General features: G+C 37.4%; 18 protein-coding genes and 1 long non-coding RNA gene across 30 annotated transcripts; 12 read left to right on the top strand and 7 right to left on the bottom strand.

The window, feature by feature from the left end:
* Nucleotides 1–22170: 22170 nt before the first annotated feature.
* Nucleotides 22171–36768, bottom strand: slc29a4a (solute carrier family 29 member 4a). Of its 2 annotated transcripts, none has more exons than XM_039687532.2 (11): nt 36535–36768; nt 33885–34098; nt 33233–33364; nt 31501–31614; nt 29628–29756; nt 29447–29521; nt 29073–29338; nt 26919–27042; nt 23379–23566; nt 23046–23286; nt 22171–22891 (listed from the first exon to the last, which is right to left on the bottom strand). In XM_039687532.2, the coding sequence occupies exons 2-11, from the start codon at nt 34045–34047 to the stop codon at nt 22758–22760; spliced, it is 1566 nt and encodes a 521-aa protein (XP_039543466.1). In that variant the 5' UTR covers nt 34048–34098; nt 36535–36768; the 3' UTR covers nt 22171–22757. The 2 variants fall into 2 exon arrangements, with proteins under 2 accessions (XP_039543466.1, XP_039543468.1); XM_039687534.2 differs by having other exon boundaries at nt 29082–29338; nt 36535–36767.
* A 6842-nt stretch (nt 36769–43610) lies between these two features.
* Nucleotides 43611–45202, top strand: atp5mf (ATP synthase membrane subunit f). Its single transcript, XM_039687250.2, has 4 exons — nt 43611–43756; nt 44526–44633; nt 44765–44881; nt 44989–45202. Exons 1-4 carry the CDS (start codon nt 43741–43743, stop codon nt 45015–45017), a joined length of 270 nt encoding a protein of 89 aa, XP_039543184.1. The 5' UTR covers nt 43611–43740; the 3' UTR covers nt 45018–45202.
* A 193-nt stretch (nt 45203–45395) lies between these two features.
* Nucleotides 45396–48966, bottom strand: cpsf4 (cleavage and polyadenylation specific factor 4). Of its 2 annotated transcripts, XM_039687248.2 has the most exons (8): nt 48561–48966; nt 48363–48413; nt 48128–48280; nt 47771–47866; nt 47457–47550; nt 47288–47360; nt 46033–46206; nt 45396–45928 (listed from the first exon to the last, which is right to left on the bottom strand). In XM_039687248.2, exons 1-8 carry the CDS (start codon nt 48661–48663, stop codon nt 45860–45862), a joined length of 813 nt encoding a protein of 270 aa, XP_039543182.1. In that variant the 5' UTR covers nt 48664–48966; the 3' UTR covers nt 45396–45859. The 2 variants fall into 2 exon arrangements, with proteins under 2 accessions (XP_039543182.1, XP_088984854.1); XM_089128728.1 differs by lacking the exon at nt 48561–48966 and having other exon boundaries at nt 46033–46203; nt 48363–48443.
* A 1620-nt stretch (nt 48967–50586) lies between these two features.
* On the bottom strand, nt 50587–52061 carry bud31 (BUD31 spliceosome associated protein). Its single transcript, XM_039687263.2, has 4 exons — nt 51858–52061; nt 51501–51623; nt 51242–51408; nt 50587–50785 (listed from the first exon to the last, which is right to left on the bottom strand). Exons 1-4 carry the CDS (start codon nt 51949–51951, stop codon nt 50735–50737), a joined length of 435 nt encoding a protein of 144 aa, XP_039543197.1. The 5' UTR covers nt 51952–52061; the 3' UTR covers nt 50587–50734.
* Nucleotides 52062–52080: 19 nt separating this feature from the next.
* On the top strand, nt 52081–58570 carry pdap1b (pdgfa associated protein 1b). Of its 2 annotated transcripts, none has more exons than XM_089128727.1 (6): nt 52081–52195; nt 52789–52880; nt 53656–53748; nt 55707–55825; nt 56339–56490; nt 58029–58570. In XM_089128727.1, exons 2-6 carry the CDS (start codon nt 52815–52817, stop codon nt 58091–58093), a joined length of 495 nt encoding a protein of 164 aa, XP_088984853.1. In that variant the 5' UTR covers nt 52081–52195; nt 52789–52814; the 3' UTR covers nt 58094–58570. The 2 variants fall into 2 exon arrangements, with proteins under 2 accessions (XP_088984853.1, XP_088984852.1); XM_089128726.1 differs by lacking the exon at nt 52081–52195 and adding an exon at nt 52304–52584.
* A 427-nt stretch (nt 58571–58997) lies between these two features.
* LOC120490232 (serine hydroxymethyltransferase, cytosolic) lies at nt 58998–65433 on the top strand. The gene is made up of 12 exons (XM_039687667.2): nt 58998–59136; nt 59928–60026; nt 60226–60371; nt 60529–60644; nt 60756–60916; nt 61164–61245; nt 61809–62021; nt 62253–62369; nt 63188–63310; nt 64516–64632; nt 64765–64875; nt 64966–65433. Exons 2-12 carry the CDS (start codon nt 59940–59942, stop codon nt 65136–65138), a joined length of 1446 nt encoding a protein of 481 aa, XP_039543601.2. The 5' UTR covers nt 58998–59136; nt 59928–59939; the 3' UTR covers nt 65139–65433.
* Nucleotides 65434–68415: 2982 nt separating this feature from the next.
* On the top strand, nt 68416–100792 carry LOC120490231 (serine hydroxymethyltransferase, cytosolic). Of its 3 annotated transcripts, none has more exons than XM_039687665.2 (13): nt 68416–68552; nt 74346–74526; nt 89883–89960; nt 91314–91456; nt 91615–91730; nt 93763–93923; nt 94160–94241; nt 94806–95018; nt 95529–95645; nt 98064–98186; nt 98294–98410; nt 100188–100298; nt 100390–100792. In XM_039687665.2, coding segments are annotated over exons 1-13 (1617 nt in total). In that variant the 5' UTR covers nt 68416–68550; the 3' UTR covers nt 100563–100792. The 3 variants fall into 3 exon arrangements, with proteins under 3 accessions (XP_039543599.2, XP_039543598.2, XP_039543600.2); XM_039687664.2 differs by having other exon boundaries at nt 74346–74592; XM_039687666.2 differs by lacking the exon at nt 68416–68552 and having other exon boundaries at nt 74509–74683.
* LOC120475699 (uncharacterized) lies at nt 82495–87522 on the top strand. Its single transcript, XR_005621987.2, has 5 exons — nt 82495–82680; nt 83523–83602; nt 83753–83862; nt 84129–84232; nt 87154–87522. It is a non-coding gene; the product is annotated as an uncharacterized LOC120475699 (long non-coding RNA).
* Nucleotides 100793–100896: 104 nt separating the features above from the next.
* Nucleotides 100897–105751, bottom strand: smcr8a (Smith-Magenis syndrome chromosome region, candidate 8a). The gene is made up of 2 exons (XM_039687663.2): nt 103229–105751; nt 100897–103093 (listed from the first exon to the last, which is right to left on the bottom strand). Exons 1-2 carry the CDS (start codon nt 105367–105369, stop codon nt 102646–102648), a joined length of 2589 nt encoding a protein of 862 aa, XP_039543597.2. The 5' UTR covers nt 105370–105751; the 3' UTR covers nt 100897–102645.
* Nucleotides 105752–105841: 90 nt separating this feature from the next.
* Nucleotides 105842–115041, top strand: top3a (DNA topoisomerase III alpha). The gene is made up of 19 exons (XM_039687662.2): nt 105842–106513; nt 106642–106701; nt 106787–106860; nt 106968–107043; nt 107121–107229; nt 107628–107771; nt 107867–108037; nt 108131–108234; nt 108403–108477; nt 109204–109286; nt 109529–109736; nt 110544–110729; nt 110815–110944; nt 111024–111137; nt 111709–111874; nt 111965–112111; nt 112218–112340; nt 113327–114054; nt 114719–115041. The coding sequence occupies exons 1-19, from the start codon at nt 106343–106345 to the stop codon at nt 114871–114873; spliced, it is 3024 nt and encodes a 1007-aa protein (XP_039543596.2). The 5' UTR covers nt 105842–106342; the 3' UTR covers nt 114874–115041.
* A 792-nt stretch (nt 115042–115833) lies between these two features.
* flii (FLII actin remodeling protein) lies at nt 115834–132654 on the top strand. The gene is made up of 30 exons (XM_039686322.2): nt 115834–115980; nt 118314–118424; nt 118546–118617; nt 119275–119355; nt 119525–119610; nt 121337–121498; nt 121650–121753; nt 121853–122028; nt 122224–122381; nt 122480–122564; nt 123017–123164; nt 123298–123431; nt 123522–123734; nt 124199–124378; nt 124471–124553; nt 124646–124720; nt 124803–124886; nt 124965–125136; nt 125222–125326; nt 125455–125646; nt 125752–125940; nt 126060–126199; nt 128076–128283; nt 129116–129270; nt 129365–129425; nt 129535–129663; nt 129749–129855; nt 130708–130813; nt 131158–131223; nt 131318–132654. Exons 1-30 carry the CDS (start codon nt 115918–115920, stop codon nt 131450–131452), a joined length of 3780 nt encoding a protein of 1259 aa, XP_039542256.2. The 5' UTR covers nt 115834–115917; the 3' UTR covers nt 131453–132654.
* Nucleotides 132655–133014: 360 nt separating this feature from the next.
* Nucleotides 133015–144748, top strand: znf598 (zinc finger protein 598). The gene is made up of 12 exons (XM_039686762.2): nt 133015–133335; nt 134151–134263; nt 134762–134891; nt 134981–135192; nt 136945–137162; nt 137253–137370; nt 137445–137620; nt 137721–137811; nt 139587–140443; nt 142088–142244; nt 143203–143347; nt 143831–144748. The coding sequence occupies exons 1-12, from the start codon at nt 133162–133164 to the stop codon at nt 144188–144190; spliced, it is 2751 nt and encodes a 916-aa protein (XP_039542696.2). The 5' UTR covers nt 133015–133161; the 3' UTR covers nt 144191–144748.
* Nucleotides 144749–149432: 4684 nt separating this feature from the next.
* syngr3a (synaptogyrin 3a) lies at nt 149433–160068 on the bottom strand. The gene is made up of 4 exons (XM_039687471.2): nt 159874–160068; nt 152517–152751; nt 152144–152289; nt 149433–150024 (listed from the first exon to the last, which is right to left on the bottom strand). The coding sequence occupies exons 1-4, from the start codon at nt 159973–159975 to the stop codon at nt 149821–149823; spliced, it is 687 nt and encodes a 228-aa protein (XP_039543405.1). The 5' UTR covers nt 159976–160068; the 3' UTR covers nt 149433–149820.
* A 1278-nt stretch (nt 160069–161346) lies between these two features.
* Nucleotides 161347–164583, bottom strand: gfer (growth factor, augmenter of liver regeneration (ERV1 homolog, S. cerevisiae)). Its single transcript, XM_039687472.2, has 3 exons — nt 164349–164583; nt 161956–162164; nt 161347–161835 (listed from the first exon to the last, which is right to left on the bottom strand). The coding sequence occupies exons 1-3, from the start codon at nt 164556–164558 to the stop codon at nt 161673–161675; spliced, it is 582 nt and encodes a 193-aa protein (XP_039543406.2). The 5' UTR covers nt 164559–164583; the 3' UTR covers nt 161347–161672.
* Nucleotides 164584–165489: 906 nt separating this feature from the next.
* drg2 (developmentally regulated GTP binding protein 2) lies at nt 165490–170535 on the top strand. Its single transcript, XM_039687009.2, has 13 exons — nt 165490–165643; nt 165876–165975; nt 166080–166240; nt 166313–166402; nt 166586–166646; nt 166721–166811; nt 167501–167573; nt 168216–168306; nt 168387–168484; nt 168581–168746; nt 169464–169522; nt 170107–170160; nt 170252–170535. The coding sequence occupies exons 2-13, from the start codon at nt 165912–165914 to the stop codon at nt 170336–170338; spliced, it is 1095 nt and encodes a 364-aa protein (XP_039542943.1). The 5' UTR covers nt 165490–165643; nt 165876–165911; the 3' UTR covers nt 170339–170535.
* Nucleotides 170536–181715: 11180 nt separating this feature from the next.
* On the top strand, nt 181716–224866 carry myo15aa (myosin XVAa). Its single transcript, XM_089128725.1, has 67 exons — nt 181716–186000; nt 186148–187250; nt 187977–188059; nt 188505–188568; nt 188763–188872; nt 189028–189102; nt 189640–189730; nt 190419–190522; nt 190727–190790; nt 190875–190988; nt 191090–191251; nt 191377–191490; nt 195438–195496; nt 196308–196431; nt 196544–196639; nt 196729–196860; nt 196962–197087; nt 197196–197273; nt 197681–197835; nt 197928–197973; nt 198070–198194; nt 198648–198765; nt 199243–199418; nt 200620–200704; nt 200791–200844; nt 201280–201361; nt 202135–202265; nt 202391–202486; nt 202736–202971; nt 203042–203220; nt 204899–204971; nt 205220–205411; nt 205919–206025; nt 206147–206235; nt 207638–207761; nt 208539–208724; nt 208861–208925; nt 209006–209116; nt 209744–209822; nt 211292–211433; nt 211641–211731; nt 211853–212006; nt 212095–212210; nt 212314–212373; nt 212784–212859; nt 212951–213066; nt 214922–215040; nt 215169–215310; nt 215396–215507; nt 216012–216086; nt 216335–216540; nt 216630–216772; nt 216878–216950; nt 217387–217459; nt 217566–217639; nt 217758–217840; nt 217935–218065; nt 218144–218238; nt 219445–219522; nt 219616–219712; nt 219827–219987; nt 220143–220276; nt 221778–221911; nt 222000–222133; nt 223069–223209; nt 223347–223623; nt 224569–224866. Exons 1-66 carry the CDS (start codon nt 181716–181718, stop codon nt 223446–223448), a joined length of 12555 nt encoding a protein of 4184 aa, XP_088984851.1. The 3' UTR covers nt 223449–223623; nt 224569–224866.
* A 257-nt stretch (nt 224867–225123) lies between these two features.
* Nucleotides 225124–266237, top strand: llgl1 (LLGL scribble cell polarity complex component 1). 3 transcript variants are annotated; one of them, XM_039686560.2, is made up of 23 exons: nt 225124–225365; nt 226846–226943; nt 242733–242814; nt 242969–243099; nt 243198–243341; nt 247082–247244; nt 247581–247713; nt 250108–250162; nt 250258–250412; nt 250982–251199; nt 251863–251930; nt 252097–252250; nt 253589–253693; nt 254307–254599; nt 256382–256535; nt 256649–256790; nt 258860–259143; nt 259232–259496; nt 259593–259707; nt 260605–260675; nt 260966–261089; nt 261170–261271; nt 264680–266237. In XM_039686560.2, exons 1-22 carry the CDS (start codon nt 225285–225287, stop codon nt 261246–261248), a joined length of 3114 nt encoding a protein of 1037 aa, XP_039542494.2. In that variant the 5' UTR covers nt 225124–225284; the 3' UTR covers nt 261249–261271; nt 264680–266237. The 3 variants fall into 3 exon arrangements, with proteins under 3 accessions (XP_039542494.2, XP_039542493.2, XP_039542492.2); XM_039686559.2 differs by having other exon boundaries at nt 247578–247713; nt 264686–266237; XM_039686558.2 differs by having other exon boundaries at nt 247578–247713.
* A 1965-nt stretch (nt 266238–268202) lies between these two features.
* On the bottom strand, nt 268203–272613 carry ccdc97 (coiled-coil domain containing 97). 5 transcript variants are annotated; one of them, XM_039687841.2, is made up of 7 exons: nt 272478–272613; nt 272201–272317; nt 271516–271668; nt 271115–271442; nt 270199–270441; nt 269385–269508; nt 268203–268463 (listed from the first exon to the last, which is right to left on the bottom strand). In XM_039687841.2, exons 2-7 carry the CDS (start codon nt 272303–272305, stop codon nt 268322–268324), a joined length of 1095 nt encoding a protein of 364 aa, XP_039543775.2. In that variant the 5' UTR covers nt 272306–272317; nt 272478–272613; the 3' UTR covers nt 268203–268321. The 5 variants fall into 5 exon arrangements, with proteins under 5 accessions (XP_039543775.2, XP_088984850.1, XP_039543774.2 ...); XM_089128724.1 differs by having other exon boundaries at nt 271516–271665; XM_039687840.2 differs by having other exon boundaries at nt 272201–272345; nt 272478–272592.
* A 248-nt stretch (nt 272614–272861) lies between these two features.
* LOC148982040 (small ribosomal subunit protein uS7m-like) lies at nt 272862–279961 on the top strand. Its single transcript, XM_089128722.1, has 2 exons — nt 272862–272968; nt 279326–279961. The coding sequence occupies exons 1-2, from the start codon at nt 272912–272914 to the stop codon at nt 279545–279547; spliced, it is 279 nt and encodes a 92-aa protein (XP_088984848.1). The 5' UTR covers nt 272862–272911; the 3' UTR covers nt 279548–279961.
* The last annotated feature ends 6798 nt before the right edge of the window (nt 279962–286759 follow it).

Genomic DNA, 286759 nt, shown 5'->3' with positions numbered 1-286759 from the left:
TGACATTTTAACAGCTGGCTAAGCTCATTTTTATAACGTATTACCCTATAATTTTCATACATGCAAAAGAAATTGAAGGTAAGACCCCTACTCATAAAAGTGTGGATGGGAAAAAACCTCAATAAAATATACATAAACCAAAGCATCTTGCACTAACTCTGCAATAAACAGAAAAGCTCAGTGTTGTGGATTCTAGCCAAAGGTGCAATCTTTTCTACTCCATCAGCAATAAAGATTACTGTTTATCAACACATAAAATTTACAGTCAAGGGCAAAGTAATGCCAGTGCTGTGCACTAAGTGTAGTAAAGATGTTGTGATAACCTTCCCCATATGTTCACTAATACATTGGACGAATAAAACCATACATGTTTTAAATGATAGTAAAAATCATTCACATCATAAAATTAAATAAAGAAATCCAAGTTTTTAAATATATCAGCAGGTTGACATCAGCATTGTGATACATACATACATGAAGCCGGCTATTATTTCTGCTTGTGTAAAAGATGAAAACCCTCTCTTTAAATATATTTGAATCATATTTGCTGACAGCTGTGTTAAACAAGTTGAACAACTGGACATTTAAGCAAAGATGGCCAGTGCGAGGGGAATGCCAGCGGGATATTTTAAGAGAGGTATTTTTCTGTGGTTGTTTTGACTACTAGGCTACATCTGGCAGAGCTAAACCTATACAAATGTTTTGTTCAAGAATCGGCATGCACAAGTAAAAACGATGCCCTTAAGTTCATCCATGCTGTTTGATTCCATTGGTTTTTCTCTGTGACTTCAGTCACATGAATACTTTACATTGGTCGCCTGGGGCAGATGTAATCTACTTTACAGCTTTATCTGCACTTTATGGCGGCACAACTGCTTACTGGGAAAATACTTCAGTGCATCCAAAGGTAAATAAACAGCTTAGAGATCTCTGCTGGAAAAAAAAGACAACCCTATTTTACACCACTTAACAAGAAAAAGCCTGCTTGTCTTTTGAATGGCATTTATGTGAAATATATGTTTGGATACAGAATTTATTGCGCTTTACAGACTCGCATTTTTTTTGGATATCCTTGGTAGAAATCCTCAGGGAATATAGCTTTTTTCCTTCCTGTGCCTTCCGTCTTATAAGCAGTGACAATTCAGTGCTTGACAGGCGAGTGAGACAACCTGCCACCGAGCTCAGAGACCTTCCCTGGATGTCGAGCCCTTCTGGGGCTTAATCTCAGTGTGGTGGGCCGCTCCTATGACAGCTTTTAATTCTCACTGGGCAACATTCATCATGCACTGTCTGTGTCCACTTTGGGCACTGGATCAAATATACCCCAGGATATTCACATTCCAGCCAGCGTGTCCCAACCCACTTTACACCATCGCATATATTCATGGCTCTTTTATTCATGAGTTCGTTTGCCTTTTGTTAGACTGCTCTCTCCCCTGTGCAGCGTCTGACTGCGAGTGAGTGACAGGAGAACAGCCGGTAGACCAGACTGATATAAACGCGCTAAAAAGAATTACACATCAAATCATACAGTGAGGTGTGATATTCATGGTGCATATTTCACTAGACCTAATAATAGTCTTATTTTTATTTTAAAAGGAAATCAATAGGCGACATCGTTTTCTTTGATAACACAAATATTTAACTGCCAACTTGTGGTTTAAGAAAGCTGTACTTTTGACAGACTTATAATAAGAGTTTCATAATACTGAATTTGGACATTCATGCATTTTTTTAACAGTTGTTGAGGGCAATTGCAACAATGGGGGAAAAAAATATATAAAAAATTAAATATTACATACTTTTGTAAGGACTTTAATACTTTATAATACTTTATTTGGTACTTAATGGTTTATAATGGTACTTTTTACCATTGCTATAATACTTTAGTATTAGTGAAAAGGTTTTCCACCACAATTTCATTCTTTAAGCTATCATGAATAGTGTTTATGTATCGTTTAAACCTGCATCATATGTATAATTTGTCATACATTTTTTTATTTCTTTTGGAAAATATAGCCTACAGTTTAATATTCAGAATAATTGTATTTATTAACTAGCATTATATCTGCCCCAACAGCCATGAACATACAAATTAAATGAAAGCTAATTTGTATTTTCAGTCCTCAAAACATTTGACTACATTTTTTCTAATATAACTTTAGAAATTATCAAGAAAATAATCTAATATATAAAGACTAAATAAGAGAAAGAAATGCATCTATAACTCAGAATTCTGGTGACTTATTTTACACAATATTTCTCCAGTTTTTAGTGTTAGGACTACAGCAAATCCATTTTGTAAAACCTTAATCTTCCTCTGGAAAGAAACGTTGTGCATGTGAATAAGAATGTTGTTGTGGCTTAAACATTTCCAGTGAAATCCAATCAGGGACTTAACACAAAGCGTCTATCAGATTGAGGGTCAGAGAGAGCTTTCAGGAAATTAAACTTATTGCAATGAAAAATTAAATGCAGTTCAAATCAGTCCTTATTGAAGGGGTGTTCAATGTGGGTGGGAGAGCGTTTGACATTTTTAATTAACTCAGGCTTTGTATTATCCCCGGGTTCATCACAAACCAGCAGTGTACCTCAGTAGTTGATATGCAGCCTTTCAAAAGGGCAATGCTTCAGACGTTTCACTACGCACATACATGAGCCATTCCCCAATAACCCTGCACGCCTGACCTCCCGTGACCTTCCTGCTCTCTTTTTCTGCCAGCTTCAACTGACTTCTGGTCCTCAAGTGTCAGTCAGAATAGAATTTTGTTGCCAGAGCAGAATTTAAGTCCATCTTCTCCCCTTGAGCTTTGGCTGAGTTCGCACACACATGACACTCAGTCCTCAGCATGGGGAAATAAGGCCCTCATGCAACACTACTGTCGTCTAGCCACAATGTTCACACCCCCCACAATTTCAAGAGGCTGCGACTTATCTGACCATTCATTATTCACATTACAGCACGGAGCATTTGGAGTCCCTCGACGTGCTTTGATTTAAGCTCTGGGATCATAAACATATCACAACAGATTGGCTTTTTAAGCCATTTTTTCCCCTCTTGTGGTTGGGTTCCGATGCTTAATAGTGAGATTAGGGTAATGATGTTGTTTATGCAAGTTTGTGTTTTGTTATATGCAAATAACACTCTGATCTGATCCACATCGGAGCTGCAATTAAACCTTAATTTCAAAAAAAGTTCTTTGCATGGAGTTGAGAGTAGTATCATTTTAAAGTCATTCCTTTCTTTATTTAACAAACTCCACAGAAAGACTAGCGGATTACATGCTTGCTGATGTGGATTAGAGATGAGATTGTAGAATACAATCATGCATATTTATGTGCTTCTGGTATTAATTTTATGCTATTGTATCTTTGGACGCCTGGACCGCATTTTTTCCCGTGATATGGGGAAATTATTTTGCTTTATCTGTGATGAAAAGATCGTGTTACTTTTACACAGCTGCTAGGTACAAAGGGAATAGGCTATAATAAAAAGTACACAAAATCAGAATGTTCACACACTTTGTTGTTCCCACCATCTTTAAATAGCACAAAGCTGGCACTGTGTTCTGAGGACGGCGATAGCTGAAAACTTGCTATTAAAATGTCATGGGAACAACATAATGCATGAAATATTCTGAAAAGGTTGATTTTCAGGGGAAAACCTTGCTTTATCTCAGCTGCTCATCTATGGTGGAGTTTTAGTGGGTGTCACAGTCAATTAAGTGAATAGAAATATTATTTGGGGGGAAATATAGAGCAAGCTAAGTAAATAAATGCCATGGGCCTTTTTCCAGGTTACTTACAGGTATTAAATAGAGGGAGACCAGGAAGTGTTGAAACATTATTTGCTTTAACGTCTGTAACAGTTATTTTATTTTACTTTACTGATTTAAAATTACAATTAAAATATAAAAAGTTTGTTTTAAACCAACCCCGCAGGCCCTTCCCCCAATTAATACGATGATTTCACGCTGCCGTCATTTTGAAATGACTCCAGTCACAGTGGGAAGAAAACCGGAAGTGTCGCCTTCATTGGAGAGTCGCGAATGCGATGGCGTAGCCTAATTGTTGTGTTTAATGAGGAAATTTGTTATTCTAAAAATGTACATACATTTCTTTAATAGTTTAGACTATACAGTGAAATTTATAAATAATTTATTTTTAATATATATTCAGAACATAAAAAAGAAGCAAGAACGAACTATACATAGCCTATCCTATATTGGATAACATCTAATAGTTTAAATCGCGGCAGCAGCTTCAGGTTGGTATTCTAAGACATTGTTGTCTATCTGTACTTCCGGGATTCTTCCCACAGATCCTAGCTTTCGATTTCAAAATGGCTGCTTCGTGAAATAAGGGTAGGCTATTCCACCACTTATCAGCATATTCCACTTCATTAGTGCACAATTTTTTTTCAAAGTGATAGTTCACCCAAAAATGAAGATTCTGTCAATAACTCACCCTCATGTAATTCCAAACCCGTAAGACCTTTGTTCATCTTCAGAACAAAAATTAAGATATTTTTAATGAAATCTAAGAGCTTAAGAGCTTTCTGTCCCTCCATTGACAGCTACACAAACAACTTACCACTTTCAAAGGTAGATGGCCTACATTGTAGTTGAATCCAGTGGTTTAACCTACATTTTCTGAATTTACAAGTGCTTTGTTTGTGGAAAAAGAAAAAAAAACAATAATTTGCGATTCGTGTACAAAATAGCCGCTAATCTCCAATTCCTGTTCACCCCAAAACGTCTGGTGGCTAGCATGTTTCAGTTTAGCCAACCCTGGGTTTTAGCGCATCAGACAGCTGATTGGTCCATGTTCGGTTTGCAACCTCTTACCTGTAACATAACCGTACCCGGACCAGGTTAACCGTGGAGTGTAAGTTACTATGGCGATGAACACTGCTAAAAGCCAAACCACTTTAATGGTGCCACGTTTTGTGCGAGACCCTAAAAAAGCATGAGATGCTATTAAAGTGTTCATCGGCTTATGAGAGCCGTGACAAACAAGCGGTGGAACAAAACCCTCCTACGATATTTTCATTCATTGTATTCGTATTGATCCATAGAAGAGGGACAAATGACAGTCATTTTCTGCTTTGTTACAGGACTCCATCAGTCTTGCTCATTTGCTCTCATTTTGCTTCATGTCATCAATCACACACAATAGACATCATTTTGTTTTTATGCATTTGCTTTCTGTGTCAATACATACTGTAGAAGATTAAAACTGCAGCATGGTATCATAGATAAACAGTTTATGGGAACCTATTCACATTAAATGGCCAATTATAAATGCTAAAGGTTATAAATGCATGATAGTAATAAAAGAGCAGTATGTAAAATTGACATACTGCTCTTTTATTACTATCATTTTTAGTAATCATTTGTATTACTACATTGTAAATCTAAATGAACAGGTGAACAGACTTTTTTAATGTCCTCCTCGAGCAAGTGATGCAATCAAAGACTGTGCCACAAATGAGTGTTTATCAAAAAAGACACGTTTAAGGACATGAAGCAACAAAAACACAATATTGATTTTGTGCTACCGTGATGCTTATCTGAGTCTGAATAGTCTTTATGTGCATGAAGGTGACTCAGAGCTGGATGGGAAGTGTAGCTGGCAATGGATTCTGGGAAATACAATGTGATGTGCTTCAGCTGTTTGCCATTAACCCGGGGGCACCTACCCTGGAAGGTCATCTGACCTCTCCTGTGTTAAATAAAGGCCTGATGCTTTGAATAAATTGGTCAGATGAAGAGCAGGATTGCTGTGGCACAGCGTGAGCATCAGTGCATTGTGATACAATGACCCACGATGCTTGCGATTTATAGCACAGCTTTTTATTTAGTGATAAAAGCTGCTGTGATGGAAGGTGACAGCTTCTAGCACGGAAATAAATCACACGGAAAATGGAAGGCTTTCGCTTTGAGCCTGCATATAAAAAGTGTCTATTTTGTCATTTTGCATTATTGATCTCTTGGAAACTGACTGGGATGATGGATGCCTAAATTTCTGTAAACCTGCATGGATTTTAAAAATATCAAGTGTGTGCATTGGGGTTGGGATATAAATTAGGCCTATTAATATTGTTTAGTAATAATACTTCTGACCACGATCAACGTTATTATTTTTATATATTTTATTTGGTTTGGTAAATGTGTCGTGATTAGTAATCACAACATTTTTTCTTTTGTCAAATCAACTTAAACAATTTATTTAGTTCAGATAACATATAATTTTGAGTTTCTGATGATTAAATAATTCTCCTTTTTTGTATTAACTCACTTTTCCATTTCAATGAACTTAAAATTATAAGGCAACCAGGTTACTTACTTTTTTAAGTTAAACCCACAATATTTTTAAGGAAGGCGGCATAAAGCTTGACAGAAGGAGGATGATGGCTTAATACAAACAGGCCGCACAAAACCCTTGAAATCGAACGTTTTACTCTTTACTAAATCACAGTAATCATCATGTTCAGCAGCTGCTGGAATAAAAGGAAGTCAGGTTTTATGCAACAAAGAGCAATGTGCATTGTACCCGTGCGCAACAACCCAGTGTGGAAGTGGCTTTGAAGTTTGCTATAGCGACTGTGCAAAAATAGCATAGCATGACAAAAACAAACTCTCGTTAATATGCACCGTCTCGTTCTGAATGCACCCACACTCCATTTTCCTCTACCCGTGTGTGGTTTGCGTAGTCTGTGAATCTGAGGCCTCTAGAGTGCGGGCGTCAGCCTCTATCAACCGCAACATGCATGCCATTTCTGGGCACGAAAACCACAGCTCACCCCAGGAGCCGAGACTTAGCATGCCAAACAATACCTTACAGTTACACACTCGGTCTTTTCAGCATTCTTTTAATCATGACATCATGAGTATCGGCTTCCTACTCTGAAAAGGCGCCCAGATGCAGCTGCTCGTGTCACTCCACAAAGCAGACAAGTGCACGCAGATGAGAGAGAAGCTTTGCCGCTTTGACACAAAAGAGCAACTTCATATTACAAGAATGAGAGACAAATGTTTGAAAGACTTTAATGAAACTGTCACTGTAGATGTTCCATATCCAGCTGACAGTGTCGGGCTAATGCTCAGGAAATATGTGCGTGTTGCTAACTACACTTTCAGATGAAATCGTGTCGGCTTTTATAAAGACTCTTGGGTCACGTTTCTCACGATAACTTCCATTTGATTAAGGTGGAGGCTATAATATATACCTTTTTGTTTCTTCAAAGGTGCTGATACACACAGACAAAAACATCAGAGACTTTTCACTGTGTTTTGTCTGTGTGTGTGACTGCTCCGGAAAAGCAGGGATTTTCTGTAAATCTAAAAAACACTTATCTAAAAATAACTGGAAGCGAATGACAGTAGAAGCCAAATGGCCGCACCCACTCTGACCTGGAAATTAAGGTGGAGAAGGGTGATTTTGGACATGGCCAATGATTAATTTGGAAAAGAAATGCTACTGTGTCCACAGAGACTCAACAGTTCATTCTGTTGTGGCTTTGTTTGTAACTTTTTTGATGAAGCAAAAACACTAACTGTCAAGTATCAATATTGTGTTTAGTTTAATAGTTTAAGTTCACTGTAAAAATGATTGTAATTTTAATGGTAAACGGCTGTAAAAATGCCTAAAAACTTGTTAACAGGACTTTATAAAAAATTCTGGGTTGTTTCAACCCAAATTTGGGTCAAATATGGACAAACCCAAATGTTGGGTTAAAAATGTAATTTAAAAAAATACAATTGAAAGAGAAAGTTGAAGTCGGGTTAAAATTTTAAATGACATTTTTAACCCAATATTTGGGTTTGTCCATCAAATTTCACTCTCAGCTGTACATTTTTTAAATACATTTTTAACCCAACATTTGGGTTTGTCCATATTTGACACAAATTTGAGTGTAGCTTGAGTAAAAGCTAGACATGTGATGAACTTTGGCTTTCTTTCTTCTAACCACCTGATTTTTAAATAATGTTTGTCAGTATTATAAAGGTAAAAAACTGATTTTAGTGATTTAGTAATGAACATGACTTGAGTTAATGAAATGTTTGTTTTTTTAATATCTGTAAAATGTCAAATGTATAGCTGCCGTATTTGTACTATAAAGTTCTGGCAACCACAGCTGCCTTTTTACCGTAAAATTCACAGATTTTTTTTGTTTTGTTTTTGTTTAAAGTGTACTCATATTACCTTATCGTTTCCTAGTTTATAGAACTTGTACAAAAGCATTATCACACCCGTAATTGTTTTGCTGGGCTGCACTAGAAAATATGTCAGCTGGTTAAAATGTTCTTGCTTAAAATGTAGCATGTGTGGTGAACGCAAACCACAAATTTCAACGACCTTTGGCATATAGTTCTAAACTCGAGCAACACGTTATATAATTGCAGCTCATGTCTGCAGGGATTGACTGTCAAACACATTTACTACAGCATTGTGAAGCAGCCCTTGCCATGTTTGAATTGACATACAAGCCATGTTTTTCCTCCAAGGATGTAATGTCTCAATGTTGCATGGGTGGAAACATTCATTACTCATTTTGCCTTATGAGCTTTCTGGCTCAGACCAAATAAGCTTTTACCACTAGCACCCTTTCTCCAGAACGAAATACCCAGCTGTGTGGCTATAATACAATTATAAAACCTTAATACCAATCCTTGCAGGAAGGAGCAGTAAAACATATATGCTATTTCAAGCCGAGCAAGGTTGATCGCACTTTGTTTCCTTTTAATTTCTAATGGCTCCATCTCGTGCTCTCTGGGGTGTGTCCAATGCATAGAAACAGCTGTCTGCAAATCTGGGTCATACCAGCCCAGCCTGCATGGCCTTTAACAGAGCCGAAGCCCGTGAGCATGGCAAACAGAAGCATCCCATCATCAGAAGACCTTAGAATGTTTTTTGTTTTTTTAATAATTTTGGACAAATTCAATCAACATGTTTTATTACAAAAACCCACACCCATGTCCTTGCTGTCAAATCGTTTTTCCTGGATTTGTGATCGCTTGAACGGAGCATTGATGGATGCAATTTTGTACAGGCATCCCAGCCATCCTTGGGGGTGCTTTATAGTGACAGTAAATGTGGCTTGGATATTGAAAACGCACCCTGCAATTCACACGGCAAGATCCGATGCTGTCTGAATTGCTGTGCCTTACAGCTGTATTCAGTGAAACAACATTATCTAAATACTCCTATGACTTGGCTGTCTTCTTTTGAACAAAGCATTTGTGAAGATTGAAATCCTTCTTTACAAGAAGTGTTTAAAGCATTCATATATGGTAAAAAACATTTTTTTTTTCAAAATCTAATGGGATCAAGTCAAATACTGAATATACAGGTTTATTTGATTTTTAGTTTTGTGATTTGTAGGTTTATTCTTTTTGAATGCTGTGTGATCTTTATTAGAAATCTTCTGGTAGTTTTAAATGACATATTGTTGATACTTTAAAAACCCCGCATGGGAAGTATGAGCTTTAAAATCAATCCTGAAGAGATTTTATTGAAATTCCTATTGATGTTGTAGTTGTTGTCAACCAGGGGGCCTCGGCAAACTTACTGTACAATGGGGACTCGAGATGGCCTAAAAGGATTTAATAAAAAAAGACAAAACAAGCATTAAAATAAGCCAAACCAACTACAAATCAAGATATTTCTTATATCAAATTAACCAACGTCTTGAAAAATCTGAATATAGGAGGAAGCTTGTTTTTTAGTTATACCAAACTGAATTTTTGAGTACAAAACATTTTTAAAATCCTTAATTCTTATACAGTAGATCACAAATAAAAAAAAATCATGGGGACTTTGATTATTGTTGTAGTCAAGGCAAGAGGGTTGGGGTGGGTTTTGCTGTCAAAAAGGTTAAGAAACCATATGTGTTCTAAAATATCTAGGTTTCTGTTTTGTGATATGCTGTAAAGGCCCCGATATACTTCAAGCAAAATCGAAGAATGAACTGGTGTGATGAAAATCAGGCTAAATGAAGTATATTTTGGGAGTTCAACACAGCTTGCCAAAGTGAACTTTCCAGAAAAGTTCGTCCACACCAGAACACGAAAGGACCCCCTTGGTCCATGCTTGGGACGGCCCTGGCTGCAAATGTATATTTTTACCCCTAAATGAAGAACAAAAAGGAACTTTTATATCGGGGTCTTAATCCTATAAGAGAAATCCCATTGGAAACCCTTAGATCTGGTTCCAAATTATGACAGAATTTTATTTAATTTATTTTATTAAGTTTTTTTTTTATATTTTTGACAAAGTTTAATCAATATAAAACTAGAAAATATACATTTTATAAATATTATAATGTAAAATATTGCACGTAGGAGCTGTGTTAGAATGTTTCAGTGTTCAGATCACTTTCCTTCTGTACTGAGAATTGTTTCTAACAACAAAACTGTCCAATTGCTACCTCTGAAGCTAAAGTTTTTCACTGACTCATTTAATAGAAATTAAATATGAGTTTTCCTGCAGTACGTGCAGTCCTTTTTGAACCATTAACACTGTGCAAACTGTTAGTGGAAGAAGAGAACAGTGGTTGTCCTGACAAACCAGGTTTATAGAACAATAAAACGCACTTGTACTCAACTGTGAAGCCTGACTGGAGAAGAGTTACAGCACAGCTTCAATTCGTAAAATGACTTTCATTGAATGCTGGCTTACCAAAAGTGACGTCACTTTAAGGTTTATATGCTCTCCTTTTCGACACAATGCAGGAATCCTACCAGCAGCCATTTCAGTGGAGTCATGCTGGTTGCTGTAAAATGGAGAACTACCATATTGAGAGCTGATGGGAAACCAATTTTCTTTTTCTTGAGGGAACATATTTAACATGGTTCTGGTTTCACGAAATGATTTGAATTTTTTAAAATAGCAGATACATATATACATATATATACATAATACATATAGCCTATATATTTTGGCCTAGAGGAATCAGTGGACATGCTCAGCCCCTTCATTCAACACTGTCAGACACTCCCTTCCCTGGCCCAGATTAAAAAAGCTCTAACACCTGATCTGAAATTCAATCCCATTTTGAGTGCATGTGTAAGTGAAAATTGAGGTCATACTAATCTGTACCTCAGTCTCTTTCTGTCAAATCATAATCCAATCCATAACCTGCCACTGAAGCCATAGAAAAGTAAATGCATAATCCTGGTTTAAGCCTTGTTTTCACCAAAAGCCCCGTAAACTAGCTAATGCCTTGTGTGTAATATATATATATAAAAAGGTTCATAAATGATATCCCAAATCAAGTTTGTGCCACTTTTAACCGTAAAAGAGGTTTAGTGTGAATACATGAATGGAACCTGAATTATAGTCATGACACTTGACTTGATTGTATTCAGTACCATACAACACAATCATAATCCTGATTGCGTTTGCTGCTCAAAGTGGATATTTTGCTTGCGCTTATCTCATAATCCAGAAGTAGAAAGGCAGGATGCGGCGCTATCAGAGAAAAAGAATAAAAAAGAAAAGAAAACAGAGCCAGCATGTGGTCTGTGTGATTCGTCTGTAAAATCAAAAAGCAAAAACACAATCAGTTTCTGGCATATATCTTAAGCAACAAATTAATTTGTTTCACTGTTTTGGAAATGACTTCTTTTACTTTTCATCTTAATCACCGTTCTTTCTTAAATTCAATTTTTTAACAAATCCTTGAAAATCAAATAAATAAAAACCACCAGTGTTTAGGAAAAGTTGCCTCCATATCGAAATGTCTATTTGCACTATCCGCTGCCGCACAATATTGCGTTAGGCTACTTTCTCAAAAAGCATTAATTGTGTTTCTTGGCTACTTTTTATGGAAAGTAAAGAGTTACATTACCTCTGTGTTACTTTTTCTCACCTAGGCTGGGCTTGCTTACTTGATTTTAATAATAAATAAAACAAAAGTAGCCTACTATTTTTGGTAAATGTAAAGGCCCTTTTACATCAGTGAAAGGATTTATCCTCAGGCTGAAGGAAATGGAAATTCACAGTTATATAGAAGAAGGCACAGTTCAAACTAATCACTAACTGTTCAGCCGATTCTGGATTGCAGAAGAAAAAGCACAGGAGTATCTGCATCTGAAATCACATACTTCCCTGCTATATAGGCGAAAAACAACAGGCAACGTGACAAAAGAGGTATGTCCAAATTCACGGTAGGGCTACTCATAAACAGGCAAAAAGTCCCCGGATGACCTACTTCTTGCAATGAGGTGCTACTAGGTGCTTCTCATTTCTTATTTGTGCATCCTTGCTTCCTTTCCTCGCGTCTCAGCTCCACCCCCTGTAGGATGCGAGTTAAAGTTCACTTTAAAATTAATTTTTCATTATGTTTTAGCTTACCTCAAGGGCATCCAAGATATAGGTGTCTTTGTTTCTAAAGTATTTTCAATTTTGATATTTTTAGGTCAAACCGTTCTTGTCTGTCAGTCATATAATGGAGGTCTATGGGGTCCACCTCAAAGAGCATGCACAGAGAACTCCAAATTAAACATTATTGACTCATAAAAGTACACATTGATGACCTAAGACATGAAACGAGCGGTTTGTGTGAGAAAATGAACAGTACGTGTATTATTTTTACCTCTTGTAATCACAATCGCGTCCAAGTACTCTGAGGGCGTGGGTGCTTCTATCTGCGCAAGCGCCGGAAGTGATCTCTCGCACGTGTACGTCACTCATTGTTTACACTGACATTTCGGAAGCGTTACACTTCACTGTGAAGATCTAAACATATTTAGATATACAGGAAATCGCAATGGAAGACAATTTCAATATATATCAACAGACAACCTTGAATTTTTTCAGCACTCTCAGAGTACTTGGACCTGGCTGTGGTTACAAGAGGTAAAAACGATATAAATACTGTTCGTTTTCTCACACAAACCACTCGTTTAGTGTCTTAGGCCATCAATGTGTACTTACATTCACGAGTCATTAAATCATGTTTAATTTGGACTTCTCTGTGCATGCTCTTTGAGGTGGACCCCATAGACCCCCATTATATGACTGACAGACAAGAACGGTTTGACCTAAAAATTTCAAAATTGAAAATACCGTGGAAACAAAGACACCTACATCTTGGATGCCCTTGATGTAAGCTAAAACATATCAAAAATTAATTTTAAAGTGAACTATCCCTTTAAGGCTGCAAGAAAGAAGAGGAGGACGGAGGAATCAAATGAAATCTTTTTGTAAACATTGGAATACTTGATCACTCCAGCGTCACTTCACAGCGTCATCAGCCGCGCTCAAAGGATCTGCATTATGTTGTTGAATTTTGTTTTATTTAAGAAATTCGTTATGAATAATAATAAAGCAAGATACCGTGTTAAAATATGTGAGATGTGTGGTTTAGATAAACTGCATAGGCAAAGTATGAATTAAAACAATTGACCGATGTGAAGTGGGAGGAGAATTTATACGTGCGTCACGTTTAGCCGTAAAACATAGGATACACCTGTGTATTTTCTCTCATAACTCCTCTGGAAGCGTCCTCACTCCTCGGAAACGCAACTGTGTTACTTATAATGCTTTACCCCAACTTAACCATCATGTGTTTTGGACGTTGGTCCCTCCCATTAAATGCCGGTTTATTTAAAATAAGCAGTAGCATAAACGAGCTGGACCCGCATGGAAGTCCATGTCAAGCTGGTCTTTTCAGCAGGGAAAACTTATCTGATAGCATGATACATTAAGCTTGTGATACTTCCATTTCTTAAACAATGTGTTTTTGTCTTCAGTTTCAGCTGCATGTGTCCTTCCCAGTGGTTCTCCTGCTCTATGAGTCATCTAGTGTAGTAGCCACATTAGCACCTTCACAGTCAAGTCCGACTCTTAACACTGTCTGGAGCAGCTGTGTCAAATACAACCTTCCCTCTCTGCTCATTACAGTTCCCTGTATCCCTGCTATTAACTGGGTCGTGGTAATTCAGACACCCACAAGTGGCTATTACAAGAGCCCTGACTGTACAATAACTTACAACCAGCCTGCATGGAAATGAATGTGCTGCTGTAAGACATCTAACCCAACATACAACAGAAGCACCCCATCTGTTGGCCAAGTCGAAAATGAATGATTCTAGACTGTGAATGCATCACTATTTGCCCCATATTTTTCCTGAACAGCATGTAATATATGAAGTAGTGTGTCCTGACCTAACTCATAGTAGATTTCAATTTCATAATAGAAAATTAAAAGGCAAATGTCTGAAACTACACTACAACTTTTGGTGATTAAAATGCGTCTCACAGAAGAGCATTTTCTAGGTTGTGCTTCGACTCTTTTGTTCTACGCAGATTAATGAGGTTTGATGAATATAGGACATTTCAGCTTCACCATACATTCCCACTTATTTCCTTCCTCTAAAATATTAATTGTTATTATATCAAAGTGTATTTGAGTAAACGTGTTTGGAAGATGGATTTCTTTGCACTATTATAAGTTTGAAACCGTCTTTTACATAAATGCATAAATGGTTTGAATATGTAATTTGCTATTGAATTATTTCCTTATATGATGATCTTTAGAAAGCTCTCAGTATAAAATGGGACTTCTCAGTACACTTCATGGCTAAGAAAGCATAAGTCATAAGATTGGGGCCACAGTGTCTGGCATGTCATTAAAGATTCAACGCAGTCTCGATTAGAGGTCTCAAAGCAGGAAAAATTTGTAGCATGTTGGTATGATGTTCACGATCTGCTCCATCCCTCGAGAGTGCACCTCCTTGTGATCAGTATGTCTGTCACGCCTGAGACTCTCGCTCTGACATACTCACAATTTAAACCACTCACATGTCTTTTTCATGAGTTTAACCTTCAAGCAAAATAACTCCATTGCCAGTGTACATTTTTATTGGATCGTCCCTGGAGGAAAGTAACACATACACATCTAGTATTTGCTTAAGTGTGCTGACACTTGTACTAGATGAAACAGCTATTAGATACTGTGCAGGTATGTGAATGCCAGAGAAACAGTATGAATGCAACTTTGTAGCGAGCTTCTCAGCTCAAGGACATCGCCAAAGAACAAGAATATTTCACCACAGCTTGGAAACGCACACAAAAAATCACCTACTTTCCCAAGGGAAGGACTCTGAAGTGGCAGATTTACAATGAAATACTGTTAGGTGTTTAGCTTTGAAACATAGTAAACTAGATAGTCAGTGACAACAATGATAACAAAACTATGACAACAATGATAAATCAATGAGACAGACAGATTCTGAATTGTTACTGGCCAACAGTGTAATTTAGAAATGAGGAAAACTTGATTCTCATTGGTCAATTTTGGCACCTTGCTGTCAGATATTACAGCATACATTAAATTGATCAAAAGTGACAGTATGACATTTATACACTAGCTTTCTATTTGAAATATAAATCTTTACATTTGAATAATTTACATTTGAAAATAAATTAGAATAGAAATCTAGAATAGTCACCATATTTCACAATATTACTGTTTTGAATTTTTGATTAAATAAAATGCATTTTTCAAAAACATTAAAAAGTAAAGCTGCAAGCAGCATTTAGCGGTGTTCAAGCAGTTATAAGGCCTTTAAGCACAAAAGCATCAAAAGACATTACGTTTTACGTAGCAAGCATTTAACCACTGAGATCATAGATGGAATAGACCATGTTTTAGCATGATTTACCATGACACACCACATTTCAGTGTGATTTTCATTTTTTACCATGTTCCAGTATGATTTACCTTGAATCTAACATGATTTACCATAGTTTAACCTAATAAGAATGAGACCTTTTTGACGGTTATAGCGCCACCTATGGTCCGATCTTCACGAAACTTTGCATACTTCCTAACCATGTTAGGACACATATGCTCATAAATTTTTGTGAAGTTATGACTTTTCCTTTAGGATTTATTGGCTTTTGACTGTATTTTTCCACGGACCACTTTCTAAATGACTCTGTTCAGAGAATTGTCCTAGACTGGTCTGTACCCCAGTACTAGCATTATACGCTAAACAGTTTTTAGACATTCGATTATCATGAAAACAAATCTAGGTACCGAATGACTAGGTACCGATGTTTTATTAGACCAAAGGTTCATTTTGCACCAGAGTTCTCCTTTAAACAGTCTAGGAGTTATGAGCAATTTAGTACTTTTGGTTGCTGTAGCGCCACCTATGGGCCAATCAGCTCATACTCTGATTGGTTCTCCCCAATTTGAAGTCTCTAGGTCTTACGGTTTGGGCTGCACGATGCGTTTTAGGGGATTTTTTTTTTTTTTTTAAATCCTTACAAATACAATAGGTTTTCAGCACTTTGCACTTGAACACCTAAAAACTTCCAGATCCCAAGCTTTTGAATGGTAGTGTAATTTGTGTTTAAAAAATAATTTCAAGTTAAATTGATATTTCATTTAAACATGTTTTTTGTGAGTTGCAGTGTAGTTAAACAAAATAAGTAAGGTCAGTAAAACATTTCTGACATTGTTCTATTGGTGTGTATTCAGTTTAGAGGACAGGGAGAAAAGTGGGATTATAACAAAGGACAGAAGATGATTCCCAGTGATGAATTGGACGTCAGTTGGCACATCCTGGCCCGTTTAACTTTCAACGAGTTGATCCATCTCCTCCAGAGTTTTGGAGGCTGCTCAAAACAAAGTGCCAGAGAACTGGAGCAGAGTGAAAAATGTTCAGGAACTGTACTATTAGACACCGGGAACCCTCCAGCGGCTAGACCAAAATTAGAAGCCTCATTGTAACCAAGTCTACACCCTATTTTAAGTCTCCATGGAGTTAATTAGGCCAGCGTGGTTCCAACACTACTATACATAATGTTTTTACGGTACGCTCAGGTGGTTTTGTGAAAACAAAAGTGTAATGGTAGCTGATAAATCCCAATTCCTGTTATTTTATATAAGCTTGAGGGAAAGTCAGATTGTGGTGTAACATTTTATTTTACTGAGTAAAGGTTAGGGGTTGGTTTAGTTACTTGTAATTATGCATAATTTACTGTTTTTACTATATAGTAAGTACAAGTACTAACATGAAACTACATCGAAAATAAAGTGTTAGGCTACATTTATTATTATTTTTCCAGTATTGTTAAGGTTAAATAGCTGTTTAACCCTTGTGCTGCATTAGATTTTTAACACCGTTGAGTGCATTAAGGACCAAAAATGGCCACATATTAAACATTGCCTAAAATATTATATATATTATTATTATTTTCCACTTTTACCAAGTTAAATCTTTTAACCAGCATCAGTCCTCATCATAACTACCAAAAATGTATTCAATTTCAGGATTTTAACCCTTTAATTACCAGTTTTGTTTGCGAAACCATCGATTTGTATAAGAGGAAAAAACACAAAAATTCAATTATTTTCAATAAACTAAATGCAAAGAGAAAACTTTAGATTTGGATTATCACAGTCCCACTTTGCAAAAAATCCCACTTAGCGCGTTAGAGACCAAAAATGGCCACCTATTAAACATTGCCTATTGCCTAAAATAAGGTGCATTTCCACCGATAGGGAATAAATATGTAGTGACGTCATCTGGTGGAATACACTATATAATGCAAATATAATGCTTTTGCTTCAAAATGAAAGGATGTTTGTGCAAAAATCATGTTTCATGTATTACTGACAGCCTCAGATTTAAACAACGTTTTAATGGGTTTCAATGGGCCATTTTTGGTCTTTATGGTGCTGAGTGTTACTATTTGATCTACACAGTCTGTGTTATACATATTTTGCAAAATGGGATCACATTTTTTACATGTATCCAAAAAGTCACAATTTTGCCAAATTTCATACCATTTGCATTAAAACAGCCAAAATGGTCAAAGAAATTAAACTGCAAAAGACCAAAAATGTCCCTAATGCAAATGCAGCATAAGGGTTAAATAATGATGCTGTTGATACTTGTTAAAGAACAGGCTAATGGTTAATTCATGTTTTGGTTTTGGATTCTGGTTCATTTCATTTGCCAATTCTCTTGTAGGCTATATGAAGAGTTCAGATGCAAAAGCCTCTAAGTGCCATTAGAAATTTTGTTCTAGAATGACCATTTTTATCAAGCTTGTGTATTTAAGTTCAGTAATTTCACTTAAATGACAATTAATAGGTAATCTTCATTGACATTTAAGTGAAATTACTGAACTTAAATACACAAGCTTGATAAAAATGATAATTTTAGAAGAAAATTTCAAATGGCACTTAGAGGCTTTTGCATCTGAACTCTTCATATATTACATAATTCCTTCTTAAACATTAAAGGATTTGTTCACCCAAACATGAAAATTCTGTCATCAATTACTCAACTTCATGTCGTTCCAAACCTGTACGACTTTCGTTCATCTTTGGAACACAAATGAAGATGTTTGAAAGCAAATCTGTGAGATTTGCAACTACCACTTTGACGATTCCAAAAGTTTATAAAGAGATCATATTAAAAACTAATCCATTTGAATTGAGTGATTTAGTAAAAAAAATCTGGAGAGACACATTGATCAGCAAACATAAACAGAAGCTCAATTTAATTTTTTTGGGTGAACTATCCCTTTAAGGGTTGCCATTTTGAAACCCCAGTAGAGTCAATTGATGAGCTGGAGAGTGACCAGGATCTCCCATCTTCACCATTGTGCCCTTGAGCAGCCTCAGGTTGCCATAGGATGGCTGTCCATCTAAAAGTTGGCCTTCTGCAAATCTAGTGACTAAATATTTTAAAATTATGGAAATAAGCTTTTCCTGCTGCATGCAATTAAAACTTAATAACATACAGTCATTATATTCAGTAAAAAAATAATTGGGTGAGGGCTAATACCAACCCAGCAGGTTTTATGTGAATGTATTACGAATATGTCAGCTAAATTAGGAGGAAATCTGTACTGTGTCTGATATCCAGACAGGGATCGTCTGCCTAAATTTGATGGCAAATTACATTTTCATTCTCACTGAGAATGAAACATTGTAATGGATTTGGCTGATTATCTCACCATCCCTGTGTGTTACCTCTTCATAGCAGCAGTACAGAGTAGCCTATCTCCAGAATGTTCTGCCGTTAAACCAGTAATCTCCTCTCTGCATTAACTCATGAGGACATGAGCTGCATTTTGCATATAGCATGAGCAAAGTTATAATTTGCGTTTAATCAGATTTAACTGTAAACATAAATGCAACGCATACAACCAACATAAAATTATATAAAACTTGACAGAGTTTCTGTAATGTATGCTAGTTTTAAAACGTAGTGCAGCAACGCCATCTGCTGTCTTGAAGAGTGCACATGTAGCAAGCTGTTTAAAACATTTTAAACATGGTCTGATTGAATATTCGATTCTGATTGGCTGTAGGGTGTCCATTAAAAACTAATTGAGTCAGTCTAGCTGAGCGGACTATATCTCCGGTTGCTAAATAAACCGTCAGGCAAGCGTGACCACCAGGGAAATCAAGTTATTGTTTGTAAAAACTTTAGAGTTCAATTGTAAAACTAATTGAAATATCATTATTAGATATTTGGCAAGTGACCATGGTGGTATAATAGAAATCGCTCAGTTGCACTAGGAATGTGATAGCCTACCAACGAGAATTATTAGGCTACATTCAAACACATAGGCCTACTCCACCCCAAAAAATTTTTGTTATCATTTACTTACCCTCAAGTTGTTGCAAACCTATGAGTTTCTTTCTTCTGTTGGAACACAAAGAACGATTGGAACCAAACAGTTGTTTGGCACCATTGACTTGTAGAAAAAAAAACCAATGGTGCCAAAGTTCCAATCGTTCTTCAAAATATCTTCCTTTTTATAAATATCCCCATAATTTTCATTTTGGGGTGGAGTATACCTTTAAGTCTCGAAAAGGGGATGCTTAAAGGGAGAGTTCACCCACAAATGAAAAGATTTGTGGAAGAAAATTCTAGACTTTCATTTGACAGTGGGTGAACTTTTCATTTGTGGGCGGACTATCCCTTTAAATATGAATCTATGCTATTCTAAATGATTTTAGTAACGTGTAAATTGTGTGGGAAGGAGCCATGACATTAAAGGAGCATTTCACCCATTGCAACATTAATCTTTATTGAAAGTGGATCATATATGTAGTCGAAATGTAAAATCATTTTTTAATTTGGTGCCCTCTTGACTGAGAAAAGACAGAAAATAACCAAGGGGCGCCTTTGTGTTAAAAAACTACAGTTCCCAGAATTCCCCAACATTGCACAGCTCCGCAAGACACACCCACTAACCCACCCACCGGAACAGCGCAAACAGAGACGCAAACACACTCTTCCGTCTACAACGCTAACATTAGCTGTTACCAGAGTAAGAGTTTGAAATTCATTTCAAACAAAATGTCTAGTTAGTTGGCTGTGGCGAACAGGACGATCGAGGGCGAGGGATGTAAGAGGACGGCGCGCTGCGCGAGGCCGGTGGCGTGAGTGATAATGAAAGACACCTGTGAGGCGCGCGCCGGTGCGTCTCTCACGAATAGAAGGAGCGAATGCATAAAATGGGGAGCTACGACGGCAGATCGAGAGAGAAACAGGCCTGATTTTATGTTTTGTTTTTGTTGTGTGTAACGCTGGCTTACTTTCGTTTTGTATTTGTTCATTTTACTATTAAAATGTTTAAATGTTCGCCGGTTCATGCCTCTTTCTTCCCACAACATTAAACCCCCTTCACGTTACATTTGTAAACACATTAACGTTAGTGAATTACTCCGCGTTTGTATTCATTTTTGTATGGTGATTTACTGTATGATACCTGGATGTTCTGAAGGCGAAACTATCACAACACAAACGTCCGTGTGCTCGTCTGATTCAGAGATTTCCTCCAGGAGAAATTGCCATCGTTGAAATTCTCTGCAGCAGACGGACTCTGTGTCCGTAGGCCGTGACACGCAGCGAGAGTACAGGCAACCGCAGGCCGCCGAGCTCGGCCCAGTCCAGGCGTCTCCTGCTCCTCCATCAGCCTCAGCTATAACTAACTATATAACTATACCGCAGCTCGTAAAGATAGCCACGAACATCGGATTCAAGCAGCAGACTTTCAAAAACCCTCTTCTTCCATATCATATTTAGTTTCTTCCATTATCATAACTTCATATCTCCACAGGGCTTGTTAGCTTAGCTTCCAAATAAGATGGCGGATATTGATTTCAGGTGAAGTCCCACCCACTGATCTGTAATAGGCCTGTGGGTGAGTGGGTGCCACACCCTTGAATAATAATGAGCTAATCATTGTAGTCTGTTGACATTTCAATGAAATGTGACTTCCTGCTTATCGTGACGCAAAATGACGATTTTTACGTCACGATAAGCAGGAAATAAAACACTTAAATCCTTATTTCTCCCATCTCAGGGGAAAATAAGGGAATAAACCATGACCATTCAAAAATATGACTGGGTTTCTAAAGATACAAAGCTTAATGCAAATGGGTGAAGTGACCCTTTAAATATGCTTGCAGCATTACATTTTCTTAATGTATAGGCCTAATGTCATAAAGTGAACTACAGCTGCAAAATATAATCAGGTTTATTAAGTCTTACAGTTAATCTTTCATGTAAGGATTTCGAATGACATCAATCCACAATCTGACTTATTATGCACCCGGGAATCAATCATACCTTGTGTGTTCGTTTGGCCAGAGGAGAACAGGCCCTGCCCCTGGATTCTCCCAAGTTGTTTTTCTCTCTCTCCATTTCTGTCACCAATGGAGTTTGGGAGACATGCCAGTTGCCTCTGGCTTGTTTAGTTAGAGAGACACTTAATATTCAGCAGTATTAATGAAGTGACTGCACTGATACTATTATTCGATGATAACTGAACTGGGCTTTAAGATGACAGTACTATTTAGTGCAGAGCTCTGAGCTTTAGTTGAATTTAACTCAATCCATAATAATTGATGAACTTTACTCTATTAAACAGAACTGAATCAACACCAGATTGACTTTAACTGAACAATGACACTATTGTCTTTTTAGTAGTTACAGCATTGTTGCTTTTCATGGAAACAATATTTTCCTGTTTATCTCTGTAAAGCTGCTTTGCAACAATATGTATTGTATAAAGCACTATATAAACAGGTGATTTGACTGCAGTTTAAAATAATACTGTCACACACCCCAAATGAAGATAACTTTACAAAAAAAATCTACAAGAAAAATGCAAGAAAGTTTACAAAGAAAAAAAAAAACATTTATTTAGATATGTTTACATTCAGTTAGCTTTAGCAAAAAGGTCCAGTATCCACATTGCACTGACTATGATGTTATTTTCAGCAAATCCCTTTTACATGCATCTAGACATAATGACCCTCATCTAGTACAGTTCCTCAGTCCTGTCAGAATGTACGTTCATGTTTGCCTGTCAATACCATATAACACCACAAAATGTGGAGTCAGTGATTTTCACAGTGGTGCCAGCTTTATCACCACACAACTAACATTTGGCATCTTAACCAAAACGCAGTCAAAAGAACATTTGGCAACATGAAGAAAACACTTTCAGAGAACAAAAGAGGCAACACAACTTAGAACACACACACATATATATATATATAACTCTTTACAGTGTCAAAGCTTGTTTCTTCATCTATTTGACTACATTCACAGGCACACAGCATTGCAGGTGGGCCAAAAGAAGCCTGCAGCAGAGGTCTGATTTATGGGAACTGCGGAGTTGCTACACAGTGTGGCAAAGGTGCTGCCTGATGAGATTGATGACAGGAACAGACATGTTTTTTTGGCGTGGACTATAGGGTACTAGTACCCCTGGGTGAAGTTGTAGCCAGTCTCTGAGTGTAAGATGGAGCTTGAAGCGGTGAAACTGTAGGCAGCATAGGCGACCACAGAGCCCAACATCAGTCCAGTCATGTAGGACACAGTCATTATGTTACCTGTGAGACAAAAAAACCCCAAACTAAATGTACTGCCAGCTGCATCTCTAGAGAGGAGATTATAAATGCATCTTTCTGAAGGTTTAGACTTGTATACAAACACCTGTTCATCTGCATTTATACTCCATGAATCTAAAAGGAGTGATAGATTTACCTGCCAGCTCCCTCTGCTCAGGTGCCACCTTGCCTGCAGCATGAATCATGGGAACACTGCCAAAGTAGCCATTAGTTATGCCCATGAAGAGAGAGAAGATGCAAGGCCATGTCGGGTGGCTGAAGATGGGCTTCTGAGCGGGATACACACACAGGATGAACAGAGGGATGAAAACTACTCGCACACAGGAGCAGAAGAGAAGACGAGTTCCGTTCCATTCATACGGTATGGCTGCCAAGATCTACACACGGATAGACGAGATTAGACATCGAATGCTTTCAGAGAACGTTCAAAGCAACAAATACTCTGTTATGTCCATGTCTCTGAACATACTTTGCCCACAAAGTCGGATATGTTGAAGATGGCCATGATCAGGATGGGCAGCCATTCCCCCATTGTGACATTCCTGATCTCAGATTCCAGTCCAGGAAAAAGACACAACGTGATGAAGTAAGTGACGGCAATAGACAGCATGTAAGTCCAGATCACCCTGGCAACCACATAACGATGCAGGATCATGTCTGCAACAGAGGGAGGTCATTGCTCGATTAACCCAATAACATGAAGGTGCTTTTGACAGTACTACACTACCGCTCAAAGGTTTGAGGTCAGCAAGATTTATTCAGCAAGAAGGCATTAGATTAAAAGTGACAGTAAAGCCATTTCTAATGTTTCAAATAAATGCTGTTCTTTAGAACTTTCTATCAAAGGTATCCTGAAAAAAACTGATAATAATAAGAAATGTTTCTTGAGCAGCAAATCAGCATATTAGAATGATTTCTGAAGGATCATGTGACACTGAAGACTGGATTGTTTGATTTCCATTACACGAGAGTAGGTACTTTCGCCAAGATTGACACCAACTAAGACGTAGCTTTACCTATGTGTATCAATTTAGTCTACCTTCCATATGGTGATGTGAATATCCTTCCGTGTCTGGTGTTAATGGCTGAAGTATATTTCAGCACCGGCTGCAATGCTGGCTCTGGGGTGAGCGGTCACAGTGTGGTCTCCTCAGCGGATCAGCATGACAACCGTCTGGATTGAGCCGAGTAGGGTACATTTCTGTCTGTCTTCAAGTAGGCACCTTCCGTCCAGTGTTTCTTGGACTAGGCCACGACACCTCAAGAGGGCTCGAGTCAACCCCCTCCATCCAACTGACCTGTACATCAGCGTTTCTTTCTTTCTATTGTGCTTGAGATCCCTCCTGCTGCTGAGGTTGCTCCTTACTCGTAGTTCAGTGGCATAAACCCTTGATGTGACCAAACCTCAATATCCTAAGCACAATCTCTAACGCCACAATTTCACCGCAACCCAACTATACTAGCCAACCCACTTGACTAAGGCTGTCGAAGCCCCACTGTTGTCTTTAAAACAGGTTCAGTTGCAAGACTTGCAACGATTCCCTACTACCTACTGCAAAACACAACAATATCTGTCCAACACAAATCCTCATTCACGCAAAATACAGCACACAGGATTGTAATAACTATGATAACTATGCAAATTGTAAAAATAATTCGACAGACTCTTCAAGTTTTTCAAGAATTCTTCGAAACCATAGCGTAGTGTGGCGGCCTGTACATGGTCAGCTATAATCTTTCCATCTCAACCACAGCCAGTTGCTGCTCCTTTCTGCTGCTTCAGATAAGTTCTTTACTGTGCGACACAACTCTTGGCCACTGAATCCGACGTCTCTGAGGAGCCGGGTTGTAGAGTGTGCCACAAATCCTAGACAACCCACTTCCACTGGATAAACCCGGCGGAGGAATATTGTCTTCTGCGTGTAATGTTTTGCTAGAACAAGTGGCAACTTATTGGTCATGTTACGCTTGCCTTCCAATGCTAAAGCCAGACATCGCAGTACTTGGTCATGGCGCCAAGTAAACCGACCTTGGCTAAGAGCCACCTTACATTCTTTCAAAATGTGCCTTAATGTGGCAGGTGATGAACACAAAGGACAAGAGGGATCCTCCCCTACCCAGAGGTTTAGGTTCTGTGGTGATGGGAGGACATCATGTGTTGACCTGATAAGGAAACTGATCCTACTCTCTTCCATTGACCAAAGGTCTTGCCAGCCCATCTTGCATTGTTCCACACTCTCCCATCTCATCCACTCTCCCTGCTTGGCTTGGGAAATGGCCTTTATACACCTCATCCTCTCCTCCTGCTTTCACACCTTGTTGACTACTAGCTTCCTCCTTTGAGCTGGGCCTGCCTTGTGCCATTTAGGAGGAGCTAAACTGAGCCCAAAACCCCCTCTTCAGTGCTGTACCTGTCCCACAATATCACCAATTTTGAAGGGTAGCCTTTGCCTCTACAACAGATTTTTTTGCTGACCACTTTCTACCAGTTTTTTACACAGGTGCCTCCCTTACACATTTGTCACATGACTCTACTAAGGTCATTTCCAGTCTGACCTTGGCACACTTAAACTCCTCGGGTAAAGCAGAGACAACGGCAATATTCCTTTACTAAAAAGTCCCAGTCTGCTGAGGCAACGTGGAACTCCTAACCATTTCCTGATCTATGAACTGTATGAACTTATTAACGCTTCCAGCTTATCCACTGTTGTCAAAGAAACCTCGTACACAGTCAGTGGCCACAGCAACCTTGGCAGAAGACCACAATGAAAGCACCAGAGTTTTAGTTTGCCTGGTAGAGCACAGCTGTTTATGCTCTTTAACCCTTCCACTGAAGTCATCTAACTTCTCCCACTCGAACTGTGTCCTTTAGATCCCCATCGTACCATCTCCCAAGACTCTTCACTGGCTTCTCAGAAACTGTTGGTATTGCCTCACCATTAATGAAGAATGCTTTATCTACTAGAGGGCTTAAGTTGCATTCGTCCCCATTCAATATTATTGGTAAACTTACTCAGTAACTGCAATTAGTGAAGGCTACTTTTGTAGTCATGGTTGTCATGTCATCCATGTATGCTCTGATTGGTGGTAGTCGCATCCCAGAAGCCAAACGCTCTCCTCCTACTACCCATCTTAATGGCCCTAATGATTACTTGCATTGCCATGGTAAAAGCCAGTGGAGAAATGGTGCATCCTGCCATTATTCCGACCTCTAAGCATTGCCATGTAGTGCTGAATTCTGGAGTTGAGAATCTAAATTGCAAGTCTTCAAAGTAGACTTTCACTAAATTTGTTACGCACACTAAAAAAACAAAAACAAACAACAACAACAACAACAACAACAACAACAAAAAAAAAACTCTGTACAAAACTCCATTAGGCCCTGGAGTAATGATGCTGAAAATTCAGGTTTACCATCACAAGGATAAATTATACTTTAAATATATATTTACATACAAACATACATTTTAAATTGTAGTAATATTTCACAATATTATGTTTTTTACTGTCACAAATAAATTCAGCCATTGTGAACGTAAGAGACTTCATTCAAAAAGTGACCAAAAATGTACCTAAACTTTTAAATGGTAGAATATATGCAACTTTTAGCTTATTAGGAATGCACAATGTATCGGTAATAGTAACATATAAGTTATCTGAAAATATTACATATATATTTACATTTATATATTTACACATTTACAGTTATATTTTAACATTACGTTTGAGGTGAAGTCCAAATGACTTCAAATTGTACATTATAATGGTGTTGTGCCTTAATTAATTTGTAGTATTTAAAATCCATTTTAGTGTTTTATTTTTATTTATTTAGACAAAATAATATAGGTTTTTGATATCAACCATTCAGTTATTGGCCAAGACATGAAAATAATATATAATAATCCATTTAGGATAGAATTGTAATATTGATGCATCCCTAAATCATACATTCTTTGTAACATGGATGAGGAGTAATATATAAAATAAAGTATTGTAAATTAGATCACACCTTTGATGCCTGGCCAGCTCCTTTTAATCTTTGGTTTGGGAACGTCAAATCTTATGTAAGTGTTTCCTCCAGCAAAATCTGTGCATCCGTCTTCAGCTGGGGAGGAGCCCACTGCACCATTACCCTTGAAAACAGACAGGACATCTGAACAATTCATACTGAATACATTATATCTGCATAGGACAGTGGAGTGACCATCAATAATTGTTTTTAGTTCAGTATGGCAACCTTGCTAATACATTCACTAATACATGTAGCAAAATCGAACACATCAAGCAGGTCACTGCAACTCTGTAAGAGCGTGCAATGAATTTGTAATTCTTCTCTTGATGAACTTGCATTTCTGCAGGGCCTTTGTGAGGAGGACCATTACTTGATTAAGTCTCTGGCTGAGCTAGTAAAACCACTCTCCTTAATTTGCTGAGAATAAAACAAGAGCATTTGGGTCCTACGGCAGCACAGACAGGGAACTGCTCAGGAGAAATACCCCTTCAGAGTAGCTAGCTACACCTTTAAGCTCTAGCATAGAAGAGCATTTCATATATCAAAAATAAGATACAAATCTTTAAGATACAAATACAGCCTCATTTTGGGGCATTTTGTCTTTGCTATACTTTAAAAACCAGCCGTGAATCCTGGCCAGACAAAAAAAAAAAAAAAACTTTAATTTAATTGTTTATTAATTATTTTCTCATAAATTGAATTTGGACCAATTCTAAATACTGGATCAAACACTAATAAAAAATAATATAAATGTAAGAAATTATTAATAATATAAATAAAAATAGGGAATCCAGTTTTGATTCTTAGAAAATACATTCATGGAGAATTTAGGATAGAAATCCCACTAGCAATAATTTAGGATTTCTAAACAAGGAATTTATGAAGAAATCTTGCGGGGAGAAACGGCTGAGTGCTCAGTCTGTCACCCACAGGAAAAACATGAGGTTACTCTGAAGTGCATTCATATATTACTCTGCCCATAAGCAGTGAGCACTTAAATCATGCTCTCTGTCTCCTTCTCAGTCTCAGAGCACTGACCGGCACAAATAAAATGACGTTATATGTGATTTTACAGAAAACACTCCTGAGTATGCAGAGAAGATTTGTTTAATTTACACAGAGGTCTTTGGGACTTTTGCCTGCAAAAACAGACCTCCGATGTTGGACTGGACAGCAGTAATTACACTTAAGACAAAAACACTTAAAGCAAAAGTATGAGAAAGAGCACATTGTGGACACACTCAAACCATATGACTGGGTTGGTTCACAACTAACGATAACTATAAAGATAACTATATTAGTGTCCACTACAGCTGACGATTATTGTCTGCTATTGTCGTGCTTTAAATGCTCAAGCTCTTTAAATCAGCAAGATTCAGATTGGCTTTCAATGTTTTAATCATTCATTCACTGGATATTGTTATCGTTATAGTTGTGATGTGAACGGGCTTTAACCCTGCTCGTCTTATAGTTGCTTATACAGGTTTGATGACTACAGACACATCAACCTTTCACTTTCTAATAAACATTTTAATTTAGCTAAGCTTCTATTTTGGATTCTGTCGGATATATATTTCATTGTTTTACCCTTGTTCCACACTTTTAATCTTAAAATAAAACTTAAACTTAAAATAAAAGAATAGTTCGTGCACTTGGAATTAAGTACAAAGAAGTAAACATTAGTGAACATCATGCTTGAAATAAGCTACTTAAATAAAAAAGTACATTTAATTTATGTATTATGTATATTTTAGCAAATTGCATTTAATATATTTTTTATATATTGTTAGATTATGATGTATTATATAGCTAATATGTACAAATTGTATTTTTAATGTTTTCATTTTATAATTTACTTATTAATATATTTATATCAATACAAAATAGACGTTAATGTTAATGTATGTTTATAATGTGTATCATTGCCAGTAAAGCTGTAAAAAAATGTGTTATTTACAATTCATAAAAAGTTAGCCTTAAAGACATCAAGGAGTCTGAGACTCTTCAATTTTTTTTAATCTCATTTTTTTTTTTAGATGTGGTGAAAATGCCATTTGCTAGTTCAGAACAATAACAGAATCACTATTGGATAAAGGCCGCAAACAGGTTCATCTTAATATGTCCTTCTCACATTTGACATGCAAAACTTACAAATCTTACTTCTTCTGTAATTACATCATGGTGGACCTGGTACTGGGTTCCATGGTGTGAGTGGTCTTTGGCATGGGACAGGCCCTGTCGTGCCAGATTCGTGTAGTATTGGACAAAACGTGTCCGTCGCACCAGCATGTGCAGGACAAAACAAACCAGCACCATACAGATGGAAATGACGAAGAAGATGATGGTGTTCTCCCTTTCGTTTTTGATCAGTAGTTTGGTGAAGATTCGGCTGAGTGAAATGATTACTCCTGCCGTGCCTACACACACACAAAACAAAAAACAAACAATGAGAATCTTGTTTTTGCCCAAACATCATGGTTTTTCATGGTTTTCATGATCACATTTGATGACAAAAAGCCTCTTACTCTCTCCGGTCATCACGCCCTGTGTGTAGCGCTTGGGAAGCATCCCCATGTATCCATAGAAACTGGACTGCTGCACTGGAGACACAACAGCGTAAAAAAGACTGTTATGGAGGGACATGTTTGAGAACACAATGTTCTGAGCCTAACTCAGCCCAACATGACTCTGCGGAAAGGAAAATACCTGTGCATCCAAACGCCACAGTGCCCATAGACATCAGATTGATGACATACGCCTGTTTTGTGCTGAACTTCTCCAGCCACACATCAAAAATAGTGACAAAAAACAGAGGTCCAAGTGCAAAGAGGTAACCTGCAAAAGATCAACTCGGATATAAACAAATCTGATAAAGCACAGCTCAAAATCAAACTATTTTGGGAAGTAATATCATTGAATATTTCATAGTAGATGTTTTAACAGGCCTGATTTGGTTTTGGAGGGCTCTTAAAGGGAGTTTACCCAAAAATCACTGACTCACCCTAACGTTTCAAACTTGTATGACTTTCTTTCTTCTGTGGAACACAAAAATTCATTTTGAAAAATGTCTTAGTAATAATATGTAATGAAAGTTAATGGGGTCCAAAACAAAAAAACTACTCTTAGAAGACCCTACTAACCCTACTCTTAGAAGAAAAGGTTCTCTATAGAACCTTTAAAGGATTCTGTCAGGTGCTTAGAGTAATTTCATGAATTTAGCTTAATTTATTTTTATTTTAAACTAAACTTCGTGAAATAAACGGATTGTAAACATAATACTTTATCATCAGTAATAAAACTTCATAAAAGTAATGCAATAGTTAAAGGGTCATTCCATCTCTGGAAAGATGAAAACTGAGACATTTTTCAAATTTTCATCTTGTGTGTTCCACAGAAGAATAAAAAAAAGGGCATAGGGGGCATTTACACAGAGACACGGGACAGTTGAGAGTAAAATATGCACAGCCTAGAGAAGTGGTTTTTTAAAAGTTAAAGTCGACACAAAATCAAATTTGACAAATCTTCTTTTTATATGTAATATTGTAGTGTTTATTATGAAGGATTTATCTGTGCACTTCATTATTTTTTTTTTTGAATTCATGTACCCTTATCCCGGTAATCTTTAATCAAATACATTACCCTTCCCTCAACCCCTCGAAACAACCTCTCTTCTCTTTCGGTCACGTGCCATGGTGAAAGGGTGTGGCCAGATCCGATGTGGGTGTGGCTATCGGTGCACCATCTCTCAGACTGAATGTAAACTGGCATTTGCTGGCATTCAAATCTGCCTCCATTTACTTTGCAAAGCCCAACCTCCAACGATCCAATCAATTCCCGAAGGACGAAATCAAGCCCCATCCTACATTTTTTTCTCATTTCAGAAGCCGTTTCAGTCGGACATACGAAAAAAATGACAATCTCAACTTCCGTGCCAACTTTAAACTTATTTTAACTTGAGTCATGCATGAAAAGATGTGAGCGCAATGGTTAAAGACTAGCATGTGTTTACATTGAAAGACAACGTAAAACTAGAGTTGTGGAAAGGAAAAAAACATGTTGTGTATTGGCAGGTGTTCTGATGATTTGTGTTACCCTCTACCTCCCATTAAAACAGTGGGTAGCAGAATTCGATAGTGAAAAATGCTACCTCTCAGATTGTACTACCAGAATCATATTCATGTGGTTTGAGGCTTTATTAACACCCATAACCAATATAGTGCTGTTGGTGGTAGCACAATCTAGCACTATTCGGCCCCTCCAGGGGGGCAAACTATTTCTTTAAAAGCATGAAATACTGAACTATTTCTTTAAAAGCATTCATTATTTCCAGATTGCTCCCATTCTGGATGGTCATAGTGAAGGGTTTGTGGCAGTGTGTGTTTTTGTGCTGTCATTATCAAGCACTTTCCCTTTGTTTTTCTCCGGTTTCCATTATATGTGATGCATTTCACAGTATTTTGCGAGTGTTATTCTTCAGGTTCAGATGAGTGACGCAGCTTTCCCCTCAGGCCATCAGCTGTCTCAGGTCGATCAGCGGCCTCCTCCCCCATCCCTTTGTTCTCTAGATAAACAGACTCACCCACAGTGATCCTGGTGTGCAGGCTCAGCATCTCCACCAGGACATTGTTTAGGATCACGGCCACTAGGGCCACTAGAATATATGTTAAACCCATGTCAAACACGATAGATGTTCCTGAAGGGCACAGAAGACAGAGGACATGACTTCCAAATTGAATGCACGAACCACAAAGAGAAGATTCATGCATTTTCAGATATCAGACCTGAAATATTAACATAATCAGATGTTTGAGACTTTTTGGATTTGTTTTAAAAGAAAAATCATAATCACAACAAGTTAACAGTTATCGTGAGATTAAAATGTTAACCTAAGGAGCTGTGGAAGAAATAATAACCCATTTACAACCTGAGTTGCAAGTTGTACCTTCTGCTGATCATTTGTTTTATATTTAAAATTCATCAAAATTCACAATTTTTATTATATTTACAGTCTACAGTAGTTTAAACATTTGGGGTCAGTATGATTTTTGCTCTCTGAGGCTGCATGTAATTGTTCAAAATTACAGTAAAAAGACATTTAGATAAATTTTCTCTATTTTAATATATTTGTTGTTAATGTCACTGCTGAAAACAGTTGTGCTGCTTATTATTTCTGTGAAAAGGAAGCAGTGATGCATTATTTCAGGATTCTATAAATAAATAGAAAGTAAAAAAAAACAGCATTTATTTGTGACATTATAAATGTCTTTATTGTTTTTTGTTCAATTTAATTCCTGAATAAAGTATGATTTTCTTTTTAAAAAATCATACTGACCCCAAAATGTTATATATATATATATATATATATATATATATATATATATATATAATATCTTATAATATACTACTGTGTACAGACATTTGTAAAAACAAAAATGTATATATTTAGCATATATAACAGATATATTTTATATAGCTGTAATTTAGCATTTTTGTCCACGTCATTCCGTTGTTTAGAGCATAAGAAACAAATGGATTTTTAAATATATTTTATTAAAATGTTATGCTATGGCTCTGTAGTGGACACCAGGACTCCACTTAAAAAATAAAATGACATGTATAGGCAAAAACAATAAGATTTTTTCCCATTCACCAATCAATTTTTAGGTTTTCAGGATTTTTTTTAAACCAAATTGACCAAATTTAACTGATATACTATTTTACTTTATGCAATATGTGAGTAAAATGACCCATTCAAAACCCATGTATTTATACATTGTATGTATCTAATTTGCATATTAATGTGTTCTTGGGGCAACATGTGATGAAAAAAGAAATGTAGTAATGGGAGTAATAATTGGCAACATTTTCATAATAATATCTAATACTGACACATAATTATTATTTCGCTATTCTCTATGTGTCTCCCAACATGCCTGATAATGCCTGGTGTCCAATACAATGGACATGTATGAAATCAATGCCCTGTTTTGTAACAGAAAGTCATATTTTGATTAGAAACCCCATTAGATTTTCCTGAGATGTTGATTCATTGCAAAAAAATTAGAAAATGAGTCCAATTTAAATGATAATTACAAAATATCATCATATAAGAGTGCTAAATGTGATCTCCAAATTAATGTCAGTTATTTTTAAAGACCAAGTAAAAGTGGCGTCAGAGAAATTTGAATGTCCACTACAGTGGACAAAAGAGTATTCCTGGGATCCCTGAGTCACAATAATTAACATAAATCAAGTGAATTCATTCAGTTCACAGTTTTGGTAAGTCACGAGCCATAAATATAATGGAGTACCTTGAAATTTATGATGCAGGTAGTCAACATCTGTAATGAAGCTATTGTAAGGCAGCAGGAAGCCCACTCCAGCCAGGAGCATGGCAAAATAGATCCCATGGTAACGGTCGTCTGGAATAGGTTCTTCAAACACTATGCACAGAAATCACACACATTTATATGCGCAAACAACAAGTCACAGTTAGAAACACTGTCCCATCTAAGTTTTATTTTTGTGACATTTCAAAATATATGCATTTTAAATATTTGGCTCCCAGCCTGTCTGCAGTCTCTTTGAAGTATATGTATGCATATGTATGAGACATTTGACATTTTGCTCTCTCTCTCTCTCTCTCACTGGGCGAGGAACTGATTGATGGAAGCACTTTTGTGCCTCTTGCTGTCTTTAGTGCTTTGAATGTAAAATATAACTTATTATATGTTTAGCTTTTACCAAAGATCATGGAGTAACCTGTTCTCCTGATCTACTGATTTAATAAGCATGACCTTTGTAACCAGACAACATGTGGGGACAACAGACTCTCCACCTAACATGATTAGACCTAGCGTACATGCCAAGTAATGTACCCTTTCCAACCAAGGTGAGTCTTCATCCTTAGTGACTCAGATGACAATCTCACATTGAGGCACATCATATGCAGCAGAGACTCACCAGGTTCTGAAAGGGCCAGCACTCCTTTATCAGAGATGTCTTTCACCTGGCAGTCCTCTTCCTCCAGCTGATAGCTTTCGAAACTGAAGCTCATCACCACATTGCCCTCGGGGGTCTGGCCAGGGGTGGCCTGTTTACGTCTCTCTACTCCTTTTGAGCCCATAGTCCCCGAGATGTCTTTCAAAAAGGCCTTTTTTTTAACAATAAATATGATCTGTAAGAGGATGAAAGTTCATGTGAAAGTTAATGTGTAAGAAAATTCATGTGCCAGCATCTTACAAAACAGATTAAAGGAGAACTCCGGCGCAATATGAACCTTTGGTCTAATAATAATAATAGATTTGTTTTCATGATAATCGAATGTAAAGAGTTTTATCTCTAAAAACTGTCTACCGTATAATGCTAGTACTGGGGGCATTTACTAAGTAAAAAGAAATCGCTAGTTTATACCACTAACAAGGCTCAAAATAGCCCCACACTAACACAGTAACATAATGAGGGTCCATACATGCAAAACGAAGCATTGAGAACTTTGTAAGTGTACAAACCGTTTAATAAGAAGACTTTAAAAAAGACAGATCACTTCGCGAATACAGATAGAAGCCATCTTGGAACGACTTGCTGAGTGATCTGAACTGTATGAAGTTCAGCGAACTTCTGAAATGTATGAACGGCGTTCGGGGATCGACTTATCGAGACTATTTTCTAAGATGGCTCCTGTCTGTATACACGAAGTGGACTGTCTTTATAAAATATCTTCTTATTAAATGGTCTGTACACTTACAAAGTTCTCAATGCTTCGTTTTGCATGTATGGACTCTCATTATGTTACTGTGTTAGTGTGGGGCTATTTTGAGCCTTTTTAGTATAAACTAGCGATTTCTTTTTCATTACTCTATGCCCCATATACTAGCGTTATACGCTAAACAGTTTTTAGAGATAAAACTCTTTACATTCGATTATCATGAAAACAAATCTCAGAGAACGATTGACTAGGTACCAATGTTTTATTAGACCAAATGTTCATTTTGCGCCGGAGTTCTCCTTTAAATGCAACACATTACATACAAAACTATAAATATCTAGATTTTTAATCAACCTAAAAAAGTACAGCAAAGATATTTCATTTTAAAGTCTTTTAATGATACAAAGTCCCATGTAACAGAATCACACAAGGTGATGAAATTCTGATCAATCTTAGCAATACCTTCAAAAAATAAACAAAAAGATAGTTATATGTATTTTGTGTTTTTATTTTGCACATATTCCTGATGTAAATAAAGTTCAATACATGCATTATGGGCATTATTATAGGCATTATCAGTTGAGATGAAAGGGGCCTGTGATGTCAAATTGGCTCTAGCGACTGAACAAGTGTAATAAAAGCATGTGAAGAGCAGCCTCAAGCCACTTTCTGTTAAGTCAACCATATGTGACATTTCACTTTTGGCTATGTTGTATGCCTTTGTGCAAGTCCAAGTAATGTGTACTTTATATCTGTTTTCATATGCATATGTGTGCATCATTACTGATGACTTGTCAAGGGATATATTGCATCCCTATGTGTTCTATTTTAGGAAGGGACAGTAGGCTATCTCAAAAAATCTATTCTGTTAATGCAAATTAGGCACTTCCAGCAAGCAGAGCCTTGGCCAAGATGCCACTGTTGGTTGTGCTACTGAAATCTTCCTCATCTTGGAAATCTGCCAGTGCGTCCTTTGAAGGAGGCTAGCTATGACTGGATCAAAAGAAAAGCAATCTTTGATATCAGTGTTACGTCACTGACACATTTTGTGCCTTTTCCAGTTTTCTGTCTGTGTTGCATTGAGTGAGTGATGAACAAACCAAATGGAATTGTTCGTTGTCAATAATTTACACAGTACGACTTTGTAACCAAACACAAAGACCACATCCACCAAGCTGTCATGTAGCATATAGTCTCATAGTGGCTTATGCTGTTTAACTAAGATAGCCTGTATGTCAACAGTGCTGAAACATGCAAATTAAAAGCACAGAGCAACACCTGCTCCTGAACGAACTGTCAGGCTCATTTTACTCCGCTTATTTACAGTCATTTTCAATAGGCTTGATGATAATGATGAGCACAAACAAGGAAATTAATATGTAGACATGTATAAAAGCTTTCCAAAATAATGCGGAGGCAAAAATATAGAAAATGGGCTGATGAACGCAGACAAATGAAGAGGAACAATCAAAGGACCTGATGCTCGCGTGCTTTGTTGTGATAGCATATTGTTGTTGTGTGTTTAGCACAAGTTAATCTCTGAAATTTGTGTTATGAAAAAAACCCAATAAGTCTAAGTCTAAATACAAACGAAGTATGAAAACTAAATGAACTAATCGTGCACTTAGTAGTCCAACATAATTTAGAAATGTGGCACACACAAAAAACAGCAACGACGCCTTTCAGTGAGCACTAATATAATCACTTTCTTCTTTTCAAAACATACCATCCTGCGAGAAAATCTCACAACACTACGGTAGGCTGCTTTCTATTGCTCTCACGGGACTTGTTATAGTCACACAATCAAATCGCAGCATTTTTTCCATTATTCATCTAGCAGCGCTCATGCATCATTTAGAGACAAAAGCGATACAGTTATCAGAAAGACAACAGGTTAAATCTTACCCCCGAACAATTAAATGTCTCTTTCCTCCCTTATCCGCATGTTATTCGATGTGACCACAACACTTCTTTACTCCGAAAGTATTTTCATCATACGTGCGGTGATGTTCTCCGGTGTAAATATCCTCCTTGCCAAGGTGAAGAGCCACAGAGCCGCTGTCATTCTCCCTCCCACACAGCGCGTTTGTATCGGTCTACAGCCTCCAGCTGTCAAGCTTTCATTATCGCTTTATTAAAGGAAACCTGCTTTAGAGCACTTAATGATTCTGCATGCACTTATTATAGCTACAATGCAATGAATAATGCATGCAGTTGCACAATTCAATTCAACAAATATATAAATATAAACAAATAATCAGAATAGCATATGGCTATATATGGAATGTTTAATTCTGATTGGTCAGTTGCGGTTTTTATTATTTCTGAATAGATAAAAATTCAAGTCCTTGTAATAGGATAGTTTGGGATCAGAAAGATTTCATTTTTTCCTCCTAATGCATAAAACACACTTTTAGCATTCCAGGGTCTGTTTGGACCCAGTGGAATAGAAGCTTAGGCTATAAAATAGTCATACTTATCATTAATGAATAATGAGTGAATGCACAAAGGTTTTGAATGTTTTTACCATTACTTCATTTACCCCCTTTTTATTAAATTAAATTGAAGAAATTCTTTGAAATGACAAATGTCACAGAGCTACAGCAAAAAAAAGTGAATCAGGAATATATATATATATATATATATAAGTAAATTTACTTTATTATGGAAAAATTATAATAAACAGCTTTAATGTCATTTTTATTCTGCAATGATTCATCAATAGGTGGCAGCAAAGTGAAATGTGCACTTTTTCTTTTATCTCTTTCCTTATTTAAACTTAAAATATGTTGGTCTACTTTTGCTCTTCAAACACATTAAGCCATTCATTTGTTTATCATTTTATATTTTAATCTCAGGATTATTGTGTCTGTGTATGCACTGGCATGTTTATAAACCAATTGCAGCCCAAAAGCATTAGCTTAAATGGTTATATTTTTTTTATAAAAAAAAAGGACAGTACACTTAAAAAATTTCTGAACTAAAAATTATGTAGTGTGCCTCTTCCAGTTCAAAATGGACCTGAATACAAAATAAGTGTTAAAAAGGAAATTAATTGCCTACTTTTAACTGAATATTTCTAAGGACGCATTAAACTGATCAAAAGTGGACTTTTAAATTGTTACAAATCTATTTTTTAATCTGTTTTGAACTTTAGTTTCATCAAAGAAAATACATTTGGTTTACACAAAAAGCAGCACAACTGTTTTCAACATTGATAATAATTAGAAATGTTTCTTGAGCATCAAATCAGCATATTAGAATAATTTCTGGGGATCATGACGCTGAAGACTGGGGTAATGATGCTGAAAATTCAGATTTGCATCTCAATATGTTATTTATTGGTAAATAAAGTCCACATTTAAAAAAAAAATACATTGCAACAGATTGGAACAAGCGGGATCTATGCATAGTGTATTTGCAAAAGTATTAATTTTGTCATTATTAAAAGTGACATTTTTTGGATAATCAATGGGGCCATTACATAAGCTACAAGGTAATGGAGCATTTTATACATTGCTGTGTTTCTTTAGAAATAAATAATGGACAAATGGGGTCTTCAAACGCCTGTAAAGATGTAAAGTTATTCGCTGTCAAAGTGACACCAAAATGAATGGGAGTCAATGGAAATGCTAACGCAAGTGAAGTTCTGCTACAAGATGGCAGCTCCTTCAACTTCCGGTCGATGGATTACCCCCTTGGTAGGTTTAGGTATATGTAAGGTGGGAGGAGTTGGATCTGGATCCCCCTGGATTTTGTGTTCTGCAGTGAGGACCATCTATGCTTTATTTGCATTTTGAAGGAATCAATGGACACCTTTTCATTTTGATTCGTATTTATGAGAAATAGCATATCATTTGTTTGCTTGACTGATATTCACGTGGAAGCTAATTAAAATCATTAAATCAGTGAGTCATCGGTCTATTCCTTTTGTTTTCACATGCTGCATTTGCAAGCATAAGGAATCTGGCGAAACGAATCTTTCTTACATTAGTTAAATGAGTCCATTCTTAGCCTGGATGTTCTGTTTCCCAGTGGGAATCTAATTTCCTAGCCAATGTCATTTTCCCATAATGCTTCTGTGCTTGTGTATTCACAAAGCTGACTGGGCTGTTTCATTACCTCATCTGTCACCTCCTCTGCGAGAATACAAAATGGCTCAAAGGCATTTGCCCAAAAGGCATTTTCTGCAATTTGAGTAAAATGATAATAGCATTGTTTGTTGTAATTTGTCTTTCACCATGTGCAACTTGACAGAATGCATATTATCTAGTGTCTGTTTTATAGATTATTTTTTATTAAGACATAAAATTCCTGGCATAACACATCAAATCATATTAAAACAAGGTATACTGAGTCTCATATTCACCCAGTGCATTACTGGCATAACGATAGGTATTGTTCATAATTCCTGACATAACTATCTGTAACTTCATGTCTTTAGCTGTATACTCTTTTTCCATTACAAAAGTCCAAAACAACCATATCAGCCAGCGAACCCTCAACAGAAATGTATAGACTGCCTCTTTAAAGTCACCATTGACAATTCTTATTTTTTTTATGGAATATTGCAGTATTTATTATAAATGATTCATTTGTGCACATTATATATATATATATATATATATATATATATATATATAATTTTAATTCATGCTTCTTCATATTCTTTAATCAAAATAACTTCCCCTCCCTCATGTGTTGACATCTCTTCCCTTCTCTGATGACGTGTTTACTGGCATGGGGGCGGGACAATCTGTCACTCGCATGATCCAAACACAATGATCCAATCAATTCCTGATGGACAACATCAAGTCCTGCCCTACATTTTTTTTTTTTTGTCCAAGAAGCTGTTTCACTGATTGGCATTTACACAACACCATTTTCAAATAAAAATCAGAAAGCTTTTTATGTATTTTGGACGTTCAATTACACAACAACTGTTTCGGGGGCCTGAAAATGCACGTTTTTTAAACAAAGTTTCAAAGTGCACGTTTTTGAAAACGATACTATTATTTAACCCCATGTAAACGACAAAAACGCGACTTTGCCTTCTCTAAAGGTAAAAGGTCAAATCTACATACAGTTCCCCACAAAAATTCTGTTTAGTGTAAAACGTGTTGAAGTAGGCATGTCACGTATATCGTTAGCTAGCTGTTAAGCTTTTCTTGGCTAAAGTTTGCAGGCTTGCCTTCCAGGTGCCTTTGGTGTTTCTTTACAAAGTGACATCGTCAACTACTGGCCTGGCTTAATACAGCGTCCTTAGTCATTTTCGTGGATCCGTGTGAAGTTGTGAACGGGGATCGTTTTGACAACGTTGTCGTCCATACTTGAAAAAAAGCAATAGAAATAGGCTACTTTCCTGTTTTTAGTGCATCATTGTCGTGTAAACTCACCCTCAGATATACCGATATCTCACAATAGGGAAGAAAAGACCAGAACAGAAAGATCGTAACTTTTGGTTTATGTCGACTTTAAATTCATAAAACAAGACAGATTAAGGTCCAGAGTTCATCTGTGCTTGCCCTCAGTTGATCGCTATTAATTCAGTTAAGAGCAACTAGTAGGGCTGCTGTTTCAGCATATGGTGCTGCAGGAGACAAGAGATGATCCATATCATGCAGGAATAAGATCCAGACAGGAGAGTAATGAGATACAGCTTAAACACTACCTTCATTAATCGTGTTTACTGCTGGGGTTTGTAGCACATCATGACCTCCTTGACAAACCAGAGGAAATGTTCTCATAACATGCAGCGCAGTGACTGCTATAATAACAAATCAATATGTTATATTTTTAAAGCTTCAAGTTAATAGTTTTTTCAACAAAATATACATAGCACAAATCCCAAATAACAATTATATGCAACATAAGATACATTTTATCTGAACCACAATGAATGATAGCGATCTGACATAAACAAGCCATTGAAGATGTACATTAGATAGACAAACAATGCTTAACTGAGTAACAGTTGGCATAACGTCCAATAAATGAAGAAATGAGAAATATAATCTGTTCCTAGAACTTGCTCAGTATTAATAGTGCCTTGTGAACAACGCTTGTTAAATCCTGTAACTGCAAATTTATTTAATGACTATATCATGCTATTGTGATTTTAGATCTTATATTTGCTTTACAATGTTTTATCATTTGAACATTAAATCTCACAATGGCATCATGAGGTCAAGTCAAGTCAAAGTCAAGACATGTGTCCACAACATTTCACTTGGCGGCCATCTTTGAAAACCTCTCGGGCAGCTATTTCAGTCATGGATGTACAGCTCCTATCTCTTTTAATGGGAAAACATAAAATTATCCAAAGCTGTTCACTTATCTTATGATTGAATTTCCTATTTGAAATCACCAATGAAATCTGACAACAACTGTCTCATAAATGTTGTTTCTAACCACTCAAATCATGACAAAACAGCATTTTTTAGGCTGGACCAGTCAATGCACTTGTGCAGTCATAAGCACATGTCTCAGAATACAGAGAGAACAAGAATAAGTATTGAGAACAAGAGAACAATGTAAACACTGGATGAATTTAAATCATTTTCCAAGAATTGGAATTAGGTAAAAGGGTGTTAAGGAGCCTAATAACCTCAGGGGAAAAGCTGTTTCTAATAGAGTTAGTCCAATAACATCATGTGAGATTGCGTGAGGGTGAAGGGTTTACAGGATGTGGCATTTATTGTACCTCAGGCCTTGTGCATGTAGAATAGGTCATTACTATGACAATTATTTCTTGTATATGTAATGAGATTGAATATTGTAAATTAAAAATCGTTACGCTTTACATGTTAATTCCTATCAGGACAGTTATTGCAGATATGAATATATAATGCAAAACATAACAGTCTCTCTTCTCTGCCAGACAGATTTTTAATATATTGTCAAAAGTAATTAGCTTGTGAGACATGCAGTGAGGAAGAATTACCTGGACTCACCTCAAGGCTTTAATTTTATTAATACAATCAGTGTAAACTGATCACCCTCGACAGCACTTGTAAGATTAAAAACGTACGCTGTGTTCAGAATGCAATACCATATTACTAAATACAGTATACACTGTATACTGCCTATTGTTTAAAAGAAGTAAATTAAGCCATTATTATACAATAAATATATAAAATAGAATGTTAGTGATATGACTTTGTAATTATGCATGTCGTGTCAAGTTATCATTTTGAAAATAAAATGGTTATTGAGCATTTTGAATCACATTTCGTGTAGAAATTCATATTTACATTAACCTACCAGACTGAATCCGTCAAGAAAGAGGATATTTCTTCTGGTTTGTCCATCACAATGGAAATAGCAAGGTCATTTGAACACTGCTTGTTTTGGTAAATGGACTTCATCCCAGTATCCTTAGGAAAACATTCTAGGATACATACTATATACTGGAGGTCTGCAGCAGTATACGTATGAGTCAGTATGTTCAAGAAAAAGAAAGAAAGAAAATAAAGTTAGAAAATCCAGTGGCACACAGAGAATTCATATTCTCTATCATTCCCACGGCAGATAAATGAGCTAGAATAATAATATTCTTTCCATCACATAATTGTCCTAATCATGAGGATTATTAACTTGTTAAATTGGAGTCTGGAATTGAAATTGGCCTGATCTTCCATCTGTTAGCAGACTTTATGTATGAACTAATAAACCTGAGTCACTGAAAGCATAGATTAGAAATAATATTATTTTAAAATGTAATATGCATCCTATTGCAATAAAATGAGAATATTTGAGGAGTAAACACATGGTCCATGGATAGTGAAAATCAGAGCAGACAGGAGAATAATGAAAATCAATATAATGTAACTGCACACTGGACTGTTCTGAAAGACTATGAACTGATTTGATGCAACTGCGGCACCATCTTAATTAAAATCTCAAAATTATCATTCTGCCGGGATATTTTTATGGCATAGCAGAGTAATGAATGACACTTATGCCTTTGACCTCCTGTCTAATTCATCTACCACAAGCTCTCTCATGTCTCTCATTCTGAGATCACCACGACAGACCTCTCTCTTTCTCATTTACCGAATGTTATTGAAAACTGGTGCAAAACAATAGTGAGTTAAAGACAATAATCAAGCATTTGAATAGTAGCAATTAATTGTTATATACTGTCTTTCAATAATTCCCCCTACTAAATGTATATGATCACTATGGTTAAACCATCATCTACTTTTTTTTTTTTTCTTTTACCATTATTTGCTTAAAAGTCACAGGGGAAACAAATCAAATCCATGTAATATAAAGGATATTCAGTTTAAAGTACATCTTAAATACATTACCTGAGATCTACATATCCTCTCAAAGGCTTTCAGCTCAGCTGCCATGAAAGCTTTTGGTCTTCTGCCATTTACAAATAGATGTGCACTTGCCTATGAACATCCCTAAAACAACTACTAATAATACCTGATTTTGCAACAATAAATTAAGTGTCTATATACTGTAGCTTTTGCCTAAAACCACATACACACTGCAAAAATCCAGTAATTTTCTCTCTAGCAAAACTTAAAACAATCAAAATAACAGATCTAAATAAGTCTAAAGAAATGTGCAAGTGTTTATATAATAAAAACCAACAAGTAGGTCTTATTACTCACCACATGTTTACTACCAGGAAGATGCATTATGATTTGATCATTGCCAAGTGCGTATGCAGTAATGTCTCCCTCCAGTGGTAGTAGCCTATATTAAACAGACCAATTTTACGTAGCGTGTTTTAGATGCGTAACTTTTCACGTAGCCTACTGTTTGGTGTCATTATTGTGCCAGAAAATGTGGTATTTCATTAGCATATTTGCTTTTGTGTAGGCCTTTTCTAGAATAAACCAGTTAATCCTAGAATAAACCGATGAGACTTTTTATTTGTTTCTTGTATTACATTGATATCAAAGCCCAACAGCATATTATTGATAATATGATCGTTTAGCACCGCTCAGAGCCATGGCTCTGGCACCGCTCTTCTAACCAGCGGTCACATGATCTGTAAACCCCGCCCCTTATTTTCCCCGTTGACGTCATTTGATTTTACTCCCAGCGTACCCTGCTGCAGCAGCCATCATCTTGAAGTTCAGACAGAGCAAGATGGCGGATAAACCAGGTATGGCTGAATGGGAATTGCATAGTTGGATTTGCTTATCTGTATTGCGTTAAGGTTTTTACAGAAATCGTGCTGTTTTAGTCATCTCTGTGTCTGAAGACAAGAATTGCGTGAATGATGTCGTTTGTGCGTGTAGTGACGCTGAAGGCCTCGATGCAGGCAGACGCGAGTCATGTCAAGGACTTTCAGTAACATTGCCTGATTACCTTCATGACTGAATAATGTCCAGGACATGCAAATCTTCCGTTTGTGTTTTGTGAGATGTTCGTTAGTGAATCGTGCTGGTTTGTAAACGAGGGGGAAAAAACCAATTACATAATGCTTAACTACTATAACGTTATACTGCATTTAACTGCTGGCTGAGAAAAAAGAAGCAGCAAATGTTAATTTTGTCATGTCTCCTCACATTTTTCAGAAAATGGCAAACTAATTTAGTAACTATTAATATTTGTAATAATATTTTATTAAATATTGTGCCGTGGCATTGTTCTCTTTACAAAAAGTATAGTAGCATTACCAAAGTTTCTATGTTTATACCATGATACTGAATAGTCACCAAATAGTACTGAAAACTTTACTACTAGAATATTTTTTTAAAGCAAACAAACATACCATGGTGTTTTTTGAGTCTGCTTTGGACTAATTGGAACTAATTATATACTTTTGGGATTTTAAGTTTCATTTGGATGCACAAAACTGACTCACTGAGCTTATCAAATAAATCCGAGTGAAATGCCTTGACAATTGTTTGTGTTTATTTCCCCCTCAGTTGCCCTGGCCCAGAAGAAGCTTTTGGACGTAAAGCTTGGGGAACTGCCATCGTGGCTCGGGAAAAGAGACTTCACCCCAAATGGACTTATTGGTGGAGTTCGTGGAGGTGACTTAATTTTCGAAATTAATGTAGTTTTTTTGGGGGGAAAAAATATATTAGAAAAACATCTTTGATCAATAATATTGTAGTAATTTCTGTTTGTGTGTTATAATCTCACTAATCAAATCTCATCGCAGGTTATGAAAGATATTACAACAAATACATCAATGTGAAGAAAGGAGGTATTGGTGGAATTGCCATGTTCATTGCTGGTTACGTTGCCCTGAGCTACCTCTGGGAATACGATCACATCAGTAAGTACTAAAACTATTGGAGAATCCATAGTAATGTCCTTCGCCATTGTACTGTTGTCTAAATTTAGTGTCACTAAGAAAGTGTTTCTTTTCTTGGCCCTCAACAGAGCACGACAGGTGGAGGAAGTACCACTAAAACAAATCCTTCATCTGTAGCAGTGTGATCGCCACACCTCTCAGCTTTCTCTGTTTGTGACTGTTGTGACCAAGAATAAAATGACATTTATTTAATTTGGACTCTTTATTGAAAGCATACGCTGTATGTATAATACTTGATTATTCACATTTCTTGTGATGAAATAAACATGTGTTTTGTCACGACTCAAGTGTTAGGAAAGTTTTACTGATTTTGAATACAAGTTCAGTATGCAGTCAGTAGTGTTGCAACTGAGATTATTAGGGGGGGAAAGGAGGGACAAAATTAGCCTCATCCAGAGACAAAAGCTAAAACAGCATGAATAGTCTGTGCTACTTATTAAAAGATACAGATAAAACAAGTCCAAACAAAAGATAATGCTTTTATAAACTCAGTTAAACCTTTATTGTAAGTACATCCATTTTTATAGATACAAAAAGGCATGTCAATAGACTGCAAAGTGATGTTTCTTCAGATCATCTTGGCTGCTAAATGACACAATGTTCTCCCTAAAGGCTGTCATAAATTTTCCATGAATTTTAGCATTGCTTTAAAGCTTAAGCAACCACAATGCTAGTTGCTCCAATACAAAAGACTCACATTTCAAAGTATGTGATTATGTAAGGGTTTTGTTTGGAAGAAAAACAAAAGTCAGTAAAAAAGCAGTTTTCTACCTTTTCAATGTGTGTTGATTCATTGTGATGCTCTTGGCACATGGACAGTGAGGTAGAACCACATTTACATCACTCATCTCTAACCTTTACAGTGAAAGGGTAATGTACCAGGAATTGAATACCTCACTTTGCCAGTTATCACCACATATTGATCCTTTATTCTGAAAACTACTGTCCACTCAAAAACGCCAGGTGTCCTTTTGTGCATTTGTTTGCGTAATGGCCCTTCTCACCGCACTGGAAGAAGCAAACAGACATTGAGTGTGATTGCACATTTTGAGGGCATCAAATTTATATCGCAGAGAAAAAAGTTTATGCTTAAAATCAAATGGGGGTCCCACCTTGTAACATGTAACTTGGTCCAGTGGACGAGGACCGCGAGGTCCACCCATGTTGCTGTGAGAATGCATTATCCCAACAACATTTGGCATTCTCTGGTGGTGGTTGTTGATATTGGGGTTGGTTAACTGGATGAGTGAATGTGACGATCTGTTTATGGGCTGCATGTTTTGCTGCTGAAGAGTAAAAATTAGGATGAAACATCAAAGTAAGCATTAAAGAGAAAATATTATGTTGTTTAAAAAGTTCATTACGAGACACGAGAGGGAAAATTGTCAATGTTTTTTGCATTCCCCTGAGAAACTTTGTGTTCCCACAAAAACTGCATTTGTGTAAAAAACGTCACATTGAGAGACTGCAAAAGCATTTAAATATATATTTTTTCTCCAATTTTATATTGTTTTAATCAGCATGTCTTATAGGGGCTCTGTAGAATAGGTAAACAAGCTTTAGTGTTCAAAGAACCTTTTTTCACATAATGAATATTATTGCAGCATTTCTATTCCCAGGCTGTCTGAAAAGCACAGACTGAACTCCTTACCATAATCGCGACAACACTACAATTCACTGTAGCCTCACCTTATTTCTTATTTGCTTTTACTTTGGGGCAGGCATTATGCTAATATTTCATATTGTGACAGACGTTTGCAGAAGTAATATCTGGACTTTGCGTTTTAGGCAGGTCTGGATCAGTGTTCTTATTTAGACAGAATAAGAGCCATTTACATTACACCGTTTATAACTAAAAACAGAAAACTTTTAATGCGTTGGCCATACATTTTTAGGGGCTGTACATATACAAAATTTACATATTTTGGGGGCCTGAAAATACAAACTTTTGAAAATGAGGATTGAAAGTGCAAATTTTTGAAAGTGAATATTGTTTGTTTGAATAACGTCTCCTTGTACACTACAAAAACACAAATTGGTGTAAACGGTGATGCAATGCATATTATGTGTTCAGGCCAATTACTGGCCTGGTGTGAATAATAAAGTGTTTTTAGACATTGTTGAAGATTCATGTGAACGGGATTCGTTTTGACAAACATCGTCTGTATGCTAAAGAAGCAAAGTAAACACTTTTCCGTTTTTAGTACAACATTGTAGTGTTAACATTCCCAAAATCCCTTTTGCGGGAGACTATGTGCTTTGTAACTTTGCAGACTGTATACATGTGTAAACAGATATATTACACACAAAAGGAAGAGGTAAACAATCCTTTACAAGTATTTTGAAAAAAAGAAGAAGAAAAAAAACCTTTTGCTGAGACTGTGCTTGTTGAGGTAATGGTGGTTGTTCAGCCGCACCCATTGGGAGTTCAAACCTTGGGCTAAGAATTACAAAAAAAAAATTATAATTTGGTTAAAATTGAAGCAGAAATGTTTCTTTAAATCACATTCACAACTGCAATGACAGAGATACTCACTGCATAAATTTGCATGACTTGCCCTCTGGACAGAAGCCAACAAGATAATTTACACAAATGACTCTTCTTGTGTGTCTGTGTCTGCAATCCGGACCTTAAGAGGAGGTGGGGGAAATGCACATTTTATGTTTTCTGTTACAACAATTAAATTTGAAATATCTGTAATGTAACTTTCATTTAAATATTAAATTAAACATTCATTAAAACATCATAGCTTGATTAAACAGAATTGATTGTAATACTTTTTAATATTTTTAAATGTAATAAAATATATAAACATGAAACTGCAAATCTCTGAAAATAAAAATACTTACCATGCTTACAAAAACCCCTATCATACCATGGGCAATCTTTAATCTTAGATTCTGGGTCAATGTGCAAGAATGGACACTCTTTGTTACTGCACTCCCCTGCACAAAGAAGTTATTAATACTTATTACACAGACAGATGGATGGATGGATTAGACCGATAAATAGATAGATAGATAGATAGATAGATAGATAGATAGATAGATAGATAGATAGATAGATAGATAGATAGATAGGTAAATAAACAGATAGACAGACAGACAGACAGACAGACAGACAGACAGACAGGTAAATAAACAGACAGACAGACAGGCAGGCAGGCAGGCAGACAGACAGACAGACAGATAGATATAAATACTAACCGAATTTAGAGTAAAAATAACATTCAGGCATCTTTGTCATGTCATACTCGTGTAAAAATTCACATTGGTCTCCTTTCTTGCATAAACCTCTAAGCCAGTGCTTGCACACCACAGTCTTTTCTCCACTGATGTGTCTGAAGGGGCACATTCCACCTGTCAAAAGAGAAAACTGTAAAGTCAGATCAAATCAGTAAGTCTCAAGTTAAAACTTTAAACGAGCGTTTGGATTACATGCCTTTCATACAAGCAGCTCTCATGAAGAACTCGCACACAGCAGCGCCAGATTCTGAAGAATAACAAGAAAAGATTTAAGACCGTTATTAAAAGTCTTCTGTCCTAGGGAATATGTATCAAGCAGTTCGTCTTATATGTTGAAATATGATAATAAATCAGAAAACGAAACAAATATTCATCAGTGCTCCAGTTAACTTACTGTCCATTCCTGGAAATGGCAATGGTTGAGCGCCCAATTGTTGTTCTACAGCCATTTCTAGATCAAACTTGAGATGATCGGCACTAGCGATTAATTCCTGCATTTTGGTATTATATTCTTTTTTTAAGAGCAGCAGAAAGTTTTTCGTTATAACACTTTATCTGAAAACTAAAACAAGACTTGATGGCTAACAACTTATCAATGTGTCTATGATCGGGTTTACTACAAGCCGTAAAAAGAGAGAATAGCGAAAAAAATATGTTGGTGTATTAATTGAGTAAACGATATTTAATGAAGCGCATGAGTGGATCGGTAAAAGAGATAAACATTGTAAATAAACAGTTGATTTTAGAACCGTCTGCTTCTTCAGCGCTGTTCAAGTGTGACCTCTGACCCGCGAACTCCAGGCAGTATAATCAATTCCAACAGCATCGAGGTTTCTGGGAACGCGCGAATTCCATTTTTTTTTTTAATGTATTTCCTAAAATGAGTAATTTCGTAGTATTAATGTCAAAAAGGTGTGCTAATGATCTACTGGTGATTTGTCGTTAGATGGCGACTTGGGCGCCATAAACCATGAAGAATACACGAGATGATGCTGATATACTGATCAGTGTGTGGGTTGTTGATTAAAATGTCTGCTGCAGTCACTAGTAGCGCCATGCAGTGTACTGCCAACCCCAACCAATTGTATTATACAAGAGTGCTGACAGTGGTGTGGCTGGACAAATTGTACGGGGATTTCAAATTTGAATGTGTGAATCTGAGCTTTAGTAATACATTTATGTATTTCTCAATTTAATATTTTAGTTAATAAAACGTAGAACACAGCCGGAGGAGGAATTCAATAAGAATTTAGTCACATCCACTTCTGAAAATGTTGCTATTCATTATTTTTAAGATAAAGGACTAACACTCATGAAATTGCAAGGAAATGATGTGAAAAATGAATTTGTACCATCAGTAAATATTTTTAATAATATTAAGGACATTTTTATTGCCATTCTGTAGGTGTTAGCTGAGTGAGCATGCTGTCAATATTGCACATCTGAAGGGGGAAAACGATTCATAAAAACATTTTCATATACGAGTTCCAGCTCCAAAAAAGTAGTACTTGTAATCAGATTATATTGTTTCAATTAAAATACCCATAATCAGACAGTTCATGTTATTTAATTATTACATGTTATTCCTCACAATGACAGTAAGTTATTCACAATTCATTGAATCTCCCTACTACTACTTTTTTTTAAGTTCTTTTTTTAATAACTTGTTTATTCAGAATGTCTTTCAGGTTTGTGCAAGTGCTCACACAGACCAGCCACTAATCAAGTGCCTAACACTGAAAACCGAGACCCACACAGCATGATTTACTGAAATCATTTCACTTTTAAGTTTTCTCAACATTGCATATCTAATCAGCTCCTGACAAACATATCCTTCTAATTATCACAGTCATTAATTTAATCATATGTCTTCAGAAAGCTTTTGTCTTTCAAACACATTGTAATGTACAGAAGTTTCACATACTTACATGCAAGGCAGGGAATCCCCAACTCAACTGAACCTCTTTGACCTAATATATTTAAGTGAAGTACCCCCTGAGATTTTAAGATAATAGGTTAGGTCAATAATAGGATTAAGACAACAATCATACAAAATAAAATTAAGTTCATGGCTCTCTATTGTCAGTTAATAATAACATAACATGCAGGCAAACCCATAAAATATATATTTAGTATTTAAATATAATTTACTTAACAGTTTCATTAAACTCAACCTCCCCATGCAGTTCCATCACAATCCCCAATCTGGGAAACCCTGGGGTGCGTTTCCCGAAAGCATCGTTAGCCAACTATGGTCGCAAGTTCCGTCGTTACCAATAGAGTTCAATGAAAATTGCGACCAACTTCCGACCATAGTTGGCTAACGATGCTTTCGGGAAAAGCACCCCTGACGTGTAATATAAAATTTATAAAATATATATATATGATTGATAATCAAAGAATGAGACTGGACACTGATCCAAAATGATTAAGATACAGCAGTTTAATAAAAAAAAGTCAAAACATACATAAACAATCATATTATTTCAACAGAACCAAAATCGTAATAACACCATTAAGTGTATTTAAAATACAAATCAAATGTAAGTAAGCCGTTTCCCCTTTGCCTCATCCAGAACATCCTCTGCATCCACAGTGAGTGCACTCAATGATACGACCCTAAGACAACAAAAAGCAAATTAGGGACAGTGAAAGAAATTTTAAAAACCTTGGCATACATAATTACTAACAGGACCAGTGTTTGATGAAGAGAAAATGGATTCACTAAACGTTCTAGACACAGAAACAGCTTCTTCTCACAGGCCATTTCCCTCTTAAACAGTTAAATGCCTCCCAAGGCACATGCCTGAGTGCATATCCTCCCATGGTACATGCCTAAGTGCAATCCTCCCATGGTGTGCGCAATATCTTTGTATATTAATCCGGTCATTTTTTCATATTATTTACAATACTGTAAATGCTAATTCTGACTAATCCTATCAGTGTCTATTTATTTTTATATGTTAATCTTAAATTCTGTCATGTCTTGTTACATTTATAAGTGTATGCTGGAAGCGTCAATACCAAGGTAAATTCCTTGTGTGTGAACACAAAACAGCTCTCTCTGAATCTTACCACTTCCAGCTTGCCCTTGGGAACTCTGCATATGCAATTTGTTCCAAAGTTTGTGTCGCGCGTCTGAATGCACCGCAGACAGCACAAATTTTCATAACCTTGTTTCTTCCATTTGGCAATCAAGTTTTTGTCTGCATAGCCCTCTCTGATGCAGTACTCATAAAGCTCTGGGAATAAAACAGAAACGAAGAGTTAACAACTTATAGATCTCGAAAGAAAACAAACACTACAACGCAGAATCTAAATAACGTTACAATACCTCGACTGATAGCCTTTCTCTTGTAGAAAAGGTCAAAGATGTAACGGCTGCGTTGGTGATGAAGTCGGAAGATTGGCCAAAGAGACTCAACTTTACGTTTGCCCTCATGTGGCTCGGTTTCAGCTGTGGATGTAAAGCATCTGTTAAGACTGAACACAGCGATAGATGTATAAACGTGATATTATCAAGCCAATAACACATTAAAAAGTGACTTCTTAATATTTTTTATGTTTTGTTAACGACATACATACATTTTAATGTTTTATTACGCCAACGTCTATTCTGATCATTAAGCGTTCCAAATAAACAATCGACTTGTTAGCTTTTTGGCTATCGATTGTAGCTTGCTAAACCAACCTTCGCGCATTTTCTGGTCCAGTTCGTCAAGGGTTGGCTCTATGAGCTCCCAACCATCTGGAGGTGGTTTCCTACTCCTTTTTACCTTAGGCATTATATTATTTAGGCACTATACTATCGTCTGCGTTATTTAGAAACAGCAACAACGAGTTGATGCATTTGGAACTGTCGCCAGGCAAATTACGTCACTCGTTGGGTCCTTATAGAAAGACTTGTTACACGAAAGTTACGTCAACGAGCTGTCTTTGTTCTTACACATATAAAACGACCTATAATTATTATCAGGCTTATTTTATTTGACATTTCATTGCTCAAACGGATTGCGTTGAAATCCTGAGGTATACACATATTCAACATTGGTTGTATTTTGGTGAAGCTGTGATGTTATTCTCTCTTCCAGTATATTGCGTCAGGCTAGGTGCCTGCTTGTGTGCCTGAGCGTAAATATAGAAATATGGACGCGCTGGTTGATCATCGGTGACTGTACTTACTTAATCGTGGAATTTTATATTTGTTTTATTTACTGTATCGCCCCAAGCCAATCACAACCACGTACAATTAATTACTGCAATTTTGTACCTACAGAATTGGATACGTGAGAGTGTGGTGAAGTGAGGCAACCTGCTATAATAACTGTACCAAGCTTTTGTTGGGACTGGGAGTGTGTTTGAGTGGATTTATTTTTTAAATTACAAGTAAAGTTTAACCTTGATCATGCCTAAAGGAGGTAAGAGATTATTTAGTTTTAGAAAACGTAATGAGCTTGTGCTGCTCATATAGTCTGCATTATGATTGATATTATATACAGTCTGTATTCTGTACTTTTAAAATAAGTATTCTGCTTTATCTGGATATTTGTAATTGACAACAATACTCTTAGAAAGTGATATACCCCAGCTCAACCCCTTTTTTATGTTGCTGCTTATTTTAGGGAAAAAAGGGGGACACAAAGGTCGCATGAGAACCTACACAAGTCCTGAAGAAATAGATGCTCAAATGAAAGAAGAAAAAGAACGAAAAAAGGTAAGTTGTATTGCAACTAAAGACAGAAATGCAAACAAATATGCAAAAGAATAAGCTTTTAAAGTAAACATTAACATTTCAGTAATAGTCTTAAAGGGATAGTTCACCCAAAAAATGAAACTTCTGTCATTACCTACTCACCCTCATGTCGTTTCTAAACCTGTAAGACTTTTGATCAGTTTAGTTACACAAATGAAGATCTTTCTGATGAAACCTGTCCCTCCATTGACAATTATACAACTACCACTTTCAAGCCCCCAGTAAGTTCATCAACAACAAAAAACATAACTGACATTAGGGTGAGTAATTAATGAAATATATATATATATTTTTTCCGGTGGACTAACCCTTTAAAACGGTCAAGGACAGCAGCTCCCTCTACTGGAACAGTTTTGAGTAGTTTCTTTGAGAAGGGAATGCTTATAAACAGCTTGAAATGAAAATGAACCCCATTAATTCAAGTGTGTCCTAATAAACTTACGGCCTTGTCATTTTTGACCATGTCATTCTTATTCAAAAATGTCATTAAACTTTCAGTGCAATGACATACTTCTCTCTGGTGACGTACGCCATATTTCTCCATCATTTAGTCTGTTTAAACTCCACTCCTTACAATTTAAGATAACAGTAGTTAAGAAAAATAAAAAACTAAAGTTTATTGATTCTCAAGAGCTCCAATCTCTACTGCCACATTCAGATTCAGTGGCCATCTGCAAGTCAAATTACCTGAACAAATGAATTGTTTATGTGGTAATGGTTTATTTTGACATTGTAGAATGAAGAAGAAGGTGCAGCAGTGAACGACAACCAGAGTGAGGACAAACTGACAGCATCAGGCTCAGAGGACAGTGACGATGAGGGGTCACAGGTAAATTTAATGTCAGAATTGGTGCTTCCATGTTCCTGCAGAGCTGTCCATCTACTTGTCCAGATACTTCTGCAGATTCATTCATCAGAGAATACCGTGGAAGTTCTGGTCACAAACATCAGGCACACTGTTAAGGACCGCTCACACCAAGAACAACTTCTATAACGCCTGTATTAGCAGCCATCCACACTAATGTATGTTCTAACGTTCTGTTTATTGTAAGCGTGTGCTGCAGATTTGTCGTCTGCCGCTTTAAATGCTTAAGCTTGTTAAAGTCTGTGGATTCTGATTGGCTGTCAATGTTTCTTTCATTTATCTGCTGAAAAAAAAAAAAGTTAAAAAAGTGATTCCAACAATATTGTTGCTCTGTGTTGTTATAGTCATAGTTGTGGTGTGGATTGCCCTATTCTTATAGTACTAGAATGATTATTAAAATGTCATAATTATCATTATAGTTTTTGTCCCTGGTTTGAATGGACCTACTCTCAGTTTAATTAAGCAGAGCAGTGCTCTTTGATTAGTCAGTCACTCAATCACTGCGTTTAGAACGTAGGAATTATATATGTGGAATCATGTCAGTCAGTCACAGTCATCTGATGGATGAAGGTTGGTTGGCGATACTTCAAGTTGAAGTTTTTTTTAGCTTTAATTTATTTTCATTACAGTTTTAGTCTTAGTAATTTATTACTTCAACATAAACCTATTTTATTTCAGTTAGTTGCAAAGCCAACATTTCTAATTTACATTTTGTTTTGTTTTTTAATTTACCTCTTTCATATCTAATATTCTTATTTTATTTCTCTTTCAGCCTTATTTTCTTATTAAAGTATTTATATATTTTAATTAACTAAATCATTTTAATAGTTTTAGTTTCAGTTAACAATAGGTTCAAGGTTCAAGGTTCAATTTATTTATAAAGCACATTATAATACAACATGAGTTGACCAAAGTGCTGTACATACGAAAGAATAAAACTGTACATAACATGCTGTACAGAAAATAGAAAGTAAAAAAAAAAAAAAAAAAAAAATAATAAAATAAAAAAAAAATCAGTGAATCACAGTTAAATTTTACGCCTTTCTATGGACATCACAACCTCTCAATAAAAAACAATTTCACCAATACGTACTCATCGACCTATTTCATCAACGTACTCATGGGCAGTCGAACGCTAATGCAAAAAAGTACGTTTTTAGGTGACCTTTAAAATCATTGATGGAGGAACATTCCCTGATATATTGGGGTAAACAATTCCACATCCTGGGGGCAGCTGCTGTAAAAGCACGGTCTCCTCTCAGTTTCCTGAATGTTCGCGGTACCACCAGGAGATTCGCTGATCTGACCTCAAGGTTCTTTTTGGTTTATGTACCTGGATAAGATCCGCTATATAAGTAGGGGCAAGACCGTGTAATGCTTTGAAACAAAATAAAAGTATTTTAAAATTTATCCTGTATGGCACTGGCAACCAATGTAATTTTTGTAATATTGGAGTGATATGCTCGAATTTTCGAGTGCCTGTCAGGAGTCTAGCGGCTGCATTTTGTACCAGTTGTAATCTATGTAAACTTTTTTGTTGAACACCGTGGTACAATGCATTTCCATAGTCCAGTCTCGAGAAAATTAACGCATGAACCATTTTTTCCTGGTCTTTCTGTGCTACAAATGGCTTAATTTTAGCAACTAATCTTAGCTGGAAGAAACTCGTTTTAACTGCTAGATTGATCTGTTTATCAAATCTTAAAGCACTATCACAAGTTATACCCAGATTTTTTACTTGATGTTTCAGATAAGGGGATAGTGTACCTAATTCTATTTTAGTTAAGTCTGCAGACTCAGAAGGACCAAATAACATCACTTCCGTTTTAGATTCATTTAGAGACAGAAAATTCGCAGACATCCACTTTTTAATCTCCCCGAGACACTCTACAATAACAACACTGTCTCCATTTTTGTCACAGAAAAGGAAGGGTATTGAGGGATTGATCGAGATTGAAAATCCTAATCGAGTTGCCCAAAAAACAAAGAAAGTCACAGAGATAGAACTTGAGGGTCCTAAACAGCTTTCCAGAAGAGAAAGGTGAGAGACAACATCTTTATCTCCAACTACTTGTTACCCTCCCATCATTTGTCATCATTTTATTTGTATAATTTTTTATGTCCTTGCTGCTCACATTATACTAAATGTTTGATATACTTTAAAGGGATACTCCACTTTTTTTGGAAATAGGCTCATTTTACAACCCCCTCATAGTTAAACTGTTGAGTTTTACCATTTTCGAATCCATTTAGCCTATTTACTGATATTTAGAAGGATATAAGTAACCAGACAGTTTCTAGTCCCATTGACTTCCATAGTAGGAAAAAATATATACTATGAAAGACAATGGGACCAAAAACTGTCTGGTTACTGATATTCTTCTAAATAACGGCTGAATGGATTCGAAAATGGTAAAACCCAACTGTATAACTGAGGGAGTTGTAAAATGAGCCTATTTCCATAAAAAGTGGAGTATCCCTTTAATTTACTTTTATAGAGTCTACTAGATCTGTTCCCTTTCAGCGATTTAATTTTTTTTCTTCCATATTTCAGAGAAGAGATTGAAAAGCAAAAGGCCAAGGAGAGGTATATGAAAATGCATTTAGCAGGAAAGACAGATCAAGCTAAAGCCGACCTCGCTCGACTCGCAATTATTAGAAAACAACGCGAGGAGGCCGCACGGAAAAAAGAAGAGGAACGTAAAGGTAAATCTTCAGCAAACGGTAAACTTTTGAAAGGCCACATTTACACTGCAGGTCCTGGATCAGAATAATCTTGTTTTGTAAATCCAATGTTTTGCTATCCAGGATCAGGTACTCTGTCTTCTTTTGTACCATAAAAAATAGGATTGGATCACTCTGATCTAGACACTTTTCCGGATTACCAAATCTGGATTACATGGGCTTTCATTTCACAGTGTGGTAGACTGCTAGATATGTAAAGAGCAACAGGTAGAAGAGTCAGTGTTGGTCACTTTAAAATGTTTTTATAAAAAACAGAAAGACAACAACATAAACAAACATCTTCAGTAACATTTTAAATTTCCTTCATGTAAAGAAAAATATGAAATGGGAGAAAAATTATATATTTTATATACATTTAGTTTTGCATTGCCCCAAGAAAGTTTGCATTCATTCTCAAAGAACTCAAAAGTTTTCAGAGTGAATGCAAAGTTTCTTGTGGGAATGCAAAACATTTGTGAAAGAACACAAAAGCATTAAAATTAATTTATCCTCCAATCACATATTTTTCCTTCCATTACCATGTCCCTTTAGGGTTTCCGTAGCCCCTTGTGTGACCCACAATAAAAAACCAACAAATATATATTCAATAAGGGATACAGCTGTTAGATTAACCAGTCAAAAGTATTTTCCCTGATGATTGTCCCAATGTAGTTTATATACTGCGATTAAAAACACATTTAAAGTTAAATATATTATGTTTTTTTAGATCGACAGCTGTTTTGGGGATTATTTTATTGCACCAAAATTTTTTGTTTTACTTTACTGAAAGGCTTAATACATGTAGCATACGTTTTTACTTGAACTGTTAAACTAATCAAGATCCACATAAAAATATAAATGGTTATATATTACATGATATGAATGGGGTTTTTTTTTTTTTTTACCAGTTTTAAAGTTTTATTAATTTTTTTTTACTGAAATCCATCCTTCTGCTGGGATCAGCACAATCCTTCATTTTTTGGAACAAAGGTATCCTCATCTATTTTACTTAAAGGTTTTGAACAACACAAACTGATGGTTTAATCCAGATCAAAACCAAGACTGGATTTTGTTATCTAATCCAGTTTTGAAAAACTTCTTCTTTTTTTGTTTGAACAACCCATTTTTAAGATTTCCTCCAATCCGATAGCCGAAATTTGGTTAGATTACTTATGAACAACTGTGGGCCCAGCTTATATCTTATGTCAAAGTGACCCATATCCGATATCTGCATTTACACTTTACACTTGGTATAATAACAACCCAATGTAGACATACTGACCCAGAAAAGCTTAGACCGAAAAAAAGTAAAATTGGCGCGATTTGCAATAAGCGCATACGAAATAATTAAAGGTCAATTAAAGATCATCTCTTAAAGGGTTAGTTCACCCAAAAAAGAAAATTCTTTCAGTAATTACTCACCCTCAAGTTGGGTCACTTAAACCATGCAATGTAAATGGGGGCAAAATGTCTCATGGCAAATCAGAGATTAATTAATGTTTTCTTCTTTGTCGTTGTAGAAAAAGATGCAACAATGGCGGCAGCAGCGGCGGCGAAAGGACTACATAAATTGTCTCTCAATTAATTCGAACATTGGATTCTTAGCGGTTTTAACGCATTTGTGGACAGTATATAATTATATTGACAATGTTATTTTTGAAGACAACGCAAAAGATAATGTGGTATGCTATGTAAGATGATATAACACAATGTTCCATTGAAAAAGAATATTTCAGAGGATATTAACCCAAAAAGCAGGCATTTTATTGTCCAAATAAAATGTCTTTGTGTAAAGCTCTGGTGCTTTCACTAAAGTGACTTAATCTTAATGCTTGCTTTCACTCAGTGATATTAGTATAGACATATTTATTAATATATTAACGAATTTGCCACATGTAAATGTGTGGACTTTGCCATCTCAGTTTAAAGGATTACTGTAAGAATAAAGACATCTGTCCTCAGTTGTAAAGGACCTGGTGTAATTTAGAATGATGTTCTGATGGTATTCCCTTTGAATAATGTAAAGAAAATCATACCAATAAAATTTCAGAACTTTTTATTATATTGTGAATTTTTTTTTGTTAATCTTAATAGTATTCTTTAATTCCTTCAAGGAACTGTTTTGATTTTTTTAAAGGTGTAGATTGTACACCATACATTGTACCTGAATGCATTTATATTTTTGACATTTTGTGGTTGTTATATGTATTGACATTTATATTATTTTTTAGATCATTACATTATACATGATATCATTTATAAATTTCATTTTAGAGTATTCATATTATTGATATTTATAAATATTTTATATATTTTTAACATTATCATATTGCACACAACCCCTTACCTTTGTTCTCAAAGCTCCAGAAAAGCCCAGGGTATAAATAGTATTTGTGAAGTTAAATATAAGGTCTGAACAAAGAAGTATCAATGCAGAAAATATGCTCTTTTTATACTATCACGCCAGTCCTTAGTGGGCGTGACATGACGTGATCGACTAGCCACGCCCCGCAGCGTGATCATTGGTCTCCAAATTTCGCGGACTTTGACACGAGGATACCTAAAAGAAAGAACATATTACATTCACTAAATGTAATTCGGAACGAAGCGTTCATCACATTTGTTAAGGTAAGTGGAAGAACATTCCCACTGTATATACTAGATATGTTTAGAATGTAACGTTAGGTAGCGTAAAGCATAGTTGAGCGGATCAAATCAAAACCTTGTGACTGTTTGCATGTGCTTCACATTCTTGGCCGATTAATGTTAACCTCTTCGGTTGTGCAGATAACATTAGCAGCTATGTGCATAAAGAACGCTTACATTAGTGCTATATGCACGAATCGCATCGTTTCAGTTTTTATTATAGTAAGGTTAAACGTTTCCATCACTCACTTGCTATGTATTATTTCAGTTACAGGATGTATTTAGCGGGAAAAATGTAACCCTAAAGGCAGTAGTTCCGGTTTGTCTGTCACACTAGTTGCAAATCTAATTTTGTTTTACCCCTAAAGTTATCGACAAGACATGGTTCAGCATAAAGTTAGCGACGAAACATGTTTCATAAGCGTGCTCCGCACTGCCAGCTGCAGTTGCATCATTTGATTGACAGCTGAGCAGTGTTATTTTAGTACTATAGCTACTATTATGGTATTTATTAATATATTTTCAGTGTCTATTTTTTAAAAATATGTATATTTCCATTTAACTTATTGCACATTGTTTGAGTAATTTTAGTACTTTTAGTATTTTAGTAAGTTTTTAACTAATTTTCATTTGGACGAAGAATAAACTGCTTTAAAGTTTAAGAACTCAACTCAAGGACATTAATGCTTTTATTATAAATAATGTATCCCAGTTTACACAGTATGTTTTGCATATGGTCTTCTCACATGTAACAATAACATAATTTCTTCTAGTGGTAATCAACTATGGCTCAGCTCAACGGCCATGATAATAAAACATGGGAATCTCATAACAAGATGATGCTGGAGCCTCTCAGCACAAACGATCCTGAGGTAAGTGTGTGATGATTATACAAACAAACAGCCTTAAAACTATATTATTTTGAAAGCATGCAGTGTACCATGAGTGATATTGTGAAATGTGTCTCCTAGACTATTATCTGCCCCGTGACTTGACAGCTGTAGCACATCTCTGCTTGACTAAAACGACTTGTCATTGTTTATCGCATTGATCGATTTCTGTTTGCACTAGGTATTTGACATAATAAAAAAGGAGAAGCGGCGGCAGACGTATGGATTAGAGCTCATTGCGTCTGAGAACTTCACTAGTCGAGCTGTTTTGGAGGCTCTTGGTTCCTGCATGAACAACAAGTACTCTGAGGGTTATCCTGGTCAGAGGTGACTTGTGCAATGACATTTTTATATATTGTTTAATTACAATTTAATGTTGTTTTTTGAAATGAGAATAAGATTAATATTATTTTATTTAAACTTAGCACTTACATATTGAAAAATGTGCTTGTGTTAAATGTCAAATTTTGTTTAATGTTATAAGATATTATGGAGGCACAGAGCATGTTGATGAATTGGAGCGTTTGTGTCAGGCAAGAGCTCTGAAGGTCTACGGCCTCGACCCGGATAAATGGGGAGTGAATGTTCAACCGTACTCTGGTAGGCTTGTTTCTGTCACTGGACTGTTGCTGCTGGAAGAGATGATGTAACAAATTAAACATTAACAATCAATCGCACATTGTTCAAAATATTGGTTTTTTTTTCCCTCAGGGTCACCTGCGAACTTTGCCGTATACACAGCCATAGTGGAACCTCATGGGCGGATCATGGGCCTTGACCTTCCTGATGGCGGCCATCTCACCCATGGCTTCATGACTGACAAGAAGAAAATCTCGGCCACATCTATTTTCTTTGAGTCTATGCCCTATAAGGTAACCTTGTGATTATAATCAACACTGTAGTGAACACTTTAGTGTTAAGTTCAAAATTTACTAAGACATTAATAAAATCAAAAGTTGTATCTGTTAAACAATTTTAATAGAAGAGAACTAACAATGAGCAGCTGTATTTTTATTAACTAACGGTAAGAAATATGAATAAATACTCTTACTGTATTTCTAATTGCAAATTTTAAAACATTTAAGTATTGGGACCTTATTGTAAAGTGTTTTTCCCCAGGTAAATCCAGAAACTGGATATATTGATTATAACAGACTTGAGGAAAATGCTCGCCTCTTCCACCCAAGACTAATCATTGCAGGTCAGCATAATTTATTTCTTTGGAAATCTAAGGAATTTCTGAACTACAGGATGTAAAGTATTCATAATTTTAGATGTTGGACAAAAAAATTGTCTTTTTAACCTTAATTGAAAACGCTCCTGTTACTGTCACTTGGTCCCCTGAGATAACGGGAACGAGCATTTCATGAGAGATATTCTCTCTCTCACTATCTCTCACTTTTCTCTGAATACTGAAGCCTGATTGGTTCACGTCTGTGAATTTCACCGACAAATTGGCCTTTCAGGCCGTCAGAATGGACGGGGCCGACTGGCAATATAAGTTGCACAAAACAGCCATATAGTCTGAAACCAGACAGTTTCTGGTCTCATTGACTTCCATAGTATATTTTTTCCTACTATGGAAGTCAATGGGAACAGAAACTGTCTGATTACTGATATTCTTCTAAATATCAGAAAATCGTCTGAATGCATTTGAAAACGGTGAAACTCAACAGTTTAACTCTGGGGAAGTTGTAAAATGAGCCTATTTCCAAAAAAAAAAAGTGGAGTATCCCTTTAACATTTCCGTGTATCATTGTTAAGGAACCAGCTGCTATTCCCGTAACCTGGACTACAGTCGGCTGAGGAAGATCGCAGATGAGAATGGAGCGTATCTTCTGGCAGACATGGCTCACATCAGTGGTCTAGTGGCAGCAGGAGTCGTTCCATCTCCGTTTGAATACAGTGATGTTGTTACCACCACGACCCATAAGACCCTGAGGGGCTGCCGAGCTGGAGTCATTTTCTTTAGGAAGGGTGAGTTCAGAATGAACAGTCCTGTCACACTAAATCTTGGCCCTTCTCAATATGGGGGTATGTCAGTCAATAAATGGGATAACAAAGTAACTTGCGTTGCTTATTTTTAAAAAAAGTAACTCCGATATGTGCTGCAAATTAAAAAAAATTACTCTACTACTTGGGGAAAAAAGTGATCTGATTACATAACTTGCGTTACCCCAACACTGGTCCAAATACAATCCATTTCAGGAGTTCGTAGTGTTGATGCAAAGACAGGAAAGGAGACCCTTTATAACCTGGAGAGTCTGATTAACCAGGCTGTGTTTCCTGGACTGCAGGGTGGCCCTCACAACCATGCCATCGCAGGTAAGAGCTGACGCCCTCCATGTCTTTTATTTAAAGGTTAGAGAAGTTTGCATTTACACTAGGGATGTTTATGATTAATCGAAGATCTATTAATTGACATATGATTAAGCTTACCGTTTAATTTAGTTCAGTAACCAGATGCTGAAAACACGGTCAATACATAGTTATCTGATGCTAGATGCACATTGCACAGGTGTTTATCTCTAAGTATTACAATCACTGCAAACAGCACGATGACACCACTTGACAAAAAGAACCATTCATTTGTTGGCCTCCCTGTTATCAATCAACCAGTATCTCAATCAACAGCCATAGCAGTGCTTGCCAGTAGGGAATGTAGGTACTGGTACACTGTAATCTTACAATGACTAGTGTAGTGGTATATTATGCACTGGATTCATCCTGAGTTATTACTTGACTTCAATTCCAAATTTAACAAAATTTATACTATGTAGTAACTATGTTCACACACATATATATTAAAAACAGTACATTTTATTTTGAAGTCTTTTTTTAATTAAATTTAACAGTAAATATGTATTCATTTGTATAAATTAAATAATAATTTAATGTTATCACTCAAATTACTAATTAAACTAAGACAATTATTACATTCTAATTTACAATTATTATATATATATATATATATATATATGGTTAAAATTAAACCTTAAATATTTACTAATTATATATAAACTAATTTAATTGTTTATTGATGACAATAATTACGTTTTCTAATAATTAATTATTAATATATATATATATTTTTTAAATTCTTGATTACATTTCAGATTTTGTTTGTTTTATGTATTGTGCAGGGGTTGCTGTTGCTTTGAAGCAGGCTCTGACTCCAGAGTTCAAGAACTATCAATTGCAGGTTCTGGCAAATTGCAAGGCTTTAGCATCCACCCTAATGGAAAAGGGCTACAAAGTTGTTACAGGTAAGTTTCTTAAAGGAGTAGTTCACTTTAAATAAAACTTTTGCTGATAATTTACTCACCCCCATGTCATCCAAGATGTCCATGTCATTCTTTCTTCAGTCGAAAAGAAATTAAGGTTTTTGATGAAAACATTCCAGGATTTTTCTCCATATAATGGACTTCAATGGGAACCAAACGGTTCAAGGTCCAAAAGACACTTTCAGTGCAAACTGCAAACTGTTCAAAGGGCTTTAAACGATTCCAGACGATGAATAAGGGTCTTATCAAGCGAAACGATCTCTCATTTAAAAAAAAATAATAATAACAAATTTCGTCAAAATAACTCTTTCATCAAAATGAATGAATCTTTTTTCGTGTCATTTGGTTCATTCAAACGAACGAAATTAACGAATTGACTCTGGAAATTTTTTTAATTTGTTCATTTTGATGAACGAGTTCGAACAGGAGAGTCACAAGCGTGCACCACAGAACAGAGCAAGGCGACAATTTGAGCTTATAAAACTTAAACTTTTTTTTTTTTTTTAAATGAGCGATCACTTGATAAGACTTGATATTCATCGTCTGGTGTCGTTTAAAGCCCTATGGAGAAAATCCTGGAATGTTTTCATCAAAAACCTTAATTTCTTTTCGACTGAAGAAAGAAAGACATGGATATATTGGATGACATGTGGGTGAGTAAATTATCAGCAAAAGTTGTTTTAAAAGTGAACTACGCTTAAGGATTTAGATATAAATTATAGCTAAATGAAATCATTGGTTGATTGAACATCAATAGGCTTCATGCCGTGCGTCAAGTGACCAAACCGGAAAACGGGTCTCATCGCATCCGCTTGTCAGAGAAAAAGTGTTAACGGCCGTAAGAACTGACTACGATATCTATGGATTTTTAAGGTAATCAGCTAACCTAACTAGTTCACTTTGTTATTGACATTTAATTCCATTGAAATATCTAAACGTTACTGTGAAGAAGAAAAATATAAAACGTTTAAATATCAATCTGAACATGTGAGGGATATTGGTTATGCTAATCTTTGCTCGCTCCTTTTAAGTTATCTTGAGTAAAACCGCAAAAAATTTCATGAAGCACATACAAAAGACCTGGACCAGAAGCGATGCGATGCGATCTGTTTTACAGAATGCGGAAGTAAGTTGTGCATAAAGCCTATTGGCAACTTTGTTCCCTTTATCTTTCATTTTAAATTTAGGCGGCTCAGATAATCATCTCATCTTGGTTGATTTACGTTCGAATGGAACTGATGGAGGAAGAGCAGAGAAAGTGCTGGAGGCTTGTGCCATTGCCTGCAACAAGAACACCTGCCCAGGTGCCTTAAACATGCTCCATTTATAATACTTGTCCAATTGACCCAATCTTTTACAGTCTTTTTGGACATGTTTTTGGATATTTTACTACAACAATCTGATCAGTTTTTCCTCTCCCAAACTCCATTTTGAAGGTGATAAAAGTGCGTTGCGCCCAAGCGGCCTTCGTTTAGGAGCTCCCGCTCTCACATCTCGTGGATTATTGGAGGACGATTTCCGTAAAGTGGCTGAGTTTATTCACCAGGGTGAGTTTGTTTTAAGCAATACTATAATATCATAGCATATGGTACGAACTTTTAACCTACATCAGACATTGATTGTGTATCTGCTCTTAGGCATTGAGTTGACATTGGAGATCCAAAGAAACATGAATCCTAAAGCAACTCTGAAGGAGTTTAAAGAGGAACTGGCACAAAATGAGAAGTACCAATTGAAAATAAATGAAATCCGAAAGGAAGTTGAAGACTTTTCTGGAAAGTTCCCAATGCCTGGGTTGCCAGAGTTATAATTGGTCTTCCCGAAATAAAGATTTCTTTTGATTTGAAGGGCCAAGACTTGGATAACAACACGATCATCATACACCTTAATGTGATGACTTCCCTTTTAAATTAATCATTCAAATGACCTGTTTGTCTTTTGATATCTTTTGATATCTTTTGATTGATATTTGCTTATTTCTCTGGATTAACCTGCGTAATCTAAAATTGTGACTGTCTACTAAAACCGATTAACAGAGAATAAATATCCAACTGGCACAATAAATTTGGACATCCAATGCAAATAAAGTCTATTGTAAATGTGAACATGTGACTGGACCTTTGCCATGATGGTTAAGTATAAAATTTACCATAACTTTATTTACCTTAATAAGTTTACATGTGTAAGTCAATACAAATTCAGAATGAGACAAATCATGTGCATAAAGAAAAGTATGTTTTTGCTGAATATACAAACCGTTAAAAGATAGGTATAATACCTTTTGATAAAGACGTGATGCACATGGCTAAATCAGAAATAATTTAATGAGATTGAAGGCAGAGTAATTTCATAGTGGGCAGCAACTTAAAGAACACAGATGACCCTTAATTTACTTTATTGCACAGCTGTCACTTTTAGACTGAACGAATGTATGGATCCAATTGCACTGATGTACATCCCATATGTAAAGCCATAACTGACTGTTTACGTGAGTACTCTCCAAAACGGCCATAGACATAATGTTGTGTGTATTTGTCCAATCGGACTCAAAAGAGCTCAATTCAGTAGCCTTCTCGCGCTCTGTATAGCTATGTGCATGGCTCTGCAACCCTGGAACTTAAACCCTGAACTGTTCCACCATGACCCTTGTTCCCATACTGAAGGCTGGCCAGACATTTTTCACCCCGATTCCTGTCGTGCTTGAGTCTGATCTGCCTGTTTGGATGGTCCAACTTTGAGTTTCCTGTTCTGCTGGTCCCACTCAAGTTCCCCCTCAGGCTGCCGGCTTCACCCACCTGCCCCTCCTGGGTCCTTCTAGAGAATACTACAAAACTATGAGAAGCCAAACACACCTAAAGTAAGACTGTGGCTGACCACAGGTGTACTTTAGTTGTTTTCCCCTGCACATAAAATAATGAAGATCGAGAAAAAAGAATGTAAAAAAAAAAATTAAAATTTTTTTTTTTTTGTAAAGGTAGTACACCTTTCATTTTTTGTTGTAAATGATTGAACATTTTTTTAAAAATTTTTTTTTTTTTTTACATTCTTTCTTCTGTAAGGTGAATGCCAGAAAGTCTGGGCAACCCTTCGAGAGAGCAAAAGGCTTCTGAGAATTATCATTTATTTTACTATTTATTTTATTTTACCAGGAAGGTCCCATTGAGATACAATATCTCTTCTACCAGGGAGTCCTGGTCAAGATAGGCAGCACAAACAAGAATACAAAGTAATAAGACACAACGTAAAAAAAAAAAAAAAAAATATCACATATCTGAAAGGCAAAATTAATCCTAATCAACTGTTAAAACATTTACACCGTTCAATAAAAACAGACTTTAAAAGGGTTTTAAATGAAGCTAAAGATGACATTTCATAATTGATATACCCTGTAGTTCATTCCATACATAAGGAGCATAATTAGAAAAGGCTGATCTGCCTAACTCTGTATGGAAATGTGGAAGTTTAGCTGTTGAGCCAGTATTATAATTACTAGTACAAGTCAATAAACTAGATATATACAATGGTAATTTACCCCGTAAAGCTTTTAAAATAAAGATTAACATATGATATTTCCTCTTCAAGTTCAGTGAAGTCCAGTTTGTCAATTTCTAAGTTACAATGATGTGTACGCCTACTTGAACCAGTCACAAATCGTAATGCAGCATGATAAACAGCATCTAATTTTTTCAGAATATTTATGCATATATATTATATCACCGTAGTCTTATACTGACAAAAAGGTATTTTATTTTAACCCTCCCCTGCATAATTAATCAATGTAAGCAAATATCATTTGGGAATTACCCATCTTTCGAATATCTGGGTATTGTGTTAAAAGGTGCTCTACGCATTTACTTGTCATTATTTATAGGCCTCCAACTTTAAAAAACTGTTATCAACAATTTCCTCAGAGTTTGACTGCTGGAGATTTTAACATTCACATAGATAATGCAGAAACCAATATGGCAAAAGAAATCAAAACTGTTTTTAACTTTTGATCTGACTCAGCATGTACATGGTCCCACACACAATCGTGGACACACTTTAGATTTACTTATCAGTAAGGGTTCTTTGATATACTGATCTCTCCTGCCCTCTTTGATATACTAATCTCTCCTGCCATTGAATCTAGATCTGTGTCTGTCAAGAAGAGATGCTTGAATGAGAACACTAGTATACTATTTATGAAGGCTATATACCAAGCATATCTGCTGACTGGTGATTTTCTTCTTGTTTTTTTAACTCAAAAGTTAAAAGTGTAATTGATAATATTTTTCCAGTGAAACTCAGGAAGAAGAGTGGCAGACAAAAAGCACCTTGGAGAAACTCAACAGCAGTGCAAAATATGAAAAGACAATGCAGAAGAGCAGAGGCCTTGTGGCAGAAGACAAAACTTTAGTCTATTATAAAATCTACAAAGACAGCATCCATGCTTTAGGCAAAGCTAGACAGACTTTCTTCTCGAATAGTAGAAACAGCAACTTAAACAACACACGCACACTCTTTTTGCTACTGTAGAGAGTCTACCAATCCCCACAAGCCAGATTTCCAGTACTTCTTGACAGACTGGAAAACTGTGGGGGTTTCTGGGTCAGTCCTAAAATGGTTCAGGTCATTCTGAAGGGAGAGGTTATTATGTGAGTATAGGAGACCATAAGTCTGAGTGGACATCCATGGCATGCGGAGTCCCTCAAGGCTCAATTCTTGCGCCACTCCTGTTCAACCTGTGCATGCTCCCAATGAGCCAAATAATGAGCCCAATGAGTCTGCTTTTATAGCCATTATTATGCCTGCCACAGCTGGACCCAGATTCCAGAGAAGATCAGATGTGCTATAGCCTACTCTAGTCACATACAAAACCAGACTCAAAAACCATTAGGTATTTTTTTTTTTTTTTACTGGATTTTTAGTTTTCATTCTTTTCTTGAAATTCTGGAATAAGTCACTTGCATTTAATACAGCATAATTTTAAAGGAATAGTTTACTCTTTATAAAATGTGGTTAGGCTATACTTTTTTGCGTCATCACCGTGGGCCCTCCTCCCAGCCCAGGTAAGCTCGTGCATTATTGCGGCCCTGCCCAGTACCGCCGGGGGGATGGAGGGGGTGTGGATGTATCACCCAGAACGGGCTTATGTTGACAGAAGCTGCTGAGCACGACTTCCAGCTCAACTCGACGCATCATTAGTGCCACGGTCATAAAGTGCAAGTCTGCGAGATAAGATGTAAGTAGCTAAACTAAATGTTTCCACACATTTGGGAGCACCATATCAACTAGCTCAATTTTTCAGGACCTGTCAGACAGTGGCATCGCGCTGAGGGCAGGGCAAGGACACAGCTTTTCAGACACGACATTCCTCTCTTCTTTACAGTTCTTTTGAGACAGTTTCTATCACATTATTTTCATAACAATTTTGTAACATTCGAGTGGATTTTAATGCGCGAGCGCCAAACTTTTCACATTATTGTGAAATTGTGATTTATTTCACAATCACACAAAACTCGGACAAGTCGCAGCTTAACTTACTGAATAGCTATGCATCTTTGAACGGGAAGAAATCAAGTAGACTAGCTAGTCTCGACTGTTTCCTGAAACTTTATTGTCGCCAATTGCGAAAAAGGAACCACTTCCAAGTACATTTAAGTGTATTTCTTTACAGATCATTTAAAATATACTTATTTTTTTTCTAGTTACGATGTGAAGCTTCATTTTAATGTAGGCTATATTTAAATAGCATTTCATCTCATTAAAATGTATTAGCATTACATTAATAGATTAGTAAACTGTTTTATTCAGTATTCAAAATGGTATATTAAAAATGCACAAATAATTAAATCGAAATGTTAAGACATACACAGACTTTGAAATCAAGAACATTTTAATATACTATCTTGTGTACATTGCAAAATAAATACATAAGAGTACATTAAAAAGTACAGCAGCATATATAATCTCTTGAACAAAACAGACTACAACAAAGATCAGTGAAATGCTATGACAGAGCTATATTTATATATTTTTTTGATTTCAGTTATACCTGTATTAATGAAAAATACACTATGAATATTACATAGCTAACTAAATAAATAACCATCACAATGCAATTTTCTGAAAAAATATAAATTATGGAAAAACATGTGCAGAACAACAACAACAACAACCTTTATTTATAAAGCACTTTTAACACAATAACAATTGTTCCAAAGTGCTGTACACAGTGCATAGATAAAAAATAAAATAAAATAAAGACAACAAACAACAAATTACAGGTTTCCAAAAGCTGAAGAAAAAAAATCTGTTTTCAAAGTAGATTTAAAAATTTCCAATGATGGAGCAGACCTCACATGATACGGGAGAGCATTCCAAAGCTTGGGTCCAGCCGATCACCCTTTGATTTTTAGCGACATCGTGATACATTTAAAAGCAAGTGACTTGAAGATCTAAGTGCCCTAGCAGGACAGTATGGCACAATAAGATTACAAATATACCTTGGTGCACACTGCACAGCCAGACAACGCCTTATAAACAAACATCAGGATCTTAAAATCAACTCTAAACTTAATGGGAAGCGAGTGAAGGGATGCCAAAACAGGAGAAATATGATCCCTTTCTCTAGACCCAGTCAACAGTCTTGCAGCTGCATTTTGAACAATTTGTAATCTAGATAAAGAAGATTGAGGAAGGCCACAGTAAATAGAATTGAAATAGTCTAATCGAGATGTTATAAATGCATGAATTGCGACTTCTAAATCTTTGCGTGAAAGATGGTTTTAACCTCATTTAGCTGCAGAAAATTATTTGTCATCCACCTCTTGATATCATCTACACATTCCAATAACACATGGAATGAAGCAGTGGCGTCGAGCCTTACTGGAAGGTAAAGCTGAGAATCGTCTGCATAACAATGATATGAGATGTTGTACTTCGGAAAAATGGGGGCCAAGGGGAGCATATAAAGGGAGGGAAAACAATAAAGGTCCCAAAACAGATCCCTGGGGCACACCAAACTAAACAGGCGCAGATGATGAGAAACAATTTCCTAAATTTACAGAAAAAAGTCCTCTTTTTGAGGTAGGAAGCAAACCATTTTACAATAATACGGTGCCCTTGATACTTACCATATATTCTAGTCGTTCAAGAAGAATGTTGTAGTCAATGGTATCAAATGCAGCACTCAGGTCCAGTAAAACCAGAATAACACAAGAAGAGCCTTAATCCAGAGCAAGCAGGATATCATTTGTAACCCTCAACAGAGCTGACTCGGTGCTATGTAGTAATCTAAAACCAGATTGGAAAAAAATATTGTGCAAAATATTGTATGCCAGGACAACTAGGACAAGTGCTTTGCAACTTTACCAAAAATCAATGAAATAAACAGATTTTTACATTAATGACTCAAAGGCTGCACGAATTATACACCTGAAATGGACACATTGCTAACATTTTCCGACCAAGACAGACTGCTTTCATTAGGCTTGATTCAAAAATCTCTATAACAGAGGTCATATGAGATTAAACCATACTTACTCTCGTCTTCGCTTGTCACTACTCACTCAGATTTCAGTTTTTCTTCTATAAAAACTGGTCTGAAAAACAAAAAATACATATTTTTAAATATATATATAGATAGCTGATCGCCTACATCCTCTGAATAGGGAATTCCAGTATCTCCCCTTTGGAGAGAGGCTAAAAAACCACAAGATTTAAAAACAGTTTTGTACCAGTGGCAATCACTCTGTTAAACAAACGGTAAAATCATTTTTATAGGTTTTAATGTTTTGTATGTTGCATGCAATGTTGTGGTCAGCAAATTTTAAGGATGTCCTGCCTCTCTAGATGACTGTAAAACTTGTTTACCTACTACAGGTACCAATAAAGTAACCTAACCAATAGCAAGTCATTTTCTGATGCAGGTACAGGCAGGTACAACAGGGAACAGGGAAGACAAAAGATTACTTAAAAAAAAAGGATAATCCACAGATAAGAATCAAAGGCAAGTTCAAACAGGGTAGTGCAAAGGTAATGCAAGGTGAGTATGTAAGGGATTAATATCCTGCCATGATTCAAAACTGAAAATAAAGTTCTGAAAGGTTGAAGTGTTCGAAAACTTAAAATCTTACGAAAATAAGATTTGCTAGCTTGCAAAATGTAAAAAAATCAAACATAATTTGGTTTTTGAGGTTTCCTTCTTCAGATGTGCAACACGGTGTTGTGCAATAATAAAAAAAAATGTTTACGGTGTTGTGCAAGAATTTTTTCAGAGTTTCGAATTTGTCACTGTTCTCCCAGTGTATAGTTTGTTTTTCATATTTGAAACCTTGTAAATGGTGATCTGAAAACTGGTGTACGAAAAGGTGAACATTTTTTTGAAACTCTGAAAACTGAGGTTCGAAAAGAAAAAAACTTATTACATTACATTGGCACTCCTATTGCAGACTATTTTTTCAGAGCTGAGTTTACAACACCCACTTTGAGACACGCCCACTCAGTTGCGAGCTTGCGACATGATTTGTGGCAGCCTTGTCATGCAGCTTGTAGTACCTCAGAGTGCAGTCTGGACGATGGGGCGGGGCGACACTTTTAGCCACCCCCAGTTTAATTGGTTTATAATATCGCAATCTTATTGGTATAGACGATTTAGGTCTGAGCATGCGCATTCTTTTATGTACGATTTTGTGAATGATTTGGCCGTATTAGAGAAATATTAAATGCGAACCTTAATCTTATTATCGGTTTACCATGGTATTTTTAAGGACAACTGGAAAAGACTAACATTTTCCCGTTGTCCTGGGCGAGAATTGGTTTTAATACCTTTTCTTGGTGGTTGCTCGCCTGGGCGGAGGAATATTGTCATCTGTTTGTGTTATGTGGTGGCAACAGGTGGCAAATTATTGGTCATGCTACGCTTGCCTTCCAATGCTAAAGCCAAACATCGCAGTACCTGGTCATGACGCCAAGTAAACCGACCTCGGCTAAGAGCCACCTTACATTCTTTCAAAATGTGCCTTAATGTGGCAGGTGATGAACACAAAGGACAAGAGGGATCCTCTCCTACCCACAGGTTTAGGTTCTGTGGTGATGGGAGGACATCATATATTGAGCTGATAAGGAAACTGATCCTACTCTCTTCCATTGATCAAAGGTCTTGCCAGCCCATCTTGCGTTGTTCCACACTTTCCCATCTCATCCATTCTTCCTGCTTGGCTTGGGAAATGGCCTTTATACACCTCATCCTCTCCTCCTGCTTTCACACCTTGTTGACTACCAGCTTCCTCCTTTGAGCTGGGCCTGCCTTGTGCCATTTAGGAGGAGCTAAACTGAGCCCAAAACCCCCTCTTCAGTGCTGTACCTGTCCCACAATATCACCAATTTTGAAGGGTAGCCTTTGCCTCTACCACAGATTTCTTTGCTGACCGCTTTCTACCAGTTTTTAACACAGGTGCCTCCCTTACACATTTGTTACATGACTCTACTAAGGTCATTTCCAGCCTGACCTTGGCACACTTAAACTCGGTTAAAGTAGGGACTGGCAGCTGCAATATTCCTTTACTATAAAGTCCCACTCTGCTGAGGCAACATGGAACTCCCAACCATTTCCTGATGAATGAACTTATTAACGCTTCCAGCTTATCCACTGTTGTCAAAGAAACCTCGTACACAGTCAGTGGGTCACGGCAACCTCGGCATTAGACCAAACTGAAAGCACCAGAGTTTTAGTTTGCCTGGTAGAGCACAGCTGTTTATGCTCTTTAACCCTTCCACTGAAGTCATCTAACTTCTCCCACTCGAACTGTGTCCTTTAGATCCCCATCGTACCATCTCCCAAGACTCTTCACTGGCTTCTCAGAAACTGTTGGTATTGCCTCACGAATAATAAAGAATGTTTTATCTACTACCTTTCCTTTAACTATTGAAATACTCCTTGATTTAGAGGGCTTAAACTGCATTCGTGCTCATTCAGTATTATCGGTTAACTTACTTACCCAATAGCCCATTAGTGCAGGCTACTGTTGTAGTCATGGTTGTCCTGTCATCCATATATGCTCTGATTGGTGGTAGTCGCATCCCAGAAGCCAAACGCTCTCCTCCTATACCCATCTTAATGGGCCTAATGATTACTTGCATTGCCATGGTAAAAGGCAGTGGAGAAATGGAGCATCCTGCCATTATTCCAACCTCTAAGCATTGCCATGTAGTGCTGAATTCTGGAGTTGAATTCTGAATTCTAAATTGCAAATCTCCAAAATAGGCTTTCACTAAATTTGTTATTGTCATTGTCATTCTGTCGTGCGGGTCAGCTTGTTTTCGGTTAAACTGCGTTGCTTTTACAAGGGTTGATTGTTTTATTACTGCATTGCAAATAGATGATTTCTATTACCCTGAAATATAATTTCTATTAAATACACTGACGAAAAAAAAACTTCAGATTTACTGGGGCACAGCAGATTAATACTGGGCCACGTGCCCAGTAAAATCGTTCTAACAACGCCCCTGAGCTGTATTTGCATATGGTCTAGAAATGATGGAAATTCTTATTTGGCCATTTCTGGTGGTTCACACAGAAAGCAGGTTTGCTTTGAAAAACAAAAACAAAAATACACGCAAGTGCAAGTTCTCGAGACTCGTCTTTTAAAAGTTGAACTTATTTTAACTTGAGTGGCACATTTTTAGAACGTTTTGTCACGCGCGAGATGCTGCAAAAGACGCAAGATTCAAGTGCTACGGTCAAACAAGCGTGCCGCACAAGCCGTAAAAAGTGAAGACAAAGCGTCTTGATCTCCCATCCCCCGTGACTGGTCCGTGTTATTTAACGGGACGTAGGACCAACTAAACAATTAAATTACACTTCAAATATATTTTTTTCCAAAGGTGTTTTGCTTTCGTTTTTATCACGCTAATGTAAGTTCAAAAGTGTCTGTTTTTAAGTTTGTTAGTTATGTGATGCTATAAAAAAGGTGTTATTGACAGGTTCTCTGAGTGAAGTAGTCACTGAATCACCAACTGACTTTTTTTTCAGGATCTTCGGAGGGCTGAGGAGAGTGTATTTACTTTATTTTAACAAGCCTCTTGCCATACTGCAATCAACAGACATCAAAATTGGCTTGACTTCCTGCTCACTACTGCACAGGTCTGGTCCTGAGATCGCTACTGCACAGACTCAAGTCCCAAGATGTCAGCACCATTTCGGGACCAAGGGGGTAATCCATCAGCTGGAAACTGAAGCTTCGCTTGGGGTCCGCCATTGTAGCAGACCATTACCTGCTGTTAGTGTTCCATTGACTTCCATTCATTTTGGCGTACTTCGACAGCGAAAAACTTTACATCTGAGGCATTCAAAGACTCCAACACGACAATGTATAAAAGGCTCTATTACTTTGTATCCAATATTATGGCCCCAGTAAAAGCAGTTTTTGTAAAAAATAGGCTAACGATTACATCATAACCACTCAGAAATGACCGTATAGACAGAAAGAGAAGCTCGTAGGCAATCTTTTATTGTCTATGAGGCAATCGGGTGGACATGGAGGCATAAAGTCAAGGGAGAAGCCCATAGATAGAAAGTCAAAAAGCTCAGTTTGAGCCTGCCAGTTTAACCACTAGACGACAAAGCCCGCAGCAAACGTCAGAAGCACTAGTCGAGTTAACACTGTGCCAGGCGGGTTAGATGAGCGCCGAGTGCCTTGTGATCGCTTGGATCTCACAACTCCGAAACCATCAGATAAAATTTTTAAATAGGCGCTATCTTTATAAATAAGTCACAAATTTGAGCTTGAAAAAATTACATTTTCGACTAAAAAAAACTCTTAAAACTACATTTTGTGACACAATAACAGTAATATTTTAAAATTTCGCAGACTTTCTTCTCTGAACATATTTAGATCAGGCATACTACTGGCATACTAATGGGATCCTTAGCTGAGACCCAACACTTCACCACAGCGGCTTCACTTCTCACCAATGGAAGAGAGCGAAGGGGCGTCGTCCATCTTTTTTTTTACAGTCTTTTTACATGCTTTTTTTTACGTAATTAATAGATAATTATTGGTTTCGTTTACTTTTAGCTTTTCATTTCTAATTTAATAAATTTCTAATTTATTACAGTTTACAAAAATGTTTTTTTGACCAACAGTAAACATTTTAAACTTAGCCTTACCCAGCCAACATGTATATGTGGGCCCCACATGGTTTATGCTTGGGCTACGTGGGTACCAAGTGGGTATGGTCCCAAAATGGGCATCTTTTCTGGGGCCCACTTGGGTCAGCTACGTCGGTCCCACATGGGCAAAAATAAGTGGGCTCCCTATGTGGGTCCTAGTTTGGTCACTAATGGGAAATGAGGGCATGGGCTCAAAATGGGGAACACAAATGGGGCCCATTTGGGTTTATCAAATGGGTGAGACATTGGCAAATACAACCAGTCCCATATAGGCTGCCTGCGTGGGCCCAAGGTAGTACCCACATAGATAATCTCTATATGGGTTATGAATGGGAAAAATATATGGGGTCCACTTTCATAACCCATATGGGTCAGACATGGGCAAACACAATCAGTCCTATATAGGCTGCCTACATGAGCCCAATGTGGCACCCACGTTGGTAATCTCTATATGGGTTTTGAATGGGGCAATACATATGGGACCCACATGGCCAAACTATATCGGACAGACATGTGCAAACACAATCAATCCCATATAAGCAACCTATATAGGCCCAAGGTAGTTCCCTCATAGGTAATCTCTATATGGGTTCTGAATGGGAAAAACATATGGGGCCCACTTTGATAAACCGCATGGGTCAGACATGGGCAAACACAAACAGTCCCATTTAGGCTGCCTACATGGGCCCAAGGTAGTTCCCTCATAGGTAATCTCTATATGGGTTCTGAATGGGAAAAACATATGGGGCCCACTTTGATAAACCGCATGGGTCAGACATGGGCAAACACAAACAGTCCCATTTAGGCTGCCTACATGGGCCCAAGGTAGTTCCCTCGTAGGCAATCTCTATATGGGTTCTGAATGGGAAAAACATATGGGGCCCACTTTGATAAACTGCATGGGTCAGACATGGGCAAACACAAACAGTCCCATATAGGCTGCCTACATGGGCACAAGGTAGTTCCCTCATAAGTAATCTCTATATGGGTTCTGAATGTGAAAAATATATGGGGCCCATTTTGATAAACCGCATGGGTCAGATATGGGCAAACACAAGCAGTCCCATATAGGCTGCCTACATGGGCCCAAGGTAGTTCCCTCATAGCTAATCTCTATATGGGTTCTGAATGTGAAAAATATATGGGGCCCATTTTGATAAACCGCATGGGTCAGATATGGGCAAACACAAGCAGTCCCATATAGGCTGCCTACATGGGCCCAAGGTAGTTCCCTCATAAGTAATCTCTATATGGGTTCTGAATGTGAAAAATATATGGGGCCCATTTTGATAAACCGCATGGGTCAGATATGGGCAAACACAAGCAGTTCCATATAGGCTGCCTACATGGGCCCAAAGTAGTTCCCTCATAAGTAATCTCTATATGGGTTCTGAATGTGAAAAATATATGGGGCCCATTTTGATAAACCGCATGGGTCAGATATGGGCAAACACAAGCAGTCCCATATAGGCTGCCTACATGGGCCCAAGGTAGTTCCCTCATAGGTAATCTCTATATGGGTTCTGAATGTGAAAAATATATGGGGCCCATTTTGATAAACCGCATGGGTCAGATATGGGCAAACACAAGCAGTCCCATATAGGCTGCCTACATGGGCCCAAGGTAGTTCCCTCATAGGTAATCTCTATATGGGTTCTGAATGTGAAAAATATATGGGGCCCATTTTGATAAATCGCATGGGTCAGATATGGGCAAACACAAACAGTCCCATATAGGCTGCCTACATGGGCCCAAGGTAGTTCCCTCATAAGTAATCTCTATATGGGTTCTGAATGGGAAAAACATGTGGGGCCCACTTTGATAAACTGCATGGGTCAGACATGGGCAAACACAAACAGTCCCATATAGGCTGCCTACATGGGCCCAAGGTAGTTCCCTCATAAGTAATCTCTATATGGGTTCTGAATGTGAAAAATATATGGGGCCCATTTTGATAAACCGCATGGGTCAGATATGGGCAAACACAAGCAGTCCCATATAGGCTGCCTACATGGGCTCAAGGTAGTTCCCTCATAAGTAATCTCTATATGGGTTCTGAATGTAAAAAATATATGGGGCCCATTTTGATAAACCGCATGGGTCAGATATGGGCAAACACAAGCAGTCCCATATAGGCTGCCTACATGGGCCCAAAGTAGTTCCCTCATAAGTAATCTCTATATGGGTTCTGAATGTGAAAAATATATGGGGCCCATTTTGATAAACCGCATGGGTCAGATATGGGCAAACACAAACAGTCCCATATAGGCTGCCTACATGGGCTCAAGGTAGTTCCCTCATAAGTAATCTCTATATGGGTTCTGAATGTAAAAAATATATGGGGCCCATTTTGATAAACCGCATGGGTCAGATATGGGCAAACACAAGCAGTCCCATATAGGCTGCCTACATGGGCCCACAAGGTAGTTCCCTCATAAGTAATCTCTATATGGGTTCTGAATGTAAAAAATATATGGGGCCCATTTTGATAAACCGCATGGGTCAGACATGGGCAGACACAAACAGTCCCATATAGGCTGCCTACATGGGCTCAAGGTAGTTCCCTCATAAGTAATCTCTATATGGGTTCTGAATGTAAAAAATATATGGGGCCCATTTTGATAAACCGCATGGGTCAGATATGGGCAAACACAAGCAGTCCCATATAGGCTGCCTACATGGGCCCACAAGGTAGTTCCCTCATAAGTAATCTCTATAAGGGTTCTGAATGTGAAAAATATATGGGGCCCATTTTGATAAACCGCATGGGTCAGATATGGGCAAACACAAGCAGTCCCATATAGGCTGCCTACATGGGCCCAAGGTAGTTCCCTCATAGGTAATCTCTATATGGGTTCTGAATGTGAAAAATATATGGGGCCCATTTTGATAAATCGCATGGGTCAGATATGGGCAAACACAAACAGTCCCATATAGGCTGCCTACATGGGCCCAAGGTAGTTCCCTCATAAGTAATCTCTATATGGGTTCTGAATGGGAAAAACATGTGGGGCCCACTTTGATAAACTGCATGGGTCAGACATGGGCAAACACAAACAGTCCCATATAGGCTGCCTACATGGGCCCAAGGTAGTTCCCTCATAAGTAATCTCTATATGGGTTCTGAATGTGAAAAATATATGGGGCCCATTTTGATAAACCGCATGGGTCAGATATGGGCAAACACAAGCAGTCCCATATAGGCTGCCTACATGGGCTCAAGGTAGTTCCCTCATAAGTAATCTCTATATGGGTTCTGAATGTAAAAAATATATGGGGCCCATTTTGATAAACCGCATGGGTCAGATATGGGCAAACACAAGCAGTCCCATATAGGCTGCCTACATGGGCCCAAAGTAGTTCCCTCATAAGTAATCTCTATATGGGTTCTGAATGTGAAAAATATATGGGGCCCATTTTGATAAACCGCATGGGTCAGATATGGGCAAACACAAACAGTCCCATATAGGCTGCCTACATGGGCTCAAGGTAGTTCCCTCATAAGTAATCTCTATATGGGTTCTGAATGTAAAAAATATATGGGGCCCATTTTGATAAACCGCATGGGTCAGATATGGGCAAACACAAGCAGTCCCATATAGGCTGCCTACATGGGCCCACAAGGTAGTTCCCTCATAAGTAATCTCTATATGGGTTCTGAATGTAAAAAATATATGGGGCCCATTTTGATAAACCGCATGGGTCAGACATGGGCAGACACAAACAGTCCCATATAGGCTGCCTACATGGGCTCAAGGTAGTTCCCTCATAAGTAATCTCTATATGGGTTCTGAATGTAAAAAATATATGGGGCCCATTTTGATAAACCGCATGGGTCAGATATGGGCAAACACAAGCAGTCCCATATAGGCTGCCTACATGGGCCCACAAGGTAGTTCCCTCATAAGTAATCTCTATAAGGGTTCTGAATGTGAAAAATATATGGGGCCCATTTTGATAAACCGCATGGGTCAGACATGGGCAAACACAAACAGTCCCATTTAGGCTGCCTACATGGGCCCAAGGTAGTTCCCTCATAGGTAATCTCTATTTGGGTTCTGAATGGGAAAAACATATGGGGCCCACTTTGATAAACCGCATGGGTCAGATATGGGCAAACACAAACAGTCCCATTTAGGCTGCCTACATGGGCCCAAAGTAGTTTCCACATAAGTAATCTCTATATGGGTTCTGAATGTGAAAAATATATGGGGCCCGTTTTGATAAACCGCATGGGTCAGACATGGGCAAACACAAACATTCCCATAAAGGCTGCCTACATGGGCCCAAGGTAGTTCCCTCATAGGTAATCTCTATTTGGGTTCTGAATGGGAAAAACATATGGGGCCCACTTTGATAAACCGCATGGGTCAGATATGGGCAAACACAAACAGTCCCATTTAGGCTGCCTACATGGGCCCAAAGTAGTTTCCACATAAGTAATCTCTATATGGGTTCTGAATGTGAAAAATATATGGGGCCCATTTTGATAAACCGCATGGGTCAGACATGGGCAAACACAAACAGTCTCATAAAGGCTGCCTACATGGGCCCAAGGTAGTTCCCTCATAGGTAATCTCTATATGGGTTCTGAATGGGAAAAATATATGGGGCCCATTTTGATAAACCGCATGGGTCAGACATGGGCAAACACAAACAGTCTCATAAAGGCTGCCTACATGGGCCCAAGGTAGTTCCCTCATAGGTAATCTCTATTTGGGTTCTGAATGGGAAAAATATATGGGGCCCATTTTGATAAACCGCATGGGTCAGATATGGGCAAACACAAACAGTCTCATAAAGGCTGCCTACATGGGCCCAAAGTAGTTTCCACATAAGTAATCTCTATATGGGTTCTGAATGTGAAAAATATATGGGGCCCATTTTGATAAACCGCATGGGTCAGATATGGGCAAACACAAACAGTCTCATAAAGGCTGCCTACATGGGCCCAAAGTAGTTTCCACATAAGTAATCTCTATATGGATCCTTAATGCGGAAATATATACAAGTATAATTGTGAATATAATGAACTATGGAATAAATATAAATTGTGCATCTGTAAATGACTTCATAAACTATACACTTGTAAAAAAACATATCTGTGCAATCATTAAAACATTTATATACAGTATATTTATGATTTACAGTATAATCCTTGTTAAAATACCACTAACAGTTGACCATATTTAGTAGTGAGGAAATTTCTCAAATGGACTTATTCCACAGGTGGAAACCTATCATGGTACCACGCTTGAATTCACTGAGCTCCTGAAAGCAACCTATGTTTTTACATGTTTGTAGAAGCACCTGCATACCTAGGTGCTTGATTTTATACAACTGTGGCCATGGAAGTGATTGAAACACCCCCATTCAATAACTTGGATGGGTGTCCCAATACTGTTGCAATAGTACTGGTATGTGGATACAGTATAGGCCACGGCTCTTCAAATCCAGTCCTGTTTTGGCGTTCAGCAGATATTAGTTCCAACCCTAATCATTGACACTAAATATTCAAACTCAAAGTGTCAACTTTTAGTGGTTTAATTTTGTTACTGCAAACTTCTGAGTTACTGCAATATGCTTATCTCAATATAGTTATACAAATGGTTCAAAATATCCCGAAAATGGTCACTGTACAATATGAAGAACGGGTTACAGAAGCTACTTATCTATCAAAATATTCTAATGACTTGAGATGGCTAGAATAAATCAAACCCCTAGCATCAGCCAAATGCCCTTATTCAATGTAAATACTCAAGAGTTTTCTGGTCAGTCAGTTAGTGACAATGTAATTCTAGAGATTTTAAATATTGGGGTTAGGGTTAGGGTTTTGATTATTGAAAGAGACTCAGTCCAGATGATGAAATAGCCCAAGTAAAAAAAGTTAGAATGCAACATGCAGTGTTTGAAGGGAAAATCAAAACTAAATTCAAAAATCACATTTGCAGCGAGTACAGAATGCACACAATGTACACAATGTAACATTTTAATGCTAAACAGTTGAATTTTTTATCTGTTTGTTGAATCAATGTCATGTCTTCAAGAAATCCATAACATTTAAATTATTATTATTTCTAATTATTAATTTCTAATTATTATTGTAGCATTTTATGATATTTTGATCAAAACACCACTTCAAAAATATAAATTTGTGTTGAAATAGAATCAGTATATTATTAACAATAATAAAAATAATGGATATAATTTCAATCTCAACAAGTGCAGAATAAACTTTTTTTGCTTTGTGCGATTTTGTTTGGGGTTTACAATTTTGTGTGTGTGCCTAAAGTTTAGCTTGCAGGATTACATTTTTATTCACACACTTTCATAAAAACAGTAATCAAATAATATAGCCTACAAATTAAATTAAACACGGATTTCTTAAAAAAAAAAATCATTACCACTTTTTTTTTTTTTTTTTTTAATCATTACCACTGAAACAATAGAGTGCCGAAGTGATGACGTCACTTTGTAGGACAACCCGGAAGCTAGCGGCGCATGGGTTCCCTCGGTAAAAAAGCAATGCATTTTCCCCATAGACTTTTGGAAAATCGCAAAAAATAAGATCTGTGTTTAACAGAGGGTTGTGACCCTTACACGTTCTGTCTAGCAAGATAATCTTTACAAGTTAATCCAAAATTTATATACATTTTGAAGCATATATAAAGATTTTAAAAAACACAATCAGACACAATAAAGTTTTAAAAAAAAACACACGCAGGTTATAATTGTGTGTTCTATGTCATAGATCAAAACGTGAAAATACGTGAGGCTCTGTTCACCAGAGACCTTATTTCAGGAGATTTAGCAAAAACCCATTCAAAAAACCCATAGGCTTTAGAGCGAGGGAACTGTAATGCTAAAATGCAAATTCACTTCTGCGTTTTGGCCTACAGAGTGACGTCGTAACTTCGGTTGTTTCAGCTTGTTTGATCATGATTGGTTAATCTGACTGTCATCTATGTAACTGGCCAATGACAACTGTGCGCGCCTTTTTACTGGTCAAGTTTGAAAAATCAAATACATTTGAGTTGATGACGACGGCTGCTCAGCAAGATTACTCGGTCTTTCAATTATTATTTTGAACTAATTTGCGATGTGACATGTAGCCTAAACGAAGGAGAACAGAAGATGTGAACACACAGAAGACGCTCAGACTGGATGCGTGAGATCCTGCAATATTGGCGATCAGGTAAGAGAACATTTTTCTGTCTCCACTATCATTTTAGAAAAACTGAGATCCACTAATATAAACGTTTAGGTATTACATTCAAATAAGTGGATGAGAGTGTTATAGTTCATGGTTGAATATGCAGATAAACAAAACGTATGTGAATGGAGTTCATTAACTACCCAGAAATGTTCTGTGTAACTTAACGTTAACGTTACATACGAGAGTTTTATAAACGAATAACGGACGTAGGCTACTAAGTTACCTGCAGTTGTGTTTGTAACGTTTATAACGGGTAGCTAACCATATTTATCTGAAAGCAACGTTAGTGCTTCTGAGTAAGTGTATTTGATTGTGCTAAAGTGGAACTATTGCAAATATACTTTTGGTACACTTAATAGTGGTAACGTTATTACTTTATTTTTTTGTCGTAATATATATATATATATATATATATATATATATATGTATATATATATAAAATGTTCATTGTGTAATAAAGTCTTTTTAGGTGATGTGTCATTATGTTAATGAAATTGAAGTATAATTAGTATGAAATGTGTTCTAATATATTCTGGTAGAAGTTATTTATTTATTTACTAGGGAAGTAGAATCCAAATGAGTAAAGTGACTGATATATTGTGAAAAGCGCTATATAAATATGATTTGACTGATAAAACGGTCATTTACTCTCTGAAACACTGGAATCTACAGAAGAGTTGAGAAATGTTATTGGTATAACGTTAAATCTCTTATATTTTAGTAGATGCCCGTTTCTAAATATTTTGACATCACCTCTTAAAAAACTGATAACTGCTAATGATAATGATTTGTTTATTTTTTTATTATTTTTATATATCAAGCACTGGAAGAAGATTTTTGGGGGGAGAGCAGGCACCCAACAGAGACAAATCCACCACGGCATGATTATCAACTTCATTATGTAAGTCAGTTTTAACCATTGCTTCTAAACCTTACATTGGGATTAATATATTATGTTGTCAAAAGTATTATACTCATCATCAAAAGTCATATCCTCTACCAGTGACAAATCTGAGTAACTAATTATCTTTATGTCTTTCTTCCTCTAAAGTGACAAAGAAAGGAGAACATGTCACCATCATGAGCCCTTTATTTAGTTCACGGAAGAACATCAAGGGAAAGACCCTCAGACGTGTCATAACAGGATAAATGTGGCTACAGGTAAAATTGTTTGATGGTTTGTTTGATTTTGGAGTAGCAAATTCTTTTTTTAAAGCTTTAATTAATGTGATGTGACATGTGTCCCCAAACTCGGAATTTGTGCTCTTCATTTCATCCATTCAAGTGCACACACACACACAGCAGTGAGTATTAAACACACACAGTGGAGACCGGGGAGCTATTGGGCTATTTTTCATGTTCTCTGAATGTTTTATAATGGCAAATGTTGGTACGATATTGATACGTTTTGTTTTAATATTGTTAAGGACGCATCACCCCACCCCATCCCAGATTGACCAAGGATCCAGATGAGTACTGGCAATTTGGTGGAGGATTGCTCTTTATCTACTACATTGTACTGTCACTTCCGGTATGGATTTATTAACCTTGTTGAGGTGTTTTGATTGTACTTAATTTAATAAATTTTTCAAAATTAGATTTTACATAATTTAATTAGAGTATTTAGCCCATGATTTACACACCCTCAAGCCATCCTTTGGTGTATATTAGCCCACGTTCTTCTTTCAGACAAATACAATCAGAATTTTAGACGCTTCCAAGTTTCGTAATGGCAGTGGATTGCAACTATTAGTTTAAAAAAGCTCAAAAAAGTGCATCCATCCATCATAAACTCCACACGGCTCCAAGGGGGTTAATAAAGGCCTTCTGAAGCAAAAATTTTGTTTGAAAAATATCCATATTTAAACTTTTTAAAGTAAAACAACTAGCTTCCAACTAAATGGCCATAAGCAGCCTACTTGCAAACTTATGCAATTGACCTGTGGCTAAGCCACGCCCCCTCCACTCACTTGGACAAACAGTCAACATTCGGGGACAGGCGCTATGGCAGACATTTTACAGGAGGCAATTGGTGATTTTTGGAGACAAAAATATTATATATCATCTCAAAGTCACCTTAAGGGCCTTAACTATGCATTGGAGGGTTATATTAATAATTTTATTGTTGAGAAGGTCGATGAAAAGCTTCAGCTCCAGGCAAAAATGTAATTTACAGGTCACAATGTAAACGTGATATACCGCATATCGTTGCCATCACCGTTTGGTGCTACAGTTTTTACATGAATCATTCAGCACAACATTGTTAACATTTGTTATCTCGGTTATTTACAGATACGCTAATTAAGCTAAGTGACATGATGTACAAAGCAACTAGAAGGCTAACTTTAGTTGTTGTTGTGGTCTACCGCGGCGCATGACTTAATCGCATAACTTAATCCAGAGCAGACACTTATCTCTGTTGAGAATTGGCTTGGGAAAGGGTAAAGAAATACACACCGTCGCCCAGTCGACACCAGTAGTGTCGGAGTTGTATGTACCCCATGCACACCGTTTGACCATTTTAAACTTAAAATGACAAAAAAAACCAATGAAAACTGACTAACTGCAATGCATTTCAATGGACGTGGAAGCAGAGAATGTCCGAGTGTATTAGGTTAGGTGCGCACTGGTCATCGTGTTTGACTGAATGGCTTAGCCATAGGTCAATTTGTGACGTCAGAAGTAGCGTAGTGCATAATGGTGTAGAGTAAATATCAACTTAAAACCACATAAGTTGCACTTTACACTTAAGTGCAATCTGTATGTTCGCTTGGCCGGAAGCTGGTTATTTTATTTAATAAAGTTTTAAATATGAATATTTGATAATGCTTTAGATTACAGCCTGGAAAGTACTGCGTAATTAAAGCGATTTAACAGCGTAACCTTTGGTAATTATAGTGTACCTATAACATACTTACAATATAAGTATAAAGGAACAATATATTAAGTTTGGGGAATAAGGAGGTAACAACCAGGAGAATTAAACAATTATTTATACTGTAAGTATTAAAGGACTAAAGGGTGTTTATCCTACTATTGTGATAACAATCTTACATTTGGGAGCAATTTCACCAGAAAATTGTACACTGCGTACCTTTTTGAAATAAAGGTGAACCAATACCTACTCTAAAATTACAGGCTTTTAAAAAAAATTACAGGGTACATATGCATTTATAAAGTCATCTTTTTTACATAAGTGCACTGAAACAAAAACTATTGCAACTTTTGCTTAAATATTGGGGAAAGATACACTTGTTTCATGTGGTGGTGCTTGTTACCCCCTTGTTCCATGTAGTTACAGGGTAAGTACAATAAAAATACATACACAGTTTTATATCACTGACTTGGAAACCTTTATTTATTATACAAGCACCACTTACCCTGTAACCACATCAAACAAAATATATGTTCCAGTATTTAAAAAAAATGCAATAGTCTAAGCTTTTCTTGCCTTGAAACATGTTAGCCAAAACTTAAACATCTGCACTTTTGCTATAATTTTTTTTAAAAATATTAAAGAATTGTATAAATGCCTATACATGTACCCTGTCCTTTAAAAAAAGCCTATACAGTATTGATACACAATTTTTACAAAAAGGTTTGCAGTGTATGTACTCGCTAAATTGCTCCCAAATGTAAGACTGTTGTATCATAATAGTAGAATAAGTAACCCCTATTTCTATAATACTTACAGTATTAATATATATTTTTAATTCTCCTGGTTGTTACCCCATTATTCCCAAAACTTTACCCATATACTTACATGCAAGTCCTTTATAGGTACACTATAATTGCAGAAAGTTACACTGTAAATTCCTCTTAATTACATAGTACATTCCGGGCTGTAATCTAAAGCGTTACCGAATATTTTTCTTACACAAACTCATGGCTTTGCTTCAGAAGGCGTTTAATAACCCCCTCCCACTGTATATGCGCTCTTTTGACTCTGTTGATGCCTTCAAATGCAGACTAAAGTCTTATTTATTTGTTCAGGCTTTTAATTAGGTACCTGTGTTACATGATATGGTCATGTACTGTCTATGCTTTTATTGTGTGTATTTTATGATATTAATGTTTTTGTTGTAAGGCACTTTGTTGCCTTGTACCTGTGAAAGGTGCTATATAAATAAACTTTTACTTACTTACTTAGTTAACCTAACCCTAATATCTGGCCGATTGATCGGAGCACTCCTAATTTTACTTTAAAAGTAATCATAAATCATTATACTTATTATGCATACTTTATAAACTGTTTTTTATTGATTTCCTAAATGCCCTTCCAGTGACATTCCAAAACCGTCACCATTCCTATATAATTTTTTTGCTGTTTTTTTTTATCCTGAGTAGAAATTGTTATTCTGTCATAAGGTATTGTGACGTGTAAGTAACATGATTTTTCTAAAATCAAAATCCCTAAAAAAAAAAAAAATAATAAAAAAAAATGTTTTGCAGAGGCTCTTAAGAAGACAACACAGATCAACTGGCAAGGAACTGAGAGGGAACTCTCAAAATAGTCCAGGACAAGAGATGGAGGAGGAGAGTGTCTAGATGCGCAAATGACTGTCTGCAGTGTAAGCTGTACTGATAAATGTACTGTATAGTTGCTGCTTCTTCTAACTGTCACCAATTTATATCCTGTTCAAATGTTCAGTAAAGACTGGGTCAAATACAGGTTCAAAATATGCATTTTAACAAATAGGTATTAAATAGATACTCTTTAATCTGACATAAATCTGCTTCTTTAAATATTGTCCCTGGAATTTCAGAATATAGCATAATATGATGATGAGTAATTTTAATAAAATTGAAAATATTTCAATATCACTGTGTGCTCTAATGCTTTAAAACTTGTTTGTGTGGTGTTGCTACTCATTTAGATGGAGCCCAGATGATCCCTAATTGGGCCACATGCATATGATTCCTAGTTGGGCCCCACCTAAAGCCCTGTGAAATCCTGTATCCTGAATTCCAGCTTTTGCTGGAAGTTGCTGGGGCCAGCATGGAACCTATGGACAAACCCACTTAAAGCCCATATTTCAGCCCATATAGTAACCTTGTAGTACCCACAAAAAACTAAAGCTGGGACCAAGATAGGTCTTGTGCATGTGGCCCAGTTGGGGCCCACCTGTTTATAAGTGCGATCCTACATGAAACCCACCTGGGCGATTTACATGGCACCATTATGGAACCCACGGACAATCCCATACAGAGCCCACTTTTCATTTCAAAGCCACATGGGACCCACATACAAATGTCGGCTGGGTTAAAGCTGGGCCCGAGATGGGTCTTGTGCATGTTGCCCACTTGGGTCCGGCCTAGTACCAAGTGTAATCCTACATAAAATTCATCTGGGCAATTTACATAGGGCCATTATGTAACCCGTGGACAATCCCAATCAAAGCCCATTTTTTAGCCCATTTCAAACCCACATGGGCCCCACATATAAATATCGGCTGGGTTAAAGCTGGGACCGAGATGGGTCTTGTGCATGTTGCCCACTTGGGTCCGGCCTAGTACCAAGTGCAATCCTACATGAAATTCATCTGGGCAATTAACATGGGGCCATTATGTAACCCGCGGACAATCCCAATCAAAGCCCATTTTTCAGCCCATTTCAAACCCACATGGGCCCCACATATAAATATCGGCTGGGTTAAAGCTGGGACCGAGATGGGTCTTGTGCATGTTGCCCACTTGGGTCCGGCCTAGTACCAAGTGCAATCCTACATGAAATTCATCTGGGCAATTAACATGGGGCCATTATGTAACCCGCGGACAATCCCAATCAAAGCCCATTTTTCAGCCCATTTCAAACCCACATGGGCCCCACATATAAATATCGGCTGGGTTAAAGCTGGGACCGAGATGGGTCTAGTGCATGTTGCCCACTTGGGTCCGGCCTAGTACCAAGTGCAATCCAACATGAAATTCATCTGGGCAATTAACATGGGGCCATTATGTAACCCGCGGACAATCCCAATCAAAGCCCATTTTTCAGCCCATTTCAAACCCACATGGGCCCCACATATAAATATCGGCTGGGTTAAAGCTGGGACCGAGATGGGTCTTGTGCATGTTGCCCACTTGGGTCCGGCCTAGTACCAAGTGCAATCCTACATGAAATTCATCTGGGCAATTAACATGGGGCCATTATGTAACCCGCGGACAAACCCAATCAAAGCCCATTTTTCAGCCCATTTCAAACCCACATGGGCCCCACATATAAATATCGGCTGGGTTAAAGCTGGGACCGAGATGGGTCTTGTGCATGTTGCCCACTTGGGTCCGGCGTAGTACCAAGTGCAATCCAACATGAAATTTATCTGGGCAATTAACATGGGGCCATTATGTAACCCGCGGACAATCCTACATGGGGCCCATTTTTCAGCCCATTTCATACCCATATGGGCCCCACATACAAATGTTGGCTGGGTAGTCATAGTTTCAGTTTTCGTTTACGAAAATAACCTTGGAATAAATATGAATATAATTGCCTCGAGTACCTTATTGCTTTTATAAAACGGTTACCACACAATAAAAATATTAAAGTAAAAAAAAAATGTATTAGTACAACTTCCATGAAGTAAAATCACTAAAAGTCTTCCTTCCGCTATAAAAAAAAAATAGCCCCTGACCGTAAACAGTAACAACGTTCCAATGTGTAATATGCATGAAAGATCAAATAAAAACAACACAGGATCTGCAGTTTTGCTTTTGCGCAGTGATAGATAACCGTTGGGTGAAGCGGTCACAGCCGTGTTTTATCATGAATAAAGCACGGCTATTGACCGATCAAAATCAAGGTCCGGAACTAACCGTTTTGTATTTATTCATATTCTGAATTAGCATTTATTTTTAATAATTTCAATTTTGTTTGTTTTAAATATTGCTATTTAACTTATTTCATTTTTTTTTGTAATTTTAGTTTTACTTCAGTTAATGACAACGCAGATTGTCTACACTGCAGATATCAGTCTAAGCAAGACTCAGTAGTTATAGATCAATAATTAAACTGTGCATTTGAACCAAGAATACCCTGTTAAGTCTAAGCACTCAAACACAAGTACATTAATGCTTCTATTATAAATGATGTAACCCTCTGTATAAAGTTTGTTTTGCATATGGGAGTTTTCTCACATTTAACAGTAACATTTTTTTCCTGAAAATCAACTATGGCTCAGCTCAACGGCCATACATATAACACATGGGAATCTCATAACAAGATGATGCTGGAGCCTCTCAGCACAAATGATCCCGAGGTAAGTGTATGATTTATATATCTATATCTATATATATGGAGGCACTTGGCCGAAAAGAAACGATATTTTTTTCTGAGGAGCAATGGGGAACCACAAACAGAGAGAATACAGAGACAAGCACACTACACCTTTTACACCAGCAATAGAAAACACATATGAACGTAACACTATTTATACAAACAACCTCAAGACTATATTATTTTGAAAGCAGTGTACCATGAGTTATATTGTAAAGTGTGTCTCCTAGACTAGGATCTGTCCTGTGACTGACAGCTGTAGCACATCTGTGCTTGACTCAATTAAAAATAACTTGTTCTATATTGTGACTGTTTTCTTCTTTGCTTATAATGTTTTTTAAAAAAAAAAAAACAAGTATAACAATCACAAAGGCGGACTTGCATTGTGTTTCTGCAAATTTTTCTCCTGGCTTTGCGATGGTCAGAAAAGATGTTTTGAACACATCTAAACCTGCCCCAGGCCCCAGCGTAAGCATGACGTGATAAAAGAACGGTTCTAGTCCAGCAAAGAGTTGGTGCCGCTTTGGAACCAGTTTTCCCAGCTGAGAACCGGTTCTTTGGCTGTCGAAACACAAAGAACTGGTTCGCGCGCAGGCACCGGCTCCGAACCGGCTCTCAAAATGCTTTGGTGGAAAAGGGGTAAGAGAGCCTGGACCGGGACCCACTCTCTTCCTCCCTTTGCTCAGTCACACACCACCGCACCCCCTACGGAATCATCCGCCCCTACCAACGAATGTCCTCTCCCTAGCGTGAGGCTTCCTCTGCTAGAGTTGCAGGCCCATTCGGTATATTTTCCACCCCAGCCTTCCTTTTCCTTCCCTGTTGCTACCCAAACCCCAGGGACCGTCCCAAGCATAAGGCTGCCTCGGCTTTCATCTTCGGCCCTGGAGTTTCTCCCTCCCAACACTCTTCCTCAAATCACAATTTTCTCGGTTTTCATCAACACAGATGCCCATACCTCCAAACCCCACTTCTGAAAGAATCACCTGCCTGTAACTTTCTAGTAATCCTAAAGACCTTGATTAGCTTGTTCAGGTGTGTTTGATTAGGGTTGAAGCTAAACTCTGTTGGACAGTGGCCCTCCAGGACCGAAGTTGCCCATCCCTGATATATATATATATATACATAGCTGACTCACCTGTGTTCCTCGATGGTTTTCGCATCCCACTACCACCCCATCTCTTCACACTTGCCTGGTTACTTACTCACTTACTCTGGGTTCGGTCCAAAGTCCAAGATCAGAACCCTCTCCTCGGACAGCACTCCAAATACGCATATGTTTATTTCCTTCTTATTTTTTGTAAGTGTAAACTCTTGAAATTTCTGTTTGCACTAGGTATTTCACATAATAAAGAAAGAGAAGCGGTGGCAGACGTATGGATTAGAGCTCATTGCCTCTGAGAACTTCATTAGTCGAGCTGTTTTGGAGGCTCTTAGTTCCTGCATGAACAACAAGTACTCTAAGTATCCTGGTCGGAGGTGACTATTGTGCAATGACATTTCATGTACTGTTTAATTACAATTTTTCTGTTGTTGTGATGACAATAAGATTAACATTATGTAATTTACACTTTGCACTTACCCTTTGCGCTTACATATTGAAAATGGGCTAAAATGTTGTTTAATGTTGTTTAAAGATACTATGAAGGCACAGAGCATGTTGATGAATTGGAGAGTTTGTGTCAGGCAAGAGCTCTGAAGGTCTACGGCCTCGATCCGGATAAATGGGGAGTGAATGTTCAACCGTACTCTGGTAGGCTTGTTTCTGTCACTGGACTGTTGCTGCTGGAAGAGATGATGTCACATATGAACAGTGTTGGGGAGAATCTAGGGTAACACTTTACTTGAAGGGGTGTGCATAAGACTGACATGACACCTTCACAACCATGACATATGTCTTGAATATGAAATAGGGTTTATGCATGTTTAAGTGACTTTCACTCAATAATGACATTCTGAATGCAAAAATGACATTGTTTAAGATGTCTTTGTTATGACACCTTGACATAAACCATCACATCATAACCTGTCAACTTGACATTAAATTAAGTTAAACTGTCATGTGGTTGAGTTTGACATTGGCTGTCATGAGGCCGTTATAACTGTGTCTGGAATATTTTTCGTGACCTCAACTACAGTGGTACTAATTGAATTTGTCATTAAAGAGTTATAATGGCTTCATGACAGCCAATGTCAAAACCAACCACCTGACAGTTTATTGTAATGTTAACCAATAAAGCTAGGTGGTTTCTTAAGTTTGATAATTAATCTGCTATGTCATGTTTATGACAGGTTGTGTTGTCTTAGTAATGTCATGACAAAGACACTGACAGGTTATGATCATTGGTTTTCGTCAAGAGACATCTCAAACAATGTCATATTTGCATTAAAAATGTCATAACTGAGCGAATGACACTGAATGACAGTTGTCGCAAACATACATAAAACTTCCTTCATATTCATAACATATGTCATGTTAGTCTTATGAACACCCCTTCAAGTAAAGTGTTACCGAATCTAGTTACATGTAACGGGTTTATGTAATTAAATTACAAAATAAATGTTATTGTAATCCATTACAGTTACTAAAAAGAACTGTAATAAAATAACAGTTACTCATGAAAATCTTGACAATTATTAAGGGGGTTACCAAAAAGTTACAATATGGTAAATGATATTAATTTGTTTCTCTGCCTCTTATTGATGTGTACAATGGCTCCAGCCATTTAAAGTCCGTTTAGTAAGGTGATGCTATTCTGATGCTTTTGATAGGCTCTCTTGTTTGAATTTGCAGTTGAAAACAGTTGAAAACATTCGTTAGAAATTTAGAAAAGAAATCAAATGTAATAAGTTACATTACTTTAATAAAGTAATTACTTACTCTACTTATTAGGGGTGTAACGATACATGAGAAGAGAAGAGACATTTTAAGAAATCCTCAATGACAAAATTCTTGACTGGAAAATTGTCTTAATAATCATCTTGTAATGAATGTCATTTCAGTTCTACTTTCTGAGTATGAATGATCATATACATCGAAAGAAAACACCTAAAATGTTTTGCCACAAACTCAACTAAAGGAGACAAACAAACTGGCTTCTCTACTGTATGATTAAACATGAGTCTCTTCAGACCTTACTGTCCATGAGCGTCCAGAACTTCTGATTGAAGCTCTGTGTGACCTCCTAATTGAACTCTTTTCCACAAATTTAACAAAGAAATAAAAAGTATAAATAACAAAAATAAATATTAAGTGCAAACAATAACTCCAAGCATAATAAAAGTACTCCCTCATTATTCTAAGTGCAAACTGAGGCCACCACACCAGAGCTAAGAGGTGGTTACAACTACACAGCCCAGCCTAGGATAAATTTGTTATTGGGAGACAGGCTATTGAATGTTGCATAATTTGCTCGCATCAAGGAGTTTTAATTTCACTTTTAATTTGTGATTGTGCATACTCTGTGTATAGTACGACCATCATGCGACGATTTACGCTCTGTTGTGCAACAAATCATCAGCCATGATTTTGTCATTCACCTCGCCTTACTCTCATTACACGATCAATGAACTGTGATTTCTGCTGCACTCTGCAGTTCGTGCTGGACGAGCAGAGCAGACGTTTACAATAGTTGAAAACACACCCCTACTCCTTTTTTACATTTTCAATAGGGTAGCTTGTAATCTGTAACATATTAAATTTCCAAAGTAACCTTCCCAGCACTGTTAATGAAACATTAACTCAATCGCACATTGTTCGAAATATTGTTTCTTTTTTTCCTCAGGGTCACCTGCGAACTTTGTTGTATACACAGCCATAGTGGAACCTCATGGGCGGATCATGGGCCTTGATCCTTCTGATGGCGGCCATCTCAGCCATGGCCTCATGACTGACAAGAAGAAAATCTCGGCCACATCTATTTACTTTGAGTCTATGCCCTATAAGGTAACCTTGAGATTATAATCAACACTGTAGTGAACACTTTAGTGTTAAGTTCAACATTTACTAAGACATTATTAAAATCAAAAGTTGTATCTGTTAAATTGTTTAATGGAAGAGAGCTAACAATGCACAGTTGTATTTTTATTAACTAACAGTTACTCTTACTGTATTTCTAATTTTAGTTAATGCATTAACTAACATTAACTATTGGGACCTTATTGTAAAGTGTTTTTCCCCAGGTAAATCCAGAAACTGGATATATTGATTATGACAGACTTGAGGAAAATGCTCGCCTCTTCCACCCAAGACTAATCATCGCAGGTCAGCATAATTCATTTCTTTGGAATCTAAGGAATTTCTGAACTACAGTATAGGATGTAAAGTATTCATAATTTTAGATGTTGGACAAAAAAATAGTCTTTTTAACCTTACTTGAAAACGCTCCTGTTACTGTCACTTGGTCCCCTGAGATAACGGGAACGAGCATTTCATGAGAGATATTCTCTCTCTCACTGTCTCTCACTTTTCTCTGAATACTGAAGCCTGATTGGTTCACGTCTGTGAATTTCACCGACAAATTGGCCTTTCAGGCCGTCAGAATGGACGGGGCCGACTGGCAATATAAGTTGCACAAAACAGCCATATAGTCTGAAACCAGACAGTTTCTGGTCTCATTGACTTCCATTGTATATTTTTTCCTACTATGGATGTCAATGGGAACAGAAACTGTCTGGTTACTGATATTCTTCTAAATATCAGAAAATCGTCTGAATGCATTTGAAAACGGTGAAACTCAACAGTTTAAATCTGGGGAAGTTGTAAAATGAGCCTATTTCCAAAAAAAAGTGGAGTATCCCTTTAACATTTCTGTGTATCATTGTTAAGGAACCAGCTGCTATTCCCGTAACCTGGACTACAGTCGGCTGAGGAAGATCGCAGATGAGAATGGATCGTATCTTCTGGCAGACATGGCTCACATCAGTGGTCTAGTGGCGGCAGGAGTCGTTCCATCTCCGTTTGAATACAGTGATGTTGTTACCACCACGACCCATAAGACCCTGAGGGGCTGCCGAGCTGGAGTCATTTTCTTTAGGAAGGGTGAGTTCATCCATCCATCCATCCATCCATCCATCCAACCATCTGTATACTCTGTCTCTAACCTATCATGTGTAAATTTAAATGTAGGTTAAGCTTAAATATAACTAAACACATCGCACTACTATAAATGTCACTATATCACTAAAAATCCACTATCTCAAAATCAGACTCCTCTTACTAAAACCCATGAGGTCAAGATGCATTGATTTCACTTTTATACAGATGTGCGATTGAGTGGTCTGTTCCCAACCCTGTCAATCAAACGCTGATTCGGCGGACCATGCCACCTGTTGAAACCATGGTCGAAACACTTGTGAAACACTTCAGAGCTTCATTTAGCTGTAGTCACGTGACATGGGTGTTTTGAATCACGCCTCGGATCAGTGTTTCAAATATCTGCGCTTCGGGATCTCGAAAAGCTTTCCGTGTTGCGTCTCCCATCCCTATTCCTCAGCCTACACCACACTGTGACAACCCCAACATTGATCATGATACACTCTTGAATTTCAGGAGTTCGTAGTGTTGATGCAAAGACAGGAAAGGAGACCCTGTATAACCTGGAGAGTCTGATTAACCAGGCTATATTTCCTGGACTGCAGGGTGGCCCTCACAACCATGCCATCGCAGGTAAGAGCTGACGCCCTCCATGTCTTTTATTTAAAGGTTAGAGAAGTTTGCATTTGCACTAGGGATGTTTATGATTACAGTAATCTATTAATTGACATATGATTAACTTGCCTACATTTAATTTAGTTCAATAACCATACAGATGTGGAGAACACTATACATACAGTCATCTTATGCTAGAGCGCACAAGTCTCATCCTCTCCTTACCTATAACAAATCCTTCCCTCGTGGATCAAAATGACCCGAAGCTCTAAAATTATACTTTTTTTTCAGAAAGCATTTTATAATTTTTTTAATGCAGTTTTTTTAAAGATTTGTTTTTTTTTCTTATTATTTTTTTTTACTGTTTTTACCTCCAAATTAATAGAGTTAATCAATAATTTTAACACAAATGAGAAAATTCTTCAAATTCTTTCACTTAAATTCTAAATAACTCTCCATTACATCACATTACATTAAAACATCACATTGTGTGTCTCTGCCGACCTCCTGTGGAAAAGAAAATCTAACATGACATTTCATGACTCTTGCCACTAGGTGGCCTGTTAGCATCTAGATGGCCTTTATGAACTGTCCCATGGGTCCTAAAGGCAGTTTTTCTTTATTTTTTTCATCAGTATGCATTCAGGTATATATAGCGGATTTACAGTTAAAGACCCAAGGACCAGATATGATTCATTAAGACCCGCAGTCAGAAGTGCAGTCAATAAGACAAGAGTCAGAATTACAAAAATCAGAAAGTTTTACTGAAGATAGTTTGCAGTTTCATCAGGCAGAACAGAAGTCAGCTTCAAAACTCACAAGGAGTTTGTAGGCCGCCCCATAAAGTTACAGAGATCACAGCAATTATACCCTAAACCAAGTTTTAAGCTATGTCCTTGCTTCAGGTTGCAGTTTCTGACTGGCTAAGAAATAGATAAACACACATTTTCCACACATAAACAGATAGACTGAAGCATATCTCCATCGATTAGGCGGCTGACGCTCTGACCCTACATTTTGGCATGTCGTGACCTAGGTCGCAGATCTCGGTTGCTGGGCTCCAACATGTTAGAACAACAAGTCAGTCGATCTCCAATAATGCAGTTGTTTCTTAACCTGTAACCAAGAAGACTAACACACACACTGACACACAGGTTCTTCAAGGTTAGATTTGGCCAGGCTCTAACTATAAACAGGAGAGTCTTCTTAAAACATCAAGATAATACATTCTTTCTCTCACTTTTAATCTAACTGGCTTTAACAAAGAAACAGTCCCTTAAACTATAGACTTCAATGACCCCTGTAAGGTCAATTTTGATTTCATGACGACTTTACAGTAATATTCCTGCCATCCTTAATCTGATTTGTGTTTTTTTCTACCAAATGTGATTTGATCAAATTAAACAGTAAATATTTATTAATTATAAATTAAATTGTTTATTGATCCTGATAATTACATTTTATAATTTTTGATTAATAATATTTCTAAAACTTAGCATTCTTAATCTGGGCCCGTATTTATATAAAAATCTTAAAGAGTAGCTCCTAGTGACACAATTCTAAGAAAATTCTTAGAAATGTGGCCGTTTACTCTTAAAATTAAAGAAAAAATCCTAGTAAAGTGGTCTTAAAGTCAAAATTGTTAGGGGCACGGACGAGGACTTTATTTAGCAGAGATGAAGAAGAAATGTTTTGCAGACAATGGATGACTGAGTTAATAAGACGCTGTTGATTTGATCTTGGAGGGATCATCTTTTGTTTGTGACAGATCTTATTAGAGACACACTAACATCTCTGACACAGCGCAGGAATGCCTTGCAGGCTCAAATAGGCGCTATAAGCTCCCACAACTGCTTTTTGCCCTGTGCAGTGACACCCGGCCCGAACTTTCCTTTAATGATGGCCTTGTGTTTTGTTATGTTTTTTTTTTTTTTCAAACATGTAAAAGAAACAATAATAATATAATAATAATAATAATAGTAGTTCATCCACTTACTGGGCTAACAGTAAACACCGTTTCTCTCTCCAGTCGGGGTTTCTCGTCCTTAGTTTTGATTCCATGTTTGTTACCTTAAAACCAACATTAAAACCACCACTTAAATAGACATGCCAGCAATCAGTGTAATTGGAAAGAGTGGAACAATTTGTATCATTCTAAGCCAATCAAATTAACAACATGGTAAATACAAAATAAATTCTTGGACAACCAATCACAGCCTTCAAAGGATTGTGTCATACATAGCAACGGGGTCAGCCCTGCCTCCTCACTAAGATGAAAGTTTTTGTCTTTTCCTTACTCAGAGTTGCTCTCAGATAAGTCCCCGAAACGCTCTTAACCTAAGCTAAATAAAGAGATTCTTTGAATCTTTATGAATAAGTGCCCAGATTTCAGATTTCAGATTTGTGTTATTTGTTATTTTTTTATGTATTGTGCAGGGGTTGCTGTTGCTTTGAAGCAGGCTCTGACTCCAGAGTTCAAGAACTATCAATTGCAAGTTCTGGCAAATTGCAAGGCTTTAACAGCCACCCTAATGGAAAAGGGCTACAAAGTTGTTACAGGTAACTTTCTTAGCGATTTAGATAATGAATTATAGCTAAATCAAACCATTGGCTGATTGAACATCAATTGGCAACTGTGTTCCCTTTATCTTTCATTTTAAATTTAGGCGGCTCAGATAATCATCTCATCTTGGTTGATTTACGTTCGAATGGAACTGATGGAGGAAGAGCCGTGGAAGTGCTGGAGGCTTGTGCCATTTCTTGCAACAAGCACACCTGCCCAGGTGCCTTAAACATGCTCCATTTATAATACTTTGGTAACACGTTGCAAAAAGGTTTATTAGTTAACATTAGTTTACTACCTTAGTTAAAGGGCACCTATTATGCCCCGTTTTACAAGATGTAATATTGGTCTCGGGAGTCCCCAGAATGTATTTGTGAAATTTCAGCTCAAAATACCCCACAGTTAATTTATTATAACCATTTGAAAATGTCATTTTTGGGGCCTGTTTTAAAATGAGCTGTTTTGATGTATACGACCTTAAATGCAAATGAGCTGCATATCCTCGCCCTGCCTTTGGATGAGGGCGTCACTTGATACCTATGGCAGTCGGTAAGCAGAAGGGCTGAGAGAGAGAGACACCCGCTGTTTTGAATGTCATTCAGCCGTACATGTCTGAATCAGAATATATAAATAGTCTCTGATTAGACCCAGATGACGAAGAGACTAAATAAACACAAATGAGAATGGACCAGTATGTCTCGGTATGGTTTTTTGATACGTTTATGTACTTATAGAGTTGTAATCGCGTACCCTGTGCAATTATGGATGTGCAACACACACACAGACACTCACAAACACTAGCGCTGGCGCAGTTTTTTGAAACTACATACACATACTGTGATAAAGTTTGCTACTTACAAGCGAAATTACATTTATGCAGGGACCTGTTGCATCATGTTTACTTGTCATACAGGTGCTTCTGTGGCAAATGGGAGAAGATGTCTAACTTACAGAACAAGAACATATGCAGTTTTTAATACAATATCTTTAAATATATTTATAAATGTGTGGTTACACACTATACAAACAAGGTTTAAATTATATACAGACATCCTACGGCGACAACAACTTTAGACACATTTGTTGTTGAATTTGGCTGACATCGACTGAAATTACTATTTGCTCAAAAATCATAAAATACACTTACTGTTACTGGAGGTGTCGTTGGATCGCAAACAGTAGACGACGATTCACACTTGAGGATTAACTTTAAAGCAAGACCTGCTTTGAATTGACCCTCGTTCACAAAACAGTCTTTCAGAAAATGATTCGCTCAAACATAAACTTATTTACGAAGGAAAGGCGCCACTTAAACTTCCAAAATACAATACATTCACTGTGTTTTCAGTGGCTCTGATGTCGGAAACAAAAAAACTACTGAAAACTACTATGTATGTCATTATTACATCCCATCCCACAACAGAACACTTATGATTCTAGGAGACATTACCGGCTGTCGTTGAAACAATGGAGGGTGGTGTACAGATCACCGAGAGCGGGGTCTAGGCCACAACCACACTGTCAATCAAACCTCTTGCTCAATTCTACGTCACAAAGCGCTGAATCTTAGAACAGATCGTTCTCAGACAGTGCATATGATTTATTGAGATTGACATTTATGTTCAAACACCATGTAAAAGCGAATTTTCCATAATAAGTGCCCTTTAACGTGAACTAAGAACAATACTGCTAAAGAATTTCAACATTTACTAGTACATTATTAAAATCAAAGGTTGTATTTGCTAACATTAGTTAATGCAAACACTGAACAGCTTTACTTTTATTAACTAACATTATAGATTAATAAATATTTTAACAAATGTATTGCTCATAGTTGGTTCATGTTAGTTCATACATAAACTAATGTTGACTAATGAACCTTATTGTAAAGTGTTACTAATCCTTTTAATACTTCTTTTACAGTGATTGTCATATTTTTGTCTAGTTTTACTACAACAATCTAATCAGTTTTTCCTCTCCCAAACTCCAATTTGAAGGTGATAAAAGTGCCTTGCTCCCAAGCGGCCTTCGTTTAGGATCTCCCGCTCTTACATCTCGTGGATTATTGGAGGACGATTTCCGTAAAGTGGCTGAGTTTATTCACCAGGGTGAGTTTTGTTTCAAGCAATAATATAATATTATAGGATATGGTACAAATTTTTAACCTACATCAGACATTGATTGTGTATCTGCTCTTAGGCATTGAGTTGACATTGGAGATCCAAAGAAACATGAATCCTAGAGCAACTCTGAAGGAGTTTAAAGAGGAACTGGCACAAAATGAGAAGTACCAACTGAAAATAAATGAAATCCGAAAGGAAGTCGAAGACTTTTCTGGAAAATTCCCAATGCCTGGGTTTCCGGAGTTATAATTACTGTCTTTCTGACATTTTGGTCTTCCCGAAATAAAGATTTCTTTTGATTTGATGGGCAAAGGCTTGAATAACATGGTGTATGTACTTTTGCTTGCATTTTCTGTGAATTAACCTGCGTGAATCTATGAAAAGTTTCCAGTAAAACCGATCAACAGAGAAAAAATATTCAACTGGCACAATACATTTGTACATGCAATACAAATAAAACCTATTGTAAAGCCTGTGAACATGTGACTGGACCTCCGTCTTGTTAATTAAGTATGAAATGTACTTTCTACTGTTACTATTTACCCTAATAAGTTTACATGTGTAAGTAATTACAAATTCAGAATGAGACAAATCATGTGCCTTTAATTACATAATAAACGAAAGAATAGTTTTGCTGAATACACAAACCGTTACAAGATAGGTATAACACCATTTGATAAAGATGTGATGCACATGGCTAAATCAGAAATAATTTAATGAGATTGAAGGCAGAGTAATTAATTTCACAGTGGGCAGCAACTTAAAGCACACAGAGGACCCTCAATTTACTTGACTTTAACGTCCATAAATATTTTAGCATGAAGATTACACCTTACCCCAGACAAGCTCACAATACTGTCTTACGGTCTTAAAACGGATTTGTAAAAAGTAGCAACAAAACGGCATGATTTAGACGGTCACAACAAACAAGATGTGTTCAAAATCAGCAAAAAGAAATAACCTTCTTAGAAGATAATGTGCGTATAATGGTATGGCTTTTTCTCAATTTACATTCAACAGACTGCAATTAAATGCTGAAAATCGTTACAAAGGCCAATAATTACTGGGTAGCCAAAAGAACTTAATGTTAAGACACACTTGTGATGAAACAGCGGTGGCAGTTAAGGTCTGTATTTCTGGACTACAACTGCATTCATGCAGTAGTGGGAATAACAGTTACAGACAACGTATTGGCAACAACCACCATTATCGTTCATTTCACAACACTACAACAGACATTAGAATGAAGAGTCACTTCATCCTCACAGTTACTCATGCTGACGTTGCTTGCACACACCTTAGACAACAATTTATATTTATATTTATAAGAGTAACACGTGAGATACAATGGAAATGTTCATAAATGCCCCCAAATTTTGCCGTTGTTACATTTTTGTGTTCTTTAAACATGCAAAAGATTGTGTAACAGTTCTCCACAAGTGACATGCAGTACATTCATTCACCTTATCAATCAATTATGTTAAAAAGCAAAGGGCAGTTGGCTCAATTTTTGTTTGTTTAACAATGTCTGTAACCTTTGATCTTCTTTGTATTAAAAAAAAAAAAAACTCGCCTTAGATTTTATATCCACTAGATCAAAAGAGAGCAAATTTGCACATCTTTTATTAATAATTAGCACATTAAATGTCTCACACTCAGAATGCAAGAATCAAAAAGCTAATAAAAGACCAATCCATGAATTGGCATCAAATTTTTCTCATTTAAATGCATATAATGCAATTCTAGTGCATTTTATAGAGGCTGTTGGTCAATGATAAACAGCTGCAGCATACAAAGAACAAGTATTGTAAAAATCTCTTCCGATGCCACTTAGGTTAGTTCCATTAAAATTATGCTTGCGATGTTCATGCTTGCAACAGTCTCATTACGTATGAAGGCAAATAGCATTAATGATTAAACAGGCTACCAGGACCAGATTGATTAAATTGTGATTAGAGACTCTCCTGCTGTTGTTCCTTAATGAAAACAAGCCTGTAACTACACAGCTCTATCATTCGGCCTCTTTCAAAACATGTCTACTTTTGCTTGGACGACGTTGAAATCTTGCTGAATCTTGATTTTATTACAAAGCTTCTGTAAAGGTCTTCAGACCACATGAGGAACCTAATTTCTCAATTTTAGGGAAAACGGTTTGGCAATAGATTTAAAAATGCAAACGTTACACTAAACAAATAGAACACATTCTGTAACACTGGACTGCTTCCTGGAATGCCACAAGAAAATTCACACACACACAAAAAGTGATTACATTCAAATACATTTGGTCTCCTGATCTTATCCGGGTTTAATGGTGAACAGATTATAGACGCATTCAGATTTTGTACAAATAGCTGGTGGTGTAATTAAAACAAAAAGACTGCTTGACCCACTTCGAGGACCCCTGAACATAATGTTGCTTGATGAGCTCACTCAGGTACTGTATGATTTTACTCTCCTCAACGGTGTAGCCGAGCTGCAACAAGAAATTAGTCCTGCGTGACTTTACCGAGCCCTGGTCGTTGATGTCCATGGGAAGATGAATGTGATGGCAGAATGTGTAAAGGAAGGCCTTGGCTGTAAGCTGAGTCAACATACCCTGAACATGGAGGAAGTAGGTGCTGCCACGCTTGATCTGAGTCCTGTGGTCCGCCAAATGGCTAATTAGTGTTCCTCTGTATGGTGGACACCGGAGGGTCTTGTTGTCACAATCCAAAATGCTTATGTAACGGCTGTAACGATTCAAAGAGTGGAGGATGCTGGATCCAGCTGGGGAGGCAGCTCTGGAAAAAAAGTAAGGAAAAACGTCAAAACACTGAACTTTAAAGCATTACACGCAAAAAAATATATTTTGACCACTGTTTTGAACTATGATACGGAGTTATTGATTGACTACGGGTCAAACTTTCTCAACATACCTTTGCAATCCAATAAGTTTCCATCTCTGCAAGTCGGTAAGCTGAAATGGCGTCGAAAGCCACGGTTGGACGGTTTCACCGTACTTGCCGAGATTGGGCACGAAAACAAACAAAGCATTGACCAGCTTCCTCACCGTGCCCTCATCCACCCCCAAAATAACAAGCGTTCGGCCACTCAGAAGGCAGAAAATGGCTTGCTGAGCAAATGGATATTGTCTGATGAATCGAAGCGCGCTGTGACCAGCTTTCTTCTTCTGCTTTAGTGTCAACGCACTGCCGTAAGTGAATGGAGACACTGCTCGATCAGAACTGGTGGAGGCGCTCATGTAGCTCGTACTATCAGACGCATCTTCGATATAAATTTTTGCCACATCCTCTGACAGAACGCAAGTGTTCAGTTCGGAAAAAGTCAGTCCCGCGTTGGGGCTCTCTGCGAGGGCTGACTCCTCCAGAATGTAGTTCAGCTGTAAGGCAGTATCTCCCTGAAAAAGAGACAGGGGTTCTTGGTTCACCACAGTGTCACCACAACACTCCTGAGCGAGCTCAGGTAAAGGTTCCTCCAAAACAAAATGGTCCTGTCCAATACAGCAGGAAGCATCCATCGGGACTAGATTCCCGTCGGACGACCTACGCGGGACAGCAACCGAATGGGACGCATTTTCAAATGAGGATGCAATGGATACCTTGCAATTTCTTTCAAGGCCATCAAAGTAATTGGTCTGTAGACTGGAAGGACTAACACCTCCAAGAGCCTCAATGCTCTTGTCACTGCTGAAACTCCCTTTGGTCTCAGTGTCGGCGGCTTCAGAGGTTTCCTGTGTGATGTCAGACGTACTGGATTCAGGAGGCCCTTCCATAGACTCCACACCTGGCTTAATGTGATCTACATCTATGCAGGTGGTGTAGGATTCGAGACTCAGCGGCTCACCAGATAAGTGCAGAATGGGGACTGTTGGGATGTTGGAAGTGAAATTTAAGTTTTTTGAGGTTCCTTCATCCTCCCAGTCACATTCAGCTTCAAAGAGAAAACTAGTAACTCTCTGTTTGCACAGAAGAGCCCTGTCGATCTGGCTGGTGTAAATAGAGCACAGATCCCCTCGGAACGACTTCTCGATTACATTTAGTTGGTCTAGAGTTTGGTGATAAAAGCTCGAATCGCAGAGCTCTTCCAATGTTTTCAAGCGTTTATCAAAGCACTTCGCAGATTTGGCCTTGATGAGCTGAGGCGTGTAAGATGACTTTCTGCCATCGCTTTCAGATTCTACAGTCTTCACAGCAACTTCAGAATGATTACTATTAAGAGTATCATCTGTTACACTTGTGTCAGCTTGTTTTTCTGTCTCGCATTCTACAAAATCCATATCTCTCTTTTTCCTGGAAGGATAAGATGTGATTTGCCTCAGTAGATCTTTGTGTTCATAGATAGACTTCTCCATATTTGCTAATTCATTCGCCTTCTCAATAGCTTGTGTGGAATAACAGCCATTGTTGGTTTTCTGCAGCTCTGCCTCTTTGTGCAGCACCGATCTGGTGTACTCCAAGTCTTTCAGTTTCTTTTCCACTTCATTTGCAAAAGCTTTCCTGTTTCCTGATTTGACTATTTCTGAAGCCTTGGAAAACTCAGATGATAGCTCTTGGAACTGCTGCATGATCTTCCTTTCGTCTGCGGAAATGTAGGCCATGCAAAAGGGCCGTACGAAGCCACGAGCCTCCAAGTCATACAGCGTCAGATGATGGACATAGGCAAAAGCCCCTTCCTTGGAATCACCTAGGACAACTTTTGAGTCCTCCACAAAATTTAGCTTTGGGTAGTTGCTGCCTGGAGGATGTCCGGCAAAAGATGCCTGGTAGTCCACAGACATGATGCGTAGTGAGAAGTAGTTAAGGTCAAATGTCCCACACACTTTGGGGTCATTGGGAATGGTGAGTAAAGGCTGTGGACCCACCTGCTCTGAAAATTCAGAGATGAGTATGAAATCTTTTGAGAATTTCGCATAGGATGTCTTCGTCCATGGATTTGCATTGGCAGTATGAGTAAACAAAGGCACAGAAAACTCCTCTGGAAGTGACAATGGATCCGAGAACGACTCCCCAAAGTCATCTTCTTTGGTAAAAGCCACCACATCTGGTGAGCCAATCATGTTCTCTGAGTATATAAAGATACATCAGCGGAAATATCCTTCAATGTTCAGTATCTCCATCAATGAAGACATAATATTGAACAGAGACATCGTTTTGAAAATACAAATCATAAATATGCTGTGCACTGAGGACTCTCTCCCTCTCTGCAGCGGGGCTGGTTAGTCCACTGAGCCAGATCACGATCTGCTATGCATGAGCTTGAAGACGATGCTATCCAGCCTGACAGACCTTTGACGTCACCTGCCATAAATCTGAAACATCTGTCATCAACGGTCGCCGCTTATATAAAACCTATTTATAATCGGCCATCTATATAGTATAGCGAAGCGAAACCGCCACTGTTACAGTGCAACCCAGCTGCTCAATAAACTAACATCCTCTGAAGGCAGCCATATTTAAACGATCGTAACCTTCCCACGTGACTATCATGATGAGGAAGTGGATGTGTTTCAAAACCTAGTGAGCTGCCTAGCTAGACAGCATTTTGGAGGTTCCCAGCGACTATAGTTGCTGCTTTGGTTCTAACTAGGATTTTGTTTGGCATTTGTTATGACGCGCTTTTTGGTTGTTCGTGGAGAAATTCGATTATTCGTGTCGTATGACAAGACTCGTTCTTATATCTTTGTAAATTATTTAATTTCACTTATTTATTTAGTTATTTAGATAACGACATTTCGTTGGGGAAATACACAAAACAACCATACGGCATTCTAACACATTGGTTTACGGTATTTTTACGACAATTCGCGTCAGGCGCCGGAATTGGAAGTTTTTAGAGTTGATTCATCTGCTGTGTTCACACATTAACGTATACTTTTACAGATGTATTTTCACTTGGAGTTTACACGGATTTATTTTATCTCCGTTATTTTATAAGTATCAATGTTTTACTATGCTAGTTAGTTAGCAAGCAAGCTGCTGTTGATGTGCTGTAATGTCGAGTGTGTGATCATGCGCTGCTAGATCACAGTAATGAACGTTTTGCATAGGTCTCTAAGAGTGACAATTCACAGTCAACTTTATAGGCAAATATCTGTAAACATGATAAGACGCACGCAGATTAAGAAAGTGCTTTGTGTTGCCGAGAAAAACGACGCTGCTAAGGGAATAGCAGAAATTATGTCAAATGGGAGATCGAGAAGAGTGAGTGCTGACTGTTGTACAAGTTATCTTGATCTGTAATGTAAAATCTGATTGTTATGATCAGAAGAGTTGTTACTTTTATTTGTTAGGATGGTCGTCATTGTTAATGAACCTGGTTTTCTTTACAGAGAGAAGGCTGTTCTGTCTACAACAAAATATATGAGTATGAATACAACCTGTTTGGTCAAGTAAGTACTTTCTTTGGTTTATCACAGAAATAAAAAAATATATTGTATAACATATAGTCTGATCATGGTGTTTATTTCTTCACAGAATGTAACTGTAAACATGACCTCAGTATCAGGGCATCTCTTGGCTCTCGAATTCAAAGCTCCTTTTCAGAAATGGTAATATATATATATATATGTATATATATAGCTTTGATATAATAACTAACCTAATAACTATAGTTTATTCAAACTTTATTATGTGATACGTTTCATACGTTTCACAGGCATAGTTGCAATCCAGTCCTGTTGTTTGATGCTGAGGTGGAAAAGTACTGCCCTGAAAACTTTATACCAATCAAGGTATTAATTTCCATTCCTTCCATTTAGAATATGAGCTTGTTTTTTATGTCGCAAAACAATGTATTTCCATTATCCAGAGGACTTTGGAGAAAGAGGTAAGACAGTGTCAAGCTCTGGTCATTTGGACTGATTGTGACCGGGAAGGAGAGAATATCGGCTTTGAGATCATCAATGTCTGCAAAGCAGGTAAGTTTAGTGTATCATGCACTGGTGCTGTATATTTCTCTCAATTTTTTAAAGTTGGCATGAAAAAGAAGTTGTGATCGTCTTTTCTTTCTTATTGTGATGTACATCCAAATAAGAAAAAAATGTTGGGCGGGACTCGTCGCATGGTTGTGGTTGTGGTTTGTCATGTCATGTGAGTGACAGGTTGTCCCGCCCTCACGCCAGTAAACACATCATCATCTGTGAAGAGATGTATGATTTGATTAAAGATTACAAGGGCACAGGAAGAAAAATAAATGATATTGTACACTGAATCATGGATAAATCATAATAAATACTGCTATATATTCCATTAAAAGTAAGAAAAACTATTTTGATTTCACTGTGACTTTAACCTCTTGTAATATCTTTCAATTTAGTGAAGCCAAACATTCAGGTCTTCCGTGCACGGTTCTCTGAGATCACCCCAAACTCCATAAGAAGAGCCTGTGAGACCCTCACTGAGCCGAATATCAACGTCAGTGATGCTGTGGACGTGAGACAGGAGCTTGATCTCCGCATCGGTAGGCATTTTAAAATATCAGAGAACATCATCACCAACTACTTTCTTTAAGATGAAATCTAATATGTTTATCTAATGTGCATTATGTTCCTTCAGGGGCATCGTTCACCAGGTTCCAGACATTACGCTTGCAGAAGATATTCCCAGAATCTCTCTCCGATCAGCTCATCAGTTATGGCAGCTGTCAGTTCCCAACCCTTGGCTTTGTCGTAGAGCGTTTTAAAGCAATTCAAGCCTTCGTCCCTGAAACTTTCTTCAAAATCAAAGGTACTCTGATGTTTTAATTTACACAGTTCACATTTAATATTGATGAACAAAATGCGTCAAGTGCTTTCTCAAATACACTTTATTGTCTGTTAGTTGTCCATGAGCCTAACGAAGAGGAATCAGTCGAATTCAGCTGGAAAAGACATCGTCTTTTCAATCACACAGCGTGCCTTGTGCTGTATCAGATGTGCATGGAGGTCTGTGCTTCTATTTAATTTTCATAAAAAGGATTTTTAAATTCATAACAACAAAATAGCTTTTTAATTTTTTCTTCATTGAAATAATGCATTACACATATGTAAGATGTGTTGGTCATTATTCTATCATCATAAGTTTCCTCTGCTTGGCTTTAATCTTTTCTGTAGGATCCCATGGCGAAAGTGATATCTGTAACAAGCAAACCAAAAAGCAAATGGCGACCTTTACCCCTTGACACTGTGGTGAGTAGTTCAGAACATGTCTCTTGAAAGATTTTTTTCTGGAAATTCTGAAAAGGATGTTGACACACACATGATCGTTCAAAAGTTTAACGATAACAGAAATACAGTAAAAACAAATATTGTAAATCAAAATTTTTAAAATTTTAATCTATATTAAAATGTAATTTATTCCTGTGATGTCAAAGCTGAGTTTTCAGCATTATTACTCCAGTCTTTGGTGTCACATGATCTTTCAGAAGTCATGCTGATATGCTGCTCAAGAAACATTTATTATTATAATCAATTTGGTTATTTTTGTGGAAAACATGATGCATTTTTCAGGATACTTTAATAAATAGAAAGTATCAAAAGAACAGCATTCTTTTTGTAACATTATAATTGTTACTGTCACTTTTTTATCAATTTAATGCTTCCTTAATGCATCTAAGTATTTATTTCCTTTTAAATAATCTTACTAACCCTATTCTTTGGAACGATTGTGTACTTTTTGTTATACAGCTACAGCTACAAGTTGATTAATATTAACAAATTTGACTTATACCACAATGTACATAATTGTCATCAGCTACTAAAGTTTTTTTCAAAGTGCAATTTCTTGAGTGACTTGTGGCCAAAATGATCCACAAATGAGTAGTGCTATTGCATAAGTTAAGTGCAATTAATAGCCGAATCATGGAGATTTAAAATGTAGTATATATGATAATCTCTACTTATTTTTTTGGTTAGGAACTTGAAAAACTGTCTTCAAGAAAATTGAGGATAAGTGCCAAAGAAACCATGAAAATTGCAGAAAAGCTGTACACTCAAGGGTATGTTATTGGTTATTTCATCCATCCATCCATCCATCCATCCATATGTCTGTGGTCTCCAGCAGTGGTTTTCCACTTCCCAAAATGTTTCAATGTCTCCCTATTCAACAACACACTAAAAAGCTGATGAGTTGAATCTGGTGTTTTAATAAGTGAGACATCTAAAACATTCTGGTAGGTGTGTCCCGAGGACTGGGTTTGAGAAACACGGGTCTATAGCATGTTTGTCTGTTTCCTCCCAGGTTTATCAGTTATCCTCGCACTGAGACCAACATGTTTCCTCAGAACCTGAACCTTACCCTGCTGGTTGAGCAACAGACACAAGATAATGAATGGGGAAATTTTGCTCAGCGCATTTTGGAAAGCGGTGGGCCCACACCTCGAAATGGAAACAAATCAGATCAGGCCCATCCCCCCATTCACCCCACCAAATACACCAACAGTTTACAGGTGAGCAACCTAGGTCCGACGCCAGGAGGTGGCTATTTGTACCCCCTCCGCCATCAAAAACCTTTGACGCGTACAATCACACCGGTGTGATTAGAATATTCAGTGCGTCACGTCAACAATTGCTAAATTCAAGTGTGTTTCGTGTGTTATTACAAGCTTACTGCTTTTCATATCACAACTTTTCAGTCTTTTCAAATATATTATGCTTATTTTTAGTTTCAGACATTTAAATACTCATAAGTACTAGCAAAAAAAAAAACAAAAAACACACTGATGTCAATGAAAGCCGCAGTCCATTTAAATATAATTTGATAAAATGTTTCATTCATATCAGATACACATTGTTTTGCAAACTATAAAGTTTACTTTATTCTTCCCCTAGTTTGCCGGCAACTTTTATGTATTTCAGGAGAAGTGGATACATTATGTAAATCCGACTGATACGATTCTCTGAATGACAGCACAAACTAACATGGCGGCACCCATCACGCGTTATATATCAGCTAACATGATTATTATAAAGGTTTTTAAGCAAAGAAACACATTCAATTTTACCTTTAATATGAATATATCAGATAGTTCATTATATAGTTAACAAGTTTATGAATATTTTGAATACAAAGAAATAAATTAAATAAAAGCAACACATCTGCGCATGCCCTCCCTTAAGAATAATGACTTCCCCCTTTTTATGTGTCCTGGCGCCGGCTCCGGTGCAATCTCTCTGTTAGAAGCATCATATCTGCTGATGCAGTTAGCTAGAAATGTACACAATGGCAATGTTTAATTATTTTTCTTTTTTTGAAGGGTAATGAAAAGCGGCTGTATGAGTTCATTGTACGTCACTTCCTGGCCTGTTGCTCCAAAGATGCTCAGGGACAAGAGGTGACGGTTGAAATTGAAATAGCTGAAGAGAGATTCTCTGCTAGTGGATTGACGATCATTGCACGCAATTATCTGGAAGTGTACCCTTATGACAAGTGGTACAATAAGGTGATTACTACTCAAAGCATAACACATTTAATAGCTGAACATATTGAGTTCAGTTTTGTTTTTTTTATCCCTATTTTTTGCACAGGTAATTCCATTATATGTGCCTGACACCACGTTCCAGCCCACAGCGATTGAGATGGTGGAAGGACAGACCAGTCCACCTCAGCTTCTGACAGAGGCCGATTTGATATCACTCATGGAGAAGCATGGCATTGGTACTGTCAAGTTTTGTACTTTAAATATTTGACATCATTGTTGAAAAAGAGTGGCACTCAGCTTGAGTTGCTGTTTCAGGAACCGATGCAACACATGCTGAACACATTGAGACCATAAAGAGTCGCATGTATGTGGGGCTGACGGCTGACCAGAGGTTCCTTCCTGGAGAGCTCGGCATGGGTCTTGTTGAAGGTAATGAAATTAGCATATTGAGTGCTGAAGGTATGACGTCACTTTGTTGGCCAAAACGTGGAAGTGAGTTAGCGTTTTAGCACTCCTGGTTCCCTCGCTCTAAAGTCTATGGGTTTTTTTTGAATGGGTTTTTGCTAAATCGCCTGAAATAACATCTATGGTGAACAAAGCCTCTAAATATTTACACGTTTTGATCTGTGACATAAAACACACCAGTTATAACCTTTACTTGTGGTTTTTTAAACTTTATTGTGTCTGCTTGTGTTTTTTTTTACTTTTATATAGTCTTCAAAATGTTTAAATTTTGCATTAACTTGTGAAGATTATTTTGATTGACAAGACGTGTAAGGGTCACAACTCTTTATTGAACAAAGACATTTTTCAAAAGTGAATCGGGAAAACGCATAGCTTTTCAATCGAGGGAACTTCTGAGTTGTCCTACAAAGTGACGTCATAACTTCAGCACACTATTAGTAGATGCATGCAAAACTAAATTAGGAACCTTTAAAATAGCATAATAGAGGCAGTTCAAACTCTGATTGGTGTGAAATTGAGTTTCGCATTGTTTCAGGGTATAACTCTATGGGGTATGAAATGTCTAAACCAGACCTGAGAGCGGAGCTGGAGGCGGATCTTAAACTTGTGTCAGAGGGCCAGAAGGACAAAGCTTCTGTCCTCAGTTATCATGTGGCAAAATACAAGGCTGTTTTTATTGAATCCGTGAGGAAGGCAAAGAAGTGAGTCTGAATGTAGCATCACTTATTTCAATTTCAGTTACACTGCAAATTACATTTCTACATACAAATTTGTTGTCATATTGTGTGCAGATTGGATGAAGCCTTGTCCAATTATCTGGGCCCGGCTCAGGAGATTACCGTAGAGGAACAAGGAGAGATGGAGATGCCATTACCAGTGCGAAAATGTCCTCAGTGTAACTGTGACATGGTGCTAAAGAGGAAGAAAGACAGCACAGGGTAAGACTACGTCATGTTTGGGTTTTCAGGTTGAATCTGAAATAAAAAATGTTGTTTGTTTACTCCTTTTCTAAACGTTTTTTTTTTTTTATATCACTTTGTGCAGGATGCTTCTTTCATGTATGGGATTTCCAGCTTGTAAAGCAGCCGTGTGGTTTCCAGACACAGTTCTGGAGGTCAGCAGAGACGAGAGCATCTGTTCGACGTGCCGTCCACATCCGGTCCACATGTAAGGAATGTGGTTCTTATGCTGCTTTGTAATCATTTTAATATTGTAAAGCAGTTACACTACCTTCAAAAGTTTGGGGTTGGTAGAAAATAAATAAATACGTATCAATATATAAGATAAACACATTTATTATAATACTTAGATTACTTTTATTAAGCAAGATCACATTAAACTGATCAAATGTATAATTTTACAAAAGATTCATATTTCATACTTTTGAAATTTCTATTACTCAAAGAATCCTGACCAAAATGTATCATGGTTTTCACAAATATACTGTATTAACCTGCGTAACTGTTTTCAACATTAATAATAATCAGCTTCTAGAATGATTTCTGAAGGATCATGTGACACTGAAGGCTGGAGTAATGATGCTGAAAATTTAAAATATATTCAAGGAGAAAATAGTTATTTTAAATTGTAATAATATTATTTCACAATATTACTGTTTTTAGGTAATAATAATTTTTGGTAATAATAAATAAATGCAGAGCAAATTCAAAACATCCAATTTTTACTGACCCTTAAAGTTTTGCACAGTAGTGTATTTTTGCTAAAAGATTTACAAGAAGGTTATATGAAACTTTATTTCATGCAATAGCTTATTATATGAAATACTGAGTAATACTTTTACAGTATTTAATTAAACCTGTAATAATACATTAAAAACACGTCAAGTTGTGTATATTAACAGTTTTTAACAATTTATGTGAACAGACATGAATTGACGACAAAACAATATATTTATACATGAACATTAACCTTCATTAATAAATGCTGGAAAAATGTTGTTACTTGTTAGTTCACGATTCACACGGCATTAACTAATGTTAAGAAAATTAACCTTATTTTAAAGTGTTACTGCTTTTGTGTGGAAATTTGTGCTAAGAAACAATGAACAATAAGACCAGTACCATGTATTAAGAACATTAATAATGTTTATTTTTTAATACTGATTCTTGTATTATTCATAACGTCTTTGACAGGCTCAAGTTTAAATTCAAGAGAGGAAGTTTGCCACCTATGATGCCCCTTGAATTTGTTGGCTGCATTGGAGGATGTGATGAGACTCTCAGAGAGGTCTTGAACTTAAAATATCTCAGAGGAGGAGGAGATTCTGGCTCTCGGCCTAATAACAGCTCTGGGTCAAATCAGCATCATGTACCTCGAACCAACTCAGCACCTCCGTCCAGGGTGGAGAACGTTAGACCTCCTGCACCCAGACCCCGAGCCGACAGCACCCGTCCCCCAGCCAGTCTGCCACCTCCTCGGGCAGCACAACCACCAGCTTCAGCCCAGGGCGGGGCCATTGTGTGTAACTGTGGTCAGGATGCCATTCTTCTCACTGTACGCAAAGAGGGTCCCAACCAAGGCCGTCAGTTTTACAAGTGTAACACGGGGGATTGTAAATTCTTCCTGTGGGCTGACCAGCCGACTGAGCAGGGAGCGCCCGCAGGAAACAGGGGACCCCTGAGTCAGAATTTTCAACCTTCCAGGCCCTCAAATGGGTTTGGGAACATGCATCAGCAGAGGCAAAGCAACAGAGGATCTGGAGGTGATGAAGGTGAAACCATGTGTAACTGTAATGAGCCTGCAGTTACCAGGACTGTCATGAAAGATGGGCCGAACAACGGCCGAATGTTCCACACCTGTGGGAAACCACGTGATCAGCAGTGTGGGTTCTTCCTGTGGGCAAATGAAAATGTGGCTCCAGGTATAACACCAGTCTATCATGCTTTTAAACTGAAAAACTGTTTATACATAGGCTAAATATAATTTGGAATATCTTGAACAAGATAAATTCTTACATAGACTGCCATTCGAAAGTTTGGGGTCAGTGTGATATTTTTTTTAAAGGAAATTAATGTTTTTGTTCTGCAAAGGTATTGAATTGATCAAAAGTAGCAGTTACTGTTTTATTTCAACATTTTTATTTCAAATAAATTGTTCTTTTGAACTTTATCCATAAAAAAGTCCTGAAAAAAATGTATGAGAGTTTCCACAATAATGTTAAGCCGCACAACTGTTATCAGGAATAAATTACATTTTAAAATAGATTCTAATAGAAAATAGTTATTTTAAATTCTAATATTATTTCACAATATTACTGTTTAACTATTTTTGGTCAAATAAATATAGCTTTGGTGAGCATAAGAGACTTGCAAATAATCTTACCAACCCCAAACCTTTTAACAGCATTTTGCTTAAACATCCCGGCAAACTCCTAATTTAGGAATTTTGTCATTTGCTTGGTTTCTCTTTTTCAGGTTGCCTTTGATTGTTTTGTATTGTGCTACATTTCATTTTGGAATAATTTCTTCAATATTGTCTTTTGTTGTTAATTAATAATTAATTTACATTTCTTCTCACTTTTTCAGCCACAGGTTTTTCTGGAGGAAATGGTGGTAAACATCCTGGGATCAAAAAGGCCAGCACTTCCTCAAACAAACCTCCCACAGCCAAAAGACCAAGAACCTGTGGAATATGTCATGAGCCGGGTCATACCCGGGTCACCTGTCCTCAGGGCCAGTAAAAAAAATAGTTCCTGCAAATTTTGTAAAATACATATGTAAATGAAATTAATATTGTCTGATGTATTATTAATGTTTTGTATGTATATATAATACATTTTATTGTGTAAAATAAAGTTGTTTTAAAGTAAAACATTATTTTTTGTGCATAGTCATGAATTTTTAATGAAACAATATTGTTACATACACAGTCATTTTATATATATATATATATATATATATATATATATATATATATATATATATATATATATATATATTCATATGTAAATGGCAAATTTATACTACAAATATACTAATACTACTCATTTTCTACATTGTTACATTTAAAAAAAATCTACTTGGGTTACTATAGTTTTTTACTGTTAGATGTATTTCATACTCATTTTAATTTTTTTATCATATAGTTATTAAAATAAAGTGTTATTAATCATGCTTTTATTCATTTTTCTCAGTTTTTTTGTTTTTTTGTTTCATCTCAAGCACTCGAGCTGCAGGTAGGGGTGGGTGCCGACAACAATTTTTGGCTCTATGACATAATATGAGGTTGGGTCCCCACCGCACCCATTCCATTAATAAAATAGATCTCTGGGGCCCCAAAAGTCAGTGGCCCCTTAGAATCATACTAACTTTCACCCTCTTAGCGCCCCACCCACTCCCAGAACTCAGGACTCCAGTTTGAAAACCACTCCAACAATCAACAATGACCTGAACAACTGGGAATTTTGTGATGGGCCCAAGCTGTAATGAGAAGGTCCCTTTATTTCTCCCAGGTCACTACAAATGATTCAGAAATTAATCAGTGTGTTATTAGTCAACATTTAGTATCTGCTAAAGGTTGTAGTTTACCACGCATTTAGCGGGTTTAAGTAACGGTTGTTATTTTATAGAAACATAAATGTATTTTTTAGTGAGTGGCTGGTGACGCTGAGCAGGTCGTGGGCTGTACCATGTGAGCGGGGGCGGGGGAGCGAGTGTTTGTTCGACCAGCCGCTGCCGAACTGAAATAGGCTGCGACTGTTCTGTTGCCATATCCTGAATTAGACATGGCCGCGACCGGAGTTCTCCCCTTTATTAGGGGAGTAGACCTGAGTGGGAATGACTTTAAGGTGAGAGTTCTGATTCAATACGTCTATAGGTACGGGATATTGTTAATAAATCATTCACTCAAACGAGGAAAGAGATGTAGGTTAGTTAGCTTGTCAAAACCGGTTAAGATGGTGAGCTAGCAGTGCTAACTCTGTGCTAGCTTAGAAGAACACTGGGCGTTAGCTCGCGACTTGTCAAAATTTGTTGCGGTCAATCAAGTGGTGTGACAGGCAAGGGAAATAACTAGAAGTTTGTTAGCAGTGCAGCTGTGCTGGTTGACAGTAATGCTTCTGGCCTCAAGAAATGAAATGTGCCGCAGTTGACAGTCTTAACATGTTGTTGGGAAATAGCTTCTTTTAGACCTGATGGAGCATATCGTTATGTCATCAATATGCATAAAGGGAAGGTTTTGTTATTTAAAATCACGAGTAAATTAAATACAGAAGTCTTTTACATGAGTTCCTTATGCAGTAGTATTACCCAGCCTCTCAAGTGTGTCAGTTTACTTGAGTAAATGTGTGATGATGATGCTCTGAGTCATTGTCTCATAAAAAGCAACTTCAGTCAAATCTGCTCATTTCGAGATGATTGTTTGAGCAGCTTACTGTTTTCTATCTTAAAGTGGGGTCTGGGGCCCCCAGGGGCCTCAAGAGAGTGCTAGGGGGTCTGTGCAACTGTTTAGAGAAAAGTATTACATAAATAGATTAAAATATGTAAAGGATTGAATAAAATAAATACATCTTATAATTAGGGGTGCACACGATACCAATATGGTGGCCGATATATTTCACTTTTTAATGTTATATTATCAGCCCGATTAGTAAATTTGGATGATATATTAAAGTGGATAAATTGATTTCCTTCAAATGGGCACTGTTAGTCATAATGGTTTTGAATTGCTTGAAATATGATTGGAATCACTTCAGAAAGGAAAACATAGGCTAGTTAAGTGCAACAGGTGCGGCTCAAGTCTGTCATATAGGATTAGGCTACATAAAATTAAATTGAGAACATTATAATTTTGTGCTTGCATGGGACATGGCTTTTAATGGTGAGACTTTTTTGTTTTTGGCTCTCAAAAATGATTTTTAGATTTAGATTGGCCATGGCCAACATATCGGTTATCTGCTTTCAGAATTATCGGTTATCATATCGGCTAACATTTCTGTGCATCCCTACTAACACTACTGTACTATAAGTAGAAACAATACAATAAATGTAACTTAAAGGAGTAGTTCACTTTAAAAAAACTTTTGCTGATAACTCACCCCCATGTCATCCAAGATGTCCATGTCATTCTTTCTTCAGTCGAAAAGAAATTAAGGTTTTTGATGAAAACATTCCAGGATTTTTCTCCATATAGTGCACTTCAATGAGAACCAAACGGTTCAAGGTCCAAAAGACACTTTCAGTACAAACTGCGAACTGTTCAAAGGGCTTTAAACGATTCCAGACGATGAATAACGGTCTTATCAAGTGAAACGATCACATTTAAAAAAAAAAAAAAAAAAAATTTAAGTTTTATAAGCTCAAATGGTCGCCTTGCTCTGTTCTGTGATGCGCGTTTGTGACTCTCCTGTTCGAACTCGTTCATCAAAATGAACAAATCTTTTTTCGTGTCATTTGGTTCATTCAACGAACGGAATGAACAAATTGACTCAGGAAAAGAGTTTTTTTTTTATCGTATCGCTTGATAAGACCCTTATTCATCGTCTGGAATCGTTTAAAGCCCTTTGAACAGTTTGTAGTTTGCACTGAAACTGTCTTTTTGGACCTTGAACCGTTTGGTTACCAGTAAAGTACATTATATTGAGAAAAATCCTGGAATGTTTTCATCAAAAACCTTAATTTCTTTTCGACTGAAGAAAGAAAGACATGACATCTGCACATCAAGACATCTTGGAAAACATGGGGGTGAGTAAATTATCAGCAAAAGTTTTTTTTAAAAGTGAACTACTCCTTTAATGGAAACTAAATAATTTCTAAATAATATTTTGATTATTAAAATGATTTTTTTTTTTATTAGAATGGGTGTCTCCTGCAGAAAGATGCTCATATTTGGGGCTCTGTCGTGTCTAAAAATTTGATCAACCCAGTTCTGGCTCATGCTTATGTTGTTGCCATAGCAAACACACCCCATAATCTCCCACAATTTTTTTTCTGTCCTGAAATGACTTCATTGTACCAGGTTTATTTTGTTTTAGATTAAATTCAGGCATCAGACTGATTTCTTTGGGAAATGACATCAGTGTAGCAGATCCATCAAAAACTACCAAATCATTAATGCAGAAACTGATTCGCATGACTCACGATGACCTGATTTTAGACTTTGTATCTCTTGTGTTGAATACAGGGAGGGTATTTTCCTGAGCATGTCAAGTCTATGAGTAGCTTGCGATGGCTGAAGCTGAACAGAACGGGGCTTTGCTATCTTCCAGAAGAACTGGCCTCCCTACAGAAACTGGTGATTGTGTATTGCACCGCTGAGTCACAATTTCATATTTTGCAACTAGGCTTTGTCAACTTACTAATATTCATTCTCTGGTCTTTCTTCTTTTTTTTTTGCCCTTTTTGTGTGAAATCAGGAACATTTGTCCGTGAGTCACAACAGCCTCACAACACTGCATGGAGAATTGTCAAGTCTTCCCAACCTGAGGGTAAATATGATCGACCATATTGCGAAATACTTGACATGTTCTCTACTAGTGTTTCACATAAGTACCAGTATATATAAATATTTTTGCAACATACCCTACTGTTCAAAAGTTTGGTGTCAGATTATTTGTTTGAAAGAAATTACTACTTTTATTCAGCAAGGATGCATTAACTTAATTAAAAGTGACAGTAAAGGCATTTTTGTCACAAAAGATTTCTATTTCATGTAAATACTGTTCTTTTAAACTTTCTATTTATCAAAGAATGAAAAATCTATCACAGTTTCCAAATATTAATCAGCACAAATGTTTTTAACACTGGTAATAATAATAAATGTTTCATGAGAATCAAATCATTAGACTGATTTCTGAAGGATCATATGACACTGGAGTAATGATGTTGAAAATTCATCTTTACCATCACAGGGATAAATCACGTTTTAAAATGTGTTCAAATAAAAAAGTTCTTTTGAATTGTAATAAAATTTCACAGTAGTACTGTTTTACTGTCTTGGTGAGCACATTCTTTCAAAAATATCTAAAGAAATCTTTACTGACTCAAACTTTTGAACGGTAGTCTTTGTCAATTTTTTATTTTCTTGTAAATATGTATTTACATTGCAGACTATCGTTTAATCTGATCTTGTTGTTTTGCTGTAGGCGGTTGTGGCCCGAGGAAACAGCCTGAAGAACTCTGGTGTTCCTGATGATATTTTTCAGCTGGATGATCTTTCTGTGCTGGTATGTAGAGAAATACTTTTACGTGTTTATTTCTCAGTTAAGTGCAAAATGACAGGCATGATTTAAATTTATGTAAGCAGGGCTGTGTTTTGATTAGTGAAACTATGTAAATTTGTCATCGTTTGTGTGCTGCAATGATGGTGTGTGTATTGTTCCCTCCTCTATTCAGGATTTGAGCTACAACCAACTCTCTGAAATCCCTCGGGACTTGGAGAACTCCAGAAACATGTTGGTCTTAAACCTCAGTCACAATAGGTACGGTCTGTGTCTGTCTGTTTTGTACCCACGTTCTTGGAAGTGAAGAATAATTATCTATCATGAAAATACACTTTAAAAGTATTAGGATTTTATATTGTGATCTGTTACTGTGGTATTTTGGAAGATGTCTTGTGTGATGATTTGGAGATGTACAAGGGTTAGTTCACCCAAATATGAAAATTATCCCATCTTATAAGCCAATGACCATAGTTTTTAAACTATTTTCTAAAGTTATAAGAAACACATCGCTTTGCTTCAGAAGGCCTTTATTAACCCTCTGCAGCCGTATGGATTAATTAAGTTGCTAGTCGCCCCCATTATAAAGCTGGGAAGAGCCAGGATGTTGTTACTATAACTCCAATTGTGTTTGGCTGAAATAAGTAAGTCATTTACACATAGGATGGCTTGAGGGAGAGTAAATTATGCGATCATTTTCATTTTTGGGTCAACTAACACTTTAAGGATGCATTTAGACTAGACTGGGTTTTGTGCTAGATGTGCTACTGATGGAATGGAAAAGAACACATGGATCGTGGGACATGTTTGTAAAAGTTGAACTATTTTTAGTTTGAGCCATGGCGCCTCATTTTCCACAACGATATTTGAAGGCCTCATGACCTTTCCAGTTGTTTGTGATTTTAGTGGATAGGGGTTAAAAAAAGTGTTTTACTCAATTCCTACCCAATAAAATATTTTAGAATTTGGCACGAGTATAAAAATGCTCCTGGAGTAATTAGATTTAAAGGAGTAGTTCACTTTTCAAAAAACTCAAAAAAGATTTTTTTATAAAAACATTCCAGCATTTTTCTCCATATAATGCACTTCAGTGGGAACCAAATTGTTCAAGATCGAAAAGACACTTTCAGTACAAACTGCAAACTGTTCAAAGGGCTTTAAACGATTCCAGACGATGAATAAGGGTCTGATCAAGCGAAACGATCGGTCATTTAAAAAAAAAAAAGTTTAAGTTTTATAAGCTCAAGGGCTCTGACTCTTCTGTTCGAACTCGTTCATCAAAATGAACAAATATTTTTCCGAGTCAATTCGCTCGTTTTGTTTGTTGAATGAACCAAATGACTTTGGAAAAAGATTTGTTCATTTTCAGAGCAAGGCGAGCTTATAAAACTTAAACCTTGTTATTTTTTTTTTAAATGACTGATCTTTTCACTTGATAAGACCCTTATTCATTGTCTGGAATCATTTAAAGCCCTTTGAACAGTTCGCAGTTTGCACTGAAACTGTCTTTTGGACCTTGAACAGTTTGGTTCCCACTGAAGTGCATTATATGGAGAAAAATGCTGTAATGTTTTCATCAAAAACCTTCATTTCTTTTCGACTGAAGAAAGAATGACATGGACATCTTGGATGACATGGGGGTGAGTAAATTATCAGCAAAAGATTTTCAAAAGTGAACTACTCCTTTAATTAATTTATTTAATTATAAAAAATTAGGCTACCTCATAATATATTCATGTTTCTCAAGAGCCCCATTTTGAGAACCACTAATCTATATGTCTTTTTGGTACATATTCACATGGACTTGCTATTAAAAAAAAAAAATAGTGCAGATCGAACTCGCTTTATCATTTACCCCCATCCCTCCCTAAATAGTTCAGCGTTCAAAGTGCAAATCCTTTTTTGTAGTCACAATGATTTTAACCATGAATATCTGTGAACATAAATGTTAGTCTGAAACCGTTGTCTGATGTTTGCTTTCTCACAGCATTGATAACATACCTAATCAGCTGTTCATCAACCTCACTGACCTGCTGTACCTGGACCTCAGTAACAATAATTTGGACAGTCTGCCTCCTCAGATGAGACGCTTGGTCCATTTGCAGACCCTGATACTCAATAACAATCAGCTTATGCACGCACAGCTGAGGTAAGACACGTAGTTTTTATGGTTTAATTTCCGTCTATGCCATATTGGAGGAAGGCTGCATTCATTTCAGATGACAACATTGTGTTATCAACATTGCCTCTGATAAACATTGACTCCAATCTGTGTCACTTGTATGCCTTTGTCGTAACAGGCAGTTACCTGCTATGGTAGCTCTTCAGACCCTCCATTTAAGGAACACACAACGTACCCAAAATAATATGCCCACGAGTCTGGAGGGCCTCACCAATCTAGCAGGTAGAGATCTAGCGGTGTTACTACTTTCTCTGTAAAATAATCATCATTGTTTCTATTTGCTATTGTTTCAAATGAATCTTTTTGTGCGTTTTTGTGTAGATGTGGACCTGTCCTGCAATGATCTGACTCGGGTACCAGAATGTTTGTACTCGCTGACTAATCTCAAACGGCTAAATCTGAGCAGCAATCAGATATCTGAACTGTCACTGTGTATAGATCAGTGGACCAAACTCGAGACGCTCAACCTTTCTAGGAATCAGCTCACATCTCTGCCTGTAAGTCCCTCATTGCCAAATAAAGTAAAACAGAGGAACTTATCAGTTATCAGAAGTTGTTTGGCTTTTAAAAAGTGCTTTTGTGCGTGAGCTGATACTTCTTTACACTTTAATAATGTTGTCATTTAGATTATATTTGATATATTTAGTTTGCTAATCTTGTCTCTTCTTTTTCCCCGTCCGGGTGATGTGCAGTCAGCCATTTGCAAGCTGTCCAAGCTGAAGAAGCTGTATGTGAACTCGAATAAAATAGATTTTGATGGGCTTCCATCTGGTGTGGGAAAATTGTCCAACCTGGTTGAGTTTATGGCCGCAAATAATAATTTAGAGCTCGTTCCAGAGGGGCTGTGCAGGTGAGAACTGAGACCGTTTATTGGTGATTAGATATAATTACAAAACCAACTTATATCCTGTTGATAATGGTAATATGTGGCTTTTTGATTTTGATCAGGTGTGGAAAATTGAAGAAGCTGGTCTTGAACAAGAACCGGCTTGTGACATTACCAGAGGCCATCCATTTCCTCACTGACCTGGAGGTAAAAACTCTCTTTAATAAAGAAATATCTATAAACACATCCTAAAAAATGAAGTTTCTACAAAAATTATTAATTAATTATTTGATAATAATAATAATAAGAAGAAGAAATGTTTCTTGAGCAGCAAAGCAGATTTGTCACTCAAGTAATGATGCCAAAAATGTTGCTTTATCACAGAAATAAATTACATATTAAAATAGAAAACGGTTATTTAAATTTGCTGAATATAACTGTTGTGTTTCCTGTGTAACTTTATTTTTTGATCAAGTTTGTGCAGCCCTTAGATACTTCTTTCAAATCAATTAAAAACATTTTACCAGGCTCAAAGTTTTGAACACTAGTGGAAGTTTTTATGTACTTATTCAAAAGACTAAAGCAACAAATACTCATGCATATGTTAAACCAGTTAATAAATGCTGATTAAAGTTGTTTTTGTGACGTTGATGTTTTAGGTTTTGGATGTTCGTGAGAATCCAAATCTAGTCATGCCACCTAAACCAGTAGACAGGACAGCTGAGTGGTACAACATAGACTTCTCGTTGCAGAACCAGCTGCGGTTGGCTGGTGCGTCTCCAGCCACTGTGGCAGCAGCTGGTGGAGGTACAATATGCTTTTTTTTAGTCCTCTTCCAAACTAACTTTATTGGCTGACGATGCTGAGTTTGAAGTAACAAAACTGAAAATATGTCTGTAATACAGCTCAAAGTTCAACTTGATCTTTGTGTGTTATACAGGGAATAGTCCCAGAGATCATATGGCCAGGAAGATGAGGCTAAGAAGACGCAAGGACTCAGCCCAGGATGATCAAGCTAAACAGGTGCTGAAGGGAATGTCGGACGTGGCTCAGGAAAAGAACAAATCCATTGAGGTGAGGGAACAGCAGAGCAATAATAATGGAGCCGTTATATTGGTACATGTCCAAACCTATCTGGTCTTCACATGCCTCTTGATCTTTTAGGAGAATGGAGACATGAAATACTCTGACCTGAAAACCAAACGCTGGGACAAGAACCTAGAGAAACCTCAGCTCGATTACTCTGAGTTCTTCTTGGAGGATGTGGGGCAGATCCCTGGTGTCACGGTTTGGCAGATAGAAAACTTTGTACCCATGCAGGTGGACGAGGCCTTCCACGGGAAGTTCTATGAAGCAGACTGTTACATTATTCTTAAGGTCAGCCCTGTAAAAAAAATCGAATGATCATCATGTTTATTAAAGGGATACTCCACTTTTTTTGGAAATAGGCTCATTTTACCACTCCCCCAGAGTGAAACAGTTGGCTTTTACCGTTTTCAAATGTATTCTGACTATTTTTTTTTATATTTAGAAGAATATCAGTAACCAGACAGTTTCTGGTCTCATTGACTTCCATAGTATATTTTTTTCCTACTATGGAAGTCAATGAGACCAGAAAATGCCTGGCTACTGATATTCTTCTAAATATCAGAAAATCGGCTGAATGGATTTGAAAACGGTAAAACTCAACTGTTTAACTCTGGGGGAGTGGTAAAATGAGCCTATTTCCAAAAAAAGTGGAGTATCCCTTTAAAGTTCTCTAGTTTAAATATTGTGTCTTTCATTTATAAGATCTTCTGCATCCACTCTTTCAATTAAAGCTTTGTAATGCACTTTTACAGACGTTCTTAGATGACAACGGAGCCCTGAACTGGCACATCTATTACTGGATCGGGCAAGAAGCTACGCTCGATAAGAAAGCCGGCTCTGCTATCCATGCTGTCAATCTCCGTAATTATTTGGGTGCTGAGTGTAGGACAATCAGAGAGGAGATGGGAGATGAGAGTGAAGAATTCACTGCGGTCAGTAAAGCAAATGCCATTCCCTGTGCAAATTGATGTAATGCTGCATTATCAGCATATGCTTAGCTATATTTTTTTGCACTGTGTTTTAGGTGTTCGACAATGAGATTTCTTACATCGAGGGTGGAACTTCTAGCGGATTTTTCACCGTAGAGGACACGCAATACCCGACCAGGTGCCCCGCCAAAAAACAACACCCAGGACTGCCTCTATACCTCACCCATGATCTGACTCACACTAATCCTGTTTGTTTTGTGTTTTGGGCAGGTTGTACAGGGTTTATGGGAAAAAGAACATCAGATTAGAATCTGTGCCTCTGAAAGCATCCTCACTGGACCCACGGTGAGTTTTGTGTGCCATTTGCTCTGTGTATGTTGATAAGAGTGACTCAGTCTGACCGTTTTTTTCTTTTTTCTGTTTAAAGATTTGTCTTTTTGTTGGACACTGGTCTTGAATTATTTATTTGGAGAGGAGCAAATGCAACACTTGGTGGTACTACAAAAGCAAGGTAATATATGCAAACAATTAAGCTTGTTTTCCCTTGTCTGTCTGTTCAGATTTGTAAAAGTCCCAGTGCTGTTTACAGGTTATTTGCTGAAAAGATTAACAAAAATGAGCGAAAAAGCAAAGCAGAGATTACGACTTTGATGCAGAATCATGAACCTCCAGAATTCTGGGAAAAGCTTGGGGGACAGCCGGAAGAAATCAAGAAACATGTCCCTGATGACTTCACTCCTGTCCGACCCAAGCTCTATAAGGTCAGGGGATGGTCTATGGCTTGTTGTGCGCTCCTTTCTAAAACCACCACGGTGTAAAATATTTAGTACTTTCTTGTTCTGTTAGGTTGGCTTGGGGTTGGGATACCTTGAACTTCCTCAGATCAACTACAAACTGTCTGTGGAGCACAAGGACAAGCTCAAACTAGATGTGGTTCCAGAGCACAGACTGGTAATGACATTTCCATAATGATTGTAACAGAAAAAAATTCTAGGAAAAATGTATATTACCATTTAAAGGTTTGGGGTCCTAAATCATGCCTTGAGTACACTAACTGGTGGAATATTTTCTTGTTATAGGTACAAGGTCTTTTGGACACTAAAGGTGTCTACATCTTAGATTGCTGGTCAGATGTCTTCATTTGGATTGGCCGGAAGTCCCCACGTCTTGTTAGGGCAGCTGCTTTGAAACTGGGCCAAGAGGTGTGCAGCATGCTTCATCGGCCAAAACACGCCGTGGTCATCCGTAACCTGGAGGGCACGGAGGGACAGGTAACATTGCCAAAATAAGAGATTAAAAAAATGTTTTGCCTTTATTTAAAGATACTCTATTAAATGACACAACACTCTGTTCTAATTCCGTGCTGCGCTCAACAGGTCTTTAAATCCAAGTTCAAGAATTGGGATGACGTGTTGAAGGTGGATTATACTAGGAACGCAGAGAGTGTGAAACAAAACGAGGGCTTGTCTGGAAAGGTGAAGAAGGATGCAGAGCAGAAAGACCAAATGAAAGCTGATCTAACGGCTCTCTTCCTGCCTAGACAGCCAGCCATGCCTCTCACTGAGGTGAGACCTGAATTAACAGCTCATTAATCAGCCAACTTTTCATTTTTAGGATGAGTAGTCCCGAGTAGTTCTGTCAAAAATCTATACAATTCTTTGTGGGTTTGTTGTAAATCTGATAGGCGGAGCAGATGATGGAGGAGTGGAATGAGGATTTGGACGGCATGGAGGGCTTCGTTCTGGAGGGGAAGAAGTTTGCCCGTTTACCAGAGGAGGAGTTTGGTCACTTTAACACTCAGGATTGCTACGTGTTTCTCTGCAGGTTGGTCAGAGGGCATCACTAAAATTAACTGCAAAAATTGCAGCCAAGTTGTGATGTCACTTATATGCTAATAATATGCAAGATTGTTTCGCCACTAGGGGTCGCTAACATCTAACAATAACAAAGGCATATATATTAAGCGGAATTATGGAATTTGTCGTCAAGCTGATGGATCTTTTATGAATAAGTGAATACATTGATGTTTTTAACATGACTGTAGTATGAAGCAGTGCGCGATTGCTAGACGTATATCATCGCCACACGCAACGCGAGTCCCGCGGATATAAGAGAATAAGGACATTTAATTCTACCGAACTTTTAATTACTTAAACAGGTCAGTTTATTAGAGGAATTAAACTTGAGGTAACAGTTTCACTATCACACTAAACTGCATTTGTGTGTGTTGAATATTCTTAGTTAGGTTGTTTGTTGGCTGCATGAGACTAAGCTAGATTAACCCTTATGCTGCATTAGGGACATTTTTGGTCTTTTGCAGTTTAATTTCTTTGACCTTTTTGGCTGTTTTAATGCAAATGGTATGAAATTTGGCAAAATTGTGACTTTTTGGATACATGTAAAAAATGTGATCCCATTTTGCAAATATGTATAACACACACTGTGTAGATCAAATAGTAACACTCAGCACCATAAAAAAAAACAAAAATGGCCCATTGAAACCCATTAAAACGTTGTTTAAATCTGAGGCTGTCAGTAATACATGAAACATGATTTTTGCACAAACATCCTTTCATTTTGAAGCAAAAGCATTATATTTGCATTATATAGTGTATTCCACCAGATGACGTCACTACATATTTATTCCCTATGGGTGGAAATGCACCTTATTTTAGGCAATAGGCAATGTTTAATAGGTGGCCATTTTTGGTCTCTAACGCGCTAAGTGGGATTTTTTGCAAAGTGGGACTGTGATAATCCAAATCTAAAGTTTTCTCTTTGCGTTTAGTTTATTGAAAATAATTGAATTTTTGTGTTTTTTCCTCTTATACAAATCGATGGTTTCGCAAACAAAACTGGTAATTAAAGGGTTAAAATCCTGAAATTGAATACATTTTTGGTAGTTATGATGAGGACTGATGCTGGTTAAAATATGTAACTTGGTAAAAGTGGAAAATAATAATAATATATAATATTTTAGGCAATGTTTAATATGTGGCCATTTTTGGTCCTTAATGCACTCAACGGTGTTAAAAATCTAATGCAGCACAAGGGTTAACATTAGAGAATAATATACAGATCATATTCTAACTTATAAAACATTGATTAGTTTTATATACATTGATTTGCTCAAGTAACATGCAACACTCACGTCTTTAAGTCGGAGTTAGTCGCGGACGTGGACCTCTCAGCATCTAGAAAGATGTTGATCTTCGTTTTAGCCCTCTTTTTGTCCCAAAGTCTGCTTGCCATGGTCCATAATGTTTGAACAAAACCCTGCTAGGGACGCTCACGCTGTTGAGCACGAATAACGGGCATAACCGACCCAGTTGTCCACGTCTGTCGCCATGGTTACTATTCCAGTACGAGGTCAAACCTGGCGGAAACGGGGGGTAACGGTGATATGTCGTCATTGACTGGCGACTCCTCACCCCTGCTCACACGCCCCGTTTCCTTGGTTAAAAATCGCAATTTTCTCACAATTTACAAATAGTTGGAAACATTTGGGATATTGTAAGTAATCAACTAAACAAAATATATAACATTGGCCTAGTGGTTTTCCTGCAAAAATCCTGCATATTGTACCTTTAAATCCTCAGACAAAAAAATAACTTGTATATATTACTAAATTAACTATTACTGACTTAGATAGTTATTACTTTCATCTTTAATTGAAGTGTGATATTTGTGTCTGTCTCAGGTACTGGGTGCCAGTGGAGTATGAGGATGATCAGGAGAAAACAAAAGTGAAAGGAGAAGATGGAGATGATGAGGACAAACAGCCTGAGGAAGACTTCCAGTGTGTGGTTTACTTCTGGCAGGGCCGTGAGGCCTCCAACATGGGCTGGTTGACCTTCACTTTCAGCCTGCAGAAGAAGTTTGAGAGCTTGTTCCCTGGCAAACTAGAGGTACTGCATGCCAACATGGTTAATTCAATGGCTCCATTATAAAATTGATCTCAACAATTTCATCGTTTTGTTGTAGTGACTCTTATTGCTTTGACCTCATATCTCTGACGGGTGGAAACCTTGTATCTCCAAAAATGCTACTTTTCAGGAAATGGAAAAAACACTATATTTTTAAATCATTAAACGCACATTGTCAACGTTGATATTTTGGCTTTATATTATGGTCGGACACTTGCATGTGCCATTATATTGTTAACAAATGTTACTAAAATCGAGCTTGAATATCGAACATGCGTGTTTTGTCCGTCATTAGAATGGGCATATCTGTGGGAGTAAGTGCATTGCATTATGTTTTCATCAACTTACAGGTTATGAAGTTTACTGTAGCTACAGTACGTGGGGGCTTAGTTTCTTCTGTCATTTGGCCAAAATCTCATGATATAAAAAGTGAAATGCTCTGAACAGACATTATTTACAGATATCCTTTTTAAGAAAGTACTGTCTGACTGAAGCCTGCGTTACTAGCTCTAAAATAACGTTTTTAAATTTGCAACCGGGGGCTTGGGATGAGATCCGTAAGCGTTTTAAGGACAAAAACCTGACAGATGTCTTGAGTTACAATATCTGAACAATGTTTTGAGGTGTGGTAACCGTAGTATAAGAGGAATCGTTGACTCAATACAACCACCGGTGTGAATTATTTTTCGAATAATACAATCGCTGTCGTCAATTATTCCTTGCGCACACACACACAAACGGTGTTCATTCAAGATCGAGGTGGGGTGGGGTAACTTTTATTTTAAGGAGAAGTCATATCTCATGCATATTTCAGGTTGTGAGGATGACCCAGCAACAGGAGAATCTCAAGTTCTTGTCACACTTCAAGAGAAAGTTCATCATCCACAAAGGCAAGAGGAAGCTAAAAGTGGACAGTGTGCAGCCAAGCTTGTACCACATCAGGACAAATGGAAGTGCGCTGTGCACCAGGTAACTTTATAATGTATTTACAGGAAGTATCTTTTCATCAGCTAATCCTCAAGTCAAAGAAATGAACATGTGTGGTGTTTCTGTTGTGTTTTAGGACTATTCAAATAGCCACAGATTCCAGTAACCTCAACTCTGAATTCTGCTTCATATTGAAGGTAAACTGGCATTTGATGTACCTGTTCGTGTATTGTAAATCGTTAAATAATAATAAAGGAATCAAGATTACTATTTGCAATGGTTTGTGATAACTATAATATTACTTAGGTGCCATTTGAAAGTACAGACAACCAGGGAATAGTTTACACATGGGTGGGCCGAGCAGCAGACCCTGATGAAGCTAAACTGGCAGAGGACATCATGAACACCATGTTTGATGACACTTACAGCAAACAGGTTCGTTCCAGCTATGAAAATCAAAAACATGTTCACTACATCATCTTGACTTTTTTTTAACTATTTTTTTTTTCCTTTTCTTCAGGTGATAAATGAAGGAGAAGAGCCAGAAAATTTCTTCTGGGTTGGCATTGGCTCACAGAAGCCATATGATGAAGATGCAGAGTACATGAAATACGCAAGACTGTTTAGGTGAGGATTTAGTTTCAGAAAAGTTATTTAAAGACAAGTTTGGGGTCTTTTTTCTTTTTTCTTTTTTAAGGGAAAAAAAATATGCAGCAAGGAGATGCATTTTTGAACCAAAAGTGATGAAGTCCCCATGTAGTCAATAATTTTATCCCTTAAAACTCATCTTTGAAAAAACAAATTTAAACGTTTTTTTTTTCCTGTGAGAATTTCTTCATGCCTTCATTTCAAACCATGTTTTTGAGACTGTTTTTAGATCACTGCAGTTTTAAAGAGAAAATACTCGTAAATGGTGTTGATTTATGAATTTGCACATGGTTTGTCTTAAAGGATTTTAAAAACACCACATATACATATAAACAAGATTAAAATCTTGTTGGCTTTAAAAAAAATATTCATATTTCAAAAATGTTTGAATTTTTGTTCATCAAAGAATCCTAAAAAATGTATTATGGTTTTCACAAAAATATCAAACCATTTTCAATGATTTCTGAAGGATCATGTGACACTGAAGACTGAAATAATGATGCTGAAAATGTATCTTTTCATCTCAGGAATAAATCACATTAAGATATATTCAAATAGAAAACTTACTTTAAATTGTAATATTTCCCAATTTTACTGTTTTTACAGTATTTATCAAATTAATACAGCCTTGACGAGCATAAGAGACTTTTAAAAACATTAAAAACTCTCATCAGCCCCAAACTTTTGAATGGTAGTGTATGTATGATATTAAATCAAATAAATGCACCTTAGGTGAGCATACTGACCCTAAACTTTTCAATAGTTATGTTTATTTATTTATTTAATTTACCATATTTTTGAGGTAATAATAGATTTAATTTCTGATCTCAGGTGCTCAAATGAAAAGGGTTACTTTGCTGTATCAGAGAAGTGCTCAGACTTCTGTCAAGATGACCTGGCTGATGATGACATCATGCTTTTGGACAATGGGAAAGAGGTAGAGTATCATGCTTGCACCTGGACAGATTATCCTGGCTGCAATTATTTTTTATTTTATTTTATTTTTTTTATTTTTTTGCTGAATTGTGTCTTGTGGTGTAAGAATTTTAGTGAAATTTTACGAAAAAAGAATTTAGAATTTGTATCATGTTATCATGTTAAAACATCTATAAGATTTCATGCTTTTTTGTTTTGTTTTTTAATTTTTATTTTATTTATGCAACTCTTGTATTTTTGTTACTGTTTTTGTCATTAAGATGCTGACACCCTCATTAAAAAAACAACAACATATTACTGCTACAACTACTATTTTGTTGAGATGTTTGTTTGCTTGTTTTACAGGTTTACATGTGGGTCGGCACACAGACAAGCCAGGTTGAGATTAAACTGAGCTTGAAGGCTTGTCAGGTCAGTGAAATATTGAGTGTCAGTTTTATTGTACACTTACTACACCAGCACTTCCCATGATGCCTGCTTAACATTTGTGTCGCCCTTCAATCAGGTCTATATTCAACACATGAGGTCCAAGGATGCAGAGCACCCGAGAAAACTGCGCCTGGTGCGCAAAGGCAACGAGCCTCACTGTTTTACCCGTTGTTTCCATGCATGGAGCGTGTTCAAGACTGCACCTGCATAAATTAGCCTCTCACGGTCTGTCTGAGTACAGAATAGCCCTTCCATTATCAATGTGCACTGCATCACTCTCTTTAAAAAGCTCACACGTATATATTTGCTAATTGATGCAATATTAATGAGTTTTATATTTATATGTAGATTTAAAGTCACAGAAAGTCTAAATGATACAGTGCATAGGTAAGCGTTAAGAGATCAAATGCTGTATTCCTTAAGGGATGGTTTTTAGAAGAACATATCTGTTGAGGGAGAGTCTAAAGTTTTTTAACCATCTAGCTGCACAAGTATTGTGAATTGTCTGTTTACATTTTCTAAATTCTGCAGCGGTTATTTTAGAGATGACTCTTTATATCTTTTGTTTGGGCGACACTTTTCGTGTTTTATTTAGTAGATGCATATCACATATACTGCCAAGACTTTTAGTTCTTGAAAGCACAACACCCATGTCTGTTTCAGATCTCACCCTAACGCAATGCTGATTTGGTGCCTCACACCGGATTTTTTTTTTTGTTGTTGTATTGTTTGCCTTTGAATGTTTCATTCCGTCAGCTTGACCCGTTTTACTGCTTCACTTTTGGGATGTAGTCTCTGATGCCAATGCTGATGGAATAATGAATTGCACAGTTTATGTGGAATGTTATTTCATTTATTATGTGTCAGAATGAGAATTTATGCTTTTATGCCCTTAAACTGCCCGAGTACATCCATAATAATGCTGCAGTTAACTGGGTTGAACCAAGCGATTTTAATTAACAAAGCAATCTGTAATTGCTATGACTGGCAATCTAGTGGTCTAGTGCCACTAAGGTTTGGTCTTCACATATCAAGGCTGTTTTAGCTTTAGTTACAGATTGTGCTTTTAAAAAAAAAAGGAAAAAAGAAAAAGTTATGGTCCTGTCTATGGACTACTTTTTTCTAATTTTGAATGTTAGTTGATCTTGGACAGGGAATTTTGTTTAGCCAAGGAAATGAATATTCTTATTTTAATTATGCTTATCAAATGTGTTATGGCTGTCATAAAAGGGATTGGTAGAGGTAAAATTAATTTGCAAACGATGGTGAGTTGCCCTATTTTGTCACCGCAGCTTTGATGTCAACATATATAAATGTGTTTCTATGTGTACAAATATTTTCTGCCACTGATTTCACCTGCAAATGCTCTATTTATGTATTTTGTATTGAATAAAGTTTCATCACACATCTGAACGTCTCTTGAGTATTTGTCATTGCATTCATATATGGTCATTTTCATTAATACTGACAGTTGAATGAATATTAAGTCAATAGACATCTCATGATTTTGCACATTTGGCCCAAAATTGGCCTGAAAGATTACGTTAAATTGATGTTATAGTAAATGTGTGATGTATTATTATTATATTAATGATTTTTGTAATATAATTAAATCATATTGATATGACGTTATACTTTAAAAAATATAATATATAATTTAAATCATATTAATATAATTAGGATAGTACTTTTAACTTAATTCACGCACAGAACGGGAACGCAGGTGTGTCATAATAAAAGCTCTTCCTGTCTAAGGCGAGTGGATCAGTCCCCACAATGCACTGCGCTGAACGATTACGCACTCAGGAGCGCGCTTCACCCGGCCTCACTGCCCGTGCTGTCGTTTACAACTAGCCCTCCAAATCCATACGGATTTTACCGAGAAAACTACAGCACACACAGCCAGTGCCTTCTAACAGTATGGAATCCACCCTTAAGAAAGACATGGAGAGCACATGTGTGCTGTGCTGCCAGGACATCGACATGTTCGCGGTGGGGAAGTGCGATCACCCGGTGTGTTACCGTTGCTCCACCAAGATGCGGGTGCTGTGCGAGCAGAAGTACTGCGCCGTCTGCCGGGAACAGCTCGACAAGGTGCCGCCTCGCCCTCTCCTCTCCTCCAGCAGCGAGAGCACAGGCCTCGGTCACTGCTGCTGTACACACATACAGCTCACACTCGCGGAAACACGGCCTCAGAGCCACCACTCCCATCACACTAGCTAGCTAGCTTGTCGATTCATAATGGCAGCGGTTGTGTTTGTTAGGTCGAGACGACCTGAAAAGGTTTAGTTCCGTTTTGTCATCTCTTAGAAGTGAACTAGATCTATTTGTTTGAGTCATTGTTATGATATCTGTTGTTAAACAGATGTTAGCTGGTTTACGTTAGCATAGCAGTGGTGATTTATTGCCTGACGTTTCCCGTGACAACTGACGTTAGTTTACTTTTTTGTTTCGTCCATCACAGTGTAACGTTAGCTTACTTCATATGTGTTTAGACATATGTGAAAGCCATGGATACAATAGGGACAAAGTTCTTCTTTTTTTTTAATACATGATTTTGGGACAGCTCTGAGTTGTGCTGTTATGTAACCAGCTTCACTGATAACTCCCGTTGAAAGAAACGTGTAGTTTCTCTGACAGGCTGTCAAAATGTGACGTCATGTTGACGGTGAGTTACTCGCGTGTCAATCGATCAAGAGTGCACGGCTCTAAAGTGCTTGTTTAGCACAAGTTACACTAATCAGCAAGTTTGACATGTGGTATACACGACTCTGCTTTTAGTCTGCTTTTGCTTGATTGACAACGTTGTTCATTTGTGTTTAAAGAAGACTTTGTTTCATTCATAAAAACAACAGATTTCTTTCTCTTGTAATTAATAATGTGATTTATTATTTTTCTTAATATCCCAGGTGGTCTTCATAAAGAAACCTGAACCATTTGCCGCTCTGAAAATCCATCAATATCAGTGTGAGAAGAAATATGACATCTATTTTGGAGATGGGAAGATCTATGCGCAGTTCAGGTGTTCATTTAACTTTTTTTTTTTAAATTGTATTTATTTATGTATTTTTTTTACAGCAGAGATACTAAATTGTCTAAATAGCCTTTAGCCTTTTAACAATATTCAGTGTGTGTATTATATTCGCTCGGAACGTAAAGATAAACTGTCATTTTAACCAAACATTCATTGTTGCCACCAAGTATATTCAAAAGGTTTACTAAATTAATTGGGTCCCACTTTATATTAAGTGGCTTTAAGTACTATGTACTTGCATTAAAATTAATAATTTGATACAATGGACTTATTGTGTACATACATACCGACCCATACCACCACACCTGTCCCTAACCTTACCCGTATCACACCTCAATAGCAGCAAAAGTGTTTTACAATACAACAGAAACACAATAATACATTTTATTTATTGTTCAATGTAAGTACATAGTACTTAAAGCCACTTAATATAAAGTGGGACCTATTACTTACAAGTGTTTTTTTAATCTTTTACTACAAATTCAGGAAGATTTTGTTACATGAATGTCCACATTGTCCAGAACCAAAAGTGTTCTCCAAATTTGAAGAATTAGAGCAACATATGCGGAAACAACATGAGCTCTTCTGCTGCAAGTTATGTGCTAAGCATCTGAAGGTAGCGTATTAGAGCTTAATGTATTTTTGAATTATTTAGTTTGCAAGCTCCTCAGGCGTACAATGAATGATTTGCCAAACTGTATACAGATATTCTCGTACGAGCGGAAGTGGTACAATCGAAAAGAACTGGCTCGCCATCGAACGCAAGGGGACCCGGATGACACCTCGCATCGTGGACATCCGCTTTGTAAATTCTGTGATGATCGTTACCTGGACAATGATGAGCTACTGAAGCACCTGCGACGAGATCATTACTTCTGCCATTTCTGTGATGCAGATGGAGCTCAGGAGTATTACAGGTAGAAGATCACTATTTTTTACTTCTATTAACATTTATTTCCAGAAGTGACTCGTTCACATGTACCCAAATAATGGGTATATAGTACGAATTCAATTTTTGATCGAATTGAAAGGCGTCATGTAGACATGAAATAATACAATTAGCAGTAATTTTTTAAATCTTAAAATTAAGCTTTCAAACATTTGAATCCGACTAATTTCTCAATCAGATAAAAAAAAATATACATCGCGCACGTGTGCGGTGCCGTTATGTGTATGTTTACATGTTTTATGCCATGTAAAAACGTGTATGTTTTACTACTACAATTTAACTAACTAATTAATTGGTGAGACTGAATATAAATGGACTAGAGCTGTGAAACGATTAATTGCATCCAAAATAAAAGTTTGTGTTTACATAATATATGTTTGTGTAGTGTGTATAATTATTTTGTATATATAAATACCGCACATGCATGTATATATTTAAGAAATATTTGCGTGTATGTCCTTTATATATATATATTTATACTATATTAATATTATACATAAATATAAATATTTGATATATTAATAACAAATTTTTCCCAAATATATACATGCATATGCGTGTATATATACAAAATAATTATACACACTACACACACACATTATGTTAACACAAACTTTTATTTTAGATGCAATTAATCATTTCACAGCCCTAAAATAGACTAAATATTTGCTGAAATCAGATTGGATTCATTCCAACTGACGAAAAATAGTGCATGTAAACTAGGGCTGGTAATAAATATCGATTTCTCGATATTAATCGATTCTCATTTTTACGAACCGATATCGATTCTTAAATCTCAAGAATCGATTAGTCATCCTGTTTCATTTGAATGAATGGAACATTGTATCGTGGCTGCGCACATCCAAAAACTCACAATAATCTTTGTCCTTTGTTACTATTGATATGAAACAAAGTCTCAATTTTCAAATTACGTTCATTTTCTTTAGAAATTCAAAAACATAAATAGCGTTTTGGCGCTGTGGCGTGAGATCGCTCTGGCGCAGCTTAAAAGAAGCAGCAGCGCTGATCTTTCTTCTGGGTTAATAATACCAGTCACAGCGCGAAATAAACATGAATGAGCATCTGAAAGTGTGTTAAAAGATAGAGTACAACTTATCGAAATCCATATCATGTCACATTGATTCGCTCAATCAGCGTTTCCACCGTGGAAAGACGTCAGTTAAACAGCTTGTAATTAATGTCATGTATCGTCATATTTACCTCAGAAAAACCACATCAACTCGTTAGTCAGCTAGAAAAAATAACTCCTAGAGAGGAGCATTTTGCTAAATATATACATCATATTACATATGCATTATAATCTTAATGTTCTTCGATATTTAATGCATATTTGAATAAATCTAGCAAGTTTTTATGACAGCCACCATTTAAATGTTTATATTTCATATGATCTACTTATTATAAAAATAAATAAAAGTGTAATTTAAGTGTTTGTATGGCTACAAAACTAGACTCCCTTTACAGCATTTAAGAGATTTGATTCCCTTGAGAAAAATGACCATTTATTGTAACTGATATCCAAAATAATCGATATTGAATCGAATCGTAATCGAAATCGAATCGAATTGCAAGCTTGTGAATCGAAATCGAATCGAATTGTGAAATTTGTCTCAATACCCAGCCCTAATGTAAACATACCTAGTGTCAGCTATACTACAGAATCATTATATCGTAATCTAAATTTTTTTTTTTCCTACAGTGACTACCAGTACCTCAGCGAGCACTTCAGAGAGAGCCATTATCTCTGCGAGGAAGGGCGCTGCAGTTCAGAGCAGTTCACTCACGCTTTCCGCACAGAGATTGACTATAAGGCTCACAAAGCTGCTGCCCACAGCAAAAGCCGAGCAGAGGCACGGCAGAATCGCCAAATCGACATTCAGTTCAGCTATGCACCCAGACAGCAACGAAGAAATGACGGTAAAGCAGAATTTGCTCTTTTTGTGAGTTGGATCTGATTATTCAGGTGCCGCTTATTTGTCCTTAAACGCATTTGAATGGCTTTTTTAGGTCTGATAGTTGGTGGCGATGACTATGAGGAAGCGGATCGCTTCAACAGAGCGGGAAGACCAGGAAGAGGACGAGGCCCGGGAGGACAGCAGAACGTCAGGAGCTGGAGATATATTCGGTAGGTCCTCGTTAGTGCCTCATTCTAAACATATAAGATCGCCTAGGGAAGACTGAGAGAGTTGTTGTCTGCAGAGAGGAAGAGGACCGAGAGATGGCAGCTGCTTTGCGAGCTTCAATGGCCAGCCGACAAGAAGAGAGAAGCCATGCGCAAGACAGAAGCAGTCAGAAGCCACGCAAAGAAGAAAAGATGGAGCCAGATGAAATAAGAAACAACAGAGTCACTGCAAAGCCTGCGACTGAAATGCAAGGTTATAAGAATGGAAAATATGATAAATTGTTGTATTGATTTTTTATTTATTTATTTTTTTTTTTCTTGAAAGTGAAACTGAATGTTTACTTATATTTCAGCTCGATCAATGAAGAGTAATGCCTCTTTGGCTGGTCAGGACTTCCCAGTTTTAGGGGCAGGGGCAGCTGCACCTCCAGCCCCAATTCAAAGGTATGTTTGTCCTGGGTTTTTTTTTTTTTTTTTGTCACGTTTATGTATTTTTCCATGTAGGAATGGTAATTTCCATTTAGCGATTGGTTCTATTAATTTATTCAAATTCACATTAATTGACATTAATACATTACTTTCTGGGATGTTTTTAATGTTCAAATTTATGTTTCTGAGGGCATTAAAGGTGCAGTGTGTGTGTGTGTATACAGGTGTGTATATATATATATAAAGGAGGATCTGTTGATTGAAATCCAATGTCATATACGTAACTATATTTTCATCAGTGTATAAAGACCTTACATAATGAACCGTTATGTTTTTATTACCTTAGAATGAGCCTTTTCTATCTACGTACACCGCGGGTCCCCTTACATTGAAATGCGGCAACATTTTTCTACAGAAGCCCTAAATGGGCAAATGTGTTTCATCACGTCACGAAGCTAGCTAACGAAGCTAGCATTTCTACTTGCCAGAACGTCAATTAAAAATTAAGGGGTGGGTGGGCACTTAGAATTAACAACAGCAAGAAACGCCTAGGACATTGTACTGAGTTTTGCATAGACAGGCACCGCTTAATCTAGTATTATACATTGAGTTTAAAGGATTAGTTCACTTTTGAAAAAACTTTTGCTGATAATTTACTCACCCCCATGTCATCCAAGATGTCCATGTCTTTCTTTCCTCAGTCGAAAAGAAATTTAGGTTTTTGATGAAAACATTCCAGGATTTTTCTCCATATAATGGACTTCAATGGGAACCGGATGGTTCAAGTATCAAAAGACGGTTAAACTGTTTCAGATGCAGCTTCAAATGTCTTTAAACGATATCAGACGATGAATAAGGGTCTTATCATGCGAAACGATCGGTTATTTCAAAACTTATTCCAAAAATGTAACTTTTATAAGGACAAATGCTAGCCTTGCCATATTCTGTGAGGCGCGTTTGCAACGTCACGTATTACGTAATTACGTTCAAAAGGTCACGGGCGACGTAGCCGAAAGTACAGAGTCAGTGTTTACAAGTTGAACGCATAGGTTGAACGTGCAAACTAACTCAAACACCGTTTACAAAAAAAGGAATTAAAAGGAAAAACAACGATGTCGGACGATTTTGATTCTGTACTTCCGGCTACGTCGCCCGTGACCTTTTGAACGTAATTACGTATTACGTGACGTTACAAACGCGCCTCAGAGAATATAGCAAGGCTAGCATTTGTCCTTATAAAAGTTACATTTTTGGAGTAAGTTTTGAAATAACCGATCGTTTTGCATGATAAGACCCTTATTCATCGTCTGGTGTCGTTTAAAGACATTTGAAGCTGCATCTGAAACAGTTATTAACCGTCTTTTGATACTTGAACCATCCGGTTCCCATTGAAGTCCATTATATGGAGAAAAATCCTGGAATGTTTTCATCAAAAACCTAAATTTCTTTTCGACTGAGGAAAGAAAGACATGGACATCTTGGATGACATGGGGGTGAGTAAATTATCAGCAAAAGTTTTTTCAAAAGTGAACTAATCCTTTAAAGGGATACTTAACACAGTAAGGAAAATTGTCATCATTTACTCACCCTCAAGTTGTTCCAAACCTTTATGAGTTTCTTTCTTCTGTTGAACACAAAAGAAGATATTTAAAGAATGTCGGTAGTCAAACAGTTGATGGCACCCACTGACTCCCAATAAATGATGGCAAAACGTTCATTTTTTGGGTGAATTATCCCTTCAGTTTGAGCAAATCAGCGATTAACAATGTCATGTCTCCTTATTATTGCAGCACGATCAAACAAACTTCTGTCTCCCTGAAGGAAGATGATTTTCCAAGTTTGTCTGGCTCATTGGTTTCCTCTCCAATGACACCTGCATACACGAATCAACCCAAGAAACATTCATCCTTCCAGGAGGAGGACTTCCCTGCACTGGTCTCCAAGATCAAACCACAGAAGCCCCAGTCGAGCACAACGTCAGCCTGGTCTCAAGCAGGAAGCAAACCTGTGGTGGTTCCCAATAAACCTGTGGTTCTGCCCACCAAAACAGCCCATGTGGTCTCTTCATCCATACTGTCCGCTAGTGACCCGCCCCCCAGTGGAAGTGTGCCTCAGCCTCTCTCTGCCGCCTCTTCTCGCCGCAAAAAGAAGCTCACCCCTGCTGAAACCCACAAAGCTCCACCTAAAGTGAAATGTCCATCCTCGTCTGATGACGAGGACCCCCAGAGCGGTAAAACAGCCCTGGAGATCCGTACGGTACCGACTATGCTTGACATTTCCACTTTGCTGACAGTGAAAGGTGGCTCATCTCAGCTCAGCCCCAACCCCAAAGCCAGTAAGAAGAAGAAGCCAGCGATGACTTCATCTTTGGGCTCTCCCTCGCACACTCCGGAGTCCGTTTCCAAAATGGCTCACAAAGAGAACGTTCCTGAGATGAAGCCACCAGATACCAGTCTCGCCAAAGCTCCCACTACGCCCAAAACGAACTCATTTATAAATGGACTCGCTGAGAAGCCAGCAGAAGCACTGTCCTGTACATCATTTCCTGAAAATATTCCTTCCCCTTTCAAGCAGACAGTTACTGATCAAGCCCCTCCATCCAAAGAAGAGGATTTCCCAGCTCTTGTTTCCAAAAAGCCTCCACCTGGTAAGAGGGTTTCTTTCTTAAAGAGGCAATGCACAAAATGACATCGCTTTTATGTAGGGCTGCATGATATATCGAAATAAAATCGATATCTCGATATGGCTTAGTGCAGTTGTCAAATCTCACTGGCTGCAATTTGCTACTGGTTAGACTGAAGCACGTAATTTACGACAACCCATCAGAAATAAAAGCTTGATGAATAAAAGCACTGTTTTGTTTTGATACCATCTGAAAATTAAGACTTAAATATTAGTAATTATAATATAATGTCTGTAGTAATATTTGTAATTCTACTGTAAAATAATATATTTTCTTTTTATGTATATTTATTAATAGTCACAAATAAATTAAATATATATAAGCGCAACTGTGCTCCATGCTGGAGCACTGCCCACGATGCCACTGTGTTCATTTTGACAGCAAATTTTGTTATTTTTAGTTTTAGTCATCTGAATTGTTTGTTTTAGTCTGTGAAATACAATGCGATTTTAGTAGACTTAGTAGATTTAGTCAAATCTAAAGGGTTTAGTTCAATTGTCATGCATTAATTTAGAATTTCTCTAAAATTTCCAAACCCATGATATACTCCAGGAGAAAACATTTATTAACTTGTTAATATACTGATTTTAAAGTTTGAACATTACAGACAGATTCAACTGCTGTGACATATAAAAAAATCGTAAAATTCTTTATAACAACTTGAATGCATCATTCTTTATTCTTTCAAGCAGACATAATCATTTGTATAAATTAAATAGAATTAATCCGTATTAAAGCTATTAACGAGCAGTGAATGCTTTTCTCTTTTCCTTTTGTTGTTAGATTGATATTAAGGGAACAGGCGGCATTAGGTTTATTACGCACTGCACTTTTATGCACTGATCACATCCGATATGAACTGTTAATGTTCGGTAAAGACATAACCGCCTATGTTTACGTGAATTCTCTCCAAAATGGACATAGACATAATGTTGTGTGGATTTGTCCATTCTGACACGAGCTCAATTCAGTATTTTGTGCTCTGTATAGGTTTCTATGTGCATGGCTGCACGCTTCGGGTGTGTGCACACAGAAAACCGTATCGAATAGAACACGCTTTTGAATATTCACTCTTATTATCTATCCATTTGTCTGCTCTTCTTTCTCCCAGACATGCATCAGTTCTGACTGTTCTCTTCCCAAATCGTCCTTACCAAACATTTTCGTCATAGTTTTTGTTATTCAAAACTATTTTTTAGTTATCGTCTCGTTTTCATCTGTTAAAAAAAGTAATTGATAAAAATAATGACAAATTATTCTAAATTAACACTGGGAGGCTGCAACGAATGTTTCAAGGTTTCCCAAATGTTTTAGCATTTTGAGTAAAAAGTCATTTCTTCTCTCTCTCTCTCTCTCTCTCTCTCTCTCTCTCTCTCTCTCTCTCTCTCTCTCTCTTATTTTCTCTCTTATTTTCTATGCTGATGCACTACCTAACAAAATCACCCCAATCGTTCTTGAATGATTAATTCTTTCCAAATTTCTATTCTAGCCGTCTGGCGAAACTTCTTGTGTTTTATCATATCACAATATATATGGCAGAAAAACCAAAATATTGCATTGTCATTTTTTTTGCAGCCCTACTCATAAGTGCTTCCTTGTGTTTCGTAGGCTTTAAAAGTGCATTTCCGTTGAAGAGCACTCAGAGTGCACTGCCGCCTCCTCCTCCTCCTGGCCTCGGGTCTGTTGTCAGCAAACCTCCCCCCGGATTCACTGGCATCCCACTCAACAGTAATGTGGTGGAGTCATCCGTGTCGGATGTTAACAGGTTAGAGGAAGTGATTATGTACTCTTATAGGTTTGTGTGTGTGTTATGTGAAGGGAAAGTGGTGTTTTTTGGTCACTGGTTTATTTTGAGTACATAAAAGTTTTTTTTTTTTCATAGTCTTTGTTTCAAAACAAAAATATGAGATAATGTCGACATAATCCAATGCATGTTTTGTTTAATGTATGAAACCAAGTGGCATGTTAAAGTTTTTTTACAGTACTGTTTAACACTATTTTTAATATATTGCATTTTTTGGCACGATATAATCAAAATTGCTAAAATTAAACATTTGTTGTACATATATTTTCCCCTTCACTACTGTTCAAATGTATGGGTTAATATGATTTGTTATGAAGTATTATCGAATGTTGTCCTTTTATTCAGCAGGGAGGAATTATTGTGATTAAAAGTGTCAGTAAAGACATTTACAATATCACAAAAGATTTCTAATTGTAATAAAGTCTGTTTCATTGAACTTTCTATGGATCAAATCATTTTAAAGAGTGTTGGTAAAGATGAAAATATTCACCTTTTCCATTACTGGAATAAATTACATTTACATAGATAAATATTATAATAGAAACCAGTTATTTTATATTGTAATAATATTTTACAGTAATATTTTACTGAATTTTTTGATTAAATAATGCAGCCTGGTTGAGCATTATTTATATATATATATATAAAATGCTCAACCAGGCTGCATTATTTAATCAAAAAATTCAGTAAAATAGTACTGAATATAAATTCAGTAATATATATATATATATATATTAATTATCTATTTATTTATTTACCGATCCTAAACTTATGAATGGTTATTTCACTGTAACATCACTTCACAACGGAGAATTCTGTTTGATGTATTTACAGTGATTGCAAAAATAGTAGTATTTGTAAGTAAAGTATTTGAAGTAAACAAAGTATTTTACCTCACTCAGGCATTGTTTTCTTTCAGACCGACACCTGCAATTGGATCCTACCTCATCCCTGAAAATTTCCAGCAAAGAAACATGGACCTTATTCAGTCTATTAAGAATTTCCTTCAAAATGATGAAACCAAGTTCAATGAGTTCAAAAATTATTCAGGCCAGTTTAGACAGGTAACTTTCAAACCAAGATTTCAATTACTCTTATTTTTTTCCCCAGTGTTAAATGGATATAAAATACCTTTGGATTATTAGTCCTGCAACGTCTAAATCTATTTTAAGCAGCATGATTTCTTTTATAATTATTATGCAGCTCATTAATTGATACTTTTGAATGTTTTTAAATTATTTGAATATTTGAAACATGTATTTTTGGCAAAGCTGCTTCGAAACTGTTTGTATTGTTAAAAGTGTTATAAAAAATAAACATAAATTGAATATATTATTTTCAAGTTTTATTTGACGCATCCCATAGGACCATTTGAAAGGTGTTTAAAAATGGTGGGAAAACTGCTGACCCATTATAGAACCTTTGATGCACTCACAGTCTTTGAAAAAATGTCAACATAAAACCTTGGTTTACACACTATATTTTACCTTGATCTCTAACATTTGTCCTTTATTAGATGTTAATAAACTCTCTTTTCTCTTGATCAGGGTATAATCCCTGCTGTCCAGTACTACAAAAGCTGCCAGGAGCTGCTGGGAGAGAATTTCAACAGGGTTTTCAACGAGCTGCTGGTTCTCCTACCAGACACTCGCAAGCAACAGGAGCTTCTCACTGCCCACGGAGACTTTAAGGCTCTCGAGAAACCGCAGCAAGGCTTGAAGCCTAAAAAAAACAAAAAGAAAGCCTGGCAGACATGCACCAGCAGCAACAGCCTGGAGTTGGACTGTCAAGTGTGTCCCACCTGTAAGCAGGTGCTGGCTCTGAAAGACTTCAACACCCATAAGACGCAGCACATCGGCGATGATGACTTCCCCTCTCTACAAGCCATAAGCAAGATTATCAGCTAGCTGCCAGCAGACACATGTCCACGGCTGTCTGTGACACACGACCTGGTGCTGCACCAGGATATTGGCAAGATGCGTGAAAGGATGAGGGGTTGTCGGAGCTGCAGTGAAAATGTTTACTCGGATTGTTCAGGTTCAGAAAGTTTTGACAGCACCTTTTTTTAAAGAGGAAAGATCAACCCTAGACTTGCAAGTGGAACTGTAACTCTTTTGAAGAGAAACGGGTTTAATCTACTTGAAGGCTTGAATTCTAACGATAATTCCAGTTCATCTTGACAACTTGGTTTTTCCAGCTGTTAGCATGGTAATTTTTTTTAATTGTAAGGTTGACTGCCTTTGAAAAAATAACCTATTTATTTCAGAATGCTCTTGCCGTTTAGTTGAAATAAATTAATTTCTGTTTACAAACTCTACAGCACATAAAAATGAATGGTTAATATATAGTTTTCTAACAGTAAGCTACCTTGATCTGTCAACTGACTTTGACAAATGACATTTTTGAATGTTTGTTTGTGCTTAAATACTTTGCAATTAAACAATCAAGCAGGGGAACACAATGCACTCCTTAGGGCTCACGTGATTGTCTTTTCTCTTTTACACAATTAAATCGGTTTGAGAAAGTTTCAACTGCCTTCAAATATAACACCAGACAGACATTCTGAAAGGTTGGCGGATAGGATCAGATTGCAGAATGTTTTGGCTAAATGGATAATTCTTGGATAATAATTTGTTTGCTTAGTTTTTGTTGATTACCATTGTGCTTGTGCCTCTTAAATGGTTTTTCTCCCTCTCATAGAAGACTGTTGAGACTTCAGTACGCTCACCGTTTCTAATCTCTCTTACATGAACTGCTAACTGTGGCAAGACCCTGTCTTCAACTATTTGCGATGTGTCAGGACATATCTGCAGAATAAATGCTGGTCGAACATTATCAACCTTAAGATTCATTTATTAAGGCTCCAGTCTCTGTATCTCGTCTGTTTGTTGTGTGCAACAGAGAAAGAGTTTATGCAAAATTTAAATTCTGTCATTTTAAGAAGCACCGTATTACGTGTAAAACAAAAGATGTTACATTCTCAAAAATAATCGTGGTTTCATGTAGAAACTTGTGGAACCTCCACTGTGCAAAAGCTGCTTAGTGAAAAGGGTTCTTTAGATTAAAATATTCTTCACACTAAAAGAAAAATGGTTATTTTAAGAACCGATTACTGAAAGTTTGGAGCCTTTTTTATTGCACCGTTTTTTGTAGTCTAAAAAAGGTTTCTTATCTCTTAAGAAACCTTTCTCAGAAAGGTTTTTTGGGAAAGCTAGAAGTGGTTCTTCTATGGTATCACTGCAACACCCCCCCCCCCCCCCATTTTTAATCCACTTTTGGATTTGCCATCGGCTGCAAAAACAGCCTTTATGGAACTTTATGTCTAAAGGCTGTTCACACCAAGGATAACTAATGAAAAATCTTTCGAATTATAAAAGAATCGCAGTCCACACCACAACTATAACGGTAATGGCACAGAGAAGCAATGTTGTTGGAATAAAAATGTTTTCTTGTGATTAAAAAAAATGGACAGCCAATCAGAATCCATCCTGCTTTAAAGACCTCCTGCTTTATCGTTCTTGATGTGAACGGGCCTTAAGAGTTTAGGCAGAATTTCAGGGACTGACAACATTTCTGCCAAACATCATCTTTTGTGTTCCAATGTAGAAGGAAAGTCATGCAAGTTTGAACAACATGAGAGTGAGTAAATGACAGAATTTTAATTTTTGAGTGAACTATTCCTAAGTCTTGTCTAATTTTATAGTTGGATCTCAAGGTGTTTCTTGTTTTCACAGCTTCTGAAGTTCCCTTTCGATACGGTTCACTCGCATTGTGTTTGTTCACTAACGCTTATGGGGAAAACTGGTTCCTGATGGCATTTCAGCCCAACGAAAGGGGCAGGGTTGGCAGTCTATTTAAGCCTTGCAGAAATTCCCAATTGTCAGAATCTTACTTATTTCTCAAGATCATCTCACTGCTCTGATAACTGAAGCCTTGCTCTCCTTGCAGTTGAACCAGCCTTTCAGTGGAACGACGCTCTGCAGGCAAGCCAATTCTACACGCTTTGCAAGCAAGCTGACGCTCCTCATCTGGCACGAGTCGCATGGTCTCGTTCGGCAGGTCTGGCTAAGAGTTAGACTCGATGTCTCTGGCTGCCTCTGAGTGCGAAGATGAGATCCTTGGTCATTCCGCTGTTCCTGCTCCACAGGCGACCACTCCAGCTCTGGTTTAACGGGCCCACAGGCCAACACACTCTCAAGGTGACCCACAACTGCATCAAAGCCTTGGTCCCTTGGAAACCACCCTGCTTTTACCAAAACGGTTATGCTGGGCTCGGTTTTCAGGAGGAAAGTGGTCGAGGGGTACCCTGTGCAACGGCAGAATAGCCTTGAATAGCTTAATAGAATAGCTCATGGTTGGCGATCCTTATGTCAAGTTGGCACATCAACCGCCTGGAAATGATGGTGATGATTTTGGCCTTCAAGGAGTTCAAGCAGGAACTCAGGGGTCATCATGTTCTGGTCCGCTCAAACACCAGGATGGTGGCTGCCTTTATAAACCACCAACAAGCTCTCAAGTCTCGCCCTCTGCACATATTGGCGAACCATCTCCTGCTATGGGCACAGAGAAACCTCTGTTCAGTGAGGGCGTTCAATTTGACTGGTAATTTCATGCGGCAGACCGGCACCGGGGGAATGGAGATGGGAATGGGGCCCCCAGGCAGTCAACACGGTACGGTGCACCTTCGGTCAGGCAGATGTGGATCTCTTCACAATGAAAGAGAATTCCCATTGCCAAATATACTTCTCAAAGGAAATGGACATGCTGGCACAGAAATGGCCTTGTTTGCTCATTTATGCCTTCCATCCTCTAGCCCTACTTACGCAGTTCCCCAACAATTTGGTACCCCCAACTGGAGTTGTAGAACCTGCAAATTTAGCCCATATCAGGCCTTACCCAGGAAGTGAGACGAGAGCGATCTCGGAAGCGAGGGCTCCTTTTCGCACGGAAATGGTCTGTTTTCTCAAGCTGGTGCTTAGCTCAGAAAATAGACCCAGCCAAGTGCGAAACTTTGTCTTGTTCTCACGTTTCTGCAGTAGATGCTGGACGGTGGGCGTGCCCCTTCCATATTTAAAGTACACATGGCAGCCATTGCGGTAAATCACGCCCTGGTGGCCGACTAATCGATTGGGAAAAACGACCTGCTTGTAAGGTTTCTCAGGGGACCTAGGATGTTGAATCCTCCCTGCCCGTGTTCAGTCCTGTCATGGGAACTCTCCAGTCCTTAGCGCCCTCTGGAACCCTTCCTTTGAGTCAACTAACCTTCGGTCCCTCTCGCTTAACACTGACTTCTTGCTGGCTTTAGCATCAGTCAAGCGAGTTGGAGATCTGCAGGCTCTGTCTGTGGAACCTTCCTTCCTTGAGTTCATCCCTAACGACTGTCAAGTGGTCCTCAGGTCGAGAATATGCTACGTGCCGATAGTGTCTAAGGTAACGTTTATGGTTACTCGCATAACCCTGGTAACTGGAACAAGCATTGCGTAACTGCCAAGCTACTGCGTTGCACAGCGAGTTATGCTAGCCGCTCCTAAGTCGAAAGATTCTGACGATTGGTTATTTATGCATGGCTTATATTATAGGCAGCCAACCCCGCCCCTTTCGGCAGGCTGAAATGCCATTTGTGTGTGCACTTGCTCAGATGTGAACCAATCAGGCTTCAGGATTTGAGGAAAACGGGAGTTCTCCCCATAAGAGTTATCTCAGGGAACCAGGGTTACGTGAGTAAACATATACTTTTTCTTTGCACTAAATTTTGAATTAAATAACATTGGGATATATCAGAATATTTAATTATATAACTATTTGAAACAATTTAAAGTAGAAAGTTCAAAATGTTTCAGGGTACAGCTTCTGACAACTGAATTATCTCATTATAATGGAATGCATAAGTCATTAAAGGGGCACATTACAGGTGATCCACTCATGAAAAAACATGTCTTTATTTTTATAATGTCTGACAACTGCAGTCCGAAGACATTCCAATTGACAACAGCAAATCTTTTGTGTACATCTTTCAATCACAAGATGGCATATATTGCCTGCAGATACAGTATGTACTATGTGTTTTAAAAGAGTCATGGACTAGGTCAAGGCATTTTTTACTGATGCAAATTTTGCACTTTGTCCTTCAAAGGAGTACAAATACAAAATTTAAATAAGGCTTTTAATTTCGCATCTCTTCATCGCCTATTATACTTGTTTAGAGGTGCAAATTTTGATCCAGCAAAACATACCTCAGTAAATTAGAAATATTGGTCCATGAGGCATTTTAAAGAGTGCAGAGTTAAGTACAGGAAACACAAGACCCTGACCACTTTCACAAACATACTTCATTTACATGTTTTGAAGTACAATCACTATCATTTTTGTATGTTGCCCTATCTCTGAACACAGAAACATTACCAAAATCTACCACATATCAGACAAAGCAGTGATGATGGTCACCAAACAGCTTCTTTTTTTTTAACAACAGCCAACTGATGAATATCTGAAGGGTGTCTCAGACACATCACTTTTCAATTTACACTGCTGTTCAAATATTTGAGCTCTGTATTTTTTTTTAATAAGTCTCTTACGCTCATCAAGGCTGCATTTATTTGATCAAAATTACAATAGTAATATTGTAAAATATTATTACAAATTAAATGAACGGTTTTCTGTTCTAATATATTTTAAAATGTAATTTATTCCTATGATGGCGAAGCTGAATTTTCAGCACCATTAGTACAGCCTTTAAACATTTCTGATTGCCATCAATGTTGAAACAGTTGTGCTGCTTAATACTTTGTAAAAACTGTGATTTGTTCGAAAGAGCAGCATTTATTGGAAATTGATTTTTTTGATCAATCTAATGTGCCCTTGATGAATAATAATTTAAATATCTTCAAAAATGTTTATTTTAAATGCCAATTAAACGTTTTACATAACTATATAGTTGTATTCCTCACTTTTAAAATGGAACGAATTGTGGCTCTAACAAAAAATAAAACAACTTTTTGTTCGAAATCCACAAAAAAAACCCCAAATCTTGCTTTGTCTCATAAGAGACTTCACGAAATCAAACATTGAATCAACACCATTTTTACACACCTATGATACAGAAGACACCCTTATCTACAGCGAAACTTCACCCTCTTTTTGGACGACCACCTCTCGTAAGCTTTTAGTTGGAGAACGTGTCAAACGTTTGGTGATTCCATGTTTCAGATATTGCACTTTATATACAGTACCCAACAACATAATGGAAACTGAATAGGATGCATGGCACTTTATAGCTCTCTAAATATAATACATGCAACGTAACCTTTTTCATTTTTATACAACACTGATACCCTTCAATCAGTTTCATTCCAGCTGATAAATTAACATGTAATATTCCAAATGAAAGTGAAATCACAATCAACATATTCTTGTACAGAAGTTCACAGAACGCTACTACCTATGAACATTGTCACACCACTTCAGTTTGAAGAGCAGTGCCAGTCACCCACAATGATAAACCAATGACATCGCACATGGACTCTTGCTCGGCAGCGTTTCAGTAAATTGGCACCTGGTAGGTTTGGCCGGTGGGGTCCAGGTTTTCAGTGAAGGGTGGGCTCTGGTACGTGTCGCCGGGCTCTGTGCTTGTGACGGTGGGGTAAGGCTGGACGGGTTGGTTGCCATCGATGTGCTCTGTTGTGAACAGGGTCATATCGGTCCCTAGCAGGTACTTCTGCACCGCTCTTACAGTCGAACCAGCCTGAAATACAAAGACAATGCAACTAAAAGTCATTACAATCAAACTCTAGCCTGGATACGAGCCGAACTTAGCCCCGCCCACAACATTTGAGAAGCAAGTATCATGGCAAGTATTGAGCATCACAGTCAATACAATGACTGCCATTCAATACAATTTCTCCATTGACATTTGAGATATAAGCCATAAAAACGTAACCATACATGGTAGACTTAAAACCAGCTACGGCTGTACTAAGCGATTGTATATGCTGATATAAACGCCAAAAGTTCATGGGGCACTAAACTTGTTTTAAGAAAATGCCCTTTATTTGCGATGTATTGGATAAGTACTTCATTACCCACAATCTCACAATGATGCATCTGATTGGTGGAAATCGTGTTACGTGTCTGGAACCCCGTCAAGGCTTGTGAAGACTGAAGATTGTGTAATGACTTAGGGCTAAGTTCATTGGTCGCACCTCTGAGACGCCCTCGCGCCATTGGATGTGCAGTTGCCACAGCTTAGCCTATGTGCGAGCCAGATGCTCAAAGCTTCAGTAAATCGAGGAAAAGGAGTTTCCCTGCACATTCATTATATAAAATTTACTGGAGGAAAAAGTTCATGCGGCCGATTTGGAAGTCACTCAAAAGGCTCTTTCACGGTGGCTTCAGTCGACTTTAGTGAGGCGCGGTGGTTTATGGGAGGAGTAGTTCCTTTGCTCGGAAATGAAAATATGTAGGCTACACAGGCTTGTACCCTTGACTTTTTTTGGATTTTCTCTTCGTTTTTTCACTCGAAATGATGTGTTGTATGCTTTTGAGTTCAGCCGTAGCTGGTTATCCTCAGACATGATCTAATACTCTTTAGATATGGATTTTACAATATGTCAATGGGAGAAATGAATGGGAAATTTACTTCCGGCACCAGGGCTCTCTCGGGCTGTGGGCGGGACTGCGATGCTCTATGCCCGAACCAAAGCTATTCGGACCAATCAGATTGTCAGGGCAGGCTTTAAGCGATGATGGACAGCTGATCAACAGTAACGTAATCATCCACGTCACCGAAGAGTGCTTGGGTTGAATTCGTAAACAACAAAGTATGGCTGCCGCTGGAGAATGGAGATGTGTAGATTCAGCCATCGGGTCGGTTATAGAAGATGTAGACAGCGCATTCATTTTAAAAGAGGAACTGAGAAACGTGATCAAGGCATTTGTAGATCGGAAAGATGTTTTTGTCGTCCTTCCTACAGGATTCGGTCAATCCAGTTGAGTATAGAGGCATTTTTTTCCTGGTTCGGTTGAAACACGCCCCATAATCACAGCCCAATGGAGCAGTATCAGACTCACATTCTGACTAAATTAGTATGACGATGTCAGGCTAATCAAACTCTCTTTAAAAAATAACAACTCTCAAATCTGACCACTTTACCTTTACAATACAAATTATTCTAGCACTTTAGTTTTGCATTTTTATCATATGGTTAAAGTTGTATCCTTAGCAACATCACATTAAAAAAAGTTGCTGCCTTAAATTTTTAAGCACAATCAACTTGGATGTTTAAGTCTTTCAACTTAAATTACATTAAACTAACTTTAAAAATGAGTGGAATTTTGTATGGCTTTACTTATTTTGTTGAGTTTAAGCAATGTAAAAACAAGTGTTGCCATAACTTATTAATCATGCTGAAACATCACAGTATTATCAAAACAACTTTTGCAGGTCATTGTACGACGTCTTGCAAGAAACATGAATTAAACATAATTATAATATATATGCCGGTATGTAATAAACAAAATAAAATAATCGTTGATGTAACAATTTCTAAAAATCACAGATGAGATAAACATTTCACTCTTGTTGAGTAACTGTAAGAAATAGTCTTTCACTGCTTCTCTCACACCACCAAACACTATTCTTATCCTCATTCATAGCCAGGGAAAAGGAAGTAATTCTATTACATGTTCCCAATCCCCTGAGGGCTGAAACCAGTATGTAGAGCAAGCTAATGTCGATGAGATGGGTCATGATTTAACAACTTCCTCAAGTACTCAAATCAAAATGGATTTGTATTCTGCAAGAATGGCGCTCACTCTCATAAAATGACAGTAAAATGTGTTTTCATTTCCATTTTCTCATTTACCCAGGTGAAGATGGAGAAGAAGGAGAAGGTTATGGCAGCTCTGGCAGCATCCGCTCCCTGATTTAATGGCAGCTCATCTGGGGTGGTGCGTTGCCATTGGTTGGCCAAGAAGCAGAAACAAACAAACCACAAAAATGTCCAGAAACCTGTAATCATGTACAAAATAATATTAGACTAACGACAATATAGTCTACTGCTCCCGTGTTAACATAAATAGACAAAATCACAAAGTGACAATGTCTGTGTGAAGGCAATACAGTTACTTCTGTGGAGATTATGAATGGTTGCCAGACGCCGTAAATAATTCACCACTTAAAAATAGCATGCAGTCATAGAAAGTCTGAGTCTGTTTTTACTTGCTCTCATTGTTTACCTGAAAATCCAATGTCCAGCATTACTGCCTTCTTTCTGTCTTTAATACTGCTGATTTGTTGGAACTTCACGTCAAGGATAATGAAGAAAATGCAGGCTAGAAATGCTATGAGCCCAATGGTGGTCCCATAGTTGCAGGCATCGTTGTTCTTGTTGAAAACGCAGTAGAGCCTCTCGCTGCCGTGGTTGACGTAGCCTTCATTTATTATGGATCCAAACACCACTATTGAGAAGATCTGCAGGGGAAAAGGTACGCATGACTTAATGATGTGTTTTTATGATAATGCTGCTAAAACCCTTTGTTAATGACATTAAACATTTAATAATATTAAATACTATTGTGTAAAGGCAGTTGATATGAAATGAAAAGCAGTGACAGAAGATTCATACTCTGTCACATGTTATACTTCATCTAAAATGCTAACATTTTTTTTTTATAATTTTTGTATAATTATAGACATAGTTACAGTTTTATATTAATCACGAGACTATATTTGTACTTTTAAAATGCAGTAACCATAAAAACTTTATTTAAAATGTGTCAAATATGTAAAATGGTGACTAGTACAGCTAAAATATACACATTTTCATTTCTGCATTTATAAGTATAAAATCTTGATGTTGAAAAAATGGACGCATTTTTTTTTAACTCCCTGGTTATACCTTGGGTCTGTGGAGAATATATATATAGCCTAAACATTTTTCATTACATTTCTAACTATTAAACGATTTTAAACTTACAAACGATAAGAATTATATAATGTTGTAAATGCTATTAAATTAACATTATATAGGCCTACTGTAAATGTTCTAAATCAATATTTTCCATTTCGAGGACAAAATGTCCAAACTATTCTGTTCTGTATGAAATCTTTTATTTCTGAAAATGTTTATTTAGGCTAACACCTATTTTACATGGAATAAAACAAAATTTGACTGAAAGAGAATTTTATTGCACAAAGCCTTAATCCACGTGATGTGTGTGTCTGATGCAAAAATGGAAGTAACAGTACATGAGCGTATAGTAAAGCAACAACCAATCAGAATCGAGGAGCCGGTCAGACTGGCTGCGGATCAAAACCTATGGGCTGCCTATCTAAACAGCATTTCTGATCAACATAAATGCTCAAAATGAGACACTCGCTTATATTTTTGATACATAGTGATGCTCTTACTGAAAAAACAAACAAAACTAGGCTATACTGCATTAAAGAGAAACGTTCATCAATTTAGGCTCTATACAAATAGCCTCCCAGCTAACAGGGAACGTTCTTAGAACTTTGGCTAACATTCCCTAGAGGTTTGGTTAATGTTTTAAATAAAACATTTGAATGCAATGTTTTAAGAATGTTTTAAGGATGTTTTCTCATTTCAAATCATGTTCCTATAAGGTTAAATGTAAACTAAGATATAACATTTTCATTGTAACATTTTGAGGATGTTTTGGGAATGTTGCTGAGATAACAGATTAAACAATGTTCTCAATAAAACATTAGCACAATATCTCATAATAACAGAGGAGGAACATTATCAAATCAACGTTCGCAAAATGTTTTGAGGATATTATTTAGTCCTGAGATGATGGAATGTTTTTATAAAATGTTCTTGTAATGTGACGTGTTAACAAAACTAGAACATTGTCACTGTAACATGTTGAGGATGTTTTGGGAATGTTGTTGAGATAACAGATATTAGAATGTTATCAATAAAACATTGGTACAATGTCCCATAAAAACAAAGGAGGAACATTATCAAATCAACGCTCGCAAAATGTTATGAGGATATCATTGAGGCCTGAGATGACTGAATGTTTTTTATAAAATGTTCTTGTAATGCGACATGTTAAGAAAACTAGAACGTTTTAAATTTAACATTTTGAGGATGTTAATGAGGTAAAGGTTTGTAGAATGATCTCTTATAGAACATTGAAACAATGTTCCATAATAACAGAGGAGGAACATTATCAGGTTAACGTTCGCAAAATGTTTTGAGGATACTATTTAGTCCTGAGATGACGGAATGTTTTTTATAAAATGTTCTTGTAATGTGACATGTTAACAAAACTAGAACATTTTTACTGTAACATGTTGAGGATGTTTTCGAAATGTTGTTGAGATAACAGATATTACAATGTTCTCAATACAACATTGGTACAATGTCCCATAAAAACATAGGAATAACATTATCAAATCAACGTTCGCAAATGTTATGAGGATGAGGCCTGAGATGATGGAATGTTTTTTATAAAACGTTCTTGTAATGTGACGTGTTTAACAAAACTAGAACATTTTAAATTTAACATTTTGAGGATGTTGATGAGGTAAAGGTTTGAAGAATGATCTTTTATAAAACATTGAAACAATGTCCCATAATAACAGAGGAGGAACATAATCAAATTAACGTTCGCAAAATGTTTTGAGGATATTATTTAGTCCTGAGATGATGGAATGTTTTTTATAAAATGTTCTTGTAATGTGACTTGTTAACAAAACTAGAACATTTTCACTGTAACATGTTGAGGATGTTTTCGGAATGTTGTTGAGATAACAGACATTACAATGTTCTCAATAAAACATTGGTACAATGTCCCATAAAAACATAGGAATAACATTATCAAATCAACTTTCGCAAAATGTTATGAGGATATCATTGAGGCCTGAGTTGATGGAATGTTTTTTTATAAAATGTTCTTGTAATGTGACGTGTTTAACAAAACTAGAACGTTTTAAATTCAACATTTTAAGGATGTTGATGAGGTAAAGGTTTGTAGAATGATCTTTTATAAAACATTGAAACAATGTCCCATAAAAACATAGGAATAACATTATCAAATCAACGTTCGTAAAATGTTCTGAGGATATTATTTAGTCCTGAGATGATGGAATGTTTTTATAAAATGTTCTTGTAATGTGACGTGTTAACAAAACTAGAACATTTTCACTGTAACATGTTGAGGATGTTTTCGGAATGTTGTTGAGATGACAGACATTACAATGTTCTCAATAAAACATTGGTACAATGTCCCATAAAAACGGAGGAGGAACATTATCAAATCAACGTTCGAAAAATGTTTTGAGGATATCATTGAGGCCTGAGATGATGGAATGTTTTTATAAAACATTCTTGTAATGTGACGTGTTAACAAAACTAGAATGTTTTAAATGTAACATTTTGAGGATGTTGATGAGGTAAAAGTTTATAGAATGATCTTTCATAAAATATTGAATGTAGGCCTACCATAATAACAGAGGAAGAACATAATCAAATTAACGTTCGCAAAATGTTTTGAGGATATTATTTAGTCCTGAGATGATAAAATGTTTTTAATAAAACATTCCTTTAAATTGACTTTTTAACAAACATTTTGCATGATACATTTTGAGGATTTTTTGTCGAAATGTTGTTATCTTTTATAAATCATTGGCACAATAACAAAGGAGGAACATTATCAAAGCAACATTCATCAAATGTTTTGTGGACATTTACCTGAGATGACAAAATCTCATAATATATGTTAACAAAAGCTCATAAAATTGTAAGGATATTTTAAGGAAGCTGTTTAGGTAACAGATTGTAGAATTATTTTAACCTATAGAATAATGGCATAATTTTCCATAATGAAAGAGGAACATTGTCAAAACAGCATACGGTAAAGTGTTTTGAGGATATATTAGGCTACTCTGAAATGAACTGTTGCGACAAATGCGTTTACAAGAGATGAGAAGCTGATTGGAGGTCGCTGTAGATCGACGTTTAAAACCACCAATCACAGCGCGATGTTCCCATGACGTAAGAACATTTGAACTCGACAAACAGCGCAAATAAAGCAACGTTTCTGTTGAAGAAATCGGCGCAGAATGTCCGTTGTCTAAATTGGCGACACATTGGCCCAAAACAACAGAACTCCTGGTCAACGGAACTCTTTCACAACTGTAAGTTTTTGTGTGTATTTTTTCAGTTTACATAGCTTTCTCTTATCCTTGATGTCTTTCAGTATTAGACCTAACTTTCTACTTTCTTAGAATTGTATGACAGTCGCATTAAATCTGAGTGTATGCTACTTTTGAATAACAGCTAGATTTGTTTTAATGCAGACTCCAAACGGACTGTTTCAAGATGATTAACTTACCGATGACACAATAAAGTCTCCATTTACAACCAAGGTAGCCAAGATGCCGGTATGTGTTCTATGCATACGAATACTGTATTTTTACTTAAAAGTGATCTTAATGTCTTTTGAAAGTAAAAGTTAATAATAATTCAGTAATTCATATAACGTTAGAGGCAGTGTTGGGAGTAACGCATTACAAAAGTAATACATTACAGTAACATATTACTTTTTGCTGTAACGCAGTAGTGTAAGGCATTACTAATCAATTTTCAGTAATATTTTACTCGTTACATGTTCAGTGAGGCTTGTATTACAGTTGTATTACAATGGATTGTCTGCTTTTACTTCTTAAAGACAACAGACTATGTGAAAGTTTTAAAGCAGTCTTTTAGTGCCAGTTCAGAGCGGCCGCGTCTGTAACATTGTTTTTTCCTCATAAATGCGAACACGAAAGCTAAAATAAAATGAATATTTTAAGTTCTATGGAGACTGCAGAGCCAACCCTTCCTTATCCGATTTGCGCAGTGTAATTAACAGAATTACAAAAAATATATTTTATTTGTCACGCATGAATGCGTGTCTTTTCCCTAATATTAAAAATAAAACATAGACTGATATTTGTCTAATGTCTGGAGTCCTTTAAGGAAGTACCCTATATACGTTTCAATACATGTATTTTCTGAGAATTTTTATTTCAAGTTTTGACTGCAAATGTGATGTCCATAATGCTGGACTTCCCCAATTTTAAATAATTTATCCTCAACTAGTTTTGTGGTGTAGGTCTACGTATTTTATAATGTTAACTTCAAATAATACTAATAGCCTAATTTAAAGATAAGGCAGCATTGGATCTGGACGGTAAGGAGAATAACGCTGGAGTTGGAAGAGGTGTGTCGCGATTCTGTAGGTTCGTGGATCTGAGTCGAGTGGCGAATCGCGATTTCGGTTTCATATTGCATATCGTTACAGCCCAAAAGTTAAGTTCTACTTTGTTATTTTGGTGAAAGTAACTCAAAAGTAATACATGAGTAATGTAACGCATTACAATTCTGAGACAGTAATATTGTAAGGTAATGAATTACTTTTAAATAACAGTAACAAGTAATACCTAATGTATTACAGTTTGGAAGTAACTTGCACAACACTGGTTAGAGGTTAACGTTAATGAATTGGAAAGAGCGTTTCTCAAGGCTTCAGGTTTATATAACATTCTTCTTTCAGATGAATACTATCTGAGTTATATTTAAAAAAATGTCCTGACTCTTCTGACTTTTAGAATGGCAGTGAATGGCCGTCTATCAAGGCGCATCCATCCATGATAAAAGTAATCCACCACATGACTCTGGCGGGGGACTCTATAAAGCCCTTTTAAAGCGAAGCATTTGTGTAAGAAAAATATCCATTTTTAAAACTTTATTGTATTAAGATATTGGATACATGGATTAAGTATGTTTTAAATTACAGAAACAAAAAAGATACTCATAATTTATCATATTTATACTTTCAATAAATTAGTCTTTACATAATTTCTGACTGCTAATTAGGCTGGCTAATTTTGAAAGTTTTCAATGTCAATATTGCTTGTGATCTTAATGTATGTGTATTCTTTATGTTTACACTTTTGCATGATCTTCTTTTTTAGGCTATGAGGAAAAACTCTACTGTGCACACAGAGAACAGAGCTCAATGCTAACTGGGGGAGCAGCTGGACAACTAGAAGAGAGAATAGTAGAACACTATTATTAATACAGATTCCTGGATTATTTTTCTGCAAGAACCAAAACAAGCAAAGACTGATGATGAGTGCTCTGAGCAAACACCGCAGTCAAGACGCATGAGTGACTTTACTGAGTTCTTCATGTTATGTTGGGCATTTACTGTACGCAGAACTTCTAATAATTTATGTGGATGCCATTTAAACCTGTTAGATTTTGATGTTTTAGTTTTGAGATTAATAAAATGTTATGCTTTAACAATGTTATAGCTAATCATTTTTGAGGGGTTTTAAGAGAACATTTTGGGAACAAAAATAAACTTCCGCTAAAAACTTTATAAGAAAGTTAGGGGATAATGTTTTAAAAATGTTATGATTAAACCTTTATAGAAGGTCATCACAAAACATTTTCAGAGTGTTCTTAGCGAATGTTATGCCATCTTTTAAGAGAACATTCTGGGAACAAAAAGAAAACTACCCGCTGAAAATGATATAAGAACGTCAGGGAATAATTTTCTAACAATGTTAGCATTTAACATATTTAGAATGTTTTTAGAGAATGTTATTAGAACTTTTAAGAGAACATTCTGGGAACAAAAAGAAAACTACCCGCTGAAAGTGTTATAAAAACATTAGGGAGTAATGTTCTAACAATGTTAGCAATAAACATATTTAAAATGTTTTTAGACAATGTTATTAGAACTTTTAAGAGAACATTTTAGGAACCAAAAAAAAACTACCCGCTGAAAATGTTATAAAAACATTAGGGAATAATGTTCTAACAATGTTAGCAATAAACATATTTAAAATGTTTTTAGACAATGTTATTAGAACTTTTAAGAGAACATTCTGGGAACAAAAAGAAAACTACCCGCTGAAAATGTTATAAGAACGTCAGGAAATAATGTTCTAACAATGTTAGCATTTAACATATTTAGAATGTTTTTAGAGAATGTTATTAGAACTTTTAAGAGAACATTTTAGGAACCAAAAGAAAACTACCCGCTGAAAACATTATTAGAACACTGCATGGTAATGTTCTCAGAACATTTTTAGAACAAAAAAATCCTAGCTGGGCTATAGGTATACAGCTTATATGAAGTCACGTCTACGTGATAATAGGCCTATTGATATAATAGGCTATAATGCTATTTTAAACGAAAAAATCTCACAATAATAAACGAAATAACACAAAAGATTCAAGAATGAGCGCGTGTATTTAGGCTATATTCATGCTTCTATATGATATGTTATTATTCTAGAAGGAATCACATGAGTAATCTCGTCATCAGAGGCAAATAAGCTTCGTGACATCAACACGTCAAAATTTGCAAATATAAACGAAAAATAATCTTACATGTCGTAAATAAACGCATATCTACAAGGGTCATATTTCCCCATTGACCTCGTTAAATTATTAAATGAGCGTGTGATGAAAACGTTGTAATTATGATTTGCTCTGGGTTATTCTCACAGACTACATTTGTCTCCTCTAGGCTGACATGATTATCTCTAGGTAAATAAGTGTCTTACCCATGATAATATTCTAAGGATGGTCTGCGGCTGCTGAATAAAGGCAAAAGGGTCGAAAGCAGCCCCGGCTCTCCCAGCGCCAAATGAACCTACTCCGTCCATTTTCCTCCTACTGTTATTCAGGCTCTGGGCTCTTGGTCGAGGTAGGCAAACACACACACACACACACACACACACACACACACACACACACACACACACACACACACACACACACACACACACACACACACACACACACACACACACACACACACACACACACACTGTTAGAGGCGTGCGCAATCTCTCTGATTCTGTGTTACATTCTCAACAGCAACATCTACTGACTAATCTAGTCTTCTCTTCGGTGTTTGGGAAAGTGGGTGGTTTAGAAATGTGATTTCGAGTCTTCCAACCTCGTATCTGTCTTTCATCAGCAAGTCCTCTTGTGTTGGAAATTAGCATTTTCTTTAGTCCTCACAAGACTTGTATTTGGAATAATCATTTTTATTGTACCCCGTAATAAGTCTTTGTATAATGAAAACTGGTTTAAATTGAATATTTTTGTCTTTAGTGTAGGCTATGATGGACAGTTAATGGTAATATTCTCAATTACAATGATTTCTGTTTAAAACATGCCATCCTGTTGTTTGTTTTGCACAGTTGTTAGTGCCATACCTCAAAACATGGTGATATTCTTGCACACACATTCCTCTCCATCCCAATGTTTTTAATATTGATAAACTTCTACCAAATCAGCTCAGATGACACTATATTTATTGAAAGATTTTGATTTGAATGAGATAAGACTGGGGTTAGCTGTACTTTTCCAATTTTCCCTAAAGTAAAAGAACTTCCATTTTTAAAATAATTAATGATAATCTGTATATCCATCCAAAGAAATGACTTATAGGTCAAAATTTTATATTGGGGGGAGAACTCTTGTCAATTTTGTGAGAATGACATTGAACCTGAGCAAATCTCTTCTGTTCTCAGTTGTACAGCAAAATGTACCACATCGACATCCATGTCAACCCCTTTAACTGTGAAGAAGTTAAATTTGGTGTGCTCAAGAAACATTGTACACAACACTATCTGGTTTACAACCTTTTCGGACTTGCTAAATTCTTCATTCATAAATGTAGATTTTTTTTATGATTGTGTCATTCTATTTGAACATGAGCTATTTACAATTTTAAGATCTTGTTCTAATGCCACTATTCTCTATATTGGTCCTTGTAATACATTTCCTCTCCCTACCAGACTAGCGTAGTTTTATATTGGGTAAAACATATCAATATAAGTAAGTATAACCCCCTACCTCCTTTCCTCATTTTGTAATGAGCTTAAAATTCTTGCTTCGTCCCTCTGTGCTCTCTAAAATTAAAAAGCTATTTTTTCCCATGAGTTAAGTGCCTTGTAGCTTTTGATCCCTCCTTGTAGATTTAGTTGTTTTTGACTTGTAATTTAGTCAAAAAAGTTGAGAACCACTGCCCTAAACAAACAGAATATTTTTATTTCCAGCTGTTGAACAGTGTTCATCCAGTTATCTCTGGGCTATTTACATCCACCGAGAGCTCAACCATCCAAAAAAAAGTATGGGCCATAACACCATACTCTTGTAGACAGACAAACTCTTCTTTAAAAGCACATTTTAGATATTTGATAAATCACAATATCAATTAGAACAAAGTTTAAGTGCAAAGTCATCATGTATGTTTATGCATGACTCCTGATTGGCGCTGCAACCTGCATTTGTTGCGACAAAAATGACAGGCACAGAATCAGTATCTGACGTCTTTGAGCTCATGTTCATTTCAGTCACAAGAACCATCTTTCCAGCCATCTCGCCATCGCTCATCCACCCTGCTGCAGTCAAACTCCGGCTTGCCTAACCGGATGTTGATGTCATTATGGAGACGACACAGCCACTGTGAGAGGTTGTGCTGGCTGTTAGTGTCTGGTTGATTTGTTTTCAATCTGATAAGAGACAAAATCATTGAAACATATGCTACCAAACATAAATGTAAACACTGCAATGCTTCAACTAAAAAATGGTAGAGGACAAACATAAAAACCACAACAATAAATGAAGACAACCTTGATCTCAGGTCCTCTGCACATTCATCACACGGGAAAACCTTGGAGAAGAGGTTGATGAACTGTGTCATCTCCCCCTGCTGTTCTTTGGTCGGTGTATCGGGATAATATGCAGCCATAGTGTGAAGAAAAGACCATGAGCTCCTGCCCAGCTCCTCTCTGTCCAGAGGGCATTCAACAGGCTTAGTTTCCTCCACCGCCCTGCTCTCCTGTTCAAATATCATATGAATGTTTACTGTAAACTATAGCAACTGTTGTAGCACAACATTATAGTGTTGCTCTGGCCGCTAAACTATAGTTCTTGACAAGTAACTAAACAAGTATGTAACTTTTTAATCAGATTACTTTTTCAAGTGTAAAAAATATTTTCAAGATTTGTTATCACAACATATTTTCTTTTGTCAAATCAACTTTATAATAATTTATTTAGTTGAGATAACTTATAATTTTGAGTTTCTGATGGTTAAATTAATCTACTTTATTGTATTAACTCACTTTTTCCAGTTCAATCAACTTAAAATTTTAAGGCAACCCAGGTTACTGACTTTTTTAAGTTATACCAACAAAAAATTTTTACAGTGTAGTAATCACAACATTTTTTCTTTTGTCAAATCAACTTGAATAATTTATTTAGTTCAGATGACATATAATTTTGAGTTTCTGATGGTTAAATTAATCTCCTTCATTGTATTAACTCACATTTTCCAGTTCAATGAACTTAAAATTTTAAGGCAACCCAGGTTACTTACTTTTTTAAGTTAAACCATCAACATTTTTTTACAGTGTAGTAAAGTAACACATTACTTTTAAATTTTGAAACAAAATATCTGAGTTACTTTTTCAAATAAGTTTTCCCATTTTTTGGCTGACAAGTGGAGAGGCGTTGTGTGTAAACATGATGGTTATTTTAGTTCTAGACTAAATGTGTGCGTGCATTTACTCATCTCACTTGCACAAAAAAGCTTCAATATTCCTCAAAATACAATGCAAACCTCCAATAACTAAATATGTTAAATAAAACATTTTTATGCATTTAATCTCATCTTATTGACCAGTGTACTTGCTTCTGACCTTTGATGATTCAGTTAAACCATAAGCAAAAATAACTTATTGTTTTGTAATTGGTAAAGTGTTAAACTTTTCTCCTACATCCTATTCTTCTACAATCCAGAATTGGCAGCACAGCTGAAAGGTTAGCTTGAGCTGCGCCCTCTACTGTACATGTGTGAATATGCATTTCCTTCAGCCTGAGGCATATTATTTCACTTTTGGTGTGAAAGGATATTTACATTTGCCAAAAAATATGAATGTTTTGTTATATAAAAAACAAGCCCAGCCCAGGGGGAAAAAAAAGTAATGCAAAAATAACTTCACGCATTACTTTTCTAAAAAAAGTAACTAAGTAACGCAATTAGTTACTTTTTAAGGGAGTAACGCAATATTGTAATGCTTAACTTTTCAATGTGACCTTTCCCCAACACTGACTATAACCATGACTGGCTTCTTCTACCAATTAGTTCAGTGTAACTGGTTCCTCTAAAACAATGGTTCTCACACTTAGACACAAAGGCCCTCTGATGTTGAACACAATATTCAAAGGCACCCTTTCTCATAGGCTCAGATACTTCTGCTGTAATCTGCTCGTTTTCAAACTACTTTTATTAAAAGAAACTGAGAGGATTGATATATTAAATAAAGGTTATTTTACCTATTATTATCATACTTTACTACATTATTATTATCATATTCATAATTATTAATTAACGTAAATGCTTTAAAGTCATCCTGCAACTACTTTGAAAGTTTACTGAGGCCCACTGGTTGAGAACCACTGGAAAAAAATAAAATAATAATATTTAAAAAAAAACATATCGAATTTACTTATGGTAGCCAACATATTTAGAATGTTGGCTACTATAATTGTATTAAAATTTGATTCCATTAGTCCTCCAAATAGATTATATATTATGAACCTACATCTACATTAAGAATGTTCCAGATATGGTTGAAAATACAATCCTTGGCCTAGAAAGGCAACATTCTGGTAGTCAAGACTATAAAGGGGGAAGGATGCCATTCCCTCACTGTCATCTGTGTGACTGCTGGCCTTTTCTTGCAACAAAATAAACCTCAAAGACAATTGGAAATGTCTGTCTCTTATTCAGTGATAGAATTTTGTTTGCCACCACAACATATACCATAGTTATTAAATGTAACGATAGTGTTAAAACGTGTAAGAGTTATAATGTACTTCTTAAATGTAATTTACTAAAATATAATTGTACTGGCAAGTCGATATAAGTTCAGCAAGGATGCATCGGTTTAGTTGTCATTCAATCTATTTTGTTTACACTGATGTTTTACTCCTGATTCTCATTCAAATTGTAGTTCACCTGCACTGAGACTAAGGACGACTGGTTCTGCAACTTCATCCATGATTTAAAATCCGTACATGCTCGGCACGGTTTCTTTTTCGGTTCTCCGGTAGTGGTCGGGTCTTTACTCGTACTGTCCCCAGGTGGTCTGTCAACCACGGGGAAAGGGAAAACGTCCATACCAGGGTTATTTTGCGTGGAGGATCGTGACCCGGCAGCGGCTGCCATGTTTAAACTCGATGTGTTATGTACATTCCAGGGTTGCCAGATACACCAAACCCAATCAAAACAAGTTCACCCAAAAATGAAAATTCTCTCATCATTTACTCACCCTTAAGTTGTTCCAAACCTGTATACGTTTCTTTCTTCTGCTGGTAACAAAACAGTTGATGGTAGGCATTGACTTCCTTAGTATTTGCCATTAACTGTCTGGAAGAACTATTACTAGAAGTAACTATTCCATTAAATTATGCCACTCACAGTCATTGTTGTGCATTACATTTTTTTTTTCAACTGGAAAACAAACACAGTGTGTTTTAAATTATTATAACACAGTGTGTTAAATAAAATTATCTTACCATTGACAGCTGGTGAACAAAATACTTATGTGAAGGTTTATACTTTATTTGTCAACTATTTGATAACAAACTATTTACAGTTTTAAGATCTTGCTCTAATGCTATATCCATCTTGTTCCTTGTCATTATTTATTTTGGATAGAGTAAAATATTTAAATATAATAATTTAATTATTTATGCAATGTCCAAACTTTGATCAGGGAGGAAAATAAAACCGCGGACTTGGCAACCTTGTGTACTTCCCATGTGAGCGAATCGTTCAGTCGGTTCTTCTGAATGAGCATACTACATTTTTCATGAACGACGATATGTGCCTTCACCTGGCTTTACTAGTGCATCATTCTACAACGAAATTGAAGGGACCAACATCCGAAGTAATTACATGCTGACGTGAAATAATCACTAAATCGGTTTTGTAAAATGACTGTTCAAATGAACCGATTCGCGGAAATGAGTCGGAATTGAATCCCAACCACTGTTATGCATGATTGATAGGAACGTTTGTTGTCAAACATATGTTGGTCTTATGTAAATTATCAACAGTATGACAACAACGGGTTAAAATAAAACTGACACATCAGTAAATGTAAGCGTTATATGAAAGAAGTGCTTTCCAGGATTTAAACATTAATGAATTAGTTTCACACCGGAGCAATTTCTGTGCAGCACCGTATCCACTAGCCAGTGGTGACGTCACCATCAGTCCATGCCGCAGAGTTCGGGCTGCCTAAAACTGTAATTATCACAGCATTTACTTCCATAAATACACTAGTGACAGTGTCTAATACTTTCTGAAGTGTTGATTTTTTAGTAGTTATTTGGTATGATATTTGTATTACATCACATCTCATTCTGCAACAGAGTTTGACAAGTTTAATATAATTGCCTACTAGCTTAGCTTACTACTGACAACGTAGCTAGAGAGCAGATGGACATGTTTTATTTCATGCTACTGTAATGTTCACAGGCTTAACATTAGGAAACATATCACACTTCATTGACAATGGGGATTCTGGAAAAGATAGCGGAGATAGAGAGAGAAATCTCTCGAACACAGAAGAATAAAGGTAAGTCAAGAGACCTTTAGATGTCCAATGGGCCTTTAGTTGCTTTGTATCTTTTTTACTTCTTCGTCGATTAAACCCTGATTGGTTCCCAACTTGTTTTTCAGCAACTGAGTACCATCTGGGTTTATTGAAAGCCAAGTTAGCCAAGTACAGAGCCCAGCTTCTGGAGCCCTCAAAATCAGCTGGAGCCAAAGGTGAAGGCTTCGATGTTATGAAATCTGGCGATGCTAGAGTGGCTCTGATTGGATTCCCCTCAGTTGGCAAGGTAATAATGACACCAACTGTGCCATGTTTATGATGGACAACAAGACATGCTCTAATTGATGTATTCTTGTAGTCTACTTTTCTCAGTTTAATGACATCAACAGCAAGTGAAGCGGCTTCATATGAGTTCACCACCCTGACCTGCATTCCAGGTGTCATTGAGGTATCTTTTATTTTATAATATTTCTTTCCTCCTTGTTTTTGTTCTCTTCTTTCTGCTTATATCCTTACTATTGTTATTATAGTAATTACAAAATTATGATTTGATATCTAGTTCTATATATCATATACATGTATATCTGACATGATATTGGTTCAATTTAATTCGTTAAAAATTCAATTTTAGTACAAAGGTGCCAACATACAGCTGCTGGATTTGCCTGGTATCATTGAGGGGGCCGCACAAGGTATTTTCCTTTGTAGTCGACATTTTTATGTGTAATTTTGACATTTGTTTAAATTCATGAATATTTTTTGAAAGGTAAGGGCCGAGGTAGACAGGTCATTGCTGTGGCCAGAACTGCAGATGTGGTCATCATGATGTTGGATGCAACTAAAGGAGAGGTTCAGAGGTGAGTTAAAATATTTATCCCTGGTTTCACAGACAAGGCTTTTTTTACGACAAGGCCCATAAGACCTTCGTTCATCTTCGGAGCACAAATTAAGATATTTTTGATGAAATCTGAGAGCTGGATCACTCCTGCATACTAGTCCATAGGTTTCTTCAGGGATTGAAACTTGCCGGCCTCGAAAAAGTTATTAAAGACATCGTTAAAATAGTCCAAGTCACTACAGTGGCTCAATCTTAACTTTATCAAGCGATGAGAATACTTAAATATCTTAATTTATGTTCCGAAGATTAATGAAGGTCTTACGGGGTTGGAACAACATGAGGGTGAGTAAATACTGACAGAATTTTTATTTTTGGGTGAACTATCCCTTTAAGCCTAGTCCCAGACTAAAATGCTTTGAGCTGTTTTAACTGAAAGCAACTCTCACTGAAATATCTTAGGTCTGTGCCATTGTTTGTTTCAAGATACACACCAGTAATGTTTGTTTTAGCAGCCAGTATTAAACCAATTATTTTTGTAGTACCAGTAAGGCACGTTTATAAAAGCTACTTAAATGTCCTCCTAATTGAACTAAGGCTTAGTCCTGGCTTAATCTAAGCCCTCTCTGTGAAACCAGGCCATAGTCTATGGATAATATTTGCAATATTTGCACTATTGTTCTGTTTGATGATTGTTGTTTTGTTCTTCAGGGAACTTCTGGAAAAAGAACTTGAAACTGTTGGCATTAGACTCAACCGTCCCAAACCAAATATCTATTTTAAGGTCAGTGTTTCAGTTTTTCTCTTGGCTAACATGTCCTTTAAATGTATTTAATATTGTGCAGAATATCATTTTTTAATTTAAGTCCACTTTACTCTCTCTAAAATACCATATGTTTTTTTGTTTAAACAGTAAGATTTCTTTATAAAGAGAATCATACTTTTTTAAGCAAGGATACATTGATCAAAAGTGAGAGTAAAGACATAATGTTACAACATTTCTGAGAAATGCTTTAATTTTAAACCTTCTTTTCATCAAAGAATCCTGACAAAAATATTAAGCAGTAAAAACTGATCATTTTTTTCAACATTGATTTCTTTGACATCACAGGAATGAATTACATTTTAAAATATATTTTCATAGAAAATGGTTAACTCTTTTTACTGTATATTTGATCCAATAAAATACGCCTTGGTGAGTATAATAAAAAAATCTTACTGACCCCAAACTTTATTAATCATTGTCAAACATGACGATATATATCAACATGAAGCACTACATGTATAATTGTCCTTTTGAAAAAAAAAAAATTTTTCTGAAATACTGAGACTGTTTAGAGACTAATAGGATTACACACACACACTGAAACATTACTTTTGCTTTTTATTTATTTATCTGTTCACATGTCAAATATCTGTTTTTCAGCCTAAAAAAGGTGGTGGCTTATCATACAATTCAACGGTTCCCCTCACACACTGCTCCGAGAAGCTTGTTCAACTCATTCTTCATGAGTACAGTATCCTTTTGCCTAGTTTTGTCACTTTTTTTAATTTTCCTCTAATGAAGAGCGACACGTCTACCTTAACTTGACTGCAGAAATCTTCAATGCTGAGGTCTTGTTCAGAGAGGACAGCACTCCAGATGAATTTATTGATGTCATTGTGGGCAACAGAGTGTACATGCCTTGCTTATATGTGAGTATATATTTCAATTCGAGTATCAGCCTAATGCAAAGCTTCTCAGATTTAACAGTATGTTGACAAATTTGAATATGATTAATCTTGTTACAGGTGTACAACAAAGTGGACCAGATTTCAATAGAGGAAGTGGATCGTCTAGCCCATAGACCTAACAGTGTAGTGATCAGCTGTGGCATGAAACTGAATCTAGATTACCTCCTTGAGCAGTTATGGGAATACCTGGCTCTGATCTGCATATACACCAAGAAGAGAGGAGGTGTGCCTTTTTGTCCTCATATTTTAGTCATTTAAAGTCATAGGGGCGGTCATGGCGCAGTGAATAAGACACATGCCTTTGGTGTGAGAGACCCGGGTTCGAATCCACTGTGAGACACATATAGCAATTGTAAGTCGCTTTGGATAAAAGCGTCAGCTAAATGAATAAATGTAAATGTTAAAAATTTAGCAGGCTTTCACACTATAGCAGTGCTGCTCAACCTTTTTGATTCAGAGGACCCTCGTTGTCCAACATATTTGAAGTCTGACATCTATTTACAGTATTTTTGCTGTAATCATGACAAAGCTGCTTGTTTTGTATTGATACATTAAGTTAATTATCCTTTTTAGCATTTTAATTGAGATTAGAGTTAGATTATTGTAATCTATTAATGATTTATTTGAGTTCTTAGTGTAAACCAAGTCTGTTTGGCATCAGATTTTGGTTTATTATGGCTTTCCATTCACGTGAAAAGGTGTATTAAATCATTTGTATTAAATCATTCCTCCAAAATTTAAATCTTAACAGAAATTTGGGAAGTTCCCTTTCAAGGATTGCCATAAGAAGGAGCGCTGTACAGTACTTTTTACAAAGCGTTAATTTTGAAGAGGTGTATTTGTGTTAATTTCCTGTTAAAAATAAAAGCTAGTACAGTATAGAAATTTTAATTTCTATAATTATTGTGTTTTCTTCCCCTCCTTTTTTATTGTTGTGTAGCACGACCAGATTTCGGTGACCCTATAATCATGAGACGAGGAGCATCAGTTGAACATGTGGTATGTCTCTGTATTACCTGCAACGTTATTTATGTGTTATGCTGTGGTCAACCTGTGAAAAAAACATACTCGGTGCATCTTTAACCAAAAATTTAAACATTTAGAAAACCGCATTGTAGATGATGAAGTGTTGTGCAATGTGTAAAAATATTCCTTTATATGTGCATTTATATTTTATATGCTGTCTTAACTAAATCTTCATTATATACTGTATACTATAGTGGCCAAAAGTGATATCCGGAGAGGATATTTGTTTTTAATGAGTTTGATTAAACCATCAAATATGCAGAAAATATTTGAAATATGAGGGAAGAACAAAACATTACACTTGGTTAAGATATTTATGACAAAATAGGGAAACTACAGCTACTGGTTTTTGTTTTATTATGCATAGAAAAGCAAAAAGCTCAGGAAAAAACATGTCTTATACATTGACAACTACTCAATAAGCTTACAAAATCTTTAACACATTTTTAACAATATTTGAATAAAGTGTGAAGATTAGGCCGGACATCCCTTTTGGCCACTTCTGTAAATGTCAATTACATGTATGAACTCATGATTGCGCCTCTTACTTCTTCCAGTGTCACAGAATTCATAGGACTTTAGCTAGCCAGTTCAAGTATGCACTTGTCTGGGTAAGATTCTCTTTCACCTGTAGTGAAACATAGTCTTGCTTTTGTTCCGTATGTGCTTTTCTTCAACAACTACTGTCTTTTTGGATCTTAGGGAACCAGCACAAAGTACAGTCCTCAGAGAGTAGGACTGACACACATCATGGAACATGAGGATGTCATTCAGATCGTGAAGAAATAAAATCTAGTCTTCGGATCCTCTACAGTATCAACAGAACATTTGATACATGAACAACAGAACATTTTTCTGTTAACAACTGCAGTGTTTCGCAGAACTTCACAGAAGAACCTGTGGTCAGCCACTGAAAAGTGATTATTTTGTTTATGAAAACATCCTGACAAAACCCATTCAAATAAATATTCAGATTTTTGTTCTTATTTGTGCCTTTCACAATGGTTTTTTTTTTTTTTTTTTTTTTTTTTTAAACTGAATTGGACATGTACAGTAAAGAATATAAGTCTGAGACTACTTGAAAAATCTGGCATTCAAAAAAAGAAGAAATGTTATATTTCATATTCTGCACTTTTCTAGGTCAATAACCAAATGTGTGGCATTGATCATGTGAACTACTCCCTGCAGACAGTCAGATGAAGCAAAAATAGACAGAAAATGGAGGTATAATAGATATATAAAAGACATTGGAAATATATAAGACTGGGTAAAGTGACAAAAGAAAAGAGTTTCAACACAAAGCAATGACTATCATAAGATCTGCTGGTGGATTGCACCAATCCTGTGTCAGCTGTATTGACCCATAAAATTAACATGACAGGGTTCAGTGACCATAGTTCATTCTTATTTGAAGCACTCAGACAAGAACACTTGTCCATACTAGTTGAAGATAGCTAGAGAAGATCATGTTCTTTTAAGGAGTAGCAGATTATGTTGAACTTCAACACTACAATTGATCTCACCAGGTAGGTCTTACCATTTAAATCATTGTTAAGGGTTAATTGCATCTGTTATCGCCCAGGTCATGATATTGTGATGTTTTACTGCACACATATCCAAGGAAGATTTATAAATGTGTGTTTTTTTTTTTGCAGTGTATCCCGTATAAAACTTACATTTATGCATTGTAATAAAGTATGGTTATATGGTGAAGGCTTTATATGATTGCAGCTCACCATTAAGTTCAACTCACAACTTAAACATGGGTGGTGATTTAAAAGCACTCTTTATATCACAAGATGTTAACTGTTAGCTTTCTGTATTTGTCTGAAAACCTAGAGCTGCCTACTCTTTTCATTACAGAAAACTAGCATAATAGATGACATTAAATATGCATGCTGAGGCACTAGGGCTGTACAACACAACAGACAAGTGTGGAGTGGGGAATTATCAAGCCATTGGAAGGCTGTTCCACTTCAGGCTTGATGGGGCTTTGTGTAATTAGCCCACATTTCAAACCCCAAAAATGATGAGCAGGATGACAAGAAACTGTTTTGGAATAACTTAAGGATTTACCTTTCTATGCTGGAGATACTTTGAATGAGGTTGGATGGAAAGATAATGGTAAGAAGGACGAATTCAGTTCCAATGCGCTTGTAAACACGACACTTGATGCTGCATGGGGCCATATGGTGTGTGTGTGTGTGTGTGTGTGTGTGTGTGTGTGTGTGTGTGTGTGTGCTCTAAGTCGGGACTGTGTACTTCTTACTTCATCTTACTTCATTCTGATATTCTGGACCATTTACTGCTGTGCTAATCGTGAGGTTTTGAACATAAGCTACAGGAATCTTTTGAATACTGCAGTCTGACATTGTGACATGAAATGTAAACTTATTTAGCTATTTGTAACTTACTGAAGAAGGAAGCTCCTTAGGACAATTTTCTTTATTTTTTCTTGTGAGCAAATGTTTTTACATTTACAACAGTTCGTTCTGGGTCTCGAATCTGATTGGCTGAGAGCATTTTCCAGCTGTGCGATATTTCCCCAGTGTCCGCACCTGAACGTTACACGTTACATTTGTATCACTCCACTTACAGTGACTGTCATGATGGCCAAGCAAATCCGCCAAAATTTTTTTTGTTTTGTTTTTTGTTTTTTTTACAAATACTAGCTAGGCCTATTACAGTTGTGTCATGAAGGCAAGAATGAAGGTATTTAGACCTCAAAATGTTACTCATATACGCTCACCTAAAGGATTATTAGGAACACCTGTTCAATTTCTCATTAATGCAATAGGCTATCTAATCAACCAATCACATGGCAGTTGCTTCAATGCATTTAGGGGTGTGGTCCTGATCAAGACAATCTCCTGAACTCCAAATAAAACTGAATGTCAGAATGGGAAAGAAAGGTGATTTAAGCAATTTTGAGGGTGGCATAGTTGTTGGTGCCAGATGGGCCTGTCTTAGTATTTCACAATCTGCTAAATTACTGGGAACTTGCAATCTGGCTAAATTACTCTTCACACACAACCATTTATAGGGTTTACAAAGAATGGTGTGAAAAAGAAGAAAACATCCAGTATGTGGCAGTCCTGTGGGCAGAAATGCCTTGTTGATGCTAGAGGTCAGAGGAGAATGGGCCGACTGATTCAAGCTGATAGAAGAGCAACTTTGACTGAAATACCCACTCGATAATAACCTGAAATAACCAAACAACCGAGGTATGCAGCAAAGCATTTGTGAAGCCACAACATGCACAACCTTGAGGCGGATGGGCTACAACAGCAGAAGACCCCACCAGGTACCACTCATCTCCACTACAAATAGGAAAAAGAGGCTACAAGTTGCAAGAGCTCACCAAAATTGGACAGTTGAAGACTGGGAAAATGTTGCCTGGTCTGATGAGTCTCGATTTCTGTTGAGACATTCAGATGGTAGAGTCAGAAATTGGCGTAAACAGAATGAGAACATGGATCCATCATGCCTTGTTACCACTGTGCAGGCTGGTGGTGGTGTAATGGTGTGGGGGATGTTTTCTTGGCACACTTTAGGCCCCTTAGTGCCAATTGGGCATCGTTTACCACGGCCTACCTGAGCATTGTTTCTGACCATGTCCATCCCTTTATGGCCACCATGCATGGCTACTTCCAGCATGATAATACGCCATGTCACAAAGCTCGAATCATTTCAAATTGGTTTCTTAAACATGACAATGAGTTTACTGTACTAAAATGCCCCCCACAGTCACCAGATCTCAACCCAATAGAGTATCTTTGGGATGGGGTGTAACGGGAGCTTCGTGCCCTGGATGTGCATCCCACAAATCTCCATCAACTGCAAGATGCTATCCTATCAATATGGGCCAACATTTCTAAAGAATGCTTTCAGCACCTTGTTGAATCAATGCCACGTAGAATTAAGGCAGTTCTGAAGGTGAAAGGGGGTCAAACACAGTATTAGTATGGTCTTCCTAATAATCCTTTAGGTGAGTGTATGAACATAGCACATATTTGACAATTTGTTTAAACCTTTTCAGAAATTGAGCTCCAGACCATCAGCGGCCGTTTAGCCCTCATATATCCGCAGAGAACACTTTCATCTCGGCCAGTCCTTCGAGAATTTGCTGCTGCCTCTTATGTAAATAGTGGTTAACCCTTTATGTAGGGTGACCATATTTTGATTACCAAAAACCAGGACACTCGGCCCGGCAAACAGATGGGCCTACTCAAATGATACTCAAAGTTTACTCAAAGATACCTTATTAATTTCAATACATTTAAAGTAGGTTATGTCTCCTTTGTATGGATGGAAAATTGTTATATTGTTATAAGGAAACAGGACATGTCCTGGGAAAACAGGACATGTCCTGGGAAAACAGGACAGTTGGTCACCCTACTTTATGGCACAACGTAGCCTTAAATGTGAGTGTAAATGCAATTAAGAAAAATAATACTTAAATGATTATTTTGCTACAGTTTTTGCTTGAATATGTTAGACATATCTGAGCATTTTTGTAATACATTTTAATTTTTCAAGTTATAAAGTGTTTAAAATCAGTATTCAATTTACATATTAAAACTAACTAGTGTATGAAATGGCAAATGTAAATTATATAATTGATTTTTTTAATTTTCTTTTTGCACCAACGTTGCACAAATGTAATGAAAATGTAAATTTAAATACAGAAATGCATTGCCATTTTACATATTGCATTGTCATTTTGCATATTACATTTCAAATTGAATATTGACACCCAAATGCTCCTATAGATATGGCTGTATATATTTGATTACATACGTCATACGGCACTCGTGCCTACGGCCAAATCACAACAGTGCTGAGACAGCCATATCAATCGACTGCTGTGATATTGCTCACAGACATGCATGACCTTTCTTGAAGTTTTTAAAAATGTAGTGAAATTAATTCTTGTTTGCAGTTTTTAACTAGTGTTAATGCCCACTTGAACAATAAGACTCAATAGAAAGATGATGGTTTTGAATGTTTTACTCTCATATTTTATAGAGCATTAACATCATCTTTAAGAGGGCCAAATAGGTCCTGTGACTACTACAGTATTTAAAGCATGGAAGGTGCTGAGACGACCCATAGGAAGTGATTAGAATGGGCAAAGTAGAAGTGCTTTTGATACACAAACAAAACAATGTATTGTTACAAGACACAGGATGAGGGAAGTTAATGAATATTTTATTCAAAATGAACAACATTGATGTTTGCATAGGGAATACCTGAGGTAGACATTTCATGAGGTTCTTGTGTGGTGTTACAAACAGTTTATTTCACACCTCAAACTCTCTTCTTTAAAGAACCTTTGCTGCCCCCTGGTGATTTACAAGTAGAAAATGTGTGAAAAGGCTTCTCAAAAAGAAAAGGACCTGGATGCAGCGTGCAGATAGGGGCGGGGCTGTATCTGGGGTGGGGCTGCATGTGTCACCCCACCCCTCGCATACTCTGATTGGTTCTGTCGTCTTTTATAGGTGTACGCGATTGAAAACGTGTTCGTATTTGGTGTAGGAAGGAGTAGGCAACATGTCATGTAAAAAAAAATGGAAAAGCTGTGCAGTTTCACAGCGCCTTCATTATAATGCACAGAAGGAAAAAAAAAAAAAAAACCTGTAACTCAAGATATCCCCGAATTTAACGTTTTGGTCTTTAGGTGAATGCAAGGGATGACCCCACAACACTTCAAAAGCAAGCAAGACAAAAAGACGAAAAGATGCACTGTCAAGATGGGTGAGACAGACTGACTAGAGATAGAGGCACATCAACTCAACTTTACTGTTCTTTGCTGACATCAAACTTGTAGAGGAGAGAACAAGTCTACCTGATTGCTGTTCCTGCAATTCACTCTCATGGTATTTTTCTCTCTCTTTTCGTGACCAAAAGGATAGATCTGCTTAATTTTCTCATCGATGTTGTAAAGTTTGATTGACACGCTTTGACACGAGGGGTAATTGAGAGTAATTTGCGAGGCCCTACCATAGACTGTAAAAAAACAACTTGCTAGTGTGCGTGGGCTAGTATAGGGCATAGGGCTGATTGCCTCCGGGTCTTTAGTAGCCTAGCCTAGGAATTAATTATAAATTAATTAGGCTAAATAATTTATTTATGACATTTTGATTATTTAATATCACCATAGAGAAATTAAATTAAAAGTATGTATCAGTAACATGACAAGACAGCCTAGTTACAGAAGGTGTTATTGGTCATGCAGTTGTACGATAAATAACTAAATAACGCTGCAATAGGAAAATGTGCCTGCCATGTTATATGTGTGTGTGTATGAAGCTATAGGCCTAACTATCAGACTTTTTGCTACACTTTATTTCAGAAAAACAATCTGTTCGCCGTTATTTTGAAGTCATGAAATTGAGAACTTGTGATCTGTAAGGCTACGGGAGCCTTCCCGTGCTATGGAAAAGATGATGTTTTCCACTTGTGAACTGGTACTTACCAGTGAGTTGTGTCCAAGTGCTTTTATTGTTGTAATGTGGTGAAAAGATGGACTCACAGATCCAGACCTGTTATTTGGCTAAAACAATTTTAGATTACTCCTATTGACTGCTAGCTAGCATCTGCTCTGGGTAGGTAACACCAAACCATAATGGTATTTTTAAAACTGACACTGAGTGTTAACGGATTATGACACAACATTGTATAGGCTACAAAAACTATCCACTAACAGTAGTAAAAAAAAAAAAGTTTAGTTGTGTACAATGCTTATTCACAACACTTGCGTTGCTCTCTGCCATTTTGACAAGGTCAAAGGTTATCTCATCTCGGCAACTCATGCATCAAAATATTCTACGAGCTGCCCCGTGGAAAACACCACGAGGGGGTGTTCAAGTGCATTTCCACGTCGCTTTTGGAATTTACCATAATTACCATAGCACATGCATGCAGGCTCCGATACTACCTGCCATAATTCGGAAAGAAGGCGCCTAGAGTCTGTTCCAATAATGAACGCAACTTTCATGCGCATCTAAATGACATCATTTTTTTTTTTTAAATCTGTGCTGTTGTTTATGTTGTGGTTATTTCAGCAAACAGTTCAATTCAGCTTAACAGCATTTGGTTATTTTTGTTGTGTAGGCTATCATTTAACTGAACCGTGCACACGCATTTTAGACACTAGTACACGTCCATGAATAAGCAATGTTTTACTTCTGTTTCAGTTGCAAATCTCAAATATTGTGATTCACTTTATGAAGTATTAAATCGAGATTTCCGTGACCTGTTTCGTGACCGAACTGAATCATTTGAACCTAACTGATTCTTTTAAATCAACTGGTTCACACTAAATAGCATTCATTTTTGAATTCGACTGATCTAAAAGATTAAACTTGCAGAATACAACTCAGTGATTCAATAATGCAGACATAGCGAGTTAAGTTAACAAACTGAATTTGACTATATAACTATATGACATGAACTATAAGTAACCTTTTAACTACATGTCAACTAATTCTCATTAGAGTATTAGTAGGCTGTAGTACACTGGTAAGTTATGGTTCGGTGTTAGGCTGTGGGTTAGAAAAATAAATTGACTTGTAGTCTGTTGGGGGACCAACAAAATAAAGTACTAGCAGATATACTGTAAGCAGACAGTCTACTAATACTCTAATGACTGAGAGTTGACATGTAGTTGCAAAGTTACTTAGAGTTAGAATGTCTAAAGTGGGCTATCGAAAATAAAGTGTTACCAAAAAGGAAAGTTGATTGCGGCCTGTGAAATGTTGGTCCACTCCTCTTCAATGGCTGTGTGAAGTTGCTGGATATTGGCATGAACTGGAACACGCTGTCGTATACGCTGATCCAGTGCATCCAAAAGATCCTCAATGGGTGACATGTCCGGTGAGTGTGCTGGCCATGCAAGAACTGGGATGTTTTCAGCTTCCAGGAATTGTGTACAGACCCTTGCAACATGGGGCCGTGCATTATCACGCTGCAACATAGGTGATGGTCGTGGATGAATGGCACAATGGGCCTCAGGATCTCATCATGTATCTCTGTGCATTAAAAAATGCCATCAATAAAATACATCTGTGTTTGTTGTCCATAACATACGGCTGCCCATTATATAACCCCAACGCCACCATGGGCGACTCCATCCACAATGTTGACATCAGCAAACAGCTCAGCCAATATCCAGCAACTTCGCACATCCATTGAAGAGGAGTGGACCAACATGCCACAATCAACAACCTTTTTTTTTCAGGGGCTCAGGCCCTTTTGTTCAGTGTATGAGGCATTAGACACCTCTCTTTTACAGTTTTGTAAATTGATTGATGACATTTCGCTTCGACATCCATGCACTTCTCTGATCTACATCCACTACAAACACTATTTTCTATCAAGTATACCTGAAGACGAATGAACCAATCAGAGTAGTGGGGCGGGGCGACACGTACAGCGCAGTGGATGGTTGTGGTTTGTTATTGCTGTGATGTCATGTGAGTGACAGGTTGTCCCACCCTCACAGCAGTAAACACATCAGAGAAGAGATGTCACTGCAAGAAGGCAAAGTTCATTTGATTATAGATTATGAGGGCACATGAATGTTTTAAAATAATGATGTTCAAGTATAGGCTAAATCATTGATAATAAACACTGCAATGTTCCATAAAAAACAAGTATTGGCAATTTTGATTTCAAGCTGACTTTAAAGTAATAATATGTGTCTTATAGGGGGAGACGATATTATTTTTTTTTTTTAAGGCAGCTGATTGTCTATTGTACTGAACAATTAAAATGACTTTTAAGTAAGCCAGAAATAAGAAATAATTTTAATGAAAAATTCCTTGTTGATGTGATGCACTCTCACCTCTAAAATCTAGAGGCAAGTGCAGATCTTTGAACCCTGTCTGCAGCCACTGCTTGTAACAAGCTTGTAATAGGGGTGAGGTAGTTTGTTTGCATACAGAGCCAGGCCTTTCGTTTCTAGTATAATATAAATTGTTTACCTTCACTGAGGTATATGATGTTGCTTTGTGTGCTAAAATGCATTGTCCAAAATAAAAAAAAGAAAACAAGCAAGTCACATTACCATTGCTTTTGTTCCATCTCCGCATTTTGGAAGGTCTGTTTGCATGCGTGTGCCGCTTTTACATCTGAAAGAGAGCAGTTTGGTAGAGGTATACAACATAATAGATCAGGCCTTATATGAGCATGAACAATGTCTTGGTCCAGCATAGTTCAGTGCAACACACTAATACTGAGAACAGATCTTATATTCCAGAACTTATATTACTTTTGGAAAAGGGATTAGATGCAAAGATTTTTAAAAAAACAATTTTCAAGGTAAGTGTTACAGCTACTGGCACAATCATGACAATATCATGATTTATTATATTTTTATTTGACACTATGCTTCCTGTACAATGCTAGTTTATTTATATTTCTTTACATTAAAAATAATAAAGCTGTTGATATTTTTTTTTTATGCCTTGTATATCTGGCGAGCTTATCTTGGACTTTTGACAACCATTATATGGTGCCTTGTTAAAGATTTCCCTTCATTATTTATTAATTACTGGCTGGCATTTGCAAGCATAAGGAGGTTCATTACACTAAACAAACAGTGCGCTTGTGTGTGACAAAATCGCCATTTGTTTAATGTAGCCTAATTGCATTAAATTAGATGGTTTCTTTTGTGACTTTGGAGTTCTTACCCAAAGACAAACATCAATAAATTGAACATTAATATAAGAGGGATAGTTCAACCAAAACGAAGATTCTGTCATCATTTACTCACCCTCAAGTTGTTCCAAATTCGTATGAGTTTATTTCCTCTGCTTAAAACAAAATACGATATTTTGAAGAATATAAGCAACCAGTCGATGGACTGGACTGACTTTTCATTGTGTGGAAAAAATTATCTAGAAGTAAATGGGGCCCTATCAACTGTTTGGTTAGTGACATTCTTTAAAATATCTTATTTTGTGCTCAAAAAGACAGAAATTCATACAGATTTGGAACAACTTGAGGGTGAGTAAATTACAGAATTGTTTTGGGTGGAGTATCCCTTTAAAGGGTTATAGACAGCTTGGATAACTGCACAGTTAAGAGGCTGTTGGAGCCATTTGATATTTCATTGTGGCAAAGATGATGCTTGACATTTAAATGTATGATTTGAGACAATGTATAGATTTGTTAACTTAGACAGCTTCTAACACCACTGAAATTGTATCTAGTCCTCCCCCAAGCCTCTTAATTGTAACCTTACCCAGCACTTGGCCTAGGTGAATAGCTAGGCTTGGATTTAAACAGGTTCATTTAGGGTTTGGGGTATTCATTACGTCTCGCCAAGGAGACTAAGCTATGGGTCTAAAGGGGTTTAAGTCTTCTCTTTACTTACCTATACTCTAAAATGCATTTAACTCTTGATGGAACTATAGTGCTGTATATATATATATATATATATATATATATACAGTAGTGCCGAAAAAAGAATTTGAACTGAGTCTGACTTTGTATTATAATGAATTAAAACATTAATTCTCTATTAATTAAATTGAAGGTAAAGTTATATGTGTTATGTATTGAAATTGGATTAGACATCCCTGAAAGAAAGCACCTCTTGGACTTGTTTTAAAACATAACAGCTGAACAGCTTGCACCACAGAAGATTTTTTTTTTTTTTACATTACAGATAAGAGATAACCATCTTTTTCAAGAAAAATAAATAAACAAATAAATAAAAATACAAAAATAAAATAAATGAAATCATGAAAATAATGTTCAGTAAATCACCTACTTGTATTATCATATAAATATGCAATATATATGCCTGTGATGGCGAATATACGAAGCTAACAATGAATGGGGTCTCTCTATATTTAGAACTTTTCCGATTAATATTTAATTATTTCTTAGTGAACTGAATACAGACCGGCTATTAAGAATTTATCCCTACCAGTGTCATGAACTCTTGGAATATTAAGTGGTCAACAGAGAGATAATCACGCAGCTTATTACGTACATATGTGATTCTTATCTGTGATAACCACTAATTTTTTTCAGAGCTGACATAAACTTATGTATTGAGTAGCAACATATGATTTGGTAGCATTATAATAATAAATATTGATACCTGTTTGGATGCTCTCCTGTTCATAAAAATATAGTCAAAAGGCAATGAAGTCATCCCACCAATAAATCATATATAATTCATGTCAGTCTAACTCTAAACATTTACAAGCTATATTTATTCTTTGTACAAATAATATACATGGCCGAAATAATGCAAAATCAACAAATCCAACATTTTTGTTATTCAATTACTTCAAATGATCTCCATCTCCAAAAGTCTTATTGGGTGGTTGATAACATCGTTTTAAATCAAAATGTCACTGTTGCAAGTCATGGCACAATTAAAAACAGAATAAAAAAATAAAATAAAAAAAGTTTGGCATGACAGTATCAAGTTACAGTCGTTTTATTTATTTGGTACTCAAATAATATCAAACATTTAACCCACCTCAGATGTGATGGAGGAGACATTCCTCTTCAGTCAGTATCATCATTACCATACTTTTTTGGAAATGTCCTCAGACACAGTTTAGTAACAGCTCAGCCAACGTGCATTATTCATACAGGAATGAGCCAAACAGATAATGTTACTCTAAGTCAGTGTAGTTGATACATTTAAGGTGCCCTTCGTAGCTATTACAGGGAGCCCTCGCATACTTTCAGACACATGCATCTGGAGCTATTGAAGGACACTACCCGCAAAACTCAAGAGGACAAAAAGTGTAACTGGAGTACTTTCCCAAGGCATGAAAAAGCTTGTAGAACATGACAAAGGGATGCTGACATTCATGGATGCCTAAGATAAAGAGCCTTTTGTGTGTGGGAAATCTCTTGCCAAAATTAGCACTACAACCAAGGACAAGACTCGGATATTTCTGAAATGTGAGGAATACACCAGTAAGGTAGAGTCCTGAACAAAAAGAGCTATCAGCATTTTGGCTTTTGTATTAAGTGACAATTATTCAAGAGAATTATTAGACATAATTCATAAGTTTTTTGTTGAACCTGGAATCCACATGGAACATTTGCGTTACTGTTTGAGTTTTCTGTCACTGACCACCCATTTTTGATACAGTGACGTATATTAGCATGACTTTTGGAGAAGGATAAAATGCCACCAAAGAAAGCAGACAAAGCTGCTCCTAAGAAAGGTGACAAAGCAAAAGAAGATACAAAGGCAGCAAAAGATGACAAGAAAGGGGGAAAAGGAGGCAAAGATCCTCCTAAAGGGAAAGGGAAAGAGGATCCAAAGAAAGGAAAAGGAAAAGGCAAACCAGATCCGAGTGAATCTGAGGAGGCTTCCGAAGTAGATAGAAGTGAGGTTGAGGACAGTGAGGCAGTAGATGAAGAGGATGTGCAAAGCGAGGATGATGGTGGTAAAAGAGGGAAAGGGAAAGGGAAAGCTGCACTGAAGGGAGCATCCAAAGCTATGGCAGTGAAAGCTGTAGCTAAGCCAAAGCGTGGGCAAGCAGCTGAGCAAGTTGTTGATCCAAAAAAGCCACAACTTCAGCTGGGCAAAATGAAGGACATAAACCTGAAAGGGGCAACTTCGGCTATTACAGGCTTTGCTGTTCAGGGTCAGCAAAATGTTGAAAAAGGAAAGTCCCCATTTTTCTCAAAGCCAGCCCCAAAACAATCAAAAAGAGGGCTAAAAAGCACATCTAGGCTTTTCATGGGACTTTCTGGCAGCAAGAAGAAAAAAGGTATGAGCCCAAAGGCATTACAAAGTACATCAAAGTTGTTTTCAGGCTTTGGAAAGTCAAAAGCTACAGAAGAAGACAAAAGTAAAAAAGAGGAAGGTGGAAGAACACTTTTATTACTCAGTATTGGTGGGAAAGCAAATAAAAATGCAGCAGCCACCTCTGGTCTGGGAGGGAAATTCAAAGGCTTCTTTGGTAAAAAGAAAACTGGAGCTGCACAATTCAAAAGTAAAGGATGGGCTCTGGGGAAGATATCAGGAGCAGCAAACTGGTTAACTAATAAATTCATCTCATCCAAAACATCTGGAAGACAGGGTCGCTCTGTTCGTTATGACAGGTCAAGTGTGGGGCAATATCATGGCTATCAGAATGGAGGATATGAATATGATGAGGGTGAGTTCAGCTATGAGGAAGATGACTATGTTCAAAGTAGTTACAGCAGAAACAACCCCCGGGGACGTTATAGGAGCAGAAATCATGACGGCTATGGTGAGGGGCGCTTTAGAGGACCACATCAGTATGACTACTTTGAAGATGACCAGGAATATTACGATTATCCTGAAGATGAGTATGGCTTTTATGATGAGGAGAATGATTATTATGATCCTATGAATGAGGATGAGTATGGCTATTTTGATGAAGACTATTACGATCAACCATATGGTTATTATGATGATAGAATTGACTATGATTACAGGCACCAGAGAGTTGATGAATTTGGATACCCTGTTGATGGTATGGAATACTATGATGAAATGGGTTATGGTGTGGAAGATGAATTTGGCTACCCTGGTTATGATGTGGAATACTATGAATATGGATACTATCCAGAACAGTTTGACTATTATGGTGATCAGCAAAATTATTACATTCACTATGATGGTGTTTCAGATGCCAACATGGCGTATCCAGGTTATCCATATGTATACAATCCAAATCAGTACATATACAATGGAGACACCACCGCAGTTTACCTTGACTCTCAGACGGTTGCTAACCAGCCATTTATGTACACAGTGGAGGATGTCATGGAACCAACAGATCCCTCAGGAATGTACGGTAATGAGTATGTACAAATACCAACGGAAGGAATATTGACTGAAGATTCATTCAGATTCCCAAGACCACAAGTAAAATTGTTTGGAAAAGAAAAACTTGAAATTGCAAGTCCGATGCAATTCACTAGGAATGATGGGGAAACAATGATTCCAGACCAATATGAGAACCAATATGCTTCACCTATGAGCCTTCCTTTATATACTCCACATCAATCAGAAGCTGTACAAAGGTCATTTTCTCCCACGCCTATATTCATTCAGCAAACACCAGCATCTACTATACCACCTGGTAGTCCCATTTTAACCAGAACAATACCATCCTCACCTGTTCCTCAGGCAAGACACTTTTATTCACCAATCCCAGTGTCACCTGTGCCAGGTAGACATTATTTTGGACCGGTAGGACACATACCACTCTCAACACCATCATCTCCGGTTTTGTCAGCAAGGAGATTTGATCCCACTATGGTTGAACCCCATTTAGTCTATCCAGATCCTATGTTTCAGAGATATGATTTTCCACATGAAAATGTCCAACCAACAATGAGACAATTTAACAATCTCCCCTCACCACAGCTCTCCTTAAGACAAAGTAATTTTTCACCAGGTCGAAGCAGCCCTCTACCTCGCCAAAGATCTGATATGTATGAGGAAATGGGTCCAAGGTTCTCACCAAGGCAGTCAAGAATGTTTAGCCCAACATCATACAATAATAATGCACAAAGGCAGTTATCTCCCATTCAAAGGAGAAAATTTAGCCCCACTTCTTCTCCACAACTGTCCAGACGAGCACCATCACCTTTAGCTTCTTTAAGGGGAAAATCGCCAATTCCCCAGAGAAAACCATTCGGTTCTAGAGCACCATCTCCTCTTGTTAATGGAAGAGAGAGTCCTCCAATGTCTCCACGAGGTTCAATGAGAAGGAGAAGTCCTCCTTCTTCGCCTAGACCAACACTGAGGCAAAGTTCCAAGGCTAGTCCTGCCCCTCCAATAAAATCTCGTTTCAGGCCAATTGGTAGAAGCAATCAGGACTCTTTCATGTCATCAAGATCTATCAGGAAAAGTTCTTTTTCACCACAACCATCTTTACGGAGGAGAAGCCCTCCACGGTCTCCAACAATAGGCCAACGTTCACTAGAGGAGAGCTCTCCATACCCACCTCACAGAGCCACATCTCCCTCCCAAAGACAGATGTCTCCGAGACCAATATCCCCCTTTGCCTCTAGATCTCAGAGACCTTTTTCCCCATCACCATCAGCATTTTCTGGCAGAATTCAACGTGACCCACAGCATCTACCAACTCGTTCCTCTACACGTAGATTCAGAGGATTTGGTGGCAATAAAGTGCCAATGGGAACAGTTAAGCCATCTCGTGTTAATCCAATTTTCCAAAGAAAAAGTCATCATGGCACTCCTCAAATGCAAAACGTTGCTCCGTTCAGATCTTCAGTCCATAATGTACCCATGAGTTCAGGAGCTTTGAATCAGAGTGCTAGATCCTCACCCATCATGTTGGCAAGACAAGGTTCCAGACCAGCAGGTTTTCAAGACTCAAAGAGATTCTTTCCATCTGGAACACCAAATCAACAGAGAGGGTTTCATAGACCTGTTGGGAGAGGGCGTCCTGTTGTGAGAGTACCAATAAGTCCTGTTCCTCTCAGACAATCAATAAGAGGCCAGAGCCATCCTCTTGTAATGAATGCTCAACCCCCTTTTCCCCAACATGTTCCAATAAAACGGCCAGGTGTACCTTCACCACAATTCTCTGTAAGACATGTCCCAACCCCATGTCCGTCACCTCAGCTTTCAGTGAGAGCTGGTTCACCAATGTCTATACACTCTCCATCGCCGATCCTCTCACAGAGAAATGCTCTACATAATGAATTAATCAATCGCGCCTCACTCAGATCACATTTTGCTCCTCAGCCTCAGCACAACACTCCTCAGCCTCAGGTCATAACTGAATTTGCCCAGACAGTTGAACAAGGGCCATCTCCTCTACTAACAAATGCTTTACAGAACCCAAATCTTGGTGCTGCTTCGTTCAGTTCACCACTTCCAAGGTTTAAATCCCCAATGTCACAGATCAACCAAAGTTTATCTCAGAGCTCTTCTCCAGGCTTATCAAATGCATTACAAAATCCACTTCTCCGTAATGCCAATTACCGCTCACCTCTGCAAAGGTCTGCATCTCCTCATTCTACAGTGGCACCTCAAGAGGTTCAGGTAAACAATCAGAATTATTCTCCAATGCTCTCTAATGCATTGCAAAACCCTTACCTACGTAATGCCTCCTTCACTTCCCCACTGCAAAGCACATCTCCATATTCTACCACAGCAGCTCAGCAGGTACCACAGAACATTTTGCAATCTTCTTCAGCATTAACAAACGCACTACAAAATCCTCAATTACGCAGCGCCTCATATATCTCACCTCTTCAGCGAAATACATCTTTATATGCTCCGGTGATGTCACAGCCTGAACAGCAAACATCAGTATTATCAAATGCACTTCGGAATCCTACCTTAAAAAATGCATCATATTCCTCTCCTTTACAGAGGAATCCTACTCCTTTCATGCAAGCACAGGATTATTCCTCACATTTGTCAAATGCATTAAAGAATCCAAAACTTCAAGGTGCTTCCTTTCAGCTACCTGATGGATCGATAATCTCTAGAAATGCATTCAATACCTCTCCTTTACAGCGGAATCCTACTCCTTTCCAGCAAGCACAGGATAATTCCTCGCCTTTGTCAAATGCGTTAAAGAATCGAAACCTTCAAGGTGCTTCCTTTCGGCTACCTGATGGATCAATAATATCTAGAAATTTAGGAGGCCAAAAAGAGGAGGCTACTCCATCTGTTCTGTCAAATGCTTTGCAAAATCCCAGTCTCCGCAAAGCGACTTATAGGCTCCCCGATGGTACGTTAATGAGAAATGAGCCAGCACAACCAGCTCAAACTTCTTCACCGCTATCCAATGCTCTTCAGAATCCAAACATTCGAAAAGCAAGTTACAGGCTTCCTGATGGAACACTTGTATCCAATAGCACTGATCAAACCGTGGACACAACAAATTCCTCACCATACTTGGGAAGTGCTCTGCAGAATATTAACCTACGTAAATCTTCCTATAAACTACCTGATAGTACTCTTTTTTCCCGAAACCAACCAGCAAAGCAGCCACCCTCTCCACATCTTTCAAGCGCTCTTCTGAACTCAAACCTTCGTAAGGCTTCTTACAGACTTCCTGATGGAACACTTTTGACTAAGAGCTCTGAACAGGAACCAGAGAAATCAATTTCATCTAATTTGTCAAGTGCATTACAAAATGTTGGCAAGGCCAACTATCGCTTACCCAATACCTCCGGCCTGTTTAAAAATCCTAAGCAAGAGCAAGCTCCCTCTTCAATGATGTCCAGTGCCCTCCTAAACCAAAACCTTCGTAAAGCATCTTACAGATTGCCTGATGGATCAATCATGACAAGAGGTAAACCTGCTCAAAGTGAATCTCCCTCTTCACCCTATCTGGGAAATGCCTTGACGAACGTTAACTTGCGCAAAGCCTCCTACAAGTTGCCGTCAACACTGGGACGCTCTCCAGAGGACCCAAGGTACGCAGTAGTGACCCCTCAGATTCAGGGTCAGTCTGGTGAACACTGGGCTCACAATCAAATAATAGATTTTCATGAGCCAGATGATGTCTGGTCTTCAGAAAGAGTCCTCCCCCATCATACTGTTCAGAACCTCACAAAATGGTCCATGTATAGGGATGAAGAACTGGAGAATTTTGTCGTCCCCGTGTTTCCTGGCCAAATGACTGATAGCACAGAACCTGCATGGCTACCAAATAGAGAAGGTGAACCTCAAGGGAACTGGTATGACAAGGTAAAATAACTTGCATTTAGTTACTCTTTATAAGAAAACATTGCTCAGCATTTAATTGCCATCTACAGTAGACCTTTCCTGTAGAATTGTTGCCACTAAAATAATACAATTGTATGACTGAAGATTCTGGTTAAACCTGTAAAATACTGAAATTTAGATTTAAAACTATGGGTCAAAAAAATGATGTTGGGCAATGTCATATCAAAGGAAAATATTATGACTTTGGTACTTTTGCTACTTTGGTGACTTTTGGTTGACTGGATATTAGACAATATAGACTAGGGATGGATGATTTGGTACTGTATTTAGGTTTGTGTATACAATGCACCAAAATACACCTGCCATGCCAGCAATATCACAACAGCATACAGGTATCGTTTCAATAGACCTTAGCCGTAGCAGCATATTTAATTTTTTGCAGGAATGAAAACAACTCCATGAGGGATAGAAGTACAGTGTGTTCAATGAATTGTACCATTGTTTAACAACATCCCAGTTGCTGATGAAATCTTTCTAAATAGCTCTTCAAAATAGTGTATAGGCTTTGCCATTGCAAATACTATAAGACTTGCAAGTATATTCCTCACAGCCTAATTTTCATAAATGTGAAATTCAATATTGCATCTCCACCCTGACTAAGGTCTATAAATAATCATAGTGTGAAATACTAGCTTTATATCATGTTTGGTTTAGGCTTACACATTGTTTACACATTTTTTTTTTTAGATGTACTCAATTCGAAGTCTGCCCACGATGCTGTATCGTGAACGTGCAGAGGAGGATGGGTTTGAGGACATGACACAGCTTGAGTATGAGATTTTTTAATAAGATTAAAATAAGACCGTCAAGCGATTAATCGCATTCCAAAATAAAAGTTTGTCTTTACATATGTGGGTGCTCTGTGTATAATTATTTTGTATATATAAATACACACAAATGCATGCATGTATATTTAAGAAAAAATATTATTTATATATAAAACATTTATATATAATATAAATTATATATAAATTGTATATACAGTATATGCATTAAAATATTTCTTAAATATATACAAGCATGTGTGTATATATAAATATATATATGTATGTAAAATAATTATACACGGTGCACCCACATATATTATGTAAACACAAACTATTATTTGGATGCGATTAATCACGATTAATTGTTTGACAGTCCTACTATACAGTATATAATGATATTTTGTATTCACTTTTTAAATGCTTTTGTAAAAACTTAAACTCTTTTTAGGGACCTGCATGAAGGTGCTGTGTTGCTGAATTTGAAGAAAAGATTTGAACGCAATTTGATATATGTAAGTCAAATGCAAAGTCTACTACACATGGATAGTACATTCATTTGTTTATTTATGACTAAAAGCTATCCTTGCATTTCTTTAGAACTTTTATTCTGTAAGTATTTTAGTACAAAGAGTTTTGAGTGAATTTAAAAAAGGAAATTACACAATGATGCGTTTTTAAAAGCAATATTGTTTTTGTGTATCCCAAGACTTACATTGGAAGTATTCTGGTGGCTGTTAATCCCTACAAGATGTTCAACATCTACGGAACAGACATGGTTCTACAACACAAAGGGCATGCGCTTGGAGAGAATTCTCCGTAAGTACTTCCATTAATTAATTCAAAATACTTTAAACTTCAGTAGTATTTAACCGGTACTTAAGATGATCGCTTTTTATCAATGCTAGGCTAATTCCTTATACAGTATTGTTCTTCTTTCTTAAATGTTTTGAACTTATCCATTGTGTTTGCAGACATCTATTTGCTATTGCAAATGCCTCATACACAAAAATGATGGATGCCAAAGAAAACCAGTGCATTATTATAAGGTAGGGTTAAATTAAGGTAAACATGCAATATTTTTAAATATATATATATATATTTGAACAACTAACCTAACTCACAATGTGTTTTTGGAAAGATTAATTAAAATAACAGACAGAATTCAAATAGCTAAGATAATCTATGTCCTGTCACCTTAAGTAGTCTTTTACACTGATGGAGGCATCAGTGTCAGTTCTACTTGACACAGCTGATCGCCTGGAACACTTTAAACCTAACTCTGACGGAGATACCTGTAAGGAAAGACTACTGATGTCTAGGCCATGATTGCACCAGCAGATCATGTCTCTGTGAAATGCACCCATGGCTGTTCAGAGTAGCTGAGACGACAGTCCCAATCAAGCATTCAATTCCACTTCTGTCTGATGATCAGACGCCTCACTCATTACTTAAGTGCATGGCAAAAGACAAGAAAATCGGTTTCTCACATGCCAAGCCACATTCTATGCCAATTAAGTGGTTAAACTGGTACTTTAGAGGGTTAGAGTCATCATTGTGGTCTAAATGTGCTTATTGTCTTTCAGTGGGGAGAGTGGCTCTGGTAAAACAGAGACCACAAAGCTAGTTCTCCGGTACTTAGCCGCAATACATCACAAACAGAATATCACACAGCAGGTATGAGTTAAGCTAATCAAATCTTGGAAAACTGTTAAACTCAGTTCATGCATATTTTATAACTTATTTTTTTCTTGTGTTTTACTTGTATATGCTATCATACAGATTGAGGTATTGTACTTTTGCGTGGCCTTCTGTTGTTTGCAATCTTTATTGCATGTCTTGTGGCACTTTGTGATATGCAAGTGTGCAAGAGTTTTAGTTACCTATGGAGTAAACAATTTAACAGAAGTGGTGAATAATCTATGGAAAGTATCTTCAACTAAAAGAATATCACATGCTTTCCAGAAACAGTAAACATTTTTTTTTTGTAGCTATTTTGGATTGAAATGGAAGATAGTAAATATTAAGACTGGCTGCTAGGCTGACTGGCTTATATCTTTTTTTTTTTTAAAAAAAAGCATTTTCTCTTATTACACTGGCAGATTATTTTGACATTATAAACAGGTTCAGAAACAAGCTGGGAGTCAGATTTATAAAAATCCCAGAGTCAGATTTATTACAAAATTAAAGAAAAAGATTTACTGAATATAGTTTGCAGTTTCATCAGCAGAAGTCAGCTTCAAGACTCTCTCACAGGAGTTGAAAACTGATGAAAACAAGACATAACTATTAATAATATGTTTGTTTTTGTGCAGTTATTATTGCTACATACTTCTCACATATTAATTTATGGCATAATCTACAGATTCTTGAAGCAACGCCCCTTTTAGAGTCTTTTGGAAATGCCAAAACTGTGCGGAATGATAACTCCAGTCGATTTGGGAAATACATGGAAATATTTATGGAAGAGTAAGTTTGTCAATTCCAAATCTCTTTGCAATGTTATTGATACACCTATACGGAAACACTTACGGAGTACCTTTACAACTGAAAGAGGGTAACAGGATCACGATTCACATGATGCTGGTTAAAATGACTGTATGTTAGAGTACATGGTTTAAGTTGCAAATAATTACATATTAATGCTTGTCGGATTTTCCTGCTCCCAAACAGAGGGGTAATCAGCGGTGCCATAACCTCACAGTATCTACTTGAAAAGTCCAGGATTGTGTTTCAGGTATTCTTCATAATGCTCATAGATATTTAAAATAATAATTTATTAAACAAATTCTTAACCACAATGTTATTTTTTTTTTCTCAGGCCAAAGATGAAAGAAACTATCACATTTTTTATGAGATGCTTGCAGGCCTTCCTTCACAGCAGAAGCAGTCTTTCTACCTTCAAGACGCCGAGACGTATTATTACCTCAATCAGGTGAGACCATGGTTTAATCAACTAGATTATTATAGCAACAAAAAAAATCCTCAAAATCTTGACGGTTGTTCTCTTTCATGGATGCTCTATTTGGTCGCAAGGGTGGAGACTGTGAGATTGTTGGCAAGAGTGATGGGGAGGATTTCCGCAGGCTCCTAAGTGCCATGGAAATACTTCACTTCAGTGTTGAAGACCAGAACGGTATCTTCAGAGTCCTGTCTTCCATCCTTCACTTAGGAAATGTCTTCTTTGAGAGATATGAGGTACACTGAAACTCAAACAAATGGTTGCATACTCCTCACTTGGATTCCCCTCATGTTGCTGAACTACAGCATAATGCTCTATTTCAGTGGTGTAATGCAATAAGTTTGATTTTTTTTTTTGACAGACTGAATCTCAGGAAGTGGCATCAGTTGTGAGTGCTCAGGAGATTCGAGTGGTGGCTGAACTTCTACAGATTTCCCCAGAGGGTCTACAGAAGTCCATTACTTTCAAAGTCACGGTAAAAAAAAAAAAACCTTCCTGATAATGTCTTCAGCACTAGATAAAAAATTCACCTTCAACAAGACAAAAGATTATGTGGGTTGATTTTGGATATGTTATAGTCTTTATTTAGTGGTATTTGCATGCTATCCATGCAGAATTGTACTCACGTTACCCACTTTTAAGGCCAATTTCACACTGCACCGACAGATGCTGACCAACAGCACCAGACACGTTCGTTGGGTTTTATCACATTTTGGATTTTATCAGGTTTTATCAGTGAATTTGTTGTGCTGGTTTTCAGTGATTGAACTTATTCATTTGGCTTTTGTCGGGTTGTGGAATGCACGTTTGTGACTCTCCTGTTCGATCTCGTTTATCAAAATGAACGAATCTTTTTTCGTCTCATTTTGTTCATTCAACGAATTAAATGAATAAGTTGAGTCGGGAAAAGATTCGTTCATTTTGAATAGGAGAGTCACGAACGTGCGTCACAGAACAGAGCAAGGCGACCATTTGAGCTAAAACTTAAACTTTGTTATTTTATATAAAACTTTTTTTTTTTTTTTTTTTTTAAATGACCGATCATTTCGCTTGATATGGCCCTTATTCATTGTCTGGAATTGTTTAAAGCCCTTTGAACAGTTTGCAGTTTGCACTGAAACTGTCTTTTGTACCTTGAACCATTTGGTTCCCATTGAAGTGCATTACATGGAGAAAAAGACTGTAATGTTTTCATCAAAAACCTTAATTTCTTTTCGGCTGAAGAAAGAATGACATGGTTATCTTGAATGACATGGGGGTGAGTAAATTATCAGCAAAAGTTTTTTTTTAAAGTCAACTTTTAATTGAACTTCTAATAGAAACCTTTAATTAGCCTTTACTTGTCCATGTCATATCTTAGCAATCCTTTATTGACTGTGTAAATTTCATATAATCCATCAATATCCCTAGTTTGTCTTCCTCTTATCCAATTTCTATAGGAGTAGCTTTATTACAGCACCAATATAAAACATAATTATTAATCATTACATAATCTACTAGACTCAAAACATTTGGACACTTAAGCCACGTTTAAAATGTGTTTTTATTGCATTAGGACTAGGTAATACAATTGTCCTACCATATTATTATCTCATTGTATTAGATAATAAAATAACAAATCAATGCAAAACCCATATAATAAATAATATAATAAACCCAACTGGTACCATAGGAGATTTTTTTACTAAGTAGGAAGTCAGTTCCCCCAAGTTCACATAGATCAAAATAACTATAAACATGCTACACTGACGTATTACAAAGTGTCCATTTTTAACAAACATTTTGTTTTCAAATGTTAGCCTGAAAGTCTTTCTCTACACTAGAGAGTGATACTTGCATTGTCATACTTTGTCATATATTTTCAAGTGTGACAATATATTTGCGACCACTGTATACTGCGTATTTCAATATACCGTGCGTATACACTTGGATTTGCGTATCTGTTTGAGACAGACTGACTCGAGGATATCAACAGGAAGTGTCCGCATCTCACCTTTAGACCTTACATGACCTCCTGGCAAGAACAACTCACACATCAAGGCCCCATGCCAAGTATCAACACTCTGTTAGTGAAGGTTTTATCATTACATCAGTTTTATTAAAGTCCTTTGGAAACACGATCCAAATGCCAACACTGTTCAGTTGAAGGCACTAAAAGATAGCCGCAAATGGTGCGTATTAGCCCCAATCCCTCAGATAGTATAACATGGCAAGCTAATTATGGCAGGGCAGCATGCCATATCCCTATGGCAACCAGTGTAACCGAGTCAGGGAAAACCCTAGGCTGGGCAGAAACAGACATTAAAGCAATATGAGGCTCCCATCATAGACTGTGTTACAGTCCTAAGGGTGTAGCAGTTACCATTCAACCCTCTGTAGGGGTGCCACCAAGAGGTCTGTCGCAGTATTAACCTGCTAACCATCACAAACACAGTAAACTTGTTTAGTTATTCCAAAACCTAAAAGGCAGTTCTACCATGAATACAATGTGATCAAAAGGACTGTAAAACAAAATATCACTTTAGAGAGCAACAGTGTCTGCACACCCACTTTTTCAGTAGCCTTGATTCCACAAGTACTTTTCCCATTCATTTAGGGAATTTTTAATAGCTTTTACATTTAACAGCCTTAATAAGCGAAAGAACTACAATTTCATGAAGCACTATTAATGAAATAATTGAATGAAGAAATATAAAAACAATGGAGAAATGTAAAATTATTAATTTATAGATGTTTATCACAATCTATTTTAAAGGGTTAATAATTCACCCAAAAATGAAAATTATGTCATTACTCACCATCATGTCTTTCCAATCTCGTAAGACCTTCATTTATCTTCGGAACACAAATTAAGATATTTTTGATGAATTCGGAGAGATTTCTGACTGCAAAATAAATGCAACTTTCAATGCCCAGAACCTGGAAGTGCTGCCCTGTGTTTATAACATGAACAGGGCCAGAGACTGACACCATGAAGAAATTGTTAAAAATAGTGGTTCATTTTGTTTCGGGGTTTTTTGCACACAAAAAGTATTCTCGCCGCGACGCCACTTCATAAAATTAAAGTTGAACCGCTGTAGTCACATGGACTATTTTAACAATGTCTTTAATAACTTTCTGTGCCTTAAAGTAGCAATTCTCTCGGATTTCATCAAAAAATATCTTAATTTGTTTTCCGAAGATGAATAAAGGTCTTACAGGATTGGAACTAGATGAGGGTGAGTAATTTAATGACAGAATTTTCATTTTTTGGGTGAACTAGCCTATTCTTTTAAGTCTATTACTAAATATGCATATGCAACAAAGGCCAGCTAGTAGCCATGAATTCCACTGTTGAACAGGATTATTATTAAAAAAAACGTGCAGGTGCAGGCTGATGGCTTAAAACAAAAGCATATACAATCTAACAACTTCATAGCTCACAGTAGGTCTCTCTTTAGAGGCTTATAAGTTATCGTTCAAAATCCCCAGTGGAAAAAAATGCATGGGATTTTTATTTCCAGAACCTTACTGTTGAACTCTATAGATTCAAATCCTCAATCAAACAGAACGATGTTATGACAGAATAGCTTCTATTTCAATCTAATTATTTATTAAATCAATTCAGGAAAAACTTAAAGTCTCTAAAATGTGTCAATCAAACCAAATAGAGAGCTTACTCAAATAGAATTCCTATTCAAACCTGATATGTCTGAAACTATCCAATATTCCACACCAACAAAGGTAAAGTGAGGGCAAAGTGTTTTAAGTTCCATCATTCCTTGTCCAGTAAAGTTTCTGTAAATAAAGAAGAATCCAGGGTTTTTATTTTTCCATCTGAGCTGTATCAAGAGCTGATTCCTCAACCTTCCTCTGGTGGAGACCATCAACATGTCCGTGTTCTGTTTCAGCATCTTTCCTCACATCAGATCCACATCAATTCCTGATTTAAGATGTATCATTGGGAAAAAAATCTTCATCTTGTTTCAGATCAGCCTTTGTCTCTCAGTCTTAGTCAGAGCCAGAGCTCATCAATGTTCACAGTCCCATTGCCATGTTAAAATGTGCTTTGGCATTTAGACTACTACTCATGGCTGCAAGTCTGACACCTTTGAGGGCCCTTCAATGTAATTTAGCTGATTCTTTTCATTAAAGGAACAGGTACTCTCTATGTAACAGGAGAAGGCCATACTCAAAGTAATTTCCCTTTGTACAATTGAATTGAACGGGGATCTTATGCAGGCTTTTCTTATCTGATGAAACCATTAAGGCCTGCTTTCAGACATCGACACCAGGTTTTTATCCTGCTAAGAGACTGATCTAAGTAAAGTGATTGGTTTCCAATAAAAGTGGTGTGTTTTATTATAACAGAATGTCCCAGTTCACCGTTTTCGGATTTGCAACCAGTATTTCTGGTATTTCAGTAATTCTGTACTTTCTTAGGAAACAATGAGGGAGAAGATCTACACGCCCCTGACTGTTGAGAGTGCAATCGATGCCAGGTAAGGGAAACTCCTAAAAAACATTTCTATATGCTTACACTTAGACTTTTCTAATTTCCAAATAAATAAATATTTTCGAATAAAAACAATTGGAAGCTTGCTTCCATCATGGAATAAAAAATTAAAAAAGGTAACTTTTTTATCTAATTTTTTTTCCAGTTACAAATTTATATTTCAAAATTTTTACTTTTTTCCCCTCAGAATTGAGAGTTAAAATCTCACTGAGAATTAAACCTTGTCTTAAAATTCAGAGTTTAGAAGGGCAATTCTAACTTTTATTCTCAGAATTTTTATTCTCAGATATAAATTCAGAAAATGCAAGAACAAAAATGTCAGAATTGTGATTTTGCAGATATGAATTTCCAATTAAAAAGGTAATTCTCAAAATTCAAACTTTCCCCCTCACAATTCCGATTTTTATGTTCTCGCAATTCTTGTCAGAATTGTGAAATAAAAAGTCACAATAATCTTTTTTATTTTTTATTCCATGGCATAAACAAGCTTCCATAAAAAATTAATATTGTTTTGAATTGTATTTTTATTCTATTTTTATTTTACTTGTATATTTTCTAAAAGCTTCTAAGAAAAAAAAATACTTCATTACAAAACTAAAATCGCTGTTGCAGTTCAGATTTAGCCACTCCAGATTTGTCCTTAGACTGAGCAAGAATTAAATACAGAATTTAAAAAAAGAAAGTAATGAATATTAAGATTTAGAGAACTAAAATCAGTGTCATTAAAAATGCTACTTTCTCTGCATTGACCATTGAGGTAATCAAAAGATGGTTATTTTCCCTCTCTAACATAACAGAGATGCAGTTGCCAAGATCCTGTATTCCCTTCTGTTCAGCTGGCTAACAGACAGAATAAATACGCAGGTTTATCCTCGGAACGAAGCACTATCCATCTCCATCCTTGATATCTATGGATTTGAGGTAAGTCGCTGTAACTTGTTTTCCCGCGACAGTAAAAGATTTTGCTAATACTCTTTATTGCGGTAAAATTTGGATTGCATTCGACTGAATCTCACTTTTTTGTGCTTTGTAGGATCTCACCTTCAACAGCTTTGAACAGCTTTGCATAAATTATGCAAATGAGTACCTTCAGTTCTTTTTCAACGGGGTCATTTTTAAAGAAGAACAAGTAAGCTGTGTCTGCGTTCACTCTAATCTTCTGAGAAACTGCATGTGGTATGCATCTGAAAAAAAATGATTTTCTTTTGAATGTGCAAGGATGAATATAGCAGAGAGCAAATCAACTGGGAAGAGGTACCTTTCTCTGACAACCAGGCCTGCATAGACCTCATTGCAGCAAAGCCCCATGGAATACTCCGGATTCTTGATGATCAGAGCGGGTTTCCACAGGTGTCATTTCTCAATGTTCATTGATGTTCTTGTATTCATCACACTATTAGTTTGCAACATTTGCATTTTAATTAACTTCCTTTTGAACAAATTTCCTCTAGGCTACAGACCATACCTTCCTTCAGAAATGCCACTATCACCATGGCAACAATCCACTGTATTCCAAGCCAAAAATGCCTCTCCCTGAATTTACTATCAAGCATTTCGCTGGGAAGGTCTCCTATCAGGTGCATTTAAACTACTTGTCTTGAACCATCAAACATTTTAATTATTCCCTATAAAGTATTTGTGGAGGAATAGACCAAACGTTTTGTGATTGAAAACACGCTTCGCAGGTCCATAAATTTCTGGATAAGAATTACGATCAAGTTCGCCAGGATGTTCTTGACCTTTTTATTCATAGCAAAAACAAGGTAAGAGAAATGATTTAACTAGCGTGAGTCTGGAATGAAATGACCCCAATAAACAACCCGGTCTCATCCCAAGACGTCATATAACTGACGTTTTGGGACGTCTTTTGACCATACGTCAATATTCGCCTTTTTAGGGCCCCCTTAAACGTCGGTAGATGAGGTTATGGGATCCTAGCTCTACCCCATACCTAAACCTAACCCTAAACCTAACCTGTCATCTAACTGATGTTAAAGGTAAAGCGTCAGTTGTATAACGGCCCGGGATCGCCATCTACCGACGTTTAAGGGGGCCCTAAAAAGGCGGATATTGACGTATGGTCAAAACACGCCCCAGGACGTCAGTTATATGACTTTTTGGGATGAGACTGTGTTACAATAAACTGACTCATATTTCGCTGTGGTTTTAGATGGTTGCATATCTGTTTATGAGCTATGCTGAGACCCTCAACCAGCAGAGATCTCATGTTGGGAAGAACAGCACAGTAACACGGCGCCATCAGGCCTCAACGGTGGCAGCCAAGTTCCAACAATCCCTCATGGAGCTCATTGAAAAGATGGAGAGGTAGACCACCTAAATTGTGCATTACGCTGTGTACGTGACATTGGTAAGTTTTTCTATCACCAACTACTTCTTTCCATTTTGTACTTATACAGAGCCAACCCATATTTTGTGCGATGCATAAAGCCAAATCAGAACAAGGTAAAGAACCGCAATCACTGGGTTCATGGGTGTTAAGCTATTTGCTTATATCTTGGCTGGAATTGAAATCCACTGAGAGAGTATGTAACCTTGCAGGAGCCTGCTGTGTTTGACATGGAGCTGGTCAGTGCCCAACTTAACTACTCTGGGATTTTAGAAACCATTCGAATCAGGAGAGAGGGCTATCCGATCAGAATGCCATTTGATGTCTTCCTTTTCAGGTAAGACCTAGACAGGTCAAACACGTCTGAGGCCATTAAAGGGATACTCCACTTTTTTTGGAAATAGGCTCATTTTACCACTCCCCCAGAGTTAAACAGTTGGGTTTTTACCGTTTTTTAATGTTTTCAGTCAATTTTTTGATATTAAGAAGAATATCAGTAACCAGACAGTTTCTGGTCTCATTGACTTCCATGGTATATTTTTTCCCTACTATGGAAGTCAATGAGACCAGAAACTGTCTGGTTACTGATATTCTTCTAAATATCAGAAAATCGGCTGAATGGATTTGAAAACAGTAAAACTGAACTGTTTAACTCTGGGGGAGGGGTAAAATGAGCCTATTTCCAAAAAAAGTGGAGTATCCCTTTAACACAAAGTTTTTCCCTTTTGTATCTGTTTTTTAAAATATCAAGAAAATTATAATAATTACTCAATTATTCGGTTGGATTTAGATATAAATCCCTGCTAGGCCTCAAACAGCCTCCACCTGCCAATGGTGAAAACTGTGTCATCATGTTAAGGAAGCTTTGCCCTGTTAGACAAGGATCGTTTCAAGTCGGTGTCACTAAGGTGTGTATGATTCTGATTAAGTGCAATTATTGCTATTCGTTTTGTCTCAGACCGTCAGACGTCACGGTGAACGTGATTTCACCAAGTACAACATGTTTCCAATTGACCAATCAGATTTGAGGGACAAGTTTACAGTTTTATCAAGTTTAGGCTTACAACCAGGGTTTGGTGCTTCAACCACAGTGTTATTTATCTATCATTTCCCTCTGATTTAAGGGATAAGTTTAGGTTTAGGGGCTAAATGTTCAGGGTCTATAGGGTCAACAAAATATGTTGGTCCAGGAACATGTCTTACTTGGCAGAATCACATGCAGTGACCCAGACGTCACACCATGGACCACCCACAGGTACTGTAGTTAATGGCCAAAATATCACTGCAATGTGGACTAGACTTTATGATGAGAAAGGTCTGGCTATGTGAGACTACTCTCCACATTTGTTTTTTAGTACTTGATTGCACCTTTTATTTCTTGTTAGTTGTTCATGAAAGAGGATGTCTACTTCCTGTTGGAGAGTAAGAGGGACAGAGTAAGGCATGTGGCTGCCCTGACTCTGCAGCGTTACACCAGGATGTTCTTTGTGAGAAAACGCTATAAAGCCTTCCGCATGAAGATCATACGGCTGCAGGCCCATTGCCGAGGCTTTCTCACAAGGTATAAACCATAATATCTTATTATCACTCTAAATCAGTCATTCCACCCCTTTTGACCCATAGCCTCCCTTATTGTCAATGACAATATTTCTTAAAGTTGCTAATTGTCAGACTTTTTAATTACAGAAACTAGGGGCCAGATTTACTAACAGCTTTTTGGTGTTAAAAAAACACTGTCAGGATTTACTAAAGACACGAAGTGATAAATTAGCATGGTTATTTTTGTAGATGTCCTTATATGCATTTGTAGGAGTTTCCTTGTCAGGCCGCTAAATTTATTGGAAGAGAGTAATCTGTCGCATTGTAGTTTGAGGAACACATTCACTATTAACTATAACTTTTGCCTCAATAAACTCTTAATTTACTGCTTATTGATAGTTAGTTAGGTAGTTGTTGTTACGTTTAGGTATTGGGTAGTATTAAGGGATGTAGAATAAGGTCATGCAAACTAAGGCATTATTTATACTACTAATAAACAGCCAATATACTAGTAATATGCATGCTAACAAGCAACTAGTTAATAGTCAGAAATGTTCCCCAAACTAAAGTGCCACTGCGTATTTAAATGAATCATGCAACATGGTTTATTAAGGGTGGAGGTAGTCAAATTACTGGCATTTGTGGCATTATTTAACTGTCTGGCATGACATTGAATTTGTCCATTCGCAGTAGATAGATCACCTGCAGAACTTTCCACTCCCATTAGCGCTTTTATTAGATTGCAGCTGCATGCTACTTTGCGCTGTTTAGTAAATCTCACCCTTGGAGTGATAATCTGTAAAAAAAAAAAAAAAAAATGAAAATAATAATTAACATAATTATATTTCAATAAATTCTTTGTTTTAACATTTTCTTTATAAAAAGGGAAAAAGTTAGCACACCACGGCTCCAAAAATATGAAAAATGTAATGATAGACTCACCATCTGTGTGTGAGTCTGTCTTTAAATTGTAAACATTTTTGGAGTCGTGATGTGACGACTTTTTCCCTTTTTAGTAATTTCCTTGTTGAGCACCCAATTTGAGCAACATATTGCTTTGCTGTTGATGTGCGTTTCTTTATAACCAATACATTAACATGAATTGTCTAGTTTGTGATTTATTTATTTATTTATTTATTTTTACTCAGTCACAAATAGCAATTTCTATCCAATAAATTGTTTTAGATCTTGACAATTTCTATAAATTTGCTTTCTGTTTTCAGGAAGCGATATGTGAAAATGAGAGCTAGCCTTGTGAAATTACGCTCTCTGGTCCATATGTATGTTAATCGCAAGAGATTTATTAAGGTAAGAACAATGCAGTTTTAGTGCGTAGTGATCAGGCTATAAGCTGCAATCCCATTTTTAATTGTTTTACTTTTTTTTTCTTTTAGCTGAGATACGAGGCCAGGAGAAAGGCAGAAGAGGAGCAAAGGAGAATAGAAATGGTTATAATGACATTTACTGTCTAAATTTAAAACATTTTGGTTTATGTCTTATGCCTACAGTATTTAACCAAATATAATTAAAGAATGGGGAGAATAATTAATTTACAAAAAACCCTGCTTAAAATATAGTCATTAACTCTTCACAATAAGGTTTCATTTGTTAACATTAATTAAATACATTGGTTAACATGAACTAACAATGAATAATGCATCTACAGCATGTATATTAATCTTACTAAATGTTAATTTAAACTTTTACTAATACATGTTTAAGATGTTATGTTAACACTGCACTTATAAATTAACATTAACATAGGTCAATAAATACTGTAAAAATATATTGCTCAATTTTGGTTAATGTAAGCCAATGCATTATCTATTGTTTACAAAATAGACCTTATTGTGAAGTGTTTCCAATTTCTTCTTTATTTGCAGGAGCTGTCAAAGCGGGAAGTGGTAAACGTCACTCATCTGGTCATTCCAGCTGAACTCGGAGCATTGCTGCAAGCCGCCTCTGGTACTGCAGGCCAATTTTCCTCACGTTAAATATATGTATTTTATATTGTTCAAAAGTTTGGGGTCAGTAAGATTAGGTTTTGAAAAAAGAAAATTACTTTTATTTAGAGTGTATTCAATTGATCAAAATTGACAGTAAATACATTTATAGTGTTAGTAAGATTTTGGTAACACTTTATTTTAAGGTGACATAGTTACACGTTACTACATGTACTTACTATAGTAATAACAGTAAATTATGCATAATTACAAGTAACTAACCCTAAACGTAACCCTAAGCCTAACTCTATAGTAAGTACAGGTAGGTATAATTAATATTACTAAGTACTGAAAAAAGTGTAGCCCAGATTTTTTCTTAAATAAATATATTTTATACAAAATAATACTTTATTTTCAACATTCTATTCATCAAAGAATCTTGAAAATAAATGCATCACAGTTTCCACAAAAATATTAAGCAGCCCAAATGTTTTTGACATTGATAATAGGAAATGTTTCTTGAACAGCAAATCATTATATTAGACTGATTTCTGAAGGATCATGTGACACTGAAGACTTAAAAGCATCATTTATCAACACAGGAATAAATTACTTTTTAAAATGTATTAAAATAGAAAACATATTTTATAATTTGGCTGTTTGTTACCAAATAAATGCAGTCTTGGTGAGCATAAAATCTTATTGACCATGGACTTTTCAAAAGTAGCACACAAAGTAAATATAATCTATTTATAATGTACACTGCATGTCATCTCTCACCTCTGTGTTTTTAAGGTGGTAGGGAGCTCCATTCCGATTGCTTGGCTTTAGTCCAGGCTCCCACCGTTCAGGTGGAGTCACAGATCACTCTACCTCTTGACATCAATGATTACACTATCTCTAAATTTGTCCAGATTCACTTCAAAGTAAGACATACATGAGTAATGTATTCCAAAATCACAAATAAGCTCTCATACTCAGATATTTATTCAGGAATGACTGATATACTGTATATTAATTTGTATGTTTTTTTTTTTATTATTAATAATAGGAGCCTAAGTTTGGAATGTTAACTGCACCTTTGAAGACACCACTAACACACATTGACGATGATCTCACACATGAGGCTCTAGACGCCTTTGTCATGGTACGCTACATTATATACTGTTGAAGATTTTGCCATTGTCATTTATTTTACATGCAATAGACTAAAGCACAAATGTTGGTTCTGGAAGCATAAATCCTATTAATTTTCTCCATAGAGAAATAGATTTTTAGCATGTAAACCTTTCAACACAGACCTGCATTGAGATTAAGGGTAGAAACATGTCGCTGTTGTAGCCATAAGTCAGTGTGATTTCAACTCTCTGTTAGCATTACTTCTTTCACTTTGTAGATCTTAAGGTTTATGGGTGACCCACATCTCAATGGTGCTCAGGAGAATTTATTTGGGAACTACATCATCCAGAAGGGGCTTACCAACCCTGGTCTGCGGGATGAAATCTTATGTCAAATTGCCAATCAGGTTTGGAGAAACACCAATCCAGAAAACTCAGAGAGGGGCTGGCTGCTGCTACTGGCCTGCCTGAGTGCGTTTGCACCATCAGCCAAAATTGAGAAATGCCTTCTGAAGTAAGCAACATACCAGTACTCATGTTGGTTCATTAGCAACTTGTAAGTATTCATTACTTTTTGGCTTTAGGTTTGTCTCAGATCATGCCTATAATGGATTCAAAGCTGTCGGCCAACAGAAGCTCATTCAAGCCATGCAGAAGTCTCTGTATGGACCGGAGACGGCGAGGACTTACCCACTGTCCCTGCTGGAATGGACAGCCAATAGGAAGAAAGCAAACATGGTTTTGCAAGTACACTGTTTTGATGGTGTGTATCAGTTTCACCTTCACTGTTTGAGTGTCGGCAACCTTCACTCAGTGTTTGCCATGTAGGTTGGGTTGCATTAAAAAAGTGAACATGATTCAGCTGCATCCATTACGCTAAATTTCAATCACAGTAAGCTTAAAGTTTAATTAAAATAAACCCTTAATTAAATCCTTGAGTAATTCAGCACTTGAATGCAACTCCTAAACTGAACATATCATAAAACACTTGTGAAAAATCAGCATAGATATTTGGAGACACATTTAAAAAGACATTGGCTGGGTGTCAAGCGAATCTTTTCAAAGTTTGCTAAATAAACAATAAACAAATTTCGAATTAGGCGCGTTTCCGTCAAGTTGTTCGATCAGATGACGGTGGTATTGCTAACCTAGTAATACGTGGGTTTACTGTTCGCTACGTCAGAAATTTATTCGGCAAATGTGTTTCCATCTCCCATTATTCGCATTAACTCTTTTTCGCACAAGTCAAAAAACACCTCAAGCGAGCGTAAAAACTTTTTTTTTGCAAATTAATTCTATCCTTAAAGCTACACTGTGTGATTTTTACCCCCATCTAGTGGTGAAAAGGTATATGACCATCCAGTGAATATTAGTTTCTGTTCCTCTCAATTCCGATTTCGTTTTAACTCCTACGGTGGCCAATGTAGTCCAAGATTAACATGGCTTCCAGTTCTACCTCGTCCTTGATTGTTAACTCAAACGTAAACGCGAAAGGTGAAGCTTGAATTAATGGGTATGTCCCTCTTTGGCTAATGTACTTTCAAGATGGAGGGGCAACATGGCGACCGACATTAGAACCCCTTACCCGTATGTATTTTCAATGGCATATTATACACTCACGAGAATACTTTATTACTTGAACGAAGTAAATATACATTAATGAACACATATATTTCTGAAAGAACTAACCCAGATAGCAAACTGACATTGAATCAACGTGGAAATATGACATTGAAACAACGTTGATCTGACATTGTTTTGCTCATCGAATTAACGTTGAACCAACGTCAGATGCGTTATTCTTTCAAAACTAACGGAAAATCAACTTGAAACGTTAACGTTCAACGTTTCAACGTTATGAAAGCAAACCAATTTTCGATTTCATTTAGCTTTGAAGAATGCCGCGTCTGACGTTGGTTCAACGTTAATTCGATGAGCAAATCAACGTTGTTTCAATGTCAAGAGAGACGTCGTTTCCACGTTGATTCAATGTCAGTTTGCTGTCTGGGAAGTGTTTTTAGCTAAGAATAAACTAAGAGGTACACAGTGTAGCTTTAAAATTTACCATTTCCATCACTCGTTTCTGATGTGATACTTCAAAATGTGCACAAAAAACGGTGATGGAAACAGCTTATGTCCATTAGAAAGGAGAATATTGCCCTTGTTTGGAATGAAAGAGATATTCAGACTTGCATAAGGATACAAACACAAAGGATAGCACAAAACACTAAAAGAAAGCTCTGAAAGGCTCTTCCATTTCTATAATCTCCCTAAATCTGCCTGGCAGTTTCTTTTGTTCCTCAAAACCCTCTGGAGACAATTGTGTAATGCCCATATATCAGGTGATACATGATCTGTGGTGGTGCTTTAGAAATAGTAATTTGCATGTAGTCTTCACTCCTGTCAAACCACAGCTGTTAAACATCGTGTTTTATTGACAGGGACATCTTCCCTGTGCCCTGTGCACTCCTGGACGAGTGGGGAGGAGTTGGCTGCAGATATTCTACAGCACAGGTATGTGACCGTACACAAACCATCCATTTTATGTTATCACTTGTTCCAGTCTTTCCTCGAGTCATCCAGCTCACAATCTTTGATTTTGCATTCATCCATCCATTTATCTTCATAAGAAGCTTTTTAATATGCTGTAATCCATGTCATTAATTCATGCTCTTTCTATTGGACATGTTGTCTATAATGAGGCCTTCATTATTTATCTGTAATTTGCCTGAAATTAATAGCCCCATTAATTGGCTCCACAGGGGCGTGAACGATGCCTGGAAGGGTTGCTCTGTTGTCATGAAGGAGCACGGACAGTGGGCGGAGCTCGCAGGGCACGATTACGTAATGGACTTGATCGCAGACATGGAACTGATGAGAAATTTTCCAAAGCAAAAATCCTACTTCATCATCTCCGCCGAGAGTCCCACCAGAACCAGGCCCAATGCCAGCCTGTCAGTATCTACATGATAGTCTTTTTATTTACATTGGAAATGGGTTATGCACACTAATGTGAGACATGATCTTAAATATTAATTGTAATTGAATAGATCCGCGTTGCATGCCGTTTAAAAGTGAGTTAAATGTGAGTGTTTAATTTCTGTGGCACCAAACTAATGACTGACAGTGGCCAGGAGTGTTTGAAAATAGCTAAAAACAGTCATTTTTAAATTCTGTTTATTGCCGCTGGTGACACATAAATTACAAACTTCACCTTTAAGGTACAAATAGTAAATATTAATATTAAAAAATAAATTTGGTGAATTCTTTGCTGACTGATTTTGATTTGAACTTTAAAATGACACCTATTTTGGTGATTCATATAGCATATTTCTTTATGATTATTCGTTTTTGATAAGCAAAAAAATACATTGTATGGTTTACTTCAGGGGAAATATTTTTGCAGTGTCTTTGTAGTGTTACTGAATCTAATACTTTACCCTCAATATGATTTTTCCCAGGGCTCTGTTTGGAAGTGGATTTGATTCTGATGATGACAACTCACTTCTGCTCCCTCAGACAATGCTGAGCACCAGTCTCCCAGATTCAGATGGCTATTACAGCCACGGTCAGCTGCTTCCTTACGTCTTCTTTTTCTTTTTGGCTAGCTTTTAAGCTAATTTTACATATTCGGTACAATGCTATTGGCATGATTTCTATTTTTTTTCTCAAAAACTGTGAAAAAATAGAATCAGACTTCAGTGAAGCACCAACTCAGAAAGGCATGGACAGATATCTCGACAGCCTGTTCGACCCAGTGCTTTCTGATGGTAATGGGGTAAGTTTATCTGGTTCACTCCCCCAATTCAGCAAGAGTTTTTAACAAGTGTAAATGTAATAGATGTTTAACTACACCGATGAGCCACATTATGACATTATGACCACCTGCCTACTGTGCTGTTGGTCCTGGCATGGACTCTACAAGAATCCTGGATGTGTGCTGTAGTATCTGGCACCAAGACGTTATCCTTCGAGTCCTGTAGGTTGTGAGGGGAGCCACCGTGGATTAAATTTGTTGGTTCAGCAAATCCCACAGGTGCTCAGTTGGATTGAGATCTGGGGAATTTGGAGGTCAACCCCTTGAGTTCCTCATCATGTTCCTCAAACAATTCCTGAACAATTTGTGCAGTGTGGCAGGTGCATTATCCGGCTGAAAGAGACCACTTCTACCAGGGAACAACATTGTCATCTACCTGGTCTGCAACAATGTGTCAAATGTACATTCGCATGAATGGCTGTACCCGTGGTTTCCCAGCAGAACAAAGACCTTCTTCTGGCTTGGACCAGATGGGATAGCCTTGCCCTCGTGCATCAATGATCCTTGGACGCCCAACGCCCTGTCACAGATTTTTTCCCTCCTTGGACGACTGTTGGTAAATTCTCACCACTGCTGACTGGGAGCAACCCACAAGCCTTGCCGTTTCAGAGATGATCTGAGCCATTCGTCAGGCCATTACAATTTGTCCCTTGTCAAAATCGTGCAGATCTTTATCCCTGCTTTCCATCTAATCTACCGAAACCTTAAATTTGTGGTCTTGTTAGGAAATGCTTCACTTGTGACTTATCATAATGTTTTGGCTCATCAGTGTATTTATGGAAAGGAGCTTACAAATATAACATGAATGCATGAAGAACACAACTGGCCACTTGATCCACATGGTGCAAGTGATTGAGTGTATCAATGTGCTCTATGGTTGCCAGGTCCCCTGCAATGAAGGTGATTAAGTTACTGGTTTACCGTATTTCTCACAGCATTGAGCATACTTAATTTACTTCTCTTAATTTCGAAATGATTTCTGGTGTTTTTAAATACTTATAGAGGTATGGCAGTGGAATGATTAATATATTTATTATTTGAGGACACTTATAAAAATAAGCTCTGAAACCTTTTCAGTCGCAAAGGAATAGTTAGTTTAAAATGAAATATACATAAATATATATGGAAATGTATATATATACACTTTTTTTTGCTCTCTTAAAGATCCTAGACTGGTAAGGGAAAACAGACTCCTGTGGTCTATGCAGCATGCATGGCTCTGTCACAGTTGCGATAGTAAATGGGCTATGCCCCTCTTAGAGAGTATAAGGTACTCCCATGGGGAGATTGATTTCTCGTATGACTGAGCTTGGAAGGGTCCAGCCCTGAGTTGAGAGCCTGTTTTGCTTTGCCTTATCTCCAGGATTTTGAGAAGTCATCCAGCATGTCTAGCCGTATGAAGGGAGCTGGCGGGATTGGAGGGGAGGATGGTGACATAGTGAAGCCCCTCTCCAGCAGGCCTTATCCCCCTGGACTGCAGCCTGGTGGTGAGTTCTGCATCTGTCCTATTTCTGTCCTCTTCTTACCACACATCAATTATGCATGGGTACACACTAGGGTTAATTTGGACCTAAAAGCAGTTAATTGCCTGCTATTCAGAATTGCTAATTTTTGTAAACTGCACATTTACCAATGCTTTGCATGATAAATAACCAATTTACAATTCGATTGCTTTAATTCTTTGGGGATTTTTTTGTTTGTTTTTGTTTTTGACTGTGGCTTTTGGTGATTGGTATTACAAAATGGGTGCCAATAATGTTCTTCATATACTTATGTGTACAAAAAAATACTTTAAAATAACTAGCTGATGACAACTTTTGCTATGTTTACAAGACATTTTTTAATCACATCAACAAAAAGTCTGAAACTTTACTTAATTCTTTATTCTTATTTTTTTAAACAAATTAAACAGTAACACACACACACACACACACACATATATGTGATATATATCACACCTCAAGCTAAATACTATATATACTGTATATATATATATATATATATATTAATCAATTTAATCAAACTGTTTAACACTTTAAGTCACATTATTTAAAATAATAAAATACAGAATATTTCTTATATGAAAAAGCTGCTAGGTGTTTATTTCACTTTAAGCAGTATTGTTCATGTTTATTTAATTAGTTGGTTGGCACAGCTAATTGGGTTTCACGCCAAAATCCTAGCCAACTTGCATTAAATCATTTGATTAAGATATGTGAAGGGATCATTGCTTACTGATCCATAGCCATATTTACTGTTCTCAGCGGTGCCAGTTCTACCTGTTATGGGAGGAACAATGATGCCACCTATACCTATGCCAGCTATGCCCTCTGTGCCTCATGCCCCTACCGCCGTACCCTCAGTACCCATAATGCCTTCTATGCCAGCCTTGCCTGCTATGCCACCTTTGCCAGCTTTGCCTAATGTGCCTCCAATGCCTGATATGTCAGGTATGAATGCTGCTTAAGTCCTTCTATATAATGACGCTTGGCGGTGATTGATTCTCTGGGATAATTGTTTAAACACTGCACTGTTTATTTCTGTGCGTACATTCGCTTGATTTTGTGCTTATTTAAATCTTTAAATGTGTAGATCCAGCTGTCATAGCACAGCAACAGCAAGCCATCATCAACCAGCAAGCGATTATATTGGTGAGCAAACAAAGCATGGCTTAGACTTGTAGCAAAATACTAAATGTGTTTGAATAGCGAGCTAATGTAATGTACGACAGGCTCAGCAGATGACAATGCAGGCCATGGCCCTTCAGCAGCAGATGTATAATTCAGCGCACCACACACACAGCGAGCATGTGCCAGCTCCCCGCTCCAGCCAGTACAGTCCTGTGAGTATCTCTGAGCACTGATTACTATATGGATCATTAGAAATCAAGTCAAAGCTTTATTATAATGACATAGATAGACGTCATATTGGAACTTTACATTTCCACACACAGTATTGGGGTCAGTGAGATATGTTTTTGAAAGAGGTCTCTAATGCTCAACAAGGGTGTATTTTTTATATTAAAATGTAGTAAAAATAAAAATAGTTAAAATAACTGTTTTCTTTATTCATATATTTTATTCCTCTGATGGTGAAGATGAATTTTCAGCATCATTACTCCACAGTCTTCAGTGTCACATGATCTTTCAGAAATTATTCTAATATGAATATTTGCTGCTCAAGAAACATTTTATTATTATAATAATCAGTATTGAAGACATTTGTCGACAGTTGTATAAAGTTCAAAATAAAATCCAAAAAAAAAAATAAAATAAAATTTGAAATTAAAATCTTTTGTATCATTATAAATGCCTTTTCTGTCGCATTAATACTGAGTATTAATTTCTTTAAAAAAAACTTACTGACCCCAAACTTTTGAATGGTGGTTGATTTTTTTTCCTCAAAACATACTATTGAACAGTTGATACTTTAAAACAAACCTGTTGTTGGTCATGTATCTTATTTGAAGACTAAACAAGAAACTGGACCTGTTTCCTACAAACCAACCCCTGCTTCCCCACCACAGAAACCTTCACAGAGACAGTATAGTACGTCACTATTTCAATCTGTATGCCTTCATGCTTAATTTCACTTATTAAAATGATTATTTCACAGGTAACAATTTACAACGAGGTTCTATTATTTAAAGGAGTAGTTCACTTTAAAAAAAAAAAACTTTTGCTGATAATTTACTCACCTCCATGTCATCGAAGATGTCCATGTCTTTCTTTCTTCAATCGAAAAGAAATTAAGGTTTTTGATGAAAACATTCCAGGATTTTTCTCTATATAATGGACTTCACTGGGAACCAAACGGTTCAAGGTACAAAAGACACTTTCAGTGCAAACTGCAAACTGTTCAAAGGGCTTTAAACGATTTCAGACGATGAATAAGGGCCTTATCAAGCGAAACAATCGCTCATTTAATAAATAAATAACAATGTTTAAGCTTTATAAGCTCAAATGGTCGCCTTGCTCTGTTCTGTGATGCACGTTTCGGACTCTCGTTCAAACTCGTTCATCAAAATGAACAAATCTTTTTTTGAGTCATTTGGTTCATTCAACGAACGAAATAAATGAATTGACTCAGGAAAAGATTTGTTCATTTTGATAAATGAGTTCGAAGAGGAGAGTCACAAACTCGCACCACAGAACAGAGCAAGGCGACCATTTGAGCTTATAAAACTTAAACTTTGTTATTTTCTTTAAATGAGCGATCGTTTCGCTTGTAAAAACCCTCAACGCATTCTCACCCCAAGGCGTCACCTTTGACCATGCTTCAATATTTGACGTTTTAGGCGCCCTAAAGGAAAGCGTCAGGTAGAGGACGCGGTTAGGTTTAGGTGTGGGGTGGGGGTAGGGTACACGCGATCCTAGGGCGTCATCGAACTGACGCTAAAGGCCGCCTAAAGCGTCAGATATTGAAGCATGATAGTCTTTTAGTCTTGTCAGTTAAGTGACGCCTTGGGGGTGAGAATGGGCTGAAACCCTTATTCATCGTCTGGAATCGTTTAAAGCCCATCTGAACAGTTTGCAGTTTTCACTGAAAGTGTCTTTTGGACCTTGAACCGTTTGGTTCCCATTGAAGTCCATTATATAGAGAAAAATCCTGGAATGTTTTCATCAAAAACCTTAATTTCTTTTCGACTGAAGAAAGAATGACATGGACATCTTGGATGACATGGGGGTGAGTAAATTATCAGCAAAAGCTTTTTTTTTAAAGTGAACTACTCCTTTAACGCATTAACTAATATTAGCCAACAATGGCTAACAAAAATAAATGTTAGTTAATAAAACACAACTGTACTTTGTTAGCTCTGGTGCATTGAATTATATGAACAGAGACATATATATATATATATATATATATATATATATATATATATTTACATTTTAATAATTATAACTAAGATTAACAAATTCTTTACAAATATTTTTTATTGTTAGTTCATGTTAAGCAATGTAAATTTATTGTAAAGCGTTACTATTTCATCAGTGTTTGGCTATGTTTCCAAAAGGCCCAACTAGGAGGGATCCACCAGCGGGGGACTTGGTGAGAGGCACTATCTCAAACACAGAACACTTAGAGCCAAGTCACAACATCAAAGACATTATCAAGCAGTATCAGACTAACCCTGTAAAACCAGCAGAGTTGCCCAGGTGAGAACGAGAACTGAACATGTTTAGATCTGAGCGGCAGTTCCACATTCATTAATACTGAATGACCTGAACTGAAAACTGAGACACAGCAAACCAATGTTCTCCCGGACCTTATAACAAAACATGAATGAAATATTAATCAAAAGAGATCATTAAAGTAGAACAGAACAAAGGCTAAAGCTCTACCTTCACTGGTCTTCAATACAGGAGGGAAGCTAAAGTGTTTTTGAGGAAACCAGACCCCCATGACGAAGCTATGTTGATTCTTAAGGACCAGATGAGTGCTCCACCTTCACAGGTAAATCAGTCATAGTTAATTTACAGATAAACTGTCAGTGAGTTAACGTGGTATAAAGTATTATCAGTATCAGCGTTATCATTGCGGTTAAACCTGATGTGTTCATGTCCCAAACTATCAGCAAAAGAAAACCTACACTCCAGTTTCTCCTTCGTCTTCTGCAAAGGAGTTTGATTATGACCACCATGGGCCACTAAAACCAGCAAAAAGCATAAAAACAAAGCGATCACCTCCTGTGCCAGCTGTCAGTCAGAGATTCCCAGCTCCCGCTCCTGGTAAACTCAGATCATCTGTGTCATTTCATTCAGATATAGAAACCATATTAGCATGGCTGTAATGTCATGGTGGTGTGTCACATTACAGTATCTAGAGAACTTCCAGTTGAAGAGGAGAATATTCAGACTCAGCTGCACAAGAGGAGCAGTGAAGAGCACTACACCTACACCAATGTACCCTGGAAAATCTACTTGAGGAAAGAGGCTAGTGTCATTTGTTTTGTATTGGGTCAATGGGATACAGTGCTGTTATGCTAAAATATGGAAATAATTATGAAACATTAACCATACTTTTGTGTGGTTTTAGGTTTTTTATCCGAAAGACAGCTTCAACCACCCGCTGATACTAGACCTCTTGTTTAAGCAGGTTTGGACTTTCTTTTTTGTGCTCTTATGCTTACAAAGTCAGATTTATTTGATCAAAAATACAGTACAAACAGTAATATTGTGAAAATTACAGTGTTGTAATTTAAAATAACTGTTTTCCATTTTAATATGTAATTCAGTGTCACATGATCCTTCAGAAATCATTCTAATGTGCTGATTTGGTGCTCAGAAAACATTTCTTATTATTATCAATGTTAAAACAGTTTTTGTGGAAACTGTAACATTTTTTTTCCAGGATTTTTTAATGAATATAAAGTTCAAAAGGACAGCATTTATTTGAAATGGAAATCTCTTGTAGCAAATCTTATTGACCCTAAACGTTTGAATGGTAGTGTATACATTTGTGATTGTTTTTACTTTTATTAACCGTAATTGTAATGAAACTTTCAGATTGTCCATGACACATTCTCAGAGGCTTGCATTCGCATTACAACGGAAGAAAGGGAGAAGATGAAATCCCTTTTTGGTATGATTCATGTTTCACATACACATTTTCCTCTTGTGATATGTGAACTTTGCTTGTGGGGAGGAACATTTTGGCTTCTATTTTGTGACAGTGGAGCAAAACGTTGACATCAATGCCACAATCCAGGATGAAAATGTGAAGAAGAAGATTGTGGTTGCCGCAAGAGACACCTGGGAGATCTACTTCTCACGCCTCTTCCCAGCATCTGTAAGGAATCTCTCTCAGATTATCCCTGTTGTTGAAAATACCTGCATGGACCAGCCTGAAGTTCAGTGGTTTATGTTGGTTAGGGCTGTTTTTTTTTCTTCTGGTGGCTCTGCATAACACACTGTTCACAAAATGTAAATTATGAAATTACTGAAATGAGCTCAGGTTCTGGTGAAACTGGCTGAAAGGAATGTAGTCATATCTGGCACGTCAGCATCCAAAACTCATCATAATGTATTCTAATGTTTTCAGCGAGCATGTGCTGCTTCATAATGCTAGTTTAATCATGACAACTCTCAGAGTAGTTTTGGCATTTTAATTATATGGCAATGCACATGTATTTGGTTTTGGCGGATTAAGAGCCAGATTTACTAACAGCTTGCACCAGCGCAAACCCTCTTTTGGTGTTAAAAAACTACTGTCAGGATTTACTTAAGACACACAGTGAAAAATTAGCACTGAAAAGGCGTGGACACAGTTATTTTTGCGTCTGAACTTATTGCACAGTTATTGCCTTATTGCGTATACATTTGTAGGAGTTTCTCTTTCAGGTGCTACATTTCTGGGAGAAGAGAATTTAAAGGGATAGTTCACTTTGAAATTAATCTTTGCTTACCTCAAGGGCATCCAAGATGTAGGTGTCTTTGTTTCCACAGTATTTTCAATTTTAATATTTTTAGGTCAAACCGTTGGTGTCTGTCAGTCATATAATGCAGGTCTATGGGGTCCATCACAAAGAGCATGCACAGAGAAGTCCAAATTAAACATGATTTAATGACTCGTAAGTACACATTGATGGCCTAAGACACGAAACGAACGTTTTTTGTGAGAAAACGAACAGTATTTATATCGTTTTTACCTCATGTAATCACAGCCACGTCCAAGTGATCTGAGGGCGAGGGCGCTTCGATCTGCGCAAGCGCAACGGCGAGCGCCCGGAAAGCCCCGGAAGTGATCTCTTGTGCCGTGTGTGTACCAGGGACGTAGCCAGAATTTTATTTTTGGGGGGTCCCGTCTTTAAATGAGGGGGCAACATTATTTATATATACTGTATATCAAGTTGATCTTTCCGTGCTTTTTTAAAAAAGTGTAATATTGTACTTTGAGTTTGAGCGCCTGCCATTGTCACGGCATATTAACTCTCACGCAAAGATGAAGATGACAGCGTAAGTTACGCGCAACACGTTATATAAACAAATCAAGTTTGAAAATAAGCTGCATTTTACCGCGCAGCATTTTGATTGGTCAATCTATCAATCCTAATAAAACAACTTGAGGGGGCCTAGGCCCACCCAGGCCCCCTCGTGGCTACGCCACTGGTGTGTACGTCATTCATTGTTTACACTGAGATTTTGGAAGTTTTACCTTTCACTGTGGGGGACAACCGGCCGGGACCGGCTTGTCCCCCGATTTCTCACTTCAGCGTGAGAAATCGGGGGAGTCTCACGCTCAATGCGTGAGAGTTGCCAGCCCAACAAGATTGGCTCGATCAAGATCGGCTCGCGCTGCACTGTTGTTGATGGTCCAAATTGATAAAGGTCCGAGAAGCACAAAATGAGTTTCGTTCCACTTTCATTTTTTGCCATTTGATGTTGCACAACGTTAGGTGGTTGCGCCAGTGCAGATTTTGGTCGGCAGGAAAAATGGTCCAACTGTAATGGTTCGGTTTGTAATGCGAGTCCGAGTCCATCAGTCCGGGAGTCCAAGTCGAGTCACGAGTCCAGAGAATGGAGTCTCGAGTCGGACTCGAGTCCGAGTCCAGGACTCGAGTACTCCATCACTAGTATTGCACCATCTAAAGTTTCATTACTGAACTAGATAAGCCTACAAATCTTCCTGTTCTTGTCCTGAACAGGGCAGTGTTGGCACAGGGGTCCAGGTGCTGTCTGTATCTCATAGAGGAATCAAGCTTTTGAAAATGGTCAGGAGCAGTGCAGTAGCCCCAGACTACTTCAGGGTTCTACGACCCTACAGGTACCAGTTGCTGAGGCTTTTAATGTCTGTGTTTTGTCGTTGTTTTTAATGAATTCGTATTTTTAATGAGTTTAATTAAAGATACAGTACCACCATCATAAATATTCTTTGTTGTTATGATCTTACAGCTATACAGACATCATGTTTGTCACCATTCCTTCCAAAAACATGTTGGAGTTCAACCTCACCAATGAGAAACTGATTCTGTTCTCTGCCAAAGCTCCTCAGGTTAAAACTATGATTGACTACTTTATCACAGAGCTGAAAAAGGTCAGTTCCCTCATATATTGATTCACTCCGGGGTTGATTGGCTGTAGTGCGGTGTGTTAATTGCGCTCTCTGTCTCTCGCTCTAGGACTCAGACTATGTCGTTGCTGTGCGTAATTACATTACAGATGACAGAACGCTGCTGAGTTTCCACAAGGGAGACATCATACGCTTGCAGAAAATGGAAGGCTTGGATGCAGGTGAGACTGCTTTAAACCAAAAGTACTCATGAATACCTTACACTACTCTTCATATTTGGGGAAAAAAGAGCCTAAATAATTAAGATATCACTTGAAGGTCAATAATCTGTTCATTTGTTGAAAAAATGTTAAAATAAACTGTTTTTTTATACATAAAACAACTTGATGAAGCTGTTCCGTGATGAACATTTTTTAAAATAATGAATTAAACCTCTTTTCATTTTCATTATTTTTTTTTTTACAAAAATAAACTGGAATATGCATATACACTAGATTACTTTAATTTTACTAGGTAATTGTTACTTTTTTCTTAATAATTTTGAAAATCTTTTCTTTTCATTGACCTACATACATCCTGTTTCCTGTGATTGTCAACTGTCGTTATGATGAATTTAATGTGTACTGACCCCAAACTCTTACAGATAGCTAAATAGTATTGTCAAATGGTGAAACTTGTCCACCTAAGCCCTAACTTTGACTGCTGGCTCTGTGGCTGTTTCACAGGCCAGTGTTATGGTTGCATAGTGAAAAAGAAGGTGATTCTCCTGGAGGAGTTAAAAAGAGACACACCTGATTTTGGTGGGTCATGCGTGGAACCTGCATGGAGTGCTTTTTGGGGGTTTCTTGATGTGCACTTAGCAGTGTCATTACAGTTGAATTTCTGGTTTGCAGATTTATCTGAATTTATGCATCCCTACTGTAGTTGCATGTATAGAAACGGCCTTCCTTCTCTTTGCATGATGGTTTCACTGATGCTTTTTATACAGGCTCTTCTATACTACCATCACACGCCAATTTTCACACACCATGTCTTGTTTTGTGCAAAGGCTGGAAGTTTGGGGCCATTCATGGGCGATCTGGGGTTTTTCCTGTGGAGTTTGTACAGCCAGTGGCTGCTCCTGACTTCATTAGCATTCCTGTGGACAAGAAAGAGGAGCCCAAGAATAAGCAGGGGCGCGTGGCCGCCTCGGCCGCTGTGGCTGTAGCTGTGGGGTCCGCTGCCGCAGCCCATGAACTGGGCCGGTCCATTGAGGTATGTGTGCTTCACGGGCATTTAAATCCTGATTTATATGTGCCATAGATGATTCTTTGAGCCGCTGTGTCACCGCATCAAACCTCTAGGTGGCGTCTCCTGTCAGTGAGTATGCAGAGGCCTTTACAGACAGTGCTGATATGGACATCGATGAGAGAATCTTTCAAGACAGCCAGTACAACATGGTGGAGTTTGCCAAGAAATATTTCAGAGGGGCCCAGAGAAACAACGGGTCTGTTGATTACATCATGGAGCATTGCGAGCTCAAGTTCTCACAGTTGCATAGCTGAATTAAGAAAATATAATGAATATACTGACATATGCTTGGATTTTGCAGTGATTCATATAAGAAAAAGTCAAAGAAGACAAAGGAATCCAGAGAACCGTCAGAAATGGTGAAATTTTCCAAGGTACAGGATACATACCATACTATCAATTTTGAAACATTGAGGTTCTTAAAAGAATATAGTTCATTTAAAATAAGTATACTGTCATGATTTATCGTGTAATTGATTCATTGTGTAATTTAATGAACAGATATTGAGGCTTTTCAGCTTTATAAAACATACAAGTATCATAAAAGTAGCACATGCATCTTTGTGTGAGGAATATTTTAAGTCAATATTCGCCAAAATTGGATCATTCAGTGAATAGAACCATTTCAAAGAATGATTCATCAATTAATTGCACATTGGGGATTTAGAGTGAATATAATCCGTGCTTACTTTAAACACATTTTATATGATTTTAATATACCTTTATGTAATAATAATGATAAACATGGTTGATATGTTGTGTGAAGCTTTTTTATGCATAATCTAATTGATTTTTGCTTTGTTTTTGTAGTCTCCAATTCAAGAGTCCCTGATCGAGTTCACTGATGAAAATATGAACAGAGTAGCTGGAGAGATTTTTCTTGGTAAGCAGAAAATTAAATTACAAATTAAATGACAGATTTTTTTTCTGTCATCAATTGTTTTTAATGTTTACTATTTAATACGACATCAATGATGATTATCCTTCAGCTATAATGAAGTTTATGGGAGACTACCCAATGAAAGGTCAGGCCGAGCAGGACGTTGTGAGCACCATCCTAAGGGTATACAACTCTTAAAATAGCCCAACAAGTCTTGTCATCATTAAATATTAAGATACCAGACAGGATTGTGCTTAATGTCTTCAATTCCACTCTGATATGAACCCAATCTCTGTTGCAGTTGAGTGGCGAATACGGATTAATGAAGGATGAAGCGTACTGCCAAGTCCTCAAGCAGATCACTGGAAACACCAGCTCCAAGACGTATAAGCTTGCTTTTTTCTGAATGAGCGAACCATGCAGGACTCATTGTAATGTGCCAAGCAGAGTAACAGGTGATCTTTGCTGTGTTTCGCAGGGAGAGTTGTCAGAGGGGCTGGAGGCTGCTGTACATTCTCACTGCATTCTACAAGTGTTCAGAGGCGCTCAAGCCTTACCTGCTTAAACACCTTCAAGATGTCTGTGCAAGTCCCGGGGTGCACTTTCAAGGTATTTTGCCTACATCATGTTACAATTACACTGATTACATATTAACTGATGATTACAAATAACACGATACGTTGATAGGCATTGCCAAGGCTTGTGAGCAGAACCTAAGGAAGACGTTCCAATACGGTGGACGTGTTGAGCATCCTAATGGGATGGAATTGAAAGCTATGCTGGTTAGTTGCACATAAGCAAATATCAATGCTAATTTCAGTCACATTTTCTCCAATCTGTGCTTAAAGGGATAGTTCACCCAAAAATGAAAATTAAGTCATTACCCCAGACAGCAAACTGACATTGAATCAACGTGGAAACGACGTCTCTCATGACATCGAAACAATGTTGATTTTGCTCATCGAATTAACGTTGAACCAACGTCAGACGCGGCATTTTTCAAAGCTAAATGAAAATTGAAAATGCTTTCATAACGTTGAAACAACGTTGATTTCAAGTTTATTTTCCGCTAGTTTTGAAAGAATGACGCGTCTGACGTTGGTTCAACGTTAATTCGATGTGCAAAACAATGTCAGATCAACGTTGTTTCGATGTTTCCACGTTGATTCAATGTCAGTTTGCTATCTGGGTAATTACTCACCCCCATGTTGTTCCAATCCCGTAAGACCTTCGTTCATCTTCAGAACACAAATGAAGATATTTTTGATTAAATTTGAGAGATGTATCACTACCACATAGGCACCCTATGAGAACTACGTTATTTTCCTACTACTTCTTGTTAAGTTCTCGCGCATACGTAGTGGAAATCTCTTGAACTCTCGTCTCAGGCCCAGAAGGAAGAAAAGGAATAGTCGAATAAAGTCGTTATTTTTGTTGTTGTTTTTTTCCGCACAAAAAGTATTCTCGTCGCCTGATAAACTTATAGTTGAGCCACTGTTGTCACATGGAATATTTAAACATTTTCTTCAATGACTTTCTGGGCCGTCAAGTTTCAATCCCTTATGGTGTCTTCACACCGAACACGAATTTTATTATTTGCGCGAGTAGATTACATACAAAGTCAATGCAAAGACGTGAATAGACGCGTCATTCACGCCGAGCGTTGCGAATGACGCGAATTGGGCGACGCGTTTGCCGCGAATGTCTTCCGCGCAAGTTGAAAAATTTGAACTTGAGCGAATGTTCAAGCGTCTAACTAGACGCGATAGACGCGTATTTGACACTCTATTCGCGTTTGGTGTGAACACACCATTAGGGTGCCTATGTAGGAGTGATCCAGCTCTCAAATTTAATCAAAAATATCTTAATTTGTGTTTCAAAGACGAACAAAGGTCTTACGGGATTGATACAGCATGAGGGAGTAATTAATGACTTAATTTTCATTTTTGGGTGAACTAACCCTTTAATTATGCACAATTGTTTTCAAGGCTGGAAGGAGCTCCAAGCGCCAGTTGTTTCTTCTTCCTGGTGGAATTGAACGCCACCTAAAGATCAAAACCTGCTCAGTAAGTTGCCTCTGTGATATTTATTGCAGCTTGACCAATCATATTCATTTAGTAGGAAACTTTTGATTCTAATTCACTCTTGTTACTTTGAAGGTGGCTCTGGATGCCATTGAAGAGCTGTGCTATGAGATGGGTCTGCATAAACTTGAGGCCTTGGATGAATATGCTGTATTTGTTGTCACAAACAGAGGTGAGATGACTGAAAGGAAAAAAACACATTGTTTAAAATAATTTGCCGCTGATTGTTTTCAGTAGCTACAAGTAATACAAGCTGTTTTCTCATGTGTTGTCACCCTTTCTCCAGGTCAGAATGTCCGGCCTCTGAACAAAAGGGAGTACATCTTGGATATTGCTACAGAGGCTGAACGCGTTGATAGCAACTACAGTCTGTGGTTTCGAAGAGTGATATGGACGCAGCCACTAAAGTTTGACAACGAGCTCGGAGTCACTATGCATTACAATCAGGTATATCAGTCAGACTGATTCAATTTCCCAGACATTCCTTTCATGTTTTGTGCTGCTTGTTTCATAAGTTACAAAGATCTAAGGCATTTGTTCTTGTTTTGATCTAAGTTATCGCTGTCTAGGCTACTAATCTGATCTTCGTTCATATATTGCAGGTGTCCCCTGACTACTTGAAAGGGCTGCTCAATGTTGTCCCACAGGGTAAGGCCAGTGAGCAGCAGCTTCAGCAAGTGTCAAAACTGGCAGCCCTGCAACATCGTGCCAAGGACTCGCTCTACCTGCCGTCCATGTAAGGCCATTAATCTGGCGTCACGCACTGCATTTATCAACCAGAGGAAGAACTGAAATGTTATACATTCGTCAAAAGCTAAACAATATCACATTTATAATTGTACAAAAGAGTTCTATTTAAAATAAATTCTGTTCTTTTGAGCTTTGTAGTCATAAAATAATTTTGAACAAATTTTTACGGTTGCACAAAACTTTTAACATAGATATGTTGATTATCAAAAACAAGTTTCTTAAAGGGACACTTCACCCTTTTGCATTAAGCTTTGTATCTTTAAAAACCCAGTCATATTTTTGAATGGTCATGGTTTATTCCCTTATTTCCCCCTGAGATTGGAGAAATAAGGATTTTAGTGTTTTACTTCCTGCTTTTTATGATGTAAAAATCGTCATTTTCAGTCACATTTCTTTGAAAAGTGTAGAGACTACAAACTTAGCTCCTCATTATTAAATTTTTAAACATTTTAATAGTTAAATGAACAAATACAAAACAAAAGTACTGTATAAGCCAACAGTCCCTCATTGACTATTGTCTACACACAATAGAAACAAAACACTACTCTCTCGTTTCTCTCTCGATCTGCCGTTTATACTTCCGCTCCTCTGTGAGAGATATGAGACTGGTCGGTGCGTCTCTGTCTTTCATTATAACTCACGCCACCGGCCTCGCGCCGTCCTCTTGCGGTGCATAACTCACGTCCCTCGTCCTGCTCGCCACAGCCAACAAACTAGAAATTTTGTGTGAAATGAATTTCAAACTCTGGTGGCAGCTAACGTTAGCCTTGTTGACGAAAGAATGATTTCTCTGATGTGTGCGCAGTTCCGGATTAGTGGGTGTGGCTTGCGGAGCTGTTCAATGTGGTGCATTGTGGGTGTTGTAGTCTTTCCTACAAATGCACCCTTCGGTTATTTTCTGTCTTTTCTCGGTCAAGAGGGCACCAAATTCAAAAATTCTTTTTACATTTCGACTACATATATGATCCACTTTCAATAAAGATTAATGTTGAAATGGGTGAAATGCTCCTATATATGAATGTATATGAATGATTTCTGAAGGATCTTGTGACACTGAAGACTGGAGTAGAAAACAGATATTTTAAATTGTGATCATATTTTACTGTTTTTACTGTATTTTTGATCGACTAAATGCAGCCTTGGTGAACAGAAGAGACTTCAAAAACATTGACCCATAAACTTTGAACAGTTGTGTACACACACTGACCATTAAGCATAACTGCCTGATCTCCAAGTGGAAAATTGTAGTTGTCGAGGAATACAATCCCAGAGATCATTACTAGGTACAAGGGAGAAATGATTCACTCCGAAGAAGATGTCTGTCTACATATTAATTACTGTGTATATTCTATAGAGGTAAAACTTGTGATTGTAAAAACACTTATGATTGCTCTGCTGGAGAAAATCACCTGGCTATAGTGTCCCTGAGGTCATTTAAGTTTGACACTTCATTTATAGACTAACTTTCTCTTGTTCTCTGCCATCAGCCTTGAGGTTCAGGAGTGTATTCCCACCCAACTCTTTGGTCTCCAGCGGCCCCAGCAGTGGTTAAACATGGTAAACCAGCATATGCAGCAGGTGCAGGCCCTCAGTCCCCATCAGGCCAAAGCACAATTTTTGGGTGAGGTGTTGACTTAGGAGAACAGCCAATGTGGAGGGGCGCAGCCATTTATTCAAAAGGCTGATTGTTGTACTTGTTTCTGTTTCAGGGCTTGTGAGTGCTTTTCCCATGTTCGGCTCATCATTCTTCTACATACAGAGCAGCAGCAATGCTGCTATCAACACCCCGTGTGTACTGGCTGTCAATCAAAATGGTCTGAACTTTCTAAGCAAAGAGACTCATGTAAGTTTAACCCCTTGTTTCCCAATCTTTACTAAAAGCCTGTGTGAAGATAAGCTTTTAAAGCTGTATTTCTAAGACTGCATTATTTATTAATTTAATAGCGTAACTTTTTTTTAATTCTGTCATAATTAAGACATGTAATATATGTTTAAAATAAATTGAGAGTGAGTAAATAATGACAGAATTAGTACAAAACTTTGAGGTTGGTGAGATTTATTATTGTTTTTGAAATAAATCTCTTATGTTCACCAAAGCTACATTTATTTATTTATTTTTTTCAAAAATACAGCAAAAAACAGTAATATTGTTTAAAAATTTTTTTAAAGCTTAGAATAACAATTTTCTATTTTAATATACCTTAAAATGTCATTCCTGTGATGTCAAAGCAGGATTTTCAGCATCATTACTCCAGTCTTCAGTGTCACATGATCCTTCAAAAATCATTCTAATACGCTGATTTAAAGAAACATTATTATTATTATTATTATTGATGTTGAAAACAGTCGTGCTGCTTATTATTTTTGTCGTGATACTTTTTTTCAGGGCTCATTTATTTGAAATTGAAATATTTTGTAACAAGTACACATGTCTGTACTGTCCCTGTTGATCAATTTAATTTTAAGTATTATTTTTTTCAAAGGTCTTACTGACCCCAAACTTTTGAATGGTATTATATCTCTTTAAGGCTCCTATTTAAATCATCAGCACTTGTTTCTGTATTTTAGTAAATATGATGCACGTCCTAGATAAAGATTTGATTGAATTTTGCACCAATTTATGTAAAAGTATGCATTATTCTTGGATTAGAATATGTAATCTGCTTTGGCACTGCTATCCATTATACCCTATATTTGCAAATATTGTTGCATTTCCTGCCTAGATATTATCTAACATGGTCACATATAGACTTCACAGCTGTTTTCAATGTTCCTCAGGAGCCGATGGTGAAGTTCCCGTTGAAGGAGGTCCAGTCCACCCGGACACAGAGGCCCACAGCTGGCTCCAGTTACCCGTACGTGGAGATAATGCTGGGTGACCTAATGTCTCAACGCATTACACAGTTACAGCTGGACCAGGTATGGACTTTCAACTAAAAGAGGGAGTGTAGGATTCCAAATCATCACACAATATAAATCTAAGTCATATATAATGAGTTTTCATTTTCACGGAGCCACTGTGGGCTGAGCTTATTCCTGTGCGTTTTACTTTACAGAGCCTTGAGCTGTGCCGTGTCATCGCCATGCATGTGGAGAACCTGCTGTCCGTACGAGAAAAGAGACTTACTCTGCCGCCCAGTGAAATCACACTGCTCTAGCACGCCTTCTCACTGTTTTTTATTAGTACTTTTATGGCAATAATTGCAATCAGACACTATTAAACACACGTCCAAAGCCAGCTGTCATCATTGATAGTGCAATATGTCTGTTTGCAATTTAACCAAGTTTTAGGATTAGCTTGTTATTCGCAACAATTTGCATGCTTTCCATTAGGTTGAACAGGGACGTTGGAACTATTTTGTGAGAGGGGGGGCAGGATTCCCGGGGGAATCCCCGGGGGGGGGGGGGGGGTGGGGAATTCTGTCGGAATTACGCACCGTTTCAAAATATTGGTATTAAATCCATTTTCTGAGAATTTATCAGTCAACTTGTTGATTAAAACGATTGATTAAAATGAAATACAATTTATAAAAACGAAATTCTTTTAAAAAACATAATAAGACAGATTTACTGTGGGCTATGTCTGACCCATTCCAAATGTTTTCCGATATGGTGACTCTACTGATGGACCGCTCCTTGATCCATCAGTGCTTGAGTCACCATATATCGGAAAATAAAACGTTTTAAACATGAATAAAACATATCCTGTTAAGCAGAGCATTAATTTAGTTCGTTTAAATAAGAGATCTAGCGCTAAAATGTTTTGTTTTTGAAATCAAGAGGAACGCTTGTTGCCGCTGCTGTCAGTTGTAGGCTGTTCTCTGTGGCGCGCAGTCTTCACTCGGACGCGCACTTTAATCGCCTTTACGTCGGAGACTCTATTCATTCCGGTAAAATCACAAAATAAATGTGTCCTATGCTTGATATTGACTGTAACCACAGATGGACATATTCTGTTTTGATGAGAGAGAAAAAAAACTGTACCTAGGGCGGATTAGAACCCGTAACCTCTGGCACTCTGGGCAAAAGAGCTACCACTAGACCATTCAAACGGTCAAATAAAATTTGGCGGATCGACGTATTTATTTATGGGTTGAATAGAAAGGCTGCACAGTTTGACAAGTTTGTACCCAGCACTTCCGAATGTGTCTCTGTGCCCAGCAAATTTCAAACTGACGCCCGTGCTTAGGTGAATTTAGGGGGCGGCCGGGGGAGGGGGGCGCCCGTAGGAGGGGGGGCGGCCGCCCCTCCCGCCCCCCCTGTTCCAACGTCTATGAGGTTGAACATATGGTCCCATAGTTTAAAACACTATATTTCTATTCTACCTCTAGCTCCGAACACATGATCAGCAAGAGTTTATATTTTTTATGAGAGAGAAAGAGTAATAAAACAATGTAGCCACTGTTTTTGAAGTTGCACTAGGCTACTTGAGACTGTTATGATTTAAATATTTATGCAATGTTTTTATTATGTTTAATTCTCTATGTGGACGAAAAATGCACTATGTAGTATGCACAATGAATGTAGTTGGTATAAAATGAAGACTTTTAATAAAATAAATCACAGCTGTACTGTTTCTCACAATTTAATTTAATAACACTGAATGCACAATGAATAATATTAATATTATGCTGTTAAATGTTTGTAAAAAAAATGTATGCTTGGCAGTTCAAACGTGTGACTGAATAGTTACGCTAGCCGAATCCTGATCCGTGTTTTCCACGCGCTCGCTGGCAGTGGGCGTGGCTTGGTGAATTGGTTACAGATTCTTCGCTCTGATTGGCTCTCCTGAGACGTGGTTCCTGCGAACTTGCCCTGTGGTTAAACTGCATAAACACACAGCTGAAAACTTGCACGGCTTGAGGAGTGGATACAAAAGAAACTGGAGCTTGCATGAAGGATCACATTGTTTCTCTGCACCGATTCACGCCTAACGGAATTTCTATCAATCTGAGACGGTGCGGGCTGTGATATATCTCTGATTCGGCTTCAGGATGATGAAGTTTAGGTTCAGACGGCAGGGAAATGACCCTCATCGTGAGAAAATCAAGCAGGATCTATTTGCATTCAATAAGGTATGTGGGATACATAGCGTTGGGTCTCCTGTGTCTCGAGGATGCATGCGTTTCGGGTTGCACTGAAATCGACTGAAAGAACATTTAATTCTAGAAAATATATAAATAATTGCATGGATTGTTTAAATGTTGTTTTTAATTACACGCAACTATTAACGGCAATGTTTCCAACTATCAGGGCTATATATATTATAGGCTAAGTATCAACAATATTATACACGCATGAAAGTTGTTTGCAACTATGAGTACTTTATGTATAGCAAGCTTTTCTTCTTATTAGTGGACAGTTGGACTTTTATAGCTTTGCGAGAATGAAAAAAATGTGCTGTGTTTGATATTCATCTTAATCAGTGGAGCTCATTAAATCAGATGAGATCAGGGCGCGTTGTCTATTGTGAGTGACCTCAAAGTTTACTCGTATTTGTATCCATCTTCAGCGGTTAGTTTTTACATTTTTCTTCAACGAATTTCAATTACAGATGCAGTTTATTTTACTTAATTTTGTTATGTTTGACAACTTTTTTTATTTATTCATTTGCATATCATAATTATTTGAGATTATATAAGAGCTAAATATATTAATGTAGTTCAATGAAAATTTCATTAATGAAACAAATCGTGTTTGTTTATTGATATTGGTTTCTGAGCCTTGAATGTGTCCTGCTGCAGTGGTGCTGCTGGCAGGAGCAGGGTGATTGTTAAGATTTGTAGAGCTCTTCATAATGAGGCTGCTCTTAAATCATAATGAACATGTTACTGCTCCCCTGCCAGAAACACAGAAAGGGTTTGATTGTTGGTTCTTTACTGATGACCAAACTCTGGCAACATTTCTAGCCCTCCTCCTCATTGTAAAGCATTATGAGAGATAACATTTTCAAACATCTTGGGTTATAGCCCTCAGTTTGTGTTCATTTCTCTAATGCTGCTAATTACATTTATCCACAGATGGTTTTTGTGGATTTGAAGGAAAGCGTTTGTGTGTCATACTGATGAAGTGTCATGACACTGTGTATAATGTTACAAGAAGCTTCTGTTATTTGCACTTTGTCAACCTGTGGAAAGAGATCAGCATCCTTTGGCCAACTTCAAGCCTTGTTTTGCTTAAATTCGTGCCCTCTGTGTGTTGATTTAAGATGACATTTTTAAAGGTGCCCCAAAACATGTTTCTGCAAATCATTTTTGATGACTTGTGTGAAGATGAATTTAACATTGTCTGTCAAATCTACTAGGTTTCCTCCCTAACTATTCCTGGTTCTGTATTTTTGTTGTAAAAACAAGGAAATCCTCTTCCTGTCAGGATCACACGACTACATTGCTAATTGTAGCATCAGGGCTCATTAGAGGTCAATGAAGTATGAATTGGTTTCTTTTTTAGTAGAAAAAGAGAAATTCTTACAAATTTTTATCTTGGGTGCATTTACATGTGAGTTTAAGTCCTGGATGTGAGATTTCCTCTTTCTTTTCTTTGTTTTTTACTCAGACAGTTGAACATGGATTCCCAAACCAGCCAAGCGCTTTGGCCTATGATCCCACACTGCAGCTTATGGCCATTGGAACTAAATCAGGGGCCATCAAATTGTATCCTTTTGTGAGCGCTTTACTAAAATGGAATTAATGATAAAAGTTCTCTTTATGTTGTACACTGACGAACACTTGAGATTTATAAAAATGTTTGTACTTTATTCAACAAGAATGCATTACATAGAACAAAAGTGGACAGTAAATACTTTCACATTTACTTAAATTCTATACAGTATCCTGAAAACCAATGTATGTTGCCACAAAAATACAGTAGGCAGCACAACTTTTTCCATGTAGACAAAAAATATTTTTTTTAATTTTATTTAAAAAACAATGGAGTTATTTGTATTTGTCTATATAATGGTGTCCAAACTTTGGCGAGATCCACTGGCATGAGTTATTAAACACTGACTTCTTCAATGTTAAAATATGAAACTCTTTGCATCCTTGGTGATAGTTCTCCAAACTCTAATTTTTATAAAAGGTTAAGAAAAACATGACCAAATCTATCTGGATCGATCATACAATGCAGTGAGGGAACGTCCTAGTTTATGGTTCACTGATTGTGATGAATTACTCTGGATGTATGGCTCTGTTGTGTTGAAGACCTGAGTCATGCCTTTGTACACAGTGTGACTCACTACTTATTGTTTTGACCTATCAAACTTGGTACTTTACAAACAAACTTTTCTAAATTGTCATAATTATAGTTGAGGCTGTCCAGGGCTTAATCTGTAAGTCCAGTGGGTTTAAGGAATGTTTAGGAGGGTATTATCAGAATAAAGTGTTGGAGAAGCTATCATTATCTAGTCCTCTTGGACTGGACGAGTCAAACAGCCAAAACATCATGGATGGAATACATCCAACATTCTTTCACAGTAATGCTTGCTTTTTCTTCTGGAGATGGAAGCTGAGATAGGAGCAGGATCAGTAATATTATGATGATTGTGATGGTACAGTGCAGGTCTTTGAGCTTTAGGAGGCTGGTGGTGTCTGGCACAGCCCAGCTGAGAGACGCTCAGCCTGCAGCCCTAACTCACTCGGTGGGGAGGGTGGGAGCTGAGGACAGCCTGATCTGACAGCCTGCCACTCACCAGATCTGAGTGAATGTCAGCACTTAGAAGCTAATGCCTCGTCCGTCAGACGAGAAGACTCAGGATACAGGGAAGACAGAGACTGGCTGTAAATAAAGGGTTGAGTAATGACAGATTTGGCTTTGACGGCATTTGTTTGAGTGTTGAAGGCTGTGTGATGTGCGATCCAAGTTTAGTTTACCCATTCTGAGTCTGACTCCACCCTTATTAAAACTGGATGTCTTTGAATAATTGCTGTGAATATAGTGTTAGCTTAGTGTTGGTCTGTCTCTCTATCTCTGTTTTGTTGCTTTTTTCTGTCATCAAGTTCTTTTAGAGACTTAAGTTCTGTTCAGACGTTTCCTCATAATTTTATTTTACAAGGAAAACTAAATGAGTTGGCGTCACACTATTTTGTTTTGTGCTGAATTCTGCGGAATGGATTTATATAGGCCTAATCAAATTAGCCCTAATATGTGATAAACTAGGTGTTTTTTCCCTTGTCATATAATATTTGGTGGGTTTTTTTTTTATTAATTTGAACTTGGTAAAAATCTGTTAAATAAACAGAAAATCAACTTATTGATTCTGCAATCCTATAATATTCTTTCACAAATAAAGAAATGGTTAAAAATAACAATAAAAAAAAAACCCGGACAGTCTAGTAAGTTTGTGTGCACTGGGAAGTGTGTATATATGAAGAGTTCAGATGCAAAAGCCTCTAAATGCCATTTGAAATTTTCTTCTTTAATGATGATTTTTATCAAACTTGTATATTTAAGTTCAGTAATTTCACTTAAATGGCAATGATAATTACCTATTAATTGTTATTTAAGTGATATTACTGAACTTAAATATACAAGTTTGATAAAAATCATCATTAAAGAAGAAAATTTCAAATGGCATTTAGAGGCTTTTGCATCTGAACTCTTCATATATATATATATATATATATATATATATATATATATATATATATATATATATATATATATGCACACTTCAGAATATCTCACTGCTGAATTCGACTGTCTGCAAGGTAAAAAAAAAATTCAAAGACAGACATTCAAAGACTTGTTTAAATTGTTAATTGTATAAATGAGTATATGCTGAATGCTAACGGTAGATGAGAGAGGGACTGTGGTATTGCAGTGTTTGCCGTTCTATTAGTAATAATAAAAAAGCTAATGTTTTGTATATTGTTTACTTGCTTTGTTTAGTAGTTCTATGTAAATAAGATATGATTATATTGTGTGCTCAGGCACTGGCAGTCTCAATGCTGTCAAAATAAAAGTCCCAATTGTGACGCATCGGCCAAACCGAAACAGGCCAATGCAGATCGGTCTTGCCGATTTAATACTCGGCTACTAGTAAATAGAAAAGTAATGCAAACTAACAAACCTGTTAAAGGGGTGGTATAATGCCCCTTTACAAGATATAAAATAAGTCTCTGATGTCCCCAGATTGTCTATGTGAAGGTTTAGCTTAAAATATCCCACAGATCAAGTTTTATAGCATGTTAAAATCGTCTCTTTTGGAGTGTGAGAAAAATGTGTAGTTTTGTTTGTGTCCCTTTAAATGCAAATGAGCACATTTGGCTCCCGCCACAGTGGGCGGAGCTTCAAGATCTTGCGTGTTAGCAGCTCCACTTAACTCATGCAAACACGCACTAAAATGTCAGAAACTGTTCTGCTTTTTATGTTCAAACTGAAGTCGGACAATGATGGTGACAACATGTAGAATGAAAAAGTGACAACATGTAGAATGCAACAGGACGTTTCTGAATGGTTAGTTGATGAATTTATGCAGCTGATGTAGAGTTAACTATCTTCAAGTCATTGGTTAGCAGCATATTCTTTAATGAGAATCTATAATTTGCTAGTGTTAGAACGTTTGTAAGATGTCTAAACACAGTGACGTGCTATTGCATTTGTGTTTGTGTATTGCAATAATTGTTAAAAGATGGATGTGACAGTTTAAGCAGACTCCCAAATGTGCTTTACTGCAACTCCTCTTCCTCTTCTCAACACTGCTTACGTGTTCTCGGGGTCTATGTACATTTTAGGGTTCATGATGTCACTAACCAGGGAGGAGCATTGTGTTTACAACATTGTGAAATTAAGGAAAATCTACTGTGGAAATATACGCATTTAGATTCTGTATCAGCCGATTCATTAAAGCTGCAGTCCGTAGCTTTTTTGGGTGTTAAAAATTGTCCAAAATACATATTTGAGAGAATACATAACCAGCCAGTGTTCAAAACTCTCAATTCAAAGCAGTGACCTTGTAATAATGTTTTTAATTCCAGTGGAACTGGTGGATTTCCGAGGGAGATTCGAGTATTTCAGTCTTTCAGTCATTACGTCACATCTGTACACATAAAGGAGCCTAGGTAGGCTAATAGGCTATATTGTGAGTGAGGATGTTGGAGGTGGAGATTTATAACTTTTTCTTACCGCACCTATATATAATATAATTAAACTTATCAATTTGATGGCGGATCCAGAAAGGTTCAAATGACAATCACCAGTGACAACTGGAGAATCACCCATTGTAAAATGCTTTGGAGTGGCTACAGAAAAAAGAGATTGCAACCGGACCCATGCGAAAACAACGATACATATCAGAAGGACATTACGCGTAGTCACAGAATACTGACGTTGTTAACATTAACAAGTTGTGAACAAAGTATAATTTGCACAGTTTTGCGTGATATGATAACTTATAAGCGATTTTTAGATTTAATCAGCTCGATTTACTGCAATGTCAGAACTAGAACAAAAGTGGATGTTACTTGTTCAGATGACATTTTCCAGTGAAAATTATGTTGGTCGTACTTCCAAAAAGAATCATCTGTGATTTTGAATGTCCGTATCGACACCGGCGCGGTGACTGACAGCCTCACACTCTCCTCAAACATTGTCTTCATCCGCGACGTGTGATGTCGAACTACAACTCACGTAAAGTTTATATTTCCGCGAATGACTGCAATTGCAGATTTCAAACAGAGATGGCGACAGAGGAAAAAATGCGGATTGCAGCTTTATGCACGGTGGAGACCCAGTGACTCCAAGATCTTTTCCTATAGGACGGTCATGGCATAAACATGGGTTGAATCCGTAGCCATAATTGGTTGGATGAAAAAACTAGCAAAATCTTTTTGAACAACCTATTTTTTTAGTAAAAACAGAATACAGAGTCCACACACCAGAAGTTTATCAGAGTTATTTGTCAGTTACTTTATCAGAGTTTTTATCTGAGTTATTTGATTAAGCTGTCAGTGCTTTCTTCATTAGTTAGGAAAAAACTGGAACTCTGCTGTGGTTTGATAAGCTCCATTTTATCTGGATTGTTTCCAGCTCCAGATGTGTGGTTTTGCACATCAAAGGCTAGATTGCTGTGATGTGCATAACTCTACAGCCCCGGTCATCCTGATGTCAGACGCCAGAACGACCCAGTCTGAAGCGCATCTGATCTAGGGTGCTGTCTTCAGATTTTGTCCAGTTCATCCTGTGCAAAGCTGTTAACAGAAGCTCTGATAAATTCATTTATTATGTGACTAAGCCATTAACCACTCCAGTGGAAAAAACCTCCTTTTTTAATAGTTCTTAAAGCTGAAGTGTGTTTTTGTTTCTGTTGATACAATTCTTTCTCGTATTGTAGTTTAATAGAGTGCTGCAGAGTTGATGTATTTATTTGTTGGCCAAAACCCGAAAATTTGTTAGCTTTTTTTTCTAGCACTTCTTGTTCCATCAACCACCTTAAGTCGATATTTATTTATTATTTTTTTTTTTTTTAACGGGTGGTTATATGGTTAAATGCTCTTTGGTTAACACAAGCTCGAGATGTTTTCACTTTTAATTCTATGACATAAGTAATACCCCACTTGTGATTTTATTAAGCTTTTTACTTGACTTTAAATAAGGCATTTGCTAAACAGGACAGATGTTGTCACAGACTTTAATTTCACCTACTCACTACTGTTTTCGCAGCCTCGCTGTTTATAATTGCACTATTCTAACTCAAACTTTATGGAAAAATAGACTGAAGAGTTGTCATCTTAGTGATTACTGTAACAGTTAATAGGTGCCCAGATAGCAAACTGACATTGAATCAACATGGAAACAACGTCTCTCATGACATTGAAACAACGTTGATTTTGCTCATCGAATTAACGTTGAACCAACGTCAGACGCGGCATTCTTCAAAGCTAAATGAAAATCGAAAATTGGTTTGCTTTCATAACGTTGAAACAACGCGTTGATTTCAAGTTGATTTTCCGTTAGTTTTGAAAGAATGACGCGTCTGACGTTGGTTCAACGTTAATTCGATGAGCAAAACAATGTCAGATCAACGTTGTTTCGATGTCATATTTCCACGTTGATTCAATGTCAGTTTGCTATCTGGGTGGTTTGCAGTCACGTGATTGTGTTGACGCGCGGAATGCAGATGGAGGGCAAGGAGTGAAGAGCGCAATGGACGAGATGGAGGAAAATCCGTACTTTACTACTTTAGACGCTATTACAAGAGACGTATATAAACAGAAAATTTAAACATATGTTGGACGTGATCCTTACGTTATGATGAGGACCGATTTTCAACTGCAGACGTAGGTTTGCAAGGCATTTTTCCCAGTGTTTTTCTGTCAATTTCTTGTATTTTCCCCCCTTAACAACAAATTTTGTCACACGATAAAAACTCCTTGTGATTTGATCGATTTGAGCAACCATAAACGATGCAAAACATACGCATTTTGAGTGTGTTATAGTGCTTCCTAAATATAGAAATCACTTCCTGCCCTCCATCTGCGTTTCACGCCATGGCAACGCAGTGGCGTGACATCACGTGAAAACAAGCTATAGATAAGTAAAAGTAAAACTGGCCGCCCCTCATGGAAGACTTCCGCTCACACAAACAAAACATAAGGTGAAATAGTCCAGGCCTAGTCGTCTCTCGTCCTTCACTGTCCTCGCTCCTCCTTTTATGCTTCCAGGTGCAAAATAGCATGAGCGCAGGGCATCATTATCAATCATGCCACCGCCCTCACCTGGTTCTCATGACACTCGGCATCGTCATCCTTGCCACAATGACGATGAAGTCATGCAATTGTGCTTTAGAGCCCATGTTTTTAATTTTGCCGATTGAATTTAGGCTTCAAAATGTATGAAAGTTGTTAATTCATGAAGATTATTATGAACAAAAGCTGTAAGAATCAGACCTTTGTTTGTCACAGAGCTTATTTTGTGCAGTATTCCAAAAGCCAATGAAAAAACCCTAGGTTTTTGCCTTAGGTTTTTGTCGAGGGAACGAGTGTGACGCTAACTTTGGGTTGACCTACAAAATATTTCATTGATGCAACACTGTTTACTGCTATCTCAGTGGGAGAAAGGCACTGGGTGTCCTGCCCCAAAATCTACGAATGGTTTATTATTTAACACTAGAACCGCCATGGGGTAAAATTTACCCATAGCTGTTCTTCAAATGTTCATAACAGATTTTCAATTAAGTCTCCCAGTCATTGAGTTTATTTGTCTAAATTTATGTTATGTTCAATCAGCTGTTGTTAAATTGTTTAGATAAAACCAGATTAAAAACAGGCCATTTATTTCACCAAATTTTGTGCCAGCAAGTCAAATTTACCTTACCCATTTTTTCGTGCCGCTTATGTTTAACTTTCTATGTTATTAGGCAGTCCCTTTCACCCCAATGAGAGAGTTTTTCACAATGGATAATATTACACCAACCAAATATGTATTTATTTTCTTCTAATTCTCATTGTCATTGCAGGCTGGTTTAGCCTACATTCAATTTACCATTAAGAAAAGTGATTATTGTAGCCTGCTTAAAATAGCCTAGAACATAAAACAACAGGACAAAAACAGTTGATGACTAAAAATAATCATTTCATGACTCTAGAGTAGACTTTGCTCTGTGAAGACAGTGGCATAATACAGTGACATAATACGTTTTTTAGATGTATCAAAAGGTCAATTTTACCCACTGGCGGCTTTAGGTAGGCCTATACAATGACCCCTGGCGGTTCTAGTGTCGAACCTTTAAAATTCAGCCAGTTTTTTTTAATCAGCCAATATTTTTGATCCTCTGAAGTCTTACGTTTGAATTAGATATTTACAGTTGCCTTTTGTTTCTTGGCCTCAGTTTAGTAAGCTTTAAATGTAATTTGAGCTTGTCTGGTCATAAACGTGTCTCCGCTGCAACCACAAATTGAGGCGCAGGGGTTGGAACTATATTTTAAAGCTAAAGGGGAGGACAGACGAGGGGTAAGATCGGAAAGCAATGAGACCGCTGGGACAGAGGAGCTGTTGGAAGAGCCGGATTCACTCCTAAAGAATGCATGTGGCTGTGCCCTTAGACACCCTCTGCTATAAGAGGACATTCCTCTGCACTATTGTTGTCTCAAAGACATCTTTTGAAATGGTTTCCCAGGCCACCGCTGGAACAGGCTGGTAATCAGGATGTGCTTCAGATTTGAGGAGCGAAAGCTTCCATGATTGACCGTCTCTGGCAGGCTGAGCTATGTGACTGTCAGAAATGCTGCTTCTGTTGTTGATTATGACTGTGCTCAAATGAGGTGCTGTCCCCAAAATGAATTTCGTCATTGCCATGGCATCCCCTTGATTACTTGGCACACATTAGAGCTCATTAACCTAATCTAACAGGCGCCATTTGTACTCTATCACAATCATTATGAATGATCACACTGCTGCAACAAAAGAGGTCAAGCTTAAAGGAGTAGTTCTCATTTTTGCTGATAATTGCCTCACCCTGTGTCATCCAAGATGTCCATGTCTTTCTTTCTTCAGTCGAAAAGAAATGAAGGTTTTTGATGAAACATTACAGCATTTTTCTCCGTATAATGGACTTCAATGGGAAACAAACGGTTCAAGATCCAAAAGACAGATTCAGTGCAAACTGTTCAAAGGGCTTTAAACGATTCAAGGCGATGAATATGGGTCTTATCAAGCGAAACGATTGGCCATTTAGAAAAAAAAAACAAAGTTTAAGTTTTATAAGCTCAAATTCTCGCCTTGCTCTGTTCTGTGACGCACGTTCGTGACTCTCCTGTTCGAACTCGTTCATCAAAATGAACAAATCTTTTTCCAAATCAATTCGTTCGTTGAATGAATTAAATGACTCAAAAGATTCGTTCATTTTGATAAACGAGTTCGAACAGGAGATTCAAAAACGTGCGTCACAGAACAGAGCAAGGCGACCATTTAAGCTTATATAAAACTTAAACTTTGGTTTTTTTTTTTAAATGAGTGATCGCTTCGCTTGGTAAGACCCTTATTCATCGTCTTGAATCATTTAAAGCCTTTTGAACAGTTTGTGCTGAAACTGTCTTTTGGACCTTGAACCGTTTGGTTCCCATTGAAGTCCATTATATGGAGAAAAATCCTGGAATTTCTTTTCGACTAAAGAAAGACATGGACATCTTGGATGACATGGGGGTGAGTAAATTATCAGCAAAAGTTTTTTTAAAAGTGAATTACTCCTTTAAGGCTTGCATAGTGAGTCATATCAATATGGCGTACACCAAGGATCGATAAGACTACAACCTATAACTTTAAAGTGCACTTATTCTCCGTTATCATTATCAAGGGGGTTAACCCTTTAGGCGCCAGAGGTTTTTTCCTAAAACATTCGGTTTTGACATCTTAATTTCAAAAGGCTACTTCTTAAAAGTGATAAAAGATAGCGACTTTCTGTAAATTAGGGAAATATTAACGAAGACCCAAAGTTTATGTATTGATTACGTTTTAACATCTAATTTGCATATTATTACGTTATATGGTGGGGGCAATCATGCATTGTATAATTTTCATGAAAAGTCACATGTTTAAATGATGCTTTATTGCAGAATACTGAATCTCAGGTATATAATAAGTAGTAAATAAACTGTGTAAATTATTACTAATAAATGGTAGAACCAAACTGAAAGCATGTAGTGCTTGGCCTTTTGCTGTAGAGATTTTCCATTTTCTACATACAGTAAGCACTCAATGGGGCACATACAGTATATATTATTCATATGTCATACAAACACAAGTAGACAAAACCTGTTTAGTTCAAAAGCTCACTCGCGATGGCAAGGCACAGATCATGAGTGAGATGATAGAAACAGCGTGAGCGCGGCCAGATCTGCCTCGCAGTGGCGCCTTAAAAGAATTAGAGTATCACCAATCACACATGCAACACTTTCATGATATATTTTTTTCTAGATCTTGAAATTGTCAGTCATCTTTCTTATCGTTGTTTGCCTTCTCAATCAGGCGCTGTAGCTCTGTGTGAATGGATCTGTATGCATAGTCTTAGTGTGCTAGCTATCTGTATCTTCTCCCAGCGGCATTGCTGCAGCTCTCTGATCTGAACCAGGAAGCTTGCATCTACGCCACTGCAAACACTCAAACATTTGTCTGGTCTGGAGGCATAGGCTTATCACAACTTTTAGTTTGGCAGATTGCCTCATGAAAGACTGATACTCTCACATTTCACATTCCCACGTAGGGATGTCCTTTCTTCTTATTGAACACAGCTGAGGAAACACTCGAACCCCTCTTCATTGGTTCATTCATAACTTTCCCGTTTTGCTGGAGCTGTTTCTTCCGGATGGTTTTCGATGGTGCTTCTGAAGGAAATTTAAATGTCTCTCTTTGCATATCTTTTCTCTCATGTTTCTCAGCCTAAAGCCATTAGTATTCTGTTGTGAGCCTCATGGTCACACACAGGGAGCTCAGAATCAGTCCCCTTCCCCCCTGTAGTGCACTTCTGTGGCCGGTAAGCAATCTATAGACCTTCTGGGAACTCTAATAGTGAAGAAGACTCATTGAAATCTGTTTTATGTTCATTGCTGCCAAACTCTCCACTTAAAGGGCCACAGTTTAATTACGAATTGTGGCAAGTTACTGGACGGGAAAGGGTTTGCCTGTGGCTTCTTTATAATGACCCTAGTCTGGTTTGGACAGATGCAGGAATCTCCTTCCAGTTTGTCTAATCAGTGGTGACATGAACTGAAAATGGCCATGCACTATCGGGTAAAACAAAGTTCACGGCTAGTTCTTTGTTACTGAAACCGCAGTTTCTAGAAATGCTTACAAAGCCAAAGTTCAGTCGGAGCTGTTGTATGTCAAGTTTCGTCACTTGCATTTTTTCTTTTTGTAGATGGTTTGCGGGAAGTAATCTCAAATTGCATATGTATCTCGAATTCGATGATATTTGTTAGTAATTAACTTATGAGGAATCCTCATTGAGGATACCATGTGTCTTTGAAACATTTCAAGTTTTCTAATTTCTATCTCAAAAATGGTGGATACTAAAAAGACTGGGTTTAATCCATCATTCAATGACTCATTCAACAGGACTTGCTTGCATTTTTTTTTAAAAGAGAAAACCCCCATAATTACTTGGGTTTTGTCTTTTCAATATAGGACAACGTATGTTTACTACATTAGACTTCGGACACAATGTCTGCTGTTTGTCACTATTCAGACCGTGAAATTGCATTATCCTTTGCTAACTTGTTGTTAGCGCTTGAGTGAGTAATTGTCGAGCATTGTTGGGAGTATGTGGAGAGGAGATGGCCAGCGTGGGCTCTCGGAGAGTGTGTTTGGCTTATGTTGTGAGAGCAGTCTGGGGCCCAGGAAGGGAGTTTTGATTGTTACATGACTTTGACATGTTAAAACTCTTTTTGTGGTAATGGAGAGGGTGGAGAGAACATCTATAGTGTGGTAAATATTTATACTATTTAGGCCTAGGTGAATTTAAGGCTGTAGATTCCCTTGTGAAAAAGCATTGTATTAAATGTGCACATACTTCAAATCTTCTCTATAGCTATGTGTATGTGTCTGTGTGAATACAAGTATATATTTAAAAAGAACTGTATTTGAAGATAATATAATATTTATATAAAAAAAAAACGGCTTAACTTGGGTACACTTTTGATTCTTAACTCTTAACTCGTTTCTTATGCTTTGAAAAAGTGAAACTTTTAATATAAGGAATTGTTGTAAGCATTTATCATGCTGGACACTTATTTTGATGTTAATTAACATAAAATAAATGTAATTAACTTTTATTATAATTTTTAACTGTAGTGTGTGTTCAATATTGCATTGTTTTAAGATTACTAAATTGCAACTTCATTACAGGTTTAATTACAAATATATTAAAATATGTGGCATACAAGCATCAATAGAAATGACATATTTGGATAATTAGTTAACTTTTTTTTTTCCACAAGTGTTACCCAAAATAAAATTAATCATTTACTCTCAATTGGATTTTCTAAACCCCATGACTTTATTTTGTAAGCCACTAAAGGAGATGCTTTGAAAAATGTTTATACTTCTCTTTTTCCATGCAATGAAAGTATCTCTCATGTCTCTCAACTAAACAACTAAGGCATATTGGATATCCAGATTAGCAATTTAAAGTACAATTTTCAGGTTTGAATCTGTCGTCTTTGGCTTTATTATTGATTATCTTGGTCAAAATAATTTCCATCTAAGTAATGGCAAAACTTTCATGGATTTTTTGAGGGTAAAAATGTAATTTTTTTAAGTGTTTTTCAGCTGATTTGGATGCCTTCAGTTGTTTAAAGTTCATGTTCTTTGTGTCTTGGGAATATCAGGTTCTGTTTTGAGTGTCTGCTTGTTACTTCAATAGAAACTACAGTATTTATGAGACATGTAGCTAAAATGAATTTCTGAATTCAGAGTGTTTCTGAAAGATGTTATGACTGAACAACATGTGAAGTTCTCTTAAAAAAAAATAAGGAAAGAAATGGTTTAACTCCTAATTGCCTGAGAACATGGGACAAAAATTCCAGTGTCAAGGATGTCAAATGGTGACTCCAAAAATTTCACCAAAAAAGGGAAATCCATATCTTTCTCCATGTCAACAAACCAAAATCATGTTGTGCCCTGTTCGGAGTGCAGCCATCTCATGGTTTGTAATCTCTCTGCACCATTAGCAATGCACTGAGGTGGATGGAGTGTATATGGACTGTGGGGGGAGTTTTTGTGGGGAAAAAATGACCGGGCCTCTCTGTTCTTGTTAATGGCCTGTTGAGTCATCAGGGCTGAGTGTGAGAGAATTTTACAGATGTAACTGTTCCCCTCTGTTTAATTCCTGCACTACAGGCATGCTTTACTCACCTTTGGTTCTGTATTATTTTACCAAAATTATTGAAAATCATTTTCTCCCCTTCAAATTTCTCTTCAAAGACGCCTTTATTTACTTTTGCTTTATTAATTGGCCACCTGAGCAGGACTTTCTCTAATGTGGTCCAATAAATTATTGTTTTGGTATACATTTCTTCTTCCTTAGAGGTTGTTTTCTTTGTATCCCTTGTCATTAGTATTAATATGTATTTTTTTTTTTTTTACTTTTATTTTTTTAGTTTTCCGGTAGCTCAAGTGGCTCTGCATGATGTGGGAATACAAGAACTTATGAAATGTATATGCCTAATGCAGTCCTACAGGAAAGCAAGCTTTACTCAATGAGTGTGCTTACATGTACTACTAATAATAATAAAGTATTTTATATATTCGTAAAGAAATTCGATTGATCGCAATTAACTGCAGCTGACATAAAAGTTTGGTGTGTGTGTAAGGTGTATTTATTGTATATTCACAAACTTTTTTTTAGATGCGATTTTACAGCACTAACTGTCATGTATATTTTTCTTGTATTTATTTATCCATAAATAAGAATCATAATCAGCTTAAAATATATCTATATTGTATAAAAAAACAACTCAAAAGCACATTTGGATTCAAATTCTAGGAGTTTTATGCAGACAAAAATCTACATGTGTATTTTGCGTAAACCATTTATGACCATTATCTGATAAACAACACCAAAACCTCAACATTTGACCTTTCATCTGGTTAAGCGTAATTGGTGTAATATTGTGGATGTTACGCTCTGTGTCATGTTTTCAACTTCTGAACCTTTTCATTGTGTATCATTTTTGGGGCATATGAGCCTCTTCTGCAAATAACAGGATGCCTGTTCCCGTGTGACATAATCGAGATGCTGCCATGGCAACCACGGGGACTTCAGAATGGAGCAGTTCGTCTGGGGTGCCGTTTCAAGAGCCTGGTTGTGTAAGACATTATGGGCTTGATTAGGCAGCAGCTGAAGTGGCTCTCAGAGAGCTGTGTGTGTGAGGTGGCAGGGTGACGTGCGGCAGTGCCACACAGCCTGAGCTTTTGTTCTGGGCTCAGTCGAGCTGACGGTGTGTCCTGTGCTCCCTTCGCTCCATCAGTGCATCTCTTCTCATTACTCTGAATCAGATGTACCTATACCCTGCCTCGCAAGCAAGTTTGCTGAGAGAAATGGACTGTGTTCAGAATCATCATGTCCATTCCAAACCATTGAAAGTGAATAAAAAGCAACAATGACTTTTTGTCCATTTAATGAAAATGAAAGCATTATTTAAAATATTGATTTATTATTAAAAAATAAATAAAACAACAATTTTATAAAGATATTGATTATAAGTGAGAAATATAAGAAAAATTGTTTAGTTGAGGTCCGAATCCAGGTCTCTTTACACATTAAATTCGAACTTGTTAATGTTTTACTTTTCTTCTCTTGTGAAAGAAGTGTTTATATTATAATCATAATAGTATAAGATATACAAACTGCATGCTGTGCAGAAAAAAGATACTTTTTTTCACATTTAATTTCAACAATTTCAATCTCTTTTGGCTTTTTGGTCAAATAATTGCACTTTGTAAACTCTTTCAGCTTCGTCAAGCTGGAAATGGATGGTCATGTTTAGGGCATTGCATTGTGGGATAGGGTATTTGACGCAGTGTTTTTTTGGGTTATATACTGCACATTTTGCCCCCCCAAAAATGCTTTCTTTGCATAGTATACATAATGCTTCAATAATGCACCTTTCCAAACACATTCGTTCCCTGTTTAAAGTCAAGATTTTACGTTTAAAGAGCTCCTCTCTCTCACAAGGCTTGCTGAATTTGAGTTTTTCTAAGGATGTCTCCTCCTTCCTGCAGAGTTTGGATCTTTTTTTTTTTTTTTTTTTTACGTGGATCAGATTTGACCTAGATATCCACTCTTTTGTTATGAGAGTGGAAGGCTGTGTAGTTTAATGAAAAGCACACCACAATAGCCATCCCGAAAGCATTTGAGCTACAGTCTATTGAAGAAAAGCACAATCACCTTTGCCGACTGAAAAAGAGTTGTTTTCTCTTGATTCTGGAGACATTCAGGATCAGATTGAGTGTGGGCCAATCAGCTATTTAGTTTAGCTCATTTCTTAGTGTTTATCTCAGTGGACTGTTTAATGAGTGTTATATGTCTGCAATTACTTCCCTCAGAGAATCGAGGGAAGAGTTTGAGGGAATGAGTCTTTACAGTGTTGCTTCTTGACATTACATTTTAACTACATTCACCACAGCTTTGGCTTGATTTCCCTTTGAAAAAAAAAAAACAAGATTGAAAGTGATTCATTGGAGCACAGGCATTACCATTTTATGAAAAACCTTTCATAAGAGAAATTAAGTGGTTAACGTCTCTGTCGCCATTTCGTTTCAAATACTTCATGGAGCACACATGCATTTTTTGTACACCATGAATAACAAGCATTTATCAACTCTTAAAGGTGCAGATAGTCATTTCTGAGAAACGTTGTTGAAAGTGTATCAGGCCGAGCACCACAAAGCACTTCTAGCTAATCGGCACTAGGGGTGTTTCCACTCATTATGGGTGAGGAGAGACCGTAAGCAAGAGTGAGATTTGAAGAAAGACTGTTGAGAGATGGCTGAGAGACATTACAAAAGAGGTTCTGATCAGACAAGAGCTTTGAGGACCAGTAAGAAGAGAGTGAGAAGGCTTGAAAACTGACGCAGAGGTTGCGTTGTTTCTGTTCTAGATCATTGGTTTCCCTATGTTTCACAGAGCCAAGATATGCTTTCTATGTAAGGCTTGTATGTAAGGACGGTTTTGAATGTCATTGTTTGTCTGGAGCTGCTTTGCTGTTGGCGACTAACAACAAACTCTTGCTGTTGTGTACAGTTCATTTTTGTATTTATTTTTTTTACCTTGTCGTTTGTACTTCATCTGCGTTTTTTCAAGCATTATTTTCCTCCGTTCAGCTATGAGAAAGAGACATCCACTCTTGCATTGTGTGTTTGTGCATTTTGGGGGTGAAGAAAGGAAGGGCGGAGTGTGTTTGTTTGGGTTGATTTCAGATATCAACAGTGTTTCTCAGAAATCTCTTAAAGGTTAAGTTCACCCAAAATTGAAAATTCTGTCAGTATTTACTCACCCTCATGTTGTTCCAAACCTCTATGTGTTTATTTGTTTTGCTGAACACAAAGGAAGATATTTGGAAGAGTGTTTTAATCAAACAGATCTCATTCCCCATTGACTACCATAGTATGTATTTTTTTCCTACTGTAGTCAATGGGGAATGAGATCTGTTTGATTAAAACACTCTTCCAAATATCTTCCTTTGTGTTCAGCAGAACAAATAAACACATAGAGGGTTGGAACAACATGAGGGTGAGTAAATACTGACAGAATTTTCATTTTTGGGTGAACTAACCCTTTAATGCATGTTTAAGTTTGTGCGTTGTTTAAAGAAAGCATGAATAGATACTTGATAAATTGAAGAAAAATTGTCTAGACTGAAACGTTTTCCCTTGAGGTAATCTGTTCGCAAAACAGATGTGAATCCTGGAATGCACCACTGTAAAATAATCCTTGACTGGGCATTAAGATATGGCGCTCCTGGGGTGGAGATGACTGGACTTCATAAAGACACTGCTGCTGTCACTCAGATACACTTCCTCTATGGACAGGTAAGATCATGTTTTAAACCTGTACTCAATACTCATAAGGTGCACATGTTCACATAGCTTGGACCTGGGGTGTGTTTTATTGAAAATATTTTTATTTTTAATTTTTTTAACAGTCAATAAGCCTCTCACTCTCTCATTCTCTTTCTCTCTCTAGGGAAGGTTACTTTCTCTTTTGGATGATAACACCATTCACCTATGGGAGATTGTTCAGAGAGAAAACCGCTCACATTTGATAGAGGTTCACAGCTTCAATCTACCTGGCAGGCCAGGCATTGAGAGTACCAGGTAAGGTTTTGTTCTTTTCTTTTCATTTACTTTCCTTTTTTTTTAAACTCCCCAAATTTGTCCAATCTTCTCCAAATGATGACGGTTCTCCTCTGTAGTGCGACACGTGTGACCGTCATGCTGTTGAAGCTGGGCTGTGATCTTCTTGCTCTGGGCACTGAAGGTGGTGGGGTACACTTTCTGGAACTGCCCACCCTCACGTTGCTGAACAAGTCGCTGTTCCAGGACGAGGTCATGCAGAGGTGAGAGCTGCACTTCCAGTATCCAAATTGACCATGTCACATTATCAGGTCACCCAAATGTTATCGCTTTTGTGCTGCAACTCCACTTTGAATAAACTTCCAAAGTATGAGGACTCTCGCTGCAATTGATGTGAAAAAACTGACACCATTGTTACTATTTTCATCACTGTGTATACATGTGCTGAGGAAGCCTCCGGAGCATAGCTGTCAACAGTGAACATTGAAAATAAGGAAGATTTCCTGGAATCCATCCCCAAAATAAGGATTTTTTTTCACGATGCTTGCCCACAAACTTTAAAAATAAAGCACTAGTCATTAAAAGTCTAATGGAGATATTCTGACAAGTGCTTTAAGTGTTAGACCAATCACAACAGACTTGGCCATCTGACCAATCAGAGCAGAGTGGACTCTTGGAAAGTCGGGCTTTAGGGAGACTGAATCTTCGAACGAACCGTTCTTAAACTTTTTGAGAAATGTGCAATGTATATTATGAGAAAATGATGCGTTTTTGACCTTGGATGCATTTAAACCTATTGGAGGAGACCTCCAAAACAAAATAAAGAACCTTTAAAATAGCATAATATGGGTACTTTACATTTTTGTTGAAACTGTAATGCATTTTCTTAATGATACTTTGGGTAGAAAGTTCAAAAGAACGGCATTTATTTGAAATAGAAATCGTTCATAACATTATAAATTTCACTTTTGATCAATTTTGTGTCCTTGCTAAAGTATTAACCTAACCCTCTCTACAACCACTCTCAAAAATATTTTCTGAATGTCTCTCAAGGGACAAGGTTTTTTTTTCCTGTGAATCAGGATATGAAGAGTTCAGATGCAAAAGCCTCTAAGTGCCATTTGAAATTTTCTTCTAAAATGATCATTTTTATCAAGCTTGTATATTTAAGTTCAGTAATTTCACTTAAATGGCAATGAAGATTACCTATTAATTGTCATTTAAGTGAAATTACTGAACTTAAATATGCAAGCTTGATAAAAATGGTCATTTTAGAAGAAAATTTTAAATGGCATTTAGAGGCTTTTGCATCTGAACTCTTCATATCCACACTGGACTCTAATAAATATGGTAGAGCAGAAAGATTCTACACGATTACCTCATAAAATAAGCATTTGGGGAACTCTCACCCCATGGGTTAATGAAGCAGCAGCAAGACGTTTTGTTTATTTTCCTCCCCTCCCCTTTAGCCCTTATCCAATCTGCCTTTGTCGCACTTCTCAAACACACTTTGAACAGGGAACAGCTCAAACTTCCTGATTCACCCAAGGCTGTTTGGCCCTTTACGCTCCCAGCTGTGGCTGTCTGTTTCTCTGTCAGTAGGTTATGCAGCTTGAGCTTTCCCACTGCCAAGGCACTGACTTCACATGGCCTCTGTTAGGAGTTTGGAGTTGATCTCTGCAATCTGATGAGATACAGTATTTATTCCTCTGCTATTCAGTTGTCATTGTAAGCATATTTATAAATATTTAATACATCAATCTTTAAGAAGAAACCCATTTTTCCTAATTGCTGTAATTGTGACTGTTACAAGGCAGGAAATCACACTAGCTATTCATCTTACTCTTTAAAGACGTTGTTTAACTCTGAGATAAATTACAGCTTTTCCAGTGTGCCCTGTTGCAGATATAGCCTGGGTGGCTAAATGTGGACCTCATCTGCCTCTGAGAGACCTTGAACTGCTCATTACCAGTGGCTCAGATAGGATGCCCATTACTCCAAATTGTGCAGAGTTAATAAGTATGTGTCAGCCAGGAAACTACTGAACAAAATGCTTTTGTACCAAGTGCCAAATATCTTGGGCCCTATTCAAGGAGGCATTTAAAATGGAGGATATGAGCTTTGCACACTCATCTTTGAGAATCAGCAGGATTCAGAATGCCAGAGTATACTCTGCATCTTAGAAGAAAACATTGTGGTTTGTGGTGATTTGTTTTTCTTTAAGGCATGTGGGACACCTAGACTGACATGTATTTGAGTTAATGAGTTTAATGTCTTCAGAATACTTATTTAATTCATGAATATCATGAATAATTGGGGATATTATGGAAAGATCATTTCAAAAAAATCTGATTTATTGGTCAAAATGTATAGGAACATTTGTTAAATGTTGAGTTCACTCAAAAAAAAAAAAAAAAAAACAGTTGTCCTCTGTTACTCACCCTCATGTTTTTCCAAACCCTGAAGAATTTTGTTCATCTTCAAAAAAAAAAAAAAAAAATCCCTCTGTCCCTCCATAGACGACTACACAACTACCACTTTGACGCTTCATAGTTCATAAAGAGATTGTAAAACTTATTCATGTGAATTGAGCGGTTTAGTTATATTTTTTCCGAAGAGACACGATAAATTTATATGATGAACAGATTGAATTTAGGCTTTTATTCACATAAACATATTGATCAGTGAACATAAACAGAGGCTGCACCGTACTTGCATAACACACGAGAATGAACCTCATTGGCAAACATGCTTGAGTCTCAGTTTACCACAACTGATGTGTGAGGTTATGAATGTTTATATGTGAATACAAGCTTAAATTAAATGGATTTTATTCTCGATTCATAAAAGGCAGAAGTCTCTCAGGTTTCATTAAAATATCTTCATTTGTGTTTTGGAGGTGAGTGAAAGTCTTACAGGTTTGGAACGACATGAGGGTCACTGAATGGAAGAACTTTAATTTTAGAGTGAACTAATCCTTTAACTTATTAGATTTTATTTGAAACATACAGACTTGTGCTACACATTTTAATTTTTTTATACAATTATGAAATAAAATTGCAAGATCTCCCATTTAATTTGACAGTTTAACAATCTATATCTCAGAGCAATAATGTAATTTCAGCGTTGCCATACAAATTTTGTGGTATAACTTTCAAGAAGTGCAAATCTGGCTTTCTATTTCTTAAATTTTCTTGGAAAAGCCTTTGTTGTTTGTGTGAATTGTGTTTCTTGTGACTGTTTTCATCCCAAGCCATGCTATCAAACAACTATTCCAGTCCTTCTTTTCCATGCGCTTTCCACTTTTCCTCTCGGAATGGCTACATCTCATCCCGACTCTGTGGGTGTACCATGCACATTCCAGCTCTTGAATCCATGCCACAGCCACAGAGGAATCCTGAACTGTGGCTTTTGATTGGTCATCATTTGTCTGGCTTTCAAACTGAATTTAAGCATGTCAGCGTCTGATAATGGTGTGTCAACTTCTGCCGTGTTACTCTCGTGTTTGAACCACTGATATTTTTTGAGTTGTTTTTTGAACTTTGCGTTTTCTTTCCAAACATGAATCAAGAGTAATTGTTACCAAATGTTCAATACATTGTTCTCAAAGCTCACAGATTGGTTTATTCTTCACTCATTGAACCCAGAGACCTGCACATTTTTCCATGTGAAATGCTTTTCCACACAAGCCTGCATTTGAATCTGCTGAGACTGAAAGTGCTGAGTGAAGTTTTGCTGTGAAGGTTTTCTGTAACCTCTGATGTGTACTTCAGTAGCGCTCTGTGTTTGGGGAGTTAAGTAGTGTGTACTCAGATTTGTGTTTTTATACCAAATAGAAGTGCAGTTGAGCGGCCCTACAAAGAGAATAAATCTCCCAAATGTTTTCTAGTGCAGCATAGCTCTTGGTTTTGTCATTTATCCCTAGGTTTTCTGTATCTTCTATGTAGTCTGAATAAAATCTTGCCGTGTAATCTTATTCACGACTCCGTTTTCCCCTCTTCAGTGTTCCAGAAGAGTACAAGTGTGGAAAATCATTGGGGCCGGTGGAGTCCTTGCAGGAACATCCAAAAGACTCTGATAAAATCCTCATTGGGTACAGCAGAGGTCTGGTTGTACTCTGGGACCTCAACAGCCGGCATGTAGACAACCTTTTCCTGGGAAAGCAGGTGGGTGTGTGTGTGCAAGTTTGTTTGATGTCTCTCAAATGGCTTTCAGCAAATTTTGCGGTCATGAGCTTGAAACTTTAAACATTGATGTCTATGTTTCTATTTTAATTCTAAGTTTGTCTGTAAATGTCAAATAATTACACTCCTGACTTTCAAAGGGAGCAGGTCAAGAGATCTGTCGGAGACTCATAACTCTGCTTAACATCAAGCATGGATGATTTAAAGATGCAATTTAAGTTGTCCAGATGGTTTAACTCAAACCTTTTGACTTCCTTTCAACATCTTTGGTCCTTTTTTGACACTGTGTATTGTGTTGGACTGTCACTCTTGCAGCAGCTGGAGAGTTTGGTCTGGGAACGGTCGGGGAACAGCTTTGTTAGTTCCCATAGTGATGGCGGATACATGGTGTGGGCTGTCAGCAGCAGCAATCCCTGCACCTTTGACCCAATCTCATCCACCATACCATATGGTGAGCCACAACACATGCCAATTACACAGCCTTTCCCTTTTCTTTTTGTTTCACTCACACATACTTTGTTAGCAGTAAGAGTCATGTAATGACTACTTCTTTCCAAAACATATATCTTTCTGACCCCAAACGTGGATTAAATATTAGTGAACATCACTGAGGCCAGTTGTTGTATGATGCATATACATTTTGAACAAAGCCAAGCTCCAGTCACTTGATAAAAGTCTGGTACAATTTCAGTCGTACTAGAGTAGTCGTTCCTAAACTTTTTAGATTGGCGTACAACTTGAGGTACAACCACCTCTCTTCCACTTGGACCGCTGTAGACCTTTTCCATGAAGGGGCAATAATTGCTTTAAAAAACTTTAATAAAGGCAAAGTTTTTTCTAACCCTATTCATGTATTGTCAAATTCTTAAAATTCCATTAATTTAATTATTACTATAATTAATAAAGCAATAAATTAAACTAAATCCATAATTTCAATCAGATGAAATCGGCATCAGCAAGCTGCATATAGATGTGTTCACACAGATTAATGCTGCTCAGAGGTGGCATGAATGCAATTACAGTGGCATAAATAATGTTTTGAGATAATGTTTTAAATGACAAAGTTCAACAGAGAAATCAAATATGATGAGGAAAAACAAAGTGATTCTTTTAAATGTCAACCAGTTAGTGGCTGTTAGTCACGGTCTGAGTGAGTGAGTCATTCATTCATTCAGCAAAGAAGTGAGTGGCTGTATTTATGAATGGGTCATTGAATCATTGACTCTCCCGATTCGTTCAAAGCCGCTGATTAATTTACTAACAAAACACTGCTGTGTGTTGCTTGGAGATGCACAACAGTTCTGCTGTGGCTTTTGTTGTATTTCGTTTGAAAATAGAGCACACAATTAGCCTGGGTTTCCCCATACCGCCTTTGCGCATCCTAATTTTATTCACTCTGCTAGGCAGTCTGGATACCATGGAGCAAATTTTCGCCTCAGTGAGGAGAGCAATCTCAGAACTCTTGTTTTAAGTAATTTAGAATGCAAACAAATCTCTGACTCATCGTCTAATTTCTTTTTGCTCTACATTGAAACGGTTGATTGAGCTACGTACAGGCGCATTTGATAGACATTCGTAACACCCCATAAACGGCTCTGGGCATTCGTAAACCACGCCTCAAATACGATAAAACGAACATGTGGTTCCCAGGCTAGCTCATGTTAGCCGGGCTAGCACACAATACTGACAATTAGGACACCATTAGGTCACTTGATGGAGTTTTTCGGTTCTTTGCCACTGTTGCCTTTGGCTTGCTCAGTTGGAGATATTCAAATTAATTAACCAATCATTAATACCATTGATCAGCTCTACCAAACGTGGTTTTTCCACTAAGAAACGAACATTATTATTATGTTTTGATTGATACTGTGAAGCTGCTTTGATGCAATCCATATTGTGAAAAGCGCTATATAAATATACTTGACTTGACAATTCAAATCATTTAATATTGCCCTTTTGCTTGTTGAACTGTTGTATAAAATGTCACAATTGCAAGCATGTGGATATTCGGGAAATTTTTATTCTTGCTCGTATAATATATATTCTCAACATTTACAAACAAGAACTGACACAGGGTATGTTTATGTATTTAATTTTTTAAGAGTTTAAGTGTTATTCGATGTCTATGTACCATTTGTGTCTATATTTGTTCGTCATGCTAGTAAGTGATAAATCCCCACTTTTACAAAGAATGGCAATAGTGTAGAACCTATTATATGGATGCTGCTTTGGTGGATGCGGTCATTTTTGATCACACAAGATGATTTCATTTGATTTTGTCATATTTGACCTTTAAACGGCACAAACATGTTCCTGTTTTTTACATTAGATGTGGCATTTTGCCTGTTAAAAATGAATGCACAATTCATTTTTAAGGGATGAACTGAATGGCAAAACTCAGCATTTTGTTCACATTACATTTGAAAAAGACTAGCTATTGTTTTATTCTGATTGAAATCAAACGTTTCACATGCATGCAAATGCACATCCTTTTTTTCTTTGTTTTGTTTTTTGTTGTGCAGATACATTGTAGTAATTCCAGTAGCCATCAGCCATAGATGGCTGGTTACATGTTTGGATAACTTGCACAATGTCAGGAAATGTTGTTATGTGGCAAAGCTTAGGGTCTGTTCAACTTTTGTAATCGGCCATTAAAATCCTTTTCCAGACCTATTAAAGGGATTGTAAACCTCAAATGCACTCTTCACTATTTGCTGATGGTTTGTTGACACAAACCGCTTGGGGATCTACGGATATTTTCCATTTTTTAACATGAACTCTGCCAAGATTACTGTATTTTTGGTGGTTTCTCTCAAACTCAGTTTTTGTGTCTTATTCATCTCAGGCCCCTTTCCCTGCAAAGCCGTGAACAAGATCCTGTGGAGGACAACAGAATCAGGGTTTGTGCCATAATGTGTGAGAAATGAAATCCCATAATCTCATGTTTTAGCTCTGCTGGTTTGACTCAGGAGGGTGTCCTCTGTTGTCCCTGTAGAGCTCCTCTAGTGTTGTTCAGTGGCGGTATGCCCAGAGCCAGCTATGGAGACAGACACTGCTTAACCATCCTGCAGGACAGCAGCCACGTCACCCTGGACTTCACCTCGCGTGTCATAGACTTCTTCACCATTCACTGCACAGACAGAGACAAGGGTGAGTGGGTCAGGTGGTGTGGTTGTTTTGAATAGTTAAAAACACTGTATCTGTCTAATAATAATAATAATAATATTCTTCTTATTATTGAATAATTATTGAATTCTAAGTTTGGTCTTTTATGGTCACTTTAACTTCAAAAGCCCTAAAATCAACAAACAATATTTTCTTCACACACAGTAGTGTGAAACGTTTTTCATGCCCCTTTTGACTGACAGGATATAATCTGCCCTGATAATTGGCTGATTTTAAACAAAAGAATTGCTTTTATCGGCCGATACAAATTGGCTGATTCATTTCATGGGTGCATCCCTAGTAAAATTGTACCATAAATACATGCTGTCATATAAACGTACAGCTGAATCTATACCATCATACTGCCAGCTGTAGTTATAAGTTTAAACTCCTACATGGGGCAATCACTAAATTATCACCATTGTACCCTTGATCATGGCACTTGGACCCGGGTTGTAATAACCCGTTCTATAAATCACTGATGATACATGTGTCTGCTAAATGGTTATTTTTATTTCCTGTGCATGGACTTTAGTTATTTTTGTGCCTCACAGAATTTGACGAGCCATCAGCTCTTGTGGTTCTTTTGGAAGAGGAGCTGGTAGTGATTGATCTTCAGATTGCTGGCTGGCCCACTGTCCCTGCTCCCTATCTGGCTCCTCTGCACTCCTCCGCCATCACCTTTTCATGTCACATCTCAAACGTGCCTCCCAAGCTTTGGGAGAGAGTGATCAGTGCTGGCCAACAGCAGTGTCCTTTGCAGAACTATGAGGTGGGTGAATTGGGGACTCCACACAAAGACCCCAAACTTGCGGGTTTTTTTTTTTTTTTAAATTTTATTTAATTTAATTTAGTTTTTATTTTTATTTTTTTGTGTTGGTTTTAAAATGTTGGAGGCAGGGATAATATTGGTAGCTGAACGTATTATTGAGTTATAGTAAAAAAAAAAAAGTGTATTAATTTGTTTCAGATTCTTTCAAAATACTGTATAAAGCCAAAATCTGGATAATGTGTAAAATGTTGCTATTGCAAATTATGTGTTGCTGTTTGAATAACAAGACATGTAAATGGAGGAAATCCAACTCTGTCAATGTTTTTTCCAATTCAGCAGAAAACTGCTGCATTTCAAATAACATCTGTTATGAGTATAACGTTAACATTATTAAACTAACACCTCCCTTCGTTTTTGTTACTGTTATATAAATGAATTAATTTAATACAGCACGCTCATACTGTATTTTTAGATTTAATGGCTTTGGAGCAAGTGATTGTGACTTTCTGAAATGGATTTTATTTAACAACCTCTAGTAAAACATAAACCAGCATCAAAGTTTTTATTTAATGTTATTTCATTACAGAATTAAAAGTTTTCCAGATGTATTTTCATTGAAGTGGCTGGCCTGAAGTGTTTTTTTCCCCCTCTGTATTTTGACAGAATTGGCCAATTTGTGGAGGGAAAAACTTAGCACCTGATCCAAAGCAAAAAGAACTACTGTTAACCGGGTGAGTTTGTTTTATTTTTATTTATTTTATTTTAAGCTCTGTTTCCTTTACATATTACAAATCAAAAGTTATTTGAACAGCTGCTCCTTAAAGGATTTGATAAAACGTCCTACAGGCTTTAATTTGTTTGGATCAGTTGTCAGGATGGTTTTTGTTTGTCTTTTAGTCACGAGGACGGTACAGTGCGCTTCTGGGATGCTTCGGGAGTGTCGCTCAAACCTCTCTACAAACTGAGCACAGCGAACATCTTTCAGACAGACTGCGACCACAACGACAGCTTAACGCAGGCTGGGGAGGAGGAATGGCCTCCTTTCAGAAAGGTCGGGGATTATTTGGGAGTTCTGATGATTTTTTTTATTTATTTATTTTTTGTAGGCACTATCACATCATATGAACGCGGGGATATATGTTATCTTATTTTATTTTACTCTGTTTTCTTTCACAAGGTCAGCTTCAGATCTGCAAGTTTCTTGACCTCTCACTTCTCTTTGTTTTCCTAATCCACCTCTTCCTCTTCTTCAGCTTCTCCATAAAATGCAGACTGCAGTCTGGCGTGTGGCCCATTTAGACATATGGGATTCACACTGGAGTTGATTCCGTTTGCACCTTAATTAAAAGCAGACCGTCTGCCTGACGACTGAAATGCTTTGCTAGCGTCTGCTGAAAATGAAGCACATTGTTGCTCTGGATGGCACTGCTGCATTGCTTTTTGTTTTATTGTTTTTTTTTTCTTCTTTCCTCATAACATGCACATTCCTCTTTTCTTTGTTCTTGACTTTGTCAGCATCTGTTTGGGCAGGAGCAGACGTGGTTTGAGGGTCAATGTGTCTAGAGGGGAAGGAAATAAAGTCTTATATTGTTACCGATTGCATTATATTATGTTGTAGTGAAGTCGAGCTATATGGCTGATGCTTTTTCTTTAAGGGTGTATGGATGTTTTTTTTTTTAATTTTTCTTTTGTCTTAACTGTCACAAAATATCTTCTATATGCTAAAGTAGAGTATTTTTTTTTAAGTGTACCCTTGAGTATGCGTAGTAGAAACAACAGTAGGCCCAGTGTTGCCACGTTGTGGAACAACTGATTTGTGTAAAAGAAATTAAATATGCATGTGCGTAAAAGTTGTTTACGCCGTCAGGTGCATTCAAGTCACTTTTGTTAAGCATGGCGGTACCTTCTCTTACTTAAAACAAAAAACCGAAGGTTTTTGTACCCTACTTCCAGAAAATGAAGAACATGTTTTGTTTTGTTGTAAATGAAAAAGCCTGATAATATCAATGCTAAATGCCAGTAAATATTGTGGTATATCCACGTTTTTCTCTCTAACACGCCCCCAATTCATAAAGTTCGGTGCTTCCAACTCGTATTAACGACTTTCTGGTGGCGTTCATGTGCGTTTAACTTGTAAATACCATCTTTTCAACATGACTTGTCTTGAACGGGTGGCGGGTGTGCTATTCTAGTGATGAAATTTGCATCATGCACAATGTACATGGACATGGACAATGTATACTTTGGGCTTTACTAGACTTAATTGATTCATGTGTGTTTTTTTACACTATACATTCCTCATAAATAGGATGTTGCTGCACTGTTTGAGCAGCTTTATAAATCAACGAAGAATTATAACAATCTATGTTTGCCTTTTATTTGTTTCCAGGTGGGCTGTTTTGACCCATACAGTGACGATCCTAGGCTAGGAATCCAGAAGATCAGCCTCTGTAAATACAGTGGAAAACTGGTGGTGGCTGGAACTGCTGGACAAGTAGGATCACTAGTTTTTAATGATTTAATGTAAATATATCCACATAGGCAGCATTATACACTTAATGAAATCTCATAACATCTTGACTCTGTCCATCCAAAAATCATCTGTTGGATTCAACATGGATTCATCCCATCTCCTTAGGAGAAAACCTGTGCCATTTGAAAATTCCTAAAGGCCATTCACACCAAGGATGATAACTATAACAATAAAGATATAGCTCTAAAAACACTTTAAATATAAAAGAATAGCAGAGTCCACGTCACAACTATAACAAAACGGCACAGAAAAATTATATATTTAGAAATTAACCTTCAGAAAGTTTTTTTTTCCAGCTGACTAACGATAAAAACATGGACAGCCAATCAGAATCCAGCCTGCCTTAAAGAACTTGAGCATTTAATGCGGCAGACGACAAACCTGCAGCACGATTAGCATAAACAGAATGATGTCATCCACTGGCGTGAATGCTAATGCAGTTATCGCTATAGTTATTGGTGTGAACGAGTCTTAGTAATGTTGCCTAGCCCTAGATGGAAAGCTCACTAGGATTTCAAATGATTATGGTCTGCACAAAAATAAATGATATTAGTGTGTTAAACTCTGTTCACAGGTTATAGTTATGGTTCTAAGTGATGAGAAGTCCGATCACATGATTGATGTGGCCACGGTGGACCTGCTCCAGGACCGAGAGGGTTTTACGTGGAAGGGTCATGACCGGCTGCCTCCTAAGATGGGCCCGGTAGAGTTTGCTCCTGGATTCCAGCCGGTTGTCCTGGTGCAGTGCATGCCGCCCGCGGCCGTTACTGCGGTAACCCTGCACGCAGAGTGGAACCTCATTGCCTTTGGCACCAGTCATGGCTTTGGCCTCTTTGACTATCATCGACGGAGTTCTGTGCTGGCGAGGTAACTTATGGGGCCATCCAAGACTGCTGTATTACTTGGCCAAATGCTTGTTCAGGAGCACTTATAATCAGTGCTTCAAACTGAAAGATTAATGTCATTTGCTATGAAGATATTGAAGTATTCTAAGTTGGGGTTGGCTCAATAGCAGAATTTGAATTGGTAGATATACTGGCCCTGGTAACTTGGTAATAATACATTAAAGGGTTATTAGTTTAAGTACAATTTAAGTTCCGCCATTAATTACTCACCCTCAGGTTGTTACAAACCTGTAAGAATCTGTTCATCTTTGAAACACAAAGGACTTTTTGTTGATATCTGAGAGATTCCTGTCCTTCCATTGACACACTACTAGCACATAAAGAGATCGTTAAACGAATCATATCACAAAGTTTTTGAAGAGACTCGATCGCTTTATATGATGAACATATTGAATTTAGGCTTTTATACACATGTAAACATTGACATTGAATTTTGGGTGAACCATCCCTTTAATGGTGGAACATTTGTAAATTAATAAGTGAAATGTGAATTTTTTTTTCATGTTCAAGCCCATCTTCAAATTAAGTTGGGTCATAAAATTAATTATCTTGATGAGCATGTCTCATCTGAAACTGCATTTCCAAACAAATTCTACAAATATTCCAGAACACAAACTCAATAAAAATATATGATCCAAAAAATTGACCTGGATTCACATACTATGTATTTCTAAGACCCCGTTTACACCTGGTATTAAAATGCGATCTGTATCCAGATAAGTTATCCGGATAATAAGTACTGATTCCATTTACACCTGGCCACATAAATGTGTTTTTGCAAAACGGATATAAATCCGATCTTCACCTCCTGCGTTAAATGCAGATTTATTGGATTGCACGCCACCAAAAGCAACAGATCTGAGCGGCATTTTATTGATCATCAGCTAATTTCCAAATCAGAGACATCAATAAGAGAGAGTGGCAACAGGCCTGGTAAGATAATTTCGTTTCTTTACTTGAAGATGTGTTAACTGCGTCTGTGACTTACTTTCACTTTTATTTGCGATGTTTGCACGTTGAATAGACGCTCAGCTGCTCATCTGCGGTGATGCGTGTCGCATCTGATTAGGCTATAACATGACATATAGCCTATATAACACGCTCTCACTCGTTTATTTTTTAGCATTTTTGGGAGGAGTAAAATATACATATGTGGTTTCAACAACCAGATTGCGTTTACATCTAGTAAAGATCCGGACACAATGCGAGCCAGACTACCTCCAGATGTGGTCAGGCAGATCCGATCACGATCCGATCACAACGCGTTTACACCTTGCATTAACATGCGTTTTTTATTATCCGGATAACTTATCTGGATACAGATCGCATTTTAATACCAGGTGTAAACAGGGTCTAACATGTGATATTCTCGCATATTCAGCATCTGTCACAAAAATGTGGTAGTAATAGTATTATATAGCAACAAGAATAGTGATAATTTATGATTTTATTAGATCATACATTTTATAATTTTTCAAAATTTTAAATAATTGTATTTAATATAAATAATAATACTAATAAAATAATACCTATTTTATAACTTTTTTTATTGGTATAGTAATGGTAATTGATTATCCATTGAATTAGCCAATGGATGCATTGGATTGTTATAGGTATGCAGTTAAGCCCTAATCTGAATAAGCATTTCCTTCAGCCGTTACAGCAGAATAACCTCATAGCATATTAATAAAGATCTGACTTTTGTATGAATGGAGTTTGCTTCAAAGGAAGGTTCTTTCCATAGGTGCACCCTACACCCCAATGACTCTCTGGCTATGGAGGGCCCGCTGTCTCGAGTCAAGTCTCTGAAGAAATCCCTGCGCCAGTCCTTCAGACGAATCCGGAAGAGCAGAGTCTCAGGAAAGAAACGTGCCGTGGTTAATAGTCCCACCGGTAAGGTGAGTGTCTGGAAGTCTCTCGTACATGCCTCACCATCTCACAGGTTTTTGTGATACTGGGAAATGAGGCCATTGAGTCTGCGGACGATGACGATGATCTTTGTTTTCATCAGGTGCGGGAGGCTAATGCCCAGTTGGCGGAGCACGATGCTGAGGTGACGCCGGTGCAGAGACGGATTGAGCCCCGTTCTGCAGACGACTCGCTGTCTGGGGTGGTGCGCTGCCTCTGCTTCGCTGACACATTCCTCAGAGATGGTGAGAAAAAGGGCACAGTGTGACATGACTAAAATGCGCTTTTTAAACTAATACTGTAACTGTATTTATTAATTATACAATTTACTTCTGTACATGCAATTTGGTGCATTGTATGTACATTTAAAGTACTTGAATTCAATTACCATTTGTTGTACATGCCTGTTTTATACATCTGTTATTGAACCAGTTTAAGCCAGACGAGTATAAGCTATTTTGCTTTGAGTCTAATCTAGAACTCTGAGTGTAGAGAAAAGGAGTGCCGTTTTACTTTATTTAGTTTTGTCTGTCCTGTGTGAAATATGTAGGCTGATGTGTATATTATTGTCTAACCTGATCATGGCTGTTACACATTCGCTCACGTTTTTGTGGTGTTAAAGTTATTTACACTTTAACGCCACAAAATAGAGTCACTCTATATTATGATGTCTGGGTCACAAGCATGAGGCAGCCTCATTTCCCACATCTTCAAAATATATGACCTCCTAACTCAAAACAGGCTCTTGCACAATAGTGATCAGATCATTTTTAGGGAGAGCTAAATTTCCATGAGAGAGTTTCGAACAAAGTGTTACAGTATTGTTTATTAGTGCAATGAATTAAAATGTTTCATAATAGTTGAATAACTTTGCGTTTGTACTGTGCAGTTATGGGTGTGAGTGGTTTGTTTTTGGAACATTATCATAGGTCAAGTCAGGTTACTATTGTCTGAAACAGCTGTGCTGACTGAATAGGGAAAACTAAAAAATTTGTTCAGTCACACAAAACGCATAAAATTGAGAAACGCAAATCAGGTCATGGAGAATGCTACTAATAATATTTTAAGTGGAATCAGATGTTCTATAACAGAGATACCCAAAACTACAATGAACGAATATGTTTATATACTCCATAGGTTACAGATATTGGAAATTATGCATGATTTTTTTTTTTTTACTGTTTTTGAAAGAACCTTCTTATGCCCAGCCCACCAAGGCTGCATTTATTTGATTAAAAATACAGCAAAAACAGTAGTACTATGTACAATGAAAGTACTGAAAATTACACTTAAAAAATTACACTTTAAAAAAAGTTTACTATTTGAATATATTTTAAAATGTGATTTATTCCTGTGATGTCAAAGCTGCATTTTCACGATTGTCGTCCTTCAGAAATCAGCCTAATATGATGATTTGCTGCTCAAGAAACGTTATTATCATCAATGTTGAAAATATGTGGCATAAGTTTGCCTAAAGATCAAAATAACTTATCAGTATGATAAGATGTGCTTATTTTGTTCAGCTTGCTCTTGCCATTCATTATGCTGTTTTAGTACTTGTTCAATTCAATCATTTTTTTTAAATTCAATAGTAGATCAGTTATAAAACAGTCTAGTAATTGCTATTAAAATGAGACATTTACATTTTAGTTTAACATTTGGTAAGTGCAAAAGTTTCAGAATCTGTCATTGAAAATCCCATACCAGTTAAACACTTGAGCATATACCTCGCCCTGTCAAGTCACCTTTATTTATATAGAGCTTTTTATAATACAGATTGTTTCAAAGCAGCTGTATAGTGATAACAGGAAATGAATGCAACAGAGTTTGTTTTTGCTGTACAGCAGCTCTAGAAGAAAATAGTATCATACTGTAGTCCAGCTTAAGTTCAGTGATGGTTCATTTTTGTTGTAAAAATTTGATTAGTTTCCGTTCTATTTCACAGTAGTCAACATTTGAAGTGGACCAAAACCTTTTAGTTATACATGAATTTTGGACAATACCTGTTCTTGTCTTAGGATAACATTGATGAACTTTTTTGATCCACTTCAAATGTTGACTACTGTGTGTATATATAGCCGCATTGGAGAAAACAGTGCTGTCATTTGTTCAGCAAAAGGCGACAGTGACCCTGTCCCAAATGGCACTCTAAACACTTGCGGTCTTCCTATGAGTCCACACTTTTTTGACGTAATGCCTCATTTACAAAACGTTTCTTCTCAGGAGTCAAAAAGACAATCATGTATTGATATGGAAAATAATCTGTTCATTATGGCATGCTATAGGCCACCATCATTTTTCCTTCGTTTCTCAGGAACGCATCATGGCCCTACAATGTGGGCCGGCACAAACTCTGGCTCGGTGTACGCATACGCTCTGGATGTACCCTCGCAGGAGAAGTTCTCTGAGCAGAGTGTGGAGGCCCTGCTGGGCAAAGAGATCCAGCTCATGCACAGAGCTCCAGTGGTGTCCATCGCTGTGCTGGATGGTCGAGGAACCCCTCTGCCAGAGCCGTACGAAGTCTCCAGAGATCTGGCCAAAGCTCCAGACATGCAGGGCAGCCACTCGGTTCTCATTGCTTCTGAAGAGCAGTTTAAGGTTGGGATATTTACAACTAAATCTATCATTAAATGGATCGTAAAAAAGCTAAATTTGAAGTGGATATTCTATTTTCTGCTTTGTGTAGATTTTCACGCTGCCTAAAGTAAGCGCAAAAACAAAGTTCAAGTTGACCGCCCATGAGGGCTGTCGAGTACGGAAGGTGGCGCTGTCGAACTTCACCAGCGTGAGCTCTGAAGAGTACTCGGAGAACGCTTTAGTGTGCCTTACCAATCTGGGTGACCTCCACGTGTTCAGTGTGCCAGCTCTGAGACCGCAAGTCCGCTACGACTGCATTCGCAAAGAAGACATCAGTGGCATTGCTTCCTGTGTGTTCACGAAGACTGGACAAGGTTAGTAGTTCATTCTCAAACAGCCTGCAAATCATTTCTAGCTCGGAGCCTTTCCGCTGGAATGAGGTTCAACTAAATTGACTTCCACTTTATCAGGGTTCTACCTGATTTCGCCCTCGGAGTACGAGCGCTTCTCGCTGTCAGCTCGTGTGATCACAGAGCCACTGTGCCGATTGGATGTGGAGCGACCTCACGATCTCTCTGAACACGGGTGAGTAACATAGATTTCACTAATTATTATGCCACGGGCCGACCAAAATACTCATCCAAACATAGACCTCTACAGTATACACTGAATTAAGAATAAATTGTACTCCTGGGCGTCAGTCATAGCCAATTGGAAGATATTTGATGTACAAAATGCAATTGTTTGGATCAGTGAGATTTCACTGTTGGAAGGGTTAGTTCACCCAAAAATGAAAATTCTGTCGGTATTTACTCACTCTCATGTTGTTCCAACCCCGTAAGACCTTCGTTCATCTTCAGAACACAAATTAAGATATTTTTGATGAAATCTGAGAGCTGGATCACTCCTGCATACTAGTCCATAGGCTTCTTGAGGGATTGAAACTTGCCGGCCTCAAAGTTATTAAAGACATCCTTAAAATAGTCCTTTTTGTGTGCAAAAAACAAACAAAAATAACAACTTTATTTCAACTATTCACTTGCTTCTCTAGTCAGTTAACATAGTGTGATAGCGTAGAGCTACGTCACACGTAGGCTCACTATTGGCCGACGCTGGTCATGTGTGTGATGCGTGTGACGTACAATAACAGAAGCTATTAAACTAGTAACATGAGTTACTAGGAAATGAAAAGTTGAAATAAAGTTATTTTTGTTGTTGTTTTTTGCGCACAAAAAGTGTTCTCGTTGCTTGATAAAGTTAAGATTGAGCCACTGTAGTCACTTGGACTATTTTAACGATGTCTTTAATAACTTTTCGAGGCCGAAAAACCATAAAAAGCCATAAACCAACCCCAAACCTTTGAACATTTTTATGTTAAAGATGGCTAATTTTGGTGGATCCATCATCAGTCATGTCCCTGATATTCAGAGAATAGTTCTTCTGCATTTTCAGCAAATTTCAGTCTTTTTTTTGCATTTCCAGCACGACGCTCCCACCACAGGCTAATGGAACACACAAGACACAAGCAGAGAACAAGTCTGTTGAAACTGAAGGTAACGGGTCTGCACAAGTCTTGACAAATGGAAAATATATGTCATTCTTCACTCAACAAGCTGAAATAACCAGAGTTTGTGTGGTTTTGTTTTACTGGAAATTAGAATTTTTATGACTGAGGTCTAATTTATGTACTTGTACAGCAGTTAATTTTTCTTTAACTATGATCTCACCCCTTTTGTGACAATACAAATCGCACTGTCAAGAACATGTATTTCATGAAATACAATGATTTCATTCCTTAGGCAGAAAAAACATAAAACAAGATAATATGCTGTCTTTCTGTCAGGTCTGTTGGAGGACATGAGGAGCTCTTTGTCATCGCCCATCCTGGATTCTCCCAACAGCAGTGCCGACATCACTCTGGACACCACTGGAGATCTCACCGTTGAGGACGTCAAAGACTTCTTAATGTGAGCGCCTTTTATTTATCTGTTCTGGTCTATTAGAGTTGAGTGTATTTTGGGTTCCCCTCAATGTTTTGCTTCTTTAGGACTGTGGATGAAGCTGAGAATAACTTCAGGAACATCACAGAGGAGGATGGGAGGCCTCCTGGAATTCTCATCAACTGAGGCGAGCCGGCAGACAGCTGGAGGTGAGGAACGTTTAGCAGTTACGTTGGCCTGTGGAGCGTCTGTGAGCGGAGTGCTGTGGTCTGTAAAGAGTAGACAGGGGATTTGTTATTGGATGCAGAAGGGAGGTGTGTCTGACTGAGTACATGCACCCTGCTGAGCCTGGCAGTTATTTATTGTGCAGATCTGTGCTTGGCTTTAGTTTGCAAAAAAAAAAATAGTGTTAGTGTATTTTGTGAAGGGGAGGAACAAAATATACTTCTAACATCACTATTTTTTTTAGTTGTGTGACAATAGTTCACTTGTTTTCTGAATCCTGTAGCTTTTAAACAAGCTACGATTTTCAACAAGTACAGTAGCAGTATAGCAAACATGTTTTTGTATTAATAATAAACAATGTCTTTTTTTTCCAAGAACAGTTAGAAGAAAATACAAAAAAGAAAATAATATTATTAAAAAGAGAAAACCCAACAAAGTTATACATAACATTAACATAAACTACTAAAATAACATGTCAGGGAAACATCACAAATATGATGTTTTTTTTTCATAATCTTGGTTTTTAGGAGTATAGCATAACATGTGTGCATCGTTTTGTTCTCTTGCTAAGAGCAATGATTTTTGCTGTCTTTTATGAAGACTGGTATGAATCAGTGTTTGGTTAAAAATAGAAATCATATCTAGTGTTGGGAAAAAGTCAAGTGAATGACTTTTTTTTAATATACAAATTAATTTAGTGCCTGTGCATTTTCATTTTAAGTGCATGGTTTTGTTCAGAATATCTCGGAAATTCATTAATTTTATATACAGTGTATATATTTGTACATCTGTATCTTTTGTATACACACACACACACATATATGTATATATACAGTATATGTGTGTGTGTATATATATATATATATATAAATGTGTGTGTGTGTGTGTGTGTGTGTGTGTGTGTGTGTGTGTATATAATATGTATGTATGTGTGTATACGCTTACCTAAAGGATTATTAGGAACACCTGTTCAATTTCTCATTAATGCAATTATCTAATCAACCAATCACATGGCAGTTGCTTCAATGCATTTATGCCGAGTTCAGACTGCATGATTTTAGCCACGATTTTGGCTCGCCGACAGGTTTTGAGAAATCGCCGACAAATGCCCGAAATCACAGGCAAATCGGCGCTCGTTCACGCGAGTGACAATCACGCAGTGTGAATGAACAAAGACGCGAACTGAGAGAATCACCGACGAGTCGCCGACGCCCGTGAGATATTTGGCATGCTAAATATCTGGACCTGTCGGCGATTCAAAATCCTGCTGTGTGAAAGGTGTTTTGACTGAAAACTACATCGGCGATCACCGGCAGCCAGTGAGAGAGCAAGATGCAGAGCAGCAGGGAGTTCGGGGAGGAGTTATAGATCACATATCAACATGATATGGCATTGTTTCAACAAAAAAAGCTTCTTCTCGGTCTATTTGGACACAATAAATGGAAGAAAAATTAGTAGAAATTTGGCAGGAGCACTCGTGTCTGTTTCACCAGCTGTACCACAACCGGGTCGAAAAAAAAAGTCTCACATGAGAACTCCGGTCTTGCACGTGTGATGTCGCGCGTTATTTCCTTTTCATATCTCACGCGTGTTTGTTGTGAAATGTAGTTTGCGTGCAGCGTGCTAGACAGAGTCCGTCGGCGATTTTTCTAAAGTCATGCAGTGTGAAACCTTCTGTCACCGATCCATCGTCCAGTGTGAACACAGCAGCGACTGAATGCTGGCCAAGATAGTCATGCAGTGTGAAAAGAGCAGCGACCCGACTACTTTGAAAATCGTGCAGTCTGAAAGAGCCATAGGAGTGTGGTCCTGGTGAAGACAATCTCCTGAACTCCAAACTGAATGTCAGAAAGGGAAAGAAAGGTGATTTAAGCAATTATTTCACAGTATTTCACAATCTGCTCAGTGAAATGACCACTTGTTACAACCGAGGTATGCAGCAAAGCATTTGTGAAGCCACAGCACGCACAACCTTGAGGCGGATGGGCTACAACAGCAGAAGACCCCACCGGGTACCACTCATCTCCACTACAAATAGGAAAAAGAGGCTAGAATTTGCAAGAGCTCACCAAAATTGGACAGTTGAAGACTGGAAAAATGTTGCCTGGTCTGGTGAGTCTCCATTTCTGTTGAGACATTCAGATGGTAGAGGCAGAAATTGGTGTAAACAGAATGAAAACATGGATCCATCATGCCTTGTTACCACTGTGCAGGCTGGTGGTGGTGGTGTAATGGTGTGGGGGATGTTTTCTTGGCACACTTTAGGCCCCTTACTGCCAATTAGGCATCGTTTAAATGCCACAGACTACCTGAGCATTGTTTCTGACCATGTCCATCCCTTTATGGCCACCATGTACCCATCCTCTGATGACTACTTCCAGCAGGATAATGCACCATGTCACAATGCTCGAATCATTTCAAATTGGTTTCTTGAACATGTCAATGAGTTCACTGTAATGGCCCCACAGTCACCAGATCTCAACCCAATAGAGTATCTTTGGGATGGGGTGGAATGGGAGCTCCATGTCCTGGATGTGCATCCCACAAATCTCCATCAACTGTAAGATGCTATCCTATCAATATGGGCCAACCTTTCTAAAGAATGCTTTCAGCACCTTGTTGAATCAATGCCACGTAGAATTAAGGCAGTTCTGAAGGTGAAAGGGGGTCAAACACAGTATTAGTATGGTGTTCCTAATAATCCTTTAGGTGAGTGTATGTATTTCTGTGTACAAACTGTATATAAAATTAATGTCACACAATATCACATATTGTATATAAAACTAATGAATATCAGAGATATTCTGAACTAAATCATACATTTAAAATGAAAATTCATAAATTTTATATTGTGTGTATGTATATATATATATATACATACACACACCTACACACACATACACACACACACCATGTTTATATATTTCATTGCCAGAGATGCCCACCTCGTCCTATGCTTTGTGACTTTCTATATGCGACAGTAATTTCCCATTTGCTAATGATCACCACTTTATGCTTTACCCTTTAATCCCTCTCCTTGTGTAGTTAGTACGTGTATGCAGAGCTTCTCATGCACTCTTACGATTCCTGCAGTCCAAATTCCTCCAAGCTGGCTCAGTGGGGCATCTGCCTCTCTCTCATCCTACTCAGTTAAGCCTCAGGCATTATTATCTGAACTATACATGTACAGAAAATTAAGAACAGACCACGGTTTCCAGCGCTTTCATTTAGCCATAGCCATTTTACATTTGTTTTATTGTTCCTCTTTGCCTCCTTGTGGACAATTTTGGCAGTGCAGAATGGTTTGAGTGATTGTAAGATCAATTGCTGTGCCTGTGATTTATATATAATTGCATTTGTATTTAAGCCTTGATGAAGATGTTTCTTTTCAGGAGCAGTTATGGATGAAAACTCATCAGCTGAACTTGGATCTTAACAGAGCGGTTTGTGACTCCAGAAGTTGCACCAAACATTGTTCTTTTTTACAGTGGGAATTTTGCACTTTTTTCCACTGTGCCAAAAGACTGAATTATTCATTCTATTATCCTGTTCTCCTTAACCTTTCCTCCAGTTTTCATTTCCCACAACCATTGGTTCCTTTGAGGGGCCATAAAATGGTACATTTGAGAGGTGACTTTTAAAGAGATCAGGTGATAAAACAGCCAAGATGTGTTGCACAATGTCCGTACGACGGTAGGGGGGCTGCTTGCACTGACCCCTTGAAGTTTGTCTTTCAACATTCCTCTTTTCTCACGTCACCTCTCTTCTCACTGTGTGCCATTAATTTGCTTATGCTAAATCAAAATCGAAATACTTGTATTCAGAAGTCTTATCAGTCGATTTTTCCTAGAATACATGGCTGCTACAGTAAAGTTCATGAATCTTAATGGTACTTTAGGGCAAACAACTGCTCCACATAGGTTATGTTTATCATGGCACAACAGAAAATAACCATTAAAACATAATTAACTCATTTAGAAGCTGAAGCATATAAAGTGCCCTCCTCATTTACTAAGGAGAACGGTATATAGTCTGTATGAAACGTTTACTCCCCCCCCCTCCTTACAGCCTTTTTATCCATCTATCTATATATATATATGATACTGTGATGGTTTCTGACCACAAATCTATTGAAAAGTTCGAGTTATGGACCCTGTGGGTTTGATAGAGATATTTTCATTTCATTCAGTCATCTTTATTTTTTTTTTAATTAATGTCCCTTAACCACTTGCCATTGTAAGTAATTCTGGCAGTTAACTGTGAAGTGTGTAATTTGAAGGAACATGGTGTGTATGTAACCTTTCAGTATTCTCCTCTTTAATTCTAACTAGTTTGTTTTTTCCTCAGTATTAACACATTATGAAGGAGCTAATGACATTTTCTATTTACACAGTATTCTTTAGAATATTTTTTTATGGCTTATAAGGGTTGGTATTTTATAGATATTTCACTGGCGTTTAAGTAACTAGGCATTTCTAACACTGCATTTTGTGGGGCTCTTATAGACTGTGTAGTAGAAATGACTTCTATAGGTGGTAATGTAGCTAATAGAGGGAAAGAATCAATAGGACACGTGTTGCACAGACACATTTGGATGCTCAGATCAGATAATACAGATGTTAGTCAGTGTGCTTTTAGAAGTATGACTTGAAAAGGCTCTAGTTACATTGTAAAACTGCACATAAACAATTTGCTTGGTATTGACGCATCGTCACATTTCTCCATGCATATTCCCAGGTTTTTGTTTTGTTCGCTACATATCCAAGGGCCCTAACTAATTGTAGTTGATTTAATTTTTGTTTGTATATTTTTGCCTTACATAACCTTAACTTTCCATCCAGCACCCATCCTGTGAACGTATTTAATTTTTATTTTTCTTGTGTAGAATTTTAATTTGAGATATTGCAATGCTAATGAAATCTTGAATGTTAATAAAGTATTTACTCCATATTCTGTTGAATTGTCTGTTTGGTCTGGTCTGTATTCAAATTAGCAGTAAAACCAAATGCCATTTTATAGGTTATTGATGTTATACATGTAATTCTTTCTCCGCCATTGACAGAATCTGCTGTGTTTTTACTGTTATATGGTAGGGGGCGCTATTACACATCTTCTGAAAAATTACTGAACTTTTTTTTGTTGGGTGTGAGCAAAAACACGCTGTTTTTGATTGCGTCCCTTTAAAGGTGCATTGTGTAATATTTAGACACCATGAGGATCTGTTGACCAAAATCCAATGTCGTATACATAATTATGATTTCTGTAATGTATATAGCCCTTACATAATGAACCGTTATGTTTTTATTACCTTAGAACGAGCTGTTTCTATCTACATACACCGCGGGACCTCTTACACCGTGTCCTAACTACACGCGACGCGACGCCACGACCCGCGATAAAAGGTATCTTTTCCACGTTAATCAGAGTTTTTGTCCTAACCAGACGCGACGGCGACACGCGAAGTTTCTAATTTAGAAACGGTTCCTATTTCTGCGACGTCGCGGCTGACAGAATGAAGAAATGAATGAAGTGATGAAGTAAAGTGTCCGCTCATGACACGCTATTCTGAATGTGTGGCATCTCACAGTCGCGTCGCGTCTAGTGTGGACAGACACACTTGTTGTCGCTGGAATTTTATCGCGTCGCGTGTAGTTAGGACACGGTGTTACATTTAAATAGCCATTTTGTGCAGACATGTTTCTACAGTAACCCTAAACAGACAAACTACATAGCGCAGTTCGTCACTATGTTGTTCTTCGTACAAAGAAGCTGAAGTCAGCGAATAAAACCGACACAATGATGAACTAGTAGCAATAATATTCGCAATAACATATCATTTTACTGGATAATTAAGTAAACACCGTTTCTTAATTTATCTTTGTAAAGAAACCTCATTGCTTATCTGGCCACTCTCTCTGATGTCTCGGACGTCGACATATTTTCCTGCCGGCCGTGTAACTTCTGTTGGTTTCAATTCGTAACCTCACCACCTTGCCACTAAAAATGACACCCTGCACCTTTAAATGCAAATGAGCTGCTGCATCCCGCTCAAGTTCTGAAGATGGTCGATCCTTTACAGGAGTTTCGTATGCTACAATTTCACGTTCCAAAATCAAAAGAAATAACCACCAGTAGTGTGGTAGATGCACCAGACTCAAAAATAATGTATTACTCTAAAATAGTGTCTGTTGTTTCTATTGATCTCTTGCATGTTCAGATATGCGTTCAACAAAATATTTTAGGGGCAATAAAATTTTGATGAAAATTATCAAACGCTGAAGGTGGCTGGTAACAGGTCTCTCAAGTTTTGAAGACAGGCAAGAGTGACACCCAAAAGAGTGAAAGACTTTGATCTTAGAAGACAAATGCAATGATTAATGCATCCATGGCCAGGATATAATTATAAAATATGACATGATTTTAAAAGCGACCTACTGTATAACATCTTCAATGCAATATATACACTTTACTTTATTTAGTGCTAATACAATTAAGATTATAAAATTATTAAGCCAATTTGGAGATAGAGATGTTTATAATGTAAACTTGATGCTTTTTTTTTCATTGGTTGCTGCGCTAAAACTTACCCAGATACAGTGTTGCTATTTTCTGATTGGGTATTGAGTAGCCTTTTTCTTTATTTTTTTGATTGGCTGATAAGTAGCAGGCTCGACTAACAATGCCGGGGGAGACACTTGATTCCTGCCGAATAGTGAGTGGGACACCACCAAAGAAATTTTGGGCACTGCGGCATATTAAATGCATTTTAAACAGTTTTCCCTGTGAGATATACAATGTCTGGCGGGAGTGTGTGACAAAAAAACGAAATGAGTGACTGTCAAAAGTGCTCGTCTTCTATGGCCAGACCAGCATCTGAACAAAAAGACAAAAAGAATTCCCTCAAATGTGACCAACTACACCTTGAAAAATAGTACACTTTTATTAAAGACAATTAAGTGTTGATAATCACATTTAACCTACACAAACAAAATAGCAAACAGGAGAAATGTGAAAATCATTCTGAACATAAAGGGCTATTGCATCATGTCATCCTCCTCCTCTTCTTCTTCTTCCTCCTCTTCTACCTGATGATCATCATCATCATCAAAATAGCGCTCCTCCGCATCATGGCTTACGATATCCAGGTTATCAAAATCTGGATTCCCATCCACTTCACTGCAATGAAAATATCAATGTTATTTAAGATATTAGAGCTAAAACATGAGCAATTAATACACTACAGTTTGCATTACATAGCATAATTAAAGGGATAGTTGACTCAAAAATTAAAATTAGCCCATGATCTTCTCACCCTCAAGTCAACCTATGTGTATATGACAGAAGAATACAATCGAAGTTATATTAAAAAATTCCCTGGCTCTTCCAAGATAGCCATAATGGCCGTGAATGGCTGTTTCTGTTTTGAAGATAAAAGTGTTTATCTATTCATCATAAAAAAGCACCACACGGCTCCGGGGGGGTTAATAAAGGCCTTCTGAAGCGACGCGTTTGTGTAAGAAAAATATTAATATTTAACATGTTACAAAGTAAAATTCTAGCTTCCGGCTAGACAGCCATACAGCCTAAAGTGCAATTTATGCAACTTATGACATCAGACGTAGTGTAGTGTGTCATGGCATAGCGTAAATATCAGCAGTATGTTGCATTAAAGACTCAAGTCAAATCCGTATGTTCGTTTGGCCAGAAGCTAATAAATACTAGCTAGTTATTTTACTTATAAAACATATAAACTTTTACTTACAAAGTTTTAAATATTAATATTTTATTTTAAGCACTTTTATGATGGATAGATGCACTTTTATGGACTTCAAACCGAAACAGCCATTATAAAGCTTGGAAGAGCCAGGACATTTTTTTTTTTTTTTTAATACAACTCCGATTGTACTCGTCTAAAAGAAGAATGTCATATACACCTGGCTTCAGGGTGAGTAAATCATGGGCTAATTTTCATCCCTTTAACAACTAATTTGCAGAGAAAGACATTGTGCCAAAGCTTAATATTGTTCTCAGAATTTGATATTAAATTAGACCTAATTGATACTAAAACTGGAGAATGAGTAAGTCCTCTGATTTAACCTGTAGTTGAAGTCATCTTTTCCATCCAAGAAGCGCTGATGCATTTGACTCAGGAACTCCTCCCTCAGCATGGCTTTCTCTTCTGTAGTCGGCTCCCACTCCGCCGGTCTGGGTTCCTCACATTCTAGAACACACACATAAACTGGCATATGTGGTTTACGTGAACTCTCTACAGGCGTAATGGTTTTTATACTGTACAAACTGTATATTCTATTCCCCTAAACCAACCCATCACAGAAAACGTTCTGCATTTTTTTTGAATGTTAAAAAAACCCAAAAAACATTTAGTGTGTTTTTTAAGCCATTTGTTTTTACGACGACAACACCTTTATGTCCTCATAAACCACAAATGCCAGATCACACTAGCCTGGTTAAAACCAGACCATTCTCAGTTGTCTCTGCACAGACTTCTCCCAAATCATCTCCAGTCCAGCAGCGAGCACCACTAACTCCGCCTCCGTTTCCCTCGTAAGCTGATATTAGTATTTTAACGTTCCCTATGATAAAAACTGTTTGTGAAAAAAATATTTTAATAGTATGGTTCTAGCGGTTATAGTGTTCTAATGTTTAACTATAACTGCCACACCCCTGTAGTTCCACGGTGGCATCCATCTTTGTAAATGTACAAAATCTGCTTCACCGTCGCTGTGCTGTCGTCGTGTAAAACCTGCCCCAACGTTTCTGATTGGTGCCACGGTTTTGACAGATTAGAAATGAGCTATTAATCCAGACTAACTTGCTGAGCAAATCTAAATTTGCCGGAAGTTGTCTGAGTTTTCCCAGGCTAAGATCACACACAAGTTATGACTCATACCTTCCTCATCCGACTCCTCCACTGCACACTGCTCTCTCTCCTCCTGCTCCTCCAGGCGGTTCTGGATGAGTTTCTCCTGGTAGGAGTTGATAAGCAGGTCAGCGAGTCCCCCTGGGCCGTTGTTCCTCATGGCCGCCTCTGAACGCTGCAGGATGTCCTCTTCACTGAGATACTGTCCGATGTACTGCTCGTACAGCAGTGGATCTCGCACACGCATCTGCTCCTCGCTGAAGTACTGGCCCTCTACCGAGACAACGTTTTTGAGGAAGACAGAAGCATCTTCTAAGTAAAAAATCATGCTATTCTTGCCATAAGCATTTCTTCAGCGAGAGGGGTTATTTTATAGATTTTTACTTGCCGTTTTAAAATGAAAAGTTGAATTATTAAATTAAAAAGATATTACTACTAATTTGGAAATGATGCATTAAATTGATCAACTGACACTAAAGACATATGTTACAAAAAGATTTCTTTTTCAAATAAATGCTGTTCTTTTGAACTGACTAATTCATCAAACAATCCTCAATCCACAAAAGTATTAAACTGTTTTCACTGATAGAAATAATAATGTTTCATAAGCAGCGAATCAGATCATGTGACACTGCAGACTGGAGTAATGAAGCTGAAAATTCAGTTTAGCCATCACAGGAATAAATTAAAATAGAAAACAGTGATTTTAAATTGTATTACTACTTGCTGTATTTTTGATCACATAAATGCAGCCTTGATGAGCAGAAGAGACACTTTTGAACTGTAGTGTACTGTATTTATTTATTGAATCCCACTTGAATGCCAATGCATTATGGGATTCAAGTGATGCTGCGTTAGAATTTGGCTGAAATTAGTCCGAATCTTAACGGCGGTATCCCGATGCAACCTTCAGGAACACACTTCGAAGAACCTGTGCTTAGCTTACCCTTCTGAAGAGCACGAAGAGCTGCATATCGATGGTTCCGGATCCTTGTCCGGTCTGCTGTGCCAGATGCCCGTCTCTGAATCTCCTTGCAGTAATACTGCACCCTGCAGTCACTGCTCAGGTATGAGAAAGCGTCCATGTGCTCTGGCTTCAGATGGGCCTGATAGCGCTCTAGAAAGACTAAGGGCTTGGATTTGTACTGATCCATTAAAAGCATCTTCCTCTCCTCCAGAGTTAAATCTGGCTCCCCCAGCTGCTGGCTTTTCACTGGACTCCCACTGGCTGCTACTGCCTCAATCATGGCGGTCAGACAGCTGGATGGCTCATCCTGAGAAAAACAAGCAACAGGGTTAGAATCATGTACAGAATTATATTGCATGTATAGTTCATGTGCTGAACACCTGCAGATTTGGGGAGTAGCTTGTAGTGTTTTGGGCATCCTTAGCATCTGTTTCAGGAGGACATTTTTCTTGAGGAGCAGGTTCATTGCTGTTGCCACCAGATGTATTAGGTTTAGTGCATGGCTCGATTTCTCCCCACAGTACGGTCTTCTGCTATAGAGGAGCATCCACAGAGATTCAAGAGGTTAGAATCATTTTGGGCCATTATTATATACAAATAAACAATAACAGTATCTAGGCATATGAAATTACTTGAGTGAGAAAAGCTAGCATCTTGTCTTCATTGTCACTTTTCTCTCTATTTCTTTATTTAAAATCATGATGTAGCTGAACTACAGAATACAGACTATAAATTTGATTTAATATGTTAATCTCTAGTTGTGTTCCTAAGTTATGTGTCAAGAATTGTATCATCATAACCCATAACATTTTCTTTAGTTTTTTAATGATGAACTATAACTTAAAAATGTTATCAACATAATAAGTGAATTCTTCGATTGTAAGCAAATGTCATCGTATACTTTGTTTATTAGTAATGGATTATGTTGAAATTTGCACTTGGAATTTGACAGTAAAACTTTACTTTAGAATCAAAATGTTTTGACTATTTTGACAGAAGGAGTCTTGTGTCAATTGTCGACGCAAATGAGCTGAGCAGATGTGTGTGATGACATCTCTCTCTCACCTGCAGATCTGGAGAGTGTGTCGATCTCTGGTCTGACTCTTTACTGCAGCTCTTCATGTTGTCAGCCTCATTGGGTTTGATACATGGCTCGATTTCTCCCCACATTTTTGTCTTCCACTACCGAAAACAGTTTTAGTGCTAACTGCTGTTGATATACCACAGATAATTTTATTCTGCCAAATAACGCTAATGATATAATGTGCAACTATGCCTACGGAAAGACGTAAATAATCTCGGTTTTATTTGTAGTGGTAGGATATGTTACGGACATCCCTACCTCTTAATGTACTCCTTTTACATTGGTCCTTTTAAACGTTATGTATTTAAAACAACCACAACAACAACAGTATCGTTTAACGTTCTGCCCGTCAGCCACACTACTATCAGTTCCGTGTGGAACATCATTGCAGATGGGTGGTTCCGTTTATTTCAACCTGTGTAAATACACCATTGTCCAGTAGATGGCGACATACGCCAACACTCCCTTATATTACAGCGACAGCTTTCCGAATCATAAAGTACAGGGGTTTCAGCGTTTCAGTCCCGCGACGCACACGGGGCGTTTCCGAGGGTGTGGCCATCACACCCCTTTCCAAAAAAAATAAATAAAAATAAATGATTTGCAGGTCACCGCACATGCGCAGAGTATAGTGCCTTCTTCCCGCGCGCTTTTCAAATTACTGAACTGATTGTTGATGATGTCTATGGATAATGGAGAGCAGACTGGTTAAACAGCCATGGACAATTAAGGACAAAACAGCGGATTCGGTAATTTTTTGAGGGTTTATTATGATCAAGAACCAAACGTTTTGTGAAGGTTTTGTAAAAGATTTTGTTTTTGTAAAAAGTTTTTGTAAAAGATGCAGAAGGAAGATTCTAATGTAAGGAGTGGTTTCACGTGAGATAACGTTACTTGTCCTAACTGTACAGATACCTGTGTGTGTGTTTACAGGGGTTTCATGAAATACCTGTCCTAACTGTACATTTGCATCAGATACCTGTGTGTGTGTTTACAGGGGTTTCATGCTATACCTGTCCTAACTGTACATGTGCATCAGATACCTGTGTGTGTGTTTACAGGGGCTTCACGCGATACCTGTCCTAACTGTACATGTGCATCAGATACCTGTGTGTGTGTTTACAGGTGCTTCACGTCTGAGTGCAAAAATGGAGGCTAGACCCTTCCAGAGCTGAGATATCGAAACTCAAAAATTCAACCCGAAAAAAACAACAACAGTGGTACCCCTATATTTTTTTTTTTTCGGGCGAAAAATTAAGTTTCTCCAATCTTCTCAAAACTCTGGATTCTGATAGAGGGCCATGAGACTTAAACCTGAGTGCAAAAATGGAGGCTCTAGACCCTTCCAGAGCTGAGATATCGAAACTCAAAAATTTGACCCGAAAAAAAAAAAACGACAGTGGTACCCCTTTCGTTTTTTGTTTTTTTTTTCGGACGAAAAATTAAGTTTCTCCAATCTTCTCAAAACTCTGGATTCTGATAGAGGGCCATGAGACTTAGACCTGAGTGCAAAAATGGAGGCTCTAGACCCTTCCAGAGCTGAGATATCGAAACTCAAAAATTCGACCCGAAAAAAAAAACGACAGTGGTACCCCTTTCGTTTTTTTTTTCGGGCGAAAAATGAAGTTTCTCCAATCTTCTCAAAACTCTGGATTCTGATAGAGGGCCATGAGACTTAAACCTGAGTGCAAAAATGGAGGCTCTAGACCCTTCCAGAGCTGAGATATCGAAACTCAAAAATTCGACCCGAAAAAAAAACGACAGTGGTACCCCTTTCGTTTTTTTTTTTCGGGCGAAAAATGAAGTTTCTCCAATCTTCTCAAAACTCTGGATTCTGATAGAGGGCCATGAGACTTAAACCTGAGTGCAAAAATGGAGGCTCTAGACCCTTCCAGAGCTGAGATATCGAAACTCAAAAATTTGACCCGAAAAATAAACGACAGTGGTACCCCTTTCGTTTTTTTGTTTTTTGGGCGAAAAATTAAGTTTCTCTAATCTTCTCAAAACTCTGGATTCTGATAGAGGGCCATGAGACTTAAACCTGAGTGCAAAAATGGAGGCTCTAGACCCTTCCAGAGCTGAGATATCGAAACTCAAATATTCGACCCGAAAAAAAAAACGACAGTGGTACCTCTTTCGTTTTTGTTTTTTTTTTCGGGCGAAAAATTAAGTTTCTCCAATCTTCTCAAAACTCTGGATTCTGATAGAGGGCCATGAGACTTAAACCTGAGTGCAAAAATGGAGGCTCTAGACCCTTCCAGAGCTGAGATATCGAAACTCAAATATTCGACCCGAAAAAAAAAACGACAGTGGTACCCCTTTCGTTTTTTTTTTTTCGGGCGAAAAATTAAGTTTCTCCGATCTTCTCAAAACTCTGGATTCTGTTAGAGGGCCATGAGACTTAGACCTGAGTGCAAAAATGGAGGCTCTAGACCCTTCCAGAGCTGAGATATCGAAACTCAAAAATTCGACCCGAAAAAAAAAAACGACAGTGGTACCCCTTTCGTTTTTTTTTTCGGACGAAAAATTAAGTTTCTCCAATCTTCTCAAAACTCTGGATTCTGATAGAGGGCCATGAGACTTAGACCTGAGTGCAAAAATGGAGGCTCTAGACCCTTCCAGAGCTGAGATATCGAAACTCAAAAATTCGACCCGAAAAAAAAAACGACAGTGGTACCCCTTTCGTTTTTTTTTTCGGGCGAAAAATGAAGTTTCTCCAATCTTCTCAAAACTCTGGATTCTGATAGAGGGCCATGAGACTTAAACCTGAGTGCAAAAATGGAGGCTCTAGACCCTTCCAGAGCTGAGATATCGAAACTCAAAAATTTGACCCGAAAAATAAACGACAGTGGTACCCCTTTCGTTTTTTGTTTTTTTCGGGCGAAAAATTAAGTTTCTCCAATCTTCTCAAAACTCTGGATTCTGATAGAGGGCCATGAGACTTAAACCTGAGTGCAAAAATGGAGGCTCTAGACCCTTCCAGAGCTGAGATATCGAAACTCAAATATTCGACCCGAAAAAAAAAATGACAGTGGTACCTCTTTCGTTTTTGTTTTTTTTTTCGGGCGAAAAATTAAGTTTCTCCAATCTTCTCAAAACTCTGGATTCTGATAGAGGGCCATGAGACTTAAACCTGAGTGCAAAAATGGAGGCTCTAGATCCTTCCAGAGCTGAGATATCGAAACTCAAAAATTCGACCCGAAAAAAGAAAAAACAGTGGTACCCCTTTCGTTTTTTTTTTTCGGGCGAAAAATGAAGTTTCTCCAATCTTCTCAAAACTCTGGATTCTGATAGAGGGCCATGCGACTTAAACCTGAGTGCAAAAATGGAGGCTCTAGACCCTTCCAGAGCTGAGATATCGAAACTCAAAAATTTGACCCAAAAAATAAACGACAGTGGTACCCCTTTCGTTTTTTTTTTTTTTCGGGCGAAAAATTAAGTTTCTCCAATCTTCCCAAAACTCTGGATTCTGATAGAGGGCCATGAGACTTAGACTTGAGTGCAAAAATGGAGGCTCTAGACCCTTCCAGAGCTGAGATATCGAAACTCAAATATTCGACCCGAAAAAAAAACGACAGTGGTACCTCTTTCGTTTTTGTTTTTTTTTTCGGGCGAAAAATTAAGTTTCTCCAATCTTCTCAAAACTCTGGATTCTGATAGAAGGCCATGAGACTTAGACCTGAGAGCAAAAATGGAGGCTCTAGACCTTTCCAGAGCTGAGATATCGAAACTCAAAAATTCGACCCGAAAAAAAAACGTTAGTGGTACCCCTTTCGTTTTTTTTTTTTTCGGGCGAAAAATTAAGTTTCTCCAATCTTCTCAAAACTCTGGATTCTGATAGAGGGCCACAAGACTTTGACCTGAGTGCAAAAATGGAGGCTCTAGCCCCTTCCAGAGCTGAGATATCGAAACTGAAAAATTCGGCCCGAAAAAAAAAACGACAGTGTTACCCCTTACGTTTTTTTTCGTTTTCGGGCGAAAAATCAAGTTTCTCCAATCTTCCCAAAACTCTGGATTATGATAGAGGGCCGCGAGACTTTGACCTGAGCGCAAAAATGGAGGATCTAGACCCTTCCAGAGCTGAGATATCGAAACTCAAAATTTCGACCCGAAAAAAAACCGACAGTGTTACCCCTTACGTTTTTTTTCGTTTTCGGGCGAAAAATCAAGTTTCTCCAATCTTCTCAAAACTCTGGATTATGATAGAGGGCCGCGAGACTTTGACCTGAGCGCAAAAATGGAAGCTCTAGACCCTTCCAGAGCTGAGATATCGAAACTCAAAATTTCGACCCGAAAAAAAAACGACAGTGTTACCCCTTACGTTTTTTTTCGTTTTCGGGCGAAAAATCAAGTTTCTCCAATCTTCTCAAAACTCTGGATTATGATAGAGGGCCGCGAGACTTTGACCTGAGCGCAAAAATGGAGGCTCTAGACCTTTCCAGAGCTGAGATATCGAAACTCAAAAATTCGACCCGAAAAAAAAACGTTAGTGGTACCCCTTTCGTTTTTTTTTTTTCGGACGAAAAATTAAGTTTCTCCAATCTTCTCAAAACTCTGGATTCTGATAGAGGGCCACAAGACTTTGACCTGAGTGCAAAAATGGAGGCTCTAGCCCCTTCCAGAGCTGAGATATCGAAACTGAAAAATTCGGCCCGAAAAAAAAAACGACAGTGTTACCCCTTACGTTTTTTTTCGTTTTCGGGCGAAAAATCAAGTTTCTCCAATCTTCTCAAAACTCTGGATTATGATAGAGGGCCGCGAGACTTTGACCTGAGCGCAAAAATGGAGGCTCTAGACCTTTCCAGAGCTGAGATATCGAAACTCAAAAATTCGACCCGAAAAAAAAAACGTTAGTGGTACCCCTTTCGTTTTTTTTTTTTCGGACGAAAAATTAAGTTTCTCCAATCTTCTCAAAACTCTGGATTCTGATAGAGGGCCACAAGACTTTGACCTGAGTGCAAAAATGGAGGCTCTAGCCCCTTCCAGAGCTGAGATATCGAAACTGAAAAATTCGGCCCGAAAAAAAAAACGACAGTGTTACCCCTTACGTTTTTTTTTCGTTTTCGGGCGAAAAATCAAGTTTCTCCAATCTTCCCAAAACTCTGGATTATGATAGAGGGCCGCGAGACTTTGACCTGAGCGCAAAAATGGAGGCTCTAGACCCTTCCAGAGCTGAGATATCGAAACTGAAATATTCGGCCCAAAAAAAAAACCCACAGTGGTACCCCTTACGTTTTTTTTTTTTTTCGGGCGAAAAATTAAGTTTCTCCAATCTTCCCAAAACTCTGGATTCTGATAGAGGGCCATGAGACTTAGACTTGAGTGCAAAAGTGGAGGCTCTAGCCCCTTCCAGAGCTGAGATATTGAGATCCCATGTAGCATTTATGCCATTATAAATATCTCAATATCTCAGCTCTGGAAGGATCTAGAGACTCCATTTTTGCACTCAGGTCTAAGTCTTTATATTTCCTGCTTTATATTTTGGGGTGAAGTGTGACCAGGATCTGGTTTTGTTGAGATTCACACACTGACTGTGGTGTGTGTGTGTGTGTGTGTGCACCTGCTGTCTGGTCTAGTAAACAGTAGTGCAGTGCCAGATCAATGCTGTGTGTAATAAGCCCAGCAGTGTTTATGTGGATGAGTGCGTGTTGGTGTTGATTCTGTCCTCTTCACATCCGTTCCTCCACTCCTCCAGCACCTGACTGCCAGCACTCACTTCAGTCCCTAATATGAAGACATGTTGTGATGGATCCGTGTCAATATTGGGATTCTGATAACACCTGGTTTGGCCTATACATCCTTTAACATATCTCAGCTCTGGAAGGGTCTAGAGACCCCATTTTTGCACTCAGGTCAAAGTCTCGCGGCCCTCTATCAGAATTCAGATTTTCAAGAAGATCAGAGAAACTCAAAATTTCGACCAAAAAAAAAAAAAACGACAGTGGTACCCCTTTCGTTTTTTTTGGGGGGGTGAAAAATTAAGTTCCTCCAATCTTCTCAAAACTCTGTATTCTGATAGAGGGCCATGAGATTTAGACCTGAGTGCAAAAATGGAGGCTCTAGACCCTTCCAGAGCTGAGATATTGAGATCCCACGTAGCATGTATGCCATTATAAAAATCTCAATATCTCAGCTCTGGAAGGGTCTAGAGCCTCCATTTTTGCACTCAGGTCAAAGTCTCATGGCCCTCTATCAGAATACAGAGTTTCAAGAATAGGATGGATAGAGGAAAGGATAGATTTTGAAGGAATCCATAAGATTTGCACAATTTTTAAAAATGTTTTGTCAGCGATTGTATTTACACTGCAAAACAAGTAATTAGGCCTATCCGTTTCCATTAAAAATATACTGTATGAACATCATAAAATATATGTTAGCCTTATAGACATAATTGCATTTTTCATTTTAAACATTTAAAAATACTACAGTATTTGGCGAGTGGAAAAGAATGAGAATAACTCATCTCTGAAAACTTTCCCTGAAATATATTTGATAAAATTTAGCTTTTTCATATAGTTTTTAATTTTAAAACAAGAAAAGGATACTGAATGATGTTTAGGAATGTAATCTGACGGCACAAATGGCATTTATAGTCATATATTGTTAAACATGGTATCACATGGGAATATGCATATGGAAATGATATGCAGATTATGTTTTGCTTGGTAAAACTAGGCGTTGTAAGTGCTATATTCTGGGCTTCTTGCGTACACAGAATTAAATGGATGTAAAGTTTTATACATGAGTTGTATATCTACAATTCTCAGTTAAATTCAGAATCAGTGTTCGATTAATAGGATTATAAATGGCCAACATTGATATAAAATATCTTGAGAAACATGACTGAATATTTAATTGTATTTATTTAACAAAATAATGACAATGGAAACAAAACAAAATTGTGACGAATATAACATTTATCTTCAACATTTTTTAACTGAAATTGTACCATTTTATCCAGACAGAGTGATTTATAGTACATGGATATAATACAGTATTTTGCAGCTTTCTGAATATAATTGTTGTAATTGTAATGTAATTGATGGTATCTGATATGATTCCTGGAGCTTGATGACGAGTCTCACTCTCAGTTTTTGTCCTCGCAGGTTCCCGTCCCTCTCAAGGATAATCGGCGGCGTTTTCTGGCCATGAAGTGGTTGATCACAGAATGCAGAGACAACAAGCACCGCCGCACACACATGTACGAGAAACTCTCGCAGGAGCTGCTGGCCGCCTTCGCTAATGAGGGAAATGTGGTGAAGCGCAAACAAGAACTTCACAAGATGGCCGAAGCCAACCGGGCGTACGCACACTACCGCTGGTGGTAGAGTTAGTTCAGGACTGACGGCATCAGGAGTTTGGATGAGATGAAAAGGACATGAGAAAATCTGTCATCTTGTTTGTCTTTGAATGAAAGTAAATTATAAAAAGTCACATTTCCATTTTTGACCTGGAATTCTTCACAAGAGTCGAACAGTGTGAACGACAATGATCTTAGACATCTCATTACATGTTTATGAGGTTTCGATGGTAAACTTGTGCAAAAAGTGTTTAAGTGGCATCAAGAGAACTGTCTGAGGAATCAATCAGACTAAAACCAGCTGGACAGGAGCTTATTTTTATACTTTCAAATGCAACTTTTTTTTTTTTGCATATCACCTGACTTGATGTTAACATTTCAATCCAGTGGATCTTCATCAGATCAAAATTATGCGAAATAAAAATATAACTCTGAAAACTTACTGGAATGCTTTATTCTTTTTTAAGCTTGTTTAAATAGGAAAATGCTTAAGAGTTTGATGCTTGGTTTCACAGACAGCAGTTTATACGTTTACACGACAATGGTATGCTTAAAATGGAGAAGTTTTTTCTTTGAGTTTTCTCTGTACAGACGACACCATTCAGATGACACAGATCCACGAAAATGACTGAAAAACGCTGTATTCTGCTGGCAGGAACGCTGTAAACGCTGTATTCTTCTGGCAGGCCACTAGATGGCGATGAAACCATAAGATGAAACACTATAGACTGAACATGACGTCATCGTCTTTTGTTTGTTATTGCTGTTTACATGGAGACCATTTTTGAAAACTTGCACCTTGAAATCTGTTTGCAAAACTTTGCTTTTTCAGGCACCCAAAATGCCGTTGTTGTGTAAACGGACAGCCAAACGCATAAAAAGTTTCAAGTTTTTAGTTGAAAACATTAGTATAAACAGCCCCTTAGATTAAGCCCGGAATAGCCCTAAATTCAATTAGGCCGTTTAACCCATTCAGACCCTGTGTCCATTACAATGGACATCACATGTCAGCCCCCTTTTTTTAACTTCTGGAGCATTTCACAATGGACAAAAATGGAGGCTCTAGCCCCTTCCAGAGCTGAGATATCGAAACTCAAAAATTCGGCCCGAAAAAAAAAGCGACAGTGGTACCCCTTACGTTTTTTTTTTTTCGGGCGAAAAATTAAGTTTCTCCAATCTTCTCAAAACTCTGGATTATGATAGAGGGCCACAAGACTTTGACCTGAGTGCAAAAATGGAGGCTCTAGACCCTTCCAGAGCTGAGATATCGAAATTCAAAATTTCGACCCGAAAAAAAAAAACGACAGTGTTACCCCTTTTGGTTTTTTTCATTTTTGGGCGAAAAATTAAGTTTCTTCAATCTTCTCAAAACTCTGGATTATGATAGAGGGCTGTGAGACTTTGACCTGAGTGCAAAAATGGAGGCTCTAGACCCTTCCAGAGCTGAGATATCGAAACTCAAAAATTTGACCCGAAAAAAAAAAACGACAGTGGTACCCCTTTCGTTTTTTTTTTCGGGCTAAAAATTGAGTTTCTCCAATCTTCTCAAAACTCTGGATTCTGATAGAGGGCCATGAGACTTAAACCTGAGTTCAAAAATGGAGGCTCTAGCCCCTTCCAGAGCTGAGATATCGAAACTCAAATATTCAACCCCGAAAAAAAAAACGACAGTGGTACCCCTTTCGTTTTTTTTTTTCGGGCGAAAAATTAAGTTTTTCCAATCTTCTGAAAACTCTGGATTCTGATAGAGGGCCATGAGACTTAGACCTGAGTTCAAAAATGGAGGCTCTAGACCCTTCCAGAGCTGAGATATCGAAACTCAAAAATTCGACCCGAAAAAAAAACGACAGTGGTACGTACCCCTTTCGTTTTTTTTTTCGGGCGAAAAATTAAGTTTCTCCAATCTTCTCAAAACTCTGGATTCTGATAGAGGGCCATGAGACTTAAACCTGAGTGCAAAAATGGAGGCTCTAGACCCTTCCAGAGCTGAGATATCGAAACTCAAAAATTCGACCCGAAAAAAAAAACGACAGTGGTACCCCTTTCGTTTTTATTTTTTTCGGGCGAAAAATTAAGTTTCTCCAATCTTCTCAAAACTCAGGATTCTGATAGAGGGCCATGAGACTTAGACCTGAGTGCAAAAATGGAGGCTCTAGCCCCTTCCAGAGCTGAGATATCGAAACTCAAAATTTCGACCCGAAAAAAAAACGACAGTGTCACCCCTTTCGTTTTTTTTCATTTTTGGGCGAAAAATTAAGTTTCTCCAATCTTCTCAAAACTCTGGATTCTGATAGAGGGCCACAAGACTTGGACCTGAGTGCAAAAATGGAGGCTCTAGACCCTTCCAGAGCTGAGATATCGAAATTCACAATTTCGACCCGAAAAAAAAAACGACAGTGTTACCCCTTTCGTTTTTTTTTCATTTTTGGGCGAAAAATTAAGTTTCTCCAATCTTCTCAAAACTCTGGATTCTGATAGAGGGCCATGAGACTTAAACCTGAGTGCAAAAATGGAGGCTCTAGACCCTTCCAGATCTGAGATATCGAAACTCAAAAATTCGACCCGAAAAAAAAACGACAGTGGTACCCCTTTCGTTTTTTTTTCGGGCGAAAAATGAAGTTTCTCCAATCTTCTCAAAACTCAGGATTCTGATAGAGGGCCATGAGACTTAGACCTGAGTGCAAAAATGGAGGCTCTAGACCCTTCCAGAGCTGAGATATCGAAACTCAAAAATTTGACCCGAAAAAAAAAACGACAGTGGTACCCCTTTCGTTTTTTTTTTTCGGGCGAAAAATTAAGTTTCTCCAATCTTCTCAAAACTCTGGATTCTGATAGAGGGCCATGAGACTTAAACCTGAGTGCAAAAATAGAGGCTCTAGACCCTTCCAGAGCTGAGATATCGAAACTCAAAAATTCGACCCGAAAAAAAAACGACAGTGGTACCCCTTTCGTTTTTTTTTTTTTTCGGGCAAAAAATTAAGTTTCTCCAATCTTCCCAAAACTCTGGATTCTGATAGAGGGCCATGAGACTTAGACCTGAGTGCAAAAATGGAGGCTCTAGACCCTTCCAGAGCTGAGATATCGAAATTCAAATTTTCGACCCGAAAAAAAAAACGACAGTGTTACCCCTTTCGTTTTTTTTTCATTTTTGGTCGAAAAATTAAGTTTCTCCAATCTTGTCAAAACTCTGGATTCTGATAGAGGGCCACAAGACTTGGACCTGAGTGCAAAAATGGAGGCTCTAGACCCTTCCAGAGCTGAGATATCGAAATTCAAAATTTCGACCCGAAAAAAAAACGACAGTGTTACCCCTTTCGTTTTTTTTTCATTTTTGGGCGAAAAATTACGTTTCTCCAATCTTCTCAAAACTCTGGATTCTGATAGAGGGCCACAAGACTTTGACCTGAGTGCAAAAATGGAGGCTCTAGACCCTTCCAGAGCTGAGATATCGAAAATCAAAAATTCGGCCCGAAAAAAAAACGACAGTGGTACCCCTTATGTTTTTTTTTTCAGGCGAAAAATTAAGTTTCTCCAATCTTCCCAAAACTCTGGATTCTGATAGAGGGCCATGAGACTTGGACCTGAGTGCAAAAATGGAGGCTCTAGACCCTTCCAGAGCTGAGATATCGAAACTCAAATATTCGACCCGAAAAAAAAAACGACAGTGGTACCCCTTTCGTTTTTATTTTTTTCGGGCGAAAAATTAAGTTTCTCCAATCTTCTCAAAACTCAGGATTCTGATAGAGGGCCATGAGACTTAGACCTGAGTGCAAATATGGAGGCTCTAGACCCTTCCAGAGCTGAGATATCGAAACTCAAAAATTTGACCCGAAAAAAAACCGACAGTGGTACCCCTTTCGTTTTTTTTTTTTCGGGCGAAAAATTAAGTTTCTCCAATCTTCTCAAAACTCTGGATTCTGATAGAGGGCCATGAGACTTAAACCTAAGTGCAAAAATAGAGGCTCTAGACCCTTCCAGAGCTGAGATATCGAAACTCAAAAATTCGACCCGAAAAAAAAACGACAGTGGTACCCCTTTCGTTTTTTTTTTTTCGGGCGAAAAATTAAGTTTCTCCAATCTTCCCAAAACTCTGGATTCTGATAGAGGGCCATGAGACTTAGACCTGAGTGCAAAAATGGAGGCTCTAGACCCTTCCAGAGCTGAGATATCGAAATTCAAAATTTCGACCCGAAAAAAAAAAACGACAGTGTTACCCCTTTCGTTTTTTTTTTCATTTTTGGTCGAAAAATTAAGTTTCTCCAATCTTCTCAAAACTCTGGATTCTGATAGAGGGCCACAAGACTTGGACCTGAGTGCAAAAATGGAGGCTCTAGACCCTTCCAGAGCTGAGATATCGAAACTCAAAATTTCGACCCGAAAAAAAAAACGACAGTGTTACCCCTTTCGTTTTTTTTCATTTTTGGGCGAAAAATTACGTTTCTCCAATCTTCTCAAAACTCTGGATTCTGATAGAGGGCCACAAGACTTTGACCTGTGTGCAAAAATGGAGGCTCTAGACCCTTCCAGAGCTGAGATATCGAAAATCAAAAATTTCGGCCCGAAAAAAAAACGACAGTGGTACCCCTTATGTTTTTTTTTTTCAGGCGAAAAATTAAGTTTCTCCAATCTTCCCAAAACTCTGGATTCTGATAGAGGGCCATGAGACTTGGACCTGAGTGCAAAAATGGAGGCTCTAGACCCTTCCAGAGCTGAGATATCGAAACTCAAATATTCGACCCGAAAAAAAAAACGACAGTGGTACCCCTTTCGTTTTTTTTTTTCGGGCGAAAAATTAAGTTTCTCCAATCTTCTCAAAACTCTGGATTCTGAGAGAGGGCCATGAGACTTAAACCTGAGTGCAAAAATGGAGGCTCTAGACCCTTCCAGATCTGAGATATCGAAACTCAAAAATTTGACCCGAAAAAAAAAAAACGACAGTGGTACCCCTTTCGTTTTTTTTTTTTCGGGCGAAAAATTAAGTTTCTCCAATCTTCTCAAAACTCTGGATTCTGAGAGAGGGCCATGAGACTTAAACCTGAGTGCAAAAATGGAGGCTCTAGACCCTTCCAGAGCTGAGATATCGAAACTCAAAAATTTGACCCGAAAAAAAAAAAACGACAGTGGTACCCCTTTCGTTTTTTTTTTTTCGGGCGAAAAATTAAGTTTCTCCAATCTTCTAAAAACTCTGGATTCTGATAGAGGGCCATGAGACTTAAACCTGAGTTCAAAAATGGAGGCTCTAGCCCCTTCCAGAGCTGAGATATCGAAACTCAAGTATTCGACCCGAAAAAAAAAACGACAGTGGTACCCCTTTCGTTTTTTTTTTTCGGGCGAAAAATTAAGTTTCTCCAATCTTCTCAAAACTCTGGATTCTGGTAGAGGGCCATGAGACTTAAACCTGAGTTCAAAAATGGAGGCTCTAGCCCCTTCCAGAGCTGAGATATCGAAACTCAAATATTCGACCCGAAAAAAAAAAACGACAGTGGTACCCCTTTCGTTTTTTTTCATTTTTGGGCGAAAAATTAAGTTTCTCCAATCTTCCCAAAACTCTGGATTCTGATAGAGGTCCATGAGACTTAGACCTGAGTGCAAAAATGGAGGCTCTAGACCCTTCCAGAGCTGAGATATCGAAACTCAAATATTCGACCCGAAAAAAAAAATGACAGTGGTACCCCTTTCGTTTTTTTTTTTCGGGCGAAAAATTAAGTTTCTCCAATCTTCTCAAAACTCTGGATTCTGATAGAGGGCCATGAGACTTAAACCTGAGTTCAAAAATGGAGGCTCTAGCCCCTTCCAGAGCTGAGATATCGAAACTCAAAAATTTGACCCGAAAAAAAAAACGACAGTGGTACCCCTTTCGTTTTTTTTTTTTCGGGCGAAAAATTAAGTTTCTCCAATCTTCCCAAAACTCTGGATTCTGATAGAGGGCCATGAGACTTAGACCTGAGTGCAAAAATGGAGGCTCTAGACCCTTCCAGAGCTGAGATATCGAAATTCAAAATTTCGACCCGAAAAAAAAACGACAGTGTTACCCCTTTCGTTTTTTTTCATTTTTGGGCGAAAAATTAAGTTTCTCCAATCTTGTCAAAACTCTGGATTCTGATAGAGGGCCACAAGACTTGGACCTGAGTGCAAAAATGGAGGCTCTAGACCCTTCCAGAGCTGAGATATCGAAATTCAAAATTTCGACCCGAAAAAAAAAACGACAGTGTTACCCCTTTCGTTTTTTTTCATTTTTGGGCGAAAAATTACGTTTCTCCAATCTTCTCAAAACTCTGGATTCTGATAGAGGGCCACAAGACTTTGACCTGAGTGCAAAAATGGAGGCTCTAGACCCTTCCAGAGCTGAGATATCGAAATTCAAAATTTCGACCCGAAAAAAAAAAACGAAAGTGTTACCCCTTTCGTTTTTTTTCATTTTTGGGCGAAAAATTACGTTTCTCCAATCTTCTCAAAACTCTGGATTCTGATAGAGGGCTATGAGACTTAAACCTGAGTGCAAAAATGGAGGCTCTAAACCCTTCCAGAGCTGAGATATCGAAACTCAAAAATTCGACCCGAAAAAAAAAAACGACAGTGGTACCCCTTTCGTTTTTTTTTTCGGGCGAAAAATTACGTTTCTCCAATCTTCTCAAAACTCTGGATTCTGATAGAGGGCCATGAGACTTAGACCTGAGTGCAAAAATGGAGGCTCTAGACCCTTCCAGAGCTGATATATCGAAATTCAAAATTTTGACCCGAAAAAAAAACCGACAGTGTTACCCCTTTCGTTTTTTTTCATTTTTGGGCGAAAAATTAAGTTTCTCCAATCTTCTCAAAACTCTGGATTATGATAGAGGGCCACAAGACTTTGACCTGAGTGCAAAAATGGAGGCTCTAGACCCTTCCAGAGCTGAGATATCGAAAATCAAAAATTCGGCCCGAAAAAAAAACGACAGTGGTACCCCTTATGTTTTTTTTTCAGGCGAAAAATTAAGTTTCTCCAATCTTCCCAAAACTCTGGATTCTGATAGAGGTCCATGAGACTTAGACCTGAGTGCAAAAATGGAGGCTCTAGACCCTTCCAGAGCTGATATATCGAAACTCAAATATTCGACCCGAAAAAAAAAATGACAGTGGTACCCCTTTCGTTTTTTTTTTTCGGGCGAAAAATTAAGTTTCTCCAATCTTCTCAAAACTCTGGGTTATGATAGAGGGCTGTGAGACTTTGACCTGAGTGCAAAAATGGAGGCTCTAGACC

This window comes from Pimephales promelas, chromosome 3, assembly GCF_988280905.1.
Source record: "Pimephales promelas chromosome 3, fPimPro1.hap1.1, whole genome shotgun sequence".
Classification (NCBI taxonomy): domain Eukaryota; kingdom Metazoa; phylum Chordata; class Actinopteri; order Cypriniformes; family Leuciscidae; genus Pimephales; species Pimephales promelas.
This window is presented reverse-complemented; position numbering and strand designations above follow the sequence as displayed.

Bases quoted from the DNA above. Each gene is read 5' to 3' on its own strand.
- slc29a4a (XM_039687532.2), bottom strand. From the start codon at position 34,047: ATGGGCTCAAAAGGAGTAGAGAGACGTAAACAGGCCACCCCTGGCCAG. The intron at 31,615-33,232 runs GTACTCCATTAT...TGTGCCCTTCAG, and splicing joins CCTGCATCATAAATTTCAAG to GAACATCTATCGTGTTTGAC. The intron at 29,757-31,500 runs GTGAGTCTGTTT...GATCTTTTGCAG, and splicing joins GCACACCAGGATCACTGTGG to GTTACCTCTTTGCACTTGGA.
- atp5mf (XM_039687250.2), top strand. The intron at 44,634-44,764 runs GTGACTTAATTT...ATCTCATCGCAG, and splicing joins TATTGGTGGAGTTCGTGGAG to GTTATGAAAGATATTACAAC. The intron at 44,882-44,988 runs GTAAGTACTAAA...GGCCCTCAACAG, and splicing joins CTGGGAATACGATCACATCA to AGCACGACAGGTGGAGGAAG.
- cpsf4 (XM_039687248.2), bottom strand. From the start codon at position 48,663: ATGCAGGAATTAATCGCTAGTGCCGATCATCTCAAGTTTGATCTAGAA. The intron at 48,414-48,560 runs GTAAGTTAACTG...GTTATTCTTCAG, and splicing joins GCCATTTCCAGGAATGGACA to AATCTGGCGCTGCTGTGTGC. The intron at 46,207-47,287 runs GTTTTTTTTCTT...TTTACTCTTCAG, and splicing joins AAGCACAGTCTCAGCAAAAG to CAGCAAAACATGCAGCCCAT.
- bud31 (XM_039687263.2), bottom strand. From the start codon at position 51,951: ATGCCTAAGGTAAAAAGGAGTAGGAAACCACCTCCAGATGGTTGGGAG. The intron at 51,409-51,500 runs GTATTGTAACGT...TTTTATTCCCAG, and splicing joins GAGAAAGGCTATCAGTCGAG to AGCTTTATGAGTACTGCATC. The intron at 50,786-51,241 runs GTAAGATTCAGA...TTGTTGTCTTAG, and splicing joins CCAAGGGCAAGCTGGAAGTG to GGTCGTATCATTGAGTGCAC.
- pdap1b (XM_089128726.1), top strand. The intron at 52,881-53,655 runs GTAAGTTGTATT...TTGACATTGTAG, and splicing joins AAGAAAAAGAACGAAAAAAG to AATGAAGAAGAAGGTGCAGC. The intron at 56,491-58,028 runs GTAAATCTTCAG...TTGTCGTTGTAG, and splicing joins AAAAGAAGAGGAACGTAAAG to AAAAAGATGCAACAATGGCG.
- LOC120490232 (XM_039687667.2), top strand. From the start codon at position 59,940: ATGGCTCAGCTCAACGGCCATGATAATAAAACATGGGAATCTCATAAC. The intron at 60,027-60,225 runs GTAAGTGTGTGA...TGTTTGCACTAG, and splicing joins TCAGCACAAACGATCCTGAG to GTATTTGACATAATAAAAAA. The intron at 62,022-62,252 runs GTGAGTTCAGAA...AATCCATTTCAG, and splicing joins AGTCATTTTCTTTAGGAAGG to GAGTTCGTAGTGTTGATGCA.
- LOC120490231 (XM_039687664.2), top strand. The intron at 89,961-91,313 runs GTAAGTGTATGA...TGTTTGCACTAG, and splicing joins TCAGCACAAATGATCCCGAG to GTATTTCACATAATAAAGAA. The intron at 95,646-98,063 runs GTAAGAGCTGAC...TGTATTGTGCAG, and splicing joins TCACAACCATGCCATCGCAG to GGGTTGCTGTTGCTTTGAAG.
- smcr8a (XM_039687663.2), bottom strand. From the start codon at position 105,369: ATGATTGGCTCACCAGATGTGGTGGCTTTTACCAAAGAAGATGACTTT. The intron at 103,094-103,228 runs GTATGTTGAGAA...CTTTTTTTCCAG, and splicing joins AAACTTATTGGATTGCAAAG to AGCTGCCTCCCCAGCTGGAT.
- top3a (XM_039687662.2), top strand. From the start codon at position 106,343: ATGAACGTTTTGCATAGGTCTCTAAGAGTGACAATTCACAGTCAACTT. The intron at 108,038-108,130 runs GTACTCTGATGT...ATTGTCTGTTAG, and splicing joins AACTTTCTTCAAAATCAAAG to TTGTCCATGAGCCTAACGAA. The intron at 110,945-111,023 runs GTACTGTCAAGT...TTGCTGTTTCAG, and splicing joins CATGGAGAAGCATGGCATTG to GAACCGATGCAACACATGCT.
- flii (XM_039686322.2), top strand. From the start codon at position 115,918: ATGGCCGCGACCGGAGTTCTCCCCTTTATTAGGGGAGTAGACCTGAGT. The intron at 123,165-123,297 runs GTACAATATGCT...TGTGTTATACAG, and splicing joins TGTGGCAGCAGCTGGTGGAG to GGAATAGTCCCAGAGATCAT. The intron at 125,327-125,454 runs GTAATGACATTT...TTCTTGTTATAG, and splicing joins TGGTTCCAGAGCACAGACTG to GTACAAGGTCTTTTGGACAC.
- znf598 (XM_039686762.2), top strand. From the start codon at position 133,162: ATGGAATCCACCCTTAAGAAAGACATGGAGAGCACATGTGTGCTGTGC. The intron at 137,163-137,252 runs GTAAAGCAGAAT...TGGCTTTTTTAG, and splicing joins ACAGCAACGAAGAAATGACG to GTCTGATAGTTGGTGGCGAT. The intron at 142,245-143,202 runs GTTAGAGGAAGT...GTTTTCTTTCAG, and splicing joins TCCGTGTCGGATGTTAACAG to ACCGACACCTGCAATTGGAT.
- syngr3a (XM_039687471.2), bottom strand. From the start codon at position 159,975: ATGGACGGAGTAGGTTCATTTGGCGCTGGGAGAGCCGGGGCTGCTTTC. The intron at 152,290-152,516 runs GTAAACAATGAG...ACATGATTACAG, and splicing joins GCTGGACATTGGATTTTCAG to GTTTCTGGACATTTTTGTGG. The intron at 150,025-152,143 runs GTAAATGAGAAA...TTTGTATTTCAG, and splicing joins TCTTCTCCATCTTCACCTGG to GCTGGTTCGACTGTAAGAGC.
- gfer (XM_039687472.2), bottom strand. From the start codon at position 164,558: ATGGCAGCCGCTGCCGGGTCACGATCCTCCACGCAAAATAACCCTGGT. The intron at 162,165-164,348 runs GTGAACTACAAT...ATATTTGAACAG, and splicing joins CGTCCTTAGTCTCAGTGCAG to GAGAGCAGGGCGGTGGAGGA. The intron at 161,836-161,955 runs GTTGTCTTCATT...GTCTCTTATCAG, and splicing joins GCAGAGGACCTGAGATCAAG to ATTGAAAACAAATCAACCAG.
- drg2 (XM_039687009.2), top strand. From the start codon at position 165,912: ATGGGGATTCTGGAAAAGATAGCGGAGATAGAGAGAGAAATCTCTCGA. The intron at 168,307-168,386 runs GTATCCTTTTGC...ACTTGACTGCAG, and splicing joins ACTCATTCTTCATGAGTACA to AAATCTTCAATGCTGAGGTC. The intron at 168,485-168,580 runs GTGAGTATATAT...ATCTTGTTACAG, and splicing joins TGTACATGCCTTGCTTATAT to GTGTACAACAAAGTGGACCA.
- myo15aa (XM_089128725.1), top strand. From the start codon at position 181,716: ATGCCACCAAAGAAAGCAGACAAAGCTGCTCCTAAGAAAGGTGACAAA. The intron at 202,487-202,735 runs GTACGCTACATT...TTCACTTTGTAG, and splicing joins CTCTAGACGCCTTTGTCATG to ATCTTAAGGTTTATGGGTGA. The intron at 208,725-208,860 runs GTATGAATGCTG...AAATCTTTAAAT, and splicing joins TCCAATGCCTGATATGTCAG to GTGTAGATCCAGCTGTCATA.
- llgl1 (XM_039686559.2), top strand. From the start codon at position 225,285: ATGATGAAGTTTAGGTTCAGACGGCAGGGAAATGACCCTCATCGTGAG. The intron at 250,413-250,981 runs GTGAGTGGGTCA...TGTGCCTCACAG, and splicing joins CTGCACAGACAGAGACAAGG to AATTTGACGAGCCATCAGCT. The intron at 259,144-259,231 runs GTTGGGATATTT...TGCTTTGTGTAG, and splicing joins CTTCTGAAGAGCAGTTTAAG to ATTTTCACGCTGCCTAAAGT.
- ccdc97 (XM_039687841.2), bottom strand. From the start codon at position 272,305: ATGTGGGGAGAAATCGAGCCATGTATCAAACCCAATGAGGCTGACAAC. The intron at 271,443-271,515 runs GTGTTCAGCACA...TGTTTTTCTCAG, and splicing joins GCTACTCCCCAAATCTGCAG to GATGAGCCATCCAGCTGTCT. The intron at 269,509-270,198 runs GTATGAGTCATA...TGTGTGTTCTAG, and splicing joins GGAGGAGTCGGATGAGGAAG to AATGTGAGGAACCCAGACCG.
- LOC148982040 (XM_089128722.1), top strand. From the start codon at position 272,912: ATGGAGAGCAGACTGGTTAAACAGCCATGGACAATTAAGGACAAAACA. The intron at 272,969-279,325 runs GTAATTTTTTGA...TTGTCCTCGCAG, and splicing joins AGGACAAAACAGCGGATTCG to GTTCCCGTCCCTCTCAAGGA.